At 40.6% G+C, this 288,358-nt stretch overlaps 2 protein-coding genes and 2 pseudogenes across 4 annotated transcripts; 2 read left to right on the forward strand and 2 right to left on the reverse strand.

Annotated features, from left to right (window-relative positions):
• Window positions 1-105,884: 105,884 nt before the first annotated feature.
• CXADR (CXADR cell adhesion molecule) lies at window positions 105,885-182,233 on the forward strand. Of its 2 annotated transcripts, XM_075542466.1 has the most exons (8): window positions 105,885-106,060; window positions 144,937-145,106; window positions 154,461-154,665; window positions 158,235-158,390; window positions 159,243-159,365; window positions 159,870-160,008; window positions 161,193-161,376; window positions 181,985-182,233. In XM_075542466.1, the coding sequence occupies exons 1-8, from the start codon at window positions 106,018-106,020 to the stop codon at window positions 182,024-182,026; spliced, it is 1,062 nt and encodes a 353-aa protein (XP_075398581.1). In that variant the 5' UTR covers window positions 105,885-106,017; the 3' UTR covers window positions 182,027-182,233. The 2 variants fall into 2 exon arrangements, with proteins under 2 accessions (XP_075398581.1, XP_075398580.1); XM_075542465.1 differs by lacking the exon at window positions 181,985-182,233 and having other exon boundaries at window positions 105,886-106,060; window positions 161,193-163,562.
• A 237-nt stretch (window positions 182,234-182,470) lies between these two features.
• BTG3 (BTG anti-proliferation factor 3) lies at window positions 182,471-210,832 on the reverse strand. Of its 2 annotated transcripts, none has more exons than XM_075542468.1 (5): window positions 210,666-210,832; window positions 207,095-207,273; window positions 203,175-203,312; window positions 191,390-191,591; window positions 182,471-183,142 (listed from the first exon to the last, which is right to left on the reverse strand). In XM_075542468.1, the coding sequence occupies exons 2-5, from the start codon at window positions 207,265-207,267 to the stop codon at window positions 182,903-182,905; spliced, it is 753 nt and encodes a 250-aa protein (XP_075398583.1). In that variant the 5' UTR covers window positions 207,268-207,273; window positions 210,666-210,832; the 3' UTR covers window positions 182,471-182,902. The 2 variants fall into 2 exon arrangements, with proteins under 2 accessions (XP_075398583.1, XP_075398582.1); XM_075542467.1 differs by having other exon boundaries at window positions 210,555-210,832.
• A 6,636-nt stretch (window positions 210,833-217,468) lies between these two features.
• Window positions 217,469-218,880, forward strand: LOC142441490 (eukaryotic translation initiation factor 2 subunit 3 pseudogene; annotated as a pseudogene).
• Window positions 218,881-258,840: 39,960 nt separating this feature from the next.
• On the reverse strand, window positions 258,841-265,875 carry LOC142440626 (small ribosomal subunit protein eS8 pseudogene; annotated as a pseudogene).
• Window positions 265,876-288,358: the final 22,483 nt, after the last annotated feature.

The following is a 288,358-nucleotide window of genomic DNA, read 5'->3' on the forward strand; positions in this document are numbered from 1 at the left end:
TCAATTGTGCAAAACACATTTGTACATTCATTGCCCTCATCGTTCTCAAAATATTTGCTCTCCACCTAAGCCCCTGGCATCAGCTCCTCATTTTTCCCCTCTCTCCCTGTTGCCTCATGAACCCTTGATAATTTATAAAATATTATTTTATCATATCTTGCCCTGTCCAACGTCTCCCTTCATCCACTTTTCTGTTTTCCATCCCCCAGGGAGGAGGGTATATGTAGATCCTTGTCATCAGTTCCCCCTTTCCAACCCACCCTCCCTCCACCTTCCCAGTATCGCCACTCTTACCACTGGTCCTGAAGGGATCATCTGCCCTGGATTCCCTGTGTTTCCAGTTCCTATCTGTACCAGTGAACATCCTCTGGTCTAGCCAGACTTGTAAGGTAGAATTGGGATCTTGATAGTGGGGGAGGGGAGAAAGCATTTAGCAATACCACATGAACAACAAAAAACCCTCAAGGCAAAATGATAGCAATCTCACTGCAAAATGACAGCAATATTTTCAAGTATGACGATAATTACAGTGAATGAAAATGGATTAAATGTACGAGTCAAGAGACAAAGTAGCAGAATAGATAAGAAAATATGACACATTAATGTGCTGTCTACAAGAGCCACCCCTTAGGCCCAAAGACAAATTCCTTTTTTTCAACAACATGACCAGCAATTCTACACTTGAACTTTTCCAACTGGAAGACTCATGAATAAAATTAATCACAGCCCAAATAATGCTAGGGGCCAACTGTAAAACAGACCTCTAATTTCTCATTTGCTAATTCAGGTTAAAGTTAGAGAAAATTAAAGTTAGTCCACAAGACCCAAACTATAACCTCGAGTGCAGTCCATCTCAAGAGCAGATTTGATGCACTGAACACTAGTAAGTGAAGAACTGTGGGATGGCCCTGAGAACGTCATACAGAGTCGTTAAAGAAGAAAGGCAAATACCAAAGTGGATGCCAGAAGGGACTTGGAAACTCGTTCTTGAGCAGAGTAGCTAAAGCAAATGAAAGAAATTTTGAGGAGAAGAAAAAAGAAAGAAATTCCCAAAAGTATTTCAATATCCAAGTAAATTATTACAATAAAATGTGCAAAGACCTGGAGTTAGAAAGCCAAAAAGGAAGACTTAACTCAGCAGATTTGAAACGAAAACAAAACCAAACAGCCTGAAGAAAAGATTCAAGTCTTGATTTGAAATATTGAAGGATTCGATGGGTAAAATATTGAGTGAGACAGAGAGCATCAGATGAAGATGAAAACAAATGCACAGAGACCCTATGCCAGAAACATTTGTTGGCATTCAACCATTTCAAGTAATAGCACATAATCGAGCACAGACAGTGTGGAGAGGAGCACTAGCTAGTTCCACTAAAGGCATTCGCAGAAAACCAGGTCTATAGGAAGTGGCAGAATATCAACAGAAATGTTTCAGTAAACTGATGCAGCAATGGAAGCGCTCACTCATCTATGCAAAGAGGTCCATATGTGTGCCCATTCCAAAGAGAGATGACTGAACAGAATGCATAAAGCATTGAATAATTGCTATGACATGTAAGTAAATATTTGCACGATAATTTTTAAAATAGGTACAGCAGTACATTGAAAGTGAGCTGCTCGAATTTCAACCTGAGTTCAGGAAAGGACATGGAACAAGGGCTATCGTTGCTGATGTCAGATGAATCTGTGTTAAGAGCAGAGGATACCAGAGAGAAGTTTACCGATGGCTTACTGACAATGCAAAGGTCTTTGACTGTGTGGATGATAACAAAGTATGGACAACATTTCACAGAATGGGAATTCCAGAAGACTTAATTGTGCTCATTTCCACTTGCACATAGACTAAGATGCAGTAATTCAAGCAGAAGAAGGTTTTAAATCAAGAAAAGTGATCATTTTGTATCCTTTCACCATACTTTCATAATCCGTATGTGGAGCAAATAATCTGAGATGTTAAGATTACATGAAAAAGAACTACCTGGTTTGTTGAAAGGCAAGAGGGCTTGATGCACTTACTGCTTAAGGTGTCCTGAATGATGAAAAGAAAAAAGTTGTTAAAGATTTCATTTTCCTTGGAACCACAGTCTATCCTTATGGAAGCATCAGTTAGGAAATCAAGTGACAGATTTCATTGGGTCAATCTGCCACACAAGACTTCACTTTTGAGCATGACGAGGCTCTTGACTCAAACCATGGTGTTTTCCATTGCTTTAGATGCATGTACAAATGGGAAAATGAATAAGAAAACCTGAAATTTTGGTGCATTTGATTATGGCGTTGGTGAAGAATATTGAAAGTACCTTGGATATCTAGAAGAATGAACAAATCAGCTATGGAAGGAATATAGGTAGAGTACTCTTTTTCTTCAAAAATAATTTATTTTTATACTCCACTGGAATATAAATACATGTTACATGCATAACCATAATGCATCAAAACATCTGCTATGGTGCCAACCCCCTGAACATAAATAAAATATCTCTAAGAATATCTTTTTAATTTTTACCAGTTGATTATGAACTAGTTATGGTGACTTAGAAGTGAGAATGGTAAGAATTCACGTCACATACTTCAGACATGATCAGGAGATGCCACTCCCTAGAAAATTCCCTCATCATAAGTAAACTAGAGGGTCGGCAAATAAGAGAGAGGCTCTTGAAAGGATGGGTAAACAAGTGGCTATGACAATGGATTCAGACAAAACAATTGAGGGTGTAGAGTAGGACTGGGCAGTGTTCTCTTCTGCAGCTAACAAAAATATAAGCTAAAGTCCAAAATAAAATTATCTTAAAGCTGGTTTACTACTACAACTATGTTCTGATCATACATACCCGACTTCCTTTTTGTTCTATTATAAGAATAGAAAATATAAAAGTAAATTCGTTTAATAGTTTCTTGGAAGGTGTAATCTTAAGGATATATAAATGGAGGCTCTATAAAAAAGGATTCATTTGTCTTCTATTTGAAAGTGTGATCGCCCCTCCTCCAGAAGCAATTGTGCGCATTCTCCAGTGAGTTGCCATCTTTCAAGGCCTTTGGAGGCCTCGTTACACAACTGCCTGAGGTTTAATCAGCATGACAGCAGCCCACAAGCCATCACAGTACAACACAGTGATGAAGCAGTTTGGGGTTTTATTAAAATCATTTTATTGGGTGCTCTTACAGGTCTTATAACATTCCATACATCAATAGTTCCAAGCATATTAACAGATGAGCTTTATCTTTGCAAGCTAAAGCTCCCGTAGTAGTGTTAGTTCTCAGCCATTGGCTTCCATTGTGGTTCTGCTGTCACTATCTGTTTACTGTAAAGGGCTTTCACACCTCCCGGTGTGAAATGCAGCAATAAAGATATGGGTTGAGTCTGGCCACTGGCACGGTGGACCTGGTTCACATGGACTAGAGAACAACAGAGCAGGTTGACGTGTCTGGAGTTCATTACCTAGCCCAAGGGGGCTAGATTTGTTGAGAATTTGTGACAAGCCCGTGGTCTAAAGGCAAGGCAACCATTGGACACCCTGGTAAGGCTAAGTGAGGCAGCCCACATTGAGTTGACCAGAACCCAACCAGATGAAGAGAAGATATTTGAGCCTGTGAACTGATGCATATTGCTGCAGACTTCATGGATGCCTGTTCTGATTTGACTTTGCTTACGGATGCAGATTTCACAAGGTTCCAACTGGAATGAAGATTCTTCACATCAAAGGATATGATTGTCTCCTCAGAGCACTGGGTTGATGTAAGTGGGCAGAATAGAAATTGGATACCCAAAATGGGTCAGATAAAGGCATGAAGTGGTTGGTTTACAAACTTTTATAGGCGGGGGAATATAAAAGTTTCATAGGGTTATAGGATTAAGATGTTATTTAATTGCAATTGTTAAGCATAGGATATTTTTGTTTTGTTCACTTATGTTTAAATGAGAGTGACACATATTGAATTGTATGCATGTTAGTTTTAACCTAAAACATACACATAGGATTTTATTATTGTTTGTTTGAAAATTATATATGGCTAAAGAGTTGTGTGAAAGTGTCAGATTGACAAGGGGTGGTCTGCGGTAGTTACATAAGCTATTGTCAATTTGAGACTTACTAGTGAAGGGGTGGAGTTTGGCCCATCTCGCTCTGAGTTTTCAGAGAGAGAAAGCAAACTTCTCTCTTCTTGAACCACTGCTCTGTTGGGATCTCTCTTTTAGAGTCATTGTTTTAAGTTGTTAGAGAGTTTGAGACATTAAATAAAGTCAGAGGTTTTCTAGTTAAATATAGAGCAGCGATTTCTCTATGGATCTGTGGGACTCTAACAGCCCAAACACTTAGTCAACCATTAATCTTCTTCTGAGTATGTGTCATAGCCCTTTCCTAAGACAGTAAAGAGGCTGAGCGATGCTTCATTATGTAGGACACCTCAGAGAAAATAAGGTACATCTCTTTCTTTGTATTGGAGATGGAGCTGATACTAAGGGCTCGTGTAGAAAGCAAATGTTTTGAGAATGATGATGGCAATACGTACAAATGTGCCTGACACAGGAGGTGTATGCACGGATTGAGATAAGAGCTGTAAGAGCTTCCAATAAAATGATTTAAAATAAAATATTAAAAAGTTAATTAATTTTTTTAAAGACTCATCAAAATACAAACTAATAGGAAAGAAATCATGAAGCCATAGGGTCAGTTCTGTCTTTACAAAGCCCAAGACCAAGCATTTAATCATTTACCTTGAAGACCAAAGAAGAACTTAGTATCTATTCCTACTTGATGAACGGAAACGTCAAGAACATGTTCTGGGAAACATTGAGAAAAGTTTGCTTTGTGACAGATTGTAATTCAGTCTAAGGAAGAAGAATGACAGCATACCCTAGCTACAATATATGTTGCAATCAGAGGGAACACAAAGGTCTCCTTTACTAAATACAAAATGACATTGGCCTAGATGCATCTGTAGTCAAGAATTCTGAAATGATGAAACAGTAATTCTGAACCACAGACTCAGCAGTTACAAGAATTTCCAAACTTGAAGAGAAATACACACTTAAAATTTTCAGAATTGCAGCTGGAAAAAGTGAGATTACATAATTCTAACAAGAACACTAGTTTATGTTTGCTCTTCAACGAGCCCATTATTTCTACAGTTAAAGGAAACTTCCAATATGAGAATTGGACGCTCTGTTTGTGGCCTTTTTCTAACTGATGAGATTTAGCTTAGCCACACTATCACGCCACAGATTGGTAAATTTTATTATTTTGTGTTTCGTTGACTAGATCCACTGGTTTGTCATCATTCATATTGTTTAAGAAAGGTATTTGCAATGTATATGTATTGATCTTCAACCATCTATCATATGATTTCTGGCATCAATTCTATCACCAAGGCCATATTTTACAACTAATGACCCTCTTTTTGTTTCCAAATTTCACATTCCAATCACCAGTAACTATTAGTGCATCTTAATAGTATGTTTGATCGATTTCAGATGGAAGAAAATGGTAGATTTCTTCAATTTGGCCACCATTAACTTAGTGGTTCTTGTGCAAATTTGAATAATTGGCATATTAACTAGTCTTCCTTGTAGATGTATGCATATCATCCTATTACTAACAGAACTGTACTTCTGGACAGATCTTCAACTGTTCCGTTGGCCAGTAAATCTGACTCCATTCCTTGTTAGTTTGCTTTTTCGCCACAGTAAGCCATGTAATTGTTCAATCAAAATGACCAATACTAGTTCATTTGGGCTTATTAATGCCTGGGATAACAATCTTTATGTCTATCAATTCCTTTTTGATGACTTCTAATTTTCCTTATTTCATACTTAGTACATTCCACATAGTCATTATTAATGGATATTGGCAGCTATTTCTTCTCATGTGACTTGTGGCACATTGGCAAATGAGGGTACCGGGAGCTTTGCTTCGTTCATATCACTGAGATAAACTCTATTTTGAGAAGGCAACTCTTCCAGTCATTTTTCGTGTACCTCCCAGTCAAAGGAGCTCAGCTTCTGGCGCTATGTCAGATGATGTTCGGTTGCCATCCATAAAGTTTTCACTGGCCAGTTTTTTCCAAAAGCAGGTCACCCGGTCTTTCTTCACAGACTGTTTTAGTCTAGAGACTCTACTAGAACCCATTCAGCAGAGATGGTGCTGCTAATATTGAAATATTAGGGTATAGTTTCCCAAATCAGAGCCACATGCATGTAACCACAACAGGACAAACTAACAGAGAAGTGGTGGGTCATTCTAATTCTCTCAATCATTTCCCCGGCCAAATTTTGTTTCTACAGGATGAATCAAAATGGTAATATGTGGAGGAAGTGGGAAGAAGGCTGTTACCTCATGGAGATTGCAATCAATGTGGCAAAACAAAATATGTATAAATAATATGAGAAACCAATATGCTCTGTAAACCTTCATCTAATCACAACACAAAGTTTAAAAACAAAAGAATTTATTTCATTGTACTTGAGTCCACAAGCTACACCCATAGAAGCAGCAGTCAAGAAGCCAACTGACATATTGCATTAGGCAAATTTGTTGCAAAAGACCTCTTTTGTTATAGATAAACCATAGATATATGAATGGATTTGAGGCTTGCACTTAATTCTAGTCCCAATCTAAAAACAATTTGTTCTTTTTTTAAAAAACATTTTATTAGGGGCTCATACAACTCTTATCACAATCCATACATATACACACATCAATTGTATAAAGCACATCCGCACATTCCCTGCCCCAATCATTCTCAAAGCATTTGCTCTCCACTTAAGCCCTTTGCATCAGGTCCTCTTTTTTTTTCCCTCCCTCCCCGCTCCATCCTCCCCCCTCCCTCATGTGCCCTTGGTAATTTATACATTGTTATTTTGTCATATCTTGCCCTATCCGGAGTCTCCCTTCCCCCCCTTCTCTGCCGTCCATCCCCCAGGGAGGAGGTCACATGTGGATCCTTGAATCAGTGCCCCATTTCCAACCCACTCACCCTCTACTCTCCCAGCATCGCCCCTCACACCCTTTGTCCTGAAGGTATCATCCACTCTGGATTCCCTGTGCCTTCAGCCCCCATATGCACCAGTATACAACCTCTACCCTATCCATCCCTGCAAGGTAGAATTCGAATCATGGTAGTTGGGGGGAGGAAGCATCCAGGATCTGGGGGAAAGCTGTGTTCTTCATCGGTACTATCTCGCACCCTGACTGACCCATCTCCTCTCTTAAACCCCTGTATGAAGGGATCTCCAGTGGCCAACACTTGGGCCTTGGGTCTCCACTCTGCACTTCCCCCTTCATTCAATATGGTATATATATATATACATACACACACACACACACACACACACATATATATATATATATATACATATATATCTTTTTTTTTTTTTTGCATGATGCCTTATATCTGGTCTCTTTGGCACCTCGTGATCGCACTGGCTGGTGTGCTTCTTCCATGTGGGCTTTTTTGCTTCTGAGCTAGATGGCTGCTTGTTCACCTTCAAGCCTTTAAGACCCCAGACACTATCTCTTTTGATAGCTGGGCACCATCAGCATTCTTCGCCACATTTGCTTATGCACCCATTTGTCTTCAGCGATCCTATCATGGATGTGTGCAACCAATGATATGATTTTTTGTTCTTTGATGCCTGATAACTGATCCCTTCGGGACCACTTGATCACACAGGCTGGTATGTTCTTCCATGTGGGCTTTGTTGCTTCTGAGCTAGATGGCCGCTTGTTTAACTTCAAGCCTTTGAGATCCCAGTCACTATCTCTTTTGATAGCCGGGCACCATCAGCTTTCTTGCTCTTACAGCTCATGACATTCCATACATCAATTGTGTCAAGCATATTTGTACATATGTTGCCATCATCATCATGTACAAAACATTTTCTACTTGAGTTCTAGGTATAAGTTCCTCTTTCCCACCCCGCCCCCTTCCCCCTCCACCTTCCCACCCTCGTGAATCTTTGATCAATTATATATTGTTGTTATTATTTCATATCTTATACTGTCCGTAATCTCCTTTCACCCACATTTCTGTTATTTGTCTCCTTCTGGAGGCAGGGGCTATATATCCAACCTTGTGATGGGTTCCCCCATTCCCCGCCTTCCCCTTCCCCAACTATCCCCCCTCTACTCATGATATCTTTACTGCCACTGCTGTTCCTGAGGGGCTTATCGCTCCTGAATTCCATGTGTCGAGAGCTCTTTTCTGTACCAATGTGTGTTCTCCAGTCTAACCAGATTTGTAAGGTTTAATTAAGTCATGGTAGTTGGGGAGAGGAAGCATTCAGGAACTAGAGGAATGAGTGATGTGTGATTCATCGGTGCTATATTACACCTTGGTTGAATCAACCCTTCCTTATAACCCTTCTGTGGGGGTTATCCAATTGTCTACAGATGGGAGTGCAACTGAATAGCAAGAGGAGCAAAGTAACCAAGTCCCCAAGGAATACTGGAAAATAGACATGGGGGATATGGGGGATATGGGGGACAGGGCGTCTGACATGGGGGACAGGGCTTGGCACTTCATCAGACTTGACCAGAAAACATACATAAGGGTCAGCAGACAGACCTGGAACTAGCTATTGTTTTTTTGCTTTTAAAAAACTTAATTTTGTTTATTTTATTATGTTTTGTTTTTGTTTTTATTTCACTCTATGTCTATCTATATAAGATAGATAGGATAAACAATCCTAAGGAGAAACAATGGGACCAGTGTTTCAGGGGTGGGGACATGGGAGAAGAAAGGGAAGGGAGGGGAAGTGGGGAGCCAACAAACTCAAAGATAAGGGAACAATAAGAGATCTAAAATTGATGAGGAGGAGGGCATATAATGCTAGGAGGGGGTTGATCCAGAGCAATGTACCTGAGAGGAAACACTGAGAATGGAAAGGAGGGTGAGCATGATAGTGGGATAGAAGGAAGGTGAAATGAAATAGAGGAAAGAAATAGAATTCACAAGCTATTAATAGAGGTATGGCTATAGGCATGTAAATCTATTAATTTATAATGAAATAGATAGAGGCCAATGTGCACATATTTATGTTAAGTATTAAGGTAGCAGACAGACATTGGGCCTTTATTCAAGACCTCCCTTAACACAAGATCACTGCTCTCATAGCCTGGCTGTCTTTGATACTCACCTTCCCGACACTATCGCTGTAAACAAAATGGTGCATAAGCAAATGTGGTGAAGAGAATGGATGGTGCCCAACTATCAAAAGATATAGCATCTGGAACCTTAAAGGCTTGAAGCTAAACAAGCAGCCATCTAACAGGGAAGCAAATAATCTCACATGGAAGAAGCACACCAGCCTGTGTGATCATGAGGTTTCAATGGGACCAGGTATCAGGTACCAAAAGATCCAAAACAAACACCACAACTGCATCAATGCAAACAAAGGGGTTTGGAGTGAACGCCCAAAGTCCATCTGTAGCCAATTAGAAAAAATGTTCTTATGTAGTGGCCCTACCCAACACTCACCTTCATGAAAAGACCATAGAAGATAGTGGTGCTGTAGGAAAGTGCTGTGAAGAAACCAGATGGTTCCCAGTTATCATTTAAAAAAATAAAGTGTCTGGGGTCTTAAGGGCTTGTCTTCAAACAAGCAGCCAGCTAAATGAGGTACGAACTAAGTCAACATGGAAGAAGCACCTCAGCCAGTATACTCCAAGGATTATAAATAATAAAATCAAAATCCAAAGAAAGGTATCAGAACTTAAATTGTAAACACCTGGTTGCAGAAGCCTATGGGTGACAGTGGAAGGCTAAAATCTATTTGCAGAGTCCCTAGAATTAAACCCTGGGCGAATCCCCTATTTGTTGATAAATTGTATGATAGTCCAGGGATCTGAATTGCCTTGCTATCAGACAGAGTACTGTGATGCTAATTTTGGCAGAGGTAGATAGGTTATAATGTAGCACCTTATCATTTGATCTCCCTTTGGACCCATTTTAAAATTGTTTCAGTTTTAGTATTTTCTACTTTCTTTTTGCATGAAATTTTTTTATGTTTTGTCTAGAGATTGTTGGTGGGTGTTTTTGTTTGGATCCTACTTGTGTTTTGTACAATTTTATGTATATGAAATGCAGGACAGATAAATCTGTAGAGAAAATAACTTTATTAATAATTACTTAGGCACAAGGGTGGGGGAGTGGGGACAGAAAAAATAGGAGCTGATAACAAGGGCTCAAATGGAGAGTAAATGTTTAGCAAAGGATTATGGCAAACATATATACAAATGCACTTGTATGGATTATTATGAGAGCTGTAAGAACCCCCAATAAAGTGATCTTTAAAAATAGGGACATTGCAGGGAAGAATGGGGAGAAGTGAGGAGCTAACAGCAACGAGTACTAAAAGAACATGCTCTGAAGTTGATTGTGGTAATGATTGCACAACTGTTTTTAGTGTGACTGAATGATTAAATTGTATGATCTATGAAGCATACATCAACAAAATTATTTTAAATACCTTTTTAAAGTATTAATACAAAGATTTCATCTAGGACTGAAGTGCACCACACACAAGCCCTTTCAATTGCCTCAAATATGTGGGGGTGGAGGGGGGACCTGACAATGAACAAGTAAGACTGAAGAAAGATTGATGGCATTGAATTATGGTGTTGGCGAAGAGTATTGAATACAGTATGGACTGCCATAAGATGAAGCGCATCCGTCGTAAAGTAAGTCCTTACACCCAAGGCTGTCAAGACTCTGTCTCACCGACTTTGAACATTGTATCAGAAGAAACTTGGGAAAAGATATCATGATTGGCAACAAAATCAACAAAAAAGAGGAAGTCCTTCAACAAGATGAATTGACACAGTGGCTTCAGGAATGGCCTCAAACGCAGCAATGAATTTGAGGACGGTACAGGACTGTGTAATGGTTCATTCTATTGTAAATTGGGTCTCTCCAATTTGGAACCATCTTGAAGGTATGGAAGAACAACCAATCCATAATATTCAAAATGGAATTCATTACTTTCCGAAACTTACCTTACGGTAAGTTGTTGGTATCATCATTTCCCTATCATTCAAACTGAAATTTCACTGTGGTGTATATCTAAAAACAAAAGTCTCCTTATCATCCCTTTTTATAGAACAGGATCCTGAGATTCCCAGTCAATCCATTTGACTTGTGTTTTATTGACTATGTAAAGGCATTTGGCCATGTGGATCACAACTAACTAGGATTAGTCTTGAGAGGTATGGACATTGCAGAGCACTTAACTGTGCTCATACAAACTCGTACATGGGTCAAGAAACAGGGGAGCACACAGAACAAGGGAATTCTGCACATTCCAAAATCAAGAAAGGAGATGGTCAGGGTTGTGCCCTACTGCTGTTATTCCATCTGTCTGCTGAGCAAATAATCAGAGAAGCTAGGCTATATGAAAAGCATCACAACATTAGGCCTGGGAAAATGCTTATTTACAACCTGTGTTATGCAGATGACACAACCTTAAAATTTCCCACGAACTAGAATTCCCACCACTAGAGTTTTTTTTAGGAGGGTAGGAATTAGAACTCCGAAAGCACCCATTTGTTCTAAAAATGCTGATCTGATTCTAGACTATAGCAGTGTCCCTGAATCTTCAGAGGAGATTGAGTGGGAGAAGAACACATACCAGGAGACAAAGAAAAGAAAGACAGAAAATAAGACCCATTCCACACCAGTTTCCCAGAGAGTGCGAGAGAATGGATGGAATGGGACATACTGATAGGTACTTGGTACCCAATTACGACATCTTTAAACACTCCGTGTGTGCATGTGTGTGTGTGTGTGTGTGTGTATTCAGCAACCCTGTGAGCTGGGAAGGTGGCATGCATTTCTTCATTTAGAGAAATTGAGCTCCTTGAAGATTAGATAGAGGCCAAGCTGACAACAGCAGCCCAACTTTTCAATAGTCCTCTCTTTCCTAGAATAGTGCTGTGGGAGGGAGAGAACCAATTTTGCCTCCCTAATGATAATGTGCTGCTTCTGTTTGTTTAACAAAAGCTATAGCAGTTTCGCAGACCATAATTACAGCTAAAATCCACGTCTCTGGTACAGCTGAGAGAATGTCTACTTAAGAGACCTAACCTCCCAGGAAAGGTTTGGCCAGAGGTTAGGCCAGGCAGTCTGGCTCTCTGAAAATGATAGTGCTGCTTCAGTGTCACACTGACACATTATCTGAGCCTTGGGATTTCCTAGAGTTTGGGTTTCAGATGGTTTACTTTGATTTCTTGGCGAGATAATGAAGTTAGCTCATCTTTAAACAGTAGTTGGAGTAGGCATGGCATTGTAAAGCCTTGAGTACTTCCTTTCTGTGACTAGGTGGGAAGACAGTTACCCTTTTATTGCTACACAATGCCACCCGGACTTGTGTTAGAGAATCACAGCCCCCAGCCCATATTCTCCTCTCTTTTCTTTCATGTTTGATAGAAAGCAATGAACTCTGTTTGTAGTGGTAACATTTTCATCTAGTCGATTTGAATTTGATTTTTAATTCCTTGAGAGTCTGCGTCTGCTCTTTTATTGCTACACAATGCTGTTGGGACTTGTTTAAAGACTCATGACCCCCCTCCCCCAAATTCTCGTCTCTTCTTTAATGTCTTGCAGAACATAATGAAGTGTGTTACTAATGTGAACATTTTTTTTAATCTAGTCAAATTTGAATTTTGTTTTTCATTTCTTGAGACTCTCTCAGTCACTGGTGGTTATCAATTTGAGATTAGGAATGTTCTCACCTTTGGCCGGAATCTTTCAATTTTCTTCTCTCTGGTCTTTTTCTAATCTCTCTTGTCTACCTTTCAAATCATAAAAAAATTATAAACTGGACACAACTAGAGATTTAAGAAATGAATGAAGGTCAGTTAAGTCGGTTGTACAGAGAGTTGGGAGTAAAGGGCAGAAGCACTTCAAAGGTTCTATTTTGTTGGTGTCTGTCCCACCCCAAATACCAAACCCAGTGTTCAATTCTGACCAATAGAACAGAGTAGGCCCGGATCTTAGGGTTTCTGAAACGATAACTCTGTACAGAAGTACTCTCATCTGTCTTCCTGGTGGGTTTGAAGCTCTGGCCTTGTGGTTGGCAATCCAAAGCTTAAGTCTCTGTAACACCAAGATCCTTTGAACCGTCCCAGACTTTCCTTAGATAAAGTCCCCAGTTTGTGGGATCTTTAGTCAATACTAGCCTAGGAGAAGACTCCCAAGTAAAGTATGCTATTACCTCCCCCACCCCCACCCCCACCCCTTCTCAATTCTTAATTAAGGATTTCAAGAGGAGGTGGCTCACGGTTTCTGACATACAGCATTAACTTCATCAAAATGAAATGCCTGATCCTGACACGCTTTCTTTAAAAGGTGATGCTTCCTATTTGAAGCGGTGCCCAAGTCTGTGACTTTTGCGACAGTTGTAGAATACAAGAGACATGCCTCCCTTGATGTCATGGATCCCTGTTCCTGGGGGCCCAGTTTTCTAGGATTGCTCTGAGGGTGCCTCAGTAGTAAGGCAGGCAGAAGTGCTGGACCCATTTCCAAGCCTTTGTTACTAAGACCTGTAGTAAGAAATACATTTTACCTCATAACACACAGAACGACATTTCATAAAACCATATCCCTCCTACAAACTAGTCCCTGGAGAAGGACATCATGTTTGGCAAAGTGGAGGGGCATCCAAAAAGAGGAAGGCCCTTGAGGAGGTGTATTGATACAGTAACAGCCTCAGTGGGCTCGGACATCAAAACAATGGTGAGGATGCACAGGGGCACGGCACCATGCACTGTTCCATTTTGTTGTGCAGAGTCATTGAGCCAACCCGATGATACCTAACAACAAGAACAACAGCTACACACCTGGGTCTCCACTTTTCATTCTACTTCATTTTTTAAATGTCAATCACCACCCACATAACTGATTGGACAAACCAAGGATCTGAACTCACCACTAGCTCTGAGGAAGCTTTCATTCTAGCTCCCCTGAGATGATTGGGAGTTTTTTTTCTCTTCTTCTTCTTATATTATCCTATTTCATAAGGGATTTATCGGTTTGTTCCTGGGCAACCTTTAGTTTGTTGCTGACATAACTGGGTGAAGATTGTGCTTTAGGAATAAGTGGTTCTTTGCTATCCAGCATTTGATCTGGGAAGTTATCCACTATCTAATTAATTTTTTAAAGCAATTTTAAAATAATACTTTTTAGTCAGTAACAGATAATATAATGTATTGCAAGTCAGATTTTTTAAAGTTGTGTATCATCAACTTCAGATCAATTATGTATCTTGAGTTCAGATATGAAGTTTGATTATTAATATAAATTGGTCGGTGGATTCGTTAATACTTTTAAAAACTATCATTGAGAACCTAACCAGCATGGGCACCTAATAGATACAAAAGAGCAGTGGTAGAATGCTCACCCTCCATGTAAGGGAGCTTCCAGTCTAAGACAGACAGGAATAAAAGACTGGCAATCTACTTCTAACAATCTGGCCAATAAATCTCTGTGGATCAAAATGGTCCTATAAAGCAGACCAAAAGATAGTGCAACACGCAGCAACTTCTTATACCACTATGTGAATCTGGGGTTCAATTGAGGGCAGCTAACACCTGCATTAGGTGAAAAACAAGAAAAGTAAAACAAATTTCCTGGCTTCAAGGCATTGAAATTCTCTGAAAGAAGATAAAAAATGTCGGCAAAGGCAATCATATAAAATAAGGTTTAATAAACAGCATGTAAAAGGTACAGGACAGCATATTACCTAATCACAATATCACTCCCTTTCCCAGAACTCCTAAGAATGAAAAGAGGGAAATCATTTGTTCCTGGTTTGTATTTTCAAGATATGAGATTGCCAAGTATCTATATGCCCTATCTTAATTGAATGTATAATATAATTAATTAATATTGAGTTATTTACCACTTTGTGTCTTTGCAAGAGGTATCAGATGATCAAGAATGAGTATTACTAATGGAAGAAATCCAAGCTGCACTGAAAGAAATAACCAAAAGCAACCGATACAAATTGAAGCGTGTCAACAAAATGGTGAAGCACTAGAAACCCTCACTCGCCTAAGCCAAGAAATTCGGGAGACAGCTACTTGGCCTTCTAACCAAAAGATATCTGTATTTTTACCCATTGCAAAGGTGACCCAACAGAATGCAGACATTATAGAACCATCTCATTGATGTCACATGCAAGTAAAATTTTGCTGAAGATCATTCAACAACAGTTGCTGTAGGACATTAATGGAGTTGCCAGAAATTCAGGCCAGATTCAGAAGAGGATGTGGAACCAGGGATATCATTGCTAAAGTCAGATGGATCTTTGATAAAAGCAGAGAAGATCAGAAAGATGTTTTCTTTTCTTTTATTGACTATCCATAGGAATTTGACTGTGTGAACCATAACAAACTACGGATAGCCTTGAGAAGAATGGAAACACTGTATTGTACTCATGTCGAATCTGTACTTGGATATCAAGAGACAGTTGTGTAAACAAAACAAGGCATGCTGCATGGTTTAAAATCTCAAAACGTGTATGCCAAGGTTGTATGCTCTCATGAGACTTGTTCAATCTGTACGCTGAGCAAATAACCAGAGAATCTGACTTATATGAAGAAGAATGTAGCATCAGGATTGGAGGAAGGCTTATTAACAATATGCAGATGACACAACCTTGATTCCTGAAAGTGAGGAGGATTGAAGCACCTGATGATGAAGAGCAAGGATTGAAACCTTCAGTGTGGAACTCAGAATCCACTTCTTTCTCTTCTTCCAACTTCTTGGACCTGAAGAAATGAGGTAGAACTAGAATGAGGTAGAAATAGAATGGAACCTCTCTGTGGTAGTTATATAATCGTTTGTCAATTTAAGAGGATTAAAGGTGAAGGCAGGGAGTCTAGCCTGTCAATCAGGTCATAGCCAATGAGCCCTCTGTATGGGCATGATTTTCTCCTGAGGATTCTGGGAACTCCGGTACTCCTCCTTGGAGGCAGGAGACACACACTCTCTCTCTGCTTACTCCCTGTGAGACATTTCTGGCAAGAAGCCACATAAAGCTACCCTGATGCAGCCAGAACCCTGAGAGCTGGAGGAACCACGAGAGACCCTTGCCAGTCCTGAGATGCTTAAAGTACCACTGGATCCAAAGGCTTTCTACCCACTGGCCTGTGATCTTCCTGCATTCGGTGTCACGACATGTGTTTTGTGAGTCTAAAGAGGACTTCATAGATTGGTATCGGACCTACGGGCTAACATCAGACTTATGGACTTGATCTTGACTGGATTGAGATGTTTTCTCAATATTCAATTGCTCTTGTATATACAGCTCTTTCTAATACACATATGCTGAAAGGGAGTTAAAAAATTACAAAAGTATGCCAATATCCCTACTCTCCCCTACCTCATTTCCTGTCTGCTGCCACACAAATCCCAAGGAACACTTTACAAAAATAATAGAACCTCTCATCCAGTTGTATTGAGCTTTTAGTTGGCACACATGGATATTATGCACATTATTTAAATACACGTACATTTTAATGAGTATTGTCTAGTTTAGCTTTTTAAAACATCTCATTCTCGAGAGCAAGTTAATGTGTTACAAGGCACTGTTTCTGAAATGTGTTGCATTCACTTTTATCTGGGAAAACAAACAAAAGTAGATTAGCAGCATGGTTGTTATATGAGATGCTGGCCACGTCCCTGCCCCTGAGTTGTTGATTTACTTACCAACAATAGCTCCCTTTCAGGTAATGCCAGCTGTTGGTTTGAGAAGATTGTAATTCCCTGGAAGTGGGCTTTCGTGCTTCTGCTCTGGTCAGCAAGATCTAACTTTACTACTGCCATTTGGGGCATCACAGTAACTCAATCAAGTGTTGAAACAGCCTTCTGACAGTCTGCAAAAGCCTGAGACAGTTTTAGAAACTCAGCCAACTTCTTGAGTACTGGAATTCGTTTGAAAGCCTCTTAGAATAAAGGATATCCAATATGTTTATCATTCTGAATTTTAGAAGTATAATAAGCTCAAGAGCCAAATTAACACTGATCTCTTAACTGCTCATGTTTTTCCTGCTCTACCCAACTTTGTTCCTATTTTACTGATTTCATTCTATTCTAGATTCATTTTACTTCCTAATTAGCTACCAATTCATACCTATTCAAAAATATATGATCTTTGCCTTTCACTTACACTTATTCTCATAGTTCTTGCTTATTTATTCTCTTAGACAATCTTTGACACGTCATAATGAAGGCCTTTAGGGAGTTGTAGCGAGCACTAGTGAGCAAAGTAATTGGGAGCATCTGGGAACATTTTAAAAGTCATTTGGATAGCTCTCAGACGGTGGGCACCATAGTCAGACCCAGCAGAGGCTCAGGAAGTCCTGCCTATTTCATTCGTAATAAACTCTCTGGAGTTTCCCAACAGTTGTCACAGTGATGCCATACATGTTGACTGACTGATTGAAATGCTGAGTAGTGAATCCTTTGCCCTACTTGCAAGCCTTTGATTGTGCTTGCACTGAAGGAGGCAAGCCTGGTTGGAAAGGTGACAGGAAGGCCCGGCAGCCCCCTGAACCAGTCTCATTGTCTCCTTGCTCACACAGTTACAGCCTTTGCTTCCCCTGCAGGAAATGAGGGATAGATGAGTGATAAGTAATGTCACACTGGCAGATTATCAAAATATCCAGAGAGTTTTGCACTAAACAGCATTTTTCCCAGTGAAGTTAAAAGGCGTAATTAAAGGAATGCATCAAAACTGCACTCTTACCTTCTCAGTAACTCCATGTTTAGAAATCCTACTCTCCCGACTTATAAATTAGTCATTATGGGAACTTAACTTGATCCGCTGGACTGACTCAAGGGGCTTGTTAACTATCTATCCTTGGACATTAATAAAATCACTTTTTAATCCAATAACTTACTAGTAAAACAGAAAAGTGGGCCAACTTTGCTAGGAGTTAAGGGTTACTGTCACTCTGAATAGTATGATCAAAGAAACGCATCTAAAAGCAAACACAAGTTTATTCCATCATTTGCACATGTCTGCACACTACATGGAAGAGGAGGTCATGTATAATTGGTCATATTTTTAGAGGGTAAATTCTATGGCACACTCAATGTACTCCAAAGGACTCAGAAGCTGCTTAAAAATATTTCACTGGTCAGATTGCTTTCACCTCTCTGTATCCTACACTTAAGAGTCAACGAAGTTCTCTTTCTAAGACTACCCTATCATCACTGTGTTGTTTACTAAGATGCGCTAACAATAAAACGTCACATTCTGGCCACAGAAGTGGTTTCTCTGACCCAGAAATTCTGGCTTTCTCAAAATCTATAATCACATCACAGTTATCCTATCTTGTCCATGGACATTACCTATATTGTTCAAAGGTATCTAGTTTTAATCGTCAAGTCTTTCTTCAAACATTGGGTTGGCTTGTGACATACATAGAAAAGCAGGCAGGGGAAATGACCTGATTGACAATGCAGTCTCTTCACTGGCTTGGCCTCAAGCCGTCTGTTTGGAAGTGTAAACACACATGTTCCCAGAAACTCTCGTCTTCTTTTATTGCTTCACTGGATCACTCCTTAGAGTGTTAGGCACACATATATTGAGAAAGGTCATGGTTTAGCAGCATAGTCTAGAGTGATTGCTTTTGGACAAGTGCCGAAATAGTACTGTTCACACCTGTAAACACTGCGGGTGCTGGCAAGAAGGCACTGACCCAACCTCATTACAAATCTCTCATGTCCAAAAAATGCAGGAAAAGATGTTGTTTCCTGATTGGGGGGGGGGGAGAAGGGGGAGAAGCTGTTGTTTATTTTAAATAAATAGGGTTCAATCATATGAGTGAAATGAGACCAGAAACTAATTTGTTTCAGGGAACAGTAGAGTATCACAACACTAAAAGATTGGGTGGAGGTATAAGACTTGTTCTCTTTACCTTTGTCACTATCATCATGTTGTGTAGTCAGTCATGTTTATTTCATTAAAAATTAAGAAACATAGAGAAGTATGAAAATCAAATCATTCACAATTCTAACACCAAAACCGACAAGTATATACAAATTATCTGTGTATGTGTTGAGGAGACCTGGTGGTAGCTACGTATGAGTTGGGCTCTTAACTACAAGGTTAGCAGTTAGAAACCACCAGCAGAAAGACTGGGCTTCTTACTTGCGTAAAGAGTTACAGTTTCAGACATTCACAGCGGCATGTCTACCATGCCCTATCGGGTCCCTATTAGTCAGTATCGAATTGATGGCAGTGAGTTTAGTTTTGGTTTCATGTATGTGGTTGTATACACATACATAAAATGTTTGCAGTTCATGGAAAATTTTCATTACCTTTAAATTCAATGTCTCCACAAACTTTTGAAGCCTTCTCAGATTTTCTTGTATAAATTACAATTTCACATAAAAATAACTCATACAAGACTTGCCCCATCAGCAAATAAAAAAATCAATGAATAAGCATCCTTATGAACAGGTGAAGGGCATTCTTTGGTGACTGCAGAAGGAGCAGCACTCGGCAGTGTTTGCTGTGTTATACATAAGATCGTACGTCCCTGTGTGGCATAAACAACCGAGTGACACTAACCTGAAAGTTAGTGGTTCGCATAAACCCAGCCAATGGTTTCATGAACAAAGATCTGACCAACTGCTTCCGTCAAGGCCACCAGAAGAACCATTCCGAGGGCCCTGGAAATCCTCTGGGATGATTCTACTCTGTCCTGTGGAGTCCCTCAGCATCAAAGTGACTCTCAGCTGATGCTCTGTTTGTTTGCCTTCCAGCTTTCTCTGTGCCTCGAGGGGAGTGAGTTTGGTTTTTCTAAGCCTCTTCACCCTTTATACTACTTGAGTTTTTAATTGCATTTGCCTTTTATTTTTCATGTCTCTTCCTTCGTAAATAGTAAAATGACTTGACTATATAGGTTATTTGAACTTAGTCAAAAGTATTACCAGCATTTCCAAGGTGACCTAGATTTCAGATGTCCACAATTTAAGGGAGCCAGGGAAACACCATGTCCACGTCAGCTGACTGATTTGTCCCATGCTTAATAACTAGCGAGACAAAAAAAACTCAGCAGGGTTCCAGTGCTCCTACAGAATCTTCTCACACAAAAACACCGATGAACACATAAACATAAGTGGGATTTCCAGGGGGAGATGAAGAACAGGTTTTATAAAATGAACCCCATGGAAAAAAATCCCTAATGGACATGTCTGTTCTTATTCATTATCAGTTGTATCTGGACTGGGTGGGGAGATTTGCAAACGATTCATTTCTTCTCAATTTACATCCTCAGATGTCTTAAAAGGAAGGAAGTTTACTAATTATCTTATTGGAGTGTGCCCTTTGGATATTATCCCTAACTCCAGCAGTTTACCACAGTATTTGCTTATTATTATTATTCTCTGTTAAATCCACAGGAGTGTTACATTTTCTTACCTAACTAACTACTCTGCCATGAAGTCAATTCAAACTTGCAGTGACCCTGTAGGACAGAGTAGAGCATTCCCTGTGCGCTTGCGAGGCTGTAACTCTTTGTGGGAGTAAAGACCCATCTTTTCCTGAGCAGCAGGTGGTGGTTTGAAACTGCTGACCTGGCACTAAGCAGCCCAAAGCATGCCCCACTACATCACCAGGGTCCCTCTTTTCTTAATCTAGATTCTATATAGTTCTTGTCCCTTTTATTTCTACCTATATATTTTCTCTTTTTTGGTTGCTAATACAATTGATAACATTCTCCATTATAATAACTTAATCTATTCTTAAATTTATATATACTATATGACTACAATTTTATGAAATTAGCCATCTGTTGTAGAGTGAAATTACTTGGAATGGTCTGTCTATCCCTACTCTTGTACCTTACACACAGTGCCTGGATGGGAGTTCGTAAATAAGGTGTGAAGGACTCTAACTCAAAGTTTGGTCATTATACTGGGTATAACATGAGTCATTTCAGAAGCAGGAAGAATTCAAATCCATAAATGAAATAGAGCACAAGTAGACCATGTGAGAGAGGCCTGTGTAAAGTGTTGGCAGGAGAGGCACCAAAGGTAGAAGTACCGAGACCATGAAACAGAGTGCTGTTTCTGACCAACAGAACAAGTAAAATTGGGTATCTTTGAGCAAGAGGATGGCTAACATTATGGGGTGACCTTATGGCATTCATCAGTGCTAAAACAGCTTTGCCCAAACAAGGCCAAGGAGCTAAGCACATGTGAGAGACTAAGGACCAGAGAGAGATATTTACCTGCCAAATTGACTGAGAAGTGGCGCTGTGGACAAAAGGACTGTATCCTTAATGTTTCTGATCCTGACTTGTACCTCTTATCTTCCCTAGAAAACCCCATGATTTGGGGTATTGTCTGTGAGTTCTTTGTGGCCACTGAAACTAATTTTGAATCTAACCAAAAAATGGAGCGCTGTAAGAACGGCAATCGGTGTTAGAATAGGATAAAGAAGGATGGAAGGTGGAAGCATGTCTGACCCCTGCTTAGTCGGAAGCTTCTTTGGGTAGATGTGGAGTTGGATTCGCGTTCTCTGTTATGTAGCTGGTAGAGATGAGATGTGTCCCCTATTCCATTACCTCACCGTCTTACTGAGTTATCTGTCTTGGGGTGTTTTTTTTACTTCTCTATTTTTCTTAAGACACTATCATTATCTGCAAATAATGGCAACTTTTTTTCAAATATCTTTAGCTCTTATTACTTTCTCATTTACAATGTCCTTAACAAGTACATCAAAACTAAGAATATTAGTATTGATCATAGGGTTCTTTCATGAAAACTTTGAATGCTTTCATTAAAAATGATCCTGACTCCGGTATATATTGTGTCCTATATAAAATATAATCAAATAACTGTACCTTTTTCCTTTTATTTTCTGTTTCAATGAATAAAGAATGTTGAATTTGTTACATACATCCCTGAAAACCCTTGGGATGTGTGACCCAAAGAGCCTGGCCAGCACAGTTGTTGAGCACTAAGTTGTAACTGAAAGTTGGTGGCTTGAGCCCACCAACCACTGTATGGGAGAAAAATGTGACCATCTGCTTCTGTAAGGATTCATAGTCTTGGAAACACTGTGGATCCAGTCTAGTCTGTCCTATAGGGTCACTATGAGTCAGAATCGACTCAATAGCAATGGGTAGACATTTGGGCTATCATGTAGACAGCCCAAATTGATTAAGTAATTGAAGATAAAGCAAGGTAATGTTGAGCTTGTTAACTTAAACAACAGCAAAAATAACAAGAAGAACATAGCGATAAGGGAGAGAGGAGTTGGAAGAGAGAGAAAAAAGTGTTGAAGAGGGGAGACATTATGATTAGGGGTTACTGTGTGCATGAAGTGTCTGTTTTCAGGAAAACACTCTTGTTCCTATAAGAAGGATGTCTGTGGAAAAAAACCATTTGTTTTTTAGCCAAATAGTTACTGGAACCGGAAATAAATTACAGTTACAGATAAAAAGCTAGACTCTGGTACAACAAAGATAGGGCATCAAATAAGAATGACTGGGCATCTTTAAAAGAGTACAAAGTTACCACCAAGAACAAGAAAATCTGATTTCTGGCACCATGCCAGAATCACAATTTCTGTAGTTTAGAGCCGAATGAAAGGCCTTCTATTTAATATATTCTAAAATTTGAGAATCTGTCTTTCTGTAAGACATTCCTAGTAACTTATTTTTCAAATGATCTCCTTTCTTCTTCTGTCTTCTAGTCAATGATGGAATAAAATGTGCACTGAATTCCTGAAAAAAAAAAAAGTAATTTGTCTTGGGAGAAGGGAGACAGCAGTCAGTGTAAGCCATGAAAAATAATAATAATTTACAAATTATCAAGGGCTCATGAGGGAGGGAGAGTGGGGGAGGGAGGGGAAAATGAGAAGCTGATACTAAGGGCTCAAGTAGAAAGCAAATGTTTTGAGAATGATGAGGGCAACAAGTGTACAAATGTGCTTGACACAATGGATGTATGTATGGATTGTGATAAGAGTTTTATAAACCCCAATAAAATGATTAAAAAAGGTAAAAAAAAAAAGGAGAGCAAATGTTTTGAGTATGATGAGGGCAATGAATGTACAAATGTGCTTGACACAATGGATGTATGTATGGATTATGATCAGAGTTGTATGAGTCCCCAATAAAATGATTTTTAAAAAGGAAAAAAAAAGAGTACAAAGTTAATAAATGTTTCACCAAACTAGAGCTTTATGAAAGAGCTTATTGTTGTGTTGTTTTATTTAAATATAATAATAAACATTACCAGAAACAACCAATAAATACCATAGTGGTAATTCTCTCCAACACTACTCTCTCAACCCACACATTGAAGAGGGGGAAATGTCTGTATAATTTCCCTGGAACTGTGGTGGTTACATGTTGGGCTGCTATCCACAAGGTGAATACCACCAGTCTCTCTTGGGTGAAAGAAGGGACTTTCTGCTCCCATAAAGAGTTACAGTCTCGGAAACCCACAGGGACAGTTCTACCCTGCCCTATAGGGTCCCTATGAGTGGACATCAGCTCGAGAGAGGTGAGTAATTTCATTAAGCTATAGGGAAGTAGAATTGATTCAGCAGCAAAGTCTCACCTTTCATAGGGCAGATTCTAATTTAATCCCTGGCCAGTATGCTTCATGCATACTGTGGTGGCTTGCACTGCGCTATGATGCTGAACAGGATAAGATTACCCAATAAACATATTAAGTATGTGTTCACGTGTGCTTACTGACTAATCTGTTTGAAAACATCACATTTTCCCCCACCACATCAAGGTTCCGCTTTTTGGTATGGCTAGCGTAAGCTTCTCTCCAAACCCAGCGGCACCTTCCAACAAAATCAAAACTTCTTTCCAAATCTACAACCCATAGCCGGACAGGGTGTCCCATAAGCAAGATAACATGGGTTTTCTTTGTTCACTTACTAATCTGTATACATCAAACAGTAACAAAATGTAAAACTGTTCAGATTAGCAAGTAAACACAAGGGAGCCTCTGCTTATCTTGCTTTGGGGGCAATCTTCCCCTGATGCTGAACAAGTTTCAGCAGGGCTTCCAGATAGACTATGAAGAAAGGTCTAGTGGTCTACTCCAAAACTCAGCCATCAAAAACTCTGTGGCTCTCTATGGTCTGATCCTGTTGTGCCCAGGTCACCAGAGGCAGGGGCTGACTCAACAACAGCTAGCAATGAACAACCCAGAGACATGAGGAGAAATCATTACATAAAGTCCAAATAAGGGCCTTTATAATATAGCCCACGTGATGAGTTAATTTTATGTGTCAAATCCGCAAAGTTCTGATGACCTCTCGTTTGGGCAAACACTAGTCTAAACTCTGTTATTAAGTAATTACATGTGATCAAATCTGTTGTCCTTAAAAAGCAGAAAACCTTCCATCATGTGGGCGGGCATCATCAGTTGAAGGTCAACAGACCAAAGGGGGAGTTTTCTTCATGCTACATTCTGCTTCCAGTATAAAAATAGACATGTGCTCAAAATTTCCTCACTCTTCACTCTTCTATTACCTGATCTATGAATTTCAGAATACAAAACCGCCAATTGTCTGGCCTATAGATATTGAATTTGCAAGCCCCCCTCTCCCCCTCCCCCCCCCCCCGCTCCATCTCATGAGCCAATTCCTTAGAATGATTCCATATATGGTGCTTTTTCGTTGTTAAATTCTGTGCCGGCTCATAGACGCTTCATGTATGGTCACTCAGCTCACTACTGTCAAGTCCACTTGGCCTCAGAGACCCTGCGGTACAGGGTAGGATTGCCGGTGAAGGTTTCAGAGAGTAACGCTGTAGGCGAGTAGAAAGCCTCATCTTTCTTTGGTGGAGTGACTGGTGGTTTCAAACTGCTGGACTTGCAGTTAGCAGCCTAACACGGAACCACTCCACCACCGAGGCTCTGCTTTCTGTATAGCAGAGCAGAACAAAAGGTTACCCAGTCCCAGTCCCACCCTCACAATCATTGCTTTTTTTAGCCCATTATTATGGCCCTATGTTAATCCATCTCAATGGCGGCTCTCTGCTGTGTGTGACCTCTTACTTAGCCTTACTTAGGTTCTAGCGTTTTCTTCGAGTGATTGGGCCCTCGTGATGACATGTTTAAGGTATCCATCTTGATCCTGGGTTCTGTTGTTCTCGAGAATCTTGCTCAAGACACCCACCCCCCTCCTGTAAATAATCTCTTTTTATTCTTAAAATCCAGAACGGCCTACATTATGTTAAACTTCTTGGAGAACCTCACATGTACCCTTACACCCAACCTCTGCCTGCCACCTTCTTTCCTTTTAAACACTTGTACTTATCATTTCAGACATAGGATTGTGGAGAATCTTCCCTCCGATCCCAGGCTTTCCCTTGGCTCCCACCATCCTGCTTGGTATCCTTGACTGCTTCTCTCAGAGGAGACACCTTACACCTGTCTTAGTTGTGTAATAAGCATTTAGTAAATAGAGTACAGTAAAAAGAAATAATGGAAATGAAAATTGACCCTTCTTAGAAAAATAGTTCTGGGTACATGTTCCTCTCTCTACTTATTTTTCACACAATGACTACATGTTGTCATTGTTATTAAATGTTGTGTAGTCAATTCCAACTCATAGAGACCCTATGCACAACAGAAATAAATACTGCCTATTCCTATGTCATTCTCACAATTGTTCTTGTTTGAGCCCATTGTTGCAGCCACGGTGTCAATCCACCATGTTGAAGGCCATGCTCTTTTTCATTGCCGCTCTACTTGACCAAGGATGATGTCCCTCTTTAGGGACTGATCTCTTCTGACAGCATGTCCAAAGTGCACAAGACAAAGTCTTGCCATCTTTGCTTCTAAGGAGCATTCTGGCTTTACTTCTTCCAAGACAGGTTTGTTTATTCGCTTGGCAGTCCAAAGTACTTTCAATATTCTTTGCCAGCACTGTAATTCAAATGCATACATTCTTCATTTGTCTTCCTTATTCAATGTCCAAGTTTTGCATTCATCTGAGGTGATTGAAAATACCATGGTTGGGGTCAGGCACACCTTAGTCCTCAAAGTAACATCCTTTCTTTTCAACATACCTTGTACAACATATTGACTCCATGCAATGCATACTTTGATCTCTTGACTGCTGCTTCCATGAGCATTGATTTTGCATCCAAACAAGACAAAAGCCTTGACAACTTCAATCTTTTCTCTGTTTTTCAGGATGTTACTTACTGGTCCAATTGTGAGGATTTGGGCTTTCAATACATTGAACTGTAATCCATACTGAAGGCTGGAAGCCTTGATTTTCATTGGAAAGTGCTTCAAATAATTCCTCACTTACAGGAAGAAAGGCTGTGCCATCTGCATATCACAAGTTGTTAATAAAGTTTCCTCCAATCCTGATGCCATATTCTTCTTCACATTATTTGCCAGCTTCTCTGATTATTTGCTCAACATTCAGATTGAATAAGTACAGTGGCAAGATACAACCTTAGTGCACAACCTTACCTGATTTTAAACCAGGCAGTATCCCCTTAGTCAGTTCACACAACTGCCTCTTGATCCATGTACAGGTTCTGCATGAGGACAAAGTCGTGTTATGGAATTACCACTCTTCTCAAAGCTACCCATAGTTTGTTATGGTCCACACAGTTGAATGCCTTTGCACAGTCAATAAAACACAAGCAAACATCTTTCTGTTATTCTCTGCTTTCAGCAAAGGTCCATTTGACATTAGCAAGTCTATCGCTTGGTCCACGTCCCCTTTTGAATGTAGCCTGCAAATTTGGCAGCTCCCTGTCAATGTACTGCTGCAACCATTGGCGGATTACCATCAGAAAATGTTAATTGCACATGATATCAATGATATTGTTGAGTATTCTGTCGGATTAGGTACAAATATGGATCTCTTCATATCAGTTTGCCAACTAGTTGTCTTCCAAATTTCCTGGCATAGACCAAAGAGTGCTTCCAGTGATTCTTCAGCTTTCTGTCGCATTTCAATTGGTATCCCGTCAATTCAGGAGTCTTGTTTCTGGCCGATTCTTTTCAGTGCAGTTTGAATACTTCCTTCAGCACCATTGGGACTTGCTCATATACTATCATATACAACATGAAATGGATGCATGTTGACTAGTTCTTTTTTGTACAGTGATTGTATTCTTTCCCTCTGCTTTGGACACTTCCTGTGTCTCAGAATTTTGCCTGTAGGGTCTTTCAATATTGAAACTCAAAGACGGACATTTTTCTTCTGTTTCAGATATGCTGAGCATGTTCCTCCTTTTTGGTTTTTTAACACTGGGTCTTTGAATGTTTCTTTATAATATTCACCTTTGTCTTCTCTAGTTGTTCTTTGAAATTTTCTGTTCGGCTCTTAACTTCATCATTTCTTTCATTGCCTTAACTACCCTACAATTAAGAGCAAGTTTCTGAGTCTCTTCTGACATAACATCCACTTTGATCTTTTCCTCCCATCTTTTTAATAACCATTTTTCCCCACATGTATGATACTCCTGATTGATGTTGCGATAGTTTATTGTGCCAGCCTGGCCAGTAAACACAAGTAGGATTAACTGAAGGGCAGAGGGATAAATGGCTTGGTGAGCCTCGCCTTGCTTGTTCTGTGCCTCAGTTTAAATGGGGTACACTACCTGTTGGCTGCCTAGCCTGTGGACTGTGTCGCTGTAAATTGAAGTCCCTTTAAGCCCACATGATTAGAATGTTCATCTCTGGAGCTGGGGACTGACAGTTGATGACAGTTGGGGACCTGCCTTGCTGTTTGCTGCCTGGATATATATAGCCCAGCTCTCTCTACAGAAGGGGACTGGCTACTCTCAAACCTTAAAGGACTGCTAGTGTCTCACTGCTATATAATTTAACTGTTAATTTCTTGTATTACCTATCTGTATATAATTTAATGGTTCATTTCTTGAACTATATATCTATCTTTATAAATATATTTATATATAATTACTAGCAATCTGGTTTGTCTCTCTAGAGAACCCTGTCCAATACAGATGTCTTCCCACAGCTCTTCAGGTCTTCTGTCATTGGTGCCAATGAGTCAAATTTATCATTGAGATGCTCTCAAAAACCATGTGAAATAAACTGCAGGTAGTATTTTGGCTCTCTTTGACATATTTTAATTTACTTCAACTTCAATCTGAACTTACATATGAAAAATTGATGGTCTATTCCACAGCTGAAGCCTGGCCTTGTTTTAGCTGCTGATAATGAGTTTCTCTATTGTCCCTTCCCACACATGTATGGAATGACCTTTTATGTTGCTAAAAAAAGAAAAAGAATTTGCTATGAACTAATCATTGAGCTTGCAAAATTCTGTGATGCAATCTCTGGCTTCATTTCTATCACCAAGAACATATTTTCTAATTACTGTTCCTTCCTCCTTATTTCCAACTTTGCATTCCAATGTCCATGAAGACATTGACAGAATTCTATTTCTTCATTACTAGCCCTCGTTGGTGGTGCATAAATTTGAATAATAGTTGAGTTGGTTGGATGCCTTTGTCTACCAATAGATATCCTATCACAAGCAGCATTGTAATTGATCTTGGCATGTCCTTTTTGACTATAATGTAAGGCTATTCCTGTTGCTTCGTTTCCAGCAAAATAAACCATATGATTTTCTGATTGAAAATGGCCAATACCAGTTCATTTCAGCTAACACTTAAATATTGATCTTTTATGTGTTTCATTTACGTTTTAATGATGTCCAAATATTCCATGATGCGTGCTTTGTGCATTCTAAGTTCCAGGTACTTATTGATGTTTGCAGCTGAGGCTCATCTTCAGGCACTATCTCTGACAACATTTTGCTTCTTTTCAAGACGCTTTCCATATCTGAGAATGTTTCGATTCTGTCTATAAAGTTTTCCAAAGCTTATTTCTCAGAAGTGGACCGTCTATTCCTTCTTCATCATCTGTTCTTAGTCTGGAAAGAAACTCTGCTAAAACCTGTTCATTGTGGGCGACCCTACTGGCATTTAAAATACTGGTGACACAGCTTCCAGTATCTCAACAAGACATCAGCCACCATAACACAACAATTTAGCACACAGTGACTGCACAGTATATAAATGTACTTTGAGAGCGCGTGAGCGAGCCCTGTGTCCTTACTATCTATAAAGCAAGCACTCATGCGTGTGCTGATTTCCAGACCCACCCTACTTACTGTCCATAGAGATTGGGGAAGAAGAGTGAGTGAGTGAATACACAAACAGTGGGATCATAAAGTTAGAAAGACCTGTGACCATCATTCAGCTAGTAGTTTCTAATCATGAATGAGTTTTCATAAAATTTCAATATCCAGGTCTATGCCAGTAGAATCTGGGTGGGCTTATCTAGAAGAATTCCCAAGTGACACAAACAGTTAAATACTTGGCTACCCATAGTACCTCCTGCTTAGCCCCTGATTCAGCCCTGTGGCAAGAAGGCTGCTCTTCCTTGACAAGTTTGGGTTCTGTTTGGGGGGAGGGTGAAGAACCACGAATTCTAATATAATTTTTCCATTGTTAGTAAAACACCAAAAATATCCCAACTCACCCAAAAGAGATTCTTCTGCCCACCCTGTCCACAGTTCAGGTGGTGCCCCTGCCAACACACACACACACACACACATACACACACCCTCCCCTCCCCCAACACCACCGGCACCATTTTTCTTCCTCTCCCTCTTGAGTTCACTGCTTGGCAGACCCCTGCCTATGCAGAACTCTGCCCCCCCCCACCCCCCCACCCCCACACACCCCCACACGCCCCCCTGGCAACACACCAGAGACCTCCCGGGTACTGGGGAAAGAGGAAAGTGTGAGGAGGGAGTGCCGAGGGAGGAGTAATGACTGAGGCCCAGGCCGCAGCTCCCCAAGGCCCTCTCCCACCCATATTCGAGCGCCCACTTGCGAAGTCAAGTGGGGCCGAGCACGTATCTAAAGCTCTCGCTCTGCATAGATGAGTACCAGGTGGAGCCTGCGGCCATGCACAAGTGAGGCTTATATTTCATAAACACGTGAGAAAGTGGGATTTGTGCTTGTCTGTTTCTAACGAGAGAAAATAGCCCCACAAGCCCTCCTCTCACACTTTTACCCAGGGCCTGCCAGTGTCCTCTCACCTTAGCGAAGGAATGTGAATTTCTAGCTCTAATTTCCATAGGGAAACTGAAACTTCCAGGATGCCAGTCGGCTTTGTGATCCCAGACCAGGTGGGTAGGGAGTTGCAAGGTAGAGCTCTCAAGGCCTGTTGCCATCCCTGTCCAACATTTGCTGGTGAATGGGCATAAGGTTCTCTCCTGAGGGGTTCTGAGCTACTCCCTTGGAGTGCTCAGGCTTCTCTATACCCCACTCCCTGGCATGTACCAGGACATCAGGGATCTGAGATGGGCACGCTGCCCACCTCTAAGCTTAAGGCTGTGCTCCACCTGAGAGCTTTCACCCTTGTCTGCTTCCAGGTGAGACCCGGGGAGCCTGTGTCCTGCAGAAATGGAGCCTAATCAGAAAGAAAATACACCGTTTGCTTGAGGAGGCTAGCGGGAGGATCAGGACAGCAACTGTTGCTATTTAGCAAGAACGTTAATTTTTCTAATTTCCAGGTGATATCTAACCAATTTCTTCAATAATATTCATCGTGTGTCACATGGGAATGGCTGATAATTCTTAAGCTACAGGGCATGCTACAGGATACCATGAAACACAGTAAGGGCAGAAACAAAGAGAGATTTTTTAAATTCTATAGTTAATTATTTGACATCTACTTCCCAACCAACCTTTCCATGATAATCCTATATAATGACTGAGAAACCTTGAGGGGTCAACTAGATTCCAAGATGGGTTTAATTAGGAATTAAGATTACAAACTGTTGCTTGAACCTTGGGAAACAAGTAAAAACATACAAGGATGAATATGTAACAAAATGGATTATACCTAAACATGGTTGATGCAAATCAAAATGAGCGTAGTCTTGCTCACAAATCTTGTTCACAATTTATACCTTCCTCACATACCAGGTGTTTTTGTCCAGATTGACTAGAGAAACAAATCTAGAGACACTCATATGTATGACAGAGCTTTATATCAAAGAGTAATTGTGTACTAGAAAACATCCTAGCACAGTTCAGATCAAGTCCATAAATCCAATATTAACCCATGAGTTGGATACTAGTTCCATAAATCCCTCTCTAGACTCACACAGCACATTTGATGATGCAACATGCAGGAAGATCACGGGCTGGTGGGTGAAAGTCTTGTGGATCCAGTGGAGGTGGAAGCATCTCCACAGCTCTCCCAGGTCTCGTGGTGGCTACACATGTCAACAGGAAGGTGCTACAGAGAATGTGGCCCAGTCCAGGGAGAAAGAGAGGAAGTTCCCAGAATCCTTATGAGAAGGCCACACCCACAAGGAGGCAGCATCAAGCTCTGACTTGATTGACAGGGCACCCCCACACTTATTTATCAAGTTGACATGAAACTACATAACTACCACACCAGGGCATAGGGAATCCTTAGTAATGTCAATCTTAGTCATCTAATATGTGATAAATATAATTATATGTGGTTTAAATGTAACATTTCTTAGATTATATGAATTCTAACAAGAAATCTATGAATTATAGCTTTGTTAGTAACTGAGTGAAAGCTTTTCTGATTATTTTTCTCTAATTACTATTTCATTCTCAAAACACTTAATAAAACAGTCTCTATAAAATATGCATGAATTTGAAGGTAACTTTTTCTCCATAAGATTAGGAATAACTATAAGTAAAGATCCTTGGCATATCAGAAGTATTCATAAAATGTTAGCTATTACTTTTACTATTTTATATCTTTTTCACTGTGTTCTCTGAACACAGTCTCTTGCAGAAACGAGTTTTAAAAGGAGGTGTCATGAAGGATTAACTCTTAAATCCAAAGTTGAACAGTATTGTAAAAAATGAGTGCTCAATCCAGAACATGCTTCTAAATAAAGCAAGGTCTCCGGCCACTCTCTGAACCTTGTTCTACAGATCTTTCCATTTGGGAAGAGGTGACCTGAATGCGTCCATCTGAGCTCCCACGGTGATGCCATGTGCAGACTCTTGATCATAGGGAGCACTCTTACGAAGGAGGAATTAACATATACTACGTGCTCAGACTTCTGAGGTGGTTGAGTGAGATTTGAGGGAAAGCAGGCAGTTTCTCCTGAGGGGTAGAAGTATTTGGTGGGAGGAAAATGAGAGCCTTTCTTATAAAGGCAGCTCAATTACTGACAGAGCCCAGAAACCCATTTCTGCAAAGCTTCATTTCATTTCAGAAATATGCAGGAGCGATGGTAGACATTTTACAAAAAACCAGTAATACACTCAAAATACTACTACAAGATGATCATTTGGCACAGGAGAGAAAAATTACGGAAAGGTTAAAATGATAAATGGCTCCGTGAAGTACAGTTAAAGATGCTTCATATTGACCATTCTACATTTCAGAAAGAATAACTTCTAAAATGAGATGGAAAGCCAAGTGCCTTGGAGAAATAAGTTTGTGGAGCTGTAACACTCACTTAAGCACAACTCAATCATTTTTCACACAAACATCAAACTGAAAAAAACAACAACAACCATTACCATCAATTTGATGCCAACTGATAGTGACCTCATGTATTACAGAGTAGAATTGCTCCACAGCGTTTTCTTGACTGTAAACAATCTTTATGGAAACAGATCACCAAGCCATTTTCTGCAATGTCACTGCCATGTTGGATTCAAACCTCCAACCTTGAGGCTACTAGGACAGCACAAGCTATTTGTTATTATTACCTACATGCATGATTTGTTAGACACGAAATATCTACAAGTTTGTTTTCTTTTTTATCATGGCAGGTCTTGATCTGGGTTTGGAGACTGTCATTGACTTCTCAAGTGACCTTTGGCAAGACACGTACATTTTTTTTTTAATCCTAAATCTTCTGCTCTCTAAAATCTCTAAATTCGGTCTGATTTAAAGTACAACCCTGAAAAGACACTCACTGTAATAATATATTATACACACATTGAAAAGTACCCAGCATGAACAAATGTAAAGTAGCACATGAAAACTTAAAATATAATGCACCTTATTGTTGTTAGGTGCCTTCTAGTCCATTCTGATGCATAGAGATCCTACGTACAACAGAATCAAACATCACACATTCCTGCATCACCCTCACGTGGTTCTTATGTGTGAAGTCACTGTATCAATCCATTTTGTCAAGGGCCTTCCTCTTTTTCACTGCCCCATTACTTTACCAAGTATGATATACCCTCCAGAGCTGGTCTCTCCTGATAACATATCCAAAGCACATGAGATGAAGTCACACCATCCTTGCTTCTAAGGATTCAGGCCATACTTCTTCCAATATGGTACTGTTTGTTTTTAGGCAGTCCAAGGGACTTTCAATATTCTTCTCCAGCACTAAAATGTAAATGCATCGACTCTTCTTTGGTCTTACTTACTCAGTGTCCAACTTTCATCTGCATATGGGGAGAATGAAGAAACCACCTGGAACAGGTAAACCTGAGTCCTCGCAGTAGCAGTCTTGATTTTCCATACTTTGACGGGGTCTTGTACAGCAGGTTTACCCAATGCAGAGCATTGCTTGATTTCTTGGTGTATTTCTAAAACAAGCTTTGAAAGCACTGGCATATGTATTTCTCTTTCATCTTAAGAATTATTGCTATAATTGGACATCCACTAACAGAAGGGTCACAAGGAAGAGACAAGCCAGTCAGGGTGCAGTATGGTGCCGACAAAACATACAGGTTTCTTCGAGTTCTTTAATGCTTCCTCCCCCACCCCACCCCCACTATCGTGACTGCCATTCTACCCTACAAATCTGGCTAGGCCAGAGCATGTACACTGGTACAGATGAAGAGGAATGGCATTCATCATAAAGAAATACATTTTAAGAACTGTCCTGAAATAGAGCATCGTCAATGATAGGCTAAATCCATATGCCTGGGGCCAGATTAGTGAATATGACTATCATTTATTTAAACTTAAGTAGCAAGCACTAATGCCAATTACAAAGAAAATAAATACTTAGCCAACTTCTAAAGCCATAGTTTGAGCAAACATGAATCAAGACACATCGATAAGTACTGGTGATTCAAGAGCAAAAGTTGAAAATGCAGGATTGGTTATTAGAAAATAAAGCCTTGGTGGTAGAAATGACAGTGGTCATTTTTCAAGACCAAGGACTTATTCATTTGAAATGCTTTTTTCTCTCTCTCAACAACATAAATGGCCAATATACACATAAACCTCATCAGATGAAATATGCAAGAATCAAATTGACTACATCTGCATAAAAGGATGATGGAGAAGCTCAAGATCATCAAACAGAACACAACCAGTAGCTGTCTGTGAAACAGACCATCAATTGCTGAAACAGACCATCAAAAGCAAGTTCGAGTTAAAAGTGAAGGAAATTAAAACAAGTTGATGAGAGCAAAATTATGTCCTTGAATGTATGTCCCCTGAATTTAGAGACTCTCTCAAGGATAGAGTTGACCCATTGAACCCTAGCTACTGAAAATCAAATGAATTGTGGGATGACATCATGCATAAAGAAAGCAAAATGTCCTTAAAACGCCTCAAAAACTCAAACTCATAGCCATCAAGTCTGATTAGACTCATAGCAACTCGGTGGGAGTACACCACCCCTGTGGGGTTCTGAGCCTGTAAATATTTATGGGTGTAGAAAGCCTGACCTTTCTACCCTGGACTGGCTGGTGTTTCAAACTGCTGGTCTTGCAGGTAGCAGCCCAACCATAACCCACTGCACTGCCAGGGCTCCTTAAAGAAAGACAGGTCATTTTAAAAGATGTGAAAGAAAGACTAATATATGTCAAAAGATAATCTGAAACTTGCATGGAAGGTTGTGTGACAGAGGGGTTTCCAATTGGGTCATCTTGATAGATTTTCTCAAAGGACACAGGTTCATTAGGGACTGATTATGAAGAAGTTTAAGAAAGTAGAAAATCCATTAATGACATGCAGGGAAGGAAAGTTGCACCAAGAAATTGTTCCCATTACAACAATGTGCCTGCTCACTCGACAAGGGCAGTAAGAAAGAATATATATGGGAATAATATAGCTTTGTATTTTTCTATTGCTTTCATGAATATTTCTACAATTAAATAGCAATACTTTTTCATTTGTCCTTATATATTGTAAACGTATTTTCATATCTGTACATATAGAGTTCTATTTCCTTTAGTTCTAAAGAGTCATAGTATTATACTGTGAAAAATGTTATATCGTAATTTATTAAATAATTTATCTATCCACTACTGATAGATAATTTGTTTAATTCCTGATTTATTGCAACTATAAATAAGGCTGAAATGAACATTTTCCACCAAGTATTATTTAATAAAGTAATGGCACAATCAGAGCTATTAAATTTATTATGTTCTAATTTGAAAAGGAATTCCATGTCAACTGTAGAGAATTGCACCCCATAAGCAACCTACAAGCAGAGGCTGTCAGATTACTAAGAGAAAGACTACACGGGTAAACTGTGTGCTGGTTGGGTGGTGGACTACAAAACCTTGACTTCACTTGTAATTCTAAACCTGGATGGTGGTAATATGCTCTGAGACTGATAGTGCATGCCCATCTTGGTTTCCCCTCAGCCATGGCTATAAACAAGTGCATTTTTGTGCTTTATGTGTCTACTGTTTATAATTCATCTGTCTTCTTGTGGCTGTCAGGCACTCAACTGCCACTTGTTGAGGCTTTTGCTGTGTCTGCTTCGCTGGCTGCTAATGGATGTAAAGTCCCTTTGTATAATGATTAATGCCAAGAAAATGTACAGCTTTGGTCTCCCTTAGGCTGGAAGAACCCACATAGCCATATGTATTATAACTTTGTCCAAGATTAAAGTAAATAAATGATAGGTTAAAGCTGAGACATTTAGAGATAAAAAAGCGGGGGGGAATCACTAACTGACTTGATGTGTGAGTCTTGTAGCATCTATTTACCTTCTTAGCCATTGGGAAGATTACGTTTCTCATTTAATTCTAGACATGCGAAAGTTGAATGATTGTAAATAGATGTGATGTCATACTAAGTTACCCACCGTTTCTGTCTAAACTGTCTGCCAACAAGGCAGCAAATATACAAATAAATATCATAAACAAGCAAGCAAACAATTCTGCAAGGCAAATGAATACTGCTCTATTCTCAAATTGAAGAATACCTCCATGATCGCAGTCTTGTTGTTTAGTGCCAGATATCTTTATTCCTAAAACTAGGTATGTGTTCATAAAATAAGGTTGGAAATTCAGGGAAGGAATGGCATCTACTATTAAAATGATCCCATTATTTTTATCTAATACTTTTTAGCACCTAGGCATTAAAACATAGTGTGATTATAATCCATAATCTGTTACTATTCTCTCATTTCAAGAAGCCCCTCATTAACTTTTCCATTAATTCTATGTCATTGAGGTCCTTCCAAGTCAACACTATAAATTACAACTCAAATAAAACCCTAATTTTACATCTGCACTCTGTTCTGGTCGGAAAAGGCTCCAAGCTTTACTGTCTCGTCCCCATGTTTGTCTCACCCCAGAATCTGGCTGAACACCCTGGAGTTCCTCAACAATAATTGCTGACAAGCAAGTCACTTTACCAAGCAGCTCTCTCAAGTCTCAGTTTTAAAAATAGCTTATATGACTCACCACGATCCTCACTCAAACGAATAGAGTAGCTCGTGTGCCCCAGAGATGGCAGAATAGGGAAAGATAGTGGGTGAAAAATGAGGGTATTTTAAATTTTTTATATTCATGCATTTGTCTCTGGTGTCCCTAGCAAAAAGCCATATCTACATGTGATTTTATATTCTTTCTTTAAAAATTTTGATGAGAATACTAATTTCTATAACAAAAACACCACAAATGAGCGGTGCTAACAAGTAGAAATGTGTTTTTTCACAGTTTAGGAGACTAGAAGCATAAATCCAGGGTGCTAGTTTCGGGGAAAAGTTTTCTTTGTGTGCTGGCTCTGGAGTAAAGTGCCCACGTCTCTGCAGCTTCTGTTCCTTGGATCCCTGGTGTTCTTGTTGTGTGGTAACTCTCTTGTCCCATCTCTGCATGTTCGACTGCTTGTTCAATCCCTTTTATATCTCAAAAGATACTAATGTAAACATATTTCTATACCTACACTTTGAGAACTAAGGTGTGCCTGACCCAAACCGCTGTATTTTCAATTGGTTCCTATGCCTATGAACGTTGGGCATTGAATAAGGAAGACCAAAGAAGAATCGAGGCACTTGAGTCATGGTGCTGGTGAAGAACATTGAAAGTGCCATGGACTGCCAAAAGGAGAAACACATCTGTCTTGGAAGGAGTACAGCCCGAATGTGCCTTAAAAGCAAGGATGGCGAGACTTGATCTCATGTACTTTGGACATGTTATCATGAGAGACAAGTCCCTAGAGAAGGATGCTGTGCTTGGTAAAATAGAGGGGCAGTAAAAGCGAGGAAGCCTGCATCAAGATGGATCGACACAGTGGCTACAACAGTGGGCTCAAACAAGAACCATTGAGATCATGGGGCAGGACCGGGAGGGTTTTGCTTTATTGTCACAGGATCTCTATTAGTCAGAACTGACTCCTTGACAACTAACAACCACCACATATGGAGGCTGCCACATTAACATAAAAAATAAAATCCATTCTCCAAGAAGCAAATGGAGGAGTTATGATTTACCACACTTTTTGAGGGACACTATTCAATTCATGGAGAGCACCGTCAGGGTTCTTCATCGACCTCGCTGTCTAAATTAATATTGCAACACTACGGTGCCTCGGCAGGAAAGAGACAGAGCTTTTACAATAGGAAGCAGTTACACTCTCGGGAACTCACAGGGCAGCTGCCCCTGCCCCCTAGGGTCACTGAAAGTTGGCAGCAACTCAATGACAGTAAGGTTGTTTAGGTGCCTAGATCTCTACTAGGGTGCAAATGAAAGATGGGTGGTTCACCCTCACGCAGAGGGGCCTTGGAAGTAAGAGGTGGCAACCTGATCCTGAAATGTCACAGCCTTGGAAACAGTATCGAGAATTTCAACTATCACGTAGGAGTCTGACCCAGCTGGTGTTTATTTATTTATTAGCAACCATAAAGTCCCTGAGTAGCGCAAAACGTTTGCCTTTTACTAGGGACGTGAAGGTTGGCAGTTTGAATTCACTCAGTGACTCTCTGGAAGGAAGCCCTAGCAATCCGCTCCCACAGAGATTCCAGGAGAGAAAATTCCAACGGAGCAGTTCTCTGTCACACATGAGGTGGCCAGCAGTTAGAAGTGAGTGGCTGAGAACAGGTATGGGGCTTTTTGTTGGTTGTTTGTTTTTCAATGATCACACTAAAAAACGGCTCTGTTTTAAAAATGGAGTCTGTCAGACTGTCTCCTGCCTTTACATCTGAGACAATCCTTCCATATTCATGCTTCCCGCCATTCAAGAAACCATCCCTGAAAACCTTCTATGGTGGACAGGGTGACCATGTGGCCCCAACTTCAGGTAGCGCCATCTCATGATGTTCTTTGGAGTTGAGCAACAGAGGGTGGGAAACAGAAACTCTGTGTGACATAGTTATCTAGACCTGGCCCTTTAGGAGCAGCAAATAATCTTTTTTATAACAAGGAAATTATTGTGTATTTGTCATTCATTCATATCTGCTGATTATTCATTAATGAATAGCCTAGGCCTTGGCCCCTGTTTGACAGCTTACTCAACCTCTAGAAACTCACTGGACCCTTGATCTGAAAGTACACCGGGTTAACCATGTAAACATAAAGCAGGAAGAAATTCGAAACCATGAGCTACGCAAGAAAAATGTTGGCTTTCATTTAAAGTTTCTGCCTTATAAAATGTTGATAGCTCTTAAAAGTCAAGTCCAGCAATATACCCAACACAACTGACAATACAGCCTTCATAATCCACAAAAAGTCAAGCTTGATTATTATTATTACTTCTATTTGTTTTTAATAAAACCATGACCACGGAAAAATTTTGTCTCTTTGAACCAGGAAGTTAATGAAATCTAACTGTGGGGGGTTTCCTTATTTTAATTATTTTCCCTATTAGTAATTGATTTTGATATAATTCTTATAGACTTGGCCTAAATATTTATGTTATTAGAAGCCCCACTGAAACCTGTTCACTGTGGGTGATCCTCTGGCATTTGAAATACTTTTGCATACCTTCCAAAATCACCGCAATGTGACATTCACCCAAGTGCTGAAGGGATCAATTATCAGGCATCAAAGAACAAAAATCATATCATTGTGTACTCACCTCCATAATACGATCGCTGAAAACAAATAGGTGCATAAGCAAATGTGGCAAAGAAAGCTGTTGGTGCCCGGCTATCAAAAGACATAGCATCTGGGTCTTAAAGGCTTGAAGGTAAACAAGTGGCCAGCTAGCTCAGAAGCAACAAAGCCCACATGGAAGAAGCACACCAGTTTGTGCGATCACAGGTGACGAAGGGATCAGGTATCAGGTATCATCAGAACAAAAAATCTTATAGTGAATGGGGGATGGAATGCAGAGTGGAGACCCAAAGCCTATTTGTAGGCCACTGGATATCCCCTTACAGAAGGGTCTCAGGGAGGAGATGAGCCAGTCAGGGTGCGATGTAGCAACGATTGAAAATACAACTTTCCTCTAGTTCCTAAATGCTTCCCCCCAGCCCACTATCATGATCCGAATTCTACCTTGCAAGTCTGGCTAGACCAGAGGATGGACACTGGTACAGATAGGAATTGGAAACACAGGGAATCCAGGGCAAATTATCCCTTCAGGACGAGTGGTGAGAGTGGCGTGGTGATACTGGGAACATAGAGGGAGGGTGGGTTGGAAAGGGGGAACCGATTACAAGGATCTACATGTGACCTCCTCCTTGGGGGACGGACAACAGAAAAGTGGGTGAAGGGAGACGTCAGACAGGGCAAGATAGGGCAAAATAATAATTTATAAATTATCGAGGGCTCATGAGGGAAGAAGGAGCAGGGAGGAGGGGGAAAAGTAAGGACCTGATGCCAGGGGCGTAAGTGGAGAGCAAATGTTTTGAGAATGATGAAAGCAATGAGTGTACAAATGTGCTTTACACAATTGATGTATGTATGGATTGTAATAAGAGTTGTATGAGCCCCAAATAAAATGATTTTTTTTAAAAAGAACATTAATTGACGGAAGTCCAAGTTACACTGGAGACTTGAGCCAAAAACAAGACTCTAGGAATTTAAGAAATGCCAAATGAAATGTTTCAAAAATGGAAGTAGACCTGGAAGCACTTAGTCTATGCCAAGAAATTTAGGAATTTAGCTATTTAGGCAACCAGCTGGAAGCGATTCATACATATTTGTGCCTATTCCAAAGAAAAGTGAGCCAACAGGGTGTCACCTGCAGGTAACATTTTGCTGAAGACAATTCTGGGATGACTGCAGCAACCTATCAACAGGGAGTTCCCAGAAATACAAGCTGGATTCAGAAGAGTATATGGAACCGGAGATATCACTGCTGATATTAGATGACACTTGGATGAAAGCAGAGAATAATAGAGAGGTATCTATTTGCATTTTATTGACTATGCCACGGTATTCTATTGTGTGAATACTTTCAATATTGTTCTCCAGCACCCCAATTCAAATACATCAATTCTTCTTCAGTCTTCCTTATTCAAAGCCCCATGTGCACATGCATATTGGGTAGTTAAAATACCATGGTTGGGTTAGGCACACCTTAGTCCTCAGAGTAACATCCGTCTTCTCCAGCGACTGGTCTCTCCTCACTACATGTCCCTAGTACGTAAGACAAAGTCTTGCCATTCTGATCTCTGAGGGACACGTTGGCCTTACTTCTTCCAGTACAGCTCAATTTGTCCTTTTAGCAGTCCATGGTACTCTTAATATTCTTCTCCAGCACCACAATTCAGATGCATCAATTCTTCATTCTTTCTTTTTCAATGTCAAACTTCCACATGTATGTGAGGCAATTGAAAATACCATGACTTGGGTTGGGCGCCCCTTAGTGCTCAAAATAGAATAATTGTTTGTCAAAACTCTACAGAGGTCTTGGGCAGCAGACTTGCAACATATCCTCTGATCCTTTAACTACTTCCATGGGCATTGATTATGGACCCAAGCAAGATAAAATTCTTGACTTCAATCTTTTCTCCATTTATCATGTTACCGATTGGTCCAGATTTTGTGATTCTTTACATTGAATTGTGATCCATATTGAATACTGCAATCCTTGATCTGCATCAGTAAGTTCTTTAGATATATATCCTAAAGAAATAAGAGGCATGGGTTGGATAGATATATGCACACCAATTTTTATTGCAATATTATACACAATGGAAGGGAAATGACAGCTACCTAAATGCCTATCAAGAAATGAATGGATAGACAAACCGTGGTACATAAACACAATGGAATACCATGTAACGTTAAAGAATAACAAAGAACCTGCAAAAACACATAATATGGATGAATCTACATGACATTATGATAAATAAATGTGTCAATCACAAAAAAGGAAAATACTGTGTGAGTCCACTATTATACAAAGGCAAGGAAAGGTTTACACACAGAAAGACACCTCCTTTGATGGTTACCAGGGATGGGGAGGGGAAAATCACTAACTCAGTAATAGACACATAACTCATTTGGGTGGAAGGAAAGGCAATATTCTATAATCAGCACAATATCATGTGGGAAAAGAAGGCACAGAGAATTGCACAAGAGTCACAGGAAAACAAAAATAAATAGTATTACATAATAATCCTGTAACATCAGTAATTTTTTTTTCTTTTTCTTAGGTGATTTTAAGGTTAGGTACTAGGGTTAAGAACTGTTTTAGTGTTACAACAGAGACCCCTATCTCAAATTTAATTCAAGGAAAATTTTATTCAGCCTTAAAAGAGGACAAAGACAGCACAAAGGCACAAATACATTGGGAGTGATGGTGGTGGTAGGACTCTTCTTTTGTCATGATATGGCTTTGAAAACCTTATGGGCAGTTGTAACCTCCCAAGGGGTCACGATGAGTTCACCTTGACAGTAACCAGTTTGCCTTTGGTATTTGACTTATTTGAAAACAAATGCAGATTTTCTACCCATCCTTTTTTCACTTCCTCTTAAGGGCCAGCAGTCTCATGGGTCTTCCAATTCACAGTGGGAAGAAGTACCTCATACCTTTTTTTAATTTTTTTAATCAACGGCCATTTATTCATCTCTTTGTGTTGAAACATGTCTTTGTCTTGTAGATATTTTTTTAATCATTGTACTGAGGGGCACTTACAAATCTTATGACAAACCATCATTCAATTGTATTAAGAACACTTGTGCATATGTTGCCATCAACATTTCCAAAATATTTTCTTTCTACTTGAGCCCTTAGTACCAGCTCCTCTTTTTTCCTGCCCCTCCCCTACCTTCCGACCCTCGTGAATCCTTGATCAATTATATATTATTGTTGTTATTTCGTGTCTTACACTGTCTGTTGTTTCCCTTCGCCTACATTTTTGTTATTCATCCTCCTGCACCCCTCCACCCCCGCCATCCCCCTATGCTCATGATATCATTACTCCCACTACTATGCCTGAGGGTTTTATCTGTCCTGAATTCCACGTGTGGAGAACTCTTATCTGACAAGTCAAGAGCTCTTGTCTGACAATTCAACCAGGGTGCAGTACGACACCATCATTCCTGAATGCTTCCCCCACCCACCCCCACTACCATGACGCAAACCTGGCTAGACTGGAGTGCACACATTGGTAACTCATCCATTAAGGGACCTTTTACATAAGCCTATCTTATCTTCAGGATTTGAGCAAGCCTTCTCCATGTCTTGGCTTGTCTTCCCAAGTTTATGTAACAATATACACACAATGACTTACTCGGTTTTTTTTGTTGTTGTGGACTAGCTTTGAAATGCAAATAGCCCTATTAAATACCATGCTGCTTGTCTTCACTGGGACTAAAGCCAAATAAAAGTGGAAGTCAAAACCATTTTATGCAAGGATAAGTACTCCAAAGGCCTGCAGGAAGTCTCCAGTTTCTTCAGGATATGAAATTTCTTGTACGGACAGATTATTTTTCTTGTAAATGCTGATGTTTCCAAACTCTCAACCCTGCTTTGACTGGAATTTACCCCAAACCAACGAATGCTTGACCTCTCAAACCAAACATGCTAGTACAGCCCTTTAGCTTATAACACAAGGAGCAAACAAAAATGGCTAGAGAATAGTCATTTATTTATTTATCATCCTTTCATTCTGGGCTTGTGCAACTCTTATCACAATCCATCCACCATCCACTGTGTCAAGCACATAGGAGACTCTTATTTACCCTACTACTATTGTGCTGTTTGCTTTTCTTAAACAGAATAACATCAGAGCTGCGAAATACCTTCAGGATTACTTAATTCACCCTCTTGGATTTACAGATAGGAATCTAAGGGCCAGCCTGCCTTTAGTAGGGCAGTGTCTGGGCTGGAAGAAGGAGGGTTGGGTTGCTGACTAGTAAATTCCTGGTTGGGTGGACACGGAGCTGGCATTGGCAGAAGGGTGGCAAACCAGCTGGAGTCACTGACCTGAAATACAAGGAGTGAAAGGAAGGGTCAGAGACTAGGGAGAGCCTAGACAATTTAATGCCTGTTGTAGTTAAGCGCCATCGGGTTGGTTTCAACTCAGAGCAACCCTATGTACAATAAATACTGCCTTGCCCTGCTCTGTCTGCCCAATCATTATTTAGAGCCCATTGCCGCAGCCTCTGTCAGTTCATCTCACTGTAGGCTTCCTTTTTCTCTCCTGACTTTATGAAGCATGACATCCTTCTCAAGGGACCGGTCCCTCCTGATAACATGTCCAATGTAACGCATCAAAATCTGAATTCTAAAACTCTTGTTTTGTGAAGACTGCTGTCTACAATAAGAACCCTAACTCCATTAAGTCTGACCCATTTGCATTCCTTCTGTCCATTAAACCATCAGGGTAGCTTTGCTTAGATAAGCCAGGGACAAACCTCAGAAGGGGTAGCTTGCCCAGGAAGGCTGGAGCTGGAAGTTAATTACAAGTCCAAGGGGAATCCAGGGAGGGGCGGTTTACTGCCAGCGTGTGTTCATAATAGCTTACTAAAAACAGCTGCATGTTATCTAGTTTAAGTGAAAAGTTGGGATCCTAGGAACTGTGATTCGGGGCTACATTGGTAATACCCTAACCACTGTGCAGAACCATGTATACAGGTAACGATTTTAAACCTGAAATTGTGTACATACCCCAACTACAGCCTTTTCCCACTTTACCTGTCCAGCCTACGCCGGTGACGAAATGGCCAGTCTCTGGTCATGATTTCATGAGGATTTTCTTTGTTTTCTATCATATATAATTAGCCACATGGCTGTGAATCAGTAGACTATTCAGGTTCTGTACTGGGTACAAGCTGATTGTATACTTGCTTGTCTTTCTCCTGTATATGATCTAATAAAAAGATCTCTACAGAGCGTGTTTGAATCCAGGATCGTCCTTCCCTTAGCACATATCTAATGGCACTCTGGCTGTAATTCTTGAAAGACAGAATAGTTCCTTCTTCTTGCAGTTCTTGATGTACAGTAGAGCCCCGGTACTCAGCCATATCAGTACTCAACATAATCGGATTTTGACTCGAAGTGTTGAGAAAATTTTGCATCTGAGCTTGAACAACACATCAGAATTTGACCTGACACACGTGATTTTTGTAAACAAAAGCAGTTCGTGTTTCGGTCACTCGGTGTTAGTTGGCGTTATTAATACATGCTCATTAAAACTTTTGTTGCTGTGTTCCAAGTGTTTTCCTATTTTTTTTTTAGCTTTTGCAGCTCTTTGTACTATTTTTAGATAAAAAACATGGGTCCTAAGAAAGAGCTTTTTGAAAACAATCATCATGATAAGAAACTGGTTAACAGTGTTAGTGATATTGTTGATGGTAATTTAGTAAACCCTTTAAAACAATTAAGGAAATGCCAACAGCAGACCACATTAGGCAGATTTTTTTTTAAGAGAAAGTCAACCAGGTCCTGGTGATAAAAGGCAAAGAAGGGAAAGAAAAAGAAAAAAAAAACCTGAGAAGCAGCGACCAGTTGATTTTATGGAAGAAGACTGCCCTTCCAAACAATGTCTCTCTATATATCTCCTCTCCACATCCTGTCTACAGATCCAGATCCTCATCAATCTCAAGATATGGACCATACTGTAGTTGTTAAAAACTGTTCTAATGTTGTGTTTCTTATTTAAATTATATTATTTAATTCTGAACTTATTTGCTTTGAAATTTCTGTGTAATATTTTGTATAAAAAGGCAACGTTAGGGTAAAAGCTTGGTGGTCGAGAATGGGTTAATCCATTTTCAGTTATTTCTTGGTGTTTTTTTTTCTTGTTTTTTTTCAGTTATTTCTTATGGGAAAAATTGATCCAGAACTCGACTGTATCGCATCTCGACGCTCCTTCTAGAATGGATTAGCATTAAGGTCCGGGGTTCTACTGTATTTAATATTCTTCACTGACACCATAATTCAAAGGCAACAATTCCGCTATGGTCTTTCTTATCCATTGTCTAATATTCAAATACGTATGAAGCAACTGAACATCTTATGACTTAAGTCAGTCACCATGCTGAAAATGGAATATTTGTCTTTAGGACAGCAAGTTCAGTTGGCATAACATAATTCACAAAGACAATGTTCTATATTCTAATTTGGTGAGTAGTGGCTAGGGTTTCAAAAGTTCAAAAACAACCATGTATTGTTCTCTCTCCATCTGGAGGAAAGAGAAGTATGACATTGAAAGACAGATGGAAACAATTAGTCCGATGGACTAATGGGTCACACAAACATCAGCCTCCACAACCCTACATGGTATTTGGCCGCCACTGCTAACTGTGAGGAAAAGGAACACATTTGAAAGTATTCAATAGAGTGGAAGACAAATGTGGAGCAGAATTCAAAACCATAAAAGCAATTGGGCTTAGTGATCAAATAGAGATGGGTGGGACCCCAGGATTGACCAGTAGTCATCATTCAAGTATGGAACTCACTCCTATATTAGCATAATCAACCATTCAAATTCAAATTGATAGCATTTACCCAATAACACATTTTAGAGGGTTAAGAAGGAAAAGGACCGGAAGCAGGAAGTGTAGGAAGGAAACATGGGACAAGTGATAGCACATTAATGGCATTGCAATAGAAGCCTTAAAACAAAATGTCAATGAATTGTTGAATGTAAAAACTAATGATCTGCTCTGTAAACCTTCGCATAATTCACAATAAAAGCATTGTTTAAAAAAGGGACAGTCATATTTTATAACACGTTCAAATAGCAGGTTTGCAATACATCGTTTGATTTCTTGACTACTGGTTCGATGGTCTGTCTCATAGTCTCCTTCCCTTGGCTTTTGAAGCCTCTAGTCTCAGCCTCCACCATGGCAGACAGAGATGTTGAACATGCTGTGCCGGTGGCGATTCTTCCAGTTGTCCTGGGATTTCTCTCTTCTCTTGCCAAGACAACTCATAGCCAGGGGAGTGGCAGTTAAAACTGACCAATTCCTTCTATTAATGTTACACATGCCCTATTGGCATAGCTGAACCCAATCATTTGGTGGTAGTTACACGAATAAAATAGCCATATTAGTACGTTTCACTTCATTGCAGCCATAGACAATTCCCTGCACTCCACAAATCATTGACGGTCTTCCTCTTTTTCACTGACAATTTACTTTATCAACCATGATGTCATTTTCCAGGGACTGGCCTCTCCTGACAGCCTGTCCAAAGTACACGAGACAAAAACTGCATCATCCTCGATTCTAAAGAGCACGCTGGCTGTGCTTCCTCCAAGACATAGTGTTTGTTCTCTGGCAGCTCACAGGACGTTGAGTATGCCTTGGCATGTCAGTATTTCCTAAGGCTTGTTAAGTGACAGATTCTAGGTTGAATTTTAAGGTTTAACATGTCAACAAAGATTTTATTTCAGTAGACCAAAATCCTGCAGCAATGAAGCATGGAAACCAACAGGAAACACTAAGGACTTCAATTTGAGAAAGATACTGTAACTTTCTAGAGATCAGACTCATGGCAACCCCACATGTGCACAGGATGTTCAAGTCTGTGACCTTTTGGAGACTTGTCTTCCAAGATGCTTCTTGATGGACTCAAAAGACCAGCTTTCGATTATAATAGAGGTCCACCCAGGAAAATCTGAGACAGTAACTTGTTAATAAAATATTTTGAGAAAGGGGGTTGGGGAAAAAAGAGATTTGATTCTTAAAAGGTGTCATGTAAGCAACCAGGGTCCTTTCAAAGCAGGAATAGGGAGTAATGTTATGGAAGGGCCATGTATCCTTTGTATTGGTTTGTTATAAGGTGCTTGGCTTTACTATGAAGATGCTTTAAGAGATTGTAGGTTTGGAAAATCCCCTTTAGGTAAGGTTTATAAGTTCAGGAGGAAGCACATAAGCAGGTCTAAATAGATTGTTGTTTCTGGTAGAAAAGTTGATTTCACAAAAGTAGCCGAAGCCAGTCTCATCAGGACCCCTGCCCAGGCAGCGATTTAAGCTGCAAGAATCCTTACCCACTCGGGTGACCCCACTGTATGGCCTCCGTGCAGTCAAAGTCGCTCTTCTGCAATGTATTTGCAAATGTCCGTGAGATCATTTAGAACTGACCACTGTCAACCCAAGTTAGGCCCCAAATGGAGTCAACTGTACTGAACCTCAGGTTAGCACACTGAAACCTGGTTCTATTGCTTGTAAAATGCCTGACCTCCTCAGGAGCCAAAATATCCAAGTCAGTGTGTCTCAGCACTGTTCGTCTGTTCTATCTTATAATCTCCTCACCTAGGCCTCTGGTTTCAACCTGGCTCCTTTGCCCTGTTCCACGGCCTGCATGTCAAAGCCTCTGGAGCCTCTCGCCGTTACCTCTACCATTTCAAACAGGGATCTCACGCCACTAGTGGCTTTTCCTCCTGCATGGTCCTGGGATTACTCTGTGCTTCTGAGAGTGCTCTTAAACGTAGAGGAATGGCTTTGATGGAGATGGGGTTTATGTCTGTCAGCAGACAAGCACCAAGAAGCAAAAGGTGTTGATTTGGTTCACATTCTGTACTAATGTGGCTACTTTATCCCACCTTAATCCTGTCCATTATTATAACAGAGAGCTCTCTGGAAAGTGGGATCATCACCACAGATAGAAGAGATTATGGCTAGAAGGACAATATTGACTGTATGTCAGGTTCCCTTGCCCTTTTTTACTAAGTTAAAACCCACCAAAAATTAAAGAATCTTATATTCAGAGGAAAAAACTGAGAAAATTTAATTTTTAAATTTTGTCCAAAGCAATTGATCTGTCAGCAAGGTAAACAGAGGTTGTAAAATTTCACAGAAACTACAGATTTCACTCAACATCCAATAAAAGTTAGCTCCTCTTACTTTCCCCAAGTGAAGATATGAATGAATAAAATCATACAGAAAAAGAATGGTCTTCTTATACTGTTTTAAACATGCAGAAGAAAGAGCAGTAGTATTTAGGAAATTTTTGCTATGAAACTAGTAACTGGGGAGTCTCCTCTAATTCCCTCTCAAAGCAAGTCCAGGGCTGTCAGAGCAGGACTCTGGCCTATAAGGTTGTCAATGGCTAGTTTTTCAGAAGTACACCACCAGTCCTTTCTTCCGAGCAGTCTATGGTTGGACTCAAATAGCTACCATTTTGGTTATCATCTGAGTACATTGACCATTTGTATCACCCGGGAATTCACAATTTTTTAATCAAGGAAAGTGAAGTTTAGAGAAGTTAGCTATCAGCAAGATCATATAACTTAGTGGTTCTCAACTTTCCTAATGCCATGACCCTTTAATACAGTTCCTCACATTGTGGTGACGCCCCAACCATAAAATTATTTTCGTTGCTACTTCATAACTTTAATTTTCGACCTCCAAAGGGGTCTTAACCCACAGGTTGAGAACCACTGGCTTAGAAGAACAAGGTCTTGATTAGAAGAAAAAACATTAGACTAGAAAATTCCTTAATAATCATTTGTATGCAAACATTTCCTTACTTCAGCCTTCTCTGGCCTTTCTAAATAATGGGTTTTCAAAGGCGTAAGGCAATGAATGAATTCCACTGAGTACTGACCCAAATAACCAGTACGTAATTACAGCTAAATTGTAAGGAGAATCTTCATACATACTTTGCCTTTGAACGTGTTTTCATCCTTCCACAAGTTGGTCATCAATAAGACCCTCCCCCATAGCAGGGAAGGAGAAAAGAAGGCACTTTATAGAGAGTGTGTGTGTATGGGTGTGTGGGGGGGGTGGGAAGGGTATGACGCACCATTTACACGGAGCCGGACTGTAACAAACAGAAACAAAAGCATCCCGAACAATGAACCTGGAGACGAAAGCTTGTACATACAGGAATAGATTAAAGGAGCTGGTTTCGTCGGAATCTTGAGCAGGTACAAACAAAAGCTGAGAAGTCGGTCTCATTTCAGACCAGGAAATGTCCAGCATAGCATGCAGCTGTGTGGCCTAGTTTGGGATGAAACTTTATGAGATTTTAGAAAGGTTCAGGAGGTGGATCAGAGCCAGAACAACAAGAGAAGAGAACTAGCACTGGGCTGTTGGTTTTGCTTTCAGTTCTAGCTTACACCAACACCCTGCTGAGAAGGCCCTGAAAGTAAATATTCTTGTCAGCTGTCTAAATATTGCCTTTCAGAAAGCATATGTGTCTGCAGAGGGAGCTTTGGCTGTACAATGGCCAAGCACTCTGCTGCTAACCAGAAAGTTGGCAGCTTGAATCCATTCACTGTCCCCATGGGAGAGAGATTCATAGTGATTCCATGTGACAGAATACTCCTGTCCCATGGCGTTGCTCTGAGTCTAAATTGAGCCACACTCCAGGGCAGACGACACAATCAGCTGGAGCAGCATGGCCTTACAGTTGAGTACATACGCACGAGTAAGGCTGCGTTTGACTTACAGGGCGCTCCAACGCTGTCAGGGACTATAAATCTGAAAAGAGCCTATGATTCTGTAGGAAGGTGCTGTTGGGTCGGAAGAGAGACAGACACCAGCTAGACCCAGAAGCAGAATTTTTAACATAGTGGAAAAATGTGAAATTGCTCACGATGGATTCGTAAGAAAGTACAAGGTAAACCCGGGTTTACCTTGCTTAATAACAGTTACTGACATTTGCTTATTTGACACTGATACCTAATAAAAGCAACAAATGTATATTTATTTCGGTAAGGTAGACTTAGGATAAACCTATGAGCCAACGCCGTCACGATTTCTTATCTCTCTAGATCTGCTATTGCTACACTTTGGGGACTCTTAAAAATAAACAAATAAACAAGACCCACGGCCATCAAATTGATTCCAATTCCTAGCAGCCTGCTAGGACAGAGTAGAACTGTCTGACCGGTTTTCCAAGTCTATGAGCTTTCAAGTTCCTGAGAAGGACTTTATGTTTAGTAAAACAGAGAGTTAATGGGGAAAGCGGAGGAGCCCCCAGAAAAATGGATTGACAGAATGTCTGTAACAATGGACACAACGTGGCAACAATTGTAAGGAGGGCTTAGGACCAGACAGTGTTTCATTCTGTTTTGGTCAACGGCACCTAACAAGAACCACCTATCTGTTGAGAAGAAGACTTCCACATCGGGTCTCCTGGGCATCAGCTGGTGGGTGTGAACTGCAGACCATTTGTGGGCAGTAAAGTGCTTAACTTCTTTGCCACCAGGCCTCTAAATTTCGCAGATTTCTCCAGTATTGGTTTAAGATGGACTGGCAGCAAACGTGTGTGCTCTCTCCCAGGAGCAAGTTGGTATAGTTCTCGGAATGGGGGTTTCCTCTTCTGCAGCAACTCACTGAAGCTATCAAACGAGACTTTGTAATGTCCAATCCATGAAATGGTAACTCCACTCACTATCCTGCTGCTGCTGAGCAGAGGTATATATGAGAGAGAGATAATATGCAGCATACATACAAATATACAGGGCAAATACAGAAATTAAACTCTAGTCCACAGCTGGCGGCCGAAGGACGAAGAGTCAACACATTACATGGGCCAGTGGACCCAGCTGACCAAGCAAGCAGAGCCGAGTGCTTTTGTGCAGGAGGCTGGCTTGTGGAGTGGGATGACTTCAGGCTGAGGCTGTTGGAGTGGAGTGCCCTTTGGGCATTATTGGCAGCCTTGAAAGCTTTGTATGTTGCATGAGCAGGGCAGGAAGCCAAGATGCTGTGTGGCTGAGATGCCAAAATCCAGAGAGAGCTCTATTTATGGCTGTGACTGAAGAGAGGTGTTCTGTCCAAATAACTGTATCCTGAGCAATGTCCTTTCCTTAATGAACCCCCAAACTATGAATGGTGTCTGGAGTTCTGCGTGGCTATTACAATGAATGATCAAATCCAGCTGAAAAGGAGACAGCTGTGGAAGGGAAAGATGGTGTCAGAAGTGGTGGAGAGTGTAGCAGGTCTGACCTCAGCCTCATAGAAATCAACCTTGGTTGAGGCTGGGGTGGAATTGGACTTTCTTTCCCCCTTGTGAAGCCAGAGGAGGCCAGAAACCACCCCCCACACATTATTTTTTATACCACCTCGCACTCCGTCACTCCGTCATGCCAACAACTATACTTAGAACATACTTAAAGTGTGCCCCGACTCATTGTAAAGCTGTTCCATTTCTTTGTCTGTCTGAGTCTCTGACAACTATAAGTGATAATGTTGTGACAGATTTTTTGTCAATCTGACTGGACCAGGATACCCAGGAGTGTGGAAGTAATAGCTCATCATGTGATCTAATGAAGCATGCTCTACTACAATGTAATCGGCTCCGCGATGGGATCTGATGTAATACATTCAACATTCTGCACAACCAGCAGATGTGATAGAATGAAGTCTCTTTGATGAAGTCACAGCCTTGGTCCAATTGGAAGACTTCTTCGGGGAATGGCCTACTCCTTTTAAAGCAGATTCTCTGCAAAAGTTTTTTATTTCTACTGCATCTGATTTGTTGACCTTCTGCACCATATTGCCTACCAATTCCAGGAACCATTTGATTTTGCATCCACCAACCGGTGGTCTCCTTGCGTTGTCTTTTTACCTCCTGGTTTATCAGTGCCCAGAGTTACATGAGTCTGAAGAAACCTCCAGCTTACCATCTGATACACAGATTTCAACTAGACTGCTTTACCAGCCTCTACAACAATGTTATCCATTTCTTGATATAAATCGCTTTTTATATATATGTAAATGTTGCTCATTTGGCTTCTCTAGAAAATCCACCCTACAAGCTTTTACATGATCTGCTTTAGATGATCTTAATTTATTTACCCAGGGCTTTACCATTGTTGGGCCCAAGGTCAGACCTATGAAGTCAAAATGCCTAGTTCAAATTCTACCTTTGCTATTCAATATTCAATACAACACTGTGTGTAGCTCTCAAATGGGGATTTTTATAGCCTCTCTCTCATAGGATATGACAATAATTAGGTATTTCCATGCACGTAACATGCTTAGTTAACATTTATTGAGTGTCTACTGTGAACTAAGCAGTGAATTAATATTGTTATTATTGATACAGTAGCAGATGGAAGAGGCCACCTTCGGTGGTCTATGTAAAAAGTAGCTCTGTCGAGTTATACTTAGGATAAAATTGCTGTTCTACACTTTGGAGCCTAAACTGGTCTGCAGCAAGATTGTACTGTGCTCTGAAAGCGTATTCTTCACAAAGCAAACGTGATTCACCTCTAGAGTGAACCAACTGAAAATGCTCCGGGGTGTTTCAGAAATGATACATAGATGCTCAATTACATTATTCCAGTACAATAAAAAATTTCATTGTTAAAATAAAAATTGTTTTAACCCAGATTATAGGAGAAAAAAAATACGATTTTCAGAAACGTTCGGGCATTTTTTCAGACTACCCCTCCACCTTTTTTAAAAATACTAAAATAAACAGTTTATTGCCCAGGCTCAAAAGACAGGAGTAAAGTATTTTTTACAAGATGACCTATTTTTTTCTGATCCATCACACCTAGTCAATATTAGAAAATCCATGTGTCTTGAGGATTTGACCTATCGATATACACCTGTGTACGCACAAAGAGTACTTTCAAAACGGTGTGGAGAATTCTGTTGTTCAATGGCTGACTGACCACACACACACAACTGGATTCCTCTACAACAACTAGGACAGAATGAGCAAGAAGCAATGACCATGGGGTCACAGGTCGTACAAAAAAACAACCTAAAATCAAAATAAACAGAACCCTCCCTGTCCCAGAGAGTGTAGGAGCAAGAAGAGGACAGAGAGAAAGGACAAGCCCGCTTGCAAGGCACCCTTGCCCTCAGCCAGCTCCTAGCCTGAACCCTTCCAATAAGCAGAGCGCCGTTCAGGCAAGTGTTCATTCTACAGCCCACCAGCAAGCAGGCTGGTGACCTCTGTGCACCTCCCCAGGGCCCATGTCAGCTCGGTGTTCTTTCCATGCCCTGCCACCAAGCAGGCCCAGCCCTGCTCTTTTCATGTTCCACCAGCAAGCAGAGCCTGGCCACAGCCCGGTGATCTCTCCACACCCTGACAGTAAGCGGGACTGGCTGGGAGACAATCTTTCTGTGCCCCACCTGCCAGCAGGCCCAACCCTGGCCTATCAATCTCTCCATGCCCCGCTAATAAGCAGAGCCTGCTTCAGTATAGCACGGGACTCCAGCAGGTAGGCCCCGGCCCAACACAGAGCTTCCTCCCCAAGCCCAGTCCATGACCACTCCAGGCCCATTCTTGATGTCCCTGCCTTCTTGCTGCAGTTCACCCATACTCTCACTAACTACAGCTACAAAGCTCCTGGGACAAAGAAATAATTCACCCAAACAGAGCCCTCTTTTTTTTCCCTTCTCCCTACCCTTCCCCCCACTTTTTGTGTGTGTGTGAAATAGCCATTTTTCTTTTATTTATTTTCATAATGTTGTTATTCCCACTTTTCTAATGTTTTTCTTCTCATTTCTCCCTTTCCCTTTTCCTCTCCTTTATCTCTTTCCTATTTGTTCTCCCTCCTTCCTCAGTTCTGGAACTCCTAGACAAAGTCAACTGCTCCCGTATGACCCAACAGCCCTCCAAACGCTGACAGCTGCACCGCGATGCTGTGGAAACATCCGTCAATTGCAGTACACACAACAAAGGAAAATAAACACAAACAGCCGGACAATACCCAGATGCAAAGTACTAATATTCTGAAGAAAAGGCACTGGAACGGATGTTTCTCCGTGGCTCAGCCTCCCCTGTCTAGTCATCTCACTGACACTGGGATTTACTATCCTTAGCAGGACCTCCTCCTGATTGGAAGTGCCCACTCCAGCTCCACCTCTCCCTCTCCCTCTCCCACCCTCCACTCCCACCTCCAATAGATTATTTCCACCCTGGGACCCCACGCAAAGAGTGGACAGTACTGAGTTGTGCAGAAACCCACAATAAAAGAGCCTTCTGCTACAAACACAATAAAAGATGGGTTGCACTCTCCATATATATGATAAAGTGTCAATAAGTGACATAATGGAATTGCTGGAAACAATAGAGGAGTTTAGTAGAGTAGCAGGATACAAGATTAACAAACAGTTAATCAACTAAATCAATTGGATCCCTATATCCCAGTAGGAGAATCCTGAAAAGGACATCAAGAAAACAATACCATTCACAATAGCCACACAAAAGCTAAAATACTTAGGAATAAGCCTAACCAAAAATACAAAAAACCTGTACAAAGAAAACTACACAGCATGACTGCAAGAAACCAAAAAGGACTTACACAAATGGAAGAATGTCCTGTTTGTGAATCAGACGACTCAATTTTGTGAAGATGTCAATACTACCTAAAGCAGTCTACAAATTCAGTGCGACCACAATCCAAATTCCAGCACCTTTCTTTTTTATAAATCATTTTATTATGGGCTCATACAACTTTTATCACAATCCATACATTTAACAATTGTGTAAAATACATTTGTACATTCATTTCCTTCATCATTCTCAAAACATTTGCTCTCCACCTAAGCCCCTGGCATCAGCTCCTCATTTTCCCCCACCCTATCTGTTCCCCCTCCCTCATGAGCCCTTGATAATTTATAAATTATTATTTTGTCATATCTTCTTACACTGTCTGACGTCTCCCTTCACCCACTTTTCTGTTGTCCATCCCCCAGGGAAGAGGTTATATGTAGATCCTTGTAATCGGTCCCACCCTCCCTCAACCCTCCCAGTATCGCCACTCACACCACTGGTCCTGAAGGGATCATTTGCCCTGGATTCCCTGTGTTTCCAGTTCCTATCTGTACCAATATACATCCTCTGGTCTAGCCAGATTTGTAAGGTAGAATTGGGATCATGATAGTGGGGCGGGGAAGCATTTAGGAACTAGAGGAAAGTTGTATGTTTCATTGTTGCTACAATGCACCTTGACTGGCTCATAGCCTCCCTGAGACCCTTTGTAAGGGGATGACCAATTGTCTACAGATGGGCTTTGGGTCTCCTCTCTGCACTCCAACTCATTCACAATGATATGATTTTTTTTCCTGATGCTGCCTGATACCTCATCCCTTCTACACTCATGATCGCACAGGCTGGTGTGCTTCTTCCATGTGGGCTTTGTTGCTTCTGAGCTAGATGGCCAATTGTTTACCTCAAGCCTTTAAGACTCCAGACACTATATCTGTTTTAGCTGGGCACCATAAGCTTTCTTCACCACATTTGCTTATGCACCCATTTGTCTTCGGCAATCATATCGGGGAGGTGAGCATACAATGAAATGTTTTTTTGTTCTTTGATGTCTGATAACTGATCCCTTTGGCACCTCGTGATCACACAGGCTGGTGTGCTTCTTCCATGTGGGCTTTATTGCTTCTGAGCTACATGGCTGCTTGTTTATCTTCAAGCCTTTAAGACCCCAGATGCAATATCTTTTGGTAGCCAGGCATCATCAGCTTTCTTCACCACAAATGCACTCGCTTTGTCTGCAGCAATTGTGTCAGGAAGGTGAGCATAATGGAATGCCAGTTTAATAGAACAAAACATTATTGAGGGAGTGCTTGAGTGGAGGTCCAATGTCCATCTGCTACCTTAATACTAAACCTATAAATATATGCACATAGATCTATTTTCCAATCCTCATATAAAAATATATTTACATATGTACATGTCTTTATTTAGACCTCTGTATATTCCCTTTGCCTCCTAGCTCTTTCCTCTATTTCCTTTGACTTTCTTCTTCTCCCACTATCATGCTCAGCCTTCATTTGGGTTTCAGTAATTCCTCTCAGTTACATTACCCTTTTTTACGCCCTATGAGGCCTCCTACACCCTCCTCACCACTGATTTGGATCACTTGTTGTTCCCTTGTCCCTGGGTTTGTTAACACCACTTCCTTTCCCCCACGTCCCCCTCTTCGATGTCCCCCTGGAGCTGTCAGTCCCATTGTTTTCTCCTCCAGACTGTTCATCCAGCCTAACTTATTTAGACCTGCAGAGATAATAATATGCACAAAAACAAGATAGAACAATACCAAGCAACAAAAGAAAACAAAAGAACAACAAGCCAATGACAAAAAACAAAACACAACAACAAGAAAGAAACCTTGTAGTTAGTTCAAGGACTGTTTGTTGGCCTTTAGGAATGTTTTCAGGTTGAGGCTGATGGGGCACCAAGGCAATTTTCGGTATTGCCTGGGGACTTCATTGCTCTGTTCCCCTTACTGTTATGTTGCACTCCCTTAGTGTTTTGCCTCGGTGTGGTGGGATAAGATTGGGTGCAATTCCCACACTGTGTCTCCAGTGTTGTTCCCTGGAGGGCTAAGAGTCAGTGAGGGATGTCATGTCTCATAGTGGGGCCGGCCATATTGTCTTCTCTGTGGATTGGCTGCTCTGAGGGGAATCTCATCATCAAGGCTTGGTAGGCCAGGATGTCCAGCATCTTTCTTTAAAGAAGTTGAAAAACTAATTACCAGCTTTATATAGAGAGGGTAGAAGCCCAGCATAGGCAAAGAGCTCCTCAAAAAAAAAGTAGGTGGTCTTACACTATCTGACCTCAAGACCCATTCTACAGTAAGAGTTGTCAAAACAGCCTGGTACTAATGTAATGATAGATATGTGGACCAATGGATCAGAACGAAGAACCCAGAAATGAAAACATGCACACACAGATTACTGATTTTTCACAAAGACCCAATAAGCATTAAATGGGAAACGGATGCTCTTTTCAATAAATGGTGCTGGGAAAACTGGATATCCACCTGCAGACAAATGAAACCCCATGGACAAAAACAAACCCAAGGTGGATCAAAGCCCTAAATGTAAAACCTAAAGCTATCAGGATCATCAATGAGAAAACTGGGACAAATCTAAGTGTCCTGCTAACGGGAATACATAGGCTCTCAGAGATAACAAGGGAAGCACACTCCATGGAAGACAAAATAGATAAGTGGGACATATTAAAAATAAAACATTTGTATACATTGAAACACTTTAGTAAAATTGTAAAATGGGAGCCCACAAGTTGGGAAAAGATAGTTTGTAAGGACATAATGCACAAAGGACTAATTACTAAAATCTACAGTATATTACAGGCCTACAACAAGGAACAAAACTAACACCCCTTTGATAAGCTGGGCAAAGGACCAGCACAAAAGATTCACAAAGAATGACCCCTGAATGGCTAAGAAATACATGAGGAAATGCTCTCATTCCAGTGGCCCTCTGGGAAATGCAAGTCAAAACAACCATGAGATACCATCTAACACCCATAACTGCAGCCTAACTTAAAAAGGAAACTGAGAACACCAAATGCTGGAGAGGATGTGGAAAGATTGGAACTCTACGTCACTGCTGCTGGGCTTGTAGATGCGTACAGTGACTCTGTAAAGCTATACGGAAATTCCTAATACAGGTGGCACTTGAGATACCAGATGACTTAGTGGTAACGTTACTGTGTATAAACTCCAAAGAAATAAGAAACAGATCACGAAGAGATATACGCTCCTCAGTGTCCATTGCAGCACAATTCACAATAGCAGTAAGTTGGAAACAGCCTAAATTTCAAACAGTAGAAAATTGGATTTTAAAAACCCTCTGGTATAAACACACAACAATGGAACACTTTTAAGACATGGAGGGATCTGAAAGACATTATGCTGAGTGAAGGTAGTCCATTCAAGAGGAAAAATAATGTAAGGGTGCACATTGATAGGAAAAAGTAGCAAGACAGGCCAGGCTTGGGATTGTAAGACATGCAGTCTGCTGGCAAGGATAGCCTGGTAGAGAGTCTGATGGCTGCAAATGAACCAGACACCATCCATTCTAGGTAAATGTTTTGAAGGTGACCTTGTCAGAGGGCACCTCACATCAGCTGGGGTCAAATGGTCAAGGGAGGGGAAGGAGATGTTGTCTACTGAGCGGCTGCCATGAAAAGCTATGATGAGGTCTCCAAGACAGGGAGACAACCCCATAAGAGGGATGAGGGACACTAAGGGGACAAACAAGTCAGGAGAGGGGAAAGGGAGCAAACCTGTCAGGGGAGCACAAATGCATGACTGTTGTAGGAAAACAGGGAGGACTGACTTCTAGTTGGGGGTGGGGGGGATAACTGAAAATGCTTTGGGGGACAATACAGAGTGGGTGTCCCTGGTGGTATGCACTAAATGGGCCACATTGACCCAAGCTTCTGGGTACATCCTGGGGACCCTGGTCAGGTGCTGAGGGTGTGTCAGTGAGATCCGATGCAGAAACTTCACTGGTTGAACTGGACTCTACCTCAGACCCACTTGCAACCTGAGGACTTTAAGTAGGAAAATACATGGTGTCTGAGGAAGAAGAAGACAGCTGTAGCAAGACTGTTGAACTGTTGTTAGGCAGACAAACATGGTCTTGCTACATCAGTGCCCTGTGCTTAGAAGCGCACCAGCCTGTGTGATCACGAGGTGTCGAAGGGATCAGGCATCAGGCATCATCAGAACAAAAAAATCTTACCACAGTGAATGAGCAGGGAAGTGCGGAGTGGATTCCCAAAGCCCATTTGTAGGCCACTGGACATCCCCTTACAGAAGGGTCTCAGGAAGGATATGAACCAGTCAGTGTGCGATGTAGCAATGATGAAACATACAACGTTCCTCTAGTTCCTAAATGCTTCCTCCCCCTCCACTATCATGATCCCAATTCTACCTTAAAAATCTGGCTAGACCAGAAGATGTACACTGGTACAGATAGGAACTGGAAACACAGGGAATCCTGGAGAGATGATCCCTTCAGGACCAGTGGTGAGAGTGCGGATAGTGGGAGGGTGGAGGGAGGGTGGGTTGGAAAAGGGGAACTGATTACAAGGATCTACATATAACCTCCTCCCTGGGGGACAGACAACAGAAAAGTGGGTGAAGGGAGACATTAGACAGTGTAAGATACGACAAAATAATAATTTATAAATTATCAAGGGTTCATGAGGGAGGGGGGAGTGAAGAGGGAGGGGGAATATAAGGAGCTTGCCAGGGCCTTAGGTGGAGAGCAAATGTTTTGAGAATGATGAAGGCAATGAATGTACAAATGTGCTTTACACAATTGATGTATGTATGGATTGTGATAAGAGTTGTGTGAGCCCCTAATAAAATGATTTTTTAAAAAGCTGTATTACTCTGGTAAACCTGTGACTAACGTTCTCAGTGATTATTATTAAAAATATCCCTCATATTTAACCCCCACTGTTTATGTAAATAGCCTTCAGCCATAAAAAAAAATTGATTCCATACAAGTGAATAATTCAGATATTGTGATAGGGAGTTAGCCTACATTAGCTCAATATCCCTCTCTCAATGGGGCTTTAAATATTATTACCAGGAGTTAATCAAAGACAATATTAATGGAAGATCATTATGCCAAGGGGAATGATTGATAAGACTCTATATCATAAATTAACAAGAATGTTTTAAAAGGGAGCTAAAGGCAGATAAAAATAATTATAAAATGTAGATCTAGGAATGGATTTCAGACTTACACTAAATCCTAGCTCTAAGTTCAGAATAATATAAAAAATTTTCATATCAATGGCCCTAAGCAATGGGCCTAATCAATGGCCCATATCAATGGCCCTAATGCTCGCCCTCAGTAAGGGAACACAAAAGACATAGATGTGATGGGAAATTGTGATGAAGAAACTAGAAGGTGCCTGGCTACTAGGTAAAAGAGCATCTGGGATGAGAAAGGCTTGCCAAAGTTGAAGGACGGAATAGTACCAGAGTGTTAATTGTGAGAAACCAGTTTGCAGAAGACTATTGATGACAGTTGGAGCCCAAGAGACAGTTGTGAAAACGACCTAGGAAATAAGCTTCTGGTGGTCGTCCTCTGTCCTTACGAGAGGGATGGGAGGAAGGTGGTTCCTAAACGGAATACACTGGGAGATGACTGTGGAAGCTCAAAAGGCTGAGCTGACTCGCACGTTAAAAACGTGTCAGACAATCCTCCCCACCGCTCTGAGCATGCTGGACCGGATCTGGTCTTCAACATTTCTGTATGCTGTGCTTGTTCACATGGGCGTTTATATCAGGGGTGTTATTTCAATAGGGGGTCACCCTCCTCAATTTGTGTGACATGGTTTTCTGGTTTTCAGTATATGAAACCCAGGACTGATGAACATATAGAGACAGCAGTGTGTGTGTGTGTGTGTGTGTGTGTGTGTGTGTAGGGGGGTTTACAGTGGAAGGGGGAGGACGTAGAAGGGAGCCTATGTGAAGGGGGCCAGGAAGGGAAAGAATGTTTGGAAACGGATTGTGGCAGCAATTGCTCAATACTGCTTGGTTTGAGTGAACTGTGGAATAATGTGATATACTTATTAACTCCCATTTTTGTAAAGGAAAAAGCAAAAAGATCTACAGGGGAAATAGTAAAAAATAATGGAAGAACATTTCCCTGACATCACAAACTGTAAAAAATAACTATTCAAGAAGCTGAATCTCTAAAATGTGGGACCTGAAGAGTTAAACATCATGGCATTTTGTAATCAAACCCACTGATACCAAGGAGAAGGAGAGAATCCCCCAAACAGATAGGGAAAACAGAACCATCACCTCCTAAGGATCACCAACAAGGATAAGTTCAGACCTCTCAGTAGATACCATAACAAGAAGACAATGCATTAACATCAAGAAATTCCTGAAAGGAACAAAAATCACCATTAAAAAAATTATCCCTAAAATAAGGGAGAAATAATGGTGTTTCCAGATAAGGAAAAATGAAAGGATATTGTAAAAATATGACCAGTGTTACATAAGGTACTAAAGGTGATACATACCACAGAAAATCTACATCGCCAGACAAACCTGTGAGCAACCTACCTGACAATAATACCCAGAAATCAACACACTGAAAACAGCACTCAAAACAGCACAAAAGTAAAGGAAAACAAAGAAACCAATAAAACACCCATACTACAAAAAGCAGTGTGATAATCATTAGGTTTTGTGCCAACATGGCACCTGCAAAAAGATGTAGGTGGAGTTTAGCCTGTCAATCATGTCACAGCCCAATGACCCCACTTGGAGCTGAGACATATATAGATATATAGCTCTCTAGAGGCGGACAGCCTCTCTCCCTCTGCCTTGACCCTCCTCCTTGCTGGCCACGCTGAGAGCTGCTGGAGGCCTGCAATGTTTCCACTGACCTCCGATCCACACGAGTTTGCACACACTGTCCTGTGCTCCCCCTGCTCCTCCTGCAGTCCGCATCTCCTGCAGTCCGCATCTCCTGCAGTCCGCATCTCCTGCAGCCTGCATCTCCTGTAGTCCGCATCTCCTGCAGTCTGCGTAATTGCACATGGTAACGTGAGTCTGAAAAGAGATTTATGGGCTAGTATCAAGCTTATGGACTTGAGTTGGACTGGGCTGGATGTCTGCTTGAAATATAATTACTTCTTGATAGAAGGCTGTTTCTTACACATATATGCTTATCACTGGATTTGTTTCTCTAGTCCACCCAGCCTAACATAAGACAATGAACAAATCAACATATATCAGTAATGACACTGAATATAATTGAATTAAATGCACCAGTCAAGAGACAGAAGATAACAGACTGAATAAGAAAACAAGACTGATCAATATACTGCCTAGAAGGAAATTGCGTTAGACATAAAATAAAAACATACTGAAAAAAAGAGAACTTTTTTTTTAATGAAAAAATTCATTGTGACCAGAGCAACGCCACTGCGGGCACTAACAGAGCAAGTTGCTCAACTAGCAGGAAAACTGCATACTACCTGGTTTTTTAATCACTTTATTGGGGGTTCATACAATTCTTATCACAATCCATGCATATATCCATTGTGTCAAGCACATTTGTACATTTGTTGCCATCATCATTCTCAAAACATTTCCTTTCTACTTGAGCCCTTAATATCAGCTACTCATTTCCCCCCTACCTTCCCACTCCCTCATGAACCCTTAATAATTTATAAATTATTATTTTATCATATCTTACACTGACTGACATCTTCCTTCACCCCCTTTTCTGCTGTCCATCCTCCAGGGAGGAGGCTATATGTAGATCCTTGTAATCAGTTCCTCCTTTCTACCCCACCTTCCCTCCACCCTCCCGGTAGATCCACTCTCACCACTGGTCCTGAAGGGGTTATCTGTCCTGGATTCCCTGTGTTTCCAATTCCTATCTGTACCAATGAAAATGTTCTGGTATAGACAGATTTGTAAGGTAGATTTGAGGTCATGATCATGTAGGAAGGAAGCATTTAAGAACTAAAGGAAAGTTGTGTTTAATTGTTGCTACCCTGCACCCTGACTGGCTCTTCTCCTCCCTGAGACCCTTCAGTAAAGGGGTGTCCAATTGCCTACAGATGGGCTTTGAGTCTCTACTCTGCACTCCTCCTCATTCACAATGATATGATTTTTTTGTTCTTTGATGCCTGATCCTGATCCCTTTGACACCTCGTGATTGCACAGACTGGTGTGCTTCTTCCATGTGGGCTTTGTTGCTTCTGAGCTACATGGCTGCTTGTTTGCCTGAAAGCCTTTAAGACCCCAGATGCTATATCTTTTGGTAGCCGGGCACCATCAGCTCTCTTCAACACATTTGTTTATGTACACATTTGTTTTCAGTGATCATATTGGGAAGGTGTGAACCCACTGATATGATTTTTTGTTCCTTCCTTAATGTCTGATACCTGGTCCCTTCTATACCTCGTGGTCACACAGGCTGGTGTGCTTCTTCCATTTGGGCTTTGATGCTTCTGAGCTAGATGGCTGCTTGTTTGCCTGCAAGCCTTTAAGACCCCAGATGCTATATCTTTTGATAGCCAGGCACCATCAGCTTTCTTAACCACATTTGCTTATGCACACATTTATCTTCAGTGATTGTGTCTGGAAGGTGTGCATCATGGAATGTCAATTTAATAGAACAAAGTGTTCTTGCATTGAGTAAGTACTTCAGTGGAGGTCCAATGTCCATCTGCTGCCTTAATACTAAACCTATAAATATTTGCACATAGATCTATTTCTCCCCATCCTATATAAATATATTTACATATTTACATACCTGTATTTAGACCTGTATAAATACCATTTGTCTCCTAGTTCTTTCCTCTATTTCCTTTTACTTTCCTCTTGTTCCACTATCATGCTCAGCCTTCATTTGGGTTTCAGTAATTTCCCTTGGTTACATTGCCCTTGCTGAATCCCTACCAGGCCTCTTACGCCCTCCTTGCCATTAATTTTGGATCTCTTACTGCTCCCTTGTCCCTGAGTTGTTCAACACCACCTCTTTACCCCCATCTCCCCCTGTCCCATGTCCCCCGGAACGATCAGTCCCATTGTTTTCTCCTTCAGACTGTTCATCCGGCCTATCTTATCTAGATAGATCTGCAGAGATAATAATATGCACCAAAACAAGGCATAGCCAGACAAAGTGACAAAACAGAACACAACAATGACAACAAAAAGGGAAACCAATGACCCACAAAAGAAGAATAAATTAATTAAAAAGAAAAAATGTTTTAAAGAAAGAAAAAACCTGTAAACAGACCAAAGTCTGATTTTTTAACTCTAGGCATATCCTCCAGTCAGGTCCGGTGGGGTGCCACACTCTGGCCCCAGAGTCTATCCTTTGCATTCCCTTGGGAGTTCCCTGCTCTACTCCCCACTGTTGCCCTGCTGCGAGCCTTTAGTGTTTTGCCTCCATGTCGCGGGGTCAGTTTTGGCCAATCCTGACACTGAGTATCCAGAGTTGTCCTCCGTAGGACCATGGGTCGGCAAGGGATGTCATGTCTCCCAGTGTAATCAGCCATCTGGTCCACTCTGTGCATTGGCTGTTCAGAGCGGGGATATCATCCTCCAGACTTGGTGGGCTAGGATGTGCTCCACTCTCTCTTCCTCCCTTTCCTGTTTTTTTGTTTGCTTGTTTGTTGTTTGGTACCGCCTTGTCTATTATTTTCCAGTGCTCATGAAACATTCTCTAGAATCAACAATATGTTCAGTCCTAAAGGAGGCCTTAATACATTTTAAAATCTTAATATTCTACACTCTATTTCTCAGGCCACAATGCTATAAACTTCAAAATCAACAATAGAACAGGTCAAAAAATCAAATGCATGGAAACTGAATGAAACACTGCTTACAAATGACTGGCTAATAGATGAAACAGGGATGAATTTTTTAATTCCTTGAAACAAATGAGAACAAAACTACAACATAAAAAATATTTAGGGCAGAACGAAAGTAATTATCAGAGGAAATTTTATAGCAATTTATGGACCTTTGAAAGATAGGATAAAACCAAAAGCAATACTTTTAAGTCAGCATCTCCAACAACTGGAACAAGAGGAAAAAAATAAACCTTTGACCACCCGGAGGAAATAAGTCATAGAGATTAGAGAAGAAACAAATGAATTTGGGAAAAAAATAGAAAAATCAACAAAATGTTAATTCTTTGAAAGAATTAACAAGATTGACAAACCACTGGCAAATTTACAAAGGAAAAGAGATACAGCAAATATCAAGAATTAGAAATGAAAAAGGTGACATCAAAATAGATACAAATGAAATAAAAACTCATTACTATGAAAGACTATGCTCCAACAAAATTGAAAACCTAGATGAAATGGCAAATTTTTAGAAACATGGTACCTACCCGTATTATCCCAGATTGACATAGAAAACCCCAGGAGCCTCATAACAAAAGAAGTAATAGACTATTCCATTCCAAAATTTCCAACCAAGAAAAGTACAGGGTCAGATGACTTTACTGGAGAATTCTACCAATCTTTATTAGAAGAATTTATACTAATTATACACAAACTATTCCAGAATATAGAAAAAGACAACAAACTCCCAAATTCATTTACCAAATGAGCATAAGGCTGATACCTAAGCCAGTCAAAAACTCTAAAAAGATAGAAAACTACAACTACTGTTATGCACATAGATGCAAGCATTCTCAATAAAATCCTGGCCAATCATGCAGCAGCACATCAGGGGGTGGGGGGCAGAGCAATGAAGTCCCCAGGGATAGATGTGGGGCCAGGGTATGACACCCCATCAGACTCGACTGGAAAGCATACGTGAAGGACAACAAATAGACCCTGAACTATGTGTAGGGTTTTTTTGTGTGTTATTGTTGTTGTTGTAGCTATTGTTTTACTTTCTATTGTTGCTTAGTTGTACTCAGTCTTGTGATGGTACATAGCATGTCTACCTGGAAGGGATAGGCGGGATAAAAAAAGCTGGGAGGACATGGGAGAAGGGGAGGTGGAGGAAAGGAAGTGGGTGTTAACAAATCCAGGGACAAGGGAACAACAAGTGATCCAAAATCAGTGGCAAGGAGAGTCTAAGAGGTCTGGCAAGGCTGGATCAAGGGCAATATAACCGAGAGGAATTCCTAAAACCAAAATGAAAGCTGAACATGATGGTGCGACAAGAGGAAACTACACAGAAATAGAGGAAAGAACTAAGAGGCAAAGGGTAGTCAAAGAGATCTAAATACAACATATACAGATGTAAATATATTTATATATGATGAGGGGAAATAGATCTATGTACATATATTTATAGGTCTAGTATTAAGGAAACAGATGAACAGTGGGTTCCTGCTCAAGTACACCCTCAACATAGAACACTTTGTTCTAACAATTCGGCAGTCTGTGATGCTCACCTTTCTGGCACGATCTCTAAAGACAATGGGTGCATAAGCAAATGTGGTGAAGAAAGCTGATGGTGCTTGGCTACCAAAAGATATAGCATCTGAAGTCTTAAAAGCTTGAAGATAAGCAAGTGGTCATTTGGCTGAGAAACAACAAAACCCACATGGAGGCAACACACCAGCCTGTCCCAACTCGATCACTGAAGACAAAACGGGTGCATAAGCAAGTGCGGTTCAGAAAACTGATGGTACCCGGCTGTCAAAAGATATAGAATCCAGGGTCCTATAAGCTGGAAGATAAACAAGGGGCCATCTAACTGAGAAACAACAAAGCACACATGGAAGCAGCACGCCAGCCTGTGAGATCACAAGGCGTCAAAGGGATCAGGTAACAGGCATCAAAGACCAAAAAGAAAAAAAATCATAGCATTATAAATGAGGGGGAGTACAGAGTGGGGACCCAGTACACATCTGTGGGAAATTGGACATTCCCTTGCAGAAGGGCTGCGGGGAGGAGACAAGCCAGTCAGGGGGCAGTGTAGCAACGATGGAACATACAATTTTCCTCTAGTTCTTGAATGCTTCCTCGCCCCCACTATCATGATACCAATTCTCTAGCTGGGCCAGAGGGTGTATACTAGTACAGATAGGAACTGGAAGCACAGGGATCCAGGACAGATGATGCCCTCAGGACCAGGGGTGAGAGTGGCGATACCTGGAGGGTGGAGGGAAGGTGAGGGAGAAAGGGGGAACAGATTACAAGGATCTACATATAACCTGGGGGACGGACAGCGGAGAAGTGGATGAAAGGAGACGTCGGATGGTGTAAGATATGACAAAATAATAATAATTTATAAATTATCAAGGATTCATGGGGGAGAGGGGTGGGGAGGGAGGTGAAATGAGGAGCTGATACCAAGGACTCAAGTAGAATGTAAATGTTTTGAGAATGATGATGGCAACAAATGTACAAATGTGCTTGACACAATGGATGGATGGATGGATGGATGGATGGATGGATGGATGGATTTTGATAAGAGATGTATGAGCCCCCCCCATAAAATGATTTTAAAAATTCCTGGCCAATCGAATGCAACAATATATAAAAAATAATATACTGTGATCAAATGGTATTCATGCCAGGTATAGAAAAATTGTTTGGTATTAGAAAATCAATGTAATTCACCATATAAACAAAACAAAATATGAAAACCACATGATCATATCAATAGATACAGAAAAGACATTGGCAACACCCAATCTCCATTACTCATAAAAACACTCAACAGAATAGAAATAGAAGGGAAACTTCTCAATAAAATAAAGGCCATATATGAAAAAAACAATGGCTAACATCTCACTCAACCAGGAAAAACGGAAAGCATTCACTCTAGGAGTGAGAACCAGACAAACATATTCCTTATCATCATTATTATTCAACATTGTGCTGAAACTCTTAGCCAGAACCATTAGAAAATGGAAAGAAATTAAAGAAGTGAATCTATCACTATTTTCAGATAATATGACTTTATATGTAGAAAGATACAGTGACTCATTAAAGATTTTGTTGGAAACATCGAAAGATCTGGTAATGTAAGATATGAGACTAACAGAAAAATCAATTGGATCCCTGTGTACTAATAAAGAGATAAAGAGAGCTCTGGAAAAGAAATCGAGAATGCAATAACACTTACAATAGTTAACACAGAAAATTAAACACTTAGAATAAATTTAACCAGAGGAACTAAAGACTTGAACAAAGAAAACTATAGAACATTACTACAGGAATCCAAAAGAGACGCACATTCATAGAAGAATATTCCGTGCTTATGGATTGGAAGGCTTAACATTGTGAAAATGACAATCCCCCTAAAAGCAATCTACAAACACAATGCAATTCTGGTTCAAATCCCTACTCCATTCTTTAAAATAATGGGAAAAACAAATGACTAATTTCATATGAAGAAGGAAGAGATCCAGAATAAGCAAATGACTTCCTAAGAAGTAGAACTAAGAAAGAGGCATCTCACTATCTGACCTCAGACCCTACACCACACAGCCGCAGTAGTAAAAAAAAAAAAAAGTTCTGGTACTGGAACAATAATGGGTACCCAGACCAATGGAACATCATAGAAAATCCAGAAACAAATTAATCTACCTATAGACAATTGATCTTTGAGTAAGGGCCTCACCCCTCCCCCACCCCCACACACAAAATTAAATGGGAGATAGTCTCTTCAACCAATGGTACTGGCAAAATTGGATCTTCATTTGCAAAAGAATGAAACTTGACTCATACCTCATCCCTCGTACAAAAAGGAAGTCAAGATAGATGTAAATGTAAATCTGAGAGCCAAAAAGATCAGTTATAAAATAAGGACAAATGTAAGAATCCTATTACAGGGCAAAGCTATACTATTAAACTTAATGAGGGAAGCACAAACAGTTGAAGACAGACCACATGACTGGTACCTACTGAAAATAAGGCGTGACACTTGTGTGCATCAAAAGCCTTCATTAAAAGAGTAATAAGAGACTTCACAGACTAGGAAAAATCTTTGACAATGACATCATAGACAAGGGAGCGATCGCTAAAATCTATAGAAATCTGCTAGACCACAATAAGAAAAAAAAATGATTAACCCAATTTAAAAGTGAGTAAAGGACATGAATAGATAGTTCACCAAAAATTACATCTAAATGGCTAGCAAACATGAAAAGGTGCTCACAATCATTAGCCATCCAAAAGATGCAAATTGAAACAAAGAAATCGCTCACCCTACGTTGACAATGATAGCCCAATTAAAAAATAAACAGAAAATAACAAATGCGGAGATGGTGCAGAGATGGGAAGCCTCAGAACCCACTGGTGGGTCTCTAACTAAGCACAACCACTGTAGGAAGCCATACGGTGCTACTTCAAAGAAGTGGGGGTGAAAACTCCGTATGATTCAGCAACGCTTCTGCTGAGTATAACCCTAAAGTTCGAACCATAACATGAAAAAATGTATGAACGCCCATGTTCATTACAAGACTGTTAACAATTGAAGGAAGTAGCAAACAGCCCAAATGCTCGTCAGTAGAAGAATGGATAACAGAATGGAATACTAGGCATCACTACAAAACGATGGCAAACCATGACCTGGATGGACCTGGAAAACATTACGTTAAGTGAACTTAATCAATCGCAAAAGGCCAAAGAGTGTAGGAGCTCCCTCCTATAAGGATCAAAACTAACACAAATGATTGTGGATCAAAAGGAGTAGACTGTGGAGGTTGCTAAGGAGGAAGGGCAGGGGCGGGAAGATGAAGCAATGGACTAAGTGTGAATAGGTGCTGTCGTGTGGAAAAGGAGGGTGGAGGTCGGCAGGAAGGGAAATCAGGGGGCAGGGGAGGGTGTAATCTAGAGGAGTGGTGATCAGTGTTTGGAACTGTTGAATGCAGAGTTGATGGTCTAAAATGTAACACACACGCTCCAGCCTAATTCATAATAAAAACTGTTTTAAAATAAAAAGTTTATGGAAAAGTAAAACAGAAAGATAATGCGACTTTTAAAGCTCTGCACACACAGGCATTAGTCCAACTTAAATTTGATTGTCATTTTCTTTGATAATCATTTATCCCTCCTCACTCTAATCTTTGTCTTTTCTCATTCTGCATTTATTGGGATTCTCTTCCAGTAATGCATATGATTTCACCTGCATCTATCATGTCCCTTACCAGCCCTTACATGCCTGTGTGGCAAAAACAGTTTGTGCTTGACTACTAATTGAAGGTTGGTGGTTAAAGTCCACCCATCAGCACTACAGATGAGTGACCTGGCCAACAGATTCCTTAAAGACTACAACCAACAAAACCCTGTAACACATGGGAGCACCATGAGTCAGAATCCACTCAATGACAACTGGCATGTTGCTGCGATGTGGGATATACACCACTGGTATTTCAAATACCAGAAGAGTCATTCATGGTGGACAAGTTTAGCAATATTTACAGACTAAGATAGACTAGGAAGAAAGACCTGGTGAACTCTTTCCAAAAATTAGTTAGTGAAAGTCTTATACATGGCAGCAGAACATTCCCTTGCTTGCTTGCTTGCTTTGATCTTGTCATCAGAAGGGATGGATCAGTGTAGAAGGACATCATCTTTGAAGAAGTACAGGACCGATTCATGTTGTTGATTGGGCTGTTTGCAGTGTAAAATAATTACAAGAAATTTCCTTATGGTCCATGGTTTATAACATGCAGCTCTAAATGTCTCCTGGTATGATTTAGTCAGACATTCAAAGGGAGAGCATGCATTGATGACAGGATAGTGTTTTGTTCTATTAGACATAACAGCTGTGATTTTCTTCATTTTACTTTTTGGTTTTTCAAGTTGTAAATAAAAAAGAAAATTTTAACACAAGCAACAGGTAGCCAAAAGGTTTTTTTTATAAAATACAAATAATTATTTAAAATATTTACCATGCTATATTCTGTTGCTTTATTATCACAGAATGCATGTTCTTTCCTTAAAAATGCCTATGACAGCAATGTAAACAATCATGAGCTTTTATATGACAATGCACAGTGAGAGGCCCCGCAAATAAGTTCATTTCCATTCTTTTATATATCGGTGGCATATTCTACTAGAATAAATCTCCTCTGGAGTGATAACTCAAATCCAAAACCCACTGCCATCAAGACAATTTTGACTCACCACAACTCTATACACTCAATCCACACAGGAGCAGACAGTGCTATCTTCTCCCGTGGAGCTGCTGGGGAGTTGGACCCACCCGCTTTAAGGATGGAGTTGGACCCACCCGCTTTAAGGATGGTGCCCATTGCCTCGCCCACCACACCACCAGGGCTCTTTTCTTTTTTCCCCAAAACCATTGTATTGGGAGCTAGTAGAGAGATTATATCATTCCATAGTTCAATCACATCAAGCAGTATTGTGAGATTGCTACTACCGCTTAAAAACATTCTCATCCTTCTTAATCTCCTGGGCACCAGCTCCTTTTAACCCACCCCCCACAGCAGCACCCCTGGGCCCCCCAGAAACCATTATTCTGCTGCTGACTCTAAAGGTTCATCAGTACTGGGTTTCTTATACTGAAAATCAAAAAACCTATGACAAAAATTCGAGAAGGTAACCAATTTCATCCCATCCCTCTATTATGGAGAGAGGGAAATCACCAGAAGCATACTGCCTATGTAGATCTCACAAATATATCCTGGGCTCCCTCTGTCATCCACAGCCTTCTGCAAGCCAGAATCTCACAGTGTAGGTTCTGATAGGACTCCCTCCTTCAGCTTTGGATTCTATGATTTACAATCCTTTGGTGATTGATGTTGGTGTACTTCTTCCATACGAACTTAGTTGACATCTCACTTAGATGGCTGCTTATTTGGAAATAAGCCCTTAAGACCCTGGATACTATTTTATCTGATAACCTGATACCATCTAATTTCTTCACCACACCCATATCTTCTATGTTCCCTTCCTGAGAGTTAGTATCGAACAGGGCCATGATTTAGGAACTCATTAAATTAGAGCTAGGATTTAGTGCAAGCCCAAAATCTATTTATGGATCCACATTTTTTTCATCTGCCTTTGTCTCCCTTTCAAAATTTCCTTATTAATTCATGATAGAGAGTCATATAGATATTCTCCTGGTGCATAATGAACCTTCCTTAATATTGTCTTGATTAGCCCCTGATACTAATTTTTAAAGCCCTGTTGAGAGAGAGATATTGGGCCAATGGAGGCTAGGTCCATATCACAGTACCTGAATTATTCACTTGTACAGAATCAATTCTTTTGTGGCTGGATGCCATTTATACAAACATTGGGAGTGGATTGCTACGGAGAATTTACAATCATGTTTACTGAGAATGTCAGTCATTGGTGTGTCGTAATAATATACATCTTAATAGAGCATATAGGACATTGATGTAGTAAGTCCATGTTGGTCTGCCGAAAGACAGTTCATCAGTCTTGGTACGGCTGCCTGCCACTTCCTCAAGCACCATGAATTCTCAGTCTTCTAAGTCTTCAGGTTACAAATATATCTGAATTAGAGTCCAGGTCACTTATTGGAGTTTCGGCATCAGATCTCACTGATGCAACCTCTGGAAAATACCCTGCACCCCCAAAATTCAGGATGCAATGCCCCAGAATTCCACAGCACCCAGCTTGGGTTCCCAGGATGCAGCCAGAAGCGTGGGCCAGTGTGGCCCATTCACTGTATAACACCAAGGACATGCCTCCTTATGGTCCCCAAAAGCATTTCAGTCATTCTTTCCCCAACCTAGAGGCCAGTCCTCCCACTTTTCTTACCCACCGTCATGCGCTGGTGCTCCCTGACCCCTCTCCTGACTTGACTTTCCCATCCGTATTCCTCATCCCTTTGGAAGGGCTGTCTACCTGTCCTGTGGGACCTTGTCATAGCTTTGCATGGCAGCTACTCAGTAGACAAGATCCCCTCTCTCTCCCTTAACAACTTGACCCCAGCTGTTGTTATAGGCTCCTTTCTTGAGAGAGAGCATGACTATTTGTTCACGATTGTGACCCGGGGGCCCAGAGCAGTATCTGTATATACTTGTCAGTCAAGAAACACTTACATTAATAGTTTCAAACGGAGATAGCACAGCATTCCCAGATGTGTAGTTCTCTTTATTCGGCTCAGGAGCTGCAGTGTACCATACATAAAGCACTTAGCTGCTAACCCGAAGACCAGTGTGCTAACCCAGAAGCCGCCCTGGGAGAACGATGTAGTAGGATGCTTCCATTGGGCAGCACTCGGTTTTACAGGGCCCTGCGAGTCAGAGTTGTCTCGATGGCAATGCTTGGCATTTTATTCACCTTCTTCATATTTGTAAAGTAAGCTATTCTCTATGTGAATAAATATTTTCCTGAAACATGGCTTTGCATGTCTGCTAATAGTCTATCATATGGAATCATTTATTTAGCTATTTACCTCTATTGCACATCTAAATTGTTTCTTAACTGTCACTTATCCTTGGTCTTAAATGTCATTTTTTCAGTTCAAGGAAGATCCTTCTATAATAAAGCAGCGGTTCTCAAACTGTGAGTCACAACTCTTTTGGGGGTCAAATGACCCTTTCACAGGGGAGCCCAATTCATAACAGTAGCAAAATTAGAGTTATGAAGTAGCAACTAAAATAATGTTATAGTTGGGGGTTCACCACAACATGAGGAACTGTATTAAAGGGCCACGGCATTAGGAAGGTTGAGAACCACTCAAATAAACCTTTATCTTTGCACCCATGTGCGATTCTTTCTCAAAATTGATTCGGAAAGGTTGAACTATAGCATGAATGATCGTGGGTATTTTCAGAGTGATTGATAATGAACATTTATTGAGTGTGTGCTTTGTAGCAGACATTGGTAAGAGTTTTACCCAGAGTGTCTCTTTATCGCAGTTGTTCTAGATGTTAGTCACTAATATTATTCCTCTTGGAAGATTAAAAACTTAGATTGAGAGAGTAACTTTCCTGAAGTCACAGATTTAATAAATGGTTGATTCAGAGATGGAATCAAGACTCAATGACCCTAGTGTCAACTTCATCTTGAAAAGTGAAAGTTTCCTAATAAAACTGCCTGATTGTGAATCTCACCTCCACCAGTTAGTAGCTCTGGGACTCTAGGCAAAATTTTAAATCTCCTTTGCCTTGGTTTTCTGTAAAATAGACACAAAATTAGTATTTTTCCCTATAGTGATCATTACAAGTTACGAGAAAATATAAGTAAAACTCTCCAAAGTGCTGACACATAAGAAGAGTTCAATATAAGTTGGCTACCACAATTAATATTTGTGTTATTTATAGTTATGAATATACCTTGCACATATTCCATAAAATCCTTCCAAATTTGAGTTCCATCAGGGATACTGTTGACACATTTGTATGGCAAAAGATTATATTTGTGCCAAGAAAAATAATGCAGCAAAGGACTGACCTACATATAACAGGATCTATTTCCTGTTGTTTACACATCATATATCCTGCCTAAAATTTCCACCTGGATTTCTCACACTAAACTATTTTTCTATTCTTTGTCATGATATTCATTTTGGAAAGAAGAATGTGAATAAGTAAGATAGAAAATTAACAGAATATTTTGGGTCTTTCAAACTCTTAATTTTTTTGGTAACCAACTGTGTTAGTCTGGGTACTTTAAAGAAACAAATCCACAGAAACTCATGTATAAGAGAGAGTTTTATATAAAGGTTAAGTGCGCATCAAGAAAACATCCCAACCCAGTGCTGCCCAAGCCAACCAGTCCATATTAACCCATTGACCCATACGTCCAACACCAATCCACAAAGTCCTCCTCCATCTCACAAAAGAGATGCAATAATGCCGACTGCAGGAGAAAAGCCAAGTCAGTGAATGTGTAAACATCTCAGTGCTGGCAGGGGTCTCCACACAGGTGCTCCAGCACCCAGGGCTGCATTGGAGTAGGTCCATGTGGCTTCTCCTCAGGGATGTCTTTCAGGAAGTGAGCCTGCCAGCTAAAACAGAGAACTAGCTAAGGCACCCACACCTTGGTCCGACTATCAGAAAGCAAGAGACCCGAGAACCAGAAAGGTGAGGCTCATCGAGCCATTTATCCCTCCGCCCTTCAATTAATCCCACATGTGTTTATCAGCCAGGTTGGCACAATAAACTAACTACCTCACCAACCCCTTCTAATAAAATAAAATGAAACTTATGATTAATGAGGAAAAGTTAAGATTTATATTATAAAGATGATTCATTATTCTCTGATTTTTTTCTGTGCATTAAAGAAGAGAGGGAGAAAGGAAAATAAATGGATGATTGTCTCTGCTTGATGTTTGGATCAATCAATTCAACGTAGAGATATTTAATGTATAAAATGATATCACTTCTTTCATACAATTAATTTTGCTCATTCTCAATTCAGCAAGTTCAGGACAGTCTGTTATAGTTAAATTTTGTGTCAACTTGACTGGGCCAGGATTCTCGGTAGTTTGGCAGTTGAGACCTGCCCCATGGTGTGATCTAGCATACTGTCAACTTCTCTGTGTTTGGGTCTGCTGTGAACAGCCAAACAGTTGGGAGATTAGGATGGAGTGCCACTCTTACTCAGGTGAAAGCCCCAATGACGTTCCCTTGGAAGTGTGCACTACTCAACATCTAAGCCTTTTGGAGAGCTTCTTTGCTTTTTCTGATGGGTCTGGATCCTGCATCAGGTTTATTGACCTTTGGTTGCTTGAACCTAAGCCAACAACTGGCCATATTGCCTGCCGATCTTCAGGGCCATCAGTGGCCTGCCATCACATCTACCATGTGACCTGTCAAACTTAGGTTCATTTGAGGCTGCAACCACTAACCTGTTGGCATCCAGTAGCTTGTGGTTCCTGGTTTATCTTCCTGTTTCCTGGTTCATCAGACTCCGCAGTTACAGAAGTCAGGAAAAGGCTCCACCTTAACTCCTAACCCATCAAACAGAACTGGATTGAATTTACCCAGTTCTACAATCATGTCCTTTTTTAGTGTTGAAAAGCAAGGCTTTTACTTTGAGGATGATGTTGTGCCCAATCCAAGCCATGGTGTTTTCAGGCACCTCATAAGCATGTAACAGCCAGATATTCAATAAGGAAGACCAACCAATCAAGAATGGATGCATTTGAATTATGGTGCTGGGAAAGAGTATTGCAAGTATCATAGACTGCCAAAGACCCAACAAGTCTTTCATGGAACAAGAATGGCCAGAATGTCCAGAGGCAAGGATGTCCAGTGTTCATCTCTCATACTTTGGACATGTTCTTAGGAGAGATCACTTCCTGCAGAAGGACGTCATACTTAGTAAAAGTAGAGGGGCAGCAAAAAAGAGGAAGACCCTTAACTAGATGGATTGGCACAGTGGCTGCCACAACGGGCTCGAGCACAAACACAACTGTAAGGATGGCACAGGACCAGGCAGGGTTTGGTTCTATTGTGCATCGGGTCAGTGGTATACATCAGGTCACCAAATGGACAGCTAACTTGACATCGTTCCGATACACATTTCATACATATTAAATATACATATGCCATCACTCGCTTTCTCATATATGTATCACTGATGTTGCTTCTTCAGAGAACACTACCTAAAAACACAGCCTCTTCCAACCCTCTCTCTCTGGTCCTCAGCCTCTCAGTCAGGCAGCCTGGTCAGATAGTGTTACAAAGTTTTTTTTAGCACTGCTGATTATGAAACTCTAACACAGTGGTTCTCAACCTCTGGGTCCCAACCCCTTTGGGGGTTGAACAACCCTTTCACAAGGGTCGCCTAAGATCATCAATGGTCTTAGGAACCGAGGCACCACTCCTATATCTATCTCCAGCCGGGTCCAGGTACGCTGATCTGGTGAGAAAGAAGTTATCTCAACCTTCACACTGATGTTGGATTTTTATGCATACTGTCGCAAGATGTAGCAATACTGCTGTTATATTAAGACTGTTGTTACCCATGCTAGAGGATGCTTCAAGACAAAATTAGAAATAAATATATAATTACACATTGGTTTTGTGATTAATCACTATGATTTAATGATGTTCAACTTGTAACAATGAAAACACACCCTGTATATGATATTTACATTATGGTTCATAACAATAGCAACATTACAGTTATGAAGTAGCAACGAAAGTAATTTTTTGGTGGGGGTCGTCACATGAGGGACTCTATTAAAGGATTGTGGCATTAGGAGGCTTGAGAACCACTGCTCTAACCAAAGCCTCAGCCCCAATGCAGTCAATTCTAGTTCCATGAGTCAGCAAATTTAGCTCCCCTTGTTAAGTGCCTGGGGTACTTCACGTCACTAGTGAGTCTCCGGTCTGAAGGCATTGGGCAACATGGACTAGAAAGTCTACCACTCTGTCTTTTGCTCTGCTTCTTGCTTCTGTTGCTGCCACTCTTGGGTAGCCAAGCTACCAGTCTCCAGGTCCATCCTGCAGACATCTGGGAGGGCAAAAGATGCACTCCACCCATGGCTCTTCTTTCTTGATAGTAGCAAGTTATCTTGTTTTTGTTTCTGGGATGGCTGAATTTAAACCCGGCTGGATGCAGAAATGGCCAATCCTTTCATTAGATTTCCATATATGTTATTTGCATGACCCCACCCAGTCATGTGGTGAGACCTATAAAGACTGTTTTTAAGTGAATTGCTCGAAGCAATTCACTGCACCAAAATAGTCACCAGAGCCCTGAGGTGACATGTTTACCTTTAGGGTTGCTGGTATAGCGACCTTCAAATTTTACAGTAGAACTTCAAAAGCAGGTTTTCCTGAAAGGGTAGAATCCAACTTAGAGGGCTGAGGGATCATAATAAAAACGCTCCTGTGTGGGAGCAGGGGACCCAACATGACTGATTTAGGATAGGTTGCGGGACCAAATTCTCAGACTTGAAAATCCAACTTTTTTTTCATTAGCATCTGGATCATTTCTCTGGTCTCATGTCTTATTTCAGAAGCTCGGCTGCCTTTACGTAAACCCAGGCCTAGGGAAAAGGCTTACAGGCCATGCAAAGAAAGTCAATGGTTTCTCTCAACCCCTCAAATCTGGAGTTGGGGGTAAACAAAAACTCCCTCCTTCCCTTTTGCTGGGTGTTGTTCATGACCTACGGATATATCAGGAGCATAATTATCACTCAAAGGAGATTGTATCTGCTTGGCCAGAATGTGAATAGTAACATCATCTGCAGTAATAAGGGGGAAGATGCATGCAAGCTCTTGTATTGCATGAAATTTAGCAGATCAACTCATGAGACACATCAACAAAACAAGCAGCTTAATGTAAGCACTCTAACTGATAATTCAGTGGAACTCTACAAACAATTCTGAACCATTAATCATAGCAATTTAATACACAAGTAATTGAGTACCTTTTATCTTGTTAGTGCTCCAACCAAGTGTGTTTCTAACTTGCTTGTCATGGTTATTTATTTGTAGTTGATCTTAATCAGACATAGTATTATATGTTGAAATGCTTGCCAATATTCTGCATTTCAATGAAAGGACAAGCAATCCATCCCTGTACATCTTTAAAGATGAGTGTAAGTTTTATCATAGTGAAGATAAATAAATCTCTATTTTGAATTTGTTTGTGTGCAGATAGCACAGGTTACAGAAGCCATTTTTACCTCTTAGGATTTGAACATTATCATACAGTAGAAAACTTTTTTTAAAAATTAAATCATTTTATTAGGGCTCATACAACTCTTATCACAATCCATACATACATCAATTGTGTAAAGCACATTTGTTTTAAAATTATTTTATCATCTATAATATAGATTTTTTCTGATTAAAAAATTAATATTCACATTAAAAAACTTAGAAAAATAGAAACAGATATTTCTTTATCCAAATTTAAACCTAATTCACATTTTTGAGTTAAGACCTACCAATATTGTTTCAGTATATATAAATCAATTATTTTAAAAACTGAGTTCTTAGCATACATCTGCATATATTATCAAATATTCTGTGAGTTGTTAATAACTGTAGAAAGTTGCATCAAATCATTTATTCTGTTTAATGAAACCCCAATTTCCACATATTTTAAATTTTGTGTGTCTGTTTTACTATTATTTACTTCAAGTAAATTACCATAAGTAAAATTGTGTTTAGTGAAATTATCGACACACATTGCAGTTCCATGACAGGTGAGCCAATTCTGACTCATGGGGATTCTATGTGTGTCACAGTAGAGCTTTGCTCCTTAAGGTTTTCAAAAGCAAATCACCATCGCTTTCTTCCAAAGTCTTCATCTACTACAAACTGCACACAAGTACTTCCCTCTCCACACCTCGTTCACAACGAAGTCCTACTTTGTGCAAAGTTTATACACCTACCCGAGAAATACATAGAGGGGGCTCTAGGAAGTTTGTGGGGAAATTCCATTGCTTTTTAATTCCATTTTCCACACAAACTTTTTGAAGTACTATTAAAGAAGAGTCTATTACTCAGTACCTTCCACCATGGGATCTTATCCATCTTTCTATTTTGACCATTTCTTTAAATACTAGAGAAGATTTTTGTGTATTCTTTTTATTTATGTTTAGTCACATCACTGTGTACTTTTCTCATTTTTAATCAAGGGTATTTAAGTTTCTTAATAATAAAAAATATGAAAGTACTTATATTTTTCACATATTTGCAAACACTTTCCTAATTTGTCATTTTATACTGTAATTTTGGTTGACATTTTTTGGAATACATATGTTTTTAATTATTTATGTTATCAAACTTATCAGTCATTTCCTTTTCCATGTTTTCTCTTAGTTCTTTGTAATTATGCAGGAGAGTTCACTGGCTGAAATTGATCTAGCACACACATAAAGATCCAGTTCAAAGAACAAAAAATCATATCATTGTGAATGAAGGGGAGTGTGGAGTAGAGATGCAAAGTCCATCTGTAGGCAACTGGACATCCCCTTATGGAAGTGTTGCGGGGAGGAGAGGAGCCAGTCAGGGTGCAGGGTAGCCACGATGAAACATGCAACTTTCCTCTAGTTCTCTAATGCTTCCTCCCCACCCACTATTATGATCCCAATTCTACCTTTCAAATCCAGCTAAACCAGAGGATGCACACTGGTACAGATCCCAGGGTGGATGATCCCTTCAGGATCAGTGGTAAGAGTGGCGATACTGGGAGGGTGGGGTGGAAAGGGGAAACCAATTACAAGGATCTACATATAACGCCCTCCCTGGGGGACAGACAACAGATAATTGGGTGAAGGGAGATGTCGGACAGTGTAAGACATGACAAAATAATAATAATTTATAAATTATCAAGGGTTCATGAGGGAGTGGGGAGCAGGGAGGGAGGAGAAAAATGAGGAGCTGATACCAAGGGCTCAAGTAGAAAGCAAATGTTTTGAGAATGAGGAGGGCAACAAATGTACAAATGTGCTTGACACAATGGATGTATGTGTGGATTGTGATAAGAGCTGTATGAGCCCCCAATAAAATGATTTTTTTAAAAAGATTCAGTTCACTGAGCTGTAGAAGCCAACAAGTCCTCTCCATGTCTACACAGGTTCCAAGTCAGAGGGCCAGATAGTCCGTTCACCTGGAAGCCTCCCTTGATTCACAGAGCTTCAGGAGCTGATGTACATAAGATCCAGAGAAACACCACAGACTGTTGGCTGCAGAGGTAGATGAATCCAAAGTCAGGCTTGTGACTGAAGAGGTGAATGGATCCAAGGTTGGCAGGTCAGATGGCAGGCTGCTAATGGCTCCCAGGATCAGCAAGCAGGATGTTGGCTAAATAAGAGGAACTAGAGGTCAACGAGCCAGATGGCAAATCCAGATCCAGCAAAAAGCAAACCAGCTTTCCCATAGTATCCACTTATGTAGGAAGTAGCAGACTACTAAGGAGACTTCCTTCACTAGCATCAGAGCTGGGGTCTGAGTCAGGGTATGACATTCCACTCTAATGTTCTTATAAACAACTGGCTACTCACAGCAGATCCTATTAAGGAGTTGATTGTATTGTGTTAGGTCGCATCATGAGAGATAACCAGGTCTTCACTGTCAATCACTGAGAATCCTGGCCCAGCCAAGTCACACAAAATCTGACAATGACAAGGTCTTTTCTAGCCTACACATACATACACACACACACAAATATATATATTCTGATTTATGTCTTAATTTTTATTCCTTATTTATATATGCATTTTAAAGTGAAATTAAATATACTTTTCCAAACTGTCAACTAATTTAGCAAAATCATAGTTTTTTAATATGAATAGACTCACAGCTGGTTTTCTTTTTATTCTTTGGTACCTCAGCTTTCTAATTTGCAAAACAAGTGAAATGGGTTGATCTCAACTTTCTCTGCATCTAAATTTTTATGACTCGGTAGCCTAGATGTCAGAAAATAACCCATGATGATTTCATACTCTAAAGAGGAGGAAACCTTAAAACAAAATACACCAAGCAGATACTTCATCTAACAAGGCCAGAGAGAACTGATCAAGCAATTTAATAATGACATTTGTTTTCATACGAGTAAAGTCCCTGATGATAAAAATAAAAGAAGATGGTAGTCCTAGAAAAAATATATCAGAAAAAATTCAGACACAAATTAGAGAACTTCTCTGCTGGGATGTGGCTATATTTGTTTTTGTCTTACAATTTCCCCCCTGGAGCATTTAGCTTAGAAATCTAGAAGAAATCGCTTCTCTTTCATTTTCAATTTTTTTGGGGGGGGCAATATAATGGAATTTACTCGTATGAAAACAATTTCCATTAATAGGTGGCCTACTCAATCATCTCAGATTGTTAGATGAAGTATCTGGTTGGTGGAACTTGTTTCCAGGTGTCTGCCCCTTATACAGTCCTAGTAGCACAGGGAGTTAAGTGTCGGGCTACTAAATGAAAGCTGTCATTCATACCTATCAGCTGCTCCAAAAGAGCAAGGTGAAGCAGCCTGCTTCCTTAAGACTGATGACATGGAAGCACTAGGGAGTAGTTCTCTGTCCTGAAAGATCGCTAGGACCAAGAATCAATCAGCAATGGGTAAGCTGCCAGCATCACAGCATCTGCTTCAATCTTTCATGAGTTCCTGGTATTGATCTTGGAAGCCCTGCAGACTTTGACTTCATTAAGTGCAACAGGTTATGGAAATTAAATTAACATGATCATGATTATCAAAATCCATGATCAGTTTCCCTGAACTCTTTCTATAATTGAATATTCAATGAGTAAGTTTTTATATTTAAGTTGTTGATCAGAATCTGCCTCCAGTGGATCTCAGGCTTAGTGCAAACTGGAGATAGCTTTACTCATTGTCACTATTCCTTTCCAAAGTTTCTCAACCTCTTTCCTGGCTAGAGGAGCAAACCTTATAATCACTTAGAACAACACAATCATTGTATGAAATCTTAATTATGGGCTAACTATTATATCCACCTACTACCCCTGGTAGTAGTAGCTAGGAAACCAGAAAATTTATGGAAGTACTTTGTCTTCTCCCTGACTATGAAAAACACAGCCAACCATGGTAACCTAAGGCAATGCAAGGTGCAGAAAGAAATTTGGGCTTTGTCCCGCGTTCCGGGAGATGTACTCAATTAAATTTGCTCATCTACCAGTTCCAAATGTGATATAATTCTGGATTCTATGCCCGTGGCTACTCGGCTATACTAATAAACAGGATCAAAGTGAGGTTAAAATCTGACCTTAAGAAAGATGTGAACAAAATCTCCCTTTGTTTCGTGGGGTCTTCTTTAGACTCTGAGACTAGAGGGTGTGACTTAAGACAGCCTCTTTCATTTTCCTTGGGAGCCGTTGTTGTTAGGTGCCATCAAGTTGCTTCTGAATCATAACGCCCCATGAGAACAGAACAGATCAAGACACTGCTTGGTCCTCTTCCATCTCACAATTGTTCTTATGTTTGAGTCCATTGTTGCAGCCACTGGGTTAATCCATCTTGTCAAGGGTATTTTTCACTACCCTTCTACTTTATCCAGTATGATATAATTCTTCAGGAATTAGTCTCTCCTGATAACATATCCAAAATATGAGTCCAAGTCTCCATCCTTGCTTCCAAGGAGTACTCTGAGTCTTGTACTTCTTCCCAGACGGATTTGTTTGTTCATTTGGTAGTCCATGGTACTTTCAATATTTTTCACTAGCACCACAATTCAAATGCATCCATTCTTCTTTGGTATTCCTTATTTGATGTCTGTGGTAGTTACTTAATCCGTTGTCAACTTGAGACTTATGAGTGAAGGGGTGGAGTTTTGTCTGTCAATCAGGTCACATCTTGACCTCATGTAGAGGCAAAAAGGAGATAAATAGCTCACTTGTGGTGGGACACATGCTCACTCCCAGGAGACTTTACAGCTGACAATACATTAGGAGCTGTGCTAGTGCCCTGAGCGGGAGAAACCATGTGGAGACTTCTGCCAGCTCTGAGATGGTTACAACACCACAGGATCCACAAGACATTCTACCCACTGGCCTGTGATATTCCTGCATTTGGCATCATTGCATGTGTAGCATGAGTCTGAAGAGGAATTTATAGATTGGTATCAGACATATCGGCTAATATTGGACTTATGGACTTGATCTGGACTGGGCTGAGCTGTTTTCTCAATGTATAGTTGCTCTTGTATATAAAACTCTTTCTTATACATATGAGTGTCTACGAATTTGTTTCTCTAGTCTTCCCAGACAAACACAATGTCCAATTTTCACATGCATACGAGGCCATTGAGAACGCCACGGCGTGGGTTAGGTGTACAAAAGGAACAGCTTTGCTTTCAGTGCTCTAAAGAGGTCTGTACTGCAGATTGACCAAGTGGAATGCATTGTTTGATCTCCTGACTGCTGCTTCCAGGAACATTGATTGTGGATCCACATAAGATAAAATCTCTGACTACTTCAACCTTTTCTCCATGTATCATGATGTGACCTATTAGTTCGGCTGTGATGAGATTTGGTTTTATTTTCATTGAAATCCAATCCATATCGAAGGCTGCAAACCTTTATCTTCATCAGCAAGAGCTTTGAGTGCTCACTTTCAGCAAGCAAAATTGTGGCATCTGCATATCATAGGTTGTTAATAAGCCTTCCTTCAATCCTGAGGTCACGTTCTTTTTTATATAGTCCAGCTTCTATGATGATTTGCTCAGCATACAGATTAAATAAATACGGTGAGTGGATACAACTCTGATACACACACACATTACCTGATTTAAAACCATGCAGTATTTCCTTACTCTGTTCACACAACTACATCTTGATCTATGTACGGGTCCCACGTGTGCACGATTAAATATTCTGTAACTTCCATTCTTCCCCCGTCTATCCATAGCTGTTATTTAATCTACTCTTGGGAGTATGATTGGCTAAAAAAACAAAATACACCTCAATAAAAGCTATTTTTCTATGAGAGAGAGAGATAGCTCCCAGGACACTTGGAAGATACCTTCCAGATTTCTGTCTGAATGGTTGGAGGCTGAGAGCAGAGACTACACCGGGAAGACTATGGGATAGAGCAAGGGGAACAGTGCTCAGACTGTGGCACCATGAGGTAGAGGGACAGGCTTCCTTTCCAGTCCACGGAGAAGAGGCCAAGGCATCCCAAAGGTGAGAAACAGGACAGGAAAGACGTGATGGCTGGCTGAGGATGCCAACAAAGAAGATTAGGGAAAAGGAGGTTTTCTCCATCAAATGCCTGTGCTAAATGAAAATTGCTTGTCCCTGCCGCAATAAAGGGGGTTGAAGAAATCAGACGCACATTATAAACCTATGGGGAAGACCCGAAACTTGCTATGGACAGACGACAGCCACCTGGGCATGTGCACTAGAAACAAGCAACCCTGCTTAAAGGCAGCCACTAAGAAAGTCCAATCCCCTCAACCATGCTCCCCCAGGGGGAAGAGGAAGGGATGGGAAAGAGAGAAAAAGCAGAAACAGAGGGCGGTAGTGCTCGCTTTCCATTCTGGTGCCCCTCTTGACTCTGCAGCCTCCTCGCTGGGAAGTTTCCACGTGGTTTCTCTGCACTCCCAAGAAGTGGCCATTTGGGTCACAAACCAGAGATACCATGTACTATCTGAAACTTTATGCCCCGGACTTCCTTTGCCCTCATTCGCCCTCAGTAAAGTTACGTGGACGGAGAAAAGTGCTGCTGCTGAGTGAATTCTTTCAGCGTTGAGAATCAAGAACCAGGGAACACCATCCCCAAAACCTAACAAGGAGAGATGTTGCTGTGGACCAAGGACTGTATCCTTACTGTCTGCTGATCCTGACTTGTGGTAACCTATTAACTTTCCTAAAAAACTCCCTGAATTGTAAGTATTGTCTGTGAGTTCTGTGTGGCAGTTGCAGTGAATTATCGAACCCAGCATATAAGTCGAGTGTTATGGGAGGAATGGTTTGTGTCACAGTAGGGGATGAAGGATGGTGTGTGGAGGCATGTCTAACCCCTGGATTGTGGTAATGGGGAAGCCCAAAGAGATCAGATATGTCCACCCCTGTGCCATTTACTGCAGTTAATGAGAACTGGACTCATTCAAAGCTAATGAGTTAGGGCTGACCAAAGAAGGAGGGTAACCTGGAAACCTGATATCACTTCCTAATGGGGCATGATATAATCAATGATTATGGCCACAAGGGGAGGCGGATAAGAACCTTCAACTCTAAAGTTTGGATGAACTTCATGGTAGATGAAAGCTTCCTGGTTGGCAACAATATCTGTTAACTTGAATGGGGAAAATAAAAGGGAGAAAATGTATCTGTTCATATAACCAGGCAGTTGGGATTGAACAGATTTTTCTTTTGTATTTTTCTTAATATAGCAAGCATGGTAGATTATATTTATTAGTCCATATCATTGTCTTTGTTTCAAGTTACGATGACATCATTGCGATTATGGATACTGTCACTAATGACTCATATTCCTAAGTACTGTCCTTTTTCCTATTTTAAAATATCTCTTTATTATTTTTTAAAACCTCCTGATTATTTAAGAATGTGCTATTTAATTTCCACACATTTGTGGTTTCCAGTTTTCCTTGTGTTACTGATTTCACTGTAGTCCCGAGGTACTGAACTTGACAGAACATTATGTGGATAAAACTAGCAGCATCTCAAAGCATATATCCTTTGGGGGGCGGGACTAGTAGGAATAAATGTGTACATACACATTGATAACTATACTAAACGTAAAGGATTAAATGTAGTGAAGAGGGAGAGGGTAGCAGAATGGATAAGAGAAAAGAGCCCATCATTTTGCTGAATACAAGACACACAAACAAAGACAAAAATAGACTAAAAATCAAATTAAAATGCTCATGGACATCGAAAAAGAACAGAAGTGGCAATATTAATTTGAGAAAGTAGGTTTTAAGACAAAAAACAACACAAGAGACAAAGAAGGTCACTATGCAATGATTAAAGTGTCGATTGAACAAAAGGGTAGAACTGTAATATACATCTATGCACCTAATGAAAGAGCCTCAGAGTACATCAATCAAGCTTACAGAACTGAAGGAAAATGGGAAATTCTACAACAGTATTAGGAGACCTTAATACATCATTTTTCATGAAGGCTACAACAACTAGAAAGAAACTCACCAAAAACATAGAGAACTAAATACTATAATCAACTGACTTGACTTCCAAGATATATAAAAAAAACACTCTGAACAATTACATAGTATACATCCATAATATACGCATGGAACATTCTCCAGAATAGACCATACATCAGGCCATAAACAAGCCGCAATAAATTTTTAAAAACATCGAGACTGTGATTGTTTATTGTGACAGCCGATAAAGACAAGTGAGGACCCTGTCTAACACAGAGATATTACAGAGCATCTTCTCAGATCACAATGCTATAATATTAGAAACCAATAATAGGATCAAGGGACAAAAATGAAACACGTGGAAATTAAGTAACATCTTTCTGACAAACTATTGGGTGATAGAGAAAATAACTTTTTTAATTCCTTGAATCAAACAAGAAGGAAAATACTATATACAAAACCTTTGGGACACAACGAAAATAGTTCCCAGAAGGAAATTTATAGCAATAAAAATACACATCAAAAATGATGAAAACAGACAAACAATAGTCACCAGAGGAAAAGAAAAGAGAAATAAAGATAAACAAATGCAACAGAAAAGGGGAAAAGAATAGAATAAAAAAGACAAGAAGTTGGTCTTTTTAAAGGATTAGCAAAACTTGAGCCTGTAATAAAATGATTTTTTTAAACTCTGAAAAATGAACCTAAAAAAAAGGATTAGCAAAATTGTCATGCCCCTGGTAAATTTAACAAAGGGAAAAAAAGAAAATGCAAATTACATGAATAAGATATAGAATGAACCATGTCACAACAGAACCAAGTGAAATTAAAAGAATAATAGTATGGTGTAATCCAACAAATTTGAAAAGCTGGAAGTTGACGAATTTCTAGAAACACATTACCTACCTAAATGAACATGAACTGAAATAGAATATCTGAACAGACACATAACAAAAGAAGAAACAGATCAGGTCAATAACCTCCTCCTGCCCCCACCAAAATAGGCTGGTCTCACAACTGAATTCTATCAAGCATTCAGAGAAGTCCTGATACTAATTCTACTCAAACTATTCCAGAGTATTGAAAATGATAGCAAACTCCTAAAAAATTATATGAAGTGAGCTTAGCACTAATACTCAAACCAGGCAAATACATCAGTAAAAAAAGAAATATATAGACGAATAACCCTCATGAACACAGACACAAAAATTCTCAAAAATCCTAGCCAATCTTAACCCAACAATATATTCTTTTAAAAACATACACATCACTACCAAGAGGGATTCATATCAAGTATGCAAAGATAGTTCAATATTAGAAAAACAATTAATGTAGTTCACTACCATAATAAAACAGAGGGGGAAAACCACATGCTCATTTTGTGACAAAAAACTGTAACAAAATCTAACACACGTTCCTGATTAGAATACTCAATGAAATAAGAATACAAGGGAAATTCATCGACATAAAAGGTTATAAATACAAAACCAAAAACCAACATTACTCTCAGTGAAGAGAAACTGAAAGCATTCCCTTTGTACTGGGAACCAGACAGGACTAGCCTTTATCACCACTCCTGTTCAATATGGTGCCGGAAGTCGTAACCACAGCAAGAAAGGGATATTAATAGCATCCAAATTGGCAGAGAAATAGTAAAAATCTCATGGTTTGCAGGTGATCTGATTCTATACATAGAAATTCCCAAAACCTTGGCAACGAAATTGTTGACACTTATCGAAAAGTTCAACAAAGTTGTAAAGTGTAAGTTTGACATTCACAAATTAGTTGGATTATTTTGTATTAACCAAGAAAGCTCCAAAAAATAAATCAGGAAAATATGACCATTTTCAATGGCCACCTCAAAGATAAAGTACTTAGGAATAAATACAACCAGAGAAACAAAATACATGTGCAAAGACCACTACAAAGAAATCAAGACTGCAAGAACACAGGAAAGACCTACATAAATGGAATCATATACCACGCTCATGTCTAGGAGGATTCAAAATTGTGAAAATGTCAATACTCCCCAAAGCAATCTAAGTCTATAATGCAATTCTGATCTAGATCCCAGCATCATTCTTTAAATAAGTGTAAACACAAATCACCAATTTAATATGGAACGTAATGAGACCCTCGATAAGCAAAGCATTACTAAAGAAGAACCAAGTGGGAAGAATTTCACTTCCCCCATCTGAAAACCCAGTACACAGCAATGGTAGTTGAAATAGCCTGGCATCGTACAATGACAGACACATCGACCAATGGAATAGAATTGAGAACCCTCTTGTGGAGAGCTGATCTTTGACAAACGGCCAAAACACATTAAATGAGGGGAACTATAGTTTCTTTGGCGATTGGAGCTAGCAAAACTAGATATCCATTTGCAGAAAAATCAAACAGGACCCATTTCTCACACTACATACAAAAAGGAACTCAAAATGTACCAAAGAACTAAATGTAAAACCTAGAATTATAAAGATCATCAATGAAAAAATAGGGATAAATTTAGAGGCCTTCATACAGGGCATAAACACACTATCAAATATAGTGAAAGCACAAATAGTGAAAGACAAAAATAGATGACTGGGGCCTACTAAAAATTAGATATTTATGTCAAAATATTTACATCAAAAGATTTCACCAGAGAATAAAAAGAGAACTAACTCATAGACTAGGGAGAAATTGGCAATCAGATGACAATGTGACAAATCTCTAAAATGTATATAATATTTCAATACATTGAAAAGAAAAAGACAAGCAATCCAATGAAAATATGGGTTGAAGAAATGAACAGACACAACTACAGAAGACATTCAGGGGGCCAGCAAACACATGAGAAGAGGCTCATAATTTTTAGCCATTTGAAAGGTGCAAATCAAAACCACAATGTGATATCACCTAATCCCAGCATTAATAGCAAAGATTTTTTTTTAAAAAATCAGAAAACAGTAAACTCTGAGTGGAAAGTCTCATAGGCTGCTGGTAAGATTTCACAATGGTGTCACCATGGTGGAAAGAGGTATGGTACTCCCCCAATTTTGGGACTAGAAAATCCAACTATTTGGTATATATAATAGAGAAATAAGAGACCTGATATCAATAAGATACATGCATACCCATGTTCATAATGCCACTATGCACAACAGCAAGAGAAATGACTCAAATGCCCATCAGTGGAAGGTTGGAAAAATAAACCTTCGTACATACATTGTGCGTGTGTGTGTATTATCCTTCCTAATATTTTAGAGTTGTATGCTGATCACAGTTACTTCTCTGCAGAAGTCAAAAAGGAGGGGGCTGGAATAGCAGAAACTAAATGTTTTATGTATCGCCATATTCTGTTGAAGAGTTGTCTGGTTTATATATTTGATGATGGGTTGAAGCATGTCGTCCTGTTTTTATTGGGCTTTCATTCTTCTTCAGAGAGAATTTGGAGTCTTAGAAGGTATTACAAAAGGCCGATCTCTGGGAACTGCTGGCGTGTCTTTTGGCAGATAATTCTGCAAACCAAACCTAGTAATCCATTTTGGATGGCTGCCTGGGTTTGTTTTTGAGTTGCTGCTGTTTGCCTATTTGATTCTTCTGTCCATTAAGCAATTTTAGCATATGATAGAGCAGTTACACACACACACACACACACACACACACACACTTCAGGAACACAGTATCTATTTGTTGAGAGCCATATAGGACATGCAGGAATTATTCACCAGAAGTTTATCCCTCTCATTAGTCAAGCAAATAGGAATTTTGTAAGATTGGAATAATGAGCTCAAAATGATATGGTCAAGCAGACGTCTGGAAATTTTTAGCCATTTTAACAGATGCCAATACAGGCATTGAATACACCTCTACTTGTCTCAGTAGAAATGTGTGTATTCGCTGAGCATTTATTTCTGTCAGAGAACTTGATTTCTATCTGGATGAAACAAAAAAAAGCAGAAGTGCTATAAACTGGACTCACTTAAATACTTTGGGAGCCAATTACCTAATCCCAAAGCGAACCTCCTGCAACACAGTCAAGTCCAAGTCCTGGTGAGCAGTCCAAGTGCTCCATGGGGTCTCTTGGCGGCACACTTTGCAGAAGCGGATCGCCAAGCCTTTCCTCTGTGCTACAGCACATTCACTTGTCACGGCTCTTCTAGCCATCGTCTTAACCCTCACCGAATGACTGAGTACTACCAAAGAAATAGGATGTATGAGACGCCAACGTGGGGATTGGATAATTTCATCATCCCACTGTCAAAACTGAGCCACATCAGATGTAGAAAGGGGAGATCTCATGACCATGAAGAACAAAGAGCCAGTTGTCGAATGTGTCCTTTGATTCCTGAGAATCCATACGTTGTAGACCGACTATTTCTAGTGTTTTCTTAGCTTAATTTACTACGCTTCTCTTGTGGAGCCTTTGGGTGGGTTCAAACTAACAGCCTTTAACTTTTTAGTTCAGTGCAAACCATTTGTGCCACAGGGACCCAATGAATGCTTACCTGACATGTAAACTCTTAAAATTAAGGACAAATAAGATCACTTTGATAACATACCTATATGCTGACAGTAGACTTCCTCCTCACCAAGAATTCAAAAGTTTCCTCCTCTGTTAGAGCTCTGGTTTTGAGTTGGGATAATATGTGCAAGCCACCTCAAAAAGCCAAACCCAACCTGGTATTGCTACTCTCATTGTCCTGAGAGGGGAAGGGGAAGGGGAAGGCGCGGGGAGAAAGGGGGAACCGCCACAGTGATAAGCATAAAACCCCCTCCCAGGGATACAAACAATAGAAAAGTGGATGAAGGGAGATTGTAAGACATGAAAAAAATAACGTATAAATTATCAAGGGTTCATGAGGGAGGGCGTGTGGGGGAGGGGGGAAATGGGCTGATATTAAGGACTCAAGTAGAAAGTAAATGTTTTGAAAATGATGATGACAACATTTTTTCCAAATATGCTTGACACAATGGATGTATGGATTGTTATAGGAGCTGTAAGAGCCCCCAATAAGATGATATAAATGTGTGTATATGTGTATATATATATATTAAAACCAATAGAAAGTGTCTGTTCTATTAAAAGATAAAGTGATATATATTAAAACCAATAGAAAGTGTCAGTTCTATTAAAAAATAAAGTGTCTGAGGTCTTAAAGGCTTGAAGTTAAATATGTGGCCATCTAGCAGGGCAGCAACAAAGCCTACATGGAGGAAATACACCAGCCTGTGTGATCAAGAAGTGTCAATGGGATCAGTTATCAGGTATCAGAAGATCCAAAGCAAACAACAATACAGATGAAAAAGAAGGGGGTCAGAGTGGAGACCCAAGCCCATCTGTAGACAATGGGATAGCCCCTCACAGAAGGGTCATCAGGAAGGGATGAGTCGTGGCCAGGGTTGCCATGTAGTACAATGAAACACACATTGCTCTAGTTCTTTAATGCTTCCCCCACCCCCACTATTAAGACCCCAGTCTACCTTACAAATACGCCTAGACCGGAGCATGTACACTGGTACAGGTAAGAGCTCTCAACACATGGAATCCAGGACAGATAAACCCCTCAGGAACAGTAATGGGAGTAGTGAAAACATGAGGGATGGGGGCAGGTGGGGGGGAGAGAGGGGGAACCAATCTCAATGATGGACATATAACCCACCAACCCCCAGGGGGACAAATAACAGAAACGTGGGTGAAGGGAGACAGCAGTTAGTGTAAGACATGAAAATAATCATTTATAATTTATCAAGGATCTGTGAGAGTGGGAGGGTGATGGAGGAAGGGAAAAAAGAGGAGCGATACCAAAGGCTCAAGTAGAAAGAAAATGTTTTGAAATCGATGATGGCACCATATGTACAGTGTGCTTCAGACAATTTATGTGTGAATTGTTTTAAGAACTGTAAAAGCCCTCACTAAAATGATTAATTTTAAAAAACAGTCAGTTCAATAGCATATAATCTGAAACTTACCTTGAAACAACTGTTTTGTCAGTAAAGTTGGGCAAAGAAGTCTCAGCTCCCAATTCTGTGCCGGAGCAATGAAAAAATTGGAGTGCCTAATTGGCCCCGTAGGAACCGTGGTGGCATAGTGGTTATGTGTTGAACTGCTAACTGCAAGGTTAGCATTTCGAGAACATCAGTCGCTTGGCAGGGCCCTCTACTCCCATAAGGAGTTATATATATAGTCTCTGAAGCTCACAGGGGCAGTTATACTCTCTTCTATAGTGTCGCTATGAGTCAGTACTGACTTGATGGCAGGGAATTTGTTTTTGTTTTTTAATTGGGCCTTGTGAATGAAAAGCTTCCTAGAAATAGTCTTATGAATGATGATTTATCATGCTATAGCTCAGAAATGGACTCCACGGGCAGTGAGTTTATAGACTAACTAAAGAGTCCTGGCAGCTCAATAGTGAAGTACTGACCTGCAAATCAGAAGAAAAGACTCCATGGTGGTGTCATGGGTGCACATTGAGCTATTCACCACAAGGTCAGACATTCCCAACTACCCCATGTGTAAGAAAAATGAGACTTAATTCCCGAGAAGAATTTCAATCTCAGGAACGCAGGGCCAGTCCTATAAGGGGCAGTTAAACCCTGTCCTATAAGGTCACGATGCATCAGAACTACTGGATGGCAGTAATCTTGACCTTTTGGTTTGAAGTGGTGTAAATGGACCCACTTTACACCATGATTGGACGTCCCTGGGTGACACGAATGGTTAAGTTCATGGGAACTTGGCTGAAAGGTTGGGGTCTAAATCTATCCAGAGGAGATTCTGAAGAGAAGCCTGGAGATCTTCCAAAGGCCCACAGCCTTTAATTCCCTAGGAAGCAGCTCTGCTCTACATACCCACATGGGTTGCCACGAGTCTAGAGCAACTCACTGACTACTACCAAAAAGAGCATGTGCAATGAGAGGAGTGTTTAGATTTAAAACCAATATAAAATAAACCAATTCCTCAAAGAAGTGTTGTCTGGATCAGCAGCCAGGCCAGTTCTCTTAGTGACATCTCCACTTGGATGTGTCCCAGATGCCTAACATTTACACTCCACTAAACCTGCTTGTCCCCTATTCACTATTCAGTTAATAGCACCTTTAGCCACAGATCCACCTGAACCTGGAAACCTGAGACAGCCTGCTTTCTGTCCTGTCTCTTCCTGCCCACATCCCACAGAACTCAAACCCGCTTGGTCCCTCCTCTGAAAGACCTCTCCAAGCTCTCTTGTACTTTGGGTTCAGGGTCACTGGGTTTTTCTTGGACTATGACAATAGCTCCGTCTTCCTCCTTGTTTCTCCCCACGCTCTTCAGGTCATCATTGCACTGTCGCCAGCGCTGTCCTTCTAAAACACAGACGGGGTTATGCCAGACCTCTATTTTAAAATGGGAGGGGAAGGGGGAGAAATGGCTCTTTGGATAACCCTTTCTGCTGAATCACAAAGCCTGACCTCAAATGAGACGGACTGCTGCAAACTCTGTCACAGCTGAGCATCTGGACACTATGCTACGGCGCTGTGGACAGCAGTTCTCTAGGAGTGTCAGAGACCAGTCCTTCAACATGGCCAGGAAAGAGTAAGCACAAAATTAACTAACAATCAAACTCACTGCCAGTCCAGTCAATGTTAACTCATCGCGACCCTATAGTGTGGGGTAGAATTGACCCTGTGGGTTTCCGAGACTGCATCTCTCTCTCTCTCTCCTCTCTCTCTCTCTCTCTTCTCTCTCTCTCTCTCTCTCTCTCTCTCTCTCAAAGATATTTAATAGGCACTTATTTTCCTTTGACAATACTAGAGTCTTAGTTATTAAAAATATTAATTAACAGCACTGCAACATTTACAGAATGTAACAGTATTAATGCTTTTCCATGCAAAATTAGATGATCGTTGCAACAAATAGCTACGATTTTATCCGACCTGGAAGTGTTCTATTTTAAAATTATTAAACTGAAAGCACTACTCTCCTTTCAGAAACTGGCAAACTGAGAAAACCAAACACTACCAACAAATTGATGTGGACTCATAGTGACCCTATATGACAGGGTAGAACTGCCCTGGTGGGTACAGGAGTAAAAAGCTGAGTCTTTCTCCCACAGTGTGACTTGTGGTTTAGAACTGCTGACCTTGCAGCTTGCAGGCCAACATATAACCACTACATCACCAGGTCTCTGAAAGGATACAAAAGAGTCCAAATGTGCAAGATGTCTCCCATTTGACGTAATCTTCAGGTTACCTGATAGCTATTTGCTGTCTCTTCTGCTCAACCCTGGGGCACGCTGGCGGTGTAAGGGTTACTCCTTTGGCTGCTAACCTTCAGATCAGTGGCTCAAAACCACCAGCCTCTCTGCCTGAGGAAAGAGGAAGCTTTCTACTCCTCTAAAGAGTTACAGTCTCAGAAACCCACAGGGACAGTTCTGCCCTACCCTCCAGGGGCACTATGAGTCTAAATGAATTTGATGACAATAAGTTTTTCCAATCAGTTCAGTAGGTATTAGCAGAAGCATGTATGTTAACCCTTTGGTGGTAAGGACCCACAGACACTTGCTAATGTACCGCAATTCCAGCTAACTCTGTGCTGGAATTTATATTGAGCAGCAGAAGCAAGTGTGGTCTATTCTTATGTATCTTGAGTATTCATTTTCCTCAAATCGAATCGTTAATCGAAGAGTAAATTAAAATAAGGAATCTTCCTAAGAAGAGGCTGGTGGTTTTTAATTGCTTACTTTGTAGTTAGCAGCCCAAGATGCAACTTACTATACCTTCAGGGCTCCCCTAAAATATGTGGTGCCCTAGAAAAATCTATATGGTCTCTCCCCATCATTCTAATTAGCATGTGAAGATGCCTGGAGGCCAAGAAGCCAAAAGCTGATATAAACCGAGAAGAGCCCATCTCTTTGGTTTGACTAGCAACTGCTACTCTATAGAAACCACTCACTTGCTTTCCTTGTCCAATCTCAGATTTCCAAACACCAGAGAAAGAGTCGATTTTGCTACCAGATAAGTTGTGTCCGCTGTAATTTATGATGATTCCATGGATGTCAGAGCAGAACTAAGTTCCATAGGTTTTCAATGGCTGGCTTTTTCAGACGCAGATTACCAGGCCTTTCTTCCACAGTGCCTCTAGATGGGCTTGAACTCCAACTTTTAGCTTAGCTACTAAGCATATAAATTGTTGGCATCACCTGTATTTCTTAATCAGCCTTTCCGTGCGCTACACATCTCACCACCTACCTAATGTGTCTCTTGTTATCTTATTACAGTTTAAATTTAACTTATTAAGGTATTCCATACCATTTTCTATTTAAATATGTTAGAATGATTATTTAGAATGCCAAACATTTTCTTTGGGGTTACAACCTCAAGTTTAATTTCAGGATTTGGGTTCAAATTCTGAAAGAATGTTTTTTTTTCTTCTAATGAGTTTAAAATATAAGTTAATCCAGTCAATAGCTATGCTTTGAGCACATATGTAGCACCAAACACCATGCTGAATGCTTGTCCTGCTTACACAGACATGGTCTCTGTGCTCCTATGGAGGCCCAAAATTTGGTGAAAGGGATAAGTGTTAATCAAGTAGCCAAATAGTCACATATTCAAGAAGACTGAAATGGTGGCAAGTGTTCTCAAGGAAACAGTACCCTGAACAACTATGATACCAGAAGTGTAAATAATCAGTGGATTCATTCAGAAGAAACATCTGCTCCTAAATATGAAAGATGACTAAGATATGCCCACTTGAGAATGTAAAGAAATAATACTCCAGAGTGTCTGAGTCTTCAAAACTTGCAAATGGACATTGAAGATACAATTATTGGTCTCATTTTGTCTGGGGAAAAAATAAAAGACTCAAGGGGTCAAGAAGTCCAAAGGCCTAGTGGACCACAGGAACTACAGCCTCCCCTAGCCTGAGATGAGAGAAACTAGAAGGTTCCCGGCTACCACTGCTGACTATTCTGAACAGGAACACAAGAGAAGGTCCCAGTTAGAATGAGTGAAAATGCAGAATAACAATCAAATTCACTGTAATGAAGAGATTAAAGCAGTGTTTTCCAAAGTGGGTGATACCACCTGAGAGAGATGCTAACATGGTCCACGGAGTGTGCATATACCTGCTCTTTATCATGGATTATGGACTATAGCTCAGAAATTTTTAATTGCTAGAGGAGGTACTGATATTTTTTCGCTGAAAAGGGGAGAGTAGGTTTTGGAATCTATGAATTAGAAGAACCTCTGAGACTATTATACTAAGTCATCCTTCAAATTTGGTCATCTTTCAGCTAAATAATGACTGCCCTACAAAATAAATAATACGTGGAGGAGTATACTTCAACGAACAATCAACTCTATGGGTACTACAGGGCAACCTTTATCTAAAAACAAAGACAAGAAAGCAGAGAGGGGCAAGGAAACCTGAGGAACAGAAACAGTGAGCTCACTGGGGGAATGAGGAGAGTGCTGACACATAGTGGGGACTGCAACATTTCACCAAGACGTTTGTGTGTGAGTCATTGAATAGAAAACTCATCTCTTTTGCAAACTTTCACCTAAAGCACAATAAAATGTTGAAGAAAGAACTTATATTTCTGGTTGAGGGAATAATAGCTGCAAAGTACCTACAGGTGCAAGGGTAGCAAATCAGGAGAGATAAGTAAGAGCCAACCCTTCAGAGTTATGTTTTATCCTTACTATAAATGCAGCTGAAGTTCTTCAAGAGAATTGTTTGCAGAGAGGTAAGGTAAGCTATTCACTACAGTCTATTAAAACAAACCATAGGCCATGGAGCTCTGTTGGAGTCATGGTGACCCCATGTGCATTACAGTAGATTACAATACTTTTTTTTTCTTTTTCCTTTTAAAGTCGATCACTGGGCCTTTCTTGTGAGGCATGTCTGAATGGAGCCAACTTTTAACCTATGTTTAGCAGTAGAGCGTACCACTCAGGGGCTCTAGATTAAAGAATGAAGGACCTATTCTGAGTTGCCTTTCTATTCCTGAATAACTGTAGTACTCTGTGTTAGTTCGGGATGACACAGAAACAAATTCATAGACACTCATATGTGTATAAGAAAGAGCTTTATATACAAGAGCAGTTGAATATTCAGAAAACATCCCAACCCAGTCAAGATCAAGTCTGTAAGTCTAACATTAGCCCATAAGTCCAATACCAATCTACAAAGTCCTCTTCAGACTCATGAATACATGAAATGATCTTGAATGCAGGAGGCTCACAGGCCAGTGGCTTGGAAATCTTGTGGATCCAGTGGCATTACAAGCATCTCAGTGCTGGAAAAGGTCCCCATGTGGCTTCTCTGGCTCCAGAGGTCTGGTGGCATCTCCAGCTCCCATGGTGTAGCTCCATGTGTCTTGTCAGTAGAGCATCTCTCAGGGAGTAAGCAGAGAGAGAATATGTCTTCTGCCATCAAGGAGGAAATACAGAATCTCCCAGAATTCTCAGGAGAAGGTCATGCCCACCCAGAGGCCTCATTGGCTATGATCCCATTGACAGACTAGACTCCACCCCTTTACCCCATCAAGTCCCAAATTGACACCAGAATATGTAACTACCACATATTCCTCTACTAAGTTCTAATAATTCATTGTAATGGCCACAAAGAACTCTAAGACAACACTCATGCTCATAAAGTTTAATAAGAAAGTAGCAGGTTACAATTCAGGGTCAGGAATAATTGGCTAAGTCAGCTCTGGATAGAGACAAGCAATATCCAGAGATCATTTATCCAGGGCCCATGAAAATGATTTAAATTATCTTAAAACTCATTCTAAAATTCTCTTAAAACTAACTATATAATCCATCCCAGTTAAGCTAACTTTATAACAATGCCATTGTAAAATATAACTTTTTATTTTATTTATCTATTTAAAAAAATCATTTTATTGGGGGCTCATACAATTCTTATCACAATCCATACATCTATCCATGTGTCAAGCACACTTGTACATTTGTTGCCATCATCATTCTCAAAACATTTTCTTTCTACTTGAGCTGATATTAATTAGCTCCTCATTTTTCCCCTCCAATATTTTATTATATTTTATTGTCATAAATATATAGGTGCCAATATATTTGCCATTTTAACAATCTTCACATATATGATTTAGGGACGTTAAATATGTTCATCACTATAAATGCTAATATGTTTTTATGGCAAAAAGGACCCATAGAGGCAAAAATGCCTAGAATTCCTGACCTTGACTATGGTTTTGGCCATGCTCTAATTTAGTCACTTTAAGGAAAATTTGCTGAAGAAGCCATTGAGAGTTTATATTCTACCCACACACCTTGCAAAATCAGTCATGAAATATAATGCTGCTCGTGATCGAATTAAATCTGCCTTCAAGGAAATCTAATCAAGACAACTATTATTCAAATTTATGCACAAATCACAAAAACTAGTGATGAAGAAATTGAAGATTTCAACCAATAATGACTTCAGTTGGAAGTTGACCAAACATGCAATCAAGATGCATTGATCATTATTGGTGAATGGAACGCAAAAGTCGGAACAAAGAGGCGGGAGTAGTCTCTGGAAAATATAGACTTCATGATAGTAGTGAAGTTGGAGATCACATAATAGACTTTTGCAAAAGAAATGACTTGTTCATAGCAAATACCACTTTTTAACCACTCAAAAGGCAACTAAACACATGGAATTCTCCAGGTGGGACACAAAGAAATCAAATGAACTACATCTGTGGGAAGATATGGTGGAGAAGCTCAGGATCAGCAGCTAAAACCAGGTCACGGGCTGGTGTAACATCTGCTGTGTGTATAAAGTAAATCCCCTAAGAAGCAGGAGGAGGCAACTCATTAGTCCTCAAAATGACAGTCTTGCTCTTCAACAATCTGAGGTTTTGTATAGCTGATTGCCCCAATGTAATGTGTCCTTTGATCTCAACTGTTGCATCCATAAGCATTGTTTATGGATCCAAGCATTATGAAATCTTTGACAACTTCAATAATTTCTGTTTATCATGTTTCCCACTGATCTGGCTATGATGATTTTGTTTGTTTTACTTTGAGTTGTAATCCATATCGAAGACTGTAGTCCTTGATATTCATCCGTTTGTGCTTCAATCCTCCCGACCAGCAAGCAAGGTTGTATAATTTCCATATTGAAGGTTGATGATAAGACTTCCTACAATCCTGATGCTGTATTCTTCTTCATCTATTCAAGCTTCTCTGATTATTTGCTCAGCATACAGACTAATAAATGTGATGAGAGAATACCACCCTGATGAACACCTTTCTTGATTTTAAACATTATAAACAGTTCAAACCATGAACAAAGTGCAGAGGGAGACAGCCTATCTTTTCTTCTGTGGCTCAACTGTGGCTCAACTGATGGGTTTGAACCACTGATCTTGCAGTTACTAGCTGGAGGCATTATGTATGTAAAACTGACATTTTCAGAAAGTACATTCTGAAAAATTAAAATGTTGTGATTGTATGAATATTTGAATAATTTTAATTAACATGATACAGAATATATTAAATTCAATACTCAGTTATACTCAATTAATATGACCTTTCTAGCCATATTGCCTTATGTGAAAAATTATAATTCTGGATTTTATACGCCTGTGATTGTCCTCCCCTTTTGGAGGGTGTTATCTGCTAGAGAACAGGAAAAGGATGGGATTAAGATGTAACCTTAGTGAAGGGTGTGAATCGGACTGTACTCGTTAATGGTTATCTTGGTTACTGTTATTTGTAATGGATGTAAGGAATGATATGACATTGATGAGAGGAGAAAAGCTACTTTTAGAGTGGCCTGGGAAAAAGCCTGGTTGACTAAGATCAGTAGGTCAATCCCAACCGGAAACATCCTGCCAGAGACCTCAGGTCATATGTGCATAAATAAGATACAGTCCAGGGGTGGACAATGTTGTTGTTTGGTGCCATTGAGTCAGTTCTGATCCATAGCAACCCTAAATCCTACGCATAATAGAAGAAGCCACTGTACAGTCCTATGCCACCCTCACAATTGTTCTTATACCTGAGCCCATTGAAGCAGCCACTGTGTCAATCCATCTCGTTGAGGGGCGGACCTTCCGCTTTTTTGCTGATCTTCCACTTTACCAATGATGTCCTTCTTTAGGGACAAGTCTCTCCTGAAAATATGTCCAAAGTATGTTAGATGAGGTCTTGGCATTCTTGACTCTCAGGAGCACTCAGGTCATACTTCATCCAAGATAGATTAGTCTATCTTTTTAGCAGTCCATGGTACTATCATTATTCTTCTCCAGAATAGATTATTATATTTGGGTGAAGGGTTATATATTAAACTATTTGAACCATTGATATTCAATGTAACACCTACCCTAGGACCTTTCTCTGCAAGGGTCTGGTAAGAGGATTCACCTGTGAGTAATTGTGAACAGGATTCCCTACCATGTCATCCTGCTAACTATAAAGTGAGTCCGTTGAGAAGCAGGGCTGTGAGCTCATCGTTGGCAAGAGCCAAGAGTGGAACTTATCCTCTGGACCCAGCATCTCTGGCTTACTCCTGTCTGACCTTTGGATTGTGAGCGGAATAGCTCTCCCCACCATGTGAGATGGTTCCTCAAACCTTTGTGAGTTTGTGTGGGATACTGCAGGGATTCACAGAACCCAGAAACATGAAGGGATATACTTAAGGGAGTGGGGAATGGAGCAGAATAATATCGTGGAAGATTTGCACATGTGGGACTGTTTCAATCTCCAATTCTTTGGGATTCGTTTGGAATTTATTCTTACGGAAGAAATCATTACCGCCACTTTTGAGAACCCACTACCTGCTTTGCTTTCATGAGCAGCAAAGGTGAATAATGCACATGTTTGAATGATCAGAATGAGAGAAGAGCTTGAGTGGTGGGATTCCCATGACTACTACAGAAATAGGCAAAGGATAGAAGATAAGAAAAACTACTAAAAGAGGAGCTCCCTTCTCGTGTTCACACAACTGCCTCTTGGCATACCTTCTGGCATACCTGCTCTTCTCAAAGTTATCCATAGTTTGTTATGATCCGCGCAGTTAAATGTCTTTGCATATTCAATAAAATGTAAGTCCTTTTTGATGATATTAATGCAAAATCAACAATGCTTTCAGTAAATAAGCTTACTCACCGCTTACAAACAAGTGGCCCTAAGTTAAAAGGCATGATCGCTTCCTTGTCAAACAAACAGCAATGTTGAATGATCGGAAGTTTCTTCTTACTTCATGTGCTATCATATACCAGGCTGAGAAGAAGTGAGAATCTTTTCGTTCTAAAGTATAAGGCAACCTCTGAACATGATAAATGGATCATCTGTGGGTGTGTCGGCAGATCCATTACTGCTGACAAATATTTGTAAAGATGAATGCTTTATTAACCACAGTGTTATGTCTCTTTAATTATCACCTTCTTGATGAACTGGGAATCACCTTTCTGCTAGTGTGGACTCAATACATGTGGCATTCATTGTGCTTTACTCAAACAGGTCAATTCATTTAATGGTTGTGCATTACTTGTTAGTTAGCTTGGCTTGAGGATATCCAACAATGTATAATTTGTATGTTCCAGCATTAATGAGTTGTCTCCTTATAAAAGTTAAAAAGTCAAAACTAAAGGTGATTTCATATGTGTTTAAAGAGCATTACCCAACCACTGCCACCAAGTCCATTCTTACTCATAGCAACTCTAGAGTTTCCAAGGCTGTAAATCTTCGCAGCACAGCCAGCCTCATGCCTCTCCTGTGGAACAGCTGGTGGTTTTATGGTGCGCAGCCCAGCATTTACCTGACACCATCAGAGCTCCCTTAAAGATTGAAAAAAAAAAAAAAAACCCAAAAAGCTCACAGCCATCCAGTCAATGTTGACTCATAGGGACAGACAGCAGTGGGTTTTGTAGATGGTCACTATTCACAGGAATCAAGAGCCCAGTCTTTCTCCAGCAGAGCTGCTGGTGGCTTTGAACTGCCAACCATGTGGATCACAGCCCAACGAGTAACTACTACACCACAAGGCCCCCTTTAAGGAATATTCCACCCTCATGGTGCCACCCCTCAGCCTGTAACTCACTGCCATCTAGATGAGTAGAGAGCAGAGGCTGATCCTGTAAGGGCAGGATAGAACTGAGACTGTAACTCTTCATAGGAGTAGAAAGTCTTGTCTTTCTCCAATTGAGAGGCTGGTGGTTGTGAATTGCTAACCTTGCAGTTAGCAGGCAAACACATAAGCACGGCTTCAATAAGGTAAGCTGCTTTTTTTTTTCGTAGTTAGACAATGCACTTTAAAACATTTGCTCTTTTTCACCCAATTTGTAAGCGGCTATGGAGGACAGCAGAGCCCAAATCCACCTGCAGAGTATCTAGTCAGATTAATCCTCTGTCCACAGGGGAGGAACTAGAAGAGTGTTGCTATCAGACAGAGATTATTATAAACTTGATTAGGGTGGATCAATCTAGCTTATTATATGATATTTGATCAGTTGACCTCCCTCTTGACCCAACCTGAATTTGCTCTAGCCTCAAGTATTTCTCACCTGTTCCGCAACAGAGATTTCTACTCTGGCTTTTTATATATTGCTGGTGGTATTTTCTTTCTTACTCTTTATTTTTATCTTGGTATTATTGTCACCTTTATTATTTTCTTCTTTCTTTCTTTTGGGTTTCCCAGTTTATGCAGCACAGCAAGAGTGGATGCACGGAGACAATCACTGATGCGATGGGTCTCAGGGAGGGGAGGCACGGGTAGGGAATGTAAGGGGAATTGGGGGCAAACAAATTTGAGAGGGGGCCGGGTGCACTAGAACTGATTGTGATGATGTATATACGATTATTTTTAAAAGGGATTTAACTATGGAATTGTATGGTATGTGAATTTTATATCAATAAAACTATTAAAAATAAATAAAACATGTTCAATAATCTAAGTCTAAAAAACACCCAATTCATTGCCATTCAGCAATTCTACCTCACAGCAACTCTATAGGACTAGTAGAGCTGTCCCTTTGGGTTTCTGAAACTTTAAATCATTGAGAGAGCAAAGAGCACACAGCCTTATCTTTCTATGGATAGACTTGTGTGTTTGAACCACTGACTTTGGGCTACCAGCTGGATGGATTTGTTTTGTAAAACTGACATTTTTAGAAAGAATAAAGCAGAAAATCAAACTCACTGCCATCTAATCGATGTCTGCTCATAGAGACCCAATAAGACAGGTTAGAATGGCCCATGTGAGTTTCTGAGGCTGTAACTGAAAACCCTGTCTCCTCCCCCACCCCCCGCCCCCACGCAGTGCAGTTAATAGTTTCAAACTGCTGACCTTGAGGTTAGCAGCCCAATGTCCAACCACTACACCACCAGGGTTCCACACAATTTTGGAAAGTACATTCTTAAAAATTAAGATGTAAAATTTGTGATCTATCGAGTGAATAATTGAGTAACTTTTTATTGACATGATATAGAAAATGAATATTAAACTCAACACTTGAGCCTACTATGTGAGCCACAAGGATGTCAGCCTTCTAGGAATTATCAGTGTAAGAAGAGCGATTGAATGTGCATGCACATGACTTCAGAGAAAGAGGCAAGGGTAAGAAAGACAACAACAACAAAATACCAGGAGGGGAGGGATAATAGATCAGAAAAGCCTTTGGAGCAATCTCAAATGCTAGATTCTAGTAAATGGTTGAGATGGTCACTGGGGGTAGGTTTGATTTCTATCTGGATAATACTGTAAGAATAGCAAGTTTATAATAAACTTACGCTGCTGTGAGGTAGTTAATACTAAGATTCTCATAAAACCATTTGAAATAGATATGAACATCAAGGCTTGGCCTCTTTGTTAATTTTATAAAGCATGATGCGATTACAATTTTTCTCCCAAATATATGCAATTACATTAGGTAGAATTCCTGTTTCTCTAGCAGTACACCTTTGACTTGCCACGATCTCACTCAAGGAAAGTTAAATCAGAATCACTGGAGTACAGCTAAGGCATTGATGTTTTTAAAAAGTTCTCTACTTTTAGAGAGAATTAATTTTGATGAGCAGCTAGGGATGCAATCCACCAGGCTGTATTGAAGTGAGACAATGTTGGTGTCCATTGTAACCGATTTAGGTACATTGTGGCTCTGTACTCTTTTCTGATTCAACAAATTTCCCAGTATTATTTGTATTAGTAACTCCCACTTACAATTTACTATGTGCCAGGCACTATGCCAAGCGTTTTTCTTATGTGTGTGTATATATATCTTCTGAGGTGGGTGCTGTTTGAAAATAACTTGCCCAGTTCTTGCCCTATAGAGGCGCCCCAGCTCAGAAGTGCACTACACTGCTCTCCTCCAAACGAATTGTTTGGAACTCCAAAATCTGTCTGCAGTTATAAATAAACGTTATCTGGGAAGAGCGATCCAAGAACAAGAGGCACAGAAGTGACAGTGAAGATGACAAGGACACTCAAGGGTTTTGGTTGCCTGCACGCCTGTTCCCTTACCTTTCGCTACCCCTACTTGACTCCACTATTAAAATGACTGGTCCTTATCCAGTGACTTCAGCGAATGTGGTTGGATGTCACGGAGTCGATTTTAACTCCTCGCTATCCCCTGTGGCTAGAACTGACTCACAGATTTGCTTTAAGGGAAGCAGATCGCCAGGCCTTTCTCCTGTTGAGCTGCTCGGCAGCTCCAACAGCCATGATTTCAATGTGGTATCAATCAATCAAAACAAACTCCCACCATTGCAATAGCCACCCTATGGAACAGAGCATGCATGTCGCGTAGTGTTTCGAGGTTATCAATCTACGTGAGCACAGCCTCATCTTTCTCCCCAGCAGTGGCTGGTGGGTTTGAAACGCCACGATTTCCGTAGCAGACCCACTTCACCCACTGTGCCCCGTGGGCTCCTGGTGTGAACCTTTGAATTGGCTGCCTGGCTGCCGACTCGCGTGTACTCTACAGGACAAGAGAGACCTGCCCATTTGAGACTAATTCTTTACAGGAGTAGAAAGGCACATCTGTCTCCTGCACAGCAGCTGGAGGTTTCGAACTGCTGACCTTTTGATTAGCAGCCCAGCGTGTAACCACTACACCACCAGGAGACCTCTTAAAGAATGTTCTCTAAATGCTTGGGAAAACATAAAGCATGGCATTTTTAAAATGCCTAGTTGCAGTTGAAGAATTGCAGATTGGAAACCTCACGCTTTCCTCCATTCCGGCCACCAGGGCAAGTGAACAAGTGCGGGGTGTGCCCAGCCCGCGCCCTCAGCCTCGGATCCCGGAGTCCGAGCGCGGCGCCGCGCAGGGCCCGGCCGACTGGGTGCCACGGGGGCTGGCAGGTCACGCGGAGGCGGGTGCAGATAATGTGGCGCCGCGCCTGAGGCGAGGGCGTGACTACAGTTTCGAGCGCTTGAATGGAGGGTATAGCCCGACCCTCGGGTTCGCCCCACCGCCTCCTCCCGACACCCCGCATTGCGGCGCTCGTCCCCGCTCACCGCGCCGAGGTTCCCTGCGGGTAGCGGGCGCGCGGCGCGCGGTTGCCATGGAGATCCAGCCGCCGACCGACCGGGCGCGCGCCGCAGGGCCAGAAGCGTGCCGCAGGGGCTGGCCGCTGCCGGAAGTGACGCGACTTCACCTGCCGAGCGGGGGCGGGGCTGCAGAGGTGCCGTCGCCGCCGCCGCCGCCGCCGCCGCCGTGAGAGCCGGTCGGGTGCGTGCGAGGCGCCGGGAGACCTGAACCCCCAGCGAGAACCTCCTCCTGCAGCCGCCGCCGCCCTCCGCCGCGCCTTTGACCATGGCGCTCCTGCTGCGCGTCGTGGTCCTGTGCGGACTCGCGGGTGAGTGCGCGAGTGCAGGCGCGGGGCTCCGGGCGCATCGCCGTCGGCCCTGCCCGCGGCTAGCGGCGAACAATGGGCGTGGGGGAGGGGGCTGGCGTGATTTCGGGGTGCCGGGCAGGGGTGGCTTGTGGGCTGCATTGCACCGCTGGTTTTGCGGGCGAGGAGAGGGGAGCCGCAGCTGGGCTGGGGGCCGCGCGGGAGGGCGGGGGTCCCTTGGGAGGGGACTGGGGGTGGGGTGTAGCTGAGCCCTGGCGTAGGGGCGGCGGTGGCGGGGTTCGGAGTTTGCGCGGCGAGCCGGAGCTCCCGGCGCCTCCCGGACCTTTCCTTCCGCGGGTGCTGACTGTGCGCGATGGGCGTCTGCGTTTTCCCGTGTTAGCCTGGGCATCACGCGCGTCCAGCCTTAACGGATTTCAAAAGCCCTGGGCGGCCACTTTCCAGGTGTCGAGCAGTCCTAGCGGAGAGGCTGAGTTACAAACGCCATTATTTAGCAGACACTGGGCTGCTTTTCAGCTTCGCATCGTCCAAGGGACCTCGAGGAAAGCGAAGCGGACAGCACGATCCAGGCAGTCTTGGTTTCCCTTAGAAGAGGCGGAGCTCGCTGGGCACAGATGGGTGGCTTACGGCGTCGACCGTGGAAGCTCCAAAGGAGGGTTCTGTTAAAGCGCGGTATTGATTCCTGCAGCCGCAGAGCTAAGGGCAAAGGAAAATTTAGTAACCCCAGTTGAGTTTGAAATGTGTTGGTTTCTTTTGAAGATAAGGCCGTACAGAGCAATTCCTACACCCGTAAATTTCCCTCTGTGCATTGCGTTGGGAGAGGAGGGAGAAGGTATTACATTTTTCTCGGACCTTTAGAAGACAATCATTTTGTTACGAAGGAACTGATCTGCTCTCTCTGTGTTTCAAGTGATTTGCTAAGCTAAGCACTTGTCAGGCTCATTTTATAGGAGGCAGCCTCCGGAAGGATAACTCTTTTTTTTTTTTTTTTAAGTGCTCCCGAAAGCACGACCAGTTGGCTAGTTGGCTCTTTTTGTTGGGAGGGAGGGCTCTCTGCTTCCTGTTGAAAGGTTAATTCCATTGTTGGATGTCACAGCTGTGAGCATTCATTACTCATGGGATCCACTTGATCTGATCGGCATTCGGTTAACAAGGCTAATCTGCCTCGTAAGGACAACAATAATCTTAGTTCAAAGTCTGTAGTACTACCTCCGCCTTTTTGATCCATATAATTGAGACTTGGCTTAAATATCCAAAGTAAAGCTTCCTGAAAAGATGAAGGGTCACGGTCACCAACTTACATGGGGCATGCTTTACCCAGACCAAACTGAAGGTGAGGTTGGCAATGTTAATGTTTTCTCAGAGAAAAAGGGCATTTTGACACTACATCTGAAGCAGTCAGGTGAAGAACCATAAGCTAACAAATTATGTCTAGGGCATTTTTGCCTCTGGAATTTCTAGATAGGTGTCTGGATTTCTTTTTTTTTTTGGAAACCCTCATGATCTCTGACAAGGATATTTTGATACATGTAATTTCACTGTGCTTATGAAATGACCACCAGTTTGCAGTGGCTTAGAGGACTGTCCTTAGAGGACAGTGGCTTGCTTTTGGTTAAATAAGACAATTATTTTTATTCTAACTGTTCAGCTTAGGAATCAACTCAGAAGCTGTATGATTGCTGTGGGTATATTGGACATTGACCATTTTGGAATGTTGCTAACTCCTCAATGTTAACACCATTGTCTCCTGCATTAACACATCATGGCAGAAGCTTATATATTAGAAACAGGAATGTTATGTGGTAAATTTTTCTCTAGACCAGCCTCTGTATAGGTTGTTAGGAATTTTGTGGTATATTTTGGATATTGATAGGGCTTCTTTTGATGCATTTTCATTGCTTAGTATTAGTCATACTGCCAGTAGTAGCTTAGTACTACTAGTTATAGGAGTGCTGGTAGCAGTAAAGCAGTGGTGGCAGCAACAGCAGTAAAAATAATCCCTTCATTGAATACTAAATGCTCGGTCCCTAATCTACCTAGCAACCCTGGAGAGTATGTATTATAATTATTCTTGTGAAAATGGGAAGACGGTGGCACCGAAAGGTTAAAGAGCTTAGCTTGCTGAAGTCAAAAAGATTAATCCTGGTTTGTTCTCAGGTCTGTGTTCTTTTGCCTGAAGCTGCCAGATAGTTCCTTCGTGATTGCCTGTAATGGGCATGTGAATTTCTACTACTGCTCAACCCTCATGTATTCAGAATGTCTTGGTTTGCCTGTGACAGATCCTGAAGACTTTTATTATTTGCCCATTAATTTCTAGATCTTAGTTAAATTCTTTTAGGCACTGTGAGCACACTTGTGTTCATCAGGGCTGGGATCGATGATTTGAAACTGACCCACCACCCACACAAGTTTGGGAGGGCTGCTGCTGTTTTTCACCTTGTCAGTATGAGTGGAACTGAAAACCAAACCCACTACCATCCAACTCCCAGCAAACCTGTGGGCGCGTAGAACTGTGAGGTCTCCGAGGCTGCAAACCTCTATGGGAGCAGAGGGCCTCCTCTTTCTCCCAGTGCACAGCCCACTCTGCTACCAGGGCCCCTTAGCACTCAGAAAAGACTGTCCAATGATCCTGGTCTCCCAGGACAAGCCACTGTCCTCTTTCTCTGTGTTGCTCCAGTTTTATGTATTGAGATTGAGAATCCTGTGATATCAAAGTTGTAGCTGGCAGTAGATTCAAGCTGTCTGTCACTTCATCGTTAGTCTTTATAGTTAAAATAGTAGGTGTGAACTTTATCTTGCACATTTTCCCCTTCATCTACATTCCTGCCACTATACCATCAGAACGAAAGTTGCCTCCAAGACCAGTCTGTCTACATTGACTCCTCACCCTGTTTATTGTGCATTCATCAGTTATCCATTTTATCTCAAAGGGCGGGTGCACTGCCTGTGCTGGTTACTGTTACAGTTCCCTCTTAGCCTGTAGCACTTGACTGATACAGAGTGTTTAGCAAATGTTTGTTTCATGACTGCATTTTCAACCTTTTCAGGGGGAAAGAAAAAACCCAACAAACCAAACCTGTTGCCGATTCAGCAACTGAGCTACCGCATAGGGTTTCAAAAGCTGTGATCTTTATGGAAGAAGAGCTTTGGAGCAGGCAGTAGTTATGACCTGCTGACTTTTCAGCGAGCAGCCCAGTAATTTAACCACGGTGCCACAGGGCTGCTTCTCCCCTAGGCATATACATGATGCAGCTTGAAGAAGTTCATGGAAAAATGGAGTTCAAAGATAATGGGATCTTCTCATGAATATTTTGAAGTACCCCTGTGTGTGCGTGCCACAAAATCATAGAAAACTCTATTAAACAAAAATATTAGAAGTTCTTGTTTCTTGACATATCCTTGCCCTAGATCTAGATACTTCTGAAGGCAGTGTTTTCATCTCTTTAACCTGCCCCAAGGAATTCTGTTTTCTTTACACCATGTCTAAACATTGTTGGTTTCTTCAAGGGGTTCAAGTTTGTGTTCCTTTTAAATGCTATTTATGTTTTGGGGACAAAGAAGTCTGATGTGGTTGGGTTGTGGGGTGGATGGAGTAAGGTTTTCCAAAGAAATTCTCCTGGGAAACCCTTGATTACCTTGAATAAAATTCCTTGTGGAAACTTTACTGCACCTTTTCCCCTCATCATTCCTTTTTCTTAAACTTCTTCCTTATAACCCCCCCTGTGATGACCTTGTATCCTTTGAGGAACTCTATCAGGATGATCTCATGACCCCTTTGGAATTCCTGAAAGCAGTCACCATAACTTGAGGCAACTTACCTTGAATTTTGGTTGCCAGGCAGATCCTCTCAAAAGCCACTGAATTTTGATTGGTCCGTTTTTTTGTTGTTTGTTTTAAAGACATCCTAATGAGACCAAGATTTGCATATTACTGAGAGAATTTGTAACTTACTGCAGTATACACACAGACTCCTCACTATGTGTCATTTCACATTCATGAAAGTATTAAAACATCTGGCTGTTTTGCACATTGACCAGTATACACTGGCAGTAAGTGAGTGTCGTGCTTCTCCGTGGCTCAGTGGTGATGTCACATAATTGGCAGTTATATAATGCTGCAGTTCTCTTCCAGTGTATGATCTTACATGACTATCCTCTATGGTCACAGTGTTGGCACTTAGTCATGCTGATACATGAGGAGTGGCTGTACATATTTCTTACTTGGTCCCTCTCTTTTTATTTTAGAAAGATTGTCCTTATGGTGATCGTTTCACCAGTTTTAGCTCATTCACTTGTTAGTTTAAAGAAATGGAGGTTCCCTTTTACCTCTAGCCTACCACCTCCCCACGAAGTTGCCAAAGGTGACGTAAACCTGTATGACAATTCCTTTTTCCCTGCCGAGCACCTTAGCACCTGCCCTTGTTAATTTCCTTTCTGTTAACCTCCTTTTCACTGCCCCCTCTCCATGGTTTGGCACAATCTCCTTCTTAATCTTCGTCTCAAACCACCCTTTAACTTATATCAGAATACCCTCTACAAATTTGCTAGTGACTTACGAATATTTCCAGCTCATCCTAACTCTCCTTTAAATTCTAGGACCTTGTTTCTATCTGCTTAGTGTTCTTACACCTGCATGCACTTGAGTACTTAATACCACAGGTCCCCCCACTGAACTTAGTTAAGTTTTTTAGAGGGAAAAATGAAATGAAAAGATAGTCGAATGTTCCCACAAGCTCTTTGAAGCCCCCTCACTCAGTGGAATTAAGTGTTAGGCTGCTAATTGAAACAGAGCCCACCATTTTCTTCACAGGAGGAAGAAGATGATGCCATTGGCTTCGTAATAACCTGCAGTCTCAGTGACCCTGCAGAGTAGTTAGGTGGACTTCGTCCTGTAGGGTCACTATGAGTCAGAATTGACTTGGTGGTAGTGGGATTGGCTTTGGGGGGTTGGCATTATGTAAAATATACAGTGGAGCATTCCAAGTAGATGGTACACTTTGGGTAGAGAAATAGAAATCTGAAAGGGTATGAAATATCTTGGGAGCTGAGAAGTTCAGCACAAATTAAGCAGGTAAGCAACACTGCTTGAACTTTATGTGTGCATGAAGCATTCTCACCTTGAAGTGTAGGATTGGGCTTGAAAGTGGCATTTCCAACAAGTCCTGTGATGCCATAGCTTCTGGTTACGGCTGGGTGGGCAAAGATCTTAAAGGTTATATACACACGGACAGGCATACTGGGCAAGATGAAAGATGTTTGTCAAGTATCATTCCCTCCCTCTCCTGGGTGGTCTGAGTGGTGCACACTGTTAAATGTTCTTGTCTGCTAACACAAGATGAGCTATTTGAATCTCTCCAGAAGTTCTGTGGAAGAAAAGAAGGCCTGCTGATCTACTTCCTAAAATCAGCTATTAAAAACCCTTAGAGTGCACAGTTCCGCTCTGCACATACAGGGTCACCAGGAGTTGGCAACTGGCAGTGGTGGATAGAGCAGTGAGGATAATCTGAAAGAATACAGAAAAAAGGAGAGGAGTTTGAAGAGGTGATCACGTTTCAGTTTGAGCGAGTCGCATTTGAGGTGCTCTGGAGGACGTCTGATGGTGCTGTCAGGGGAGCATTAGACTTCTAATGTGCCCTTGACAGGTAAGTGGTTTAACCCCACAAGCTGCAGGATAAATGCGGCAGGATCCTCTGGGAAAGATATACAGCTTCTGAAAATCTATACAGGGTCGTTATAGTCAGTTGAATCAGTGACAATGGGTGTTGAGTTTGTGGGTAATCGTGGTAAAAATGTTTTGTAAAGGACTGACTCTAGGGAGATAAGCCAGGATACAGAATTGTGATTGTTGCTGAGAAGTAGCATCTGTTTAAGATTAACCTGGAAAAGCAGATAGGAAAAGAAGAGAAGGCAAATTGTGACATTGGGGAACGTTAGACAACGTTTAGTTGACAATGGGGAACATGGTAATAATAAGGTATTCTAGAAGTACCACTGTTTGCTGGTGTATCAGGGAATGATGGAAGCCCAAAGAGTCTTAAATCACTAGCAGGAGATTATTGATAATATTCATCATAAAGTTGATTATGCTGAAAGTGAAGCTGGATTTTAAGAGACAGGAGAGGGCGATAGGTAAGTGAAGAATATGAAACGTATTTTGAATTTGCGGAGGAGCCTTGGCAGTACAGTGGTTAAGCTTTGGGTTGCACTTTTCAAGGTAGGTAGTTCAACTCCACAGCTGCTTCTCTAGAGAAAGGGGTTACTGCTCACGTCAACAGTTACAGTCTTGGAAACTCACCAGGCAGTTCTGTCCTGCCCGGTAGGGTCAGTCCTTGCCCCATATGCATGTGAAAGTTGGACATTGAATAAGGAAGACTAAAGAAAGAATGCATGCATTTGAATTGTGCTAGTACAGCTGGTACAAACTGATCTGTCTTGGAAGAAGTATGGCCAGAGTACTCCTTTTAGGAAAAGATGGCTAGGCTTCATCTTACATACTTTGGACCTATTATCAAGAGAGACCAGTCCCTGGGGAAGGACATCATGCTTGGTAAAGTGGAGAGACAGCGAGAAAGAGGAAGGCCCTCAACCAGATGGACTGACACACTGGCTGCAGCCGGGCTCAGGCATAGTGAACAATTGGGAGGATGGCGCAGGACTGTGCAGTGTCCCATTCTGTTTGCATAGCCTCTCTGTGGGTCATAGCAGACCCAATGTCACATGGCACCAAACAAGGTCCTGACTGAGTGTTTTTGGTTTTGAATTTGCAGTGGCTTGACAGCAAAGACCTTAGTTACAGAGAGAAATTGCAGGAGAAAAGAACCCAGCCAGCAAGAATGCCCTTGACTTCCCACCACTAAGACTTAGAAACATGTTCATGCCATCATTCATCCAACCAGGTAGTCCTCCCTAAGGTTTAACTCCTAAACTCTGTCCTTTGTCTCGGCAGGGATGTCAATACTATCGCTTCTCTTATATCTTAATCTCATCACTGTCGTTTTCTTTTTGAAAATATTTTGTGGGTTTTTTTGTTGTTGTTTTTTCAGGTGAAAATTGACCCAGCAAATTAGTTTCCCATTTTACAATGATATTGTTTTCCCCCCAGAGTGTGTCAGCACTTTTATTTCCTGCCCCTCCTTGATTTCTAATCTTTGCTTTCTGGCAAATGTTGGCCTTTTGGTCTCTTGTGGTTTATTTTCAGGAGCAGTTTCCTCTTGGGGATTATTGTTCATTTTATAGGTGAGTCTTTTATTTACCTGGAAGGTGACCTAAGAGTGGGGTAGTTCCAGATTAAAAAGGTGTTTCAGGACCACAGTTTTAGGGATTCCTCCTATTTCTTACCAATCCGGTAAATCTGATCTTTTTAATGAATTGGATTTCATCAACTTTGAAAAGCTTATATTCCTGCTTTATATGAGGGGGCCTTCAAAAAGTTAATAGGAAACGCAGAATGAAAAGGTAATAGAAATTCTCAGTAAATGTTGAAGCCCTTTCATATCTTTAATCCCAGTTTCCCCGGGCCACCTCTGGTTCTCCCCTTTCTTTCTCAGGCTCATTGCTTGGAATGAGTGGCCTTTGTTTTCTGCCTCCACGGTTTCCCTTCAGGTCCACTCATTGGTCTACAGTTTGCAGTCTGGTCTTCATCCTCCACACCGGGAGCTGCAGTCCACAGTGTTGCTGTGGCTGTTTCCCAGGACTCGTTGTACCTTCTGCCTTGACACTTCTCATTGTGAACAGCTCTACTGAACTCTTCTAGCTATTGTCCTTCTCTTTTGCAGCCTTAATTTCTTCCCTGTGCCCTATGTGTTGGAATTCCTCGGGGGATGGCTTCCACCATATTTTAGCCAGAACGTCAAATCACCCACTTGATATCTCTACGAAGAATTCCCACAGGTGACTCCAGTCAAACCTGTGCAGATTACTGTATGTCCCCATTTCACTGCATGGTGTGTTTTCACTTTGGGTGCTTTAACTCACTCCTATGTTCTCACTTCCGTTTATGTCCCTTCAGTCACAATCTATAGTCTACCACATTAAACCATCATCTCCTCCTGTTGAAATAGCTTCACGGTCGACTTCTGCTTAAATACACTCTTCTCTGTGTTCTGGGCATATCTTATTACTGGAGCATGTCCCAACATTTTAAGCCTGTCTATATTTTAACCCCTTGTTTTCTCTCACCAGAATGTACCTCTCATGGGATCTTTGTGATCGTCATTGTAGTCTCACTGTATGACACTGTTGATTGAATAAAGGGGAAAGGTGTGGGAGATAGGAATTCATGATTGTTAACTTGAGGGAACAGATATACTTGAGCTCAATGCTTTTCAATTAAGTAAATTAAATAATGCAAGTTGGGGACTTTTTATTGTGATTTGAATGTAGGCTTTCTCAGCAGATCACCGGTTTTATCTTTAGGTTGTCATTGTTTGGTTTCCATTTATAACATGGTTGTGGTCCTAGCTATGTTTTCCATAGCTGTCGTTAGACAATTTCTTGGAAAACATGTATCATGACGACATTTATCTTCAAAGCTCAGACTTGGTTGCATCTGGAAGAGCCCATCCCACAGGGCCCACAGACTCCACTGCTTGGCAGCTGCACCGAAAAGCAAGGCTGGGAACTTTTCACTTGGTTCATTTGGTAGCCAGCAAGTGCTGGGTGTGAAGTTTAAAATAATTATTAAAGGAATTCAGAACACAGTTAAGATGACTCAAGAAGAGCTATAGCTTACTGTATATTACTTTTAACCTATCTTGCATTTGTTAGGGAAACAAAACCAAACCATCTAGAATAATTATTAGGATGATTTTGGCCGTAGATTCCTATTAAGATTGCGGTGTTCAGTAGAAGTACAGGGCAGTAATCTTTTCACATTCTTGTCCCAGCCCCACTTTTTAAAATTTAATTTATTTGGTGGAGCTTTCGGAACGGGTAGCAAGAGTGCCAGCAGAGTGACACCTGGACATCGGGAAACGCTTGATTTGGGAAGCTGGAACTGTGGCACGATTTGCTGTTCTCCTAGGACTGACTTATTGGTGTTCTTTATGAGTTATTCGCTTACAGAAAGTTGATTTCTATCTGCATGTTCAACACAGTTAAAAATTTCGACATAGTAAGGGCTGAGCTAGGCCTGTAGTAGGTCATTCCAAAAAAGTGTTTATTGGAGAGGTAATTATAGTAGATTAAGATGATAAATGTGACTTGAGTGGCTAAAATCTTCTCATTTGTTTTCCCTCTGGATACAAGTTGAGCTTGATCTGGCTTTCAGTATTTTCTGTGTATTGGGGCTTATCTCTACTGTATTATTGATCATAGCATTCTTGACTCTCTGGCTTATTTTTCTATGTTTTGGGTGTATGAAGTACAGGTGAATCTAGAGAGCCAACTACAATAAGAGTTCCTGGTGGGTACGGCAGGATAGGGAGGGGAGAATGGGAAGCCAATATCAAGGAGTATAAGAAGGAAGAAAAATGTTTTCAAAATGATTATGAAAACGGTTGTGCAGCACTGCTTCATATGACCGGAGAGAAAAAACAAACAACTCACTGCCAATGAGTTCATGTTGACTCATAGCAACCTCGTAGGGCAGAGGAGAACTTCCTCTGTGGGTTTACTAGACTGACTCTTTACAGGAATAAAAAGCTTCATCTTTTCTGAAGAGTAGCTGGTAGTTTTGAACTGTTGGCCTTCTGGTTAACAGCCCAATGCATAACCATTACTCTACCAGGGCTCCTAAATGGTCACTACAGGGAATTTTGTCTCCCGTGCCTTTCTACTGTCCCGTCAGCAACTTTTCTTCCCTCACCTCATTGCTGCAACCAGTTTCTATTAGGAGAGCCAGAAGTGTAAACCTTAGCTCACAGTATTTGACTCACAGTATTTGCCTGTTCTTTTGGTTGCAGGATACTTAAAAGAGAAGACTATTTTCCTACGTGCTTGAGAAAGGGGAAGTATGGTAAGAAAAGGCAATAATGGCAGGAGTCTATTTTTAGGGCTGGTTTGAAACAGTGGTATAACTCAGTTTGTCCTTTGATAATTGGTAAAGATTAACAATCAAATTATCTTTACACATCCTGAAAAACTTATAGGCATCACTGAAACCTCAAATTTTTTCATTACTTTTAAGATTTTTTTTTGCAAGCCGGAAGAGGAATCATTTTATTTCATTTGCTTCTTACGACATAAAAAGTGTGTTTAAATTCTTAGAAAGAAACACTGTAGCTACTCTTGATTACTCCCATTTGTAAGTGAGTTTAATAGGTGTTTCTACTGGGAAGGATGGTTTGACTGCAGAGATAAAGCTCTGGAGTGCCTATCAGGGGACATCCAGGTCACATGGAGAATTGTTGAGCAATGTCTTTGTTGCATTGTGAAGGTGACTGTAGCCAACCTGCCTTTGTCTCTCAGATTAGATAAGCACATGATGAGTGCTTTGAATTCTGAGTTCTAGATAGTCCCCAAAGCAGGTCTTCTCTAAAGAGCTAGGCAGAAACTTTGTAGACTTTGTTTTATGGTGGAGGGTGTTCTGCAAGCATTCAGAAGATACTAGCATACCTTTGTATATAATTTTGAACTTGATCCTGGTAAATCTGGCCTGGAAAAGTGATAGTGCTTTATATTTAAATCTACTCCTGAGAACTTCAGCGCTAGGAAGGATTCATCTTATTATTCATATAGGGATCTAGTTCTAAAGCCAAAGACTTAAGCCCAATAAGTTGTGGTACTGGCATATTACCAGTACTATTTAAGAGAAATATAATGCAAGCCACACAAGTAATTTAACATTTTCTAGCAGGTACACTAAAAAATAAAGTGAAAAGGAGATTTCCATGTTGTTGTAGGAGCCATTGGTTCGTTCCTAGCGACTCCATGCACAGCAGAACAAATCACTGCCTGGTCCTGAGCCGTCCTCGCAATTGTTCTGTGCTTGAGACCATGGTTGCAGCCCTGTGTGGGTCCCTCTCCTTGGGAGCCTTCCTCTTCTTTGCTTCCCCTCTCTTAACTAAACACGCCCTTCCCGAGGGGTTGGTCTCTCCTGGCAGTGTGTCCATGGAGCGCACTGGTTGTACTTGATCCAAGATAGATGGTTTGCCCTGTAGAAGTTAGCGCTACTCCCATTACTCTTTACAGCGCCATAATTCACATGCGTTGATTCTTTTTCGTTTTTTCTCTGCAAAAGTAAATTTTATTTTATTCATTTTTTATTAAATGATCATTTTATTTGGGCTGACATCTCTTATAATAATCCATACATCAGGTTTATCAAACATACTTGTACATATGTTGCCATCATTATATTCTAAATATTTACTTTCTATTGAGCCCTTTTTTCACTCTCTTCCCCCTTCCCACCCTCGTGACCCCTTAATAAACTATACATTATTATTATTTTCATATCTTACACCTACTGCTGTCTCCCTACCCCCATGGCTTCTGTTGTTTGGTCCCCTGGGGGTGTCTCTGTGTGTGTGTGTGTTTGTGTGGTTATATATCAATCCTTGCGATCAGTTCCCTCTTCGCCCCTCTTCTCCCCACCTTCCCCCTACTCTCCTGGTATCGCTACTCCCATTCCTGTCCCTGGATTCCATGTGTCAGGTGCTACAGGGCCGGCCCCAATCAGAGCTAAACTGACCCCTCCCTAGAAGTCTGTGCTACAGAGGACAGCACTAAACCTGCAGGCTAGGGAGAGAACCTGGCATGCCACTCCCACAGGGAAGCAAACCAGAAGGAAAAAGAAAGAGGGACAGTCTAGACCAAAGGTTCTCAACCTGTGGGTTGCGACCCTCTGGGGGTTGAATGACCCTTTCACAAGGGTCGCCTGATCCCTAACAGTAGCAAAATTACAGTTATGAAGTAGCAATGGAAATAATTTTGTGGTTAGGGGGTCATCACAACATGAGGAACTATATTAAAGAATTACAGCATTAGGAAGGTTGAGAACCACTGGTCTAGACTCAATACTGGCATACCAAGCCCAGAGAATGATGGCCCTGCATGGAGCTGCTAAGCCACAGAGAGGACTCTAGGACTGACAACAGCTCAAGACACGATGTCCCCTCACTGGAGCATACCGTGACAGAGGACAATACTTGGGACACACGGCGGGAGTGAGTCCGGTGTGAACACCCCAGAACCAAGAAAGGAACATAACAGATCAACAACAGAGTCAAGTCTGCTACAAAGTCCCTGAGGAGCCCCCAAAATAGATATGAGGGTAGGGGTGGGCAGCTTCCGGAATTCTCCCAGGACAGTGGGGAGATAGTTATAAAGGTCAATGAACAGACCTAGAATTATAAATGCATTGATTCTTAATGAGTTATGTAATTTTTATATTAACTTTTTGAAATCTGATCCATCTCTGAGTGTAATTGAGCACATCTCATTTTCTATTAACCACATTTTAAGAAATCATAAGCCATCCGGGGCTAGCAGTAACTGTATTGGACTGCATGGGCGAAAATTTAGAGCTTTAGTGTTTGCCCCTTCTGGCAAGGAGCTAAAGTCTTACTTAGTTTCTCATAATTATCAAGGCCTTTGTTACATACATAGAAAATTATATAAACTGTCCTTATTTGGTAGTTATATACATTCACATTTTAAGTATAACACATAAAAATAAATATATGTGCAAACATTTTTACCTTGCCTAGTGGGAAAGATATGAGTTATGGGAAGATATAAAACAAGCAGGAAAAGAATGGTCCCCTAGGTAAATTTGGGTTATTAGGTAAATTTGAACTCACTTGGAAATGTTAGTTAAAAAAAGCAATGCTACAAATAGAACCTGGAAACACAGGGAATCCGGGATGGATGATCCCTTCAGGACCAGTGGTGAGAGTGGTGATACCAGGAGGGTGGAGTAGAGAGGGGGGACCGATGATAAGGATCTACATATAACCTCCTCCTTGTGGGATGGACAACAGGAAAGTGGGTAAAAAGAGATGTTGGACCGAGTAAGATATGACAAAATAATAATTTGTAAATTACCAAGGGTTCATGAGGGAGGTGGGAACGGTGAGGGAGGGGGGAAAATGAGGAGCTGATGCCAGGGGCTTAAGTGGAGAGCAAATGTTTTGAGAATGATGAGGGTAATGAATATACAAATGTGCTTTATACAATTGATGTATGTATGGTTTGTGATAAGAGTTGTATGAGCCCCCAATAAAGTGATTTTAAAAAAAGATGTAGACAACTAATTTGGACATTCTCTCATGAGGGATAATCCTTTTATTGTCATAAACCTCTAGGATTCATACTTTCATTTTTCCTGCCCCATGTTGATTGAAAATGAAGGGAAGCTGAGGGTTTAGAAGCAAGGAGGCAAAGGACGGTTTCTTAGAATGGAGAAATACAGGCTATTCTGTGATTGTGATGAAAATACTCACCATGACAACCAGTTTGCTTTTACCCTAATGGAAAATATCCTGTTTGCATTTTCCAAGAGAATTTTCCAAAATTAGCACCTGTGCGTTGGAGAATGGGAGGGAAGATAATGTACTTAAATTAAAACAAAGAGGCATTTGACTGGAATTGAAATTTGAAATCGCCCTCGAATGAGCGTGTATGCATGCATGCTTTGCGGCAGGAATCCAAGTCAGCAGTATTTACAGAAATGTCCGCGTGTCAAAGAGCACCTGGTGGCCAGAGGTCAGCGGGGTAAACTGACCAGCCATTCCACCGGAGACAGTGGAGGTGGGTTCCTCCTGTAAATGACTGGTACCCCTGGAAACCCAATACGGAGAGGGTGCTGTGCAGTGGAATCGGCTCTGCGCGGGGAGTGTGGTTTGAGTCTGGTCTCTCATAATTTTACTGTTTCCTGAGGCTGACTTTTATATTATATATTTTATATATTATTTCCACATGCTAACTATTTTTATCAATCCCTGTTGTAGAAAACAGTTTCCTTACATCTTTGCACTGTCATCCTTTAACACTCCTATCCTGCACGCTACCCAGCTTCTAGTTCTTCTCTACAATGACCGAGAAACACTCTTATACATAGTCCTTCACCACCTCTATGCATGCCATCATGTCGCACATGTTTAGCTTGTACATCTTAGATTCGCTTGTTTAGTGTCTTTCTACCGTAGTGCCTTTCCTCTATCCATTTTGTTTAGGTAGCCATATCCTTAGGTGTACTTCGTTGCCCACCTTTGAGATCTTAAAACTTAATAACATTCCCATTACATCTCTCCTGGATGCCTGTGAGAGGGCCAGGTTCTCACCCTCTTCTCTAGCCCCATTAATCTTTCGACAAGTTAAAACCAGAATTTGTTCACTAATTGTATATCCATTTGTCAGATCCCAGGTCCTAGCCCTGTCATGGATCTATTCTTCAGGCCAATTTCCTTGTTTCTGCTCATGGGTGGATGATATTGAACAATTAGAAAATAATTGGAGGTCCATGACTCTATAGATTGGGAATTGCATTGATTTTATTGTCTAACTTGTAGGCTAAAGAAAAATACTTCAATTAAGTATCTTGATGTATGTAGCATGTTTGATCCAGGTGAAGATGGTCCTCAAAAATGAGGGAGCCCTTCAATGAGATCGCTTGACAATCATCGAAAACATGGACGTACAAAGACACCAACAGTCAGAAATAGGTCACTGGACCAGGCAACTTTTTGGCCTGTTATACATGAATTCACCATCAACTATAGGCAACTCAACAACAGCTAACAGCAAAAACACCATTAGAACATTGTTTTTAACAAAGTTTAAAAATAGCACCTTTCTGCCCCTTGCTCCTTTAGTTCTTTTACATTCTTAACAAAACAAAACAAACCTTTTAATTGAAGTATGGCGTTAATAAGAGTAATGCACACATCACAAGGAACCCCAAACCTTTTCATTGCAATATGTTAATATATGACTAATGCACAAATCACAAACGTATGGGTCACAGCATTACCGCAGAGGCCACACACAGTAGCTATCACTTAAGGTCAAGAAAGGAATGATACCTGAATCTCAAAATTTTATTGTTGTATCTCTATTACTATATATATATATATGTATATATGGAATTATACAATATATGTATTTTAACTTTCACTTAATCACATTTGTAAGATTACTCATAGATTACTTATTTCCTTTGTTATGTGGTATGTGGTTGATTTCCTCATTCTATTGATGTCTCTCCCTCATTTCCCCTTCAGTTTTTGCCTATCATGAGCATTACTGCTCTGATACATTTGTATATGTATTTTTATGCTTATATGCAGGCATTTTTATACATAAGTGCATTTCTGGACCAAAACTTAGATACAATGTTTAGTTGATTTGGCAGTTTTTGAAAGTCATGGTCTAGTTGACACTCCTGTCAATCAAGAATGCGACTCCTAGCTAGCTGCTCCATATCCTTACCCTCTTTTATACCTTTTGTGTTTTATTTAACGTCTTAATATGGAAATTTCTAAAAAGTCATGAAACTAGAGAAAATAGTGTGATAGGCCCTAATATTATCATCATTCAGCTTCATCAACTACCAACTCCTCCCAGAATTTTGATGCCATTCTACAGTTCTCTTGCCCTCTCCCCCTTCATAGATATGCAGGTACTATGGGGAAATTGAATAAAAGATAATAGAATTTTTTTCATTGACTTTTTTGAGCCCCTTTGTATTTCAGACTTGGATTGCCATATATACTCATGTATAAGCCAAGTTTTCAGGACAAAAAATGTACTGAAAAACTGGGATTCGCCTTATACACAGGTCAGTGGTATGCCAGCGAGGTGTAACATCTCGCTGGGGCCCCGAGGTAATGGGACGAACGCCTGTTATCTTACAGGTGATTGCCTTTCTCCGCTGTTCATTCAAAGCCCTGCTGATGCTGCAGGGCTTTGAATGTTTGTTTACTCACATCTAACCAGTCAGAGCCAAGCTGTGATGTAGATGGCTCCAATTCGCAGAAGCACCCATAGTGATTCACTTAACGCCCACAGCTGAACTGGTAAGGATGTGTCTGTGGCCGCGCTCCATCTCTCCCCTCTGTGTTAATTCACATCCGGTATCCCCCGTCCCCATAGACTCCCCCCCCCCTCCTGGCTAATACGTCACAGGGGTGGGGGCATTACCATGAAAGTTCTTTTTCAAAGTCTTGTTTTTTTATCCTATTAGAAATGGATACTCTTGAACCAAAACAAAAACGCCAGTCATATGAGGCTGGTTTCAAAATGAAGGTTGTGTCAAGAGCAAAAGAGAGCAATAACAGTATTGCAAGTAGGGAATTCTGTGTTGACGAAGAGCAAGTGAGGGAGTGGCAGAAAATGAAGGCTGACTTGGAACAGATTCCAAAAGCTAAAAAAGCTGGTCGTGGTTTAACGTCTTTTTATGGGGCTGTAGAGAGTGAATTACATAAATTGGTTATGGAGTGTCGTCAAAATGGTTACTGCATAACACGCATGGGAATCCGCATACTACTCTACAAATGGCTAAGGATGACAAATATAAAGCACCAGGCATTGAAAAATGTGCTGCATCAGCAGGATGGTGGACCCACTTCATGAATAGATTTGGCCTACCAGTATGTTTGAGACAAAGAACAAAGATTTCCCAGAAATTGCCACAAGACCTTGAAGAAAAAATTATGTCATTCCAGTCATTTATTATAAAACAAAGAAGGATTTATAATTATGACCTGGCAGATATTGGGAATATGGATGAAACTGCCATAACTTTTGATCTTCCAAGCAACAGAACTATGGCAAGTTTAGGAGAAAAAAACATTTTTCTAAAAATCACAGAAAATGAAAAAAAACAACCACACTTTACAATAGTTCTGTCATGTTTGGCGGCTAATGGAAACTAAGCTGCGTCCTGTCATTATTTTTAAAAGAAAGACCTTGCCTAAAAAGATCAATTTCCCACCAATAATTACTGTGCGTGCACATGTTAAAGGCTGGATAGATGAAGATGGAACAAAAAAATGGTTGGAAGACATTCGGAACCGACGACCACAGCAGACTTAAAGAAAAAGCCATTGTTACTTGTTTGGGATATGTTCAGAGCCCACCTATTGGATGACATTAAAAAAAAATTGGCAAGATATAGTAAAGTTACTTTGGCCATTATTCCAGGTGGGCTTACATCTGTACTGCAGCCTCTGGATATATCTTTGAATAAGCCTTTTAAAGACCATGTGTGAAGGATGTGGCATGAATGTATGTTATCTGGTCAAGTCTGACTAACAAAAGGAGGAAATCTCATGAAGCCTGACATAGAGTTAATAGCAAAGTGGGTTTGAGATGCATGGGAAGATTGATGCGACGTGCCTTCCAGAAATATAGTATTAGTAATGCTATGGATGGCAGTGAAGACTGCGCTTTGTATGAAAATGACAGCAGTGATGGTGATGACTGCGATCTCAGTGAGGACAGCGTCTATGATGACCTCACACCAACTGGGATACGGATGGGATACATTGGGATACGGATGATGATGAGGAATCCGGTTTTGAAGGATTTTAACTCTTTACATTTTAGCTTGGTTGCTGATTGAGCTCAGGGAATAGTACTCTTAAGGTCTCATTGTTGATACCTTATTGTTTTTGTTGAACCTATTTTCCACTTAACTGTGCTAGTTTACTAACGTTAAATGACTTGTCCTTTTATTTGTTTGTATTTAAAATATTTAAATATATTACCCCCCTGATGTCTCAATTTTTAGTAATTTTATTTTCATTTGTTTTGATTATTGAAACTCACCAATAGCTTCTGCATTTTCCACCATAGGCTTCTACTGGAGTCAATCAGTTTTTCTGGTTTCCCAGGTAATAATTAGGTGCCTCGGTTTATACTCTGGTCAGCTTATATTCGATTATATACGGTAGTCTCCAAACCCCTTTTACCTATATTTATTTCTGCTTTTCATTCTAAGTCCCCACCCCCAATATGAACTTCCCTATCCCTATGCCAGTCCTACCATTCTCCAGTCTGAACGTGTTCTGTCGCCTATTTTCTAGTTGTTTTTTCCTCCCCGGGGTCTGTGTCTTTCAGGGTTTGAGTTCTGTATATATTTGCAACCTCTCACCCTTTTCTTCTCTTTCAACTTATAAATGTGATCACATGCTCTTATCTCATTTCAAAACAGCCTGCCCTTGACCACACATTTGGCTGGGTTTCCCTTTCCCTTGAAAGCCAGGTCCTCCAAACAGGTCAATCTGTTTCTACTCGCATGTCGTAACCACTGTTAGCAGATATATCCTGTTGCAACTCCCCAAAGTCTTCACTAAACCTGATAGGGCCTCGGTCACTGGTGCTCTTCCAATTGCCGAACCTAGTGGATACATTTCACTTACTTTTACAACATTTTACATCTTTATATAGTAGAGACTGCTCATGTTTTAGGGACACAAGTTTAAAAGATACCATTCCTAAGACTTAGGAGAGTTTATATCACAGTTGGAATGAGAGAAGTTCTAAGGTAACAGTGAGTTTTTATACTACTTACAGCTTATCGAAGTAATATCACGTAGGTAGCTACTTGGGAGTGTTCTACGAGCTTTCGTTATGTTGTTTAATTCCCACAGTGAGGTGACATCAGCCCCCGTTTTAAAGAGGAAAGCACTGAGTCATAAAAAGATTAGAAACAAACAAAAAAAAACATTAGAAACTTGCCCACGGTAAAGCATTTAGTAATCCAGAATCAGAATTTGACTCAGCTCTGACTTAACAGTTATTGATGAATAGAGCAGCTACCATACATTAGCATGCTAATACATAAGAAATGCCTGCAGTTAATGCAAAAATGGTTACAAATGCCAAGGAACCCTGGGAGTGCAGTGGTTTATACTTTGAGTTGCAATACGCAAGGTCTGCAGTTCAAAAGCACAGCCACTCTCTGTAAAGAGATAGTCTGGAAACTCACAAGGGCAGTTCCACCTGGTCCTGTTGCAGTTGAGTTGGTGATGACATGATAACAATGAGTTTGTTTTGTTTTGTTACTAATGTCCCTGATATAAAAGAAAAAAGATGGATGTTACACTTCTTAGTTGATTTATGATCAAGAATCAGAAAAGATGTAGAACTCAAGTAGATTCCCTTACTTTATATTTTGTGTGACAAATTTGACAATAGATCATTCCAAGAAACAAACAAAAACCTCACTGCCCTCCAGTCAATTCTGACTGATAGCAACCCTATATGACAAGGTAGAATTGCCCCCGAGTGAGTTTTCGAGACTGTGAGTGTGTATGGGTGCAGAAAGCCTGTCTTCCTCCCACAGAGCAGCAGCTGTTGATTTCGAACTACTGACCTTGGTTGGGATCGAAGTCTAACTCGTAACCACACCACCACTAGACTGGTACTTATTTCCTTGTTTCAAAACAAAAACTGGCTATTCACACGCCTGAATCATTGGCTGTGTACTTTATTGTCCATTAAGAAAAACAAAACCCATTGGGTTGATTTGGGCTTACAGCAACCCTACAGGACATAGTAACTAACTGCTGCTGTGTGTATGACACTGTAACTGTCTCCTCATAGGGATAGAAAGCCTCATCTTTCTCCTGCAGAGAGGTGGGTGACTTCAAACAGCTCACCTGGTGCTTAGCAGCTGGGGTAATTTTACAATTTCATGTCAACTTGATAAAAGAATGTAGGGGTAGAGTCTAGCCTTCTTCGGTCAAGTCACACTGGCTCAAGCTATCTCCTGGTGGACGTGGGATTCTAGGATCTTCCTTTCTTCCTCCCCGGAGGTGGGACACACACTCTATCTGCTTTACTTTCCTGTTGAGAAGACACATGGAGCCTCGCTGATGGCAGCCCGAGCCCTGGAGATGCAATGAATTTGTTTCTCTAGTCAACCCCAACTAACACAGCAGCCCAGTATGTGCCATAACCTTTTCCCACGATGGTTATTGGTAGTTGATTTTTAATAATGAGCTCTGTCCTCCCACCCACTGTTGTGACCCAAACTCTACTTCACAAATATGGCTAGACCAGAGCGTGTACACAGGTACATATCAGAGCTGGAAACACAGGGAATCCAGGACAGATAACCCCCTCGGGACCAATATTGAGAGTAGCGATACCTGAAGGGGAAGGTAGAGGGAGAAAGTAGGAATTATCACAATAATCTACACAAGTTACTCCCACATTAGGAAAGTGTGTGAAAAGAAACATCTGTCGGTGTAAGACATAAAAAAATAATATAAATGGTCAAGGGTTCGTGAAGCAGGGTAGAGGAGGGAGGGGAAGAATGAGGAACTGATACCAAGGGCTCAAATAGAAAGAAGATGTTTTGAACATGGTGATGGCAACAAATGTACAAATGTGCTCGACACAATGGATGCATGTATGAATTGTGATGTGTTTTACAAACCCCCCCCAAAATTATTATTTTAATAATGAGCTCTGGTGATGCAGTAGTGGGTTTAGGGGTGTGTGTGTGGGTATTGTTGTTTATTTGATTTGGTGTTTATAGTGATTTAAAAATGAACTTATGCCCAGGGTGTTCACTGGCTGACTTCATATAAGTTGACTGTTATTTAGGAGTCAGTTTGTCTAGATTCCCTTAGTAGCTTATGATTTTGAGGCACATTTATTTAACTTAGCCATATTTCATCATTGCCACTCTTCTATCATCATATAGTTATTATTACAATCAAAAGAGTTGATACTTTGTAAAATATTGGGAAAGTGCTTGACACACAGTGAACATTCAGTTACTGCTAGTTGCTGTTTATTAATAAGATGATAATTCTCCATTTCTAACCTGTTTTGGTAAAACAAAGGTGTGCTAGTCTGCACCTGTAAAGATTTCCAGCCTGGGAACCCGTTTGGTGGCAGATCTACTCTGTGCTTTCAAGTAGTTATGATTCAAAATTGATTACAAGGCAGTGGGTTTGGTTCTGATGTTAAACCAGCTCATATCAATTGGCACCAACTTTTTTCTTTCAAACCCTCTTTTCCTTGTGGGAGGAGAGCTGGGAATTGACATTAAAGACCTACATAATAAAGCAAATAAGTATACTTATGTCCTTAATCACTGGTATGAATTTATCTGACTGTAAGCATTAATTTTCTTGGATCCAAGTACATATTAACATGTAACACTGAGTAGCACACATGGGAATTAAGAAACTAAATCTCCTAAACTGCAAAGAGCATAACTTCTACCCTGTTTGTTTTCTTCTCCCCTCACTCATATTTAAAGGCCAATTGGAGCAGCTAGACTGATATGAACACACCGAAAGTGTTTTTTCTTTCCTAGAAACAGGGATGTTCAAATATTGCCAATCCCAAAGCAGCTAGTTGGTGCGATGGGCCACAGACTGGAGTAACGGGGTCCAAAGGAGACCACCCGATAGCATGATGGTGGCTTACATGTTTGTACAGCGATTGGGACACCTAGTGACTCACCTGCTAGCATCCACGATATTCGTATTTGAAACAGTAACTGTTTGGACATTCTTTGCCTTTTCTTGAAAAGCTCAGGATTAAGTAAATTAATAAACAGTCGTCTTTAAGATCATTATAACATACTCCTTTGCAAGAAACCAAAGAGCTGTACAAGACTGTTGGGATGTTAATTTAAATTCCTTTAATTTTTATTTGTAGATTTCCCCTCCCACCCCCCTTTTTGTTAGTATCTTTGAAATGACTAGATATTTGTAGAGAAAATCCATACATACACTAATGTGCAGTTATTTTCTCTTTGCGTCATATTGTCCTGGAGGTAAAGATAGACAAACTACTCCCCTTCTCGGCAGTTAAGACTCTAGGCGGTCCATAAGGTCCTTTCCTTTTCATGTTGAAATAAGACAAGAACAAGTGTCGTCAGGTTGATTCTGATTCATCGCATCCTTTAGGGCAGGGGTCCTGAAACTGCGGCCTGCCGAGGACATTGATCCGGCCTGCTGGGTGTTTTTGCCCCGTTTGTTTTTTCCACTTCAAAACAAGAAATGTGCAGTGTGAATAGGAATTTGTTCATAGTCTTGTTTTAAACTATAGTCCGGCCCTCCAACGGTCTGAGGGACAGTGAGCTGGCCCCCCCGTTTGAAAGCTTGAGGAGCCCTGCTTTAGGGCGTTGTAGACCGGACCCACGGGGTATTCAGGCTGCAAAGAAGCAGATTGCCGCCTCGTTCTCTGAGGAAGGGAGGGGCTGGTAGGTTGAGACTGCTTTGTGTTTAGCTGCTGAGTGCTTTGACCACTGCTCTACCAGGCTTCCATATAAAGCAGCACATTCATTCATTTCTGACTAGATTTTCTGATATTTCTTGTAATGGGGATATTAACAGTAAATATTCCGTCTTTACTCCATCAGCACATGACCCAGTTTTACAAAGCTCCCTCCAGGCTGTACCTCCTGCTTGAGTCTTTCATTCGTTTGCTTCCCTGTGACCCATCTTCACCTGCTGTCCCGTAAAGGGCTGCTCGGTCTCTTCTCCCATCACCACTCCTCTTTCACACAAGGAGCTCCATCACTTTTCCTCTGCTCGGAGGTCACTCCTGTCACTTGATTCTTAGCAGTTTTGTCACATGGTGATTCCTGGGCTTTTTGTTGAAGAAAGTTTGTGTGGTAATAATTTCTTTTAGAAGAATCAATACCGGACTTGTGTTTTATTGACTATGTAAAGACATTCAACTGTGTGGTTCATAACAAATTATAGATAGCCTTGAGAAGAATGAGAATCCCAGAACACTTCCAAGGAGATATTGCATGGTTTACAGTCAGGAAAGGTGTACATCAGGGTTGTATCCTCACCATACTTATGCATTCTCTATGCTGAACAAATAATCAGAAACTGGCTTATATGAAGGATAATGTGGCATGTGGATTGGAGGAAGGCTTATTAACACCCTGTGATATGCAAATGACACAACCTTGCATGCTGAAAGTGAGGAAGGCTTACAGGACCTGCTAATCAATATCAGAGACTACAGCCTTCAGTATTAATAACACCTCAAGTGGACCACTAAGTAACATCATGATAACAAAGAAAAGATTACTGTTATCAAGGATTTTGTCCTGCTTAAATTCACAATCAATGCTCATGGAAGCAGCAGTCAAGAGATAAAACAATGCATTGCATTGGGTAAATCTGCTACACACAAGATCTCTTTGAAATATTGAAAAGCAAGAATGGTACTTTGAAGATGAAGGTGCACCTGACCCAAGCCGTGGTATTTTCAGATGTCACATGTGTGTGAAAGTTGGACAGTAAGTAAAGACATTGAATAAACAAATCCCAAGGAATTGGAAATTAAAGATGTTTCAAATATCCAACTTTTCCAAGATACTGTTCTCCACCTTTCTATTCCCCAATGTCCCTGGTTCTGCTATATGTTGCAGCATTCCACGGGAACTCATGGAACTTTGAGGAAAGGTCTCCAGTATTGAGTGGTTCAGTCCAAAATTCAAAGGTCAGGCCGGGGGTAAGCCAAACAGGCTCCCGAACCAGAAGCCAAAAATGTGCAAAAGTCACAGTAGGTCTTTATGTTTCTACCAAGGCTCAGTCAGGAAATAAAGGTAGTGTGTTAGACCTGTTTGAGGGTGTGATAGGCCCATCAAAAAAAAAAAAGGATGCTGAGTTTATTTGGTGAGGAGAGCGTGGGACTTAAGACACCATCCTTTGAGGAAGTAGCAGTCAACTGGGAATCTGCATAAGGCCTCTTTAAATCATTAAAGGGAGAAGGTGTCCCTTTGAGGAGAACTGAAGTGTGCCTGACTCAAGCCATGGTATTTTCATTCACCTTAGATGTATGTGAAAGCTAGACCCTGAAAAATGAGGACCAAAGAATTGGTGCATTTAAAATTTGAGGTTGGCAAAAAATATAAACTACCAAAAGATCTGTCTCATAGGAAGTACAGCTCCTTGAGGAGAAGATGTCCCTTGGGCATTCCATCAGTCCTTGGAAAGGGACATCATCCTCAGTGCCCTTGAATCAATTCAGACGCATAGTTACCCTAGAGGACAGCCGGAAAGACCCGCCCTTATGGGTTCTCAAGAGGATGATTATGGGAGTAGAAAGCCTTGTCTCTCTCCCTTGTAGTACCTGGTGGTTTCTAATGACTGACCTGTGGTCAGCAGCTCCACTCTATCACCGGAGCCCTTGAAGAAGTCACGGCCCTTCAAAATGTGATCATTCCACCTCTGGCTGTATTTCTATCACCAAGCCCACATCTCACCAACTACAGATCCTTGCTGTTTTTCCAACGATTACACTCGAATCACCAGTATTTATCAATGCCTGGTTGCATGTTTGACCAATTTCAGGCTGTAGAGCTTGGTAGAATTCTTGAATCCATGACTAGCTTTTCTGATTAGTGTATACATTTGAATAATAGTTGTAGTAACTGGTCTTCACATGGGGTGAAATTGAATACACACATAGGGTCCAGATGCATTGGAGCTGATTCTGCTGCATCTGGTGATTGGCTGTGGTTTTGTATCCAGACCTGACCTGTCACTGCTTGAACCCTTTACTCAGTGGTGTCTTCAGAATGACTTCATATTGAGTATCGAAACATTGCTGTTCTTTGCCTCTTGGGGACAAAACAGCAGAAAACTTCCTTCATTTGGCAAATAGTTGTTGAATGGTAACTGAGGTTTTACTAAATTGGGGGTGAGGATCAAGATGGGCATGGTCTTTCTCCCCAGAGTCCGTTGTAAAGTGTTGTTTCAGGATGGGTATTAGGACACAGTAAAGAAGCCATTTCAGTAACAGGTAAGTGCTTGTGATGGAGTCTTTATCATTTGTTTCAGCAGAGGATTTCTGATCAATTAAGATTCGAATCCAAGCAATGTCTTCTGGAAGAAGACCGAACTGAACTGAGACTAAAGTAGTGCAAGTTAGCCAAGAGCGTGTAAGGCATCCTGAAAGTGATGGGGTGGGAGGGGGGTTTCTCAATATATGAAAAGGTTCACCTCTATTAATGGCATGGGAGCAGCACCTGACCCCCTTTGACTTCACAAGGGGAAATAAGAGTCAAATTCGACATTTTCCCAAGGTCGACTGCTGTGAGACGGAGACCAGAAAAGACAGATATGCTGCCTTCCAGCTGCCTTCCCCTATTCTGATAATAACTAGACCCCCTGTGGTACTCTACTTCTCTGCTGAATTCGATGATCCATTGAAATGGCCCAGAACTCACAGACTATACTCCTGATAATGCAGTTTATTAAGAAAGGTAACAGGGTATAATTGAGGATCAGAAATACCCCGGAGACAGTTTTTCTGATCCCAGCCACGTCTTCCCAGCCATTCCCAAGGGCATGCCTCACTTTGCTTTGATCTCACTCATGGTACCACATGTGGCCTTCTGTTCCAGGCAAGTTTGCAAAGGGCTTTTCTGTGCCTGTGCATGCTCAGAGGCAACAGAGATCCTCCCTTAGTCTCAGCCTGTAGCTGCTGGGCATTAACTCTAAAGGTCTGTAGAACCAACTTCCCTACGTGCCTGGTGGCATGGTCCTCTCCTTGTGAGCCTTGAGAAGGTACTCTGTTTACTCTGAAGGCTCTGCTTTGTGTGGTGCCCTTGGTTCTCTGCAGCTGCTCCTGACGTCTGAGTACATAGGAGTTTTCAAGTGGCATGGTCCTCTGTCTCCCGTATCAAAGGGCATAAAGACCAGACACCTGAAAGGCAGAGAGTGGTGAAAGGCGGTGGGTAGTGACCAGTGGAAAGAGCACTGACTCATAATGACTTCATGGATAATAGGCCAGAACATTTTGTCTGGCGCCATCTGCACTGTCGGTGTGTTTGAGACTATTGTTCGACACTTTCTTTCCTTGAGGGTTCCCTCATTTTAACTGACCCTGCACTTTACCAGCTCTGATGTCCTTGCCTAGTGAATGGTATTTTCTAATGATAAGCCTGAAATAAGCAGATTGTAGTAAGACATTGGAATTTGGGACACTCCCGCCCATAAAGAGCTTTGAAGGAGAATTAAAGTGTCGGAAATCATTAGGGATTTGCAAGAATGGCAATGCCATCAGTTTTTCTTTTTTTGGTATATAGAACACTGTAAAGTATTGGAATGAAGAAGAGTGGGTGCAGGGATGTAAGTAGGCTAATAAGAGATAATAGTGGCCTGGACTTAAACTAGAATGACTGGATTGGGGATGATTAAAGAGGCACAATTAACAGGACATAAAAGATGGTTTTTTATTTTTTAAGAAAGGAATACCATAGAGGGCTCCCCTCTGTTTAATGTGAGCTTCACGTTTGTACAGCTGGGTTGGTGATACTGCTGTTTGTAACATTCACCACCATCAGGTTCATTCAGATTCTTCGTGATCCGGATAGAACTGGCCCTGTGGGGTTCTGAGACTAACTCCTTATGTGAGTAGAAAGCCTTGTCTTTCTCCTGCAAAGTGGATGGTGATTTCTAATTGCCGACCCTGCTGTCAGCACCCAACGCTTAACCACTGTGCCACTGGAAGTCCCGCCCATGCCTAGTCCTAGGGGTCGGTTGAAGGTGATAGAGGTTGGCCATTGAGATAGGAAATCCAGAAGATACGTTTTGGGTTGGGCTATGAACACATTCATTACAGTGTGATATCACGGTTCTCCCTGCCTCCAAATCAAGTATGGGAGTGTAATTTTAAAATTGCCATTCTATTTTCTCGTGCTTTAAGGGTTCTCCTGTGTTAGGCACGTTCTTCTAGGCCAGATGTGTTTTCTTTACTTCGGGTCGTTGAGGGACCTGTGAAGATAACAGTTGCCTTAGCCCCACCAGTTGTTGGCCATTCTCTTGGACTGTGCTGGTTTGTATATGACTGTGACGCTGGAAGTCATTCAAATATCAGCAAGGTTACTCATGGTGGACATGTTCCAACAGAACTGCCAGATTGAGACGGACTTGAAAGAAAGTCCTGGTTCTCTCAGAAATCCACCCCCGCCCAAAACAAAACAACACTCAAAAAACCCAAACTCACTGTTACCATGTCGATGCTGACTCATAGTGACCCTTTAATTCAGAAAACTGGACCCTGAAAATGCATGGCTCACGGCAGACTGTTGCCTGGTATTCTGGTCTTCCATCTTTGATCACCACGGCTTGGAAAACATTGGCTGTAACAGTGGATTTGAAGAGACCACCAGCTGTGAGACTGGCACCGGATCTGGCAGTGCTGCTTCTGTTGTGCACAGGGTCACCGTGAGATGGCACTAACTCACGGGCCACTGTGGACATTACTTAAACAGTTTCTTTTAAAAAACACATTTATTATTTTTAACAGTTTCACCGACAGGCAGTTCACATATCATACCTTGCAGCAGTTTAGTCACATAAAGAGTTGTGTAACCATCACCACTATCAATTCCAGGACATCGCTTCCTTGTGTTGTTACAGCTTTTTTCCACTTCGGCCTCCCTTCCCTGGCCCCTTTGGAACTGTTCTTCCAGTTGTCCCTGTAGGCTTACCACCTAAACAGGGCCCCCACCTCCTTCAGTTTCTAGAATTCTCTTAGCTCATTTCCTCATTTTTCTTATGAGTGGCTTTGTTGTTTCCTCACCACCTCTTTCCACATTAGTCTGGATCAAAGAGCTGCTGTTAGTCAGAATTTACCTGGATTTCACATGAGAAACAGTTCCTTGGCTTCCTTATCTGTAATGCCTGTTTCACAGGTTTTATGAGGATTAAATGAAATAAAAATGTAAAGCCCCTGGCACAAGGCCGAACTTGCTCATAGGCAGTAAGTGTTAAATTCTTGTGTACCTCATTATCTTAATGGGCAAATTGTTTGTCTTCCTCAGAAATTCCCAGGTAGTTTGTCCTTTTGGCTACAGAATGATCTTCCCTCTGTTGTGTGAATTCCCAGTATAGGCAGCCCCTAGTTTAACAATCCCCATTAAACCCACCACCTTAAAATGTTGAGGTACAGGCAGTGGTTTGTACTAACAAGTAGGCACTACTTTTGCAAGGAGCATCCGAACAGTTAGTCCTGTATGCTGGCACTTCAAAAAGTAATGGAAAATGGAACGAAGGGTAATGGAATCTCCTTCCCCAGGAACTTTCTTTTTCTTTCTTTTTTTTTTTTTAAGGCTGCCATCCTTGATCTTCATCAGCAAGTGCTTCACGTCCTCCTCACTCTCAACAAGCAAGGGTGTGTATCTGCATATTGCAGGCAGGTTGTTAATAAGCCTTCCTCCAGTCCTGATGCCACCTTCTTCTTCATAGAATCCAGCTTCTCTGATGATATTCGCAGCAAACAGATTAAATGAGTATGGTGAGAGGGTACAGCCTTGTCCCACATCTTCCCTGCTTTTAAACCAGGCAGCACTCCTTTGTTCTGTTTGCAGAATCGCCTCTTGATCCGTGTACAAGTTCTGCAGGAGCACAGTGAAGTGTTCCGGAGTTCCCATTCTCCTCAAGGCCATCCATAGTCTGTTATGGTTCGCATAGTCGAATGCCTTGGCATCGTCAGTAAAACACAAGTGAACAACTTTCTGATATCCTCTGCTTTCATCCAAGATCCATCCGACGTCAGCAATGATAACCCTTGTTCCACGTCCTCTCTGAATCTAGCCTGAGCCTCAGGCAGCTCCCTGTCAATGTAGTACTGCAGTCGTTGTTGGATGATCTTCAGTAAAAATTTACTTCCATGTGATACCAGTGATATTGTTCTATAGTTTGAGCATTCTGTTGTTTCACCTTTCTTTGGAATGGACACAAATATGGATCAATTCCAGTCAGTTGGCCAAATAGTAGCGGTCTTCCAAATTTCCTGGCATTGCTAAGTAACTACTTCCAATGCTTCCTCGGGTTGTTGAAGTATTTCAATTGATACTCAACCAATTCTTAAGCCTTTTTTTCTCTTAATGCTGTCTGTGTAGCTTGAACTTCTTCCTTCGGTGTTATTGATTCTTGCTCAAATGCTACCTCCCGAAAGGGTCCACCTTTGACTAGTTCTTTTTTGGAACAATTACTCTGTATTCCTTCCTTCTTCTTTTGATGCTACCTGCATCACTTAGGATCTTGGTTATATTCAAGAGTCTTTCAATATTGCAACTTGAGGCTTGAATTTGTTCTTTTTTTCCTACATTTTATTAGGGGCTCAAACAACCCTTATCACAGTCAATACAAATACATACATCAAAAGTATAAAGCACATCCGCACATTCTTCACCCTAATAATTCTCAAAGCATTCGCTCTCCACTCAAGCCCCCCGCATTAGGTGTTTTTTTTTTCTTCCCCTCCCTCCCTGCTCCCCCCTCCCTCACGAGCCCCTGATAATCTATAGATCGCTACTCTGTCACATCTTGCCCTATCCGGAGTCTCCCCACCCCCACCCCCCTCTGCCGTCCGTCTCCCAGGGAGGAGGTCACATGTGGATCCTTGTAATCAGTTCCTCCTTTCCAACCCACCCACCCTCCACTCTCCCAGCATCGCCCCTCACACCCCTGGTCCTGAAGGTATCATCCACCCTGGATTCCCTGTGCCTCCAGCTCCCATATGCACCAGTGCACAACCTCTGCCCTATCCAGTCCTGCAAGGTAGAATTCAGGTCACCCCATGAACTTTTTAAAGCCCTCTTACATTACATATTAAAGCTTATTTTAGTGTATCACAAAGTATTTCTTTACCTGTTCTTTATGCATAGAAAGGTACACTATATATTATATACTAAGACAAACATTTGATTAACTGATGTTTGATGTGAATCATATCACACTGTTCTGATTTACATATGTATTTGATTTAAGGACAGACCTCAGAACTGAAATCATGCACAATCTGGTATTGTCTGCTTCTTTTAGCCCCCTTAGAATTTTCTGCGTGCGTTAACCTCGTGTCCAGTTCAAACCGCATTCCTTGTTCATGATGCAAAGCTGCAGTGCTCCATGAAACTGTAAGCAGGCCATCATAAATAAATAAATAGTTTTAAGGTCATGTTTTTTTGAAAATTCTAATTTGGTTAGATGATTATTCTTTCTGCCTAATGAATGGCATAAAATCCGGAGGGATAATATATAGTTAGATTTTTATTACTGTGTGCAGAAGCTGATTGTAGTACCCGCGGGGCAAGTTTTAGTCTGTTTGCTGAGGAGACTAGTTCTGACTTCTTGTATATTTGCTTTTAGCTTCAGGTACACAGCTTAGGTTTCCATTGAGTTTCTGACTTGTTGTACAGTTTAGACTGTTTTCAGATTTTCCTATTGCATATTCTATAGTGACTAATAGCCTAGCTCTTGTGAGAGTTCATCCCCTGTGTTGTCTTAATTAACGTTCCCTAATTTACCTCTCCAGGTTCTAGTATCCATTGCAGTGGCACCACAGAGCCCACAAAATTCATGATTAAAGGGTTTATTAAGGAAGTTAACGAGTTGTAATGCCAGTAAGAAATACTCAGGGTAGGGTTGTTTGTCAGGATATGTTACAAAGTTCTTTCAGGTCTGCTAATCAATGACCGAAAGGGCATACCACTCCCTTGTAAACCTCAACCCAAAGACACTCAAGTCCACATCTGTGGTTCAGCAAACTTAATTTTAACGCCCCCAATTAAGTGGCCAGGGTACCTCCCTCCGCAAACCAGCTTCCTGCACAGAAGCCCTCAGCTTGACTTGCTCAGTGGGTTGGAAAGCCCACTGTTCTATGCTCTGGCTCCTTGTTCTGCTGCTCCTCTGATGGTACAGCTGTCTTCTGGACCCAGGAGTTTTACTGCACGGGGATCTCAGGGCCAGAGGACACGCTCCACTTCTGGCTTTTCTCCTCCTGCTGTTTCTCAGATGGCTCTTTTTATACCCAGCAGGATGGTACTCAGGGACTCATGTTCACAGTTACTGACGAGTGAATCCTCTCAGTAACTCCCCTTACCTTCTTACCTGACCCATACAGGAAAAGGTTGTTCAGTGGGAGTTAAGAGGTTTTTGCTAGATGAGCCACAATGAATAATTAGCTTCCCCCGTAGGTCCCAACTCCTAGAAAGTGGGTTTGCACGTATATATTTTACACATCTTCTTAGGTGTTCAGAATGTGTTGTTTTACTCTCTGTGTATGTATGTACCAGTTTCTACACTTTTTGCCATGCTTGGCTTTTATTCATCTTTTGAACTTTGCCATTCTCATTGGTGAGCATTATTGTTATGACATGGTTTAATTTATATTTCTTTAATTACAAGTTTGGTTGAGTATAAAGTTGAGTGTCATAGTAGTTTTTGCCCATGTACTTTTATTTTACTGTTTTATATGCTTCATTTTTCTCTCAGATAATTTCCCCCATTATTTATAAAACTTGTATATTGGAAAATGTTGTTTGTGCTTCCCCTCTTGATTTGTGCAGCGGTTTGTCTTTGTGTATGTTACTTGCGATACACCAAATTAATTTTTTTAATTCTCATCTTAGAATACATTCAGTCTTAATGAGAAAGTGCCAAATATAGTACAAATATTTCCCCAGATGTTAGTTTTATTTCACCTCAGTGCAGTGATCAAAATGAAGAATTTTCCATTGGCTGATGCATCAGATAATGTGTATCTGATGCATAGATCTGATTCAGATGTAGCCAACTGACATATGTCTTCTACCTGATTAGGATCCGGTCCAGGATCATCACATCTTGCATTTAGCTCTTCTATATTTTGTCTCTTTTAATCTGAATTTTCTAGTCTTTTATGACCTTGATATTATTGAAGCATGCCAGCCAATTTATTTTACAGAGTATCCCTCACTTTGGGTTTGTTTGAAGTCTAAAATCAGGTTGTTCATTTTTAATAAGAATATCTTTTCTCCGTCATATTAAAAAACATGATTGTCCATTTGTTGGGGGAGCTAACTTGCATCATTTGGTTGAGGCGCAATGTCTTCCAGATTTCTCTATTGTCCAGTTACCACTTTTCTAATAATTACCCTGCTTTGTGGGAAACACTTTGAGCTTGTGGAAATATCCTTTTTCTCATCATACTTTTGCCTGTGTGTTGAGTACGACAGAATGAGACTCCGCCAGGTGTCTGACTTCTGGGATTCCTATACGTGCGGGGCAGAATGCTCCACGGGGTTTCAAGGCTGTGTTATATTTCACAAGCAGATTGCTCAGCCTGTTTTCATGAGGCTTTTCTGTGGATTTTAAACACCCACCTTGCAGCTAGTATGAACGAAGAGTTCCTAATTTTATGATTAGCAAAGGAAAAAGACCACTGTAGACCACCCTGGTTCATCTATAGTGTGAACTTGAAAATGAAGGAAATGGAAGCGGAGCATCAGTTTCAAACCCTACTTCCCTTCTGGGGCAATGGCTCTTCAGTCCTGAATGCTCCATCCTTAGAGAAGGGAGTGATCTTTTTAAAAAATGATGTGACGTTGACTCCTACCCATGGGGGACCCCATGTGTTTGACTAGAAAACGCTAGAGGATTTTCAACGGCTGACTTTTCAGAATGACATCACCAGGCCTCTCTTCCAACGTACCCCTGGGTGTCTTCAGAATTTGGACCTTTATGTTAGCAATTGAGTGTGTGACTGTGTATACCTCCCAGGTTCTTTCAGGACAGCTGCTACCAGATAGAAAATGCTTACAGACGGCAAACCCCGGCTCTGCAAACGATTCCTAATGGGTCTATCTTACTGCCTGTTCATCAGCATTCTTTCTTCCCTGATGTTTCACACACGACTGATTCTTACAAGTGTTGTTAAAAAGTTGGATATCTGAAAGGAGCTGTGTATTGACAAAAGTTTAATAGATATATTTACAGTAGCAAGTAAAAGAGAGAAGTAGTTGTGGAGGGTACCTCAAACTTCATGCCATTGAATCACTACCGTCTCTTGGAGACCCTGTAGAAGAGAGAGTAGATCTACCCTTTTGGGTTTCAGAAGCTTCACATCTTTCTGGAGAAACAGACCACCTCGTCTTTCTCCTGTGGAATGACGTGTTCAAACCACTGACCTTGCAGTTAGCAACTCGGTGCATAGCCCACACCACCACAAGGGTTCCTTCTTGTGTTCAGACACTTCATGGAGTCGGGGTTTTAGGAGGTTCAGGGCCATAGTTTTATGTAACATCAATGTTTTTGGTCTAACACAGTGCTTTAGTGCTTCGATTTTATCTTCTAGTTTCTTGAGTAGTGTTTGAGATCTTAAAAGCTTGCAAACAGCTCTCCTTGGCACAGCCTGGAGCAACAGGAGGAGAGTCAGAAGTAGCAAGAGGAGGGAAAAAAAGAGGAAGCTGATACCAACGGCTCAAGTAGAAAGAAAATGGTTGGAAATGATGATGCCAACATAGGTACAAATATGAATAACACAATAGATGTATGGAATGTTATAAGCACTGTATGAGCCCCAATAAAATGATTTAAGCAAGAAGTAGTAGCAAGAGGATATGAAACAGCTGCCTGTTTTGTCATGAGACCAAAAGAATCCAGATGGTGCCTGGCTGCCATTACTGAGCGTTTTGATCAAGCACTATATACAAAAATCCTGATCAAAAGCGGGGAAGTGCAGAAGGGTTTCAAGATCTCTTGGATGCTAGCCTTTCTGGGGTGTTGGAGCCTAGCTGAACCCCTGAAACTAGCGTTTGAGATACTCATAAAACCCTAAATCGAAAGTATCCTTGAAATCCTGAAACCAAATAATAGTTAGCTTGACTAGTTGTAAAGAAATGGCTGCCTTGACCACTGTGTTCTTTCAAACCATCTTATAGCATCAGATTGGCACCAGCAACTCCAAAGATTAAACCGGAGAATAGAGAGCATCGAGCGTATGTTAATAGAGGGTGATCACAGTCGTACAACTTGAAGAATTAATGTCACCAAACCGGACACTTAGAAACTTTTGACTTGGTGTTTGTTTTGCTGTATGTGGTGTCAGTAATAAAACTAAATATTTAAAAAGGCTACTGTAACCTAATTCAGATATAAAAGCACTTTGGGGAGTAGCACCCATTTAGGGATAAACGGCTCTTGTATGAGCGTCTGGCACATTGCTGGAGCTCAGGTGGTGTGGTGGTTTTGTGTTGGGCTGCAAGGTCAGCAGTTTGAAACCCACCAGCTGCTCCTCTGGAAAAAGACGAGACTTTCTGCCCCTGTAAAGAGTGTCAATCTCACAAACTACAGGGGCAGGTCCACCCCGCCTGCCCTGTTGTGTTGCCACCAGTTGGAACTGACTCGGTGGCAGTGAGTGGCTTTTTGATCATGTCGGTGGTCCAAAGAAGTCTTTGAGTGAAGAGAAGCTCTGATAATCCAAAGTATTTGGAATTTGCTTTTGGGGAAGAAATCAAGCCCCACACTGGGAATTGTTATTTCAGTCATTCTGAAATGGTGTGTGATGCAGTTTGTTTATATTTTCCAATGTCAAGCACTTACTAAATGGACCACGCAAACACTTGTGGCTAGATAACGTTTCATCATACTCTGGCTGTAAGTGAATAAAATTATAAGCAGATAAGTTACTTGATTTAGTTTTCAGGCCATGTTTAAATTTACAAGTATCACTTATTTGCCAAATATATAAAATAATTAGTAATAGGAAAAAAATCCCTAGAAACTGAATAAAAACCAGTTGTCTGCTGACTTGCATTTGTGACCATTTTAAAAACTCTGCCTTTTTGAAAAGGGACCGTTAAAAGTTGCTAGGAAACCCAGTAATTGTTTTGCCCCATCTTAAAAGCTATTAAGTGTAGTTTCGTAGTGCAACACATGGAAGAGTGCTTGAATGTTTTAAACATCCTTGAAAAAGGAATGCTGAAAGCCATTGAAAAGTTTTTGTTTAAAGTTTCTTAAGTAGTATACATGTATTAAGAAAATCCCAGTGTAAAACAAATGGGCAAATGCCTCCATTCAAATGTTAGTTCCCCAAAATAACTGCTGTTAATTTGGTATATAGCGTTGTGCCCAATCATTTGTAAACACACATATTTATCTTTAAGTCCGTGTTTTAAAGTGAAAGTTATGTTTGTATATCCAACAATGAAAACACCAAAAATCAAGGCCATTGCCACGGAATCAGTTCCTATACATAGTGACTCTGTGGACGGTTTCCACGTCTAGTTAATTATGAGATCTTTCCTCCCGAACAACAATCTAATTGTGTAGCTTTTAACTGCTGACCTTGGAGTTAGCAGCCCCATACCTAGTCCTCAGTGCTAGCAGAATGGAAGAAAGGAGAATTTCAAAACAAAGTTGCATATTATTTTGCTTTTATATAGTTTTGTGTCAGGGCCGCAATCTCAAATGCAATTTAAGAACATTGATTAAGTCTTAAATGGGATAAAGACAAATACCATCCAGATGAAGAAGAGAGGCCTCTGTCATGACATCATTACTGGTGTTCAAGGTTTTGCTGAGGAGCAGAGCTTTAGAAAGGACATGGGAAGGCAAAAGAGACTGTCTCAAAAGCACAGTTACAGGTGGAACTACAGACACAGGAACAGGACCATGATTGGGACGCATACATTATGTTAAACTGAAAAGCTTACAAGATTGGTCCAAGGTAATCAGAGCGTAGCCAAGAAGGCATGACTCACGTCTGTGTGACCTGCAGCACAGTGTTGTCTATCAAGAACACACCCAGGCCAGCCTAAGGGAGACTGCCTCACCCGGGCCGGAGAAGGGTGGAGGTCATCAGTCCACTTTAAACGGCTTTCTGCCTTTGCACTGGGGACATTTCACAGCTTGGTGAATGGTTAGAAGGAATTCAGTGGAGTCTTAATCCATGTAGGGACTCTGCAAGCATATTTTGGGCTTTCACTGTCATCTATAGCTTCTGCAACAGGGATTTAAGAATTTAAGCCTATGAAACAATTTAGAAAATAATAAAAATGTTTTATTCCTCAAAAAAAAAGAATGTAAGCCTAGTTACAAGCGTAAATACTGAAAGCATGAATTAAAGAAATAGAACTTTTCTGCATTTAGAGGTCAAATTGAGGGCATTTAACTTTTTATTTGACCTGTGCTGAATAAAAACACTCGGAAAACTCTGATCAGGGATTTTTCATTTTTACTTAAAGCATTTTTCTCTCCTTGATTGTATGTTTTCAACTTTCAGAATATAAGATTATGTCTTAATTAATTTTTGAAATGGAATGTTCATCCTGAAATCTAATACTTATATTGGATTTACCTTACATGGTCCATAAAGTATTAATGCCCAATCCAGTTAAATTTAGTCAACAAATACTGATAAGTAGCTATGAGAAAGAGCTCTTCTCATGGACAAAGTGGAGACCCCATACCAACCTATAAGATAATTGGACAGTGTCACAGAAGGGCCACTCGGAAAGGATGATAAATCTAGGGGGTTGTACAGCACTGACAAGACACATAACTCTCCTCTACTTCTTTAGTGTTTATTCCCCATACTATTATGGCCTTTGTTTTACCTTATTAATCCTGTTAGGCCTGTGTATGTTCATTTGTATAATAGAGCATTGGCGGCATGAAAGGCAACATAGATAACCCTTAGGAAACAGTAACAGGAGTAATGAGTCCTGAGGGTATGGCAAGAGGGAGAGGGGAGGGGTAGCTGATAACAGTATAACTCCACAAGAAGGGAATGAACAACAGAATTGCAGGTGAACTGATACATTGAATATGGCAATAAAATAAAAATATGTAATAATAAGGATTCCTGGGGGGTAGGATGAGCTAAGGAGGGGATAAAGGGGAGCCAATATCAAAGAGTTCAAGAAAGAAAATATTTTGAAACTGATGGTGGCAACAATTGTACAATCATGCTTGATCTAATTGAATTATACATTGTTAAAATATCTGTAAGAGCTCCCAACAATGTGTTTTTTTAAAAAAACCATAAAATAAAGAGCTCTTGAAGTAGAAGGAAAAACTCCTTACTTCTGCAGATTAGTATTTTTAGTTTTTCAAACTTGATTAAAATTTTAATCCAGCTACCTTTTTATTTTCACCAATTTTGTAGTTACTGATTACTTTATTAGAGATTACGACAAGAGAAAGAGGTGCCCACAATTTCTACTTACTCTAAATGGAGCCAATGACATAAGTGGATATGCATTTAAAAGGTAACTTTAAAATGTAAGGTGTACTCAAAAAATAACTCTTCAACACCTAGGGGATCTAATAAAGCTCTGGGGCCCACCTAAGTCAGCTTAACAATAAAGGGTGGGGCAGGTTAGTGTGTGTGTGTGTGTGTGTGTGTGTGTGTGTGTGTGTGTGTGTGATGAAATTTTGAATGGGTGATACAAAGAGTTTAAAGTACTGTGAGCTCCTGGAAAGATGGAAAATGAAAAGCATTGTAAGTTGGGGAAGTCAAAGAATGCCTTTGTGAATGAGGTAGGTATGGCAGTGTTATTCAGGGAATTAAATTTAATTCTAGAGAAGCACTTCAGGTTTTACACATATGTATCAGACCATATAATGTTAAATAGAGTGGTGGTGTCCGGTGCAATCAACTTGATTTTGACTCTCACAGTGATACTCTGTAATACAGTACATAGGGTTTTCTAGCTGCTCCGTGGGGATCTTTAGGCTGTCATCTCTACAAAAGCAGATCACCAAGTCTTTGTCTCCATGGTGCCACTGGGTGGGACTGATATGCCAAGGTAGCAGTCAAGTGCATAACTTGTGTCACCAGGGATCCCTTTCAGTAGAGTGAAAACCAAACCCACTGCCATCAAGTTGACTCACGGGGACTTACCGTAAATACTCGAGTATAAGCCGAGTTTTTCCAGGACATTTTTAATGCAGTTTTTATGGTAAAATTAGGTGCCTCGGCTGATATTCGGGTCGGCTTATACTCGAGTATATATGGTACTTGGGTGTATGAGGCTGTACTTCATGAGAGTGGATGTCTCATCTCCCTCTGAATGGTTGCTGGGTTTGTTCTGCTGAATTATGGTTAGCAGTCCAGTGCTTACCTAACAGTACCACAAAAGGCTCCTTTTAAACTGAGCTCTGGACCAGAACGGGGACAGGAATAGCATGGATTTTTAGGGGAAAATGAGGGCAGTGGTGTTGGTGGTAGAACTCTCACCTGCAGTCCCTGAGTCCCAGGTTCTAGCCCAGGCATTGCACTTCCCTCACAGCCACCAGCTGCCTGTCAGTGGGGTTGTGCATGTTAAGAGGCTGCTCAAAAGTGCAAATCGATCTGTCTTGGAAGAAGTAAGGCCAAAGTGCTCCTTAGAGACAAGGATGGCAAGACTTCATCGTACATTCTTTGGCATATTGTCAGGAGAGACCAGTCCCTGGAAAAGGACATCATTTCATGTTGGTAAAGTGGAGTGGCCATGAAAAAGAGGAAGGAGATGAATTGACACAGTGTCTGCATCAGGGACTCAGGCATGGGAACAATTAGAAAGATGGCGCAGGACTGTGCAGAGTTGCAGCGAGTCAGAGCCAATTTGATGCTACCTAATAACAACATGAGGCAGGGAGAACTTTATTTAGGCATCCAGACTCAGGTAGACTAGGATAAAAGGCCTTTTTTGGGGGGATTTGAATGTAGTAAGGCATTTTTCTCCCACTCTTGTGTGTCCCTGGTCACAGTGGGTGTAGTGGTGACTTCATACTGTCTGCTTCTTTTGATCTCAGATTAGAAGACCACATTGTTTGTCTGAGTGATTTGTCCAGAGGACTGGTTTCTTCTTTAAGCCTTTGATTTCCATCATTTTCTTAAGTGTCTACCTGCAAGCTTTGAAGACCCCAGGTGCTAGTCACCAAACTAAGATGCAGAAGAACACTATGAACTGTGTTATGCCTGTTTACTAGCTGTACTTGTGTACTCATGTACTAGCATGCCTTCTTACACACAGACCGACCGACATAAACACACACATGGTTTTGGGGCATTGTTGCTCCAGAGAGCATCCAGAGCTGTGGCCTTTAGCAAGCAGATTGTCAGGCCTATCTTCTGCGGTGCCTTTTGGTGGGTTTGAACTTCGAGCCTAGTGGTAGAGTGCTTAGCCATTTTCACCATCTGGGTGTTAACTCTGCCAGCGTTAATAGTCTGTGTACATGTTTTTTCCTCCAGATTTCATCAGAAGCTTAAGTATAGATTCTCCTTCCGAACAGATGATTGAAAAAGCCAAAGGGGAAACTGCCTATTTGCCATGCAAATTTTCCCTGGGTCCTGGAGACCAGGGGCCACTGGACATCGAGTGGCTGCTCTCACCAGCTGACAATCAGCAGGTGGATCAAGTGGTAAGTTGGATAAAGGCTTTACTCACTCAGCAGATGTTTGTGAACTTGGGTCTGTGTGCACTGCTGTGCTGTTCACCGCGGGTGGGCATGGGGAACTGGGAAGAAAGCCCTAGACAGCTAAGATTTTTAGTCTGGGTGACAAAACTTTAGATGTGGAGGACTATGCCATAGAAGGGTGAGAATAATAAGTGGCCTACAATTTCAGAGAAAGACGAGGTTGCTCACTTGATTTCCAAAGAGGAAGAGGAAACTGAGAAGTAAGCGTCCAGAACTGTGGGTTTGGAAATATATTTAGGTGGGCAGCCAGAAGCAAGTGGGAGCAGTATGAGGCAGGTACTACGGGGTCACAGTAGGAATGAGCATATGTTAAGGGCCTGAGAGTAAACAGCACTTGGTTAAAAATTCGGTGAGGATTTTAAATTTTACATGAGGGTTCTGTCACCATTATAAATTGTCATTAAATGTCATGAAGCAGTATAATAAAGTTACATATTCCTAGAATCTGTTTTCCTTAGGGTTTCAATTTTAAAATTCCTGTTCAGTGAATTTCATAAATTAAGCAAAGTCTTTATAGCATAGAAACAACCTGAGAAAACATCTTAAATTTAGAAAACTAAAAAGCAAACCATGGTTATAGAAGTTGTCTCAATGTGGGGAGAATCTAGTATAAAAAAACTTGGAACACTGAAAATAGTACAAAGGAGGGAAATTGCTCAGTTAATCTACCATCACCTATATATATACACCACACTTTTCCTTTCAGAACATTGGTATTTGATTTTGATTGTTACATACTGATCTGATAATACCATTAATAAAAAGAAGTTAATAAAGTATGTAGAGCAGAAAGAAAATATTTAGGGGAATCAGTATATTTATTTGAGAAGAATCTTCTGATTCATTAAAAATGGAACATATACACATGCAACATATATAAGGGTGCACGTATATGTACAGATATACAAGTAATATGGGTAGGTGTGTGTGTGTGTAACCACTGACGCAGTTCTAACTCAAGAGTCACCATATAGTGATCACTAAAATAGAAGGACTTCCTCGACGCTGAACTTACAGAAGCAGAACCCCTTGAGCTTCTCCAGGGCGGCCAATGGGCTTGGAGCGCTGACTAGCCAGCTCACAGCTTTGCTGCATCAGCAGCCTCCTTCATTAAGAGTTAAAAACAAAAAAAGAGGACCTGATGCAAGGGGCTTAAGTGGAGAGCAAATGCCTTGAGAATGATTGGGGCAGGGAATGTATGGATGTGCTTTATACAATTGATGTATGTATATGTGTGGATTGTGGTAAGAGTTGTTTGAGTCCCTAATAAAATGTAAAAGAAGAAAAGAGAAAAAAAATGATTAGGGCAAAGACTGTACAGATGTGCTTTATACAATTGATGTATGTATATGTATGAACTGTGAAAAGAATTGTATCAGCCCCAATAAATTGTTAAAAAAAAACAAACCACTCCCCCAATAAAGCTCTTCACCTAAACAAAAAAAAAAAAAAAGAGTTAAAAACAAACCCATTGCCACGGACTTGACAGATTACTGTATATACTCGTGTATGAGCTAAGTTTTTCAGCACATTTTTATGCAGTTTTGTGGTAAAATTAGGTGCTCCAGCTGATATTTGGGTTGTCTGGTGCTCGAGTATATATGGTATTTAAAAGCTGGAAGTAAAATCCTCCCATTTAATGTGTGAATCGTAATGTATTTGTGAAGGAAAGAATTAGGGTCCTCTCCAAGTTGTGAATGACTAAGACCACTGCTTGTAGGGACATACCTCTGTCCTGGTAAGTGCGAAGTAAGCGCAGCTTGATTGATTCTGTCCGCTCAGCCCAGATACCTTTTGCCTCCACCCCTTCCTTTCCCTTGCCCTCCACCCTCATCCTGACACTTCTCTCCCCCCGCCCCACTCTAGTTGCTAGCACCTTGAATATAGGCCCTACCTCAGGCGATGAAACCAAAGCTAAATACACTGTCGTTGGGTCAGTTCTGACCCACGGTAGCTGTTAGTCCGGCTAGACTCGAGCCACTTATCCATAGAAACTCATACACATAGAAGAGAGAGTTTTACGTAAAGGGTAATTATACATTAAGAAGGCATCCTAACCCAGTCCAGTCCAAGCTCATATGTCCAATACCAATCTATAAAGTCCTCTTCAGACTCACGAAACACATGCAATGAAGCCAAATGCAGGACGATCACCGGCCAGTGGGTAGAAAGTCTTTGGATCCAGTGGCGTTGTAAGCATCTCAGCGCTGGCAGGGGTCTCTGTGTGGCTTCTCTGGATTTAGAGTTCTGGTTGCATCAGGGTAGGGCCATGTGGCTTGGGAATCAGCATAGTTCTATGTGTCTTGTCAGCTACAATGTCTCCCAAGAAGTGAGCCGAGAGAGAGAGAGAGAGAGAGATGTCTCCCACCAAGGAGAAAATACAGGATTTCTCAGAATTCTCAGGAGAAGGCCATGCCCACCCAGGGGCCTTATTGCCTTGACGTGATTGACAGACTCGACTCCACCCCTAAGCTCCAAACTGACACCAGATTATGTAACTACCAGAGTGACCTCTAAGACAGGGTAGTACTGCCCCCTTTTGTTACACAGCACCCACTATGCTTCCAGGGATGGGAACTATACACAGAGATCTCAACAAGTTCATAGAAATACAGAGTTGGAAAATCATGAAATTTCCCCCAGAACTTTCTGAGTTCCCTTTGTACAGAGGACATGGGTCCTAAATGCTCTGTCTTCAGATTTTATCTCATGAGTGACCTGTGACTGGTTCTATAACAGAAAGCAAAGAGGCACTGTCCAGTTGTGTACACTGTCGTCTTGAGAATGTGCATGTATGGCAAAGAGATTTGTGCTGAGTGGGAGGCATGGACTTGATGTCTGTAGTAGTTGTGAGATAATTAATTGCGCAGGGCACTAGGTTAGGAATGCCACTATTGGGCTAAAAACCTAGCCTCTAACCTAAAACATAGTCAATCAGACCCAAAAAATGAAGAAATAGGGCGAGATTGCTTCAGAAGAGAATGTTTGCATAGATTTTCAGCTGCATTGTAAATTAAACTGCATTCCCTTCTCTTTTTTTTTTGTTTTAAATGTTTTATTAGGGGCTCATACAACTCTTATCACAGTCCATACATATACCTACATCAGTTGTATAAAGCACATCTGTACATTCTTTGCCCTAATCATTTTCTTTTCTTTCTTTTTTTTTCTCTTTGCATTCCCTTCTTAATGTATCACAGCTAACTGGTTGTGTATTTCCAGTCTAAGAATCAGAGACTTGGCCCAAAGACTCTTCTTTCTTCATACTCAGAATGCAGTTTTACTGTGTACTAAACAGATGCTTTGGTGGCTCAAATGATTTGCCCTGGGCTACTGACCAAAAAGGTTGCTGATTGAAACCCACCCAGAGGCACCCTGGAAGATAGGCCTGACAATGAGTGTCCATAAAGATTACAGATCAAGGTCAAGAATGCCCCATGGAACTTAATTCCACGGTGTAGCACATGGGGTCTCTGAGTCAGATAAGACCCTACAGTGTCATATTTTTTCATATGCTGGGCAGTGTTTTGATTATATTTACTTATATAAGTCTTTTTTTTCCACCTTTTAAAATTTTATTTTAAATCATTTTATAGGGGGCTCTTACAGCTCTTTTTTTTTAAAACAATTTATTGGGGCTCATACAATTCTTATCACAGTTCATACATATACATACATCAATTGTGTAAAGCACATCTGTACAGTCTTTGCCCTAATCATTTTTTTCTCCTCTTTTCTTTTTTTACATTTTATTAGGGACTCATACAACTCTTATCACCATCCATACATATACATACATCAATTGTATAAAGCACATCCATACATTCCCTGCCCCAATCACTCTCAAAGCATTTGCTCTCCACTTAAGCCCCTTGCATCAGGTCCTCTTTTTTTTTCCCCCTCCCTCCCCTTTCCCCCCTCCCCCATGTGCCCCTGGTAATTTATACATCATTATTTTGTCATATCTTGCCCTAACCGGAGTCTCCCTTCCCCCCCTTCTCTGCTGTCCCTCTCCCAGGGAAGAGGTCACATGCGGATCCCTGTAATCAGTTCCCCCCTTCCAACCCACTCACCCTCCACTCTCCCAGCATCGCCCCTCACACCCCTGGTCCTGAAGGTATCATCCACCCTGGATTCCCTGTACCTCCAGCCCTCATATGTACCAGTGTACAGCCTCTGCCCTATCCAGCCCTGCAAGGTAGAATTCGGATCATGGTAGTTGGGGGGAGGAAGCATCCAGGATCTGGTGGAAAACTGTGTTCTTCATCGGTACTACCTCGCACCCTAACTAACCCATTTCCTCTCCTAAACCCCTCTATGAGGGGATCTCCATTGGCCGACACTTGGGCCTTGGGTCTCCACTCTGCACTTCCCCCTTCATTTAATATGGTATATATATACATATATACATATTATATAAGTCTTATAATCATACTCAGATGAAAATTATTATGCACTTTAATAAAGAGAAAGAAATGGTGGTCTGGAAACCAATTGGTAACCAATGTCTTTGAGACTTTGAATGTAGCGCTCTGACTGCCACACCTGAACTGTCATTATGTGCTGTCCCGTCCTGCTGCTTCGTTTGCTTTCTAAGCCCCGGTTTTCTCGTGTGTGAAAGAGGACCAAATTTACCTATCTCACAGTGTTGTGAAGAGAATCAGTCTGTGTGCACAGAATTTTGTAAGGTGCAAAGTAAATAGAAATGTTAAGTGAGAAATGTCAGCACAGACTGTACTACGCCAACTTGAATGAATGTGACTTGTTGCATCCTAGCAGCGTGGCTTTGTTGTGTGAGAACAGTTGTTCTCATCCTAATTGTAAAATGTGACGGTGTGCCCATCCTGGTAGACTTGTCAGGAGGCATACATGAAGATGTGTAAAACTGCCTAGCATGTATCAGCATTTTAAAAAATCATTTTATTGGGGCTCATACAGCTCTTATCACCATCCATACATCCATCCATCCATTGTGTCAAGCACATTTGTATATTTGTTGCCATCATCGTTCTCAAAGTATTTGCTTTCTGCTTCAGCCCTTGGTATCAGCTCCTCATTTTTCCCCTCCCTCCCCGCTCCCATCACCCTCATGCACCCTTGATAATTTACAAATTATTATTATTTTGTCATATTTTACACTTTCTGACATCTCCCTTCACCCACTCTACTGTTGTTCATCCCCCAGGGAGGAGGTTATATGTAGATCATTGTAATCGGTTTCCCCTTTCCACCTTCCCTCCACCCTCCCAGGATCACCACTCTCAGCACTGGTCCTGAAGGGATCATCTGTCCTGGATTCCCTGTGTTTCCAGTTCATATCTGTACCAGTGTCCATCCTCTGGTCTAGCCAGATTTATAAGGTGGAATTGGGATCATGATAATAGGTGGGGAGGAAGCATTTAGGAACTAGAGGAACGTTGTGTGTTTCATCGTTGCTACACTGCAACCTGACTGGCTCATCTCCTCCCTGCGGCCCTTCTGTAAGGGGGATGTTCAGTTGCCTACAAATGAGTCTTGGATCCCCACTCTGCACTCTCCCTCATTCACAATTATTTGATTTTTTTGTTCTTTGATGCTTGATTTCTATCTCTTCAATACCTCGTGATAACACAGGTTGGTGTGCTTCTTCCATGTGGGCTTTGTTGCTTCTAAGCTAGATGGCCGCTTGTTTACCTTCAAGTCTTTTAGACCCTAGATGCTGTATCTTTTGATAGTCGGGCTCCATCAGCTTTCTTCACCACATTTGCTTATGTACCCACCTTGTCTTCAGCGTCATGTTGGGAAAGTGAGCATCATGGAATGTCAGCTTAATAGAACAAAGTATTCTTGCATTGAGGGAGTACTTGAGTGGATGCCCAGTGTCCATCTGCTACCTTAATACTAAACCTATGCACATAGATATATTTCCCCATCCTCACATAGATATATATATTTACATATGTACATGCCTTTATCTAGACCACTGTAAATGCCCTTTGCCTCCTACTTCTTTCCTCTTATTTCCTTTTATGTAGCACCAGCCCAATTTCTCCTTGGTAATCAGGATCAATCACACAGTGACACCCTTCCTGACCTGTTGATCCAAAGGCATGAGAAGCCCATAGTGGCCAGGGGCATTCTCAGAGCTGCCAGTTCAGTGGAATCCGTGCTGTGTTTCCAGGTGGGAGAGTTCCTTCCTTCGGAACCAGGACCTCCCGTCCTGAAGCGCATAGGGTTGCTGGCACAGGAAGTGGGGCCACTCCAGCTTCCACCCCTTGGTTCCTGGACCCATGAATTCTTACTATTGGAGACAAAGCGCCATATATTGGCCACTGGTTTCGAGTATATACAGTTTCCTAGAGAACATTGCCCCAGCCCCGCAAGTTGTTGCCACCTAGTTGGTGCATTAATTGTGTCTTTAGGAGCCCATTCCATCGTTCTGTCAAGCCGGCAGCTTCAGGATGATGAGGAACATGACACGACCAGTGGATTCCATGGGAATGGGCCCATTGCCGCACTGTATTTGCTGTGAAGTGAGTTCCTTGATCTGAAGCAATGCTATGTGGGATGCCATGCCAGTGGATGAGGGAGGCATTCTGTAAGCCCACGAATGGTAGTTTTGGCAGAAGCATTGTGTGCAGGGAAGGCAAATCCATATCCAGAGTAGGTGTCTATTCCAGTAAGAACAAAACGCTGCCCCCTCCATGATAGAAGAGGCCCTATGTAATCAACCTGCCACAAGTTGCCGGTAGATCTCCCCAGTGGCATTTTGTAGTCGAGCTTCTAGAACTCAAATCAATGTACTCTCTAAATAAAAAGCAGAGACCTTAGGAAATTTGGAGCCGGGTGAATTAATTTGGTTCCCAACCACCAAGAAGTTCAAATCCTTGTGATGCCTAAGTGTGCAAGATAGCAGTCCCAAGTTTCTAGCTCCCTAGACTGTACTGTATTATGTTGTGTGTGGCAAATCTGCAACCTTTGAGCTGAAGAGGTGCAGGGAGCCTCGGGGAGGAGACACCGAGACTGCTGTGTGCAGCAGGGTCACCCTAACATGGCCACGGTCCACATCCACGAACCTAGAGCCCATCACCCCTTACTTAGCAGCGCCTGCCACAGGCGCTTCTCAAGCACCAGGTGCAGCACACAGGAGAGTAACATCCGCGCCCGCGCTGTGAGCTGCCGTCAGTCCGTGTGTCCGCATGTTATAGCTACTGTTACGACATTGTCTCCTGGGAAAATTCGACAAATGGTGTTCAAAACAGTACTGGGAACACATCATTGTCAGGCCCTCTATGAAAGACTACTCCGTGTGCATACCTAGCAAGCTGAAAGTACAACACCTAACTCATTGCTGTCAAGTCAAACAGGAGGGGTCAAAAACACAGCCGATTGAACCTAATGGCGTGTCACAGCAACGATTCAATGGATGGAACACAGTAAGAGACTAGGGGCACCTGAGGAGTCCCCAGTGCGCCTCTTGTGTGGATGACGGCACAAGGGCTTGAATTTGCAGCGTGAATCAGTAGTGGACCCTTTAGCTGCTCTGTCATCCTTTGAACAAACTGGTATTGAGTACATATACATAGATAAAAGGATTTTTGGCGGATGAAGGGTATTCACCGGAGTAGGGTTGAAAATCAACTCTCCGACCTCAGAAACTATCTGTAGAATAAACCTTGGAAAATTCTGTTCTTGAGTGATATTTTATCTGATTGTACTGCTCAGATTTAGCAACTCACATAAAATGTTATTTTTAGATGTAGATTTGCTTCCTTATTATTTCTGAGGTTGGCACCTCTGCTCTTTAGCCTTTGGGTTTATTATCACCAGAATGGAACATTTCATTAGCAAACATGCTAATAAATTAAGTGAACTGATTAGAGATAACTATTACAATTTTTTTCTAAGTCAGCATCTTCAGTACTTTTACACAAAAGTTTAAGTTCCCATTTAAGAATTGGTTGTTCAGTGACATTGGTTACATTCCTTACCATGTCTGAACATTCTCATTTTACATGTTCCTTTTCATAGGAGTCAGTTTTTTTTTTCCGAGTCTCCAAGATGGTCATTTATTCACCTGTACACGTCCTGCTGTGACATTTCTACTGACACGCCCTGTCAGTGTCCTGCCTTTTAGTTCATATTGAGCCTGTGCCCAACTGACATGCTCACGTCATTTTTATACAAAATGCTATAGGGCCAGGATTCTCCACCCAACACTTCTGTAACCTGTTTAGTGGCTCATTTACGTGATCTCAGTCCAGGGCTAGGAGTCAGTTTTAAAACCTTTTATTTTCCTTCTAATTCTAGCCTTCAGATAGTCCCCAAAAAAAGTTCATAATAGTAACAGAGAAAACTCAGTGGAATTAGGGAAAGAGTTTTTGTTTTTAATCCAAGAAGTCTTTGGAAGATGGTGCTAACCTGAGTACACATATCTTAAATGACGATGCGGGCTTATACATTTGGTTGGCATACTGCAGCTTCTGCAGCAGCTGGTGATTAGAAAACCAATTGTCTCGCAGTCATGTCTGACCCATGACAATCCACATGTGTCCAGGTAGACCTGTGTTCCATGGGGTTTTCAGTGATGACTATTTTGGAAGTAGATCACCAGTATTTTGCTCTGAGGCAGCTCGAAGCAGACAGAAACCTCCACCCTTTCAGTTAGCCAACAAGTATTAACTGCTGTTACTACCCAGGACTGCAGGAAAAATAATGTATAGAAATGGGTAGTTCTGAGTCCAGTCTCATTAAGCTCTCTTATATAAAGGTATATTATTTAATTGTGCTTGGTCTTCGTCTTCCCAGTTAAAATAAGAATGTTGGGCCAAATTGAAGATCACATCGGTGATCTCTGCATATTTTTCATTCTGTAATTATGGATAATTGTAGGTTTTTCATAGAAGGACCTTAGTGGCTTGGTGGTTACGTGTTAGGCTGCTAACCGCAAAGTCAGCAGTTTGAAACCACCAGCCCCTCCAAGGAAGAAAGAGTCGGCTTTCACCTTGTAGACATTTCTTGCAGGGTTTCCGTGAGTCCACGTAGACACAATCGTTGTGAGTCAGGTTTTTCATATTATTCTTAACTCTTTTTTTCCTGTTTTCTAAAAAAGGCTTTTTATTAAAATTCATTTTAGCATTTATTGTGGTTTGTGTGAATGTTTACAGAGCACATTAGTTTCCCACTTGACAATTTCTAAGAATTTTCTGAATCTCACAATTGTGCGATTATATTCATCTCTCCTTTAATGAGGCAGGATTTTAAAATTTTGGTTAGTTCGCTGGCTGTTTTTCTCCTCTCGTTTTGATCTTCTTCTAGATTATTTTATATTCTGGAGACAAAATTTATACTGACTACTATCAAGACCTGAAAGGACGAGTGCATTTTACAAGTAACGACCTCAAATCTGGTGATGCATCAATAAATGTAACCAATTTACAGTTATCAGATATTGGCACATACCAATGCAAAGTAAAAAAGGCTCCTGGTGTTGGAAATAAGAAGATTCAGCTGACGGTTCTTGGTAAGTTGTTTGTATTAATGTTACCTATTAACAGAATGAGTGGTCACAGGCTTTTAATAGCATCATTCCCATTAGACAAAAGTATCATGTATTAGAGCCATAGTTTTATATGCTTACAATACTCCAGTATCCTCAAATAGCATAAAACATAAAAGTAGTTTACTTTTTTTGACAGGAAGACTATAGAATGATTTCTTTATCACATTGATAAAAGACTTTGAAAATAGTGGAGAAGCCCTGAATTATGGGGGAGAACTTTAAGAAAAAATAGAAGATCCAAGTTATTTTTTTTTAACCTATGAATTAATTGGAGCCCCTTCATTTTTGGGGCCTCGGTCTACCTTTTAGAAAAATATTTAATGATCTTTAAATTTACCCATGGGCTCTCATTCAGTTTAACACTAGTTTGTATACTTTAAAATTTTAACCTTCATTACCCCATATCACAGGTTTCTTTTATGAACAGGAATATGTGGAAAGTGGAATATGCTAGAAAGAATATTGAATTGGCGTTTGGCCATTAGACACCAGAGAGCAGCATATGATTTTGCTGAGCATCAGTGTTCTTATTCTTAAAAGGGAGGCAGTAAAATAGGTCATCATCAGGCTATCTTGTAGCTCTGGAAATGATAAAAATGAAATCAGTGCAAACTCCTTTGTTTGGGCAAGTTACATTTGCTGTCTGGTAAGTCATACCCTTGCCTTGGTTCGGTGGCAGCACGCACAGGCAGTCTACACCTGTTTTCATTCGCAGCTCTCACGTGTTACAATTCAGAACTATGTAAATCCCCATGGCGGTAGACGTCACACAAAATGTGCAGTGGCTACCAGGGAGCGTACTGTAACTGTCCTGCTGCCTAGCTAGGACAGTAAAATTCCCTGTTCTTAACCTAAAATCTTCTGTTTTAGGGGGAACTTAGGGACCCTCTGTTTGTAGGAAATGCTGATAGCCAGAATTACCTAGCATACCCTGTAAATAACAAATCAGGACAGATTTATGCACATTTAGCTGTTTCGTTTGTTTTTGTAGGTAACGGGTTGCAGAGTCGAGTAAAAAAGTAGTTTTAAAGTGTGTTGAGTTTAAGTCATTTAGAATATCATTGTTTTCTAGAGAACTAAGAACAGAACAAATGAGACTAGGACTTTCACGTTCCCCAGTAACAACTTCTGAGCTGCTTTGGTTTGTAAAGCAGTCTTCTGGCAACTGGCAACATCAGTGGTGGGTACATAAGGGGAGGACAAGGCACTCCATCCTAAAGGACAGTGGACCACCATATTTCTTCGGCCACGAAATAAAGTGATCCCGGACAAGGATCTGGAATGTGACAGCATTGGAAGGGCTGCTTACTGTCTTAGTTATCTAGTGCCGCTGTCACAGAAATCACGTGGGTGGCCAAATTTATTCTCTCACAGTTTGCGTCTAGAAGTCCACAGTCAGGCTGCCAGTTTTGTGGGAAGGCTTCCTCTTGCTGCTGGTCCTTGTCTCCTTTCAGCGTCTGTGGAGTTGTCATCTCTCAGGAGTCTGCGGTGTCTTTGCATCAGCCTTCCTGGGTCTGGGAAGTTCTCAGGACAGGGACCCTAACCAGTGGACCCCAGCGGTCCATTTTTCCTCTGTGTTTTTAAAAAGTAGTTTGTATTGGCATATAATTTATATTACAATTCAATAGTTCAATCCTATTAAGAAGTGTTATACAATCATCACAATAAATTTTACATTTTCTTTCTTGTACTCACTGTAGTTAGATCCTCATTTCTGTCCAGCTTTCCCTGCCAAACCCTCAAGAAACCATTAATCCAGTTACTATCTCTAGATATTTGCCTATTATGACTTTCATATACAGAAAAACATATACAACCTTCTTCCCCCAAACTAACAATAGCAAAGTAAAACAGAAAAATATGAATCAAAAAGCAGAAAATTTAAAAACAAGAACACATTTACAAGGGGTTGAATCTTAACCTAAGTGCACCTGGAAGAATCCACTTTTCAATGCACTCTGCATGACAGCAAGGCCACCTACGGTCAGATTTCACCAGAGGCTTTATCCATGTGCATTTCCCCTTCACATCTTTTTTTTTCAATCTCAAATAACTTTAATATGGGTCAAAAGGGAGATCAAGTGATATTACCTTTTTAACTGTGGTGTTGATGAGGAATATCGAATGTACTATGAACTGACAGAGCGAACAAATCTGTCTTGGAAGAAACACAGTCAGAACGAAGTGAGGATGGTGAGACTTTTGGGTGTGTTATCTGGGGGGAGTAGTACATGGAAAAGGACAGCATTTATACTAGTAAGATAGAGGATCCGTGAAAAATCGGGAGCTCCTCAATGAGATGGGCTGATACTGGCTGCTCAGGATGTGGTTCACCCTGTCACCTAGGCCCTATTTAATCCCTGCCTCTGCTCGTCTCAGTGCCGAACGAGCGCTTGATTCAGGGTGAGCTCCCAACGCCCCTAGGCCCTCTGTGGGGTCCTTGAGACTCTGAGTCTTGTCCAGTGACACCCCAGGTCTCATCGTAATGTGTAGTGCCTTCCCACCTGTCAGTCCAGTTTTCATAGAGTACATGTTTACTCCCGGTGGGTCTGCCTGGTTAGACTATCAGTAGCCACCAAACTAGACACTGCCATGAATGGGTGAATAGGTAAGCAAATAGATTGGAATACTGCTTAAAAATTCAAACAAACAGATGACTGGTATATGCAGCAACATGGATCAGTCTCACAGACATGGGAGAGAGACAGAAAGTTCATGTCGTATTGCTCCATCTATATGAAGCACAACTAATCTGTAGGGATAGAGATCAGAAGCAGATAGACCAGACCACAGGCATGAGGAAACTTTCTTGGGCGATTAGGATAGTGCTTATCACTAAGATCATCTGTGCATCGAACTGCTCATTTCATTGTATGTCCACTGGCTTCTTGAAGTGGAACAGAAGTGTAGGCGATGACAGGGTTGAGAGAGGGCAAATTGCAGGGAGTGGGATACAACCACTCGAAATGTTTATCCAGGGATACCTGGCACGTAGCCTCAGACTTCCCTTTGTGTAACACTTTTTGAAGGTCTTGCGTGTCACTGTGGAATGTTAACTGGTCGCTCTTACTAGACTTGTGCATTGTAAACCCTCTGATGTACGGGTAGCTGCAGCACCCAGAGGATTGTGACTTGGCACACACTCCCAGAGGGCTTCATGACAGGCCTGGAGGGAAAGAATAGGTAAGAAACGGAGAGGGGAAACTTCCCTGAGTCTTACCTGGTTGAGCCCATGATCATCCTTGCTCTTTTGAAATGCGGCTAGAATGGAGGGGCAATGGGCTGCGCCTGTGTCTGTTGCCAGCCTTCCTCATGCAATCGCTGCCTGCCTGAGCTCATCTTTGCTTGGTTTCTTGTTGGTTAAAGCTGAGTAAACTGGCATTAAGGCGATTGTGGCTTTCAGTCTTTCTGTGAATTCTGAATGCAGGCCCACCCGATATTGGCTGCGCAGCATGCTGTGTGTTTTCAGTATTCGTTATGAAACTTCATTCCCGTTCGCGTATTAAGTTACGGGGTTTTTTTTCTTTTAGTTAAGCCTTCAGGTACCAGATGTTACATTGATGGATCAGAAGAAATCGGAAATGACTTTAAGCTCAAGTGTGAGCCTAAAGAAGGTTCACTTCCATTACGATACGAGTGGCAAAGATTGTCTAACTCTCAGAGAATGCCTACCGCGTGGTTAGCAGGTACGATGTGCCATTGAGGGGGGTGTTTGTGTGTGTGTAAGGTTCCAAATGCCTTCCCTTCCCCACACAAAACAATCAAGGTTCGACTGGAATTTATTCAGTGTTCCATAATGCCATCTCAGGGTCATGTGAGAAAGATTAGTAAAACGTCTATAGTAATAACACCTTTTCGAATATCTCATAATTTTGTGGTACATTAAAAAAAGTACTGGTGGAAAATCCCTATCATAAATCTTATAGTACAGTGGCTGAATTATAATAATTAGGTCTTGAATGTTTTGCCTTATTAAGGGATTCATGTTGGAGAAAACTCATTTATGCCTACTGTGTTAATTGGCTCAGTAGTTCAAACCGTTTACCATTTCAAAGAATGCAACACTTAAATATAATCCTCCTGTCCTTCCATCCTCCCTACCCTGGTCTTTCTGCGTGGCTTCTGTTTTCTCTTTGCAAACCGAGAGGCCAAACTACATGACTAAGGCCCCTCCTGACTTTGTCCCATAAGATAGTTGCGTGCAGACTTTTCCGTGGAACCAAGACCTTTGATGGCTTGGGACACTTAAGAGTCAGATGTAGCACAAAGTGGGTTTGTGTCTAGGACCCACACCACTGCTTCCAGCTAAGGATCTCTGTGCCGTAGCTAATGGAAATGGATTACTCTGGTTGAGCTCCATGGGAACTGGAGGCACAGTTGCTTAAATTTTTTGAGCTGCACATGTAGCAACACTTGAGTATTATGCTTAACATTAGTCTATTGTGCTTTTGTCTGGACTGATATACTGTACAAAAACTTTGGAGTTGAAACAATACTGTAAAATTGGGTTTGTTCTCTCTCTCCCACCTTCACCATAGAAACGACTTCACCTATTATCTCTATAAAAAATGCCACGACTGAGTATTCTGGAACCTACAGCTGCACAGTCCAAAACCGAGTGGGGGTTGATCAGTGCCTGCTGCGCCTGGATGTTGTTCCCCGTAAGTACTTTTCTCTGTTGGTTTCTGGTCGTTCTGTTCAGTCCTTTGATTGAGTTGGAGTGCATATTAAGGGGAAGGGGATACTAACTTTGAGCTATGTACTTGGTGGCTGGGTTATTAGCGTGTCTAGCTTGTGGGAAGGAAAAAGGTTATACTCTGAATAAAATCTTCATCGTTGTGATATTCAGTTAAGAGAAGTTGCCAGCTCAGCTCCTGAGAACCATATTTAGCCATTATGTGTACCTTAGAAAATTCGTCAATGCTAATCAAGGGGGCTTTGTATATTAAAATAGTTTAGCCTTATTTTACTTGTTTTATGCTTCATATAAAATTGTATATTTCAAAGAAAAGTTCTTTTAATAGCTTTACCCTGCCAGGCGGTAAAAGGCTGTCAGTTTTCTTAAAGTTACATATGCAATGAAATCAAACTATGAATGTGTATACTATGTTTGATATGAATCTTTTTTAACTATTGATTATATCTTTATTAATCTCGTATTCTAGCTTCAAATAGAGCTGGAACAATTGCAGGCGCTATTATAGGAACTTTACTTGCTCTGGTGCTCATTGGTCTTCTTATCTTTTGCTGCCGTAAAAAGCGCAGAGAAGAAAAATATGAAAAGGAAGTTCATCATGATATCAGGTAATTAAATGGAAACGGGTTGGATGATGTATGTGGAATTCACTGTGTCTCTAAAGCACTAGTTATCATCATCCAAAGAAAACATGAGAATTGACTAAAGGCTGTGGATTCTCCGTTCAACCTGCTGGAGAAGGTATACTTTCATTTTCAAACATGTAGATCAGCCATCATTCATGATGTCACATGTTCCCAATCTTCTGGGATCCCAGTTTATGAACCACAATGACTTTCTCAATAATTTTTGACATCTCCCAATAAAATGACAGGAGGGGATTAGGACAGATGTTGAGATTTTCGAGAATGGCTTGAATGTATCATTTGGCTAGTTCATAAACCTGTTGGTAGCATGATTTTATTTTCTCAACTGCCCTAAACCAGAATATCTTAGCTAGTAGTATACTTTTGAATTACAGAAATTTTAATAATGTGATTTAAATGATAACTTGGAAATTGACTTTTGGTAGTTCTTGAGTAGTGCTGGCAACTTGTGTCTTTAAAATGACCAGAGATGACTCAGATATATTTGTAAATATTCCATGTTAAAATTCTTAGCCGAATTATGCAACTTTGCATGCCTGAATCTAAGGTTTTTCTCTAGGGCATTAACTAACATTGATAGTCAAAATAAGTTTTTCTTTCTTTGGGTAGAATTATATCTAGATATTCATGCTTTAAAACTATGTAACTAGTTATTTTTGACCAGTGCTACTAGAATCTGAAAATATTCAAGCTTTGCTCCATGTAAGATGTCTCACTGCCACTGAGTTGGTTCTGACTCGTAGCTACCCTACAGGCAGGGCAGAACCACCCCTGTAGTATTCTTGGACTATAATTCTTTATGGAAGTAGAAAGCTCACCTTTCCCCCCAAAGAGCTGCTCCTGGTTTCGAACTCTTGAACTTTTGTGCTTGACAACCCAATTCATTACCCACTATGCTATTGGGACTCCTGGGACAACATAGGACCATATAAATTTGTGTAAAAACCATAGTTTTATTTTCTGTGAAGAGCCAAACTCAATTAAATGTTGTACTGAGGACAAATACCAAGTTCATGACACTGCCACTGGCTCTACTTTCTTTACTGTATACAGTTTAAAATGTCATAATCCTGGAGAAACTTGCATAACCATAGGGTGTTGAAAAGCTCAGTCTTCTAACTTGCATTGGGGACTTGGCTTTCCAGGGAAGATGTACCTCCTCCGAAGAGCCGAACGTCCACTGCCAGGAGCTACATCGGCAGCAACCATTCATCCCTGGGATCCATGTCTCCTTCCAACATGGAAGCCTATTCGAAGACTCAGTATAACCAAGTACCAAGTGAAGATTTTGAACGTGCTCCTCAGAGTCCAACTCTCCCACCCACTAAGGTAGCTGCCCCTAATCTCAGTAGAATGGGAGCGGTGCCTGTGATGATTCCAGCCCAGAGCAAGGATGGGTCCATAGTATAGAGCCTTCACCCTTTCTTTCCGCTGGGCTCTCCTTGAAACGATGCGCAGCTGCTCTGTTCTAACTGTTGTGCTCCCAACCTCAGAAAGCATCAAAAGAAGGTACTCAGAATCCATAAGTCATGTACTTCAAAGACTTGCTTGCTTATATCGAAACAGTAAAGGCATTACAGTTACTAAAGATAAACCGTACTAAAAAAGGATGGCTTTTCTCTAAGATGTCGATCTTAAAAGTTTCTAAATATTAAGATTTAAGTAAGATGTAGCACTTTGAATTTGAAATCATAGTTGAGGAAATTGGTAAACTTATATGCCCACCAATTTGATACTTGAATCATCTGAAAATGGTACTTTATATTTTCAACCGTTCAAGATGCTTTTCTCGTTTAATTTATGGTCTATTAGACCCGCGTGCCCCCCCCCCAAGTTGGTAAAGAAACATTCATGACAAAAATACTTATGAGGCTGCAGAAAGTGTGTGCGTAAAACGGAACTAAAAAATTAGGGACTTTCCCACAAAGTCTCTGAAGCCCCCCTCATATGCCTGTTCTTGATTTTGTAGCTGCTCCTAAAAGTATGTGTTTAGAATGTTTTTTATAAGATAACGGCAAACACTGAAATATTAGAAATGAATGCATGTCAGGTGCACACAGAGATGATGCTAGGGGTGTAACAGTGGGATAGATTTTTGTGGGTGAGTGATCGACGACCTGATAAATGAATGGAAGTTAGTAGTGTGCTCACGTCACTGAACTCACAGGCCCAGGCTCATTGAAAAGGAATAGCTGTTCCCACCCAGCTTAATACTGACGCTCTACTTTCCATTCAGAACAGATATAAATATACTACTTAGTAATTAGATATTGAAACTCCCTAATTATTGCTCCCAAATTATTTCAGTTGCTTTTTTTAATGTTGCATATTTTATATTTAGAAATATCTATAATCCTTACCCCCTTGAAAATAGTTCTTGGAGGATATTTTCCTCATAAGTTCAGATGATCAAATACATTTAAGAGAGTAAGTCTCCTCAGTGAGTTCTCTATTTCAGATTTGGGAGGATGTACAGTTGCTATTGTATGCCAACATGGCTGTTTAGTTCCAGAAAATTAAGCTGAGCTTTGAAAAAGTATGAGGTATGAGTACTAGTTAGTGAAAGTGATTTATTCTTTAAAAAAAGAAAAAGGAGTAAAAAGCAGACTCCTCCTAACTGCCAAATGTGTTAAATACAAGTATTGTTTTAGTAGAAAAAAAAAGTGAATTTATTGTATTTCCCTTAAGATTGTGAGGGAGTGTGGATATAGTAGAATGAGCCAACATTTTCGCTATAGTAAATAAGGCCTGCAATAAATTATTTCATTAGCTCCAAAACCTTTTCCCTAGATTCTAGTAGGGAGTTGGTTTCTGTTAACCTTTGGGTGCTGTGGTGGTAAATGCTGCATTATGAAGTAATGTTGGCATGAATTTATCATTAGGTGAAGTATATACACTTTTTAATAGTAATATAAGCTGAATGTGTAATGAATTAGTGTACAGTTTAACATGTTTGAACACAGTTTTAACCTTACAATTACTTTTATATGTATGTTAATGATTTCATCTGTGCCTTTTAGGTAATGTAATTTTTATTAAAAATTTCTGGTGCCTATGAGCTAGCTATCACCTGAAAGGTGATTAGAGGTGAAGGTACTGTTTCCAAAAATGAATGCATCACTGTGACCTTCCTGTCATCACACATTGAAGTGAATCTTGCCCCTTCTTTTCTGATACTTTGGGTATAATTAAATGATTGATGTATTTGTAAAAAAAATTTTAATGTTAACACTGCCCGCACTCTTGGATTGTGTTCATGGTTTCTGGTTTTATAATAGTAACACTATTTTTGAATGCAAGATATCTGGACTCTTTTATAGGAGTATAGTTTGTAAGCTATTAGAAGAACAAGTAGCATAACACAAACTTTGATAACAATGAAGTGTCCTCTGTTCCTGATTTCATATAGTAAAGATTATGCTGTCACTCTAAGTAGAGATTACAATAGAAAGTGGGCATCTTCGTAGCTTTCATGTTTATCTAGGATTTGAATCTCGTCTCAAAAGGCTTTCCATTCAGATTGATACCAGCTACAATCTGAAATGAGTTAGACCTGTTGACTGAGTGATTTAGATTTAGGCTCATTTCTAGCCACTATTATTAATTTCACTTGAACCAAAAGTCTATGTATTTCACTGATAACCTCTCAAACAATTCTCACAGATAATTTCAGGTACTTGACATAGAAATATTAATAGTAATCATCAGCAGTTCACCAGTAGTACCAAAGTGCCATTCAGAGCATTTCCACTAGAGAGCCAACATCAGGTCAAGGACAACACTGCAGCTGCAAGGCAGAACCATTAACTTCCCCATTCTCCCTAAGGGCCCCTGACAGTCACCTTTCGTAGGTGCACAGGGTCGCAAAACCACACGGTGCCTGAGGTGTGTGCTGCTGCATCTTGACTGCAAGTGGTTCCAGGCTCCTTTCCTTCTTAGCACTCTTTAAGTCTCTGCAGTTAGAAAGCACAAAGGGGGACCAACAGTGCAACTATTGATCGTGCTCCCAGTTATTCTGGGAAAATAACGGCTGCTAATTTTGACCACCTACCTTGACAGTTTTACAATGGAAATACAGCCCATGTGGATCCTAATGGAAGTTAATTGAAGGGACACTCTTATTCATGGATTATGCTATGATGAAATATCTGATTTTTTTGTATTTGCCCCAATTTATGTACTACCTTTACCATTTTTCAGTTCAACAAATGGGTAAGATGGATTCCTAGAAATTTGGACTCAAATACAAGGGGCAGGTAAACATCTACATGAAATATAAAAAGAACTCATTGCATGAAGTTGGATATCAAAATCTGTAATATGTTAAACAGCTAATCTTAGTGTCTCTCTGTATGTAGCATGTATACTTGAGGTTACATGAATGCTTAAAAGTTTTTCATTTCCGTCTCAACAGTGTTTAGGGCTTTCAGATGCCTTAATCCAGTGCAAACAGAAAAAGCCACATTTGATGTGGTTAGTGCTTTGATGTATCATGTGAGGAGTAGTTTGTAGAAAATGTTGGCAAAGTTTTAACTTTTTTGTGGTGTGTGATACTATATATTGTATGTAGATATCTTTGTAACATTTCTGTGTTTAGAATAAATATTCTGGGCAAGTTTTAATGTTTCAAATGCCTTTGGATACTCTTGCAACAACGGCAATACATTCTGCAATAGAATTTCTTACTTTGCTTATTTTGACACTAAAATAGCCCATAACTGATCAGGCACAATGTCCATCTGTATGTGTTATAGAAGCAGAGGAGAAAAATTAATTTGTGGGTTTTGGTTCTATTTATGTCTTTTTTAACTAGGCTGATCATTTATGTTATAGATAGTAACACCAGCAGATATTTAGTTCATCCTGGTATTTTATTTAAAATCAAGTTTTCCACCCATCTGGTCTCCATTTGAAATTAAGTATGGTGAATCATTGACATTAAAAATTCTAAGAAAAAGGACTTTGTTTCTATTAATTTATTTAATGACAATGTGTTTTGAGAACCAACCTTCACTGATTCACTTATTGTTTCTATGACTCAATTTTAGTGATAAACATACTTGTACTACTGAGAGAACTATTTGGAAATGTCACATATGCAAAGTAGAGAATTGATAGTGTCAGTTTCAGAATGATTTTGTATTTAACATTTCTGGCTTTAAGTATTCAACGGTGCAGATTTTGAAATTTGTAAGAACAATTTGTTTACCAAAGCAAAAACTTGCTCTGGTTTTGTGACCTTGTATAATTTTGAAATAAACTCAAGAAAGTCGTTTTCTGCCTTGTAATGTAGAGTGTGGTGTGGCTTCATTGTACCTTTAAAAAGATCTTCACTCAAGTTTGAATGTGCTATCCCCCCCTGCACTCCTCAGTCAGGGTTCCCACTTTCTCCCCTTGCATCCTCTAGCAAACATTTCCAACTCCCAATCTAACTGATGTCAGATTTTCGACTGGAGAATTCAGAGGTGAAGATTCAGGAATTAAAAGATTCAGAGAGAAAACGAACATGAGCTTTGGAGTGAGATTTGCTGGAATGCTGAGTATTGCTAAGTGGCTTACTTAGTCTCACTTTCCTAGTGCTTAAAATTGGGGTTTAATAGACAATACCTTCACAGAGGATTCTGGAAGACATTAAAGTGATAAAATTGATATAATAGTGACAATCTTTGTATTTAACCCTGATTGCTGGGATGTTGAAAATGATTCGCAGATTTTTAAGGAATTGAGATGACTACAAAATATGCTAGGTGAAATTGAATACCTTTTAGATAATCTTTTAACCTTATGGCTCTAAAAGCCAGTTGCTTTTAATTAAATTCCAAATGGTAAATAAACATTAAACAAAGTAATTTGTTAGAGTTTAAAGTCTAAGAAATACTCAAATGCAATGTCTAATTGTGGTAAAGGCAGGAATGGAAAGATCAAGAAGCCAGTCCTAGAAATTGAATGTAGGTTTTTGCTGGTGTGCCTGAAGTATAAGTCAAATGTCCCTTTTTTGTTTTGATACTTAGATAATTTTGAATTTGGTAAATATTAAAAGAGACTGTGCTAAGTTAACTTCTGAAAAAGAAATTGCCTAGTTCTGTGAAGAAGAATTTGTAGGGTTGATAAAGAAATGAGAAATAAATTTCAGTTTAGTTAACCAATAACTAGGTCTTTACTCGGTTTGTTCTTCTTATTTCACTGCTAAATTGTGTAAATTATGTATATAACGGAAAATGAGTGAGTCTGGAGAATTTTAGATCCAGGAAATTGTAGAGATCACCAAAACCCACCTACTATCCAGTCAATTCCAACTCAGCAACTCCATAGAACAAAGAAAAACTATACCATAGTGTTTCCAAGACTGTAAATCTTCATGGGAGCAGCTTCATCTTTCTCCCCTGCAGTGGCTGACGGGTTTGAATTGTTGACCTTGTGCTTAGGAGACCAACCTACACAACTAGAAGCCATCCTGGGCCTAAGTCATTTTCCCCAGCCCGAAGGATTTGGATGTCTTAAAGTATAAATGTGATTATACTAAAAAACTGGATCTTCTCAACCTAATACAAAGGACCATGCTCCATTCTATTTTGCTGTGGCTTCCTTTCTCCATCCCTCCGAGATGTGATGTGACAGCCACAGATAAGCTGTTCTACGTGGTTGTAAGGCTGTGGTGTGCCCTTTCGGAAGCAGACGGTCCGCCGTCTTCCTGTTTTCATTAGCCTGTCTGCTGAAATTCTGCACATGACTTCGTGCCAGCCTTCCAGATAGTAACTGTTGAGCCAGTTGCACCAGCCAGGGTCTCCTGGTTTCCTATCACTGTGAGCAGGGAATTTCCTCAGCTAAGAGCTGCCTCTCCTAGTGCAGTTGCCCTACAAAGTATACATTAAAGCAAAATCTTTTTTTTTCCGATCCCACCACTAAGGATCTGATCCCCCACGTTTTTGGTGTTAGTCTTTTGTCAAAAACCAATGTTGCATACTAATTGCTTCATGTGTGTAATATGCTTCCTTTATAAATCTTGCGATGGCTTATTCCCCTCGAACCTCCTTGTCTAACTCTGCGGTGTACATTTGCTCCGTAAATGCTGAGAGCATGTAAAATGCAAAAGGAACTTAGAACAAGGATGAACTCAGTATGAATTATAAATTGTTCTGCAAGATGCCTGGTCTCTTTCAGAAAGCAGTGAGGTAAGAAATAGTGTGTGTGGTGAGAGCAGCAATTCTGTACTAAAAGGTAATAAATGGTTAAAAACAGCTTGCACAGATAGGATAACCTGGCAAATGCAAATGGATCTAATTAATAAAAACTTAAAATGGTAGAGAAGCTTTTTTAGAAATTTTATAAAAGCCTCTGAGTTTCTATTGGTGCTATAATAAATATCACAAGTGGCTGGTTTTAACCAATTTGTTTTGTTTTTTCAGTTTGAGGGGTTTAGAAATCCGAATTCAGGGTGCTGGCTCTAGAGGAATGCTTCCTGCCTCTGAAAACGAGTTCTTCCTATGATCCAGCTTTGTAGGTTATTTGCTCAGAATACAGACTGAAGAAGTATAATGAAAGAATACAGCTCCGCATACTTTTCCTGATTTTAAACCACAAGAGCACAATTGAGTGTTTTGAAATTCCCATTCTTCACAATGTCACCCATGGGATTTTATAATCTACACAGCTGAATGCTTTTGCATAGTCAGTAAAACACAAACAGATCCCTGGCATTCTCTGATTTCAGCCCAATACATCTTACATAAGCAATTATATCCCTCATTTCGTGTCCTCTTCTGAATCCAGCTTGGATTTTTTAACAGCTTTGACGTACTGCTGCAACCACTTTTTAAAGTATGTTCAGGAGGATTTTACTTTCATGTGATGTTAATAATTGTTTTTAAAATTTCTGAAATTCTGATGGATTGCTTTTCTTGGAATAGACACAAATACAAGTCTCTTCCAGTTGATTGTCCAGGTAGCTGTCTTCCAAATTTCCTAGCATGGACAAATGAGCACCTCCAGCATTGTTTGCTGTTTGTTAAAACATCTCACTTGGTATTTTGTCAATTCCAGACACTCTTGGATTTTTTGTTCAGTGCCTTCAGTGCAGCTTGGACTTTGTTAGTACCACCAGTTCTTGATCATATACTGCCTCTTAAAATGGTTGGACATCAACCCGTTCTTTTTGGTATAGTCACTATGGTATATTTATTTCAACTTTTGATGCTTCATATTCATTATTTCCCCCCAAATTCTTTAATAATGCAATTTGGGGCTTGAAATTTTTCTTCAGTTCCTGCAACTTGACAGTGTTCTCTTTTGGTGTACTATATCCAGGTCTTTGCACATTTCATCATAATACTTCATTTATTCCCTCTCTAGCTTTCCCCACCCCCACCCCTCCTAAAGATCTTTGCTTATACATGAATTCTTTATGCCATCCACAACTCATCTGATTTTGGTCATTAGTGATCAAATGTGTTCTTGAGATGGTCTCTTAATTTAAATGGGATATACACCAGGCCATTATTTTGGCTCTTGTGGGCTGATTTTAATTTTCTTCAACTTGAACTTGAACTTATTAACAATTGATGATCTGTACTTCAGTCAACCCCTAACATTGTCTGGTTGATACTGAGCCGCTCCATTGGCTCTTTCCACAGATGTTCACTTGATTACTCTATGTTCCATATGATGAGGTTTAAGTGCATGTATGGTCCCAGTTTATGTGGTTAAAAAAGAGGTTTGCAATGAAAAATTCATTGTTCTTTCAAAATTTTATCATGTGACCTCTAGCATGGTTGCTCTTTCTATTCCCAAGGCTGTAATTTCCAACTAATAACCTTTCTCCATTGTTTGCAACTTTGATGTTTCAATCAGTGATAATTATCAATGTATCTTCATGGCATTTTTTTCATTAATTTCAGACTACTTAAGTTGGTAGTATTAATTTCTTCATCATTGGTGTTGGTGCATAAATTTGAATAAAAGTCAGACTAACTTGTCTTTCTTGTAGGAGTATGGATTACCCTGTTCTTGACAGTATTGTACCTTAGGGGTAGATCTTTTGATGACGACTGCGATAACATTCCATTTTTAATAATGTTATTCTCCTTGTAGTGGACTCTGATTCACAATGGTGAATTATAATTTATTTCAGTTTACTAATGGTTAGAATAGTGATGTTTATGCATTACATTTAATTTTGATAACTTCCAATTTTCCTGGATCCATACTTGATATATCTTATACCCCAGTTATCCCATTTTGAGTCATACTACATCAGCAAATGGAGGTCCTGACAGCTTTGCTCCATTTGTGTCATTAAGTTCAACTCTACTTTGAGGAGGGAGGATCTTCCCTTGTTGTATTTTGAGTTTCTTTCAACCTGAGGGGCTCATTTTCTGGCTCTACTATCAGTCCGTGTTCCACTATTCTTCCTAAGTGGCAATTTTTTTTAATGTAATCTGGCTTTTCCTTCTTCCTAGTTTGTCTTAGTCTGAAAGCTCTGCCGAAACCTACCTGCCAAAGATGACTTACTGAAATTCAAACTCAGGTGGCATAATTTCCGGTATCACTGTAATATGCAGTATATCATACAGTAAGACAAGCTGAGATGAGTGGTGAGGCTTTTACTATTAGGGACCTTAAAACTTTTCTATCATCTACCCATGAGCCAGTTTCAGAAGCACTTGTACATATTTAGGTGTTTGTTAGAACAGCCCTCCCACTTCTCTGATCCTCTTACGATAGAAGTAAACAAAATGATTCTCTCCCAATTCAGGTTATAGTGTGAATTCAGGATTCTGGATTTAGGTTAGAATTATATTCCAGTATAATTTCATGTTCACGGATTGCATCTTCAAAGACTCTATTTCTAACCAATGTCACATTCACAGGAATCGGGGTTCAGACTTTAAGACATTGTTTTGGGGGTGGGGCGTCATAATTCAACCCATAATACTAAGCTATCATATATACTTGAATATAAGCTGACCTGAATATCAGCCGAGGCACCTAATTTTACCACAAAAACTGCATTAAAAATGTGCTGAGAAATTCGGCTTATACACGAGTGTACATAGTACTCAGGGAACAAAATTCTAAAGTGCAATGGTATATATATGAGGAACATTCAAACGTTCATGGAAAAATGAAGTTAAAAAATAAAATTTGTACTTTTAGACGCCCCTTGTCTAGTGAAACTGCAATCCTTGTTTTAGAAATGGCTCTATACATACTTGTATAGGGGTGTTTGTGGGTTTACCCTGATTATCTTACTGATTACCAGTTTAAGAGTGAATGTATTGGTTGTTGGGAGGGGAATTTAGGGACATTATATTTTCAATTGGAGCCACTGAGTTGAAAATTCAGATGATAGGAATGCGAAAAACAAATGTAAAAGTATAAATAGTCCTAGTTAACATTACTATGAAAGACTATACTACCAACAAATTGGAAAACCTAGAGGAAATAAATTTCTATCCCAATCAACACATTCTGAAGTAGAAATTCTCAAACCCATCACAAAAGAAGAAATAGGTCTGGTCATTAAATACTTCCCACATTAAAAAAAGAATTTACTGGGGAGTTCTACCAAGCATTTAGAGAAGTGTTGACACCAATTTTATATAAACTATTCTAGAATATAGAAAATTACAGCAAATTTTCAAAGTCATTTTATGAAGTAGGCATAACCCTGATACCAAAACCAAGCAAAGATACTATCACAATGGAAAATAGATCAAACTCCTTCATGAACACAGAAAACAACAAAAGCTAGAATCCAACAATATATCAAAAGAATATAGCTAATCGAATAGATTCAAACAATCACACAAGGATGGTTTGACATTAGAAAGGCAATGGAATCCACCACATAAATAAGAAATATATGATCATATCAGTAAACACAAAGAAGCATTTGACAGTATCCAACAATCATTCCTGATAAAAACACTACACAACATGAAGCACTTGGAAGATCAAGAATCGCAGGCTTCAATATGGATTATAACTCAATGTACAGATGACTACAAACCTCACTACTAGACCAATAGGTAACATGATAAATGGAGAAAAGGTTGAAGTTGTCAAGGACTTTAACTTAATTGGATCCACTATCAGTGCTCAAGGAAGTGAGTCAAGAGACCAAGACACACTGCATCCGGTAAATCTACACAAGACCTCTTTAGTGTATTGAAAAGCAAGGATGTTGCCTTGAGGACTAAGGCGTGCTTAATCCCAAGCCTAGTATTTTTAATTGCCTTCTATGCATGTGAAAGGTGAGCACTGAATAAATAAGACCAAAGAAAAATCTATGCATTTGAATTGTTGGAGAAAAGAATGTGTAAAATACCATGGAGCGGTCAAAGGACAAACTGATCTGTCTTGGAAGAAGTTCCTTAGAGTCAAGGATGGAGAGAAATCCTCTTCTGTACTTTGGACATCTTGTCAAGAGAAACCAGTCCCTCGAGAACATCCTGTTTGCTAAAGGAAAGGAAGGTCCTCAGTGAGATGGAATGACACAGTGGCTGCAACAGTGGACTCAAACAGCAGCAGTTTTGAGGATGGCATAGGGTCAGGCAGTACCTACCAGCAACATCCACTTGTGACCAAAACATCCAGAAAGACGGGAATAGAGATTTCTCCACACAATAAAGGCCACATGCACATGCCATCATCTCAGTCAATGAAGAGAATCTGAAGGCTTTCCCGCTTTCGAACAAGAACCCGACAAGAATGCCCCTCATCACCACTCATTCAACATGGATCTGGAATTCTTAGCCAGAACTTTAGATAGATAGATAGATAGATAGATAGATAGATAGATAGATAGATAGATAGATAGATAGATAGATGGAATACAGATTAGCAAAGAAGTGAAACTATCACTGTTGGCAGATGATAATGATTTTATACATTAAAAAAACCCCAACACTAGACAAATGTTGAAGTCCAGACAACATTTGACAACATGGCAGAATACAAGATTAACCCACAAAAAATCAATTCGATTCCTTTGTAATAAGGAAGAGAGCTCTGAAAAAGAAATCTGGACACCATTTACAACAAAACAAGACAAAAAATTCAAACTCATCAAGTTGATTCCAACTCCTAGCAGCCCTATATGACAGTAGAACTTCCCGTATGGGTTTGTGAGACTGCAGCTCTCTGCAAGAGCAGATAGCCTCATCTTCTGAGGAGCAGCTGGTGGTTTCGAAGTAACTTTTGTGATTAGCAGCCCAATGGATAACCCACAATGCCACCAGGGTTGCTAACATTTCCAATAGCCACAGAAAAAAAATGAAACATTTAGGAATGAATCTAACCAGAGAAACTAAAGACTTATACAAAGAAATCTATAGAAGAAAAAAAGAGACCTACAAATATGGAAGAATAGCCTAATGTTCATATAGGATGGCTTAGTATTGTCAAAATGTCAAAATTACCCAAAGTCATCTATTAACTATAATGCAATTCTGATCCAGATCCCAACTTCATTCTTTAAAGAAATGAGAAAGCCAATTACTAACTTCTTATGGAGAAGGAAGAGACCAGCAAGAACCAAGTAGGAGACCTCTACATTTCCTGATGTTAAAAAATGTACACAGTCACGGACATTAAAACAGCCTGGTACTGGTATAAGGGCAAACATCAACCTATGGAGCAGACTACAGAACCCGGAAATAAATTCATCTAGCTACACACATCTGATCTTTGACAAAGGGCCCCAAAACATAAATTGGGAAAGATACTGACTCTTCAACAAATGGTGTTGGCAAAACTGGATTTCTACTTGCAGAATGACATGAGCCTACTTCAACCCATTGTATGAAACAGAACTCAAGATGGATCAAAGATCTAAATTTAAATCCCAGAGCTATAAAGATAAACCATGAGAAAATAGGGACACAGTTAAGGACCTTATTGTTAGACATAGATACACTATATAATAAAATGCAGAAGACAAAATAGAAGACTGGACACTTACATGAATCAAAAGAACCCACGGTGTGGGAAAATATTTTTGACAACACAATGAACAAGTAACTACTCTTGAATTAAATTACCTCAATAAGAAAAAGACCAATAATCCAATTAAAAAGTGGACAGAAACACACACTTCAACAAGATGACATCCAAATGGATAACAAACAGGAAAAAATGTTCATGATCTTAGCCAAAACACAATGAGATACTACTTTACTCTGACAGTGACAGCACAAACAAGAAAATAACATGCTGGAGATGCCTCAGAGATATTGGGACCCTCACACTGCTTATGGGAACACATGTTTTAAACCACTGTAAAGGGGTCAGGCGGTCCCTTAAATAATTAGGAATAGATTCAGCAATCTCTCTGCTGGGTATGTATCTTAAAGAAACAGGAGTCATAACACCGATAGGCGTTGGCTTTGTGTACACCATGTTCAATGCAGCTCTGTTCCAATAGTAAGAAAGTAGAAACAACCTAGGTGTCCATCAGTCAAAGAATGGATAAAGAAATGTACTTACATGCACTGAAATACTATACATGGCTAAAAAATAGTGGAAAAACCATGAAGCATCTCCTGGCATGGATAGAAAACATGCTGAGTGAAATTAGCCAATCACAAAAGGACAAATACGTGAGACCACTCCTAAGGGGGCAGGGCGGGTAGCGAACAAGGTAACAGTTTTCATACCCAAAGCAACAGATTTTGGAGATTATCGAGGGAGGGCTAGAAGATAAAGCAATATAATAGAAGATAAAGAAATCAAGAAGCTAGTACAGGACAAACTAAGGGTTTGAATAGCAGTTTAAACTACTAAATACAAAGTTAATTTGGAATACAAACCCACAATTAAGTTATAATAAAAATTCAGTTTAAAAATAGTCCTGTTTAACCATGCAACAATTAGAATGGCTATTAGAATCTAGGTAATATGCTAGTTGGCAAGTGAATCACAAATGTAGAACTAAAAAAAATGTAAAGCTGAAGATTAAAAATTAGGAAATCAGCATTTAGATGGATTTTTATAGAGAAACCAAAGTGTAGAGCGAAATGAAGCCTGAGTTATAAGGCAATTGCAAGAGTTCAATTGGACATACAGAGCTGGACACATTTACTAGTTGCCTATCTCCATGGATAGGTAAATGAATATAGGACAGGGTACCCCCCAAAACACAATTGCACTGGGTGGAGCGGAGCTTTCATAGTCTGCATCGATCAGCTCACTCTTAGTGTACTCTGTGGTGTCGCTAAGGTTCCCTCTGGTCACAGTGAATTTTTTCATAAAACCCGTTTGGTTTGGACCTCGGTTTTTGTGATGGCCGGTTCAAGTGAAGAACATGAAACTGTACAATTGTGTTTCCTGCTTGGGATAAATGCCGCAGCAACTCTTGTGATGTTGAACACAGCTCACAAGGACAGCGCGATTTTCAAAAGTGTGCAAGTGGTTTTCTCCTTTTGAAAAAGGAGAAATGTTGAAGACAAACCTTTTTCTAGACATCCGTCAACTTTCTGAATGGATGAAAATGTTGACTCAGTGCATTTGGAGTTTGTTCCACCGGGTCAGACTGTTAATCAAGCTTTCCATTTAGAGGTTCTGAAAAGATGCTTTAACAGCATGCAACAAAAAAGGCCTGGTGTGTGGCAGATGGGGGACTAGTTTTGCCACAATGCACCTGCTCACACAGCCATCTCACTGCACCAGTGTTTGGCAAACAACAGCATGCCTCTCTTACCCCACACACCTTACTCATGGGAACTTGCTCCTTGCGACTTCTTTCTGTGTCCATGGACGCAGAGGGACAGAAAGGGCAGAGATTTGATGACGTAGCAGAGAAGAAAAAAAACGAGGGAGGTGCTATGAGCCATCCAAACAGGACTTTGAAAAATGTTTCCAAGAATGGAATCGCAGATTTGACAAATGTACTAAGTGTAACGGAGAGTACCTTGAAGGTGGAAAGATCGTTTTGTCCTTTTTGTTTTGTTTGCAGTACCCCCTCCTATGCCTTGGGAATATTCGAGAAATGACTGGCCTGGAAACAGAAAGTTAGGATTCATGAATATGTAAATATTAGAGAGCTCAAGAATGTGAGTGTAGTAATTAAACTTTTGAACACTTCAATTTTAATAGGAACTAGGGTAGTGAGACACAAAGATGGGCTTGAAAAAGTTCATGGAAATATTCCAGTATATTTCCATCCCATTTCCCCACAAACTTTGTAACGCTCCTCCCTAGATTAGGACTGAGACCTTGGATCTGGTGATGCTACCAATGGCAAAAAAAAAAAAATTCTGGCAGCTTCTCCCTGCCAAAATGTTACCTAGGAGCATTTGTCTTCCCTCACGAAACAGATGTCAGATTTCTCAAAGGCAGGGACCTAATAGTCTCAGTAAGCACTGTCAATGATAATACTTAGCAGCGACTGTTCCTATCAGCCCATCACCACACGCGTCATCATGTATTTCTCCTCAGAATATCTTTAGTTTCTTAAGTTGCTGGGGTGCTTAACTAGAGCAATTTAATGGAATTGACATAACTAATGAAGAAAATGAGTTAACTTGAACTTGAAGGCATAGACCTAGTATATATATGTAAGTTAGCTGTCCCATGCTTCTCAAGTTCAGTGTTGGATTCTTGGCAGTGTTCTAAATAGGAACCTTTCATAAAGTCCCAGAACTGTCCGCGCTGCAGTTCTGGGAGAACAGGGCCTGAGAAAATACCCATGACTGCAACGTGCGCACTGGTGCGAAACATAGCCCTCCATCATTGAGTCACTCCCAGTCTTCTAATTTACTGATGCCATGTGAGTTTTCACAAACACGAGGCCAAAGAATAATTACACATGAGGAAATACAATACTCTGCTAGGTCCAGCCCCAAGGAAAGGTGCATTTTATAGTACCAATAAGAGTCTGTGAATAAGTATATGAAGTTTTGTTTTCAAAGTTCTTGTAATATTATGAGCAAAGGATAATTGTGATATGAGAGTTCACATAAGCAGTTCTAATTTTGTAAGAGACAACCCACTCCCACAGGCCAAACCTTGGCTATTTTAAATGTTGAATTAGATCACATTTTAAATTTAAGTATCTGGGGTTGGAGGGAATAGTGGTGTATGTAGGAGGCTACACATTGACGCTACTAACTGCAAAATCAGCAGTTTGAATCTCCAAATCTCTAGTCACTCTATGGGAGAAAGATGAGGCTCTTCTTCCTGTAAAGATCTCAAGTCTTGAAACTTAATGGGGAAGTTCTACGCTGCCCTATAGGGCCACTGAATTAGAACTACTCAATGGCAAGGTGTGAGATTGGGTGTTGAGGAGGAGGCTACAAGAAAGACACACCATATTTTTCAGAGATTAACTCTGAGTGATTGTGTCTATCAAATTACTTATCTCCAGAGTGCACATATTACTTTTATCCCTCAGTATCAATACCATCAGCTCACATAATACCTTCGGAGGTTAACACCGCTCCCCCTGGTGTCAATGTTATGTTTTAATGACTAAACGAGTGCTAGGTAAGAGTCAAATTCTGCGTGATTTCCATTTGCCCAATGTCATGGTACCGAAGAGAAAACAAGAATACAACTGCAGTTATCACATATAATTCTTTGCACCCTTTCTGTAAATAAAAGATAATTTATAGATGCTTCCAGTAAGATCCCATTAAAGCCTAGTTTGATCTCTAAAATATCCTCCTGGGCAGAAATACAGTAGCACTCTTGGATGTAGTATCTCTCAAAGAAAAGATCTAACTCTTCTTTGTTTATTCCTATCTAGAAAATGATTCATTGTGGTCACTAGTTAGTACTTTCTAGGCTTACATCATAGAAAAATGTTTATTCCTAACTCTACAATTATTTTGTGTAGGAAGTTTATGCTTTGCAGTCAATTTAAGATAAATGGAAGGGATGTTAGAAATAAGTACAGTGGCTAAGAGTCTTGGTTCTGCAACTAGCCAGATACAGGTTGATTGGCTCTGCCACTAAGCAAATGAAATAAGCTGTATCCCTCAGGATATATCTATCCCTGTGATCCTCATACAAAATGCTTACACTAGGGTCACTATTGAGTCACTAGGAAACCATGAGTTTTAGGTCCACGTTTTAATTATTGGTCTACTGTAATTAAATGCAAGTAATCAGAGTGAATATTGTAGAACCCAACAAACAAGAACCCCCACTTCATGGCAACCTGATTCTAACTCACAGCAACCCTGAGTATGTTTTCAAGGCTGTAAATCTTTACTGGAATAGAAAGCCTCATTTTCTACTGCAAAGTGTAAGGCGGCTTTGCACTGACTTGGCAAGTAGCAGCTCCGCTAAGCTAATTTTGGTTAACCTTCACATGCAGGTCACCTTGTACACTTTGCTCACTCCATCTCAGAAAACAAACTCTCAGATAATTATATATTTGAACATGACTATTAAAAATGGTGCTTCAAAGGTGCACATTTAAAGTCTTGCTCCCAAGATACGGTATAGTTTGTCTAAAGCAGAGTTCTTAGGTGCCACTGAGTCATTTCCAACTCTCAGAAACCTTAGTACAATGGAATGAACCGATGCCCAGACCCTTGTCAGCCTCACAATTGTCTGAGACCCTGTCGCAGCCACTATCAGTACATCTTGTTGAGGGTCTTCATCTTTTTGCTACCTTTCAACTTTATCATACATCATGTGCTTTTCTAGGGACAGTCCCCTCCTGATAACATGTCCAAAGTGCTTGAGGCAGGCTCACCATCCTTGCTTTTAAAGAAGCATTTTGGCTGTACTTCTTACAAGTCGGATTATCTTTTTAGCAGTCCATGGTCCTTTAAATAACCTTTCATATGCACAGTTCAAATGCACCAATCTTTCTGGGTTCTTCCTTAGTCACTGTCCACCTTTCATACATGTGAGGCCATTGAAAATACCAAGGCTTGGGTCAGGCACACCTTGGTCCTCAGAGTTACGTCCTTGCTCTCCAATACTTTAAAGAGGCCTGGTGCAAATTTGCCCTGTGCAATACCGCCTTTATTTCTTGACTGCTGCTTCCAGAAGCACTAATTATGGATCCAAGAAGATTAAGTCCTTGAGTTTTGCAAGAGGGTTTAGGTTGAGTTTATCCACTAAATTATCAACACACTGGTTAATTTCTGTTAATCCACTAAATTATGAACACAGTAGTTAATTTCTGTTAAGAGAATTTATAGCCGATCTGAATTCTTTCATTCTGCTTTTATATATTAAATATTTCTATATGAACAATCATTTTATTAAAAACGATAATTTAAAATACAAGATATTTGCTGTTTAACTATGAATCTAAAATTCTCTTGTGTTATCTATAAGTTCTACACGTAAATTTGTATGAAATCAGTGACTTTAATTGAACCATTAATGCTTTTCATGGAGAAGGGAGAATACTATTTGCAGATACAACCTTTAGCTTGAAAGGTGAAAAAAGAAAATCTCATGCCCTCTTGTGGCCAATAATTTTATAGATTTGTGCCTTTTCATTGAAATTGTAAATCAAAATAATACCAAGATACTATTTTATTGTAATCCCTCACACTATTATTACTAATTTAAGAATAACCATTAGTAGAGTTTAGGGGCTATCTCTTCAGCCTTCTGAGTCCCTGTGTGGTGCAAATTCTTAACATACTCTGGTATTGTAACATACTGCTATGGTGTCTGTCCATGGTATTTCCCTGCATAGATGATTAAAATTTACATAACAGTCCATCTATTAATAGCGAGTTGTGTTTTGGGTATTTTGAAACAATGTTGGAATGAAAGTTTCCACAGATCACCTGCCTTTTTTGAGCATTTCTTTAAAAAAACTCTGGTCTAGAAAGATGCACATTAAAATTTTAAGTATCATATAATGTTATATACCCTTTTAAACTGCTCTATACACTGTCATTCACATCACTGTCTTGTAATTATGCTTTTAATTTGCCTATAATTACAATTGACATTGATAACTTTACAGGTATGTTTGCTGTGACAGTAAAATTGTATGTAGGTATTAGCAAACTTCTCTCCCAGGTAGATGCTTAGCACCATATTCCCTGAATGTTCATCTTATATAGTTTTTTCAATCAATGAATGGTGTTTTAAGTAATGTTTTTTTTCCACATCCTACAAAATTTATACAAGTGGTCCATGACAATTCTTGTAATTTTCCTGTAAGTCATTTCTATAACTAGCTCTTCTTTCTTCCAGGGTAGACACAATTAAATGCAATACTTTTTAACTTATGCTGATTGTTTGGTAACCACCAAGCCACCCCTAAATGCTTTGTTTCTTACAAGTCCTAATAATGAGTTTCTAGTCTAATGTATATCTCATCGAATGTCGAAGGTGAACTATATATAATGCTACTACTTTGGGAGGTGGTGCGGCTTTCTGCAGGGAATCAAGTACACACATCTTAAAAGGAAATGCATGAGCAACTGCTATTGTGCTTACGTGCCAACATCCACTGGGATGAAGTGAAGCCCTAAAGCTCTTTTTATAATACAAGGTTGTGTGTCCCTAAAATGCTCAGAGAAACACTAACAGACTAAAATACAGATTACAGAAATTACATGGAAAAATTTGGCAGGAGCAGTAACATCTCATGCTGAATCACCAAGTATGTGATAACTAAAAAACAAAAAAAAACTAGAGACGATCATCAATGCAACATTATTTTATATTATGTAATATATAGTTATTATAAATTAAATTTTATAATTGTTTTTGCGTGTTTTTTCCCATGACTAATCATTGGTGAAGTTGTTCCTGTAAAGATTTGGAGTCTTTTATATGTGTATATGGTTTCACACCTTTATGTCATTTCCTGGATATAAGTATTCATGTATTTTTCCTTTACTTTGGCCTCCAGAATGAATTGATTCTTGTGAAGGTGCTGTGTGTAGAATGCTTCCAAAATAGTCAATTCTTTCTACTAGGTATCTGTTATAAATTGAATTGCCTCCTCGAAAAAGAACAGTTGAAGTCCTTTAAAAAGAAGTTATGTTCTGTAATATCAGGTGCAAAGAATGGCCTGGTGTGTGCCAAAAAGAGTGCTTCCCTTCTTGGCAATATAGCTACTAGGTTTCTGAATTCTCAACAGCTCTTTACTTGCAACATTCACAAACCCTAAGGATGCAGTTTGTTGACTTCATGAGAATTATACCCAAAATATGACACCTTTACAGTGATTACCTACTAGTCTGTCATCGTTATCACAAAACTGTGTGGTCCCTACGTATGTGAAGACTCTGACAATGAAAAAGAGGCTATGCACATGCCTGTTCATCGTAGCCCTAGTCACACACAATAGCAAAACAGAAACAAGTGCTAATCAACAGATGAATTGTACTAGCACATCCACATGCAATGTCAGAGAACAATAAAGGATTAGTGAAACAGCTCACAAGATGGCTATAATAAAGGAAATTAAATTCATCACTAAAGGTGAATACCACACGAGACCACTATTATAAAAAGCCAAGAAAAGGTTTCACACAGAAACAGATGGTGGCGGATGGAAGGAAAAATCACTAGCTGGATAGCAGACGTGTTAACTTTGGTGAAGAGAAAGAATACACAAAGTGGAGGAGGTCAGCACAGCATGACCACGGCAAAGGAAGACACTAAGAAATACAACCAAGTAAAAGACAGTAGTAACAACATGTGAAGTCAAATCCTGGAACACAGTAATAATGCCGTCTACAAAATGATCAGGTGTCAGATGGTGTAAGGCACCCAAACACATGTATAGGTCTGACACCCACTTCTACATATTTGTAAGTGCTGCAAATACATCCAAATATATAAAAGTACACACGGGGCAGTCAGGAAAAGGTGTTAGCCATAACCAAAGACCTCATGGGGCAGTTACTTCCTGGGCTTGCGGGCTAGGGACCGTTGTCTCGGGGACAGAAAGGTCATTGGGCATGACATGTCCACAAAGAAAATGTTCTGCACCCTACTTTATGGACTATGTCTGAGGACTTAGAAAGCCCTGAGTAACCATCTTAAGATATAACTTTGTCTCTACCCATCGGGAACAAAGAAAAAACCAAATATTCAGGGAAAACAATTATTAGTCCAAAGAACTACAGGACCCCAGGCTCTCCAAGGATAAATCCAGGTAATGCCCAGCTACCACTACCGACCACGTTGACCGAGACCCCAGAGTAAGAAAATTGCTTAAGATATTTAAAATCTTGGTAAGATCAAACTTATTATAGACAGGCAAAACCCCCAAGACTATGGTCCTTATATACCCTTTAAAATTTAGAATTGACCCATCCCCATAATAGGCTGGTCAATACCCATGAAGAATGTTCAACTAGGTGAGACCAAAAGGCCATATTTACTCAGAAGCAACTAAAGGCAGGGAAGCTGAATGAATGGAAATGGGGAACTCAAGATAGAAGGGTTCTCACACCTTGAGGGGATTGCAACCAACCTCTAGCAATAATCTATGTATAATGTGTTGAATGTGAAACTCGTGTGTTTCGTAAACTTGTACCTAAAGCAAAAGAAAATGATCTGTTACCCTCAGTTTGAATAGAAACCTACTATATATTCAAGATAAAATAGGGAAAATTAGGGTTTAAATATATTGAAAGTTGTACATGGCTTTACAATAAAAAAAACAGGAACATTAAAATTGAATTTTCAAAGTAAAAAAACTGGGTTTTCTGAAGTTGAGAACCCTTTAAATGCCCCAGTAAAAACTGACCTGATATTTTGCCCTCATTGAGCTATATTCTTATGATTTGTATACTTTTCTGTATTCTTTATTTAAAGAAATTACCTAAAAGTTAATGAATTGCCCCCCAAGATAAAAGGTAATTTGGGGATAATTACGGTCTTCCCATGATTTAAGACTAAAACTTCAAAAGGATTTAAATGATAAAAAAAAATGTCACTTAGTTAATATCACTTTGGAGGGAAAAAAATCCAAACTCAGATTTGTTTTGTTTTGTAGCTCCAGTACACTTACAGGACTGATGGGATTACAGTGGTATGAATGTGAAGAACTACTGAAGAATCCTAAGGACTCTCCTGTTCGATTTTAGTATTCACTAAATACTTTAACGTATGGGAAAATGCTTTCTACAAGAACATTTCTGCTTTATAAATGACATTAGACATGTCAGTCAAATGTAATACCAAAATTTGTATAGGCCATGTTCTTGGCTAGGACAATCTTTAGTGCCTTTTCCAATAAAGATTCATTGTTATTTTTATATTTTCCATTGGTTTCCATTAATCTTATACCTTTATATGCATATTTTGATACTGTACCATTTGGGGAAAATAGCTGATTTTATATATGAAAATAAATTGATTTTTTTAAAGGAAATTCTAAAATTCTTAATTTTTTTTGCTAAGTAATTGAACATGTTGAAATGGAACAAACCTTTTGCTTTCTCCTTGCCTGTTTTATGCACAGAAGAGAAACACATTGTCATGCCTCAGACTATTTTTTATTTGCAACTACATGATTTTACGCAAGTCTTCTAAACAAATAACATAAAATAGATATCTGCGTGTATAAATAACTTACACTTTTCATAAAGTAAATGCTCAAAGGTGCTAAAACAGATTGTCCACTCCTACAGTGTTATCACATTCAGCAAAGTTGATGTACAATATATAAATACTCAAGTCCAATATTAAAAACTCAGGCACTTGACTAACTTTAATAAAGATTCTCAAACTATATCAATATATCTAAAGTGCATATATATATATATATGAAAAGATTATTCTCAGTAACTTCTCTATAAAAATAAGTTTGATGGTTTAGTCCATCTAACTTTACTACTATGAATATGAACTCGGAACACAGTCAAGGTTATCCTGTCTTTCAACATGACACTAACAGAATAAAAACAAAAAGCTAATGAGGTGCTAACATGTGAGGATTAATCCAGTGATTTCGGTCACAATGCATCCCAGGGGGAGGTACCCACGTCACTGGAATTGGGCGATAAGGTTTATTCTTCCTTCCCTGATTTGGAAAACCAAATGGAATGGGAGGTGGGTAGTGACTCTGATGGCCGTTCCCTCGGTACATTCCTGGTTTTTTTCTTGGCAAAGGATGCCACATCGGGAGAGGTGGGAATATCAGCTCTGAAATCTGTTTGAAAAACAAACAAATAACCGTAAGTTAATTCACTGGAGAAAGCAATAATAGTTTATGTTAACAAGGTGTCCTCCCAAATTCCAGTCATTCACCCAAAACCCAAGTAACATTCCTAAATGGTAAACTATATTATAAAAGCCTCATGCAGTCAGCAAGAAATTACTATGTGAAAATATGCACATGAGATCATACACACCATTCAACCACTTTATGCAAGTACAGCACAACGGAACTGGTTACAGTCTTCATGCTGTTACTACTCACTGTCCCTCTCCATATTACTGATTCAACTCACTACCCAATAAACTACCCACCTATATTTCAGTTACTGCTGTCAGTTTAGGAATGCTGGTGGCACAAAAGATTACACATTTGGCTGCTAATAATAAAATTAGTGGTTCAAACCCATGAGTTGGTGCATGGGAAACAAATAAGGCTGCCTGGTTCCTTGAGTAGAAATTTCCTCTGTATTTGACTTAGTAAAATCTAATTACCTTCTCTGATGCAAGAAATACTCATCAATTTTTATATACCTTCCTGTATTTAACTGTCTACATACTTTTATACACACGTTCTGTATCTTGCTCTTTGTACTTTACAACCATACATTTTTCACACATTCATATATTAAGACCTCCACCTCATTCTTGTTTTACAGGTACATAGTATTATCATGACCATACCATATTTAAATTAACTAGTCACCTATTAATGCGACATTTAACTTGCTTTCAAGTCTTGCTATAAAACTAGTGCAGTAAAAACCCAAACACAATGCTAAAATAAAGCTAGTGCAATGAATTCTTGATGACTTCCAATAATGGGGACAATACAGAATTTTAGACCACACTACAGACTTATATATCAAGATACTAGCAAAATAAGGTTTTATTTTTTATATTGAAATGCAGAGGAGCCTTGGTGGCATCATGGTTACACGCTGAGCTAACTACAAGGTCAGCATTTCGAAACTACTGGTGGCTCCAAGGGAGAAAAACAGCTTTCTACGCTTATAAAGAGTTAGTCTCAGAAGCTCAAAGGGGGAGTTCTACCCTGTCCTATGGGTTGCTATTAGTCACCACTAACTTGATGGCAGTTGAGGTAAGTTGCTGATGTGTAAGTGCTGGGAAGCTTTATAAATGGCCAGAGAGCAGATAGAAGCCTAGAATTTAATTACCATTTTCTAGTTAACCTTACACTCCACAGGCAACCACTGTTTTGTAATTAAAACAGTTCCCCGTTGTTGAGCTTCAAGGAAAAAGATTCACTCTCCATGTATGCTTTTGTGCCTGTCTCTTTTTTGTTCAACCTGATGTTTCTATGGTTCTTCTACAGGGTGTTGGTGACAAGTTTTTCTTCTATTTTATTGATGAGTATTAGTATACTGTGTAAATATATCACAATCTGTTTATCCATTCAGTTTAATGGGCATTTTACTTGTTTCTAGTTTATTATTATGAATACAGTTGTTCTAAACAGTCCATTTGAAAGCTTTCTAGACATTTTTTTATTTCTCTTGGTAAGAACTTAGAAATGGAACTTCTGGGACTTGTCGTAAGATGGTGGACTCACTGAACTCACTGCCACTGAGTCACTGCTGACTCATAGCAAGCCCTCTCTGAGGCTGTAACTGTTTATGGAGGAGAAAGCCCAATCTTTCTCTTGCAGAGCTACTGATGGTTTCAAACTGCCAACCAGGTGCATTGCAGCCCAACTCGTAACCAACACGGCCAGGGCTTCCAGATGTTGGATTAGACAGACTAGACAAACACATTATACAGACCCTCTACCAACAAAGACCTGATAGACACAGGTCATAACCCTGGAAACCTCAGCTTCATAAGAGGGACAAAGCAGTGGACATCACTGAAGAAAAACTGTTAAAAGCAGTTAATTGTTTACACACTTGAACTCTCTACTAAATTCATCAAGAGACATGTAGCGAGAGCCTAAGAACATGCCAACATAAAAGGTCAATTGAATACAAATAAAACACCCCTATTATATTAGAAACAAAAGGCAATGTCAATTCACTTAAAAAACCAGACAGAATTGCTCAAAACCAAGTGACCAAAACAGAGCCAGAAGACCTTCTGAGGATGAAGTAGCATTGGAACTACCTGAAATGGAATTCAAAAGAATTCTGCAACATGTCAATAAGAAAAAAAGAAATGACTCAATTAAAAGGGCACATGACAGGAACTGACAGTTCACTAAAAATTACACTTTAATGGCTAACACATGAAAAACTGTTCCATGATCACTTGTCCTCCAGGAGATGCAAATCAAAACAACGATAACACATTATACCACTGGTTGACAACCTTCCTAATGTCATGACCCTTTCATACAGTTCCTTATGTTGTGGTGACTCCCAACCATAAAATTATTTTCGTTGCAATTTCATAACTAATTTTGCTATTGTTATGAATTGGGCAACCCCTGTGAAAGGGTTGTTCGACCCCCAAGGGGTCATGACCCACAGGTTGAGAACCACCGCCTGATACCCACAATGAAAGTCCAATTCCAAAAGCAGTACACAACGAAGCAGGTGTGGAGATATTGGACCTCTTGCACATTGCCAGAATAGAAATCCCTTATGACCAAGGTTTGTACTCCAACGTATTAGAGACACACAACATAAACTGACCTATACTCTCTCATGGTCATCAAGGCAGTTTCACAGTAGTGTAAGAAGCCTGAAACAGCTCAAATGCCCAATAGTAGAAGAATGGATAAAGAAACAGGTACGTATACGCAATGGAATCTATAAAAATGTGATGACACTACAAAACACCGATGACATAGACCTGGAAACCATTATGTTGAGCTAAGTTAGTCAATCGCATAAGGTCAAATGCTGTATGACACAACTACCACAGGGATAAACACCAATGCATGTATCCTCAGGTCAGTCATGTAACTTAATCCAGTCTCACAGCAATGAGGTGGTGTGCCTGCCTAATGATCCTTACACTGCCTCCTTACTTATACACCTTTAAAATCACTTCAACAAAGGATTCATTTCCCTTTGGTGGGGGCAAGGTGAAAAGTTAACAGCTCTTGCTAGAACATTGTTCCCCTGTCATCCCAAATCAATAGGCACTCCTGCAAGGTTGACATGAACCTTAATGGAAATTCAAGTCCAGAAGTGGGGTGAGCTGGGGGAACCTGTCTCAGAGAAAGTGGTTTCACTTGTAAGTGGGTAAATCAAGTGGGCAACTTGTCATTGAGAAAAACACAAAACATTACTTTTATGAACCCCCTCCCCCATGGGAGAATATACCTAGTATTATGTTCCTAATCAGGCACTTTTGACAGCTTCTACCCAGATGTCAGTGATCTAGGCTTCATGCTGTAGACAACCAGGACTATAGACTTGTTCCTTCTGTTCCACACAAGCTGATCTGGAGACCCCACAAAGTGAACTATCTTAAACACACCAGTAGAAGATGAAAGGTATTGAATTACTCCCTTGAAATTAAGATGGAAACACTGGAGTACTATTCTAGGTTCAACAAATGGCAACTCAAGATTATGACGTTATTTGTTATTTTCATACTCTGCTTTGTTACGTGTCTTAGTTCAGGGGGCATAGTCCTTCCTTTGTTAATGAGTGTTGAATTATGCCAATCTACAATTCTTATTATGTTAATAATATCCTGTCACAAATGTTAAATCTTCCCAAGCAACAATTCATGTATTTTAGCCTAAAAAACTGTCCTATACATATATATATTTCCCTGTTTAAATAGTATTTTAAATTCCATACCATTGGCTAAATAATGTCAAAAGAATTACCATATGCCACATGGGGATTATTTTTAATGTTCTTCAATAAAGGGGTAATGTCTCTAAAGTGGACTGGAGACATATATGTATTTTGAGCTTGTACTTAATCATAGCCTTAATTTAAGGACAAGTAGCTTTGTTTTTTATTGGCATATAATTCACACATCATACAATTCCAAAAAAGAACAATTAGTTCGTATGGCATGACCCTCCAAACTTGAAATTGGCCTTCATGAAGAGAACTCTGGGTGCTATATCAGAGTGTGAAGAAAACCAGATGGTACGTGGCTATCAAAAAGAATAGCATCTGATGTCTTAATAGGGTTTTCTTAAAACAAGCCACCATCTAAGTGAAGTGTCAGCTATGTACACAGAGAAGATGCACACCAATTTGTATGAGCCAAGGATTGTAAATAATAAAATCCAAAACTAGAGGAGGGATTTGTATCTGATCTTAAATTCTGCGCACCTGATTTGCAGAAGGCCAAGGATGACAGTGAAATATCAAAATGCATCTGCAAGGCCCTCAACATGGATTAGGTCTCTGGTGACTCCCATATGACCACCGACTAGGCATGTACATAGTCTTGCTATCACAGAGTGTCCTAGAAAATGGGTTGATGCAGATTAAGTTAAAATTGGTTCTAATTTTATAGCTTCCTGCTTTTTTGATTGAGGTATTTGTTTTATTTTGTTACTGTTATTGGGGTTTTTTTTAAACAAATATATTGAGCTTTTATTTGTCTAAAAAATAACACTTGCAAGCAATAATCTTATCATTCATTTTCCTTCTGGACAAATGTTAACTATTTTAAATAAATTATAATTTTTAAAGCTTAAATACTTTTATTGGGGGCTCTTACATCTCTTTTATCACATCTTTACATTCATCCATTGTGTCAAAGCACATTTGCTGCCATCATTTTCAAATAATTCTCTTCCTACTTGAGCCCCTGGTATCAGGCTCCCATCTTTTCCCCCTCCCTCCCTCGCAAACCCTTGATAAGTTATAGATTTTTACTTTCATACCTTACATCATTCTCCACTGCCCCTCACCACTCTTCTGTTGCTTATCCCCCTGGGTTATAGGTTGATCCTTGTAATTTATTCCCCCTTTCTCCCTCCACCTTCCCCTAATCCTCCTGGTATCTCTACTCTCATTGTTGGCCCTGAGGGGTTTATCTATCCTGGATCCCATGTATTGAGGGATCTTGTCTGTAAGAGTGTGAATGTTCTGGTCTAATCCAATTTGTAAGGTAGAATTGATATCATGACAGTGGGGGGAAGGAAGCACCAAAGAACAAGAGGAAAGTTGTGTTGTTTCATCAGTGCTATAATGCACCCTGACTGGCTCATCCCTTCCCTGTGACCCCTCTGTAAGATATCGAATTGTCTACAGATGGGCATTGGGTCTCCACGCACCCTCCATTCACATTGAGTATGATTTTGTTCTGAATCTTACTTAGATGCCTAATACCTGATCCCATGCAGTTATTTTTGTATGGTTTTCTTTATATGGAATATGGGAAAGGTAAATTTGTAAAGACAATAACTAGATTAATAGTTTCTTATGGTTATGGCAAAGGGAAGTTGGGGAAATGAGAAGCTCCTAAATGTACTAATGCTCTGAAATCTAAGAAAATGTTCTTGATTGTGGAATGTTGATTGTACTACCCTTTTAAATATGTTTAAACCACTGAATTGTATAATATGTAAATTAGACCATCAATTTAATTTTTAATTAAAGAAAGAAAATATCCAAGGAAAGCCTAAAAGTTATATAGGCCACCACCAATAGGAATAACTTCTGTAACATTAGAATTCTGGCAACAACCCCCAAAACACACAGAAAAAATTTTTTTGAAGAGTTATTGGATTGAAGCTACTCTAATACCGTAACACTCAAGAAGCATTCAAAAAAGTGAATGAACTACAAACAGAGTAGATCTCAAATGAAAATCACCAAAACATATCACAATCAAAATTTATACTACACTTGATCTTCGCCAAAAGGCCGAGAAGCGATAACAATCAAATTTATAAAACCAAAGACAAGAAAAGAATTTTAAGAGCACTTTGTGAAAAAAGGAAAGTTACCAACAAAGGAGAATAGCAATAAGAAAACTAAATTCTGATTTCTAACAGGAACTACATAAGCAAGGTGGCAATAGGATAACATTAAGACTTTGAAAGACAAAAAATGCTAACAAAGAATCATATACCCAACAAAATCATCCCTCAAATATAACAATAAAATTAGAGCATTTCCAAATAAGCAGAAATTTAAAAATTTGTAAAATCAAGACCAACCTTATAAGTACTTAGAGGAAGTTCTTCACAAAGCAAACCATTAACTGCAGACACCCCTATAATGAACATCCATTACTATACCACTTAGATACCTTCCTAAGTAAAACAAATCCAAAAGGCTGAAAATAATGAAATGCACAAAGACCTGAAGCTAGTAATTTAAAAGGGAATGACACAATTAGCATTTTTTATGCTGAAGGAACTAGAGAAAATGAAAGTCTCAAGTTGCAATTCTGAAGGATTCTATGGGTAAAATATTGAATGGTCCAGGAATCATCAAAAGATGGAAGAAATACAGTCACCAAAGCAAAACAAATTGGCTGGCATTCAATCATTTGAAGAAGCAGCATATGATCAAGGACCACCAGTGTTGAAAGAAGTACAAGCCACACCAAGGAGACTAGTGAAAACAAGACTCCCCAAAATGACAAATACCAATTGAGACTTCAATTGAAATATTTCAGCAGGTGGATACATATGCATACACTTCTTGTCTATCACAATACCTAGAAGACAGCTCCATGGCTAACTGATTGAAAGAGATCTACGTTCCTGCCCACTCAAAAGAAAGGTAGTCAAATATAATAACAATCCAAAAATTTTTTTAAATAATTGATTGTGCTCATAAGAAACTTACACATACATCAAAAAGTAATCATTTTAATAGAACAAACAAGAGGACCCTGGAAGGCTTGTGATACATTGTATATTTTTACTTAAGTAATTCAATCTGAATGCTGAGCTAATAATCCGAGAAGCTGGAGGTTATGAAGAACACAGCAGCCAAAAGGGAGAAAGGCTTATTAACAACCTGTGATACGTAGATGCCACAACTTTATTTATGGAACGTGAAGACAACTTTAAACACTTACTGATGAAAAACTGTAACTTTCAGTATGCGCTATGCCCCAAAGTCAAGGAGACAAAACGCTCACAACTGGACCCATAAACAGTGAAGGCCCTGAAGTTACCATGGTTTTCATTCTGAGTTGATCAACAATCAACACTTATAAACGTGGCAATCAAGAAATCAAACCCTGAGCAAATCTGTAACAAACAGCCTTCTAGAACTGTTAAAAAGCAAGCCTGTCACTTTGAGGATACGGTGTGCTTGACTTAAGCCGGGGCATTTTTAATTGCCTCATATACCTGCAAAATTTTGACAATAAAAGAGGAAGGCTGAAGAATATAAATGCGTTCAAATGTATGGTGTTGATGAGGAATATGCAATATACTGTGAACTGCGAAATTTAATCAGACTTGGGAGAAGTACATCCAGAATGTTCTTTAGATGAGGCTAGTGAGACTTCAGACTTATTTGGGACACATCTGACATTTGGAGAGAACTGAAGAAAGACCTTCAAGTTAACAAAGCCACAGTTCACTCAAAACCCTCAGAGACGGACTGATAGTGCCTGCAAAAACCACACACACATAGCAAGGACTAAGAGACTATTCAGGAGCAGACAACACGTCACTGTTATACCTAAGGTTGCCATGAGTTAAAACTGCCTTGACAACACCGAACAACATCATGTATAAAATAAGCCGCAACGCAAAGCATCTCTTTAAGCTTTTCTGGCTTTAAAACACCTTTTAAAAATATATATCTTATTGTAATTTTGGTGAACATTTATACTGGTTGAGATTCTTTTAAAGGCATTAAATGCTTTTGGCGTGTCAGGTATAAGAAAATAAATAAACTGCAAATGTATGCACAGTAGGTATATGAATTTTCAACCGTTAAAGCAGAAGGAACAGTAAAATATTAACTAAAATATAATTCAACATGGTCTTTCTCTAATTATGAAAAAAGGTGAGAAGGGTAAAAAAAATCAGAAATCTTAAGAACCACCCAAAAAAATGAGTGTTCACAACTGAATTAAAGAATTTTAAAACATAAAAAAATGTTTTATCATGTCTTTTCTATACACTATCGCAGTTTTTGAAATACATTCACTAGAACAATTGTGTAGTCCAGCAGATCTTCAATAAAGAGACCCAAGATGTCTATTTACATGCCAGAGATCGACAGTATGGAAAAACATGAACTGCAATCTAGAATCTCAAGCAACATGAGTGGGGCTTCCTGAATTCACCCCACTTATATTCTTCAACGTGTAGTCACTTCTTGGTTACCTGGTACACAGGGCTAGGGGTTGCAGTCTCTGTACTGGGCTTTACTTCCTTACTGGTATCTTCATCTGAAGAAGATGATCCCGAATGATAATCAGAAGTAACCTTATCAAGAGCCCGGGTAACTTTCTTGGAGATCTCGTCCTTATTCTCATCCTCATGTTCAAAGCTGGCAACAATGAAGGCATTGTTTTTTTCCCCATATCTAAGAATAAAGTAAAATCCTTAATAAACCTTTAAGTCACATTTAAAAAGCAAGAAATGCTTATAACAACAGCCAAACAGGTCTGGACATGCCATCAGAATGACGCAAGTAGGAGCCCACCCCAAACTTGACCCTACATATTCAACATTCTCACCCCATACATGCTCCTTAAATACCAGCAAACAAGCTACAATTGTCCCCAGGTGGTCTTCAAGGGTAAGGAATAAATTCTTTTACTAAGCTATTCATATCTGCCTGGGTTTATTCCAAATAAAATAGGTTTAAAATGTCTTTGTAATTAGTGGACAGCCACAAACAAGTTCTCTCAGTAATACAACACAATATTCTTATTAGGGTACCTTAAAAACAAACTTTTTTGTCATAAAAAAAAAGCAGGGAGTACTACTCATCGCTAGAAAGCAGTGATGAACGTATGAAGCACATCGCTGCATGGGAAGAACTGGAGGAAATCCTGCTAAGCGAAGTAAGTCAAGCACAAAAGGACAAGTACAACATGAGTCCGCTGAGGTAAACTTTAAAAAAAAATGCAAAAGGGGCATAGGGAAAAAGCTACTATATACAAACATTCCTGGGGGTGAGGACCAGGTAATATTGCAGGGCCCAGATCAAATACAGGGACACACATGGTAGACAACTAAAAAGGAGGTGGAGAAAGGAAAAAAAATAATTAAAAAGAAATGGGTAGCTGGGGCACTAACCCACCCAAGGAGAGGGTATTGTTTATATCTCCACAGAGAGAGGGACCAGACTTCAACCCAGTGATTCAAGATGTAAATGAAGCATGCTGTGGAATAGGGAACCAGTGGAGAGGTCTAGGGGGGCCGGCCCCAGTCCCAAATACTAAGTGGACACCTGCCCCTCCCCCCAGAAGAATTTATTTCAAAGGACGGCATTGAATCTGCAGCTCCAGGAGAGGGACATATCTGATCAGAGCACAAGGGAGCATATGAAGGGGGAGGAGGAGAGAGAGGAGCACATCCTGGCCCACCAGCCCTTGAGGACAATGATCCCAATTAGAGCAGCTAGTCCAGAGAGGACCACATGGCCGGCCCCACTATGAGACATGATGCCCCTCACTGACCCATAGCCCTACAGGGGACAACACCGGAGACACAGTGTGGAAATTGCACCCGATCTGATCCCGCCACACCGAAGCAAAGCACTAAGGGAGTGCAACAGAACAGCAAAGGAATGGAGCGGCAAGTTCCCCAAAGAATGCTGAAGGTGGACTTTGGGGCCAGGGCGTGGTGCCCCAACAGACTGGACTGGAAAATACTTCTAAAGGGAAACAAATGATCCTTGAACTAACTCCAAAAAAAAAAAAAAACAACAAAGCAGGTACGGGAAGGGGAAGAAAAGGGGAACTGATTATACTGATCGACATACAACACCCCCCACCATAAAAGTGGGTGAAGGGAGACAGCAGATGGTATAAAATATACAAATAAGAATTATTCATAAATTATTAAGGGTTTGTGGACATGGGGGAGGGAAGTGGAGGGGGTGGGTAGGGAGCTGTGTTAACAAACCCAGGGACAAGGGAACAAGTGATCCAAATCGGTGGTGAGGAGGGTGTAGGAGGCCTGGTAGGGCGTGACTAAGGGTAATGTAACTGAGAGGAATTACTGAAATCCAAATGAAGGCTGAGCATGATAGTTGGACAAAAGGAAAGTAAAAGGAAGTAAGAGGAAAGAGCTAGGAGGCAAAGGGCATTTATAGTCTAAATAAAGGCATGTACATATTTAAATATATTTATATAAAAGGATGGGGAAATAGATCTATGTGCATATATTTATAGGTTTAATATTACGATAACAGATGGACACTGGGCCTCCACTCAAGTACTCCCCTCAATGCAAGCACACTTTGTTCTATTAAACTGGCATTCTATGATGCTCACCTTCCCGCCACAACCTCTGAAGACAAAGCGAGTGAATAAGCAACTGTGGTGAAGAAAGCAGATGGAGCCAGACTTTCAAAAGATATAGCATCTAGGGTCTTAAAGGCTTGAAGGTAAACAAGCGGCCATCCAGCTCAGAAGCAACAAAGCCCACATGGAAGAAGCACATCAGCCTTTGTGATCACAAGGTACCAAAGGGATCAGTTATCAGGCATCAAAGAACAAAAAATCATTTATCATTGTGAAGGAGAGGGAGTGTGGAGTAGAGACCCACAGCCCATCTGTAGGCATTTGGGCATCCTCTTATGGAAGGTCGCAGGGAGAAGAGCCACTCAGGGTGCAGTGTAGAACAATGAAACATACAACTACCCTCTACTTCCTAAATGCTTCCTCCCACCATGATCCCAATTCTACCTTACAAATCTGGCTAGACCAGAGGATGTACACTGGTACAGATAGGAACTGGAAACACAAGGAATCCAGGGTGGATGATCCCTTCAGGGTCAGTGGTGAGAGTGGTGATACTGGAAGAGTGGAGTGTAAGGGGGGGAACCAATTACAAGGATCTACATATAACCTCCTCCCTGCGGGATGAACAACAGAAAAGTGGGTGAAGGGAGACGTCGGACAGTGTAAGATCTGACAAAATAATAATTTATGAATTATCAAGGGTTCATAGGGAGGGGCGAGAGGGGAGGGAGGGGGAAAAATGAGGAGCTGATGCCAAGGGCTTAAGTGGAGAGCAAATGTTTTGAGAATGATGAGGTCAATCGATGTACAAATGTGCTTTACACAATTGATTTATATACGGATTGTGATAAGAGTTGTGTGAGCCCTGGTACATATGAGGGCTGGAGGCACAGGGAATCCAGGGTGGATGATACCTTCAGGACCAAGGGTGTGAGGGGCGATGCTGGGAGAGTGTAGGGTGAGTGGGTTGGAAAGGGGGAACTGATTACAGGGATCCACATGTGACCTCCTCACTGGGAGAGGGACGGCAGAGAAGGGGGGAAAGGGAGACTCCGGATAGAGCAAGATATGACAAAATAACGATGTATAAATTACAAAGGGCACATGAGGGAGGGGGGAGCGGGGAGGGAGGGGAAAAAAAAAAAGAGGACCTGAGGCAAAGGGCTTAAGTGGAGAGCAAATGCTCTGAGAATGATTGGGGCGGGGAATGTATGGATGTGCTTTATACAATTGATGTATATATATGTATGGATTGTGATAAGAGTTGTATGAGTCCCTAATAAAATATAAAAAAAGAAAAGGAAAAAAAAAAGAAAGAAAAGAAAATGATTAGGGCAAAGAATGTACAGATGTGCTTTACACAATTGATGTATGTATATGTATGGACTGTGATAAGAGTTGTATGAGCCCCTAATAAAATGTTTTAAAAAAAAAGAGTTGTGTGAGCCCCCAATAAAATGATCAAAAGATTATTAAGGGTTCACAAGGGTGGAAGGGAGATGTGTGGGGGGGGGGGAAGAGGAAGTGATACCAAGGGCTCAAGCAGAAAGAAAATGTTTTAGAAATGATGGTGGCTACATATGTACAAATGTGCTCAGTACAATTAATGTACAGATTGTAATAAGAACTGTAAGAACTCCCAATAAAATGATATATTTAAAAAATAAACAACAACAACCAGATTTTGAAGCCAGGGCCAATATCAAATTTTTAGCAAAATTCAAACGGACATCTTCCCAAATGGTTACATCTTTGCAAAAAGTTTATGAGAATACTGCTATACATGAAAGATGTTTTTTAGATGAATCAAACATTTTAAGGAAGGTTGAGAAGACATAAGATAAGCCAAAAGAGGGAAGACTGTCAACTTTGACAAATGAAGAAACTCTGACTGATAAATCAGAAACTGATAAAAAAAAGAAGACTGTAGAATCACTACTGAAGTTAGGATTTCAACTTTAAGTGACTATCTGGCCTAAACAAGCTTTTGGTTTGATGGGTACCAAAAGCATCACATGAAGATCAGGCAATTTAAAGCACTTTTCTTTACATCAGTCTTTTAAGCAAGATAGAAGTTCATGATAAAGATCTTCTGGAATAACTCATAACTGAGGACAGAATCTCGGAATCACTGATCTAACCCAGAGAGCAAGGGCCAATCAAAACAGTGGTTTCTGAGGGTATCTGCTGGGTCAGATAATTTCAGGGCAAACGTCACCTCAGCAGGTTAAGGTGATTGGTTTTTAGGATTCCAAATGAATCCTAATACATTTTCTTAAAGGACACAGACAATCATCGGGGCTTATTAGAAAGACCCTTTAAAAAACAAAAACTGTATTCATGAGAAAATGGCCAATAAAGTTTTGTAGAGAAAAATCGAGCACCAACCTCCACCCCACCCTCACGGTGACCTTGAACTGCTCATGGCGAACAGCAAGGGCTACCCCTAGAGGATGTATTGGGCAGTCTTACCCTAGGTATCCTACAGCCCTGGGCTTGCCCCTTGCTTTTCCCAAACTCACAAAACATTTTAAAAGAACAACTATTTGAGTCCCTCTAGGATGCCAAAGCCGCTGTTCTGACACCGTGTACGTGGAAGAGGAGCAATTATTTGGAGAAAGGTTAGATAGAAACAGAAATATATAGACACAGATGGAAAATATGTTGAAAAATAGCCTTGTTATTTTTTCTTTAATATGAGTTTCTATAATTTTGTAACAATTATATTTTTTATTTACTCTTGTATTTAGCTACCAGAAGAATAACCCATTCTCTTTTCAAATTTTCTACTGTCTTCTATGAGAAATAATTTAAGAAAACGCCATTGTTCCAATTATATATTTTTTTCCGATTATATTTTTGTATATACTATTGATACTGGTTTCAAGGTAACATTTTCTAACATATTATACACTAGCCCATGTAATGAACCCTGATGGCATAGTTGTTTCATGCTGGGCTGAGATCTGAGTGGTTAACCATTCAAGATCACCACCTGCTCCATAGAAGAAAGAAGGGGCTCTCTATTCCCAAAAAGAGTTATAGTCTCAGAAATTCACAGGGGCAGTGATACCCTGCCTTAAAGGGTCGCTATGAGTTGGAATTGTCTTGATGGAAATGAGTTTTGAGAATGTACATGTTAGTAACTCAAATCACAAATCAAGCAGGAATTTCTTATAAAATTTACTTTAACTAAATTTAGAATAATAAATAGGTTGTATTTTTTTCATCTACATTAAAAAAAAGAACGGAAGCAATTATTGAGGTCAAAGGAAAAAAGACTATTGCTACGTGAGATAAAGGAGCTGGGTTAAGTTTTTATTACCTATCTCATAAAGATTCTCAAGATAATTGCTCACTTTATCCTTTCAAAACATTTTGAAAACTTTGATTTAATAAAAGTTATTTAAAATATATATATAAAACCTAGACTGCAGGTTATATTAAAACACACACACAGAAAACCCCACCACATACATTTGATGAGGGGGAAAAGGGCATAATGTACAATAGTTTTTTATTCAGAGAACAAAGGAGGAGCACACAGGACTATTTAATACCTTGCACAATGTGAGCACTATGGAACAATTTCTGCATATTAGAAAAAAAGAAATTAGACAAGTAGCTCTTACACACATATAATTAAAGTTAAGACAGAGTGATTCTAAACTTAAAAACACAAAAGTAGAAATGTCAAGCTTTCCATTTGCCAAAAAATAGGGTTTATTGCTGTCAATTTCATCTCAAGTTAACTCGTCTCAAATTATCTCTGAATCAGAATGATTACCTATGATAAAATAGCCTGACTGCTAAAAAAAAAAAAGCTTTTGAAAATTTGTGTGAAAATTAAGTAGTCTCCTAGATGAGTTCCATTTCTCTATATAATCATACTGTCTCCCACTTCCAATATGTTGGAAGGTGTCAAAAATGCTGCCCAAATATGGTACACAGTTCTCTTCGCTAGTCTTTTTCACTTTATGCCATAACAGAAGGAGCTCCAGAATGGTGGAAGATCACTAGACCGGCACCTGGCCTGGCTTTACCATAAACTACCTCTATGACCAGGAATAAAGCCATTAAATCTCTTTGGGTCTGTTTTCTATACAGTTTATAGAGGGCGGGAAGCTTGTTGGTCTTTGGGTGGAGGTTCTTTTTAGTACAAGATACTTGAACAACTGGGTTAGTTACTTACTTATAATACAGATTCTATACACTATAATTACAAGTCTACTTAGTGTAGGGTTTTGACAATGAGTATTGACTCTTCCTCTACATCGGGGTAGGGGAATGTCCGACCCAAGGTCCATGAAATCAATAGCACCTAATATCACACACCTCACCAAAGAGGCAGTCCCAGTCGTCACATTAAGGGCGAGTTGGCCTGTGAATGATGTTATAAATCTCCAAAAAGCCCACAGCAGAGAAAAGGTTCCCCACCCCTGCTCTACAAGGTTGAGAGACTGCAAATTGCCATACACCCAATGGTTAAACCGCAAGTTAATGCTAATAATGTTAACAGAGTGCTTAGACCGAACGTTACTGTGCATGTTAATGGAGTGAAAATTCAAGCAGAACAGAAAGGTGGGTTGATTTCAGAGAAACAAAACATAACCGCACATAACCCTGCCACTGTAGGAATAGAAACTTAAATCAAGGGTAGACATCTAATGATTGAAGCATCACTTGGTTAGCTCAAATGTCTTTGACACGTGTGTTTAAATAAATTCTCCATCTTTCCTTGGCAGTGCTTTCGATGAGGGTCCTCTTCATGCCAAGTGAACACGCTGTTTTCATAATACTGGAGTGTGCAGCTAGTCTTTAGAATGGACTACTAACAACTTTCATTTTCAATGACACACTTGTAATACACGTCCAATTTGAAAAGTAGTATCCAATAGTGTGTATGTGTGTATTGGGGGTAGGGGGGTCACGAATTATGTAATGAGGCAATGAGCTATTCTCAGACCTAATCATGGGAAAAATCTGTCCTCTGTTCTGTATTCTCCAAATATTTAACTACGCGATAGACACCTTTAACTGTAAGGGTGTAAAGAAACACCCTTCCATTTATTCCGATGAAATAAAACTATGAAGAATGTTCTCCATAAATACATCTCAATAAAAAAAGTAATCCCAAGTTAGCTTCCAGGGTCCACCAGACAGCTAATATCTGCCTATCACTCTCAAATATTTCTATTACTGTGGCAGGTTTAAGTTTCAGAATATTTATCCTTCAAGTTTTGGTCTAATAGCACTTCACAATATACCAATCTTCTCTATTAACTGAGAGCAATCACTTCTACTCATTGCTAGCAACTCTTTCTTTTGGGGATTCAGTTGTAACTGAAGGAGCACTGTGTATTCTGAAAGTGATTTGTATTAGCTGTTGGAAATAATCATAACACAATTAACTTTTTGAGAAATATTAATTATGAACAAAAACTTCTAGAAGGCTACTGAGCACAAAGATTCCTTAAAGCAACAAGCAGATCAAAGTATGGTAATTTGCCACTATCTGCCTCAAGCAAGTAATGTAGTATCCACTTATGTAGGATACCCATATAACTAAAACTTTTATCTCAGGTGCCAATACTTATTTTAAGCATTTAAAATAAATGCACTCAAAATATTTATATAATTACTTTGCTTCTTAAACATCCCTAGAGAGAAAAAAAAATTTTTTTCCTAAAGATTTAGGAGCATGATATAAAATATTAACTACAAAAAATATGTATGTGCTGCCGGCCCCACAGTGAGATACGCCATCCTGCACTGACCCATGGCCCTACACAGGACAGTACCTGAGACACAGTGGGGGATGTGCAACTGAGCTGACCCCACCACACTGAGGCAAAACACTGGGAGAGTGCAATGGAGCGGTGGGGGAAGCAGAGAAAGGAGGTCCCGAGGGAGTATAAAGGATGGACTTTGGGGCCAGGACGTGACACCCCATCACTCATCTAGAAAACATTCCTACTAAAGGTCAACAAACAGACCTCAAACTACTAACAGGTTTTTGGGCTTTTTTCGGCTTTTTGTTTTGTTTTGTTTTCTCTTCTTTTAAATTTTGTATGTCAGTGGCTTTTTTGTCTGTCAGCTTGTCGGTGTTGCTGCTGTCGACGCCATGTTCTTATGTGCCAATTGGGTACTGTCAGAGCCATCTGCATTTGTGTGCACATATTACTATATCAGCAGGTCCACCTAGATAAGATAGGCTGGACAAACAATGTGAGAAGAAAATAACGGGACCAACGGTCCCAGAGGGACATGAGTGTGGGAGGTAGGGGAAGGGAGGAGGTGTTGGCTAACCCAGGGACAAGGGAAATACGAGTGGTTCAAAACCAGTGGAGGGAGGGGATGGGAGGACTGGTAGGGAGTGACCAAGGGCAAGGTAAACTGAGAGGAATTACTAAAACCAAAATAAATACTGAACATGGTAGTGGGACAGGAGGAAAGCGTAAGGAAATAGAGGAAAGGAGTAGAAAGCAAAGGGCATACATGGAGTAGAAAGCAAAGGGCATACATGGAAGCTGCGACATGTACATATGTAAATATATTTATGATTATGGGGGAAGTGGACCTATGTGCATATACTTATAGGTTCAGTAGTGGGATAGTGGGTGGACATTGGGCCTCCTCGCATACACTCCCTCAATACAATAGCACCTTGCTCAGCTAAATGGTCATTCCCAACATGATTGCTGAAGACAGATGTGTACATAAGCAAACGTGGTAAAGAAAGCTGATGGTGCCCGGCTATCAAAAGATAATAGCGTCTTGGGTCTTAAAGACTTGAAGGCAAACAAGCAACCATCTAGCTCGGAAGCAACAAAGCCCTCAGAGAAGAAGCACACAAGCCTAAGTGAACATGAGGTGTTGAAGGGATCAGGTAGCAGACACCAAAGAACAAAAACCATCATTGTGTGATCACCTTCCCCACATAAACACTGAAGACGAACGTGTGCATAGGTAGGTATGGTGAAGAAGGCTGATGGTGCCCGGCTATTGAGAGATACAGCGTCTGGGGACTTAAAGGCTTGAAAGTAAGCAAGCAGCATCTAGCCCAGAAGCAACAAAACCCATATGGAAGCAGCACACCAACATGTGTGATCATGAAGGGCCGAGGGGACCAGGTTTCAAATAACAAAGGCGGAGAAAAAAAAATCTTATCATCGTGAATGAAGGGAGTACGTGATGGGGACCCAATGCCCAACTGTAGACAGCTGGACATCCCTTGCAGAGGGGTAGTTGGGGAGGAGATGAGTCACTCAGGGTTCAGTGTAGCAACAATGAAACTCAAAACCTTCTTCTAGTTCTGGAACACTTCCTCCCCCCCAATTATCATGATCCCAATTCTACCTTGCGGACCTGGTTAGACCAGAGGATGCAGAGCGGTGCAGCAGGGATCTGGAAACATGTGGAATCTAGGACGGATGAACCCCCCCAGGACCAGCAGTGAGAGTGGCAACACCGGGAGGGAAGGGGGTGTAGAAAGGGGGAACCGATCTCGGGGATCTACATGTAACCTCCTCTCTGGGAGATGGGCAGCAGGAAGGTGGGTAGGGGGAGACGCCGGGCAGTGTAAGATAGGATAGAGTAATAATTTATGAGTTATTAAGAGTTTGTGGGGGAGGGGAGAACTGGGATGGAGGGGGAGAAAAAAAAGGAAAATGAGCTGATTCCAGGAACCCAATTGGAAGGCGAATTTTGGGAATGAGGGTAACGATTGTATAAGGGTGCTTTGCTCAATTGAGGTATGTATGGATTGTGATAGGAGTTGTATGAGCCCCAATAAAATGATTTATAAAAAAAATATGTACGTGAATACATATTAGCCTTTTTATTTCAACATTTGTCAGACTAAATCTTTTTGTAGCTTAATGACTACTGTGAATAACCCTTTTTAAAATGCTGCTTACTATTTTATGGTCTTAGAAATTGTATGCTAACAAATAACTGCATTAGAGAGTTAATATAGATCTAAGTATAAGAAGTTCTGGTGGCACTGCTGGGTAAGTCTTGGGCTGCTAACTGTAAGGTCAGAGGTTCAAACCAACCAACCTCTCCCCAGGAGAAATAGGTTACTTGCTCCTGAAACAATTTACAGCCTTGAGAACCCTGTATAGAATCCTTATGAGCTGGAATTGACTCAATGGCAGTGGTTTTTGAATGAACCCAAGTGCAGACCTAATAAAAAAGTAAGCAATACAATATAGTTAACTACGTGAATGTCATTTCTATTTCTTGTCAATTAAATTCTTTGACTGGAGTCCACTAGCTGAAATATCCAAAGTCTGATCTCTACGTAAATAAATCTTTAATTAGTGCCACAATCTAAACATATTTGATTTCCTAAGATCTAAATTTGAGATTGTTTGCCTTATCTTTTTCTACCTGAGACACAATTGGTTAAGAATATTCATCTCCAAATACCTCTACCGTTTACTCCAGGTTTACTAAAGTAATGAGCTTATACCAACAGTAGGAAAATCAAACAGGAGTATTTCTAAAGAATTAAGTGTGTGAATGTAGTTTTTGACACTGTATGTCTTCATCTAGGGCTTCCTTACTGAAATTCAGGTCAAAGTCTGTAACCATCTCTGGAACAGTGTGCATCAAAAGGAATCTCTACAACAGTCCACCAAAACCAAAACCAAGCTCACTGATATCAATTCTGACTTACAATGACCCTGTAAGACAGGGCAGAATGGCCCTGCTGGGTTTCCAAGACTGTAATTCTTTAAGGGAACAGAAAGCCTGGCCTTTCTCCTAAAGAGGGGCGGATTCTTTCAAACCATCAACCTTCAGGTTAACAGTCCAATGTGTGACTACATACGCCACCAGAATCCTTTATTACAGTCAAAAGAGGCCACTAAAGGAAGAAACAATTGTAGGATTGTGTGTGTGTATGTGTGCATTGTGTGTTGGGGAGGGTAGGGCAAGGGGTATACAATGGTTTGTTTCCTCATGACTCTGTTGATCCTGGATATACTTCTCAAACTTATTCTCCAGTCAGCTCAATCACCACCTATAAGTAGCATCTTTCCTGACCCAAGTCCCCACCCCTCTGGTAGAAGCAATACCGCTCTCCTTGGCATTACCTACTACTCCATTTCATATGAATTTCCTATTATAGCACAGTCATACTAAATTGTGAATTGTGTATCCACCCCCACCTAGCCACTTTTACATGTCAAACTACTGAAAGTAATTGTGTTTCTCTTTCATTTTTAAAACCCCATAACTAAGAATTCCTGGTCTAAAGTGACTATTTTTTTAATGGACCTGAAATAGACTTGGTATCTAACACTCATCCTTTATAATTATACTCATTAGGAAATGAGAAAAATAATGCCTTTTCTGAAAGCATTACTCAGTGACTTAAACCCCACACCCCCACAAAAGGGGGTGGGGCAAGAAACAGAGACAGAAATCAACCAAAAGTCATCACCCAATAAAATAGGAAAAGGAATATGTATGCCATCAATGAAATAAGATGTTATCTCGCTGAAAAGTCTAAAAATGTGAAGTCCTCCACCAATACTTCTGAAAACATGCTTAATAAAATCCACTTCTAACAAAGCCAAGCCTCTCAGTTGAAAAGATACAGAGGCAAGCAATATATGAGAAAAATTCATGTACAGTAGGTTTTAGCACAGTAATCATTGCAGCTGCCAAATCGGAGAACTCACCGACAGCACACCTCGCATGGGTCCACCCAGAGAGTGAGCTCCTTTGGCAAGCCTAGGTCACTGTACAAGATGCAGCTGTTCTCACAGGCTTTCAGGACATCAGGGTCAACCCTCTGAAATCTATTGACTCGAATGCATCTATAACAAAGTGAAGTTAGATTAGTTACATGTTAACCATAAACCTATTTACATTTACTAGTATTTATCATGCTATTTGAAAAAAAAATTCCTTGGCCCCTGGTGGAGAGCATATTTATTCTAATGAATAAATATTAAATTAGAGACAAAAAAGCAGCAGCATCAGTCACCCAGTCTATTAGAAAGAGGGCACCTGTATGAGCTCAAATCATTAGAATGGATTCTACCTCAATTTACCCAGACTACTCACATGTCTAATAGATGAACAAGGAAGAAGTATGAAAGTTGCATAAAATTACTTCGCACTCTAGAAATTTTTCTAGGTCAAGTTCCTATATAAGAAAATTCCTTACTAATAGTCTTCAGTTTCAAAAAATATTTGAAAATCCTTGTAACATGTTTTTTTTTTCATTACTTTGCTTTTATATTATGGATAAAATAAAGCATTAAAAATAGGCTTTTAGATTTGTTTTATAAATACCTTTAACTTTTCATCTCATATGAGACCAAAATAACATCCTTATATTGATTTTTCTCATTTATCAGTCACCCAGGACTTTTAAAATGTGTTAAATTTTAAAATTTCTAAACCATAATGATTCTTCCATTTAAAAAAAACTTAAGAAATGCCACATCAACCTAACAGAATATCAAAAGATGGCTCCCCAGGTAGGTACAAAGCTCTGTTGAAGACAATGGAAGCCACAATGGAAAGGTAGTTACTGCCTAATACTTACCACTACTAGGAAAGCATTTAAGAGCACCTAGGCTTAAGTAATATACAGTATTAAATTTAGTCATGTAAATTTGGTAGTACACAGTATTAAATGTATTTACATTTTGCCTCTATTTCAGATTTTATGCTCCAATATATAAAGAACATTCAAATTACGGTATATACTTGTGTATAAGACAATTTTTCAGCACATTATTAATGTAGTTTTTGTGGTAAAATTTGGTGCCTTGGCTGATACACGGGTTGGCTTATACTTGAGTATATACGTTAATTTTGAAAAAGCAAGTGTGCCATAAAATGTAGCACTTTCTTACTGGAGAACAAGCTATTTAAAGTTATGTCATTTGTTATTTTTTAATAAAAACAAAATATTTTTCATTAACAATAAATTTCACTAAATAATAGTAATTCTAATTTATGGGATATTGGAATCAAATTGGGCGATGCATTGAGCTGTTAACTGCAAGTCGGTGGTTCAAATCCACCAGCTGCTCAGTGGGAGAAAGATGAGGTTTTTGATCCCGAAAGATTAAAAGTCTCAAAACAACCCTAAAAAATAGTTCTACTCTGTCCTATAGAGTTGCTAAGAGTTGGGATTCAACTCAATAGGCAGTGAGTTTGATTTTTGTGGGGTATAAAACAAGTAGTTTTCAAATCTTTGAATGTGTATTTAATTCTTCTGTTATAAAAAATATTTCTCCCAAACAGCAGCTGGTGCCATTGAACTGCGGGCCTTGTGTTTAGCAGCCCAATGGGTAACCACTATGCCAACAGAGTTGCTCACAATACCTATCTAATGATCACCCTACACAATAAACTCTGAGAGGGGAAAAAACTGTCTTATGGTATAAAGAGTGCCACTTGGTCCTTTTTACAAAATGGCCCTAATACTACAGATTCTAATGTACAGGATGATTCAAAAGTCTCCTGAACCAGAAGGTCAAAATCAAATAAGGGTGAGAGGATTCTCTTAGACATATTATGCTTTTCAAATCAAGAATGAGGGTGATATTAACTATAAGCTTTATAAGCTTAAAGAGATGTTAAAATACTTTGCTTCAACAAAATTTGCATACCTAACATATTTCATGTTTTCTCACCCTACATACTGTGACTACTTAGCCATTAACTACTTTTCAAAAGCAAGATTTTAAAAGTTGCATTTAACATCTATCATTTTCTTAATTTTGACAGTTTAGTTCTTTCCAATTTTTGCAATTATAAAGTGTAGGAAACATCCATATTCATACATGTTTGTCTGCATTTTTATTATGCTTCTAGAATAGTTTAGATTTATTGTTCAAAGGGTATGAATATTTTTATAGCTCAAGATAACATTGCCAAATAGTTCTGCCCAAGCATTTAATGTATACACAAGTATACTGCAAATAAAGTTTTAATTAATGCATTATTTTGGAACAAAAATACTTTCAGCCTCCTTATGGAATAAAAAGTCTATTAACTCCGGTTAATCCTACATCCTATACATTTTTATAATATTAATGATCAACCATTATGTCTAATAGTTTTCTACTTCAAAGACAGCTTCAAAGAGACTCAATAATGATATGTCTGATCATATGCCAGCTTAAACCTGCTTGACTAACTTTTTTCTTTGGATTTCAGAATTAATGGAAATGAAATTGTACACTGTCTGACCTTTAAGCATTTACTTGACATGTCTCTTTTCTCAGTAATAGCATGGTAGCTTGGCACTTCTAAAACCCTCATCCAGCGTCAATTAGGTTAGTGTAAAAAGCCTCAACAGCTCTCCGCACAAAAGCTGTTTACACTATTAGAAATGTGATGAGTTAAAAAAAAAATTAAGAGAATCATGGAAGACTAAAATCAAAAAAACCACACATGAGCCTACTTTCATGGATTATCCATATTGTTCCTTTAATTTGCCACACTTTCCATTGGAAAATCTCTTTGGATAAAAATAAAGGGGAAAATAAACCAATTGCCTCAATTATTTTCATGGCAATAGAATACAGGTTTACCTGAATTTTAGAAAATGATAAATAAATCATATTTTCACCTTTCTCCTGGATTCTGCGTAGTCCCTGTACTTGCCAGATCTCCACAACAAAAAGAAAATCCCCTTTACATCAAAGCACAAAAGTGCTATTTTGTGGAGGAAAATTTGGGGGCAGCGTTATGCACAAATCAGAGAGAATTTCTATAGTTGTCACTACAGCCACAACTGTTCCCGTTTTTATTTCTGTAACCACATCCACAAATAGGGTAAAGTACAACAGCTGAGTTTAGCAATAGAACATTCTCAACTCAGGTTCCCAAGCCCTCACATAACTACTAAGGAATAAGCAAGTTAAGACACGTTTTACAGGAGCTTACTGTTTAAACTATAAATGTAACTTATAAACCAGAGTACAAAAGAAAGATGGAAGTGAGAATTATCCTCCCTCTCAATACCAAGGTCACTGGATGGGGTACAGAACGCTCACAAGAATGTGATGTCAGTTAGACCTGGGTTTAAATCCTTTATCCAACAGTGGACCCCGGATTCTTTTAATCTATAAAATAGACAAACTGGTTTCGACCACAAGCTTATGCATATTAAAATTATTTCCATAAATATCAAGAACCTAACATTAGGTGTCTAATAATCTTAGTTCCCTTTCTCCATAAACTTTGCTTTCCACCAATACATATAACATGCAATTTATTTTTAAACACAATGAAACTCATATCCCTCAAGTCTTACCGTGATTATTTATGAGTTATAGTTTTATAAGGGGTCTTCTAGAATTATGAACCCTCAGGTATACCTCTAATACACATTAAAGAAAACTCTCTTAAACAGAGTCAAACCCTAAGACAGAAGACTCATGCCTATGATCCTAGAGTTGGCCTCTCAGGTATAGGCAATAGGATTCCATCAACAAATGTTTACGCAGTTTTTAAAATCTGAAACTGACAGTTAGGACCCAGTCACCCACCAGTCCTCTGGCTTTGCGGGAATGTAAGGAACTGACTGTTGTCTTCCCTCAGTCCAGTCCAATTGTTCAGTCTGCTCCTTTACCTGTAGGCCTGTCCTTTTGATGGTTTCTCAGGATACCAATGATTCTTATACTTTTCTTGAAGTATTAGAGTCAACTTCTCAGCAAATCTCTCAACTGCCTCTTTTTTCAACTTATCATGTTTTCGAACCAGCCTTGTGAAAAAGAAGACAACAGCAGCAATTTCATTCTTCATCTTGCCCTGAAACAATAAAACAGGTTTTCTCAAGAGTATAAAAATCAGAAGATAAAGAGCTGCAAAATATTTTGTCTTAACAGTTTGCTTTCCTCCTAGTCTTAACTTGTTTCATTTTCTCCTATCTGAATTTGGAAACAATCATTAATTATGGTTATGGCATAAAGAGCTTACTATTACAAAACACTATTTAAGAATCTTATCACTTAGCTATGAAAGTTCAGCTAAGAGAGCACACCAAATTGTTCCTGTTGGCTAAAGTAAAATCAGTATTATAACAGAGAAACACTTATAATAGTTTCTACTATTTACGAAGTGTGTCAGTATTCGGTTACAGTGATTTAAAGCACTACAAAAAAATTCAGTTTTAAAAAACAAAAATTTACGACCCAGTATTAGAGTCATTTTGGAAAATTTTAGCAGTTCCTAAGAGTTAAATATTGAATTTACCCTCTAACCCAGTAAGTATATTCCTAGATATAAATCGAAAAAAAATGAAAACAAGTGTTCACACAAAAGCATCTACACACCTGTCTGTAGCAACCTTATAATGGCCAAAATGAGGAAGCAACTCAAATGGGCACCATTTTATAGACATAAAAGGCAGGACCTCCACACAAAGGAATAGTAATCAGCCATAAAAATGAATAAAGTACTGATACATGATACAACAAAGATGAATATTATGCTATGGGAAAGAAGTCACTCACAAAAGATCATATATGATTTTATATGAAATGTCTAGGATAGGCAAATCCATAGTCAGAAAATAGCTTAATGTAGGGTTTAGGGAGATGCAGGGAGAATGACTGCTAATGGGTTTGAGATTTCTTTTTGGAGTGATGGAAATGTTCTACAATGGCTTACAGTGATGGTTGTAAAAATCTGTAGCGGTCATTGAACTATATACTTTAAGTGAATGAACTGTAAAACATGTGAATATACATTTCAAAAATTCAATATGGAGTTTATGGAAGTGCTTTTTCAGTAAGACCTATTTACCTAAAAGATGACTAAAAACAGCGATTCTATCAAAACAGTGGAAATTCAGGCTTATCTACAGAAAATTTAACTTTAAAAAACAAAACAGAATTTTAGTTGCATTTTGGAATAGACTCAAAAAAGGACCTTTTTTAATGGAAGATGATTTATCATTGATTAATTCATAAGCCTGATCCTAGAGTTGTTTTAATGTGTATTCTGTCCTTATGCAATGAGCTCATTCATTTGGCTGCTATAAGTAACTTGGAGTTATTCAGATGCTGCATTTAAGCAACATTACCTTTTTTTGGAGTCAATTATTAAGGGCACACAGCTTCTGCTATGTTTAGTATAAAAATTGGCTAACCTAGCAATAGTTTGAGTTCCCACACATTCAAAAAGTAAAGCTTATTCTGTTAACTTCCTTTTTTTCTTTTCTTAATCTTCTTTTTAAGTATCTGTTCTTCATGTGATTCCTTTCATCTGTGCAAATTCAAACAAGGAAACTCCTTGTGAACTAAATTCTCTAATGCTAGGTGAGAAGTGTGCTGGCGGCCACAGCCACCACCTTGCTCCTGGATGGGGAGGCATCCAAAACCTTCCTCCTGGGGCCTTAGAATACCAAATCCACCTTCCTCAACCAGCTCTGGGCAAGGGCTGTGTGGGCATACACAACCCAACCCCACAACAGCTGCACAGCCTCCTCCAAAAACATGCAAGCCATTTCCACTTTATAAAGCCTCATTTATAAGCCACCATGTTACAACGGAAAGGAAAGCCCACTGCAATTTAATATATGGTTTGGGATGAAAGTTGTTGATGGAATTACATTAGCCTCCACCCCACCAAAGAAAACAAGGAACCACACTAAAGGGATGTTCTGAATCCTTAACAGATCCTGCGCCTCATTCATTAAATTCGCCAACTAGGCGCTTACGTATGAGTTTCGCTTTGCTGTTAAAAAATAAAAGGTAGAGAGGAAGGAAAAAGCCACTTAGTAGCCTTCCTTTTTGCTGGTAACCCAGATGAGTCATATGAAATTACTTTTTTCCTATTTTTTTTTCCATTTTGAAGGAATAATGACTGGGGGGGGGGGGGGCTGAGCAACTAATCCACCCGCACCAATAGTCTAGGAATAGCAAAAGGTAACAAAATGGAGAGAGCAACAAAATCCGGGAACGGGAAACCAGAAGCAAGTGGGGCTATAAGGAAGGGGGCCTTGGAAGTCTGCGTCAGGAAGGAGCCAGGATTCTTTCATCAACAGGAGAGGCGAAAAGGCTCCCATTTTAAACATCGCACGGTGACGTCATCCCGGGACGTAGGCACTACGGCAGCTGCCCCTCAAGTTCCACTTTGTTCCACAGGCTCCTCTGCCCACGCCTGGATGGGTAAAAATTCTCAGGGAAGCCACGTCGTGCCTGTCAGGAGTTTCTAACTTTTCCCTGCCCTGTAAGCCAAACCCGATCCCTAGGTCGCCCCCGCTTCTCCAAACACCTCGTTCCACGGCCAGACGTTCCAAGGGGGAGGACGCGGGCACCCCGGCCCGGGGGGCCGAGGAAGCCTTGACCTGCCTCAGGGGGGCTTCCGAGTGGGGGTGGGAGGGCGGGGTGGCCAGACGAGGAGCAAAACAACGCTCGCAGGCCCGGGAGGGGGACTTCCTGAGCCATCGCGGTCCGGCACGCGCGCGGGGGTGTTCGCGGCGCTCGGTGAGTCGACGCGGGGCATCGCAAGCGCTTTGGGGAAAGGCCTACAAGGCTGCGTCCAACTTCTGCCATCTCGGGGCTCCCGGCACGAGGGGAAGGGTCTGGGCCACAGCCCCGCTGTCCCCCCCTCCCCGCGAGCACCCCAGCTCGCTGCGGCCGCCAGCGTGGCCCCGGGTTCGAGGCTGCCCTGAACCGCTACCCACACGGCAAGCGCGCGCCTCGAGCCTCTGAAAAGAGGAGGCGAAAGTGCAGGACCGCCGAGGGGCAAGGGCGGATGGGAGGCGGAGGCGAAGGCGGTCGCCCACCCCGAGGCGGAAGGTAGCGCGCGCTCCAGCGCGGTGGAAACGTGGCAGGAGCGTCGCTCGAGGCGGTGTCTCCCCCCCTCCGATCCCGCCGAGGGTCCCGCGCAACCGACTCCCCGGCCGCCCGCAGCCCTCACGCGCGCCCGGAGCGGGTGCAGTCCGGCTCGATCCGGCAACCCTCCTTCCCCCCGAGCAACCCCGTCAGGGGGGCCTCCGACGGGGCCGCAGGGCTTCCGGACCCCCGTCGACTCGCAGACGCCCTCAGCCCCAGCACGTCCGCCTCCCCGCGGCCCACTCTCACCGCCGCCACCGCGCCGGGGCCACCGAGTGGGCGGCCCGACCCGCTCCCGGGCCGGGAACCGAGGGCGCCGCGTCTGCGGGCCCGCGCTCGGCGGCAGGGAACGCTGCGAACCTCGTCCCGCGCGGGTGGCTCCCGCGTCGTCGGGCGGCCGAGCGCGCGCTGAGGGAGCCGGCGGGTGGAGGGGCGGGCGGCTGAGCGCGGTCCCGAGGCGGCGCGCGGGGGGCTCGCGGTCCGGAAGAGGGGAGGGGCGATGACCCGGGAAAAGGTTGGCGCCGCGCGGGACCGGCTCGCGCGCCCCTGGGGGTGGGGGTGGGAGGAGCCACGGGGGCGGGGCTTCGCCGTGGGCCCGCCCCGGAGGCCGAGGCAACGCTGCGCGCGCCCCGCCCAGCCCCGCCCTCGGCGCCTCCCGGAGCTAGGTGAGGGCTCTGGAACCGCACCTCGGAGCCCCTGGCAACTTGGGAAGCCCTTCGGCAAAAGACCTCCGGCGCAGAGTGGCAAGGACGGCGCTAGGTCGGGGTTCCTGCCGCAGTGCTCGCGGGGGGTCGAGTGAACCACGTCCTCCCCGCTGCCCTGGCCTCCACTCCTTTCCCGCAGTTGGATCCCTGACCCCCTGACTGGGACGCGCAGGTTTGATACCCAGCTGTAGCTCCAGTTCTGTAGATCCAGGGCTTCGGGAAAGCAGCGGCCAGACAAGAAGGGAGACCTTCTTTTGTGTGATTGATCTGCGCCCTGTTTACTGTATTAGCTACAGACGTGTTAACTGGGTGGCTATCTGCTATCGGTCAGCATCCCTGCTGTATTTTAGATCGTTTCAAACTCAGTTAATTCCTGTGCTTACTGGCCCGTACCCTTCCCAGACCAGGGACTGCCTCCTGTTGGTCATTGCACCCCTACCCTTGCCTGAGAGATAGTGTCTGATGAATGAAACCTTGAGAGTCCAAGCTTTCTTTGAGCAAATACAAAGGCACTTTATCTTTTTGAAGAAATGGGAGGAATTCTTTCCAACCTTTTATATGGAATTGGCACCAAGGTATTAGTTTTGTGAAAGAACTTTAATACGCCAAACAGGCTAAAACAGTATATCAAACAGGCTAAAAGATATGTGTACTTTTTTTTTAAGATGGCTAGTTTCACTATGATTGAAATGTAGGCTACTTAAGACATGTTTTTGCACGTTGTACATTGGACAGGTTTTTCATTGCCTTCTAGAACTGGGAGCTCATTTTCAGCCCAGTTTTATGAATAAAGTTTTTATTACAGGTGTTGGTGATCATAGCCAATTGACAATTCAAAAAATGTGATTAGTTAGCAACAATAAATATACAAACCCAAACCAGTAAAATAAACATTATTTGTTCAAAAATTTTAAATACTGTTGTGGGTTGCTTTCTAGTCAATTTGAAGAGGATAATACTTACACTCTAGACTATTTTAGGGAACATGAGAGTACTAATGAAGTCTTTTATCATTTATCAATTCCATATAACAGTCAATTAAGGGGGTTGTGGGGAGGAGATATGCCAGTCAGGGTGCAGGGTAGCAATGATTAAACATATAAAACTTTCTTCTAGTTTTTAAATGCTTCCTCCCCACTCTCCCACTATCATGATCCCAATTCTGGCTAGACCAGATGTACATTGGTACAGATAGCAACTGGAAACACAGGGAATCCAGGCCAGATGACTCCTTCACCAGTAGTAAGAGTGGCAATGTATGGAGGGTGGAGAGAATGTGGGATAGAAAGGGGGAACTGATTACAAGAGTCTACGTATAGCCTACTCCCTGGGATGGACAGCACAGAAGAGGGTGGGGGAAGACATCGGACAGTGTAGCATATGCCAAAATAATGATAATTTATGAATTATGAAGGAGTCCTGAGGTAGGGGGGAGTAGTGAGGGAGGGGGAAAATGAGCGGCCCATATTAAGAGCTCAAGTAGAAGGCAAATGTTTTGAGAATGATGATGGCAACAAATGTACATCTGTGCTTGACACAATGGATGCATGGATGGATTGTGCCAAGAGTTGTACGAGCCCCAATAAAATGATTTTTAAAAATAGCCAAGTAGCCACAAACATTACGCAGAATTTGCCTAGGAATTTCAATAGGTTGGAAGTGGTCTAAACGTGCCTCTGTGATCCATTACCACAGACAATATGGCGAAACATTTCAAAATAACTTTTTAAAAATTATCTTAGCCTGAACAACGTGAAGCAGATACATAACCACATACCTTCTTGCCTATCCACTTCTCTCACACAACAGGTGTTTTTGTGTTTGTCTTTCAACTTTCCCTATTCTTCAGCCCTAGCTTTGGCCTTGAGGTTCCTGTCCCCCCACCCCCACTATCTTTCCTCCTGTTTTGGAAACAGAAAGCCCTAAAAGAGTTGAGGAAGCAAGGAAGACCGTCCTCTTTCTTTAGGAGCCTGGAAAGGAGGTGCAGAACATATATAAATGATTACACATCAATATGTATTTTCATTTTTCACAACTGATTCCCTGTCATAGCTGACGAAAGGTTCACTATACTGTGTCTTGAAGAAATAGTTTGTTTTCTGTACAAGTGATTTCCAAAAGAATCCACATGATAGGGCCTGCACTTTTAATCACATATGTACCCCAGAATCATGTTATGCATGATTCATACACAATAATAAAATTTGTGAATGGCTTCCAAAATTGGAATGCATTTTCCACTAAAGAACTCTTTAATATTTTTTATTCCTTTGAGCTCAGAGTTTATCATTGAAAATAAGCAGTTGTAGGTGCCATCTTCTCAGTCCATATGACACACTTGAGTGTCAATTCAAAGCCCTTAATGGTGTCCCTTCTGTATTGAACCTGGAGGTTTCAGGGAAATGTGTCCAGTGGTTGGGAACCATTGGAAGCTGAGCAGGTGGGATCTAAGACTTTATATTCCCCAAACACTGCAATACAATTCTTCAGAAATTTCAGCCATGTGGAGGGAGGTCAGACGCTCACAGGCATCCTGCCTGAGGGTGATCAGTTGCCCGACTGCAGTAGGCCCCACTCCCTGCTGTTAAGGACAATGGACGCCTGCTGTCATCTATTTGGTTCCTGTAGGTGGGGTTTACACCCTACTGATAATGGTTCCTATGGAGACCCAGAGAACAGGTCAAAGTTAAGCTGCCATCCTAAATCTAGGATCCGCCCATCTTGTCACATTTATACCCCCAATCCTTCCTCTTCCTATTGCGTGTATTTCCCTAGACCACCCCCTCTTATTTCTGTATTACCTATAGCACAACCCCTTTCTGTGATGTATGTTCTTACCTGTAATTAGGGGACTTGCATGTCCCCAGAGAATATCAAAACCTGGGCTAACATTAAAGACTCTCTCTCCCTCCACGTGGACCACCAAGTGGGGCTGAGGTGAGCATGAATTGTGTCTGACTCCGTTTATTTCAATATTCCTCTTCTACCTCTCATGCTCTCTATAACTTTATTATAATCTTTACTTATTATCGCTGTACAATTGCACCTACTGGGCCCATAATAATGTGTTAGGGGCTGGCTTCCCCTGACCCAGCCAGTTGGCTAAGTTAAAATAAATGAAATCTCCTTTGCTTCAATGTTTTAAAGAAATAGCCACACTGGCAGTGGTTAAAAAGCATAGGCTAAAGAAAATCTGTCATCTTTATTGCTTTTTCCCTTACATCAGCAATAAAACTGGCTTCCAAAAGTCCCCACACAAACTCTCCTGATGAATGAGGCAATGGAAACTGGGTACACCAACCTCCTATTAACTGTTGACACCTTGTCCCCTGCCCCAAACCATGCCCCATGTTTTCTACGAGAAAATACTTTTATCAAGCTTCTTAGGTTCTTTATTGGTAATTGTTTAGTATGTTGATTCATGCAAAATAGGTTAGGGAAATGTACCGACTATACTACTTACATACTTTGGTCCCACAAACTTTGGTCCCAAATTTGGCTTCATATTGGAAACTCCTGGTGCAAACTTTCTGTACTTGGCATACAAGGTGCCATTGTTGTTGGGTTTCTTTGACAACAATCTTCTGTTCTTCATACAGAGAAATTACTTTTATTAGTCAATAGTACCCAAACTCCCACTCTTATCCAGAGTAGCAAATTAGGAACATAGGCATATGCAATTAGCCAAAAGGTCAGAGTACTGTAAAAGAAAACACTGCTTGAAACATGTACTACCTCCATTTAATAGTATTGATTTGAAGGCATGATGGCAAATAGGCTGAAAAATATAAATACTTTATGGGCAATGAAAAGCATGCTTTTTTAAGGAAAAAGTCCACTTTTTCTTTGCTCTTTTCAGTTTGTAGTGGCAGTGACGCATGAAGATGTAGACGGAAGACTAGTTGCCTGGTCTCAGGGCCCATATTTAGTCCAATCTTCTTGGACTCTGTACCATGTCAGTATGGGACAATGAGTTAGAGAGGATCAATAGATGAATAAATACATCACTCACAATTTAGTGGAAGTTAGGGACATGTGAACAAGCTACATATTGTACATTGCATTATACATGTCACATAAAGCAATCGTGTTGTAGGTATGTGAAAGGAAAATGGACTCCCAGCTGAAAGGAGGTTTCACTGACTTGTGAGTGCATCATTGGACACCGTCCTTCCTGCTTTTTAAATAAAGGTAGGTGCGGAGAGAAGGTATAAGCATAAGGAAATTGCTTCCAAGGTAGAGTCACTCCTTGGATGCAGGCAGCCTCAGGAGCTCCACAGAGATGGAAGAATTAATCAAATTCGCACAGCAAGTTCTGACATTTGGTGCCCTAATTAGGGGTGATTATGGGGAAGCTTTAAAAAATCTGCTTTGTCAGCAGATGCTCCAAAGAGATGTCACCATAAAGAGTATGTTCCCACCCCACCCCAGGCCCAGGAGGAGCTCAAAACATAGAACTAAAGTTAGTACATAATAATTGTTTGTGATGTGGTTGGCAAAAACGTTTTGTTATGGTGCTCATAGGATTGCTTTAGGGAGATAATTGTAGGTCCTGTTTCTCTCAGCCTTATAAGAAGGCTTCAGCTGCCTCTTTGTGTCTCACTAAAAGCAGTATGTTGGTTGGTAGATAGATAGATGTTGTTGCTGCCAACCACGTGTGCTCCAACTCACGTTGGCTGTGTGCGTATGTAAATATAGATGTATATTATATATATGTAATCAACCGAATGCAAACTTTCCCTATCTTGTGCTTTCCCCACAGTCACTTTTGTGTGGAAAGTGACTTTTTATGTTTGTGCCATTGCTTTAGCGACCATGTCAGTCCATCTCAGGATTTTCCTTGCGACCACTGATCCTCAACTGTATTAATCATGAGAGATACATGCATGCAACATACAATATATTTTTGACAGATTCTTTTTCAGTTTTTATAGTAACAACCTGGTGGCATGAAGGACTTCTGGTTAAAGGTCACTAGTTTGAATCCATGAGCTAAAAGATTAATTTCTCTGTTCCCTTAAAGATTCACAGCCTCTTGAACACCCAGGGGGAGCCTAAAACCTATCTGCAAAGTATCTAGTCAGACTGAGCCACTAGCAGATCCACTCTAGTCATGGACAAAAGTCTCTATCAGACTTACTATCCAGCAGAGACCATTGTAATCAGGATTACACTGGATCACACTCGATGGTTGGCCAGATGATCACATGACTACCCTAGAGACTCGGTCTGAATCTGTCCTGGGTGCAAGTCTCTCTTACTGGTTCCATGACAGCAATCTCTTCCCTGGCTTCTTGAATGTTTTGGGGGTCTTTTCCTTCTTACTATTTTTATTTTTGTCTATGTACTATTATGTTTTTAACCTTACCACCTTAGCATGATTTTATTTGTTATTGTTTTGTTTGGTTCCCAGCTGTGAAGCGCAGGCGTAGTGGATGTAATTACTGATACAAGGGGGCATTGGGAAAACAGGGATGGGTGATAGGAAGGGACAGGGGATTTCAAGACTAAAATCATGAAAATCATGAAGGTGGGAGGGGGTGGGAACACTGGATTGTGATTGCACAATTCATTTTACAGGAAATTTAGTCATGAGGGGGGTCTTCTAAAATTGATGTGATGATTATAAAATTCTCTTTGATATGATTGAACTACTGAAGTGTATGATATGTGCCCATAAAACTGATGAGGGAAAAAAGATTTACAGCCTCAAAACCTCACAGGAGCAGTTTTGCTCTGTCCAACAACAGGGTCCCAATGAGTCAGAATGGACCCTGTGGCAGGGAGTGTGAGTTGAGTTTATATTTTTCCTGGTGGCACACTGGCGAAGCACTGCATTACTAACCAAAGGTTAGGGTTCTGGCGCACAGGAAAAAGACTTGGTGATGTTCGTAAAGATTTCCATCAAGGAAATCCTATAGGGCAATTCTTCCCTGTGCCATAGGGTCACTGTGAGTGAAAAATGACTAGCAGCCAACAACAACAACAAATGTTCACAAATACTTCCAATGAGAAGTGAAAGTTGGCAGCCGTTATTTTTTTGAAGAGGTTTTTTTATTTTTTATGAATTTATCTGTAACCCTGCAAAAGATGTGTCGTATTTTAACCTCTCCATTTCTGGTTAGGATACCACGTGAGTAGATTGACTTTGTTATGTAAACGAGACCGAATTACTATAGGGTTTAAATCTTGAGTTATTATCTTTTGATATATAAAAGAGTTTAAACACAAGCTAGCAAACAGGGGGTTGGTGGGGTGGCATAGATGTCAAGCCACATGAAGAATTCCAAAGAACACTGGTTGTTAAAGAGATTAAGCCTGTGACTGATGGAACTAACCCTCAGCCAAACAAAGCAACAGCATAAACAAAACGAAACTACCTGTTTAGACTGAAGGTAACAGAGAAGGCATGAAAGGAAAAATATGGTGTCTGCTTTTTAAAAGGTGAGGCTTTCAAAGATGGCGGGGAGCGAGGCTGGAGTCACTCTGGGGCAGCCGCATCTTTCTCTGCAGGATCTCACCACCTTGGATGTTACCAAATTGACACCACTGTCGCATGAAGTCATCAGCAGACAAGCCACCATCAATATAGGCACAATTGGTCATGTAGCTCATGGGAAGTCTACAGTTGTAAAAGCTATTTCTGGCGTCCACACTGTCAGGTTCAAAAATGAACTAGAAAGAAATATTACCATCAAACTTGGATATGCTAATGCTAAGATTTACAAACTGGATGACTCAAGTTGCCCTCGACCAGAATGCTATAGATCCTGTGGAAGCAGTACACCTGATGAGTTTACTACAGACATTCCAGGGACCAAAGGGCAGTTCAAATTAGTCAGGCACATTTCCTTCGTGGACTGTCCAGGCCATGATATTTTGATGGCTACCATGCTGAACGGGGCCGCGGTGATGGATGCAGCTCTTCTGCTGATAGCCACAGACATCTGAACATCTGGCTGCTATAGAAATCATGAAACTGAAACATATTTTGATTCTACAAAATAAAATCGATTTGGTGAAAGAAAGTCAGACTAAAGAACAGTATGAACAAATCCTTGCATTTGTACAAGGTACAGTGGCAGAAGGAGCGCCGATTATTCCAATTTCTGCTCAGCTGAAGTACAATATTGAAGTTGTCTGTGAGTACATAGTAAAGAAAATTCCAGTACCTCCCAGAGACTTTACTTCAGAACCCCGACTCATTGTGATTCGGTCCTTTGATGTCAACAAACCTGGCTGTGAGGTTGATGACCTCAAGGGGGTGTGGCTGGAGGTAATCTTCTAAAAGGAGTGTTAAAGGTGGGCCAAGAGATAGAAGTCCGACCTGGTATTGTTTCCAAAGATAGCAAAGGAAAACTCATGTGTAAGCCAATCTTTTCCAAAATTGTGTCACTTTTTGCGGAGCATAATGATCTTCAGTATGCGGCTCCAGGGGGGGTCTTATTGGAGTTGGAACAAAAATTGACCCCACATTGTGCGGAGCGGACAGAATGGTCGGGCAGGTACTTGGTGCCATGGGAGCTTTACCGGAGATCTTCACAGAGTTGGAGATTTCCTATTTCCTACTCAGATGGCTTCTAGGCGTCTGTACTGAAGGAGACAAGAAAGCAGCCAAGGTGCAGAAACTATCTAAGAACGAAGTGCTCATGACGAACATTGGATCCCTGTCAACTGGAGGAAGAGTTAGTGCAGTGAAGGCTGATTTGGGCAAAATTGTTTTAACTAATCCTGTGTGCACAGAAGTAGGAAAGAAAATTGCCCTTAGCCGAAGAGTGGAGAAGCACTGGCGTCTAATTGGCTGGGACCAGATAAGAAGAGGAGCGACAATCAAGCCAACAGTCGATGATGACTGAAGATGCCCAGTTAAATAACAATAAAGCTGGAAAATCGCTCCCCAACCTAGGGATGTATGAAGATGCCCAGTTAAATAACAATAAAATTGGAAACTGCTCCCCCCCCAAAAAAAATAAAAGGTGAGGCTTTCTATTCCCTTAAAGGGTTAGTCTTGGAAACACACAGACAGGTGTACCCTACCCTACAGAGTCACTATGAGTTGGTATCAACTCAATGACACTGAGCTGGTTTTTATTTTCCCAGACAGGAAACAGGCCAAAGGCACTATGCCCTCCCAGTATCACCACTCACACCACTGGTCCTGAGGGGATCATCCGCCCTGGCTTCCCTGTGTTTCCGGTTTCCATGTGTACCAGTGTACATCCTTTGGTCTAGTCAGACTTGCTTTTAATGCTTCCTCCCACACACAATCATGACCCCAGTTCTACCTTACAAATCCAGCTGGACTGGAGCATGTACACTGGTACAGGTAAGAGCTTTTAACACACGGAACCCAGGACAGATAACCCCTCAGGGCCAATAATGGGAATAGCAATACGATGAGGGTAGGGGGAAGGTGGGGGAAGAGAAAGAAAGGGGAAACTGATTGCAATGATCAACGTATAACCCCCCCTCCCCCCTAGCAAGGAGGGCGAACAACAGAAATGTGGGCAAAGGGTGACAGCTGATGATGTAAGATATAAAAAGGTGGGAGGGTGGGGGAGGAGGGAAAACATTGGAATTGATACCAAGGGCTCAAGAAGAAAATAAATGCTTTCAAAATGATGATGGCAACTTATGTACAAATGTATTTGATACAATTGGTGTATGGATTGTTATAAAACTGTAAGAGCCCCCAATAAAATGACTTATTTAAAAAAGAGGTAGCATATAATGAAGAACTGATTGTACTGAAGGAAGAAGCTCAAGCTTCATTGAAAGCACTAGCAAAGAACAAGTGTCCAAGAATTCACAGAATACCAACTGATTGATTTAAGAAAAACTCTTTCAACATTGATACTGGAAACACTGGAATACTAGTAATCAGTGGAAACACTCACTGGTTAATGCAAAGAAATTTGGAAGACAGTTACCTGGTCAACCAACTGATAGCGATCTTTATATGTGCCCCTTCCAAAGAAATGTGTCCCCACAGAATGCAGAAATTATTGGATAATATCAATAGTGCTACATGGAAGAAAATGCTGAAGATAATTCAGACATGGTTGCAGCAGAACATTGACAGGGAACTGCCAGAGTCAAGCCAGATTCAGAAGAGGATGGGAATTGAAGGATGCCATGATTGACATCAAATGGATCTTGGTTGATAGCAGGGAACACCAAAGAGATATTTACTTGTGTTTGGGGCCAGAAAGGTTTTTGTGGTTTTGAACTGTTGACTCTGCAGTTAGCAGCCTAATTCTTAACCACTATGCCTCCAGACTCCTCTATGTGCTAAAGACTCCCAAATTAATATTTTCTACAGACTTGTGGGCTTAATTTGTGTACTTAGTTTAAAGAACATCTACTTGAATGCCAGATAATCAAAACCAAACCCATGGCTATTTATTACTGTTTCCTCACTGGATGTCAGCTGGGGCTGTCCTTAACTCTATTTTTGCATGTCAGCCTCTCAGAGTCAACAGAAGTGCATCATAACTTCTGACGTCTGGTGTCTCCTTCCGCTGAATCTTTCTCCAACAGAAGAAAATTCCCTGCTTTTATGGTGCCATGTGATTGGGGTGAGCCTACCTGAATACTCTCTTTGCTTTCAGGCCCAAAACTTTACTTCCACCGGCAAAGCTCCTTTGCTATGTAATATCCACAAGTTATAAAGGTATCTTTGGGAGACCATTATGCTTTTTACCACAGAACTTTTTAGCCAAGCACACTTGCATTGGAGGGTCTATGTAATTGTCATCCTGCTATCTGGTCTGTTCTTCCTGTGGATAATTACATTGTTTCTTCATTTTCATATTTCCATCACTTCTTTCACATCTCTGTTTAATCGCCACCAGATCGCACCAGCCAACCCTGATGACCTTTTGAAAAATTACCTCCCAATTGCTCTCTATTCTTGATTTTCCCCCCTTTCACAACTATCTCATGTAGAATTCATTTGTTTATTTTTTGTTATGTTACCCTTTAACTTATTCACCCCTGCTAACTAGAATAGTTCCTGAAATAAGGCAGCATATTCAATAAACACGAAGGTAGATCAAGTAGTGTGGCTGCAACATTATAGAAACATTTAACAAAAATATCAAAGCGTGAAGCTATTGCTTTCTAACTTATCCTACATCTAGGACTCTTAACACCCGAGAGAAGGTGTTAGTTAGCACCCCGCTAGTCCTTCCCTGAAGAGATCTGAAGTCTTCGACTTATACCACATCAAAACGGCAGTTCTGGGCGCCTCGAGGAACTCCAGTAGTGTCTTTTAAATGTCCCTGTACTTTGGGGGCAAATGTTAGTTTGATGTGGCAAAATCCTGGTTGTAGGGTGGAAGGAGTAACGCTACCCAGTGAAATGCTCATAGGACTGTCCTTGCACCTCTCCTTAAATGAGCAGTTCACTGTTATGATGGGAAATAATTTTTTTCTCTGTGACACTTTCACAGCCTTTTCTCCCCAATGCAGTTTTCAGTTGTTAAAAAACTTTTTCCTTCTAAGTCCCCATTGTCCCATGTCCTTTGAAAAAATGAAGCTGACCCTTTGGAGATCCCCAGAACCAGTCACCATAGCCTCCTGAACTGATCCCTTCCCCTTGAACTTACATAGCCCCATAGATCCTGTCAGGAGCCACTGTGTTGATTGAACTTGGCTCTCTGAATTAGATTGGTAAATCCAGGACTTGATACATATGTTATTTACCTATGAAATCATCTTCGTTAGCTTCACCATGCTTAAAAAAAACTGATGGAAAGCTTCCTATCTTTGATCTAGCTGATATTTGCACAACACTTTTGGCACGGAAAGTTTGCTGAGGTCAACAGGTCCACTTAAAATGAAAAATCCCGAACCCTTTAGTGTCTGCTCTGTCCTTCACAGCAGTCCCTACTTTGCAGCAGGATTCAGTGGGTCATTGAAATGACCACTCAAGATGATACTCAACCCGTTCTCCTGATTATGGGGTGTATTAGGGAAATTAACAGATTACAATTCAGGTGAGAAATGCTCGAGACAGAGCTACTTAGTCAGGTCAAGTTTCTTTTCTGTTGTGCCTACAGGTAGGCCTCTCTGTGGCCCTCAGCCACTTGGCCTGGTCTCTGTCTTGCTAGTACAATTTCACACAGCTCTTTAAAGGCTGCCAAGAAGTGCCTATAGGGCATGCTCTTTACTGTAGACCTTAACCCACAGGCACTCTGTGGGTCAGCAAACCAAGTTCCCCTACGTAAGGGCCCAGAGACACCCCATTCCACAAGCCAGCCTCCTGCTCTGTGGGCTGGGAAGTTGCTTTGCCTCCTGGTTCTGTCATTGCTGCGTCTCTGCCACTCTTCTGGTGTCAGTGATCTTTCTGGGATCAAGGAAGTTCACTGTGCGGGGATCTGGGGGTTCAAAGGATGCACAATAGAGCCTGGTACTTGACCGCATCAGTACTGTACATAATTAGGTTTCAACGTGAAATATTGAGAAACTTTTGCATTGGAGCTTGAAAAAACATTGGAATCTGACTCTACACACATGATTTTTGTAAACAAAAGCAGTTCGTGTTTCGGTCACTCAGTGTTACTCGGCCTTGTTAGTATGTCTTGTTTAAACCTTATGTGGAAAAAAAAACCTTATGTGGTTGTGTTCCATGTGTTTTGCTTTTTTTCCCCCCATTTTTGTGGCTTTTTGTACTGTTTTTTGATTAGAAAACATGGGTCCTAAGAAAGAGTTTTTTTGAAAAGATTCATCATGATAAGGAACTGGTTAACTATGTATCGTTATTGTTGATAATTTAGGAAACCCTTTTAGAAAACAGTTAAGAAAATGCCAACAGCAGACCACATTAGACAAATTTTTTTTTTTTTAAAGAAAGCCAGCCAGGCCCTAGTGAAAAAAGGCAAAGAAGAGAAAAAAACCTCCTGAAAAGCAGTTGCCAGTTGATTTTATGAAGGGGGATTGTCCTTCCAAACAATGACTCTCTCTCCATACCTCCTCTCCACATTGGTGTCTACAGAACCAGATCCTCATCAGTGTCAAGATATGGGCCATGCTATAGTTGTTTAGAACTTTTTAAATATTGTTTCTTATTTAAATTATATTATTTAACTCTGAACTTATTTACTTTGAAATTTCTGTGTAATGTTTTGTATAAAAAGGCACGGTTAGGGTAAAAACTTGGTAGTCAAGAACGGATTCATCCATTTTCAGTTCTTTCTTATGGGAAAAATAGATTCGGAACTCTACTGCCTCGCATCTCAGTGCTCCTTCTAGAATGGATTAGTGTCAGGGTCAGGACTCTACTGCACTTTCCTCTCAGTTCTTTTTCTTGTTGGTAGTGGGATTTTCCCCACCACCTGCTTTTGAAATGATTTCTTTTATACCCAACTGGAAGTCAGTCACAATTAACCCTGTTAACAGTTACTCAAACCTGAATCATATAATTCAATCGGATTCTTCTTCTACCTCCTTACCTGGACCAATCAGGAAAACAAAGGTTGTTTTGTTGGGAATAGCAAATATTAGGCTAGAAGAGGCATTGTAAGTAATTCACTGCATCACAGATTCCAACTTCAGTTGCTATCTCATCAATGGTAATTCTAAGGTCTTTTCCATCAGTTTTGGGGCTTCAACCACACTTTCTTCATTCATTGAAGCTGATGGTCTTTCATCTTTTGGTCCATTTTGAAATCTTCCTAACCTATCCTAAAACACTTGAGTGAAAAACTGTTCATTGAAAAATGGTTGTTCTATGTGGGACAGAATCCCTGTAAATTGCTTCAAAGCTTCAATTATATGGAAAGATGTCCACTTGAGTTTTGTTAAAGAATTGCTCTTAGCCCTGATCTAAAAATCATTTTCTTACATGGGACAAAAAGTGTCCCTTTATTTTTTTTTAAGGAAAGCACCCTAATGTGTCTATATAAGTGTATTTCTAAGAGAACTTGTCTACAGCTATCCACTAATTAGAAACATCTAAACATATTTTGGGGGGCGGGATAAACCCATGTATGTACCAACTGAAACCCTAGAGGCAGTGCTTTTTGACTTAGCCTCCTTTTTGTTGAATGAGTGCCACACACACACACACACACACACACACACGCCTCAATCCAGTAATAGTGTATTTAAGAATAATGTGTCAGCTGTGACATGACCTAAAAGAACGACTTACCCCTCAAAAAAACCAAACATCTAAGAGTGTATCATAGTTTCTCAGAAGACTTGCTGAAGTCAGTAGTCACTTCTATAGACTGTCATAAAAAAAAACAAACAGGTAGTTTGGTGTCCTAAACTAGCAAAGTTTTCATTTGTTTCCATCGCTAAATGCTAGCAAACTTCCAAACGATCTCTTCTAAATTCTTCAAAGAATTCAAGATCAAGTCTGTTACATTCAGAATCCACTTTTCTCTGTCTTTCAAAATCAGAGCAAGTCTTTATTGAAAATTCATCATATTTCTCTTATTTTAAAATATTTCCTCAAAGATTACTGAGCACACATCCTTAAGCTAATAATAACCCGACAGCCAGGCATATCCATGTAAAGTCACTTTTTCGTTTTCATGAATCCCCGTTTAGGATGTTTGTCCTCTGCTTTTTAGTTTATGGTTATTTTCCTTGGAGCCCAAAATGAAAACAAAATGTTATTTTGAAAGTTCTGCTTTCTGTCTCCTCTTCCCTGAGGAAAAGTCTGAACACTTTCTCTGAAATTAACTAAAATGTCCTCCCAGAGCCTCAGCTTATTCTGCTATTCGGCCATCTTGTCACCATCATTATGGGCTTCAGCCTATCTTTTTTAATTTCTAGTTGGGCCCCCAGCTAGCAGCTTCTGCAGTCTCCCTTTTCTTTTGCTCTTTGGGTATTATTTCCACAATATGAGTAGACTGTCTTAGAGTCACCTGTTCCTCTTGAGCCATTTCAGGTATTTGTCAAGCATTTTTACACCTCTGAGTTAAAAGTGTGTGTGTGTTTTTAAGTGTTTAAGCTTGTACTAAGTGCAGCAGGAAATTGAATGATATACAATGGAAACTATTTTTTTCTTTCAAAGTATGCCACCTAGATTACCTGACTCAATAAAAGGGAGGTGCTTATTAAGAGCCGCATTACCACTTGAAGGAGGAGGTTTAGGAATCAGCAATTTAAGCAATCTTGGTAATAATCTTCAAAATTTGAGAGCTTCGTTTGTTAAGGATTTGCAGAAGTGTAAGTCCCTGCTCTTAAGAAGCTAGTACTAGACTTAAGATACTAAGACGTAGAAATAATGCATGTCAAATGAATAGTATAAACAGTAAGAACAGTTGAGTCAGAGATGAAGTGCAGCTACTAGGTGGGTGTGATAGCTAGGGTTTTTTTTGCCAACATGGCTCAAGTAGGAACATGTGGGCAGAGGTTAGCCTGTCAATCAGGTCAAAGTTTGATTGGAGTGCAACCGAGAGAAATGGCTCTATGAGGCTGGCCTCTTCCTCTTTTCTCCCCAGTAATTGGACTCAGTGCTGCTGCCCGAGTTAGCTGCACTGTGGGCCCAGCCAACCGGAGGATTGTGGTGGATTGCGTCACCAAGTGTGCACTGCTACACCTTGAAGCTCCATCAGGACCTGCTTCTCTAAGCTGCTGCCCTACTGGCCTCTGCCACACCTCGGCATCTCAACTTTCTGCTGTTGCCACCCCACTTTGCCATGTCTGCTGCCTGTGGGTTGATTCTGCTCGTCTTGCCTGCTGGCATACTCTGCACCTCTGGCCAGCCACGTCACCGTCTGCTTCCTTGACTTTGGTCCAGTGGCCAGCAGCATGAGGTGGAAGAGCATTAAGTATATTAACTGCCTTGTGAAAGTGAGTTGGACTGAGCTGTCTATACTGCTCTGTGGACTAATTAGCTGTTGTATTCCTTCTCGCTATATAAACCTATCCATATATATATATTCGAAGTGTCCTGGTTTTGTCTCTAGAGAACGCTGACTAACACAGTTGGTACCACAAGTGGTTCTAGAGAAACAAGACCATAAAAAATGGGTTTCCTGAATTGGTTCTCCAGCCTTATTAGGTCTAACAGAACTGAGAATGCTGCCTCTACTCCTGAAAGCTTGGATGTGTGCCACTATTACTAGTGTTAATCCATGGTGTGAAGCGGCAAAGTTAATCTCCATGATCTCACCACCAATAGATGCAGTGCTGGTGAGAAGAGAGGCTCTTGGTGAGTGTGTGTTTGATGTTTCAGCAGTTTTGTCAGGATAAGTATAGGGAAGTTGGTTGGCTGGTCCTCCTTACGATAGGACATGTGATCAAGGAAAGGGATGATCTCAGAGCCTCAGAAACCATCTCAGGTGTCAAATAACAGACCTAAAAGCTTCTGCATATGCTCAAAGGAGAGCCTGCGCTCCCCTAGTAATAGAGATGATGTTGCCAAAACCCAAATCCAGAGTCTAATCCTACAAGTAGCTGAATTACAGCATCAGCTGAATTGTAAGCCTAACACTGCATCTGATATTAAAGTAAGGGCATTAATCGGGAAGAAATAGGAGCCTGAAACATTGGATTGTAACATTTGGGCTGATGGTCGGGGAGAGAAGGATATTGAGCCCCTAGAGGAGCCACCCCAGTAAATAGCTCCACCCCTCCCACCTGAAGGGGTTAATCCACTCTCAGTAAAACAACGCACACTGGGGCAGACTAACCAAACTGCTCGCTGAAATGCCAGGTGGGGCTGCATCTGGAGCATTGCCGGGAGGAGATGCCTTACAAGATAATGCTGAGGGTCCCCAGGAAACACCCCCACCGTCCGTCCATTATTTCCTCTAGACCTGTCACTAGAATTAAGTCTCAGAAAGTTCCTAAACGTCAGGTACAGATGGTGACTCAGTCAGATATGTGCTATTCTCATAAAGAACTGCTAGAGTTTTCTAATATTAGCAAACGGAAGCCTGGGGAATGTGCGCGGGAATGTTTACTATGGGTGTGGGACACTGGTGCAAGGAATATAAGATGAGACTAGCCAAAGTTTCTTGATATGGGCCTCCTAAGCACAGATTCTGCTTTTAGTGTCTCAGCTTGAGAGGCTAAAAGAGGATCACATAGTTTATTTGGCTGGTTCACTGACGCATGGGCTGCCAGATGGCCTAAATTAGTACAATTTGAGGTACCTAACCTACTGTGCTACACTGTAGAAGAAGATATCCAAAAGCTTAGAGAAACTGGTATGTTCGAAAGTTGATCTATCAGAATAATCTGATAGACCCTCCAAAGGAGTGCTGTGAGCACATACCTTTCACCCAAGCCATCAGGAACACGTTTGTGAAGGGGCGCAGCATCTCTGAAACCTCCTGTGATTGCTATGGTATATACGCTAGGATTACCAGTGGGCACTGCCCCAAGTGAAAATACATTTGCTTACAGTGGGGCTGATTGGACCCAGTGTTGGTAGGGGGCAGTTGTCATCACTGAATCAGCAGAGACAGGGTGGGCGTGGCTATCATGATGGACAGCAAGCTTTAGGTAGTAATCAGAGCCCCGCCGTCTAGTGTGGACTAAGGGCATTGGCTACTTAGCCATGGTGTCCGTAGGAATAAAATAGATGGCAAACCTACTAAATAGTTACCTTATCTATATAAGCTGAAGAATGCTAGATCAGATGAACAGCAGTCTGACTCAAATCACCAGAATAGAGTCATGATCCCTCAGTCACTTCCCAGACACGAGCCACTTTATAGACCTCCAACCTCTTAAATGAAGGGAAGGCTGGGGCTCCTTCAAGAAGGACCCTGCTACATGGCCAAAGGTTACTAGTGTTAATCTTTCTTTTGGTTTTCCCAAAGGGATCTACAGCCTTTTATTAGAGTGTTCATTTTGGGAAAGGAACTAATCAAACTCTTGCAGGATTAATATATACCCTTTCTGAACTGAGGAGACCCAAAATGTTTTGAAGGCCCACCAACCAGAGTGGGGCACATGGAGGTCAAGTTATTAATGGAGCTTTAGCTCAGGTTCATCTCACATTGGGTACAGTGGGTCCTCAAACCCGTTCTGTTATTATTTTCTCAGTTCCAGAATGCATCATTGGCATAGGCATACTTAGTAACTGGCAGAACCCACATATTCGATAACTGAAAATGTGGAACAAGGGCTATTATGGTAGGCAAGGCCAAGTGGACACCATTAGAACTGCTGTTTCCTAGGAAAATAGTAAACCAAAGCAGTACTGCGTTACTGGAGGGATTGGTTGCCTGCATCAAAGACTTGAAGAATGCAGGAGTGGAGATTCCTACCTCATTTCCATTTAACTCACATTTGGGCCTGTGCCAAAAAACAGATAGATCTTGTGGTGTGACAGTGGATTATCGTGAACTTAACCAGGTGGTGACTCTACTGGTTCCAGATATGGGTTCATTGCTTGAGCAAATTAATACTTCTTTTGGTACCTGGTATGCAGCTATTGATCTGGCCAGTGGCTTCTCAATATCAGTTTTGAAGGACCATCAGAAGCAGTTTGCCTTCAGCTGGCAGGAGCAAAAATACACTTTCACAACTCTTCTTCTTTGGGGATTAAAAAGCACTACATTGAGTACTAATGGTTTCAGTGAACTTTAAAAAGAATGATCTGTTATTTTCAATGCATTTTTCCAACTCTGCTTCCTTAGAAGTCTCAAGATTCCACGCCTGCCTACAAGGAGCCTGGAATTTATTGGAGGAAGGAACACAGACCAGTGAAATAATAACTCACAGTTTTAACATTTCCATGACAAAATTTTTAAATGCTAAGAAAACACACACATAAAAGCAATGACAAATTCTGTGTTTAGAAAAGTGAGAAGTTGATGAAGCTGAGAAGGAAAAAAACACCAAAACCCGTTTGTTGAAGAAAACCTCTGGGAGACTTCCAGGCAAGATGGCGACTGATTAGCTAGCACACACTACAGGGACTCCATGGAGAACAGCGCAAAGCAGATACTGAGAGGCATATTCTGCACCTACAGACCACAGGATTTTCAGCATAAAGATAAGTAGACACTAATTTACTAAACTTAGAGAGCTGCCATGCATACCAATTAGAATCCCCTTAGTCATCTCCCTGTGGCATTAGGCCTGAGTGCAGATTCCCTGGTCTGTGGACCATAGAGTTAGCTGGGTGTGAGGAGTGGTGGAGCTGCAGGAATTTAATTTTAAGGGACCAGCCCAGGGCAGATAAAAATATAAATAGGTTTAGCTATCCACCCAAATCAGAAGAGCCCCACTGGATCACCCATAGCCCTGGATCCCCAATAGCGGGGACAACACCACCTACAGGGCCACATGGGGGGGTGAGTCAACAGGGCCACCAAGAGGGGGAATAAGTGGAAAACACAAGCCAAAGGAGCTCCAGCACCATCATGAAAATCTAATCCCCCTCCCCTGACGTATAGCTAGCTCAGCACAACCCTGATCCCAAGGCATAAAAAACACAGCCTCTCTGGGAATTTTTTTATCTTCTCCTTTTAAACTTATCTGAAATACAACCATCACATGCCTGGTTAATTAACAAACTATTAGCATAACAAAACCAGGAGAAACTGTAGCAGATTTTACAAGCTCCTGAGCAAAATTTAGAACCCAAACAAACATTAACAGCTTTCCTTTGCCTTAATCTGGTATTATTTTTCCTATTAGTATTCTTAAAACCTTTGTCTCCTTCCTTTAATTTTCTTTTCTGTACTCTAAATATCTAAAGTTTTACTTCATAGCACTATTAACCTATCTTTCCATTTCACTTTTCTTCTTGTCAACCCTTTTCTTTCCTTCTTGTCCTCATAAAACCAATAAAAAGTTGATACTATTCTTACACTATTTAAAATCTTTTTTTCTATCAAATACTCAGGCCTATTCCTCCATCATTGCAAATCAGGAATTTGGGGGCCAAATCTCCCTCCTTTTAAACTACCAAATAACATTACCTGATTCCTACCATTTTTAACCTACTGTTCCTTATCCTCTCCCTGCCCGACACTTCCTTTCCTACTTTCTGATCACTCTTCTAACACCTAATCTAGCCACTCCCCTAAATGCTTAATATAAACTGTCCATCACCCTCTACTGTACCACCTAACAGAGCTAACCACTCCCATATAGTACCACCTACCTAACACCACTAATAGTGACTCCAAGATGTCAAAGAAACAACACCAGATACCTGTACACGTACACACACACACACACACACACAAGAAACAGAAACAAATAAACAAACACTAATCATACCTACCTAAATGGAATGCCTAAAAATGAAAAGGCTATGGATTTACCAGAAAATGAATTTAAAAGAATGATGATATCACTCATGGAATAGTTGAAGGAAGAGTCTGAGAGGAAAAGTGAAACAATAGAAAAGCTACTAACCTCACCAGAGCAACTCCAAACAGAAATTCAAAAATCAAACATTACAATAGCAGAATTAAACAACACTATATATAAAACAACAGTAAAACAGTATAAAAGAACAGAGAAACAGAATCGAAGACTTGGAAACCCAAATTAGTGAGCTAGAACACAAATTTATGGATTCCAACCCAAAAGAAGAACAAATAACAAAAATGCAAAAGAGACTGAGAAAAGCTTGAGAACAAGGTGGGACACAATTAAGAGGAACTTACATCTTATAGAGATTCTAGAAGAAAAGAAGCATAAAAATCCACACAGAAAATAATCCAAGAGTTCATGCAAGGGAACTTCCCACAATGTCTAAAGGTGGAAAACATAATCATTCCAGAAGCCAAAAGAACCCCCACCAGGAGAGATCCCAAATGGAAAACTCCCCAGCATTTGTCATCAAGATGTGTATAATCAACACAAAGAAATAATTCTAAGAGCAACTAGAGGGGGAAAAAAGACCAATTATATACAAAGCATCAGCAATTATAATAACTTCAGATTTCTTAGCAGAAACCATGCAGGCAAGAAGAAAATGGAATGACGTATACAGAGTACTAGAGGGGAAAATGTCAACTTAGAATCCCGTATCCAGCAAAATTATCAATCAAATCTGATGGAGAAATGAAAGTATTCTAAGACATGGAGTATCTAAAAAGTTCACTAAAACAAGACCACCACTACAAAAAACAATCAAGTACTGTGGCCAAGAAACCCAACAGCAACAACACACAAACCTAAAACCAACATATTAGACAATTCCTCACAAAACCCAACACACACAGGCTAACACCAAAGCAAGGAAATAACACAGGAAGAACAAAGAAACTAAACACGATACACATACAAAGACACATGTATGAAGCAAAATGACAGTAACAAGTACATATCAATAATTCCACAGAATGCTAATGGACTAAATGCACCAATAAAGAGACAGGGTGGCTTAGCAGAATGGCTAAGAAAACAAAATCCATCAATTTACTGCCTACAAGAAACACACCTCTCAGGAACAGGGATGGGAATAGTAATATCAAAAGGGTAGGGGTATGGAGAGCAGTGACAGAAGGGGTAACCGATTGCAACCCCCCCCCTCCAGGAGGAAGAACAACAGAAGCCATGGGGGAAGGGAGACAGTGAGATGTTGGTGTGAGATATGAAAATAATAATAATTTATAATCTCTCAAGGGGTCACAAAGGGGGAGGGGATAAAAGGAGCTGATACCAAGGGTTCAATAGAAAGTAAATGTCTAGAAAAGAATGATGGCAACATATGTACAAATATGCCTGATACAATTGATGTATGAATTATAATAAGAGTTGTAAGAGTCCCCAATAAGACCAGACAAGGATGCCCCTTGTCTCCACTCCTATTTAATATCGTGCTGGAGGTTTTAGCTAACAGCATAAGGCAAAGAAGTGACATCAAAGGTATTCATCTGGGGAAGGAAAAGGTGAAACTATCATTATTTGCAGATGATATGATTTTATATATGGAAAATCCCAAAAGTTCCACAAGGGGAATACTGGAAACAATAGAGGAGTTTGGCAGAGTGGCAGGATACAAGATCAACAAACAGAAGTCCATCGGACTGTTATACACATCAGATAAGACCACAGAAGAAGAGATCAAAAAGGTGGTACCCTTCACAATAGCCAAACACAAATTGAAATATCTAGGGATACACCTGACTGAAAAAACAAAAGATCTATATAGGGAAAACTATAGAACACTATTACAAGAAACCAAGAGCGACCTCAACAAATGGAAGAATATTCCATGCTCTTGGATTGGGAGACTTAATATAGTTAAGATGTCAGTTCTGCCAAAAGCACTATATAAGTTTAATGCTATCCCGATACAATTGCCATCATCTTTCTTCAAAGAAATGGAAAAACTGATTACCAACTTCATATGGAGAGGGAAGAAGCCCAGAATTAGCAGAGAACTCCTCAAGAAGAAGGACACCATGGGAGGGCTTGCTTTACCTGACTTTGGCACATACTATGCAGCCACAGTTCTCAAAACTGCATGGTATTGGTACAATGACAGATACTCAGACCAATGGAAAAGAACTGAAAACCTAGAAATAAAAGCATCAGTATACACACAGCTGATCTTTGACAAGGGCCCCAAATATATCAAATGGGAAGCCGATGCCCTCTTTAACAAGTGGTGCTAGAAAAAATGGATATCAACATGCAGAAATATGAAGCAAGACCCTTATCTCACTCCATGCACAAGAATAAACTCAAGGTGGATCACAGACCTTGAAGTTAAACCCCAAACTATTAGGGCCATCAATGAGGGAATTGGGACCAACTTGAAAACTTTGGCGCAGGGAATACACAGGCTATCAGAAATAGGGAAGGACACAAACACAGAGGAGGCACAAATTGACAAATGGGATATACTGAAGATAAAACACTTGTGTACATCTAAAGAATTCACCAAGAGAGTAATAAGAGAGTCCACAAACTGGGAAAACATCTTTAGCAATGACACATCAGACATAGGCCTTATTACTAAAATTTACAATACTCTGCTAGATTCCAAAAAGAAAAAAACCAATAGCTCACTTGAAAGGTGGGCAAAGGACTTAAACAGAAGTTTCACAGGGACAGAAATCCGAATGGCCAACAAACATATGAGAAAATGTTCCCGATCTTTAGCCATAAGAGAAATGCAAATTAAAACAACAATGAGGTACCACCTGACACCCTCAAAGGTAGCCCAATTCAAAAAATCAGAAAGCAACAAGTGTTGGAGGGGCTGTGGGGAGACAGGAACTCTCATCCACTGCTGGTGGGACTGTAAGTACGTACAGCCACTATGGAAATCAATCTGGCGATACCTAAAACAGATGGAAATAGAGTTACCATATGACCCAGCAATCCCCCTACTGGGCATATACCCAGAAGAGGCAAGAAACAAACCAAGACCAGACATCTGTGCTTCAATGTTCATTGCGGCACAGTTCACAATTGCAAGGAGTTGGAAGCAACCCAAATTTCCATCAACTGACGATTGGATTAAAAAACTGGTATATACATACAATGGAGTACTACGCATCACTAAAAAGCAGTGATGAACGTATGAGGCACATAGCAGCATGGGAAGAACTGGAGGAAATCATGCTAAGCGAGGTAAGTCAGGCACAAAAGGACAAGTACAACATGAGCCCGCTGAGGTAAGTATTAAAAAAAATAATAATAATAATAAAGCAAAAGTGGCATAGGGGAAAAAGCTACTGTATACAAACATTTTTGGGGTGAAGACTGTGTAGTATGGCAGAGACCAGACCAAAACCAGGGATGCACATGGTAGACAATGGTGGAGGGGGGGGGGAGGAAAACAAAAGGATGAATATAAGGAAAAAAAGTGTAGTGGGGGCATGGGTCACTAATCCACCCAAGGGGAGAGTATTGTTTATATCTCCGCAGGGAAAGTGGGACCAGACTTCAACCCAGTGCCGCAAGGTGTGAATGCAATATCCCGGCGTGGAGTAGGGAACCAGTGGAGAGGTCTGGGAGGCTGGCCCCAGCACCATAAATTAAGTGGATTCCTGCCCCTCCCCTGAAAAGAATTTGTTCCAAAGGACGACATTGACTCTGCAGCTCCGGGAGATGGACATACCTGATCAGAGCACATGGGAGCAGATGAAGGGGCAGGAGGAGAGAGTGGAACACAGCCTGGTCCACGAGGCCGTGAGGATGATGTTCCTGAGTAAAGCAGCCAGTCTACAGAGAGAACAACATGGCTGGCCCCACTATAAGACATGATGCCCCTCAGTGACTAAGGGCGATACAGGGGACTGCACCGGAGACACAGTATGGGAATTGCACCTGACCTGATCCCACCACACCGAGGCAAAGCACTGGGGGAGTGCAGCGGAACAGCAAGGGAATGGAGTGGCAAGATCCCCAGGGAATGCTGAAAGTGGACTTTGGGGCCAGGGCGTGGTACCCCAACAGACTGGACTGGAAAACACTCCTAAGGGCCAGCAAATGATCCCTGAACTAACTACAAGCTTTTCTCTTGTGAAGTGTTTTGTTTTGTTCTTTGTCAGTGGTTTGTTTTTGTTGGTTTATTGTCTGGTTGTATACTGTTGCTTTGTTTTCCTGTCTTGTTTTCGTGCATGTTAGTGTCTCCCCAGGTCTGTCTGAATAGGACAGGCTGGATGAACTATCTGGAGGAAAAACAACGGGACCAACAGTTCCGGGGGGACTTGGGGTGGGGCGGTTAGGGGGGGTAAGGAAGTGGTGTTAACAAACACAGGGACAAGGGAACAACATGGGACCCAAAATGGTAGAGAGGGGGGAGTGGCAGGCGTGGTGGGAAATGATCAAGGGTAAGGTTGCTTAGAGAAGAGGTATACTCTAGCCCAGGTGGCAACGAACCATGGTAGTAGGGCAGGAGGAAAGTCAAGGGAGATGGAGGAAAGAGCTAGGACTCAAAGGGCATTTTTGGAAGTCTAGATAATGACATGTACATGCAAATATATATAGGAGGATGGGGAAATAGATCTATGTGTCTATATTTATAGGTTAAGTATTAAGGTGGCGGAAGGACCTTGGGCCTCTACTCAAACACTCCCTCAATGCATGAATACGTTCTTTTATTAAATTGGAACTCTATGATGCTCACTCTCCCGACACAACGGCTGGAGTCAAAGTGGGTGAACAAGTAAATGTGGTGAAGAAAGCTGATGGTGCCCGGCTATCAAAAGAGATAGTGACTGGGGTCTTAAAGGCTTGAAGATAAACAAGCGGCCATCTAACTCAGAAGCAACAAAGTCCACATGGAAGAACACACCAACCTGTGTGATCGAATGGTCCCGAAGGGATCAGTTATCAGGCATCAATGAACAAAAAATCATATCATGAACTGTACACCTCCATGATAGGATCGCTAAAGACAAATGGGTGCATAAGCAAATGTGGCGAAGAAAGCTGATGGTGCCCAGCTATCAAAAGAGATAGTGTCTGGGGTCTTAAGGCTTGAAGGTGAACAAGCAGCCATCTAACTCAGAAGCAAAAAAGCCCACATGGAAGAAGCACACCAGCCAGTGCGATCACGAGGTGCCAAAGGGACCAGATATAAGGCATCATGCAAAAAAAAAAAAGATATATGTGTGTATATGCACATATATGTGTGTATGTGTGTATATATTTGTGTGTATATATGTATGTATATATATACCATATTGAATGAAGGGGGAAGTGCAGAGTGGAGACCCAAGGCCCAAGTGTCGGCCACTGGAGATCCCCTCATAGAGGGGTTTAGGAAAGGAGATGGGTTAATTAGGGTGCGAGGTAGTACCGATGAAGAACACAGCTTTCCCCCAGATCCTGGATACTTCCTCCCCCCAACTACCATGATCCGAATTCTACCTTGCAGGGCTGGATAGGGCAGAGGTTGTACACTGGGTACATATGAGGGCTGGAGGCACAGGGAATCCAGGGTGGATGATATGTTCAGGACCAAGGGTGTGAGGGGCGATGCTGGGAGAGTGGAGGGTGAGTGGGTTGGAAAGGGGGAACTGATTACAAGGATCCACATGTGACCTCCTCCCTGGGAGAGGGACGGCAGAGAAGGGGGGGAAGGGAGACTCCGGATAGGGCAAGATATGACAAAATAATGATGTATAAATTACCAAGGGCACATGAGGGAGGGGGGAACGGGGAGGGAGGGGAAAAAAAGAGGACCTGATGCAAAGGGCTCAAGTGGAGAGTAAATGCTTTGAGAATGATTAGGGCAAAGAATGTACGGATATGCTTTATACAATTGATGTATGTATATGTATGGACTGTGATAAGAGTTGTATGAGCCCCTAATAAATTGTTTTTAAAAAGAAGAAAAAAAAGAGTCCCCAATAAGACATTCTTTTAATTAAAAAAATTAAAAAACAGGAAAAAAAAGAAACACACCTGACAAACAAAAACATGAACAGATTAAAAATCAGAGGTTGGACAAAAGCATAGCAAGCAAACAGCAACCAAAAGAAAGCAGGGGTATCAATATTAACCTCCTAAAGGATAGACTTCAAGGCAAACAATGTACCATATATACTCAAGTATAAGCTGTCTCGATTATCAGCCAAGGTACCTAATTTTACCACAAAAACTGCATTAAAAATGTGCTGAAAAAACTCGACTTATACGCAAATATATACAGTAATAAGAGAAAGGAAGGGAGTCTACATAATGATAAGGGGAACAATAGCTCAGGAACCCATAACTATAATAAACATATATTCCCTCAGTGAAAGATCCTCGAAATGCATCAGTCAAATCCTCACAGAACTGTAAAAGGATATAGACACATAAATGATAATAACAGATTTTTAAAATTTAATTTTATTGGGCATCGTACAACTCATCACAATCCATCCATCCGTCCATTGTGTCAAACACATTTGTACATATGTTGCCATTATCATTCTCAAAACATTTGCTTTCTACTTGAGCCCTTGGTATCAGCTCCTCATTTTCCCCTCCCTCCCAAACAGAAAAATGTAGCAAGAACTAATCAATAAACAAAAAATCCATTAAAACAAAAGCAATAAACCACATATATCAATAATGACACTGAATGTCAATGAAAAAACACACCAGTCAAGAGATAGAATAGCGCGCTGCATAAGAAAGCAAGACCTATCCATATGCTATTTACAAGAAACACACCTAGACACACAAACAAAATAGGTTGAAAGTCAAAGAACATAAAAGGTATATCAAATGGATGGCAACCCAAAACAAGAGTTGTTGTTAGGTGCCATCAATTTAGTTCAAACTCACAGTGACCTTATACATATGTTATTGTTATTAGGTGTCATTGGTTAGTCCTAACTCATAGCAATGCTATGCACAACAGAACAAAACACTCACCAGTCCTTTTCTCACAATTTTTCTTGTGTGTGAGTCCATTGTTGCAGCAACTATGTCAATCCATCATCTTAAAGATCTTCCTCTTTTCCCTTACCCTTCTGCTTTATCAAGCATGATTTCATTCTCCAGGGATTGGTCTCTTCTGATACTATGTTTGAATTATGGATGATAAAGTCTTGCCATCCTTACCTCTAAGGAGCATCCTGGTTGTACTTCTTCCAAGACTGAGTCGTTTTCCTTTCGGCAGTTTATGGCACTTTCAATATTCATCATAGGCACTATAGTTCAAATGCATCAGTTTGTTCTTCTGTCTTCCTTATTCAATGTCCAACATTTGCATGCATATGAAAGGATTGAAAACACCATCCCTTGAGTCAGGTGCACCATATTTCTCAAAGTCAAATCTTTGCTTTCCAACACTTTTTTTAGGAAACAGTTTTGTTGGCATGTATTTCATATATCATACAATTGTATTGCTCAATCATATTAAGAAGATTGATGCAATCATCACCACAATCAGTGTTCAGAACAGTTTCCTCTCTTACTCATTGGACTCATTGCAGCCCATTTCCTCCAGTTCTCCTCTGCCATGCCTCTAGGCAATTGTCATTCCAGTTATTATCACTATCGGTCTACCTATCTTGGATTTCTTATACAAAAAAATCATACAAAACACAAGCAGGAAGCAAGGAAACAAAAACCCCACGACAATGACTAGACAAAACACGGGAAACCCTCAATCAAAAGGAAAGCAGCAAAGATTAAAAACTGACAAAATTTTAAAATGGATGAAAGAGGAGATAAAATAATAACATTATAACTTAACTACATCTGACATAAAGGAGTCCTGGTGGTTAGACATTGAGCTGCTAAGCTCAAGGTCAGCAATGTGAAACCAGAGTAGGTTTGTGGGTGAAAGATGAGGCTTTCTGCTCCTGTAAAGCTTACAGTCTCATAAACCCTCAGGGGCGGTTGGTTCTAGGATTGCCATGAGTCAGAGTTGACACGATGGCAGTGAGTTACATCTGTCATAATCAACTTTACAATGCTCAGTGTCTGATAGAAACACTATTCAAGCCTATTCTCACCCCTGGACTATGTTCAAAGGGGTTCACTGGGAGCTTAATCCTCGTGTGGATCCTGGAAATGGATTTTGGGCTTCCACTGCCATTTTTTCCAGGTAAATCCTAATGCCCCTTTTATCATATCTGGTTGTAAGGTTGAAGGCAGGTAGTCTTACATGCTCTCTCCAAACATAATTTTACATATTAATTTATATCACATGTTATGTCAATAACAGTAGGTATCAATATAATGTGAGTAATCCAAATCCTAAAAAGAATTCTTTTTAAAATATACAAGTTCAAAGTTTGCTTAGACTATACCATTCATGTTTCTCTTAGATTATACCATGCATATGCATATGACGTTGGGTCACAACCAAAGAAAGTTCCTAAGAATCAACATTTCACTTCCAATGCTCTTTGCTGCTATCAACCGAGTAAACTATTAGGCTATATCTGACATCTGACCTTCTCTGTCTCTCCAAGGAAGAAGGAAAATCTCAACTCCACAAGATTGCTATAAGGCAAAGGCCAGACATGCCTTTATCCTCCACCCTTATGATTTTTTTTCTCTAGAACTCTGGTCTAGTGGTACCAAATTATCTTAGACTAGGTGGTCAAGAGAAACAAACCAATGATTTATATATGTATAAGATAGAACTTCATTTCAAGAAGTAATTTTATATCAAGAAGGTATCCCAGCCCTCAAAACTTATTACACAGTTACAGCAGTCAAAACAGCCTAGTACTGATACAGGGATAGGTGCATAGAACAATGGAACAGAGTAGAAAACTCAGAAATAAATTCATATACCTACAGACAACTGATCTTTGAGAAAGAGCAAAAAACATTAAACTGGAAATTTGCTGTTCTCTTCAACAAATGATGCTGATAAAATTGGATCTCTGTTACAGAAAAATGAAAGAGGACCCATATCTCACCCCATGTACAAAACCTAATTCAAGGTGGATCAAAAATGTAAATCCCAAATCTATAAAGACCATGATTAAGAAAATAGGGACAAACGTAAAGACCTATTGCAGGGCATAGACATACTATTGAACGTAGCACACAGTAGTAAACAAACTAGATGAGTGAGACCTACTAAAAATAAGACAACTATGTGCATTAAAAGACTTCATCAAAAAAGTAAAAAGAGAATCCACAGACTAGTTGGGAGAGAATCTTCAGCAATGACACAACGGCTAAAGGATTAAACTCTAAAATCTACTACAAGATTTCTATAACAAGAAAAAACAGACGATATGAACAAACAGTTCACCAATAATGATATTCTAATGGGTACCAAGTACATGAAAAAATGCTCACAATCCCTAGCCATCTGGAAATTGTAAATCAAAACAACAAGATACCACTTTTCAGTAACAATAGCTCAATTGTAAAGGGAAAGAAAGTAAATGGTGGAGAGTGTGCTCAGAGATTGAAACACTCAGACTGCTGGTGGATTTTAAAGCATGAACAAGCCTTGTGGAAAGTGATATGGCACTGCCTAAAACAATTGGGAAGGGAAACGCCATACACTCTAGAAATAATTTTGCTGGGTATATACTAGTGGTGGGGTTCAGTCAGTTTGCACTGGTTTGGCAGAAGCAATACCTAATTTTTTTTGTTGAGTTTAGCAAACTGGTTGTTAAAATGACACTTGTAATAAGGGTTCTCTATAATGCGGGCAGCTGGGCAGCCAGCCAATATTGAAATTACAAATTTAAATTCTTTACTCTCTTTTAACATTCACCTGCACAATAGCACATTCTAAGTGCCCCTCGTAATGTTCATTCCAGCTATAGACATAAAAAATTAGACAGAACTATCCTTGTAATATTTATTCATTTCATAAACTCACTATACTTTTGATTAAATTCTGCAATTTTATTTCCTCATGTTTGTCGCTTCAAAAACATATAATGTAAATAGAAAAAGTGCCAAACACCCAGAGGTTGACAGGCTGCCATTCATTTCAGCTTTATGCCATGCCCTAAATTCCCACAAGATTATGAGTGAGTAATGCAATCCCTGAAAGTGTTCAAAGAGCTAAAATTATTGTCAGAAAAATTGCTGTAGATTAAGGTGAAATAGAAAAGGATTTTTCAAAGATGAACATAATACGTTCAGAGAAGAGAAGTCACCTGTTTCTTATACATCAAATACAATGACTATTGTCTGATTGGCGTAACTCTAAAGCAGTGGTTCTCAACCTGTGGGTCACAACCCTTTGAGGGGTTGAACGACCCTTACACAGGGGTCACCTGATTCATAACAGTAGCAAAACTACAATTATGAAGTAGCAACAAAAAATAATTTTCTGGTTGGGGGGGTCACCACAACATGAGGCACCGTATTAAAAGATCGCGGCATTAGGAACGTTGAGAACCACGGACCTAAAGGAATGGGATCCTGCTCCATCAGTGCAAAGATGGCTATGGGTAAATCATACACAGCCAGTGATGCGCGGATAAAGCTGAAGAATATGGCAAGTGACAATGCCAATCAAGCATCAATTTGGAAAGATCCAAAATAACAATTTTATTGGTTTTGGTCAGGTTATTATAACATTTTTATTAATATTTTAAAAGTTATTCTTATAATCTAGTTTTGGGAAATGTGTGTTGTTTGTGTATAATCTTTTTATATTTAAAATGGACATTAGGGTAGTGAACCAGTTGTTAAATTATTTGAATATCATCACTGTATATACCACAAAAAGTAAGATACAGAACATGAACAGACATCCACCCCATGTTCATCACAGTACTGTTCACAATAATACTGTTCACAATAACGAGCATCTGGAAATGGCCCAAAGGCTCATTGGTAGAAAAGGTAAAGAAACTTTGGTATGCACACATTCACACACAATGGTATAATACATCACTGAATAATGCATCACTGAAAAGTAATGAGGGAACCATGAAAAACTTCATGACATTTTGGGACCCGCAGAACAGTATGCAGAGAGAAGTTATCTAATCACAAAAAGAAAAATATTTTTTTTGAGATAACAGCTATCAGGGCAAATACCAAGACAAAGTCAGTGGTTCTTGGGCCAAGCAGTCACTTAATCCAGTCTCACAGACAATGGAGTAATAAGGCTGTCTAACATTTACTACCCATCTATCATGCCCTTATTTGTACACCATAAATATTACTTCTCCAGTGCATCCTTATGATACATGCTGGACCTGATATGGTGTACAAAATTTTCTGTATTTTTGGTTTGTGTTGTTTGGTTTGGTTTTTGTTTATACATATTAGGGTATATCTCAGAGATGTTAGGTCATTGGAGCCCACTTGAAGTTGTGTTATATATTTTTTCCCTTTTTTGGGGGGAGGGAGGATGTGAAGCCTAGGGTTGATGAACCTATAGAGAGAGCAAGTTTTGGAAGGAGAGGGGTACAGTGGTGGTGGGGTAAAGGGGACACGATGTCAAGGAGGCCATGTAGAAAAGGAATGGTTGGAAACTGTGGTAGCAAATGTACAATTCCCTTGAACGTGATTGAACTATGGAATGATATGATATATGTATTAATTCCCATCAATTCTTCTATGCTCTTTCTTAATGTTCAGCTTTCAAATGCATATGAGGTCATTTAAAATATCATGGCGTGGAACTTGAGTAAATTAGTCCTCAAAGTAACATCCTTGCTTATTCAGCAGATGTACCCAATGCAGTGTGCTGTTTGCTCTCTTGATTGCTGCTTCCAGGAGCATTGATTGTGGATCTAAGCAAAATGAATTCCTTAACAACTTCTATCTTTCTCCATTATTATGATGTTAACTATTAGTCTAGTTGTGAGGATTTTGGTTTACTTTATAGTGAGTTGTAATTCATGCTGAAAGCTTCAATCCTTGATCTTCATCAGCAAGTGTTTCAAGTCTTTCTCACTTTCAGCGAGCAAAATCGTGTTGTCTTCATATTGCATGTTGTCAATAAGCTTTCTTTCAATCTTGAGGCCACATTCTTCTTCCTGTAATCCAGTTTTATCAGGTTATTTGCTGAGCATACAGATCGAATAAGTATGATACAATGATAAAACCCTGACATCCTTTTACTGCTTTTAAGTCATTTGGTGTTTTCTTGTTCTGTTTACACAGCTACTTTGTGATCCATGTACAGGTTCCCCATGAGCACAATTAAGTGCTCTGGAATTCCCATTCTTCTCCAGGCTAGCCATAATTTATTATGGTCCACAAAGTTGAATGCCTTAACACAAACAATATAACCCAGGTAAACATCTTTCTGGTATTTGCTTTCAGCTAAGACCCAGCTGATGTCAGCAATGTTATCCTTTGTTCCACATCTCCTTCTGAATCCAGCCTGAATTTTTGGCAGTTCCCTGTCAATGTACGGCTACCACCATTGTTAGGTGATCTTCCAAATTTCCCGCCATAGAGTAATGCTGCCAGTGCTTCATCAGCCTGTCGAAACTTTTTCATTGGTATTCCGTCAATTCCTTAAACCTTGTTTTTGACTAATGCTTTCAGTGCAGTTTGAATTTTTCCTTCGACCATTCTCTAGACTCCATGCTTTTATTCTCTGGGTCCCTGATTTTCTGTGCTACTAGGCCCCTTTCCTGCTGAGTCTGTTGAGCTCCGCTCAATTAAAATCACAAAAGAAATTTGTTTTACTACAGATTTAAGTTTTATAACATAAATGGGGCCCTCAACACTGCTTAACATTTTTTCCTAAATGTCCCTGATCACTTCTCTGTTTCATTCCTCAAAGTAGCAATTGCAAAACATTTAATAGTTTCAACTAATAGAAAATAAAGCATGAATTTTCTTAACTTCATATGTATCATGTTTCTATTAGCTTTTCTTTCCTTTCTTTTTTTTCTCCCATTAATTTTTGTGGGGTAACAAAACTACCAAATAGGATAACTTCAAGAAAAAAATCATATACAGTTTATATCAAGCCAGGCCTTCTCATTTTGGGACTCTCGTGTAATTGCAATCAAATGCCAGTCTGACCGATAGAAACTGAATATTTCACTACAACGAATGTCCAAAATGTCTCTGCCTTATGACTGATAAATGGCATATACTTATGGCCAACCTTTTCTACAAGGTTTTGGCTACTGATGACACAGTGGCTATGGTTCTTGGGCTAAGTGTCCCAAGAACTCTAGGTGTATACGACAGAAGTCCAGCATGTTAGCCCTCTAGAATTCTGTTAGTCAAACTCAATGTAGATGCAACAGTAGGAGAATTAGACTTTATCTTTTGATGGCATAATGGCAATATTGCTGAAGAACATTGCTGAAGAGCTGGGAGACAAAATATCTTAACACAAAATTGATTGCATTCATTCCCATTATAACTTCATTCTTTACCATTTCAGAGGAAATGAGGTATCTATCTATCTGTCTATCTATCTCTCACTCTCTCAGCTTCTTCCTAGACATACGTGCTTCTTCAGGGACTTCATTTTATCAACTATTTCCCTTCCTATGTGTTCAATCAGCCTCCCTCTATGGTTGTTTTCTCCAAGCTTATGATTAGCAAATCTCTTGCTTTAGGGGGAGGAAAACGATGATTTTTTAAGGCCTACTCTGAATAGTTGCCTTGTAGATTTCTTTCGACCTGTGTACGCACAATTTTATTAAATGGCAGCCCATATTCTGTATCAATATGTTAGTTGTGAAGGGCTACCTGTTATTACAGAATAAGGTACTGATTACTGCCTGGTTTTGAAACTATCAGCGCACTTTAATGAATTCTCTACTGATTTTCTATTTCATTTCTTGACACAATATAAAAGTCGTAGAAAGTGAAATTACAGATCAGATGGTGCATTCATTTCTTCTGGCTCTGAACCCAATGGTACAAAACAACTAAATGATGGTAGAAAACAACCAAAATGGGTTGTGTCATTATGCAGGAGGCCAGAAGTCCAAAGTTATCACTAGGCTCAAATCAAGGTTTCAGCAGGGCTGTGCTCCCTGTGGCAACTTTGTCGGAGGGGTTTGCTCCTTGCTTCCTCGTCTTCTGGTGGCTGCTGGCATTCCTTGATCCCTTCCTTCCAATCTTCAAGGCTAACATTATAAAATGTCTCCAGTCTATCTCCAAAAGACCTTCTTCTCTGTATGTGCCAAATATCCCTCTGCTTTTCTCTTACAGAGTTAGTTGTGATGGCATTTAGAACCTATTCAGACAATCCAAGAGAATCTCCACGCCTCAAGGTCTTTATTTCAGCCAGCCCTGCAAAGAACTGTTCGTCCAAATAAAGTAACATTATAGTTTCCAGGAATTACGCTGTGGATGTCTTTTGAGGCCAGAACCTTCATTCTTAGTGTCATACTCACAGAGAGGAAAACTGACCTAGAACTTCAAAATCATATGGAAGGTAGATAATTAGCTAGAAGGAGCCAAGTTAATATGGACAACTAACCCGAATTTCAAAAGAGCAGTAGACATCAATGAAGATCATTTTCAAAAAACGTTGGAAGCAAAAGTCAGAGTAAGAAAAATGGCATCCCTCTTCACCACCCCCAGATTTAGAAACAGAGAAAGGAGCAGTGTCATTAGAATAAGCTTAAAGGAAAGAATTAAGAAAAAGCAAATGTCAGTGAAGACAAGGATATAATAATATTGATAACAATATCTGCCTTGAGACAACAGCTATGCTATATAGCAGAAATAAAGATTAAAAAAAACTCCAAAACGGATGAAAACAAATCAGAGTAAACTCCAACACATAGTAGACATAGTAGGACTGCTTCTTAGGGCTTTAGAAGCTGTAAATCTTTACTGAAGCAGATAGACTGCCTTATCCTTCTTCCAGAGACACTGGAGGGTTTGAACTGCTGACCTTTCCATTACAACCCAATGCTTAACCACTTTACCAGTAAGGGCCCTGAAGAATGAGAGTGGGCACTAAAAATCAGTATGAAATATAGTTTATTTCAAAGTATTGGTGGCAGCACAAATCATTTATTATAGCTTCCAAGTTATTGTTTTACAATAAATATGTACTGTAAAGGGTCACTGATCAGAATTGACTCAATGGCAGTAGGACTTTTTATTTGTTGCCTTGTTGTGGTGTTAATGTATAATTAATGGATTGTGGTTTTATAAAAATACTACTAATTTCTAAGACAATAGTATATAACTATATTACTCAAGAACTTGAATGAAGTGGAATTACTTGAATTAATGATATAATGAACATAGTGAACTCTAGGATGCATTGCAGTCTGACCTTCCCCTAATAGGATACAACTTTGAACCCTGACCAGTCAAAGTAAGGACTCTTACTGTATAAACGTGCTTATTCAAACAGGCTATTTGCCTTCAAGTCATTTTTGAGTTATGGTACCCCAATTTGCAATGGAGTAGAGGTACAATGTAGGCTGGATTTTCTAGAGAATCAAAATCAGTGGTGCTTATAGCTAGACAGACATTTGTATCAAGAAAATGGCTCTCATCTTTATAGAAACAGATAAGTCCTCTCTCTTGAATTATAATGCTTTTTTTTGATAGGATATCTACTCACATACAAGAAAATCCAGTCAATACAACTATTACTCGAATTTATGCACCAATTACTGAAGCTAGTGATGAGGAAATTGAAGAATTTTACCAGCATCTTCAGTTTTAAAATGATCAAACATGAAATCAAGATACATTGACAATCATGTACTAATGAGATGCAAATTTTAGAAATGAAGAGAAGGAGCCATATGCTCTTGGTGATAAAAAACAAAGCTGCAGATCAGATTTTACAAAACCAATGGTTTCTTCATTGCAAATACATCTTTTCAACAACACAAATGGCAATGCTACCTGTGGGCTTCTCCGGACAGAATACACAGGAATAAAATTGACTGCATCTGTGGGAGGAGACAGCAGAGAATTTCAGGTAAAACGAGACCAGGGACTGATTGTGGAATAGATCATCAGTGGCTTATATGTAAGTTCTGGATGAAGCTGAAGAAAATGAATACAAGTCCATGAGAGCCCCAATATGACCTTGAATATATACCACCTTAGTTCTGAGAACATCTCAAGAACAGATTTGACTCATTGAACACTAATGACAGAAGACCTGATGAACTGTGGGATGTTCAAGAACATACATGAAGAAAGCACAAGGTCTTGGTGTGATGATTAGATTTAAGGAAAAAAGGTTAAGCTCTATTAGCATATAATTCATATACACACACATATATAATTCAATAGTTCAATCACATCAAAAATGTACAATCATCACCTGTTTTAGAACACTTTCTTTTAATAGTTTTAGTGTCACTTCTTCCACACAGCATGCAATTCAGTAGTTCAGACACATCAAGGAGAGTTGTACATTTATTACCACAGTCAGTTTTTAATGCACATTTTCTTCTTTGTACTCATTATTAGTGTAATTATGATTATTTTTTTACCTGTGGGGAAAATATCCACAACAAAACATTCTCCAATCCAACACCTTCTACATGCATATTTCAGTGCCATTTAGTATACTTGGTTATGCAACCATTATTGATATTATTTTCTAAATTATTCCACCACCATTACCATCAACTCAAAGCCCTCTAAGCAAAAACTCTTCTTTCTTCACCCATAAAAGTCATTGGTCAACTCTGCCTGTTTATTTTCTTTTTATCAGTAGTTTTATTTATATAAAATTCATATATCATACACTTCTATTGTTAACTAATTTTTAAAAGGAGTTTTACATCCATCATCATAACCAGTTCTAGTATTCCCTCCCCATGTGCATCCACTGCCCTCACTCTCCCCACCCCCATTTTCATAAACCCTCACATCAGTTATTATCTCTATACATCCATTCCTTGTGTGTTTCATAAGCTGAGAAACCTAATACAAACAATAAAAAACAAAATGAAGCAGAAAGAGGAAAATAATGATAATAATTTAAAGATAAAAACAAACAGTAAAAACAAAAAGACCACTAACAATATTTAAAAAGCCAGAGAAGAAATTTCTATCATGCAACAAGTGAGAAATATTTAAGCCTAGATCAAATTTAGGTTGGGTCAAGAGGAAGTCGAACTGGCCAAGTATATAATACTATAGTTGGATCCACCATAATAAAGTTGACAGTAGTCTCAGTCTAATGGTAAAGCTGTTTCCAGTCCCCTTCCTATGGCCAGAGGGGATCTGACGGATTAATCTGACTAGATATTCTACAGATGAATTTTTTGTTCCCACTGTCATTTGTAGCCTTTTACAGTGGGGTGTTCGCAATTTAAGCTCTGGTAGTCTTCCCTTCATCATATTTGGATTTTGTTATTGTCATCTTTAGATCTCACAGGCTGGCATGCTTCCTCTAAGTGCACTGAGTTGATGCCTTACTTCTATAGCTGCTTGTTTGAATACAAGCTTTTAAGACCAGACAGATTCCACTTGCTATCCGGGTACCCTGTAATGATTTGATTTTATGTCAACTTGATGGTACCGGAGTGGAGGTAAGGGTGGAGTCCAACCAGTCAATTAGATCATAGATTGTTATTTCTTCTTTGGAGTGTGGCTTTTTAATAAGAGATATGGTGGTAACTTTTCACTCTCTGTCCTTCCTGCTTGCTTATATTCTGTGTCTTCCTCCAGGAGTGGCCCCATTCAGACTAACATCTTTGGGAGCTCTTGGCCCCCTGTCATGCTCTCATTGACCTTTGTGCCACATGACTCTGCACACACCTGCCTGTGATCTTCCTGTTTCATGCTTCACTTTTCTTTGAAGGTAGATGGGCAGAAAAAATTAGGAATACCCTGGACAACCTTGCTTGTTGAAAGTGAGAAAAAGACTTGGGACAGACTACATTGACACAGTGGCTTCAAAAATGCCCTCAAATATTAGAACAATTGTGAGGATGGTGCAGGACCAGGTAGTGTTTCATTCTGTTGCACATCGGGTCACTATGAGTTGGAATTGACTTGATGGCACCTTGCAACAACATGAACCAGATGCAAGATCTGGACCAGCAAGGAGAGAGAGAGAAAAATCTTCCTACAGTCTCCTCGGGTCTTTTCAATTGCAGCAACGTGATGAGCTGAGAAAGAACGCTGTGCTCCTCCGTAGTACTCTTACAGCTGTGTTGCTGCTCAGAGCTGATTCCATTATAGAGTTGTGTACATGATGTTAGATGACATCATGGAAGAGGCTTTACCTGCCAAAATAGGAGAATTCTGGCACAGCCAAGTTGACACAATCCTAACTATCACATTCCATTCATCCCTTGTCAATTTGGCATTTGTATGCATCTAACATTGTATATAATCCCCAAAGGCAATAATAAAGTCATATTTGTGCCTATCATGATAAAACTAACATGCATACTACCAAATAACACTTAACTCCATTTACAGTTTACATTTTATAAGTAAACAAGCAAAAATATTTGATGCCTACATAAAAGAATACTCATAGTAATTACAGTCTGCAAAAGGGGACCAGACACCTATTTATCCCCACACGTATTTATCATCATACTGGAGATCCTAGCTAACAACATAAAGCAAAGGAAAGGCATCAAAGGTATTTGTCTGCGGAAGGAAGAGATGAAATTATTGTTATTCACAGACTATGTGTGTTGTTATGGCAGAGTGGCAGGATACAAGATCAACAAACAGAAATCTATCGAACTGCTATACACATCAGACAAGAATCACAGAAGAGGCGATTAAAAAGGTAGTACCTCTACAATAGCGAAGCACAAATGGAAATATCTAGGGATATGCCTGACTATAAAAACAAAAGATTTGTACAAGGGAAACTACAGGACACTATTTTAAGAAACCAAGAGTGACCTCAGCAAATGGAAGAATATCCCATGCCCATGGGACTCAATATAGTAACAATGTCAGTTCTGCTCAAGGCCCTATATAAATTTATTGTTATCCCAATATGAATACTATCATCCTTCTTCAAAGAATTGGAAAAACTGATTACCAACTTCATTTGGAGAAGGAAGAAGCCCAGAATTATCAAAGAATTCCTCAAGAAGAAGAACAAATTGGGAGGCTTGCTTTACCTGACTAGTGCCTATTATACAGCCACAGTGGACAAAACAGTGTGATACTGGTGTAAATACAGATACTCAGACCAATGGAAACGAGCTGAAACCCCAGAAACAAAAACGTCAGCATACAGACAGGTGATTTTTGATGAGTACCCAAAAAATATCAAATGGGAAGTGAATGCCCTCTTTAGTAAGTGGTGCTGGAAAAAATGAATATCTACTTGCAGAAAAATTAAGGAAGACCCCATCTCACTCTATGCACAAGAATAAATTCAAGGTGGATGACAGACTTTGAGGTAAAATCCTAAACTATTAGGGTCATTAATGAGGGAATTGGGACAAACCTGAGAACCTTTGCACAGGGAATACGTAGGCTATCGGAAATAGGGAAGGACACAAATACAGAGAAGTCACAAACTGACAAGTGGGATATACTCAAGATAAATCACCTGTGTACATTGGAAGAATTCACCAAGAAAGTAATAAGAGAGCCCACAGACTGGGAAAACATCTTTAGCAAAGACACATCAGACAAAGGCCTTATTACTAAAATCCACAATACTTTGCTAGCTTACAAAAAGAAAAAACAATTGCCCACTAAAGTAAAGGACCTGAACAGAAGTTTCACAAGGGCAGAAAACTGAATGGCCAATAAACATATGAAAAAATGTTCTTGATCATTAGCCATAAGAGAAATGCAAATTAAAACAACGAGATACCACCCAACACCCTTGAAGATAGCCCAATTAAAAAAATCAGAAAGTAACACGTGTTGGAAGGACTGCGGTGAGATAGGAAGTCTTATCTTGCTGGTGGACCTGTAGTATGTACAGCCATTATGGAAATTGATTTGCCGATGTCTAAAACAGATGGAAATTAAGCTACCATATGACTCAGCTGTCCCTCTACCAGGCATATACCCAGAAGAGGCAAGAAACAAACCACAGCCAGACATCTGTGAGCCAATGTTCATCATGGCACAATTCACAATGGCAAGGAGTTGGAAGCAACCCAACTTTCCATCAATAGACAAATGGATCAAAAAACTGTACATACCTACAATGGGGAACATACATACGCATCCCTAAAAAGCAGTGATGAACCCATGAAGCAAAATGCTGCATGGGAAGAACTGGAGGAAATCATGCTAAGTGAGGTAAGCCAAGTACTAGACAAGTACAACATGAGTCCACTGAGGTAAACTTAAAAAATGGGACATAAGGGAAAGGCTACTATATACATGCTTTCCTGGAGTGAGGTCCAAACCCAATCCAGGGATACATATGGCAGCCAACTAAAAGGCATGTGTAGGAGGGGAACAGGGTACTAAGTTACCCAAGAGAAAGATATTGTTTATATTTCCACAGGAGAGGGAGAGAGAGAGACCAGACGTCAACCCAGCACGCCAAGGCATGAATATAACATACTGGCATGAAGCAGGGAACCAATAGAGAGGTCTCTGGGTCGGCCTCAATCCCAACTATGTGGAACCCTTCTCCTGAGAGAATGCACTTCAGAGGACAATACTGACACTACAGCTTGGGGAGAAAGGCACGTCTGATTAGAACACACAGGGGAAATAAAGAGTGAAGGAGAGTGAGTGGAACACATCCTGGCCCACCAAACCAGAAAACAATGCACAGAGAGGACCATAGGGCCAGTCCCACCACGAGACACAATGTCCCTCACTAAACCATAGCACTACAGGGGACAACACTGGAGACACAGTGCAGGAATTGTGCCTGATCTGACCGATCACACTGGGGCGAAAAACTATGGGCATGCAACAGAGCAGCACCGGGAGCAAAGCAATGAAGTCCCCGAGGAATACCAAAAATAGACTTTGGGGACAGAGTGTGACACCTCTTCAGACTCGACTGGAAAAGACTCCTAAAGGTCAAAAAAACAGACCTGGAACTATTTATAGGCTTTTCCTTTTTTGTCATTGGCTTTCTTTTTGTTGTTGTTGTTGTTGTTTTGTTTTTCCTTTGTTGTTTTGTTTGGCTTTACCTTGTTCTTGTGCTTATTAATATCTCTGCTTGTCTGTCTGGATTATAGGCAGGATAAACAATTCAGAGAAGGAAACAATGCGACTGACGGTTCTGGGGTGACGTGGGAGAAGGGGAGGTGAGAGAAAGGAAGGGGGGTGCATAAACCAATCCAGGGACAAGGGAACAACAAGTGAGCTAAAATCGATGGAGAGAAGGGCATAGGATACCTAGTGGGGCTTAATTAAGGGCAATGTAACTGGGAGGAATCGCTGAAACCTGAATGAAAGCCGAACATGATAGTGGGACAAGAGGAAAGTTAAAGGAAATAGAGGGAAAAACTAGGAAGCAAAGGACATTTATTGAGGTCTAAATACAGGCTTGAATATATATATATATATACAGGCTTGAATATATATATATATATATATATATATATATATATATATATATATATATATATATGATAGGGAGCTAGATCTATGTATTTAAATTTTTTTGTTGGGTATTAAGGTAGCAGATGGACATTGGGCTTCGACTTAAGTACTCCCTCAATGCAAGAACACTTTGTTCTAATAATCCAGCATTATGTGATGCTCACCTTCCCGACATGATTGCTGAAGACAAAATGGATGCATAAGTAAATGTGGTGAAGAAAGCTGATGGTGCCTGGCTATCAAAAGATATAGCATCTGGGGTCTTAAAGCCTTGAAGGAAAACAAGCGTCTATCTAGCTGAGGAGCAACAAAGCACACCAGCCTGTGTGATCAAGAGATGTTGATGGGATCAGGTATCAGGCATCTAAGACCCAGAACAAAATCATACCAGAGGGAATGGGGGGCGGGGGGCACAGAGTCTAGCCCCAAAGCCCATCTGTAGACAATTGGACATCCCCTTACAGAAGGGTCACAGGAAGAGACAAGCCCGTCAGGGTACAGTATAGTACCGATGAAACATACGACTTTCCTCTAGTTCTTTAATGCTTTCCCCCCTGCCCCTGCTATCAAGACCTCAATTCTACCTTACAAATCTGACTATACCAGAACATGCACACTGCTATAGATAAGAGCCCGAAACACAGGGAATTCAGGACACATAAACCCCTCAGGGCCAATAGTGAGAATAGAGACACCAGGAGGGGGAGAGGAAGGTCAGGGGAGAAAGGGAGAATCCATCACAAGGATCAACATATAACCTTCCCCCCAGGGGGATGAACAACAGAAAAGTGGGTGAAAGGAGACAGCAGACTATGTAAGATATGAAAATAACAATTTATAATTTATCAAGGGTTCATGAGGGAGGGCGGGTGGGGGAGGGTGGGAGGGAAAATGAGGAGCTGATATTAAGGGCTCAAATAGAAAGAAAACTCTTTGAAAATGCTCATGGGAAAATATGTACAAATGTGCTTGACACAATGGATGAAAGTGTGAATTGTGATAAGAGCTGAAAGAGCCCACAATAAAAGTATTTAATTAAAAAAATAGAAAAATATTATTACAATCCTTGTTTCTGCAATTCATCACATGGTTGTAATATGTTCACATGTTCAATATTCCTTTGCCCCCATTGAGTGGCACAAAGTTCATTCCTAGAGTGTGTTATTAAAATATGTTAGATATAATAAGATTTTATTATTGCCTTTGATTATATTATTTCAAGAGATTTGTACAGGTGCCAAGTTGACAAGGGTGGACTGTGATAGGTTTTTATAATAACTGGAATGGGCTAGGGTTCTCCCATAGTATGCTTTAACGTAATGTAATGAACTCCATGATGGGGTCTTTTGTGAGCAGCCAAGCAGAGGGAGAGTAGGGTGGAGTGATATTCCTTTAATCTTGTTACAGCCTTGAAATAATTGAAAGGAAGGTTCAGTATGGGTGAAAACTAGCTCATTTCATCTTGCTTGTTCAGATCATGCATGTGACTTATCAACCCAGTCACCCTGGAAGCTATTGGCCTGTCACTTCCTTGCTGACTTTGCATTCATCCAACTCTACAGCCATGAACCTAACATTCTGACCTCAGATGCATCTACCTCTTCCTCCCCCAGTTTTTGATCTTCCTGTTTCATGGGTGATCAGTCCAGCCAGCTATGGGGGGTAAAGTGGCGAGGATGGGGGAGCGATGCAGGAAAAACCTCCAACATCTGACCCATAGACGTAGACTGCACTTCACCACTTCTACAACTGTGTGTGAGACACTTTCTTTTCCAAAACGATTTTATTGGGAGCTATAACAGATATTATACCATTCCATAAATCAGTCACATCAAGCAGTATTGTACAATTGCCACTACAATCAATTTTAAAACATTTTCATCTTTCTCAAACTTCTTGATATCAGCTCCTCCTTAGCCCATTTCCCCCACAATACCCCCAAGGAACCCTTGTTCTAATTGTCTCTAAGGTTCATCAATCCTGGGTTTTATATATCCAAAAAATGGAAAATCATTTAATCATAATTCGAGAGGGCTGCCCACAATGACAAAGTGCATCAGAGATAAAACCCACTATGAAACACACACACACAATTGAAAATGAGATCAGGCCCAAAATGTATCAGAGGGGATCAAGTGACAGGCTCCTATATTCATTTCTCCAATATGCTCTGTTTGATAATCAGTTTATTCCCATCTCTCGATTATAGATAGAGGGAAATTATTGGAGGTTTATTTACTATGTAGATCTCACAGATGTATCTTGGGCTTCCACTGTCATCCAATTTACAATTCTTGGGTCATGGGTGTTGTGTTTTTTCCATGTTGTCTTAGTTGACATCTCACTTAGATGGCTGCTTATTTGGAAACAAACCTTTAAGATCCCAGATGTTATTCTATCTGATAGTCGGTCACCATCTAATTTCTTCAACATACTTTGCTATAGCACCCATATCTTCTGTGTTTCTTTCATGAGGTTATGTATTGAACAGACCCATGTTGTAAGAACTAATTTCTCTTAAATTGTAGCTAGTATTTACCATGATCCCCAAATCCATTCCAGGATCTGTGTTTGTTTTTTTTAATTTGCCTTTGGCTCTCCTTAGAGACCTCCTGATTAATTTATGGTAAAGAATCATCGAGCATCTCCTTGGAGCATAAGGATCTTCTGTTAATAGTATCATTCATTAGCCCATGGTACTAATTTTTAAGAAACTGTTGCGGATATTGGGTCATTGTAGGCTAACTACATATCGCAATATCAGAATTATTCCCCTGTACAGAACAAATCCCTACGTGGCTAGATGCTATTTACACAAACAATTGGATTTGGTTGTCAAGCAAAATTTACAATAATATTCACTAATAATGTCAATCACAGGTCTGCTGGAAATGTCTGCCTACTGACAGTTCAATTCTGTTGATATGGCTGTTTTCTGCTTCTTCAAACACTATGCATTTTCAGTCTAAGTCCTCAAGTTACAGGTGTGTTTGCGGTAGAGTCCAGTTCACCTAGTGGAGTTTCCATGTCTCATCTATGGCCTTTGGAGTATGTTGAGCATCTTGAAGATCCAAAATTCAATGCCCCAGTGTTCTATGGCAATTGGCCTGGGTCCCAGGGTGTGTATAGAAACTTGGACCAAGGTGATTTCTTTGGTGCATATTCCCAGGGATATTTCTTCCTTAGGGTCCTTAAAAGTGTTGTTAGTAACTTTTCTCCCACTTGGAAGTTGGTCTTCCCCCTTTTTCTACTAACAGGGATGCATTTATGTTCTCCCAGATGTCCCCTATCCCTCTCCTCACCTGACTTTCCCAGAAGTATCCTTTATCCCTGTGATAGGGATGTCTGCCGGTCTGGGAGGCCTCTTCATAATTTTGATTGGAAGCCACTAAGTGGTCAACATTCCCTCCCCTTCCTTGACAATTTGATCCCAGCTGAGGTAAGAAACTCTCTGCCAAAGTGTTCTTCAAGATACATACCTAGAGAGGATGGTGCATGGTTAATTTGGTGCCAGTCAGAGAGCCACTTTCTTGATGAAAAATTATATATGTGTTAGGCCAGGTTGACTAGAGAAACAAATCTAGTGACGCTTTATATTAAGAAGTAGTTATATGCCAGGAAAACATCTCAATCCAGTCTGATACAAGTCTGTAAGTCCCTCTTCAGACTAACGCAGCTACATGCAGAAATATCCCAAGCAGGTGGATGCAAAGTCTTATCGATCCAGTGGCGGTGGATGCACGTCCAGGGCTCTGGCAAGTCTTAGAGTGACTTACCAGCAGGATGATGAGGACAGAGAGAGAGGGGGAAGTTCTCAGGACCCTCTTTATGAGGAGGCCATGCTGACAAGGAGGCTGTGACCTTATTGACAGGTTGAATACCATCCCTATACTGTCATATATATTCAAGTTAGTGTGAAATTATGTAATTACCACAATATCTATATGAATATCCATATATATAGTGAATGAATATTTATATTATATTATTGTGATAGTCAGGTTTATTGTGCCAACCTGGCCAATAGGAACATGTGAGATTAGTCAGGTCGCAGTTTGACTGGACGGCAAAGAGATAAATGGCTCAGCAAGGCACATTGGAGTGTGCTGGAGTCTGCTGTTGCTTTAGCTATTTCTCCACCTCAAGCTGTGAGCTACATTACCCATGGGCCAAGCCATGAGTTGTGTTGCTAGAGCTTGAGGCTCCTTCGAGACCTACTTTGCCATGCTGCTGGTACATACATTGCTTGAGCTTGAGGTTAGTGGATCCTGTCACCTTGAAGTGCCTGCATTAGATAACTTATCCGGGCCTGCTTCACTAAGCTCCTGAGCTACTGACTGTTGGTGACCCACCCTGCTATTTGCTGCCGGGAGCAGACCCTGCTTGTCTTCCCCAAGGAAGGACTTCGCTGTCTGCTTCCTTGATCTTGGGCCAAGCAGCTCACGTGAGTTGAAGGACTTCCAGCATATTAACTGTTCCATAGAAGTGAGTTGAACTGAGCCTTGTTCTGTACTGCTGTGTGGACTAATTATTTGTTATATGCCTTCTCTCTGTATGAACCTATCTCCTCATGTATATAATCATAAGTGTCCTGGTTTTGTTTCTCTAGAGAACCCTACCTACCACAATTATGTATGGATATACACACCTATATATAGTATATGTAGGTCTATATACACGTATATGTTGATTTATATTTATTTATAGTATATAGGGATCTATATCCATACATAGTATATCTACATCTCTGTCTATTCTATATCTATTTGTTCATTCACTGGTGTTACTTTTTAGAGAACCCAGCCTAACACTGCTGAATTTTGTCATGTAGTCCCTTTTGTGTAGACTCCAGTTTCCGGTCTTTCAGTTAGCAACTGAGCACCTTAACTTTATGCACCACTCAGGGATTCCCACTTAACTATGTTGTTGTATGCCATCTAGCTGATTTCTACTACTAGCAATAGAGTAGAACTGCTCCTTAAGATTTTTTTAAGGCTGTGATCTTTACAGAGCAGACTTACAGACTGCCATGTTTTTATCCTGTGGAGTGGCTGGTGGGTTTCAGTCTCAAATCTTTTGGCTAGCAGAAACATACATAACAATTGTGTCTCCAGGATTCCTCCATTCAAATATACCCATTGTATTTCAATTGAGTCTTCCTACATCTTTCTCCCATGGAGCTGCCAATGGGTTCCAGCTGGAAACAGTTCTGTTAACAAATGAGTGCTTAACTGCTTAGCCACCAGGGCCCCTCCCATTCAAATATATAGCCCCTTAAATCTAGTTTATAGACATTTCCCTTCATTCCCTTTCTAAAATGGTAAGACATTAAAAAGCAGTAAATTATTAATAATAGTAAAATTATGTTTCAAATGATTGTGAATTTGCTTTGAGATGTGGGGAAAGCTACTATTGTTGAATATGATAGACTGAAATTAAAAAAGAATAAAGGCAAAACTGTACCATAATTGCTTCTGAAACAGAAACTATTGATTTCTTCCCCATCATCTGATCAAACAGAAAGTGAGGGAGAAAAATACAAGTTCAAAGGGAGCAGCTCCTCAGGTATCAAGCAGGAACTTGGAAGGGAAATTTCAGCTTCATTAAAACCATTTCAAGGAAGCAGCTTGTCTTCCTATAGAAATCATTATTCTCAGTTTGAGTTCATCCTCAGGAGTTTTTGCCTCAGAAGGGCACATTCTGTGCAATTTCTAAGAAGTGCATCTTTAATGGGAGGGATTTATGTTAAGTTGGTTCTGGGAGGTAGATAATTGTGGAGCCTTTTTAATGGACTACAAAAGGCTGTCAAGTAATTAAATAGATTTCTTTTCCCTTAGACTGCTCCATGGTTTTAAAAACACTCTGCTGAGCATGTAAAATCAATTCCCATTACTGGCCTTGACCTTTGAAGTTTTATAAACATGTTTTTTTCCCTGGGTTTGGAATGTAATTTAAAGGCAGTAGTAGAACACTAGAGGATAAGACAGGTCATCTTCATAAAAATTACTGTTTCTTCCATTGGAAATGTCCTTATTTTTCACAGGTATTTCTCCAACTGTTAATTCTATAAAAAATAATTAGATAAATACCATGTCTGCTTATATTATACGTGTGTTTATATTTGAAGCAAGATTTTAAAAACTATAGATCAGTGCTCAAGGATATTTCCCTCCTTGCCATTCTGAAAGAGTAGCCAAGCCACTGTGTTCATGTGCCCAGGGCTTTGTGTTGCTGTATGAGAAGCAGATGTTACCTGAGGACAGCTTGATTAGTCTTTTGCTTGTTTGCATGTTTGTTTTGGAAGATTGGCTCTATGGCAGAGATGGAGCCACTTCACCCAAAGTGGAGCGTTGGTGGCTTAGTGGTGGAACTCTTGGCTCCCATACAAGCAACCTCTATTCCTGGACAATATACATCATGGGTAGCCACCACTGTCCGTCAATAGACTTGGGTGCTGCTAGGATGTTAAATTGGCTTCAGTGAAACTTTCAGTCTAAGATGAATTAGGAAGAAAGACTTGGCAATCTACTTCTGAAAATATTACAATGAAAACCTTACATATGATTCACAAAAAGTACAATAGCTAACCCATTATGGGGGATGGTGGAGGACTGGGGAACATTTCAATCGATTGTGCTTGCCCATGAGTACTGAGCAGACGTGATAGCAGCTACCAGTAATAGCTAGTGTGCAAGAGGAGGCTGCTGGTGGCTTTCAGAAGAGTGCCGAGGGCAGTAGAGGCGGAGGAGCAGCTCCGTGAGATACAGGTAGGAAGTGGGTGCAGGTTTTGGGAGTGTAGCCCAGACCCTTGCATTTTAACAGGCCCAGATGGAAGATTGTTATAAGACTCGAAGGAGGCAAAACCCATGGCTCCACGACGCTCCAGGAATCTTGGCGAGGACACCAAGCTTTCCTCTGGGAACACTTGAGCTGGGACAAGGAGCATGCCGATAGGGATCAGTGTGAGTGGCTAGCTTACCTTTTCTCTCATCATAACATTCATGGAAACCCCACTTAAAGGTTGTTGTGTTTGTTTTAGAATAAACAGCTTTACTACATGTGCATGGATAGGAAGATTTATTGGCCTTTTCGAGCTTTGGCTTTGCTCAGGTGAACTCCAGCTCCCTCTAGCACCTAGTCATCTGCTCGGCCACACTGACCTGGCCTCCAAGTGATACACACAAGAGGCTTGCCCTGCTGGAACTTCTTTACCAAAAGATTGCTGATTTTTGCATTCTTTTTCCTTACAGCCTTTTTTTTCTGAATTTTCTTTGCTTGCTTTTTATTTTCTAACTACCTCTTCCTCTTTAGGAGCCACTTTAGCGCCTTTCTTTGGGCCCAAGGGCAGTGCATCGAGGGGCTTATACCACAGGCGGTACTTTGTGCTGTCAACAAGCACAATGCAGTTCTTCACCAGGGTCTTGGTGCAGACCAGCTCATTGTTGGGCATGTTGTAGACAACATGCATGACCCTTGTTCTGCGGGTCCAACACTCAGAACCCCAGGAGATTTTGCCCACATCCAGCCTTAGGGTCCTGCATTTCTTGTTGCCTCTTCTCACATGAACTGTGGGGATGCGGTGGGGCCAGTCTTGTGTTGGTGGCCGAGTGCCCCAGCTCATACTTCTGCTTCTTGTCGTAGGGCTGTCTCTTGCCCCTGTTTTTGTGCTTGTTGTCCCGGGAGATGCCTATTACTCGGTGCTGGCTGGAAACAGTGAAGGCTGTTTACCATATTCTTCATATACCACTGACTTCCTGTTTTATTTATTTACTTACTTTATTAAAAAGACCTTTATATTGTGAATTATTTGAAAGTTTAATGTAGATCAGTTTTACATTCAACAATTCATCCACATCCTGATTTAATTTCTGTGCAATCCCACCATGTGTTTATCGTCCTTCTTCCTAGTTTCCTGTCTCCATTCCTCCTCCTTTCCTAATCTTTTGGATTTTGTTTTGATTTTAAATGAGTGATCTTTCTGTTGCCGAGGTCAGTTCAGCTCCCAACTTGAGTATCTTTCTATTTTTAGAGGTAGAAACTTCTAAATAGCTTTCTAATAACTTACAGGTTTCTAATTAGCTATAATTTATGGTCAGAGAGCCATACAAATGTAGATACATTTCAATCTTTAAGTTCATATCGTTAGGGCTTACAGACACAGTGAAACCTATGAATGTTAGACCTTGACAAGCTGGCCATGCTTTTCTGGGTTGCATAAATTTGCTACCTCTGACACATTTTTATCACTTTTTTTGGTGAAAAAATATCTGATCTCCCCTTCTTTGTCAGGTTTTTCCTCTAAAACAGATTCTAGATTTTACAGAATATAGCTTGAAAGCATTGCCAAAGTATGGAGTGACTTATATCTATGTGATTTTGAAATCATTGTAGAAGTAAATAGAAAACTATGGTTTTCCTGAGTCATTGTCCTGGGTACTCTGAATTTTCTTTTAGTCTCAAGGAGATAGATTAGCACAATAATCAGAACATAGCAAAAATCATAACGATAATACAGGATTGAGCGATGTTTCATTCTGTTATTTGTAAAATTGTCACAAGTAAACCATTCGTAGACGACCCGCTTCTAGGTCGGGGTTTCGTACGTAGCAGAGCAGCTCCCTCGCTGCGATCTATTGAAAGTCAGTCCTCGACACAAGGGTTTGTGAAGAAGAAAAAAAAATTGTCACAAGTAGTAGCTACCTGCATGGCAACCAACAATATTATTTCATAGAGACACTATCTAATTTTATTTTCCAGATGATATTAATTATTATATACTTTCTTCTCACTCGATAATCTCTGCTTCTTCCAGTTTGCTTTCACTAAATTAATTTTGTCTTCTACCTTTCGTATTGATGGACGAGTGGTGTCAGTTTGTCCTGTTTTGGTGACTTGCCATTGCTACAGTGTGAGAAGCTGTCCCACTCAGATTTCAAATACAAGTAGGTTCATTCACTGTGGACAGATTTCAGCAGAACTTCCACATTACTACAGAATAGGAAGGACTTGGTTCTGAGAAGCAAACGAACTGGCCAATTAAAACCTTATGAAGATCAGGGAAACATTGTCCGATGGAATGCTGAACTATTAGTGAAGAACGGCCCCCTCAAAGTAGAGTTGGCCTTAAAGAGACAGATGGAGTAAGCCTTGCAGAGTCTTCATATACTGAGTGCAGAAAATTGATTTTCTAGACATTAGGGCTATAGACTATTCTGAATGACAAGATCATGCTGGGAATGGCAGAGTGAGGAGGAGATGGGTTGTACTCATGGTCAGAAAAGAGCATTTCAAGATCAATCCTAAAGTACAATACTGTTAATGATAGGATAATAATATAACTATTCTTCACATTGACTCACAAACCACTAAAGTCAAAGATGAAGAAATTGAAAACTTTATTACTATTCCTATTTAATCACCAACCACTAATGTAAAAGATGAAGAAATTGAATATTTTTTTTACCAATTATGCAGTCTAAAATTTACCAAATAAGTAATCAAGATGCTTTGACAATGACTGGTGATGAGAATGTATAATTTGCAAACAGAGAAAGATTGATAGTTGGAAAATATGGACATGATGACAGAAATGAAGCATAATAAAAGCTTGAAAACCAATGACCTACATATTGAAAATACTTTTTTTTCAGCAACACAAATGGTGACTACACACATGGATAACATTGTAAAGAATGGGAAATCTAGAGCACTTAATTGTTCTTTTGTCGAATTTCTTGCTCCAACACACAAAAGGGATACTGCATGGCTTAAAATAAAAAAGATTTTCATCAATTTGGCATCCTTTCAGTGTATTTATTCAATCTGTATTCTAAGCACATAATCTAAGAAGCTGGACTCTATGAAGAAGTATATGGAATTTGGATAAGCAGAAGGCACATTAGCAATCTGTAATATGCAGATAACATAACCTTGTTTACTAAAAGTAAAAAGGACATGAAGCATTTGCCTCAACATAAATAAAACAAAAATCATAATGGGACCAGTAGACAGCATCAAAAACTTGAAATTGTGGGTGATTTTATTTTACGTAGATTCATAATCAAAGCCTGTAGAAGCAGAAGTCAAGAAATCAAATGATGTATGACACTGGGTAAATGTGTCACATAAGACTTCTTTAAAGTATCAAAGAGCAATGACGTTACATTGAGGATTAGGGTGAGCCTGACCCAGGCATGGTATTTTCAATTGCTTCATATGTATGTGAAAGCTGGACAATGAATAAGGAAGACCGTGGAAGGATTGATGCCTGTGAATTATGTTGTTGGGGAAGAATATTGAACATGGTATGGATTACCAGAACAAACACATGTACCTTGGAAGAAGGATAGCCAGAATGCTCCTTAGAAGCAAGGATGGCAAGACTTTCTTTCACACACTTTGTTTGGAAATGTTACCAGGATGGACCAATCCCTGGAGAAGGACATCAAGGAGGAAAACCCGCGAGATGATTGGCACAGTGGCTGTAACAATGGTGTCAAGTAGAAAAAATATGAGGTTGGCACAAAATTGGGCAGTTGAAACCGACTTCATGGCAAATGACAGCAATAGCATCAATAGTATATTAATGGATGTGTTAGATATTTGGTGGACTTTCGTTGCTTGCACACATTATAGAGTGGAACGCATTTTTAGTGTTCCCTGCTGGGCCATCTGTTTAGGCCAATGCTGGGAAACATGACTTTGTTTTATTTTATTTTTTGCCTTCCAGTTCATCCAAGTTACTACGAATTATTAATTTCCTCTCCATCCCGCTCCCTCCCACCAGTAATAACCATCAAAGAATGACTGTTTGTGTGAAAACATTTTATAATAGTGGGTCTCATACAATATTTGTCCTGTTTTGATTGACTTACTTCACTCACCAGGTAAGTCACTCCAGATGACATTATGAAGCTTTTTGTAGATTCATCATTATCCTTTAATGTTGCATAACATTCCATTGTCTGTATGTACTGTTGTTTATACAGACTATCACAACAATATGGACATATTTTATATCTACATTGTCCAATATCATAGCCACAAGCCACCTGTGTCTATTGATCACTGGAAATGGGGCTAGCTCAACTGACAAACTGAATGTCCAATCTCATTAATTTGAAATTTTAATGCCAATAGCTACATGTGCCTAGTGGCTGCTGTTTTGGACAGTGCAAGTCTAGGGAATATTTTTTTCCTCTAGTCAGTATTAAAAACTAACTAGAATGAAACCTTTCAACTTGTTTCTGGATGATTGAGGCCTAATTTCTCGCTTTTGAGAGCCAGGTAGAGGGAGGTAATTGGAGAGAAGGACCATAACTCATTTTTCAGTGTGACAACGTCCACCTACACGATTTTCATTTTAGTACTACAGCCTCCAGTGCTCCTTGAGCTGTTTCAGCTTCTCTTAAAAAAACCAAAAAACCAAAATCTGCCTCCAGGCTTCTGTTGGGGCAGGGTAGGGGATTTGAAGCCCTACCCTAACTGCTTCTTGTAGACAGGTTTCCATAAACAAGTTTGTTAAATAAGCTTTCTTTACCCAAGTGATGGCTTATTTCATATGTAGATCTATATTTATGCATTTTATTTTTTCAACATAATAATTTACTATGCTTCATTCTCAGATGATCTTTAAAACAATTATTAAAATGTCACTTCATGTTTGTAATTCAGAATGCATACCTCCCGGAATAATTACCAATCTGAATAAAGTATTTTTGCCTCTTTTTTACTTCTTAAACCAATTTTACCATTTAACCTTACAAACATTTTAAACTTCCTCTAATTGGAAATTGGATCAGGATGATTCACTTTTTCACAATATGATTTTCAAAATTAAGTGAATAGGCATGGGATTAAAGAAGGAGCTTTGAAGAGATTTAATGTAAAGTGACTTTTTTTTAAATATAAGAAAAAGTTAGGGAAATATCTTTAATTCAGGCATATCCAATTACCTTTTCAAAATTACTGGATAGGCCTCCTATAACACAAGAAAATTTATAAAGAGTCAAATATAAAGCAATTCTTTTTATTTCTTTGGAATGATTGCTGTGGAAAGTACTGGCTTATTTTCAGATATGTGTAGTGCTGTGTAAAATATAAAGTGTAGGTGTAACCTAGTACATAAACATTGCTATTGTATATTTCTTCTTTCTTCCCACTAAGGGAATGATCTTTAATGACTCAGGTTGAATTTCCCTGATGCAAATTCATATTAATTATGGTTTTTAGAAAATAAAGTGTCACTAATTATAATTCACATTTATGGATTTTATTTTCAGTTTCCAACTGACTGCTGATTTGAGGCTCTGTGGAAGAAAGGCCAACAATCTGTTTCTGTGAAGATTATAGCCAAGAAAACCCTATGACGTAATTCTACTCTGTAACACATAGTGTCGCCATGAGTCAAAGTCTACTTGATGGCAATGGGCTCAATTTTTGGTTTGGCTTATATATTTTAAAAGTTACATATGATAAAGGAGGGTAGTAGTCATAAGTACAATGACCCATTTTAACTTTATAAAGGAATAAGCTTTATACATGTATTTTAGTTTGGACTTTTTATGTAGGCAGATGATTTATTTCTGCTTCTCATTTCAATGCATTAAGATTTTCCTCCAAGATCCCCTCATAGAGGGGTTTAGGAAAGGAGATGGGTTAATTAGGGTGCGAGGGAGTACCGATGAAGAACACAGCTTTCCCCCAGATCCTGGACGCTTCCTCCCCTCAACTACCATGATCAGAATTCTACCTTGCAGGGCTGGATGGGGCAGAGGCTGTACACTGGTACATATGAGGGCTGGAGGTACAGGGAATCCAGGGTGGATGATACCTTCAGGACCAAGGGTGTGAGGGGCAATGCTGGGAGAATGGAGGGTGAGTGGGTTGGAAAGGGGGAACTGATTACAAGGATCCACATGTGACCTCTTCCCTGGGAGAGGGACGGCAGAGAATGGGGGGAAGGGAGACTCCAGATAGGGCAAGATATGACAAAATAACGATGTATAAAATTACCAAGGGCACATGAGGGAGGAGGGAAAGGGGAGGGAGGGGGGGAAAAAAAAGAGGACCTGATGCAAAGGGCTCAAGTGGAGAGCAAATGCTTTGAGAATGATTGGGGCGGGGAATGTATGGATGTGCTTTATACAATTGATGTATGTATATGTATGGATTGTGATAAGAGTTGTATGAGTCCGTAATAAAATGTAAAAAAAGAAAAGAGGAGAAAAAAATGATTAGGGCAAAGAATGTACAGATGTGCTTTATACAATTGATATATGTATATGTATGGACTGTGATAAGAGTTGTATGAGCCCCTAATAAATTGTTAAAAATTAAAAAAAAGATTTTCCTCCAAAATAAAATGGTGCCTTGTCTCTCTTATTCAATATTGATGCATAGAATTTTCAAAGTGCTCAAATTTTCTACAAGAGTGTTGTTCTTATGGGTTGAATTGTTTTTCCAAAAAGATATACTCAAGTCCTAGCTTGTCATATCTATTCATATGACTTCATTTGGATATGGTTATGCAAATACAATTAATTAATTAAGTTAGCATGAGATCAAACTGGAGTTTGATAGGCCATAATCCAACAGGACTGGTGTTAAGATAAAAAAGAAGAGACAGATGAACATAAAAGGAATCTGGTTGGGTGAATACAGAAGTAGAGATTGAAGTTGCATGGCCAACAAAGCCAGGAACACCAGGGCTACGAGAAGCTGGAAAGGAGAAGCTAAAGGCTTCAAAGATGTCAGCTGACACCTTGCTTTTGGACTTTGAGCCTACAGATTGTGAGAGAATAAATGTTATTCTAAGGCCCGTGTAAGCAGCTCATACTGGGAGCTCCATGGTGATCAGTGAGCCCGTTGCCAGGAGAACAAGTGGGGATCCTGGTAAATGAAAAGACATCCATGACAACCTGGAGTGTTTCCTTTGTCTGGGAAGCTACCCTCCACCACATCTGCCTCCCCACAGAGCACTGGAGATTTGCGACCTGATCCCAGAGATTTCCTGACCTGTACCTGCTTCTGTAGGCCACCATGGTCACAAATCACTGAATGCCGCACTCCCACACCCTGGCCTGGTTGCCACACGAGGAACTGGATGGCCATCCTGCTGAGTCCCCCACAGCTGCAACTGGACCAACACATAGCATCTGTCCACTCACCTAGGGGAGCTATTCCCTTTGCCCACAGTTCCCTTCTCTCCATGTGGTGGTGGTCCACTGCCTAGTTCTAGTCCATCTACCCACCCAGAGCACCAGGGGTCAACGTGCAGTTCACCTGCAGTAAGTTTGATCACCTGCAGCTGTGGGGGCTCTCTGCACCATTGCCTGAGACTCCTCCACCCCTGAAGCAGCTGTGGCCATCATGCCTCCAGGGCACAGTGCCCACCACTTCCCCGGCAGCATCTCTCCTGGCCCGCTGCTCAGAGAGTACATCCTTGGATCCAGAAGGCATCCTTCCCCCACATGTAGTCTTGCTTTGAACCCAGGGGGTCAATGACCTTGTCCTTGGGGCTCCCCGCCCACACCAGCCACACTACTTCAGACCCCAACACAACCATCACCCGCTGATTGGCCCCCCCTCAGCCTTATCGCAATACCCAGAGCTCCTCCCTTCCCACCACCCACAGCAGCAGAAGCTTGTCCCACACCAGCGCGGTGATCCCTACCTGTGGCAGCGACAACAACCCTCACGATACCAGGTACCTCCACCCTGTGGAGGCTTTCCCCCCTAGTACCTGCACAGCTGAGCAATAGAGTTGCTCCCGCCTTCACTCAGCACTCCCACCTGTGGGAACGAAGCCTTCCCCACCACTGTCTTCTATTAGGTGCCTTAAAAGAAAAAAAAGGTTTCAAATTGTGGCCTGACAACCCAGATCAACTTGACCCAACAGCATACATCCAGCCAGAAGCCTTACTCCAGTCTCTGAGGCCCCTAATTGCATTGGCCACTGAGTCGCCACACCATGCCTACACAGCAGTCCAACCCACCACTATAGTAGGCCACAGGCAGCCCTCAAAAACATCCTTACCAATCACACAGAAAAAAGTTCAGGGTCTCTTGGTCTCCCAGAAATGCCCCCAGCTACACGAAATTGTCTTGTAAACAACAGCATACCACAACACTCCCAACAAGAAAACGGGAAAGACAAAACACAGCAGCAGAGCTAACAACACTCATTGAAGAATCAGACATGGATCTGTCACAGAAAGAAATTTTCATGAGCCAACCCAAATATCAGCAGAGGCACCTAATTTTACCCAAAAAATGTGCTGGGTAAACTTGGTTTATACAAGAGTATATATGGTAATGCAGGAGATAAGGGAAGCAATGAAGAATAAGGATGCAATGATAGAGGAGATGAAGTCCGTGCACCAAAGGGAAATACAGGAGTTAATGGATGAGGTAACAGAAGCTACATACAGCTGGTGGATCTCAAGAACAGACTAGAGGAGGCTGAGAATTGTATCAGTGATCTCGAAGCCAATCAGGCAGAGCTCAGCAAATGAAAAAGACAGTCAAACAAGATAATAAAAGAAGTAGAAGAAACCCTGAGATCAAGAGAGATGCTATGTAGAGGGACAATATTTGAATAATTGGTCTATCAGAACAAGACACAATGAAGAATTCGACAGCTAAATTAGCAAGGGAATTTCTGGAAGCAAACTTTCCCACCTTAATGAAGGAGAATCAGACACATACCGGAAGGAGAGAGGACACCAATTAGACTAAACACAAAGAAGAACTCACCAAGGCATATATTTAAATTATCCAACTTCTAGGAAAGAGAAAATGTCAAGAGCAGCAAGAGAAAGGAAGACAGTCACATACAGTGGTTCTCAGATAAGAATATGCTGAGACCTATCAGCAGAAACCATGAAGAGGAGAGTGTGGAGTAACATCTTCCAAAAACTGAAAGAAAAAAACACCTGTCCAAGAATCCTCTACCCTGTCAAATTAGCTATTAAGATGGAGAGATAAGGGTCCTCCAAGACAAGGAAAAACTCAAAGAATTCGCCATTAGACACCCAAACCTCTGGAAGATCCTGCTGACTCACTATGGTCAAAGGGCAACATCCACCAAGCACAAGGAAGAGACCACCATATAGCCCAACTCCATCCAGAAGCAAATGTGACAATAGCATGGTTTCAGAGGGAAAAGAAGGCAAGAATGAAGTTCAACACACAAACACAACACACTGATATGAAGGGAGATATGAAAACACCCAATGCAAAAGGCACACGATGACAGCAATGAATCCACAGATCCTGATAATAACTCTCAATGTAAATGGTCTCTATTCCAACACTAAAATAAAAAGGCTAGCAGACTGGCTCAGGAAACATAACCCATCAATCTGTTGCTTGCTAGAGACATCTTGAGCTCACAGACAAAAATAGACTAAGAATAAAAAGATTGCAGAAAATATACCAGGAAAATGGCAACTTATAAAAGGCAGGGGTTGCAATGCTAATCTTGGACAAAATTGACCTGAAGGTTCAAACCATAAAAAGAGACAAGGAGAGGTACTATATAATATTCAAAGGATCAGTAAACCAGGAACCAATGAGCATAATAAATATATATGCACCCAACAAGAGACCTGTGAAATTTGTCAAACTATTCATAGGATGAAAAGAGAAAGATTAAAAAAATCATAGTAGGTGACTTTACTATACCGCTATCAGAGAAAGATAGCTCACTGGGAAGGAAGCTCAGCAAGGAGACTACAGAGCTAAACACTACAATTAGGCAACTGGACCTGATTGACATATATAGAGCTTTCCATCCAAATGCAGATAATTTCCACTTTCTTTTCAGTCTCTCGTGGCTCATTCTTGAAAATAGACCACATGCTGGGATACACGTTGAGCCTGAGAAATTCAAACATACAGAGATTACTCAGACATCCTTCACAGATCGCCACGCCACAAAGCTGGGGATTAATAAAGGGATGACCAGAAAAACAAGGACAAACAATTAGAGGATGAATAACAATCTTCTGCAACATTAATAAGTACTGGCCCAGATTAGAGAAGAGTTTGGGAAATTTCTAGAAACTAATGATAATGAGAATGCAACGTTTCAAAACTTATGGGATACTATGAAAGCACATATCAGAAGTAGTTTGATAGCAATAAGTGCATATATGAAAAATGAAGAGAGACTAACTTCCAGCACCTAGAACAGTCATAAAACAAATCCTCCAATAGCAAAAGAAAAGAAATAATAAAAATCAGCAGAGTTACACTAGTGGGAAGACAAAAGAACAATGCAAAAGCTTAATGCAGCAAAAATCTGGTTCTTTGAAAGGATCAATAGCATTGGCAGACTGCTGGCAAGCCTAACCAAGGAAACGAAGGAGCAAACATCAATAACCAGGATGAGGGATGAAACGGGGAATCACAACAGACCCCAATGAGATTAAAAGGATAATCACAAAGTATTATGGAAGTCTGTATTCTCATGAATTCAACAATGTGGAAGACATGGACAAATACTTAGAAAAACAATCCCTTCCTAGATTATCCCAGATAGAGGTCAAGAACCTCAACAGACCCATAGCAAAAGAAGAAATAGATATGGTTATCAAGAAGCTACCAACATTAAAAGCTCCTGGACCAGATAGCTTCACAGGAGAATTCTACCAAGCATTCAGGAAAGAGCTGACACGGACCCTCTGCAATTATTCTAGAGCATAGAAAAGGATGGCAAACTCCCAAACTCACTTTATAAAGCCAGTATAACATTGATACCCAAACAGGGGAAGGATCCCATAGGAATAGAGAACTACAGAGCTATATCTATAATGAACATAGATGTAAAAATCCTAAACAAGACATTGGCCATTAGAATTCAAAAGTATATAAAACATATCATCCACCATGAATAGGTAGGAGTCATCCCAGGGATGCCGGGATGGTTTGATATCCAAAAATCCATCAATATTATACACCTCATCGATAAGAACAAGTATAAGAATCATATGATAATATCAATAGATGCAGAAAAAGCATTTGACAACATCCAACACCCATTCCTAATTAAGACACTCAAGAAGATAGGGATGGAAGGAAAATTCCTCAAATTAATATAAACTATCCACAAAAAGCAACAGCCAACATCATAGTCAATGAAGAAAAGATAAAAACAATCCCACTGAAAAGGTGGACCAGATAGGGATGCCCCTTGTTCACACTTTAATATTGCACTGGAGGTCCTAGCTAACAACATAAGACAGTGGAAACACATTAAAGGTATCCAACTGGGAGAGGAGGTGAAACTATCTTTATTTGCAGACAAAATGTTTCTGTACATTGAAAATCCCAAAAGTTCCACAACACGAGTACTGACAGCAATAGAGGAATATGGAAGAGGGCAGGACACAAGATCAACAAGCAGAAGTCGATTGGTTAACTATATACATTGGACAATACCATGGAAGAGGAGATGAAGAAGGCAGTATTCTTCACAATAGCCAAGAACAAATGGAAATATCTAGGGATATAGTTAACCCTAAAAACAAAAGACTTATACTGGAAAACTAGAAGACCCTACTACAGGAAACCAAAATCAACATTCACAAATGGACAAATAGTTCATGCTCATGGATTGGAAGACTCAATATAGTAAAGATGTCAATCTTACCCAAGGCACTTTATAAGTTTAATGCTATCCCGATTCAAATACCAACAACCTTTTTCAAATAATTGGAAAAACTGACCACCAATTCCATATGGAGAAAGAAGGCCAGAATTAGCAGAGAACTCCTAGAGAAGGACAAAATCAGAGGGCTCGTTTTACCTGACTTTAACACCTACTACATAACCACAGTCGTCAAAACAGAATGGTACTAGCATAATGACAGATTCTCAGACCAATATAAAAGGACAGAAAACCACAAAATAAAACCATCAGCATATAGACAACTGCTCTTCAACAAGGGCCCCAAAAACATAAATTGGGAGATGGATGCCCTCTTTAACAAGTGGTGCTGGAAACAATGGATATCCACATGTAGAAAAATGAAACAAGATGTTTACTTCGCCCCATGCACAAGAACAAACACAAGGTGGATCACAGACCTAGAAGTAAAACCCCAAACCATCAGGATCATCAATGAAAGAATCGAGACAAACCTAAGGATCTTGGCCCTGGAAATACATATGCTAACAGCAATAGTGAAGGGTACATACACAGGTGAACCTGAAATCGACAAGTGGGATTTACTAAGGATAAAACCGTGTGTGGGTTGAAAGATTTCACTAAGGAAACCCATAGACTGGGAGAGGCTTTTTAACAATGTCACAACAGACAAAGGGCTTATTACTAAAATCTATAATACCCTCCTGGCCTTCAAAAATAGAAAAACAGTTACCCCCCCCCCTTAGGTAGTGGGCAAAAGAACTAAAGCGAAGTTTCACTAGGGAGGAGACCCGTATGGCCAATAAACATATGAGAAAATGCTCCCGATCATTAGCCATCCGAGAAATGCAAATTAAAACAACCATCTAACACCCTTGAGGTTAGCCCAAATCAGAAAATCAGAGAGCAACAAATGAAGGGGATGTGGCAAGATAGGAATTCTCCTCCTGATCGTGTAGATATGTACAGCCTCTGTGAAAAGCAATCTGGTGATATTTAAAGAAAATGGAAATTGATCTACCCAGCCATCCCTCTACTGGGCATATACCCAGAAGAGGTAAGAAATAAAACATGACCAGTTGTCTGCACTCCAATGTTTATTGCTGTGCAATTCACAATCACAAAGAGTTGGAAACAAATTTCCATTGATAGACAAGTGGATTAATAAACTCTGGCACATACACACAATGGAGTACTACACATCACTAAAAAACACTGATAATCACATGAAACATGTTGTTACATGGGAAGAGTTGGAGGAAATTTTGCTAAGCGATGTCAGCCAATCACAAAAGGACAGGTACAACATGAGTCCCCTGAAGTAAGTATAATCAGCACTACAGGTATAGAAGAAAAGACACTTATCTCACAATATACATGTTGAGGTACACGCAGTCAGGTGGAGGTCAGACCAAACCCAAGGAGGTACATGTTAATCCAACACAAAGAAGGGGAAATGGGGGATGGTGGAGGGAAAAGGGAGAGGCAAAAATGAGATGATGGCATGGGGGGAGCAGGGCACTAACTCACCCAGGGGGAGAGTATTGGTTATGTCTCCACAGAATTAGAGTGTGCATACAGACCCCATCACAGCGCATCAGATCATGAGGGCAACATAACCACATGGAGGAGTGCATGTAAAGATTGGGCTACAGGGCCAGCTCCAACCAGAGCCAAACTGACCCTTCTCCCTAGAAGTATGTGCGACAGAGTATACCATTAAATCTACAGGTTGGGGAGAGAGGCCGGCGTACCACACCCACATGGAAGCAAACCAAGTAGGAAAAAGAGAAAGGGAGAGTCGGTCTAGACGCCATATCGGCACACCGAGCCCAGAGGACAATGTCCCTGCATGGAGCTGCCAAGGCACAGAGAGGACTGTAGGGCCAACAACAGCTCATGACATGTTGTCTCCTTACTGGAGCACACTGCGACAGAGGACAATACTGGGGACACTGGGTGGGGTGGTAGTGGTGTCTGAACCCTCCTCCCTCCACCCCACCCTACCCTCCCCACAGTGGGGCAAGAAGGGTACATAACAGATCAGCAGCTGGAGCAAAGCCAAGCCACAAAGCCCCTAAAGAGCCCCCAAGATAGACTTCAGACTAGGAGGGGCAGCTCCCGGAATTCCCCCGGACCAGTGGGGAGATAGTCATGAAGGTCAGCGGACAGACCTGGAATTATGTATGTTTATCTCTTTCCTTTTCTTTTTTCAATCTTTTGATTTCTTTTTGTTTGGTCTACGTCATTGTTGGTTTTCCTACTTAAATAAGACAGGCATGAGAAGCAAGTTTGAGGAGAAAGCAAGGGAGCAGACAGTCCTGGAGAGACTTGTGAGGAGAAGGTGTGGGGGAAGGGCACAGTGAGCAAACAGTGCCATAGACAGGGAAACCAATGGGGATTTAAAACCAACAACAAGGAAGATATAGAGATCCTGGTGGTGTTGAAGCAACAGCAATCTAGCTGAGAGGCAGTACTAAGAGGTAGAAATAGGGGAACATGATAGGGCAGGAGGAAGGCAAAGGGAAACAGAAGACAGATCTAGGAAGCAAAGCTATGGCTAGAGGTATAAGCATAGGTGTGTTCAAATGTAAATAGAATTATTCATAAAGATAGAGGTATTGGCCTATGTACATATATTTATATGGCAATACACTGAAGTAGTGGATAAAATTCGGGCCTCTGCTCACACCCTCCCTCAATACAAGAACACTGGTCTAACAAACTGGCATTCTGTGATGCTCACCCTCCCAGCACAAAGTTAAACAAGTTGAAGTTGAACAAGTTTGAAGGTGAACTTCATTCTGTGCTGCTCACCCTCCCCATTTAAAGTTAAACAAGCGGCCATCCAGCAGAGAAGCAACAAGCCCACATGGAAGAAGCACACCAGCCAGTGCAATCTTGAGGTGTCATCGGGACTGAGTAACAGGCATCAGAATACCCACAACAAACAAGCATATTGTTGAGAACAAGGGGAGTCAGAATAGAGACCCAAAGCCTATCTGTAGACAATGGAACATCCTCCACAGAGGGGCTACAGGGAAGGGATGAGACCACAAGGGTGCAGTAAAGCACTGATGAAATACACACACACACACACACACACACACACACACACACACACACACACACACTATTCCTCTGGTTCCCGGAGGCTTCCTCACCCGCCACTATCATGACCCCAGTGCTGCTTCTCACTTCAGACTCTACTATACATGTGCACAGGTATAGATAAGAAATAAGAGCTCACGACACACGGAATCCAGGAACAGGGATGGGAATAGCGATACCAGAAGAGTAGAGGGAGTGTGGGGTGGGAGGAGAAAAGGGGAGGAAGGGGGAACCTATTGCAATGATCAATGCATAACCACATACCCCCCTCCAGGGGGGAGAACAACAGAAACCATGGGGAAAGGGAAACAGTGGTCAGTGTGAGATATGAAAATAATCATAATTTATAATCCATCACGGGATCACCAACATGCATGGAGCTAGGGAGGAAAAAAAGAGGAGCTGATCCCAAGGGCTCAATAGAAAGTAAATGTCTAGAAAGGAATGAGGCAACATATGTACAAATATGGATTGTAATAAGAGTTGTAAGATTCCCCAATAAAACAATCTTTTAATAATAAAAGAATATAAAAATGTTATTCTAAGCCACCTAGTTTGTGCTAATTTATTAAGGCAGCCATGTGGTACAGGGTTTTCTTGGGTTATCATCTTTACAGAAACACAAACTTTGGGGGACAGATGACTAGAATTATTTGTCTTTGCATATTTTCTGAGTGTTAAAACAAGTCTCAGTGCGCTGACCCTCTGTCTTGTTCATGCTACAGCTCGATTTCTTCGTAAATCTTAGCAGTTGCCAAATCACCCGTGTTTGTTTTTCTGTTCAGTGGGTGAAGCTATTGCTCCACCCCTCATTGTCCTCCCCTTTCCCTGAACTCCCACACCACCTAGAATTTGCACCACACAATTTAGTTGCTAATTACATGGTGTCAGCTTTTTGTTGCTGTTTCCCTCAGACAGTTCTACCCATCCTCCGCCACTTCAGCTGACTTGTGATCCTCCAGGAGGGTCACATAGACCCAACATGCATGACTTTAGTTTCCTAACTCAAAGAAAGCTCACTACTCTTGAGTTGATGCTGACCTATATGAGCCGGCATGGACTCGATCACAGTGAGGTTTCTAAGTAAGAAGACAAATGTCATGCATCTGTGTAACCCCACAGGGCTGTGCATACTGAAGCACTCAGGGAAGACCTTCTCGTAGTGGGAGACAGAACCAATCTCTCCCTCTTGTGCTGTGCAGGCACGTTCCATAGTCCATCTCAACCTTAGATAGATCCTGCATGAGAATGGAGACTTTGTTGAATCTGAGACCCAGAAGAAGGTCAGTAACCACAGTAAGTAAGCATCAGAGAAGTGTCGGGATTTGAAGCCATGATCTTTCTACTGCCGTCTGTCAACTCATTTCAGTCTTAGAGTACATATTTAGTTCAAATAAACACATTAAAACAGCACTACTCATTTTCAGCTACATCTGTAATTGTACTACAAATCCAGATAGAATTCAAGGCCTATTCTGAGGACTTCCTATGGTAGCTCTGCTGTTTTGAGAATTAGGTAGCCTCCTTTCTAAGCAAAAGTACTCCCCCTCAGGGCCTATGTTCGTTTCCTAGGGCTGGCATAACCAAATACAATAAATGGGTGGCTTATAACAACACAAATTTATTGACATGTAGTTCTGGAGACCGGGATTCAGAGACCAGGGTGCTGGTTTTGTGGTTTCCTTTTAAGACTTTGATACCCGTCTTCTATTTTCTGGGAGCACCAGATGTCCCCTTGGTTTGTGCAGGCATATTCACATGGACATTATCTCTGAATCTTCCTCCTTATTATAAAAACACCAATCATAGAGGATTAGAACCCAGTCTACTCCCATCTAACCTTACATTAAGCTAATCGATAAGATCCTCAAAAACTTTATTTCCAAACAGGCTCACATTTATAAGTATTGGAGGCTAGAATTTTAATATGTCTTCTGTGGGACACAATTTTGTTGATAACAGGGTAATTAAAAGCTCTAGTGTGTCAAGACGTCGTTAATCAACAGTGTGGTTCTGCAACCCAGGACCTCTCCTGAGAACAAATGTAACAGGCCATGGTAGTGACTTGAGGCCTATAACTTGTCTCTCTATTTCCTTCTCTGCCTCTCGTCACACCCACATTCCTAAAACAACCCTTCCTCTCCACTGTCATAATGGGAATGTGTTCCAAGTTTTCAGGTAACAAAGGAGCGCTGGAAATATTTGATCTTAGAAGGATATCACTTTCTGATTCTGCGTAGACTCCAGTGGCTTTTAGACAGCCAGAGTATGCCGCTCTCCTTAAGAAAAGCCACCAATCGGAGTGATTTCTGGTGACGCAACGCTGATATTTCAGTTTCATTCTGGAGAAGGGAAGAGATAGGATTTCTCTGTAGCCAAGTGAGCGCGTAATTAGTTCTCACCCAGGCTGCTTAAGCAATTATGGTGAAACCAAATCACATTACCTTTTTCTCCTGCGACTGATAAAAGCATCAGCCCTGCTTCTCCCTGCCCCATAGGGCACTTACCTCCCACTGTCCCCAACACCTCAGTCACCAGTCTTTGATCTTGTTTCTAGGCTGAAACTGCCACTGTGTAAAATAACAAGTGCCAGGGAAATAGTGTCCCCCTCCCAGACTCCACTTCCGAAGCACCTAGCAACCCTGTCTCGAAGCAGGCAGCTTGGATCTCACTGGTGGTTTGCTGCCCACCCACGGCAGAGGAGGCATGCTCTCTGCAAATAGCTCACATCTTTGCCAGTGCCAGCTTGGTGGTGGGGTGATGGTGTCATTTGGTGCCCCCAGTGACACTTGGTTCTTGTTGTGGGCAAAACAATGATTACTTCCCCGATGATGTTTATGGAATCAAAAATTAGGCCAGGCAATTCCCTAATTGGGGTGCATAGTCCAAAGTCAAAACACAGTGGTTTTTTATCTTTATTTTCTTCCAATCTTTACCACATTTATATTTCCAGAATATTCTGGGAGACCAGAAAAAAGCTATTTCCCAGACATATCTATAAAGCTAACAACATATTTGACTATTTTACCATCCACCAATCTACCCCCAAATCTTACTGAACACCAGCCCTTCATGTGGTCACCACCATACCTACTGTGCCTCCAAAATGCTAATTGGGTTGAAGAGAGTCTTGCACTGGGTTACCAAGCAACCACATGACTTTCCTGGTCAGGTCACTGTACCACAGATGTTGAGACTGGTCATGAGATTTTTGTGTATTCAAAACCAACAACCAAACCTTCAACCAAACTAAAGAGTTGCTATTAAGTTATCCTGGCTCATGGTAGTCCCATGTGTTTCAGTGAAGGGCTGTGTGCCTTAGGGTCTTCAATGGCTATGATCTTATAGAAGTATGTTGCCGAGTTTCTCTTTTGAAACACCTGAGTGAATTTGAACTTGGGAGCTGAACACTTGCCCTTTTGCACCATTGAACATCAAGGGTTGCTAAAGATTCTTTGTTTCTTGTTATTATATCTGGTCTGAATATTTTTTCCTGTATAAAATCATTTTATTGGGGGATTGTACAACTCTTACCATAATCCATCCATCCATTGTGTCAAGCACATTTGTACATTTGTGGCCATCATCATTCTCAAAACATTTTCTTTCTACTTGAGCCCTCGATATCAGCTCCTCGTTATTTTTCCTCTCCCTCCCTACCCCCTCCTTTCAAACCCTTGATAATTTATAAATTATTATTATTTTGTCATGTCTTACACTGTCCGACATCTCCCTTCACCCACTATCTGTTGCCCGTCCCCCAGGGAGGAACTTATATGTAGATCCTTGTGATAGGTTCCCCCTTTCGACCCTATCTTCCCCTCCCACTCCTGGTATTACTACTCTCATTACTGGTTCTGGTCTGAATTTTAAGCCTCCTAAATTACTTTTCCTTGGGAAGAAAATCGCTTTTTATCGCTGGTCATTTGGGTTCTTAGAAATGTAAAACTTGATTTAGGAAGCTGCATTCTGCTGGGTTGTAGATTGACCCCAGGGTAGCAAGAAAAAAAAGCTTCTAACTTCCAATAACTATTTCTTCACTTACCCACTTATTCACCAAACACGTATTGAATTCCTTCCATGTTCTAGTGTCTCAAGTTCTCTTCTAGGGGAAGTCTGCTAGGGGTGTGGGAAGCAAGTATGAGTGAGAAACGGGATTGACAACCTTATAATTCTGAAGGATACACTAATAAGAACAATTAAGAACAATATTAGATTTGAAACAATATAGTCAGGTACAAAGTATTTTGGGAATTCTAGGGAGATGTGGAAAGGGGGTGGGGTAAGGGCATTTTATACAATTGAAATTTTAATGATAGCTTTGTTTAACAAAGGAGCCTGAGTGGCTTAGTGGTGATAGCATTTGGCTGCTAAACAAAGGGTCAGCAGTTTGAACCCACAAGCTGCTTCATGAAACAAAGTTATGCCAGTCATCTTCTGTAAAGATTTAGAGCCTTTGAAACCTATGGAACAGCTCTATGATGTCCTTTAGAGGACTGAGGCAGAATCAGTAGAAAACAGTGGGTCAGGTTGGATTTCAACGTTTAACCTCTGGCTCACAAAATTTGTGAACATTTACGACTTGGCTTTCACAGCGGGTATGAGTTTGTTCCAGCACTACTATGGAATGAAGGTAAAATTGGAAGGATATGCCTTGCATGCTAAGGAGTTTGGACTCTTTCCATGTTGCAGGATAATTTGAACTATCAACCAGTAATTTTGTTTTTCTTGTATACAAACAAGACACAGGGAAGCCCTTGAAGGAGATGGGATTGACACAGGGGTTGCCCTGAAACCATGGCTCAGATATAACAATAACTGGGAGAATGGTCTGAGACAGGGCAGAATTTTGTTCAATTGTTCTTGGGCTCATATGAGTCAGAGCTAAATTGATAGCATCTCGCAACAATAAGTAACTGAAAAAGTACTTATTTTTCTCCTGTGGATCAAGAGTTTTGTACAGCTGGAAGAAAACAGGTATTTCGAATGAGCCTATTTTTACCAGACCCCATAAGTGTAGTCAGAATAAAGATCAGCAAAGATCATTGTCAAGAAATATCAGATGGTCCATTCTCGAATAGTCTGTGTGAAACTCTTATAAATTTTGAAATATCCTTGGTAGAAGGAAAAAGAAAAAATTGCCATCGAGTTGAATCCATCCAGAGGCACTTTGGAAGAAAGGCCTAGGGATCTAGGTTCCCCCAAATCAGCTTTTATAAATCCTTTGGGGCAAAGTTCTGTTCTGACGTACATGAAGTTGCCACGCATCAGAATGGAATGACAACCCTTAAGTATCCCTTGCTTCACCTGCCCTGTCTAATGAAGTATCCACTAGACACACACGGATATTGCGCACTTGAAATACGACTTGTCTAAATTGAGAAGTGATGAAACACAGACCAAATGCTGACGTGCAAGAAAATATACTCCTGAGTTTGAAGACTTTGTACAAAAATTAATGTGAACTATCTCAGTACTTTTTAATACTGATCATCTGTTGAAATGACAATGTATTGGCTTAAACCATTTTATTTATTTAAATAAGATGAACAAGTACTATTAAGTATAAAGAAAATGCTAGTAAAAAGAATACTAACATTAATTTCACCGATATAATTTTCAAATGAGCTACTAGGAAATTTAAAGTCACACATGGTCCTTTACTATGTTTCTACCCTCTGAGACTGTGAGACCCTTGAGCCACGTCATTACTGACTACATTAGTTACTACTGAATTCTGAGTGCCTGACCCAGTACCTACACTTAGGAGCTGTTCAATAAATACCCGTAGAATGAATGAAAGAGAATATAAATGAATAAAACTCCAAATACACAGGCAAATACATTACATTAAAAATGAGTGTGGGAGTTAGCATGCAGAAGCATGACGCAACATCTGGTGGAGGTTCTGGAAATTAAAGCATTCCTAAATATTCTGACCAATATTACTGCCCTTGTGACAAGATCAATGAACTCATCAATGAAGACACTGATTCATTAAGGAGTATGTGTTGAGAAAGTATTTTAGCCTGCAATGCCTTATACTAGAACCTTCTGTTGGTTAGAGAAAGATACACTCAAAATCTCACTGCCATCCAGCCAATTCTAGCTCATAGCAAGCCTATAGGACAGGGCAGAAGTGCCCCATGGGTTTCCAAGACTGTAACTATTTTTTTCTTTAACCATTTTATTAGCATTTCGTCCAACACAATTTACCCAAATTGTGTTATCCACAATATACTTTATCCAAATATAATCCAGTAATTCAATCATATCAAGAAGAGTTGTACAATTACCACCACATTCACTTCTAAAACATAACTCATTGTTATTCATGTATTTTTTTCTAATTGTGGTAAAAATATACACAGCAAAACATTCTCCAATTCAACAACTTCTGCATGTTTGTACAACCATTATAGATATCATTTTCCAAATTATTCCACCGCCATTAACATAAACTCAAAGTCATTAGCATAAACTCAATATCCCCTAAGCAATAACGTTTCTGCCTTCACCTTTGGTAACCATTGGTCAAGTTCTTCTTTTTTAAGTAGTTTTCTTGATATAATATTGACATACAATACACTTCCATGATTAAATCACTTTTAAAAAGAGTTGTATATGCATCATCACAATCTGTCCTAGTACTCCCTCCCTAATCCTGCATTGTTTGCTTCCCAAATCCCCTAACTCTTCCCACCTCACCCATGCTCTCTCCACTTCCACCATAAACCATTGTATCCAATCCTCCGGTGCTTCACAAACTGGGAAACTCAACAGAAACAGTAAGAAACAAAAACAAAATGGCCAGACGAAATCAATAATCATACAAAGATAAAAGTTCAAGCGAAGTGTAACAGAAAAGACCACCATCAACATTGCAAAGACCAAAGAGAAAATTTCTGTCCTGGGAACAGGTGAGAAATACTTCAGCCTAGAGCAAATTCAGGTTGGGTCAAGAGGGAGGTCGACTGACCAAGTCTCATATTGTGTAGATTCGCCACAATCAAATATGAAATAATCTGCCTCACAGTAAAGCTGTTAGAGACCCTTGCCTGTGGCTAGAGGGGATCTGTCAGAGGGTTGATCTGTCCTACGTTGCCTTCAAGAAATTGGGTGTTCACAATGAAAGCTCTGCTACTTTTCCCTTCATCATAGTTTAATTTTATTATTGCAAGACTTTCACTCCTTACTGGAGTAGAAAACCTCATCTTTCTCCTTGGAGCAGCTGGTGGTTTTGAACTGCTGACCTTGTGATTAGCTGTCCAATTCATAATCACTGCGCACCAGGGCTCCAGCTCTATATTTTCAATCCACTACCCTCTTCTCAGGTAGTTCTTGCAAAAGCTCACACCACCATATTCCCTAATTATACAAAAATATTTTAGTAAGGAGACACAGCCTGACTATACTTGGGAATATTTAGCTCTCACTTCTTAACGCGAGAATCACCATTTTCATGAAAGACTCCAGGTGATGTGTTCCGATGGCAGGTCAGATGACAGTCGCCCATGAAGAGCTCTCTGGGATCTGAGTGCTACACAGGGCCTGCTGGCCCAGGCTGTATGTGTTGGCACACTGTTCCCACAAAGGTGGCTTCGCTTCACTTCTATCAAGCACATAATTAAAACCATTTATTTCATCAACTGAAAAGTACTTTGAGCATGCTATAAATACTGATTTTAGTTCTTTTTGTTATTGTTGTTGCCTTCGTATCACTGGTAATTATCAATGCATCATGATTATGTTTGGTTCATTTCAGACTGCAGAAGTTGATGAAAATCTTCACTTAAAATTTTTGGACAACTTTCGGTTTTCCTACATTCATATTTTATGCATTTTGCACTCCAGTTATTACTGTGTTTTCAGCTGTTTCTTCTCATTTTGAGTCATGCTACATCAGCAAATGAAGGTTTCCAAAGCTTTATTTCATTGATACCCTAAGGCAAATCCTACTTTTAGGAAGCAGCACTTCTTTAGTCGTGTTTTGACTTCCTCCCCACCTGCAGGGCTCATCTGACAATGTTCCACTGCTATTCATGAGGTATCCATTGGACTTTTCTTCCCTTTTTAAATAACTACACTATCAGATCTTTTTTATAAAAACATTTTATTAGGGGCTCATACAACTCTTATCACAATCCACACATATACATACATCAATTGTACAAAGCACATCCATACATTCTTTGCCCTGATCACTCTCAAAGCATTTGCTCTCCATTTAAGCCCTCTGCATCAGGTCCTCTTCCCCTCCCCCCCTCCCCCGCTCCCTCCCCGCTCCCCCCTCCCTCATGAGCCCTTGATAATCCACAGATTGTTATTTTGTCATATCTTGCCCTATCCAGAGTCTCCCTTCCCCCCCTTCTCTGCCGTCTATCTCCCAGGGAGGAGGTCACATGTGGATCCTTTTAATCAGTTCCCCCTTTCCCACTATCAGATATTTCTTCTCAGTTTTTCTTAGTCTGTCCCCTATTGGTAACCCTACTGTATTTGAAATCTCACAGGTATAACTTTCAGCAACACAGCAACATTCAAGCAACTAGAGAGTGATGAAGTTGTAGACAAGTGGCGAGTGTTATCAACACTGACAAGAGCAATTATCCATCAGTGGAGCAGTACTGAGACCTTCCATTGTTATAAGATACCTATGGCAGAATGTCATCGCCTTTGTTGATGTTGTGGACAGTATTTCTTCCAAAATCACACTGAGGAAAATTCTATCCCACGGGATGGCAACCACGTCCTTCCTAGTCTCCTGCATGGCCCTCCATAGCACTCGAGACTGCTTAATACAACTATCAGTACGTAACTTGGACTCTACTCATCATCCCAACCCATTCTTTTTTTTTTCTTTTAAAACATTTTATTGGGGGCTCGTACAACTCTTATCACAATCCATACATACATCCATTGTGTCAAGCACATTTGTACATTTGTTGTCCCCATCATTCTCAAAACATTTGTTTTCCATTTGAGCCCTTGGTATCAGCTCCTGATTTTTCCCCCTCCCTCCCCGCTCCCCACTCCCTCATAAACCCTTGATAATTTATAAATTATTATTATTTGATCATATCTTACACTGCTCAACGTTTCCCTTCACCCACTTTACTGTTGTCCATCCCCCAGGGAGGGGGTTATATGTAGATCCTTGTAATTGGTTATCCCTTTCCACCCCACCTTCCCTCCATCCTCCAGGTATCAGCACTCACACCACTGGTCCTGAGGGGTTCATCTGTCCTGGATTCCCTGTGTTTCCAGTTCCTCTCTGTACCAGTGTACAAATCCTCTGGTCTAGCCAGATTTGTAAGGTAGAATTGGGATCATGATAGTGGGGGGAGGAAGCATTTAAGAACTAGAGGAAAGTTGTGTGTTTCATCGTTGCTACCCTGTACCCTGATTGGTTCGTCTCCTCCCCGCTACCCAGTCCACGCTTAATCCTACTACAAAGTTCTAAAAAATCAGATGTCTTTCTTTTGTCTCCTCTCCCACCTTCCCCGCTTCTTTCAGTTGCTTCTTCCTGCAGGATAAACTTATAACTTCCTTATCTATCATACGCTTTCAAATATTTCAAAACTCCATAGTGTCCTGTGGCCTGAAGAGTTCCCGGATTGCTAATACAAAAATAATACCAAGCAACCCCAACCCACCTAGAGATACCTTGGAGGTAAAGCCTGTTGCTCTGCTCTCAAACGTTCACAGCCGTGACATCCTGATGGACTGATTCTGCACGGCACACCTGGGGTTGGGTCATAAGTTGGGATCGACCAAATGACAAACAAGTTTATGGCCTGTGCACCATAAACTCATTCAAACCAGTGTTCTTTTTCTGTCTCACTCATCTAGGGTTGTTACAACAGAAATACTCCAAGTGGGTGGTGTGGGAAGCTAGAGTATGCGGGAGACTGGAAATCAGAATTCAGAGTGCTGGCTCCAGGAGGAGGGTTTGGTTTGGTTTTGGTTTGGTTTTGGTCTGTTGGCTCTAGAGGAAGAGACTTGAATCTTTGAGCTTTCGCCCCTGGATGATCTTCATGTGACATCACTCTCCCCTCCCCTATCCTTTCTCTCTTTTACATTTTATATCTCTCAAATAGATAGACTTGTCTCCTGGTGCTGACCACCTACCATGTTGGCCTGGTTGGAGGCTGCTTTTAGGTGTCTGCGGGCTGGGGGCTGAGCTGAAGCCTTAGGCTTGGGCTCCAATGGGGTCCAAGGCCAGGGGACAGGAACCGGAGCTGCGAATGGGTTCCGTTTCCAGCTGACTGGAAAAAGGAGCTCTTTGACAAAGCCAATGAGTACCACTTAGGACACAGCCTGGCCCTGTTAGCAGTGCCACCTTGTGAACAACCCTGCGGGGACGGATGACTGCTCACCCAGGACCCACCTTCGTCCACACCAGCTGTTCCTTCCATGCTCTGAGCAGAGAAACCAGCATCCAGCCTTGGGCTCCGGTGGGAGGGAGCCTACTCCTTTTGGTCTGGCTTACCTTAGCTCTTTTGAGTTCTTTTGCATTTAATGTCTGAGAAATTGTTTTTAGAGCAGGGACAAGGAGGGGATTAAAAGAGAAAATCAGAAGAGAGCTAGAGACTCAAAATACCCTACCTGAAGCCCGTGTCTTTAGCAAGCAGGGAGGATTGTAATCATAGGTGCAGAAGTTAGGATGCATAATACATATTTGGGAGGGAGGAGCATGACTCAATCCATAACACTTTCTTTCCTAGCATCTCCACTCGAGACATTCTGTGACCGTGTTTGCTTCATGGTCAGTAAACTTTGGGTGTGGAAGGAGAGCCCATTGTCTGCAATGGCACAGATCCACTTTGGGTCTGGCTCTGGGGAGACCATGTCCCAGGAGAAGGAATCAAGGTGCTTGCTTTCCTTCGTGTCCTGGAGCCTGCCTCGCACTCTCCCAGCACCTGTCTCCCAGGGAAGAAAGCCTTTCTTGGAGCTAACACAATACTTGGTTCATTTCTAGATGCAAGTTCTTACAGGACTGTACCTCCATTAATTTTTATTTGTCTGTGTGCCACCCGATCCCTACCTGCCCTCCAATTAAATTCTGAATGGTGGCTATGAATTATTCATATCTGTGCTCCCAGCACCTACCATAATTCCAGGTTCACATGTGGCAAGAATTCATATTTGAGCTACTTGAAAGGGTAGGTGTTTACGTAGGTATATTTATAGGCCTTTGATGATCTTCTGGCTCACTCCTCATCCAAGGAGAAAACAGCTCTATGGATGGTGGAAGGTGGGCTGGGGAAACTGGGAAAGCTTGAGCGGCCGAGGGAAGAGAAAGCATACAACAGAGAAATAGCTTCCCGGGTACCCCCTCCCCCCCAAGTCAGACTCTATACAGACTTTGAGCTCGCCCATTGGAAATCATGTATTTCACCTTATCTTCAGGACGCCTGTGTGTTTGGCATAAACAGTCACTAGTAAGAGGGTTTATTTTTGGAAAGGAACTGTATCTTGCTTTCCCTGGGCACTGTAGTGAGAACAGTGGGGGATACAAGATCAAGATGAACTGTATCCAGCTTGCCGTGTTCAACTATGGAAAGACGGAACTTCCCGTCCACTCCAACGGGAGTGGCCTTGCCTGGTTTATCAGGGAATGTGGCTTGAAACAAAGTACAGCCTCTCCACCCTTAACTCAGCTTTGCCAGAAATATGATCCAAGGAAGCTTAACTCCTCCTGAAAGCTTAAGTTGGGAGTTGAATCATGAGCACTTGTTATTTTTAAACAACAGGGTTAGATGAAGCAGGACCTAGAACGAACAGGAGATGTTTTTTCACTACTTGAAACACAGCCCTCCTTAAGGAGGTTACTGCGTGTAACATTGCCAACGCCCCATTTCTGTGGGTAATGCCAAAGAAACAGAATCAATCATTTGTGAGGAACAGTTGGCCATCGTTGTTGTTGTCGCCCTCAGGTACTGTTGAGTCCCTCTTTGACTCACAGAAACCCCACGGAACCGAAGAGAGCCGCACCAGGGAGTTTCCTGGGCTGTATTCTTGACAGAAGTATATGGCTCTGCTAGGTGCTTTCAACTGCCAACCTTGCAGGTAACAGCCAGCTGTTTAATCCCGGCATCACCAGGGCTCCTTCGTCATCTGCCTGATGGTACGGTACGTCTTCCTGAAAAACAAAATACACGCACATCAAAGTCAATTCTATTTCTAGGTCCCTCATTATAGCTCAGAGAGCAGGGGCAAAAGGGATGGAGGAAAAACAAGAAGAAGATAAAAACTGTCTGGAATTTGGGAACAGTAAACAGAGATGGGAAATATTTCTGTCTTTGATGTCAAACATGCCATGGTTACAACCCCCTGCTCCCTAAAGGCATGACACTTCATGGGGTTTAATTTTCCTCATGCCTAGAAAAAGACAAATGCCATCCACTGTTTGATCTCATTTGAGCAGTCTGTAAACTGCAGGGAGGCAAGCTAATGGCACAAAAAGCGCCACTAAAATCCTATCGCACACCAGCTTAGAGTGACTCACAGCAAACAATCACGATGCAGGTCGGATGATGCATTCTGATCTTCAAACAAACAAACGATGAAAGAATGACTTAGAAGTGTGTTTCCAGAAAGCAGGAGCCATGTACACGACTTACCCATCAGTCGGAGCTGAATAACACTGGGGCATACTTGGTCTCAGTTACATTTGGGAAAAATATTATCTCTGAAAACAAAACAAAATGGCAACAATGAGAACCACCCACACAATTTGCTAGTTTAAATAGTTTTGAAAATCATCACAAGCCAAATGGGCCTTTCATGTAAAGGATAAGAAAAATCTGTTGAAGAAAATTAATGCCAGGAGAATGGTGGATAATTTGGCGTATACGCACTTTGATCTAAATTTAAAATCGCCCTACGCTTTCAACATCCCAGTGCCCTTCCAGTTACTATAGTGATCCTATCTTGCAGTTCTACATTTAATTTCTAGGTAATAGATAGCAATCATAGATACCCAGAGCTGCACCGCTCAAAATCTATTTGATCTCCAACTGTTTTATTAAAGTTACTTGATTCTAAAACATCTTATTTTCAGAATGTTTTACTCATGGCTGCAACTGATGAGGAGATCAAGACATCTTCAAATAGCTGCAGCAGAATCAAGTGTTCAGCATACGTTTGAGTGCTGAGACCCGTGAGGTGGTATCAGGGTATTGCCAGACAACAGAAAACAAGGGTCCACGAGTCAACTCTTCTCCAGCTGACTCAAAAAGTCACTCGATGCCTGAGGAAGCAGTGAGCACAGAAATGTCCTCAACACTTGTAACACCTATTTGGGCCTGTTAGTCTGGGTACTTTAGAGAAACAAATCCACAGAAACTCACGTATAAGAGAGTTTTATATAAAAGTTAAGTGTGCCTCAAGAAACATCCAACCCAGTGCTGCCCAAGCCCACAAGTCCAACATTAACCCGCATGTCCAACATCAACCCACAAAGTCCTCCTCCATCTCACAAAACAGACGCAATGATGCCGACTGCAGGAGGAGAGCCATGTCAGTGAACATGTAAGCATCTCAGTGCTGGCAGGGGTCTCCACATGGCTGCTCCAGCACCCAAGGCTATATTGGGTAGGTCCATGTGGCTCCTCCTCAGGGATGTCTCGCAGGAAGTGAGCCTTGCCAGCTGAAGCAGGGAACTGGCTAAGGCAGCTGCTCCCTGGTCTGACCATCAGAAAGCAAGAGACCAGAGAACTCAAAAGGCAAGGCTCACTGAACCATTTATCCCTCCGTCTTTCAATTAACCCCACATGTGTTTATCAGCCAGGTTGGCACAATAAACTAACCACCTCATTGGGTACAATAGATATCATACTGCATCTGATATTTATGTCTCTTCTAAAATGGAGAGATACGAGATGTAAGAGTTTTTCCTCACAAAAACAACTTCCATTAGAAAATCCTAGGTAAATGCAATAGCCTTTCTTGACCACAGAATAAGCAAGCAGTACATACTTGCGCCTGCGACAGCCCTTCATATTCCTTAAACATTACGATGTCACTATTTGCACACGTCTTCAGTGAAGGCACTCTTGGAGCAGAGCACACAGCCGACACTTCAACAGGTATTGAACACGGCTGAGCAGAACAGCACACGTCACTGGTAGCCTGGGCCCACTGGTTAGATAGCAGCCCGCATGCTCCAGTCCACAGAAGAGATTTATGGGGGGAGGTGGCCCAAAGTGCTCTCTCCCAGGAGACAGCCACAGCTGTGCCAAGTGGCATGTACAGAGGGCAAGTAAGGGAAGGTGCGATCTAAGAGAGGTAATGAAAGGGAAAGAGGAGGCAATAAACGTGGAGGCAGCAGGCGTTCATTTAGAGCAGTTGTTCAGAGTGGGTTAAACTGACTGGCGTCAGAACACAGCCCTTCTTCCTCTAGCCCACTAAAAGAACCTGGAGTTCTGGGTTTCTTCAGAAAGGCAGTCATCTCCGCAGAAGGCACCTTCTTTGCTTTGAGTCCACCAGTGGCTAGAGAGATGATGCAGGATTAATGAAAATGTAGCTCTACTGTGTGCCCGGCAAATGGAAGCAGACTTCAGCTTTCCAAATACAAAAGGCCTTCAAAGATGCACACTTCGGGAGCACTATTTTCCACTACATCTCTATCTGTATATCTATATATCGCTAGGTATTGGCCTTATAGTGTAATATCATTCTTGCATTACAGATAGCAGGCCAACTAAAACGCCAAAACCCCAACTCGCTGCCATCGAGTAGATTCCACCCCACAGCAAACCTGTTGGACAGGGCGGCACTGCCCCTATGGGCTTCTGAGAAGGCCGTTCTTCAAAGGAGTAGAAAGCCCCT

This window comes from Tenrec ecaudatus, chromosome 2 (assembly GCF_050624435.1).
Source record: "Tenrec ecaudatus isolate mTenEca1 chromosome 2, mTenEca1.hap1, whole genome shotgun sequence".
Classification (NCBI taxonomy): Eukaryota; Metazoa; Chordata; class Mammalia; order Afrosoricida; family Tenrecidae; genus Tenrec; species Tenrec ecaudatus.

Excerpts from the sequence above, each read along its gene's own strand:
- CXADR (XM_075542465.1), top strand. The coding sequence starts at position 106,018 with ATGGCGCTCCTGCTGCGCGTCGTGGTCCTGTGCGGACTCGCGG. Across the intron at positions 145,107-154,460 it reads ATCAGCAGGTGGATCAAGTG|ATTATTTTATATTCTGGAGA; the intron begins GTAAGTTGGATA and ends ATCTTCTTCTAG. Across the intron at positions 154,666-158,234 it reads GATTCAGCTGACGGTTCTTG|TTAAGCCTTCAGGTACCAGA; the intron begins GTAAGTTGTTTG and ends TTTTTCTTTTAG.
- BTG3 (XM_075542468.1), bottom strand. The coding sequence starts at position 207,267 with ATGAAGAATGAAATTGCTGCTGTTGTCTTCTTTTTCACAAGGCTGGTT. Across the intron at positions 203,313-207,094 it reads TCAAAAGGACAGGCCTACAG|ATGCATTCGAGTCAATAGAT; the intron begins GTAAAGGAGCAG and ends ACTTTGTTATAG. Across the intron at positions 183,143-191,389 it reads CCCCTAGCCCTGTGTACCAG|ATTTCAGAGCTGATATTCCC; the intron begins GTAACCAAGAAG and ends TTTTTCAAACAG.